At 45.1% G+C, this 240,591-nt stretch overlaps 9 protein-coding genes across 18 annotated transcripts; 7 read left to right on the forward strand and 2 right to left on the reverse strand.

Annotated features, from left to right (window-relative positions):
* Positions 1 to 23,873: 23,873 nt before the first annotated feature.
* Positions 23,874 to 73,240, forward strand: THEM4 (thioesterase superfamily member 4). 2 transcript variants are annotated; one of them, XM_019955437.2, is made up of 6 exons: positions 23,876 to 24,079; positions 37,073 to 37,259; positions 47,035 to 47,194; positions 48,173 to 48,274; positions 69,449 to 69,573; positions 72,627 to 73,240. In XM_019955437.2, the coding sequence occupies exons 1-6, from the start codon at positions 23,981 to 23,983 to the stop codon at positions 72,665 to 72,667; spliced, it is 714 nt and encodes a 237-aa protein (XP_019810996.2). In that variant the 5' UTR covers positions 23,876 to 23,980; the 3' UTR covers positions 72,668 to 73,240. The 2 variants fall into 2 exon arrangements, with proteins under 2 accessions (XP_070641764.1, XP_019810996.2); XM_070785663.1 differs by lacking the exons at positions 69,449 to 69,573; positions 72,627 to 73,240 and adding an exon at positions 55,727 to 56,096 and having other exon boundaries at positions 23,874 to 24,079.
* A 28,484-nt stretch (positions 73,241 to 101,724) lies between these two features.
* THEM5 (thioesterase superfamily member 5) lies at positions 101,725 to 111,947 on the forward strand. Its single transcript, XM_019958367.2, has 6 exons — positions 101,725 to 102,141; positions 105,007 to 105,208; positions 106,436 to 106,574; positions 110,767 to 110,877; positions 111,318 to 111,442; positions 111,761 to 111,947. Exons 1-6 carry the CDS (start codon positions 102,019 to 102,021, stop codon positions 111,805 to 111,807), a joined length of 747 nt encoding a protein of 248 aa, XP_019813926.2. The 5' UTR covers positions 101,725 to 102,018; the 3' UTR covers positions 111,808 to 111,947.
* Positions 111,948 to 123,877: 11,930 nt separating this feature from the next.
* Positions 123,878 to 126,251, forward strand: C2CD4D (C2 calcium dependent domain containing 4D). The gene is made up of 2 exons (XM_070785664.1): positions 123,878 to 123,987; positions 125,024 to 126,251. The coding sequence occupies exon 2, from the start codon at positions 125,101 to 125,103 to the stop codon at positions 126,139 to 126,141; it is 1,041 nt and encodes a 346-aa protein (XP_070641765.1). The 5' UTR covers positions 123,878 to 123,987; positions 125,024 to 125,100; the 3' UTR covers positions 126,142 to 126,251.
* Positions 126,252 to 133,134: 6,883 nt separating this feature from the next.
* RORC (RAR related orphan receptor C) lies at positions 133,135 to 158,334 on the forward strand. Of its 5 annotated transcripts, none has more exons than XM_019955459.2 (11): positions 133,135 to 133,256; positions 135,959 to 135,988; positions 147,991 to 148,076; positions 148,361 to 148,502; positions 149,777 to 150,289; positions 150,622 to 150,743; positions 151,588 to 151,720; positions 151,884 to 151,991; positions 152,174 to 152,284; positions 153,762 to 153,871; positions 156,823 to 158,334. In XM_019955459.2, exons 1-11 carry the CDS (start codon positions 133,217 to 133,219, stop codon positions 156,982 to 156,984), a joined length of 1,557 nt encoding a protein of 518 aa, XP_019811018.1. In that variant the 5' UTR covers positions 133,135 to 133,216; the 3' UTR covers positions 156,985 to 158,334. The 5 variants fall into 5 exon arrangements, with proteins under 5 accessions (XP_019811018.1, XP_019811023.1, XP_019811015.1 ...); XM_019955464.2 differs by having other exon boundaries at positions 133,146 to 133,280; positions 151,884 to 151,955; XM_019955456.2 differs by having other exon boundaries at positions 133,147 to 133,280.
* A 780-nt stretch (positions 158,335 to 159,114) lies between these two features.
* Positions 159,115 to 165,511, forward strand: LINGO4 (leucine rich repeat and Ig domain containing 4). The gene has a single exon (XM_019955446.2). The coding sequence runs from the start codon at positions 161,554 to 161,556 to the stop codon at positions 163,336 to 163,338; it is 1,785 nt and encodes a 594-aa protein (XP_019811005.2). The 5' UTR covers positions 159,115 to 161,553; the 3' UTR covers positions 163,339 to 165,511.
* A 6,669-nt stretch (positions 165,512 to 172,180) lies between these two features.
* On the forward strand, positions 172,181 to 195,813 carry TDRKH (tudor and KH domain containing). 4 transcript variants are annotated; one of them, XM_070785668.1, is made up of 15 exons: positions 172,181 to 172,260; positions 186,496 to 186,632; positions 187,266 to 187,372; positions 187,978 to 188,167; positions 189,062 to 189,201; positions 189,308 to 189,629; positions 189,803 to 189,853; positions 190,706 to 190,866; positions 191,049 to 191,221; positions 191,455 to 191,519; positions 191,801 to 191,952; positions 192,178 to 192,279; positions 192,532 to 192,625; positions 192,830 to 192,917; positions 193,095 to 195,813. In XM_070785668.1, the coding sequence occupies exons 2-14, from the start codon at positions 186,509 to 186,511 to the stop codon at positions 192,880 to 192,882; spliced, it is 1,734 nt and encodes a 577-aa protein (XP_070641769.1). In that variant the 5' UTR covers positions 172,181 to 172,260; positions 186,496 to 186,508; the 3' UTR covers positions 192,883 to 192,917; positions 193,095 to 195,813. The 4 variants fall into 4 exon arrangements, with proteins under 4 accessions (XP_070641769.1, XP_070641768.1, XP_019811032.1 ...); XM_070785667.1 differs by having other exon boundaries at positions 172,184 to 172,298; XM_070785670.1 differs by having other exon boundaries at positions 172,193 to 172,255.
* Positions 195,407 to 201,620, reverse strand: OAZ3 (ornithine decarboxylase antizyme 3). Its single transcript, XM_070781570.1, is given in 7 exon segments — positions 195,407 to 195,549; positions 196,239 to 196,324; positions 196,831 to 197,006; positions 197,744 to 197,818; positions 197,820 to 197,883; positions 198,170 to 198,336; positions 201,528 to 201,620. Coding segments are annotated over 7 exon segments (804 nt in total).
* On the forward strand, positions 201,578 to 208,643 carry MRPL9 (mitochondrial ribosomal protein L9). Of its 2 annotated transcripts, none has more exons than XM_019955483.2 (7): positions 201,578 to 201,771; positions 201,947 to 202,103; positions 202,800 to 202,924; positions 203,139 to 203,189; positions 204,895 to 204,996; positions 207,921 to 207,981; positions 208,116 to 208,643. In XM_019955483.2, exons 1-7 carry the CDS (start codon positions 201,619 to 201,621, stop codon positions 208,163 to 208,165), a joined length of 699 nt encoding a protein of 232 aa, XP_019811042.1. In that variant the 5' UTR covers positions 201,578 to 201,618; the 3' UTR covers positions 208,166 to 208,643. The 2 variants fall into 2 exon arrangements, with proteins under 2 accessions (XP_019811042.1, XP_019811039.1); XM_019955480.2 differs by having other exon boundaries at positions 201,579 to 201,771; positions 207,921 to 208,004.
* A 23,492-nt stretch (positions 208,644 to 232,135) lies between these two features.
* RIIAD1 (regulatory subunit of type II PKA R-subunit domain containing 1) lies at positions 232,136 to 239,501 on the reverse strand. Its single transcript, XM_019955489.2, has 5 exons — positions 239,375 to 239,501; positions 238,799 to 238,875; positions 234,056 to 234,102; positions 232,832 to 232,958; positions 232,136 to 232,254 (listed from the first exon to the last, which is right to left on the reverse strand). Exons 1-4 carry the CDS (start codon positions 239,456 to 239,458, stop codon positions 232,888 to 232,890), a joined length of 279 nt encoding a protein of 92 aa, XP_019811048.1. The 5' UTR covers positions 239,459 to 239,501; the 3' UTR covers positions 232,136 to 232,254; positions 232,832 to 232,887.
* Positions 239,502 to 240,591: the final 1,090 nt, after the last annotated feature.

Consider the following 240,591-nt stretch of genomic DNA (forward strand, 5'->3'; position numbering starts at 1 on the left):
CTACATCTAGTCCCCAGAACCAATGAATATGTCACCCACATGGCAAAAGAGATTTTGTCAGAAGTGATTCCATTGCTACTGCTGCTGCTGCTGCTAAGTCACTTCAGTCGTGTCCGACTCTGTGCAGTCCCATAGACAGCAGCCCACCAGGCTCCCCGTCCCTGGGATTCTCCAGGCAAGAACACTGGAGTGGGTTGCCATTTCTTTCTCCAATGCATGAAAGTGAAAAGTGAAAGTGAAGTCGCTCAGTCGTGTCCAACTCTTTGAGACCCCATGGACTGCAGCCTACCAGGCTCCTCCGTCCATGGGATTTTCCAGGCAAGAGTACTGGGGTGGGGTGCCATCGCCTTCTCCGAGTGATTGCATTAAGGATCTTGAAATAAGACCCTGGGTTGTCTGCATGGACTAAAGGTAATCACAACAGTCCTTAGGTGAGAAAGAGGCAAGCAGAACAAGTTAAAGGAGTTGTGAAGACAGACAGGTTGGAATAAGTGAGTGAATAAGTTCAGTCTCTCAGTAATGTCTGACTCTTTTCAACCCCATGGACTGCAGCACACCAGGCCTCCCTGTCCTTCACCAACTCCCAGAGCTTACTCAAACTCATGTCCCTTGAGTCGGTGATGCCATCCAGCCATCTCATCCTCTGTTGTCCCCTTCTCCTCCTGACTTCAATCTTTCCCAGCATCAGGGTCTTTTCAAATGAGTCAGCTCTTCACATCAGGTGGCCAAAGTATTGGAGTTTAAGCTTCAGCATCAGTCCTTCCAATGAATATTCAGGACTAATTTCCTTTAAGATGAACTGGTTTGATCTCCTTGCAGTCCAAGGGACTCTCAAGAGTCTTCTCTAGCACTACAGTTCAAAAGCATCAATTCTTTGGTGCTCAGCTTTCTTTATTCAACTCTCACATCCTTATATGACCACTGGAAAAACCATAGCTTTGACTAGACAGACATTTGTTGGCAAAGTAATGTCTCTGCTTTTTAATATGCTGTCTAGGTTGGTCATAGCTTTTCTTCCAAGGACTCAGCGACTTTTAATTTCATGGCGGCAGTCACCATTTGCAGTGACTTTGGACCCCCCCCAAAATTAAGTCTGTCACTGTTTCCTTTATTTACCCATCTATTTGCCATGAAGTGATGGGACCAGATGCCAAGATCTTAGTTTTCTGAATGTTGACTTTTAAGCCAACTTTTGCACTCTCCTCTTTCACTTTCATTAAGAGGCTCTTTAGTTCTTTGCTTTCTGCCATAAGGGTGGTGTCATCTGCATATCAGAGGTTATTGATATTTCTTCCAGAAATCTTGATTCCAGCTTGTGCTTCATCCAGCCCTGCATCTTGCATGATATATTCTGCATATAAGTTAAATAAGCAGGCTGACAGTATACAGCCTTGGTGTACTCCTTTCCCAATTTAGAACAAGTCTGTTGTTCCATGCCCAGTTCTAACTTTTGCTTCTTGACCTGCCTACAGATTTCTCAGGAGGTAGGTCAGGTGGTCTGGTATTCCCATCTCTTTAAGATTTTCCACAGTTTGTTGTGATCCACACAGTCAAAAGCTTTAGCATAGTCAATAAAGCAAAAGTAGATGTTTTCATGGAACTCTCTTGCTTTTTCAATGATCTAGCAGATGTTGGCAATTTGATCTCTGGTTCCTCTGCCTTCTCTAAATCCATCTTGAACATCTGGAAGTTTACACTTCATGTACTGTTGAAGCCTGGCTTGGAGAATTTTGAGTGATATACAATTGCTGGCTGGGTGCTCAAACCAAGGGATGCGGGCACCCTCTAGAGGCTGGAAAAGGCAAGGAAACAGATTCTCCCCCAAAACCTCCTGCCCTGTTTACATCTCTATTTTAGCTCCATGAGACCCATTTCAAAGTTCTGACCTCCAGAACTACAAGATGATTATCGTCATTGTAGGCCACTGTGTTTGTTCGTTTGTTACAGCACCATAGGAAAGTATTTTGGCTCTTAAAGTTAATGTGGAGTTTGGTGAGAAAATATTGATCAAGGTGAAAGTGTTAGTCTTTCAGTTGTGTCCAACTCTTTGTGATCCCATGAACTGTAGTCCTCCAGGCTCCTCTGTCCATGGAATCCTCCAGGCAAGAATACTGGATAGGGTAGCCATTCCCATCTACAGGGGATCCTTCCAACCCAGGGATTGAACCTGAGTCTCCTTCTTTGGAGGAGGATCCTTTACTGTGTGAGCCACCAGGGAAGCCCATATTGATCAAAACTGTCAGCAAATTCTGTGATGTTCTTTTTGTGTGTGCTCAGTGGTACTATAGAGGTTTCTCGGGTAGCTCAGTAGTAAAGAATCCTCCTGCCAATGCAGGAGAATCAGGAGATGCAGGTTCCGTCCCTGCATTGGGAAGATCCCCTGGAGAAGGAAATGGCAACCCATTCCAGTTTCCTTGCCTGGAAAATCCCGTGGACCCACTCCAGTTTTCTTGCATGAGAAATCCTGTAGACAGAGGAGCCTGATAGGCTACAGTCCATGAGGTTGCAAGAGTTGGACACTACTTAATGACTAAACCACCACCACCACCACCATAGAATTCCCTCCATGAGAACTTATGTACAAATCCATGTCTTAAGGTCTCAGTACCAGAAACAGGTAAGCTGTTTCTAAGCAGACGGTTATTTTTTAAAACTCTTTTAGAAATGCATAATATACATCACATTGATTCATTTGTCTAAAACCACAGAACTACAAAGAATGAACCTAAATGTAAATTATGGACTTTTGTTGATGTTAACACTACTGGTTCATCACTTGTAACAAATGTACCACTAATGCAAGATGTTAATAGTAGGAGAAACTGGAGGAGAGGGAGTGTATGGGAACTCTCCGTAGTTTTGGTTCAATTGTTCTGTGAATCTAAAACTTCTCTAAAAACTAAAGGTCTTTTTTTTTAAAGTATACATACAATAAAGTATACACATAGGAGATTCTGGGAAGATAGCTGAGCAGCATAGCTTTTCAATCTCCTTGAATCCTCACATAAAAACAGATAAGCAACTAGAAAGCAAAAGTAAACACTATGAATATTTACAATAAAACTTCAGTAATAAATTATCCCCGTGAATCCCCAGATGAAGTCAAGTGGGGACAAATCAATAATCCAGTGCTGCACAGTATCAGCATCAATATAAGAACAAGGAAGAAATGGGTCAGTGTCTGATGCACTCGAGAACAGAACTCCAAAATAGCAACAGGTACAGAAGGCACAGGTGAAATGGAGCATGTAAGGGACACCCGTAAGGACTGGGAGGGCTGGGGCAGTCTGGCTCCTATGAACTCTAGGAACTCATGTCCCAGGGCTTCCCTCCAGAACAGGACCCCCAGCTGGAGAGAAAATTCAGGGAGTGGAATCAAAATTGAGCAAGGACAAGAGAGACAGAGAGAGGCAAGGTCCTGATCAAAGTCCAGGAGAACAGATATCACAAATCTCAGAAAGCAGGCTTCATATTTTAATATTATACCAAAACACAGAGGAAGCTCTGTGACATTATAAAAGTGTCCCTGCCTTACTCTAAAGTCCAAGAAAAATACATAAAAGTCAGCAACAAAAAAGGATTTAGGTTGAATGCTCATGAAGTTAAGTTAAAAAAAATACTCAAGGAGCAAAATAACACCCCTGAAACAATAGTGTGTCCAGAAAGACATATCCACAAAACATATCAAAACTGTAACCTATTATTTCAAAATGACCTGCAAGATGTTAAGAAGTGGACCATCAGGTGGAACACTACCAGCATCTTTGTAGAGTTCCAGGTGTGCAGGGTGTGTGTTGTTAGACTGTCCTTCTTGGTGTGTAGGAACTCTTCATCCTTAAAATCCTTCATCAGATGCGTTTTCGCAAATACCTGCTTCCATTCTGAGGCTTGCCTTTTCATTATTACTACTGGGATCTTTCAGCTAATAAAAATTCTCAACTATAATGAAGTTCAACTTATCAATATATTTCCTTTATGGTTTGTGATTTTTGTATTTTGTCAAGGAATATTGCCTCTATGGTCATGAAGATCTTCTGGTTGTCTTCTCAGTGGGGAGTTGGGGTCATTCTGGGTGAGGAGATGGCAACCCATTCCAGTTTTCTTGCATGGAAAATCCCATGGACAGAGGAGCATGGCGGGCTACAGTCTATGGGGTCATAAAGAGTCGGACACAATTGAGTGAGTAAACAACAGTCATGAAGATCTTCCAGGTTGTCTTCTAGAAGTTTTACTGTTGAACCTTTCATGTTTATAACTACAATCCATCTGGAATTGATTTTTGTGCATGAGATATAATAGGGTCAAGGCTCTTTCTTTTTTTTTCCATCAGCTATCTAATGGATCTAGCACCCTTTGATAAAAAGATCATATTTTCTCTGCCAGACTTCGGGGACACCTTCATTGTAAATCAGGGGTCCACATATGTGTGGGTCTGTGTCTATGCACGCTATTCTGCTGCATGAGTCTTTTTGTCTATCTCAAACCTAATACACCCCAAACTGAATTCCTGATCTTCTTCCCTAAGCCTGTTCCTCTTACTGTCTGCCCCGTCTCAGCTGTGGGCAATTCGACACTTCCAGTTGCTCAGGCCAAATTCCTTGGTATCACCCTGACTTCTTTATTTCTCTTATACTCCACTTGTAATTCATCAGACCCTACTGCCTTTACGTGCAATTACATCTGGAATAACTACCTCTACCACTCCCACCCTGGTCCAAGCCAACATCGCCCTCATCTAGACTACTGCAATAACTTCCTAACTGGCCACCCTGATTATTGCTACCTGATTGGATGTAAGGCATGGGAGAAAAGGAGGAGTCTGCTACCATCCAGGCTTCTGGGTTTGGATGGTGAAAACTGCTTTCCAAAGTGGGAAAGGAAAGAAATTGACTTGGGGGCAGAGGGAAGAAAATCACCCTTTCAGCCTCTTCTCTATCTAACAGAAAAAGTAATACTGTTAAGCTAGCTCATGTAAGTCAGGTGATGTCCCTGCTCTACTCATAACCTTCCAATGGTGCCCCATCTCACTCAGTGTAAAGGCCAAAGTCCTTACAATGACCAACAAAGTTCTTTGTAATTTAGCTTTCTAGCCTTCACTAGCTCTTTCTATATACTTCACTAACCTTGATGTAGCCACATTAGCCTCTTAGACGCCTTGAAAAACTGAGCCTACTCCTGCCTCAGCCTTTGCATTTGTCATCTTTCCAAATACCTAAATGGTTAGCTCCTTCATTTTCATCAAGTCTTTGTTAAAATATCATCTTTTTAGGGAGGTTTTACCCTGACTAGCCTATTTAATTGTAACCCAATCCCCATTCTGGTACTCCCTATCAGCTTTTTCTGCTTTATCTTTTTCCTTAATTCTGATCACCTTCTAATTTTGAACTCAACAAAAGCAATGTTGAGAAAAACCAAGCCAGCATTTTATAATGAGAACCATACAACAGAATCTTCTGAGGAATGCATCATATTAATAACACCCATAAAAGACTTTAAAATATTTTTGTATATCTTTTTCACTGCTTTAAGCCTAGCTTTCAGAAGAGAACCTGATATATAGTAGATGTTTAATAAACACTTTAGTGAGTAGACTCAATACATGAATGAATGATTGAACCAAGCACATCTTAAATATTGCCAACATTTAAAGGTTTAATAAAAGGGGATGAACTTTCAAAGGAGACAGAAGAAACAACCAGAGATGGAAAAAGACCTAAGTGAGTCTAATACCCAGACATAAAGGGAATTTCCTGAGTGATGGAGTATCTTTTGTTATTCATAACAAGCCCTTTTCAACCATACCTGAATTTATACTAATGAGGTTAGTGAAGAGTATTACTCAGGGTAGAGACCCTAAATTATCTTTAGAATTGGGGAACCAACTATGTGATTAGAGTTTGGAACTTTCAGTCCACCCCCTGACCTCTAGGGAGGGAGAGGCATTGGAGGTTGAGTTCAATCACCAGTGACAAATGAGTTCATTGGTTGTGCCTACATGATGAAACCTCAAGTAAAAACTCTGACAAGGTTTGAGGGAGAGTTCAAGTTGGTGAACTTGATGGGCTGGGAGGGCGTGGAAGTTCTGGGCCAACGCTTCTCCACCCTCGCATCTCTACCCCAGACTTGCATTTGGTTGTCTCTGAGTTCTATCCTTTATAATAAAATTGTTATGGAAAGTATATGCTGTCCTGAGTTTTGTGAGTTACTGGATTGTGGCAGGGTGTACAGGGAGAGGGAGCATGAGACTCTCTAAATTTATAATTCAGCCAGGCAGAAGTGGTAGTAAGCTGGGCACCCCATTTGCAGCCGGTATCTGAAATGGGAGCAGTCTTGGGAGATTAAGCCCTTAATCCAAGGTGTGTGCTGACTCCAAGCAGTTGGAGTTTTAATTGAATTAAATTATTGAACACCCAGTTGGTATCAGAAAATTGGAGTATTGATCATTATTTGAAAATAAGAAACAGCCAGTAGAAGACAGAGTCTGTTTGAACCCAACCTTTGTACTACAGTGTAGTTAAAGAGTAATCAAGTTTGCCCGATCGTGCCACATGAAAAAAGTGCAAAGGACAGATGTTCAAAAATTTAGTAAGAAAGTAAATTACTCCAAGGACTTTCCTGGCAGTCCAGTGGTTAAGATACTGTGCTTCCACTATACACGATGCAGGTTTGAACTCTGGCCAGGGAATTAAGAGCTTGCATGCCACGTGGCACAGCCAAGAAGTTTTAAAAAGAAAGAAAGTAAATGATTGCACAATGAGGAAAATTTCCAGAGACATAGAAATTAAACTTGGATAAGATAATGTTGAGGAAACCAAGAGAAAAGGAAGTTTAAAGGAAAGTAATCAATATTGTTAACTGCTATGAAGAGATTAAATAAGATAAGGCTTGACAAGTATCTACTGAATTTAGTAGCTGTGAATGACAATTCAAAGAGTACCTGGGGCCTGAACTTAATGAGTTGAAAAATGTGTTTGTTTCTCCCCTTGGGAAGTTTGGCTGTGGTAGAAAGAGAAGGGGTAGCCATGGGATAGTGTTATAGGAATGAGGGTTTCTACTATCATTATTGATTGCTCAATATTGGGTGAAAGAGGCTTGAGTAGGTTTAAATAGAAATGGGCCAGAAGTCAGTTCAGTTCAGTTCAGTTCAGTCGCTCACTCGTGTCCAACTTTTTGTGACCCCGTGGACTGCGGGACACCAATCCTCCCTGTCCATCACCAACTCCCAGAGTCCACTCAGTCCACTGAGTCAGTGATGCCATCCAGCCATCTCATCCTCTGTCGTCCCCTTCTCTTCCTGACTTCAATCTTTTGCAGCATCAGGGTCTTTTCAAATGAGTCAGTTCTTCGCATCAGGTGGGCAAAATATTGGAGTTTCAGCTTCAGCATCACTCCTTCCAGTGAATATTCAGGACTGATTTCCTTTAAGATGGACTGGTTGGATTAGCCAGAAGTGGAGAGTGCTTAATGGTAGGTGCCAGGCCCACAGCTCAAGAGTCTGGTCAAAAAATAGGCAGACAAGTTTTTACTTTTATTTTTATAATTTCTGTATTGTTAAATTTTCTTAGCATGTACAGTTGATATTGTCTCTGTATCAAAAAAAAAAAAAAAAAAAAGTGCCAAAAAAAGAAAGATCCTTATTTTTAAAAACAATTCTTCACCCCCTAGCTGCTGCCCTCTCCCTTCCTCAGGGCAAGCTGTCTGAAGAACAGTTTGTTCCTGATTGTATGCATCTATTCACAGGGTTTCCCTGGTGGCTCAGTTGGTAAAGAATCCACCTCCAGTATGGGAGACCTGGGTTCGATTCCTGGGTTGGGAAGATCCCCTGGAGAAGGGAACAGCTACTCACTTGAGTATTCTGGCCTGGAGAATTCCATGGACAGAGGAGCCTGGCGGGTTACAGTCCACAAGTTGCAAAGAGTCAGACACAGCTGAGCAACTTTCATGCATATGTATATTCACTTTCTACTCATCCTCCACGCCCTCCAGTCTAGCCTCCAGCCTCACTTCATCTAAATAGCATTTGTTGAGGTCTCTAATATGTTCTGTGTAATTAAATCAATGGGCATTTTCAGGGCTCTCTCAAATTCCTGGCTTTTTTATTTGCTCACTGGACATCTCCACAGGTATGTCTAAAACAGAGCTCACCTTTCTTCTCTCTGCCCCCAAACATTTCTCCTTTCCCCACTTTGAAGAGTACCTTCCACCATCCCCCATCCAAGCTCAGAAACCAAGTGACACCCAGATTCCTCCTCTCTCACATGCCCCAGGCCTCATCCATTACCAAATCCCTTTACTCCTATCCACCCCCACAGAGTCTCAAGTGTATCTTAATTTCAGTGCAATTTTTTAAAAGATTTTTTGACCATTTTTTAAGTCTTTATTCAATTCGTTACCATATCGCTTCTGTTTTATGTTTTGTTTTTTTGGCTGTGAGGCCTCTGGGGCCCCAGATCCCCAACCAACCAAGGATCGAACCCACACCACCAACATTAGAAGGTGAAGTCTCAACCACTGGACTGCTAAGGGAAGTCCCAATTCCAATACAATTTTGATGGTCTCCATCATGATCTTTCTGAAATGTCAATTAAACAATGTCACTGCTCTGCTAGCAGTCCTCCTTGGCTCCTGCTGCCCAGAGTCCCAGAGTAACCCCCTGGCATATTATTAATAGTATGAGTGGTAATGGTCCTTCAGGATCTTGAAGGCTCTGCCTGCTTCTGCAGCCTCATCTCTCTCTACCTCCCTGTCCCAACCCCACAGAAACTGGTAGCAGTTCCTTGAGTGAGTGGCCCAGTGCTGTCCTCCGGCATGGAGGATGACACCTGGACACACTGCAGTTGCAGTGTCCTCTCCCGCCTCATTCCTGGGACAACTCCTGCCCCTCATGACTTAACTCAGACTTCACTTGCTCAGAGATTCAGTAACTCACACAGGGACAGTATGAATGTTAATCTCTTGCAGCTTTGCTTTTCAAGACTCTTAAGGCATTTGAGTTAATATCTAATCCTAAAGGGTTTTATACAACAGGAAAGAAAGTGTGGCCTATAGGAAGCTACAACTACAGAAGTGGATTTGTTTCTTTAGTAACATGTGGGTGCTTTAAAATTTGTATAGTATTTATAAATGGTACCTTTTATTACTCATGGCATACCAAGGCAAAAATAAACTTTCTTAAATCTTAATTCTGTAAAGAATGCTGTTTATCCAGTTCAACAGACCCAACTCACTACCAGAATCTTTATCTAATACTTAGATCAATCCAGGTGTCTACATAACAAATTTTACAGGAGTCTTTAATTCAATGCAAGTCATGTTGAAAAAGACTGATCCAGCACTCTGTAATGAGAGTGATATAGTAAATCCGTCTTAGGAACGCATTATAACATCCACAAAACCCTACGTTTGATGATAGTACTGGAAGATATAATTTTCTCCAGGTGTTCTAACTATAAAACAGAGATAACAATGGTTATTTCACACAATTATTCAGATGATTAAGTAAAGAGAACTCACTGGAGATAAGTTGGGAGCATCAGAATAAGGTGTTTAAATTGACAATTGATGAGAAAAGAAAGAGTGAGTTGAGAGAGAAAAATAAAAAGCCCCAGCCTACTTTCCAAATGTTTCCCATTCATTTGTTCATTCAGCAACTATTTTCTGAGTGCCCAAGATCGGTTAATTACTGAGTTAGGCACTAGGGATGCAGGGATGAGCCAAAGAGACACAGAGAAAGCTTACAGTCATTTGAAGGAGGCATAGAAATATACATTTACCTGTAAACTATAATAAGTACTTTAAAGTTCCAGCTATTATGGGAGAACTTAATGAGGACCACATTCAGATTAAGTAAGGCGTTGTATGTAAAGCATTTAGCACAGTGTCTAACACACAGTAAGCACTTTAGTCAGGGAAAGCCTCACTAAGAAAGCAACAGTTAGGGACCTCCCTGGTGCTCCAGGGGTTGAGGCTTCGGCTTCCAATGCAGGAAGTGAGGGTTCGACCCCTGGTCAGGGAGCCAAGATCCCACATGCCTTGAAGACAAAAAAACCAAAACATAAAACAGAAGCAATACTGTAACAAATTCAATAAAGACTTTAAAAATGGTCCACATCAAAAAAACCTTTAAAAGAAAGAAAGAAAGAGACAACTATTTAGCCAGCAAAGGATTAGTTGGAGTTGGCTAGGTAGTGAACGGGGTGAAAAAGCACCGTCAGCTGAGGAACACATCCAAGAAGGCCCTGAGGCAGGACAGAGCCTGGGACGTTCCCAGAAACGAAAGGAGACCTGGATATTGAGAGGGTAACAGGAAGGAAGGCTAGGAGTCTCCAAATGGAGGAAATAGGCTGCAAGTGTCAGACGATTTTTCTCTCTCTCTTAAGCGGCTGGAGGAAACAAACTACAAGTGTCAGATTTTTTTCCCTTCTCGATACAAAATTAAGAGGAGGTTTCTCTTAAAATTCTGTGTTGCCATGACAACACCTGGTTCCACCTGAACTTAACTTTTCTCAAACCTTGAGCTAACCAATGCGTTTTTCTTACGGAAATGTTTTTCATTAAGCTATGTTAATCATCTATGTATTTACCCTGGACTCTGTCTTCAAGTTGGTTCCGCCTAAGACTCAGAACCAACTTGACAAACCAGTATGTTTTACACATACAGTTGCTTTCCTATGTTAATGAAACCATATATTTGCTTGGAAACCTGCCTTTCTTCACGATTCACGTTAATCGTTTTATGGCCCAGGATGATTCACCTTGTGTCGATGTTATCTCAAAATCCATGCTGTGGGTGAAGGGACCGGTGCCACTCTGAATTTCGAGAAATTTCCTTTCTCTAATTAGCAGACTGCTAGTAGCCAAAGCCTTTGACTGTGTGGATCACAAAAAACTGTGGAAAATTCTGAAAGAGATGGGAATACCAGATCACCTGACCTACCTTCTGAGAAATCTATATGCAGGTCAAGAAGCAACAGTTAGAACTGGACATGGAACAACAGACTGGTTCCAAATAGGAAAAGGAGTACATCAAGGCTGTATATTGTCACCCTGCTTATTTAACTTATATGCAGAGTACATCATGAGAAACGCTGGGCTGGAAGAAGCACAAGCTGGAATCAAGATTGCCAGGAGAAATATCAATAACCTCAGACATGCAGATGACACCACCCTTATGAAAAAGAACTAAAGAGCCTCTTGATGAAAGTGAAAGAGGAGAGTGAAAAAGTTGGCTTACAGCTCAACATTCAGAAAACGAAGATCATGGCATCCGGTCCCATCACTTCATGGCAAATAGAAGGGAAAACAGTGGAAACAGTGGCTGACTTTATTTTGGGGGGCTCCAAAATCACTGCGGATGGTGATTGCGGCCATGAAATTAAAAGACGCTTACTCCTTGGAAGGAAAGTTATGACCAACCTAGATAGCGTATTGAAAAGCAGAGATATTACTTTGTCAACAAAGGTCCATCTAGTCAAGGCTATGTTTTTTCCAGTAGTCATGTATGGATGTGAGAGTTGGACTATAAAGAAAGCTGAGGGCCGAAGAATTGATGCTTTTGAACTGTGGTGTTGGAGAAGACTCTTGAGAGTCCCTTGGACTGCAAGGAGATCCAACCAGTCCGTTCTAAAGGAGATCAGCCCTGGGTGTTCATTGGAAGGACTGATGTTGAAGCTGAAACAGCAATACTTTGGTCACCTGATTTGAAGAGCTGACTCATTTGAAAAGACCCTGATGCTGGGAAAGATTGAGGGCAGGAGTAGAAGGGGAGGACAGAGGATGAGATGGTTGGATGGCATCACCGACTCAATGGACATGGGCTTGGGTAAGCTCCGGAAGTTGATGGACAGGGAGGCCTGGCGTGTTGCGGCTCATGGGATCACAAAGAGTCAAACACGACTGAGTAACTGAACTGAGTAGCTATATAACATCCAGCTAAAGACTAGCAGGGGGGGCACTCTTTCTGCCCCCTTCTGATGTCTACGTCAGAAGCTTTCTTTCTTTTATACCTTTAATAAAACTTTATTACACAATAGCTATGAGTGATCAAGCCTCGTCACTGGCCCCGGATTGAATTTTTCTCTTCCAGAGGCCAAGAATCCTGGTATCTTTCATGGCTCAGCAATAACCTTTCAATAGCTAGAAAACAATAGTTGGGAAATAATAACACTTTCCGGGCTTCCCAGGTGCTCAGAGGTAAAGAATTCGTGGAGACTTGGGTTCAATCCCTGGGTCAGGAAGATACCCTGGATAAGGAAATGGCAACCCACTCCAGTATTCTTGCCTGGGAAATCCCATGGACAGAGGAGCCTGATGGGCTACAGTCCATGTGGTCGAAAAAGAGTCGGACTTGATTTAGCAACTGAACAAATAATACCACCTTCTACCCAGCCACCCAAGGTAGAAATCTCCCTTTCCCCCATGTGATTAAAATCACTTTAAGAACCACACAACAGGGACTTTCCTGGTAGTTCCAGGTTAAGATTCTACACTCCAAAAGCTGGGGCCCAGGGTTCAATCCCTGGTCAGGGAACTAGATCCCACATGCTGCAACCAAGCATCTACATTGTAAAAGAGCCCTTGTGCTTCAACTAAGACCAGAAGAAACCAAAATAAATAAACAAATATTAAAACACACACACACAATTCTAGATACTGTATCAAAATAGTAACAATGCAAATGGATTGCATCTACCTGAAAATTAGCCTGCAGTCTGTCTCCAACCTCCCCTCTCACAGTCACCCTTCTCCTGCTATGCACTCTCACCCATCTAGCATCTCACTTTGGTGCACTGTCCTGGGGATAACAATTCAAGAATACATTCTTTCTGAGGAAGAGTCCTATAATAGCAAATCAGAGAGAAATTCAGCAAGAAATATTAAACAAGGCAGCATTTTTATTGTCATCAAGGATACATATGGGCTTCTCTTGTGGCTCAGTTGGTAAAGAATCCGCCTGCAATGTGGGAGACCTGGGTTCAATCCCTCAGTCGGGAAAATCCCCTGGAGAAGGGCATGGCAACCCACTCCAGTATTCTTGCCTGAATAATGCCCATGGACAGAAGGAGCCTGGAGGGCTGCAGTCCATGGGGTGGCAAAGAGTCGGACATGACTGAGTGACTAAGCACAGCACACTTAGGCTATGTATAAATGCCAGGTTCAGAATTCAGTTTAAAATTCAAACGTGAAATGGCTATCCATTAAAAGGATACATATTAACAGCATTATTTGAGTTGAAAAATTACAGACTTTTTCTAATAGAAAGATTGATTTCCCTGACTGATTTTCCAATGAGGATTGACTTTACCAATTAGTTCATATGGCAAACATTTTCCAAAACTTAAGTGAGCTTAATCTGCAGCCCTAAGATTTTGACAAAAATATAAAGTACATATTCATTATATAATACACAAAAAATTATAAACCTTACAACTATTTATGAGAAAAAAATTTAATATCACTTTTAAGATGATAATAAACAACTTTTCAAAATTATTTTAAGGTTATTCTAGCAAAAAACAAAAATGTGAAGACAACTGGCTTACAAGATTAACTGAAGAGTATCTGCTAAGTGCATGGGGTATAGTGGTATGGAATAAGAAGTCCAAGGTGATTCCTAGATTTATAACCAGGAAATATAAATTTGAGACTAACCCAAAATTCATGTATGTTCACATACAGAATGGACAACAATGCAAATAACTGCTGATGAGGGAAATTAACTTTGTCTTGTGTGTTTGCACTTGTCTTGTATATTTGTAGTAATTTGCAATTATTGCCTTGCAAATTTATATTTGTAGTAACAAATGCATTTTAGTGTATCTGATTATACATTTATATATTTTCTCTTTGAATTCTACTTTAAAATAGTTATACATCTTATTGTTTGCCTCATTATATAATAAGTATAATAATAAAAAAAATTCATGTATGTTCATGGTTCATTAAGGTACCTCTTAAATATTTTCCATTATACTTCATTAATTTTTTTTTTCTGGCCACACCATGAGGTTTGTGGGATCTTAGTTCTCCAACCAGGGATCAAACTCTAGGCCCCCAGCAGTGAGAATACTAAGTCCTAACCACTGAACCACCAGGAATTCCCTACTTTATTAAATTTTGCAGGAGATGGTATACATGGTTTAGAGGTGAAAAACTTTCCCCTTCTTCCTTTCTGGCTAACCTAGTAATTAAATTGACATAAAGCAGATTAACAGGAGAGAAACAAATTTCACGCATAAGGGAGCCCCAAAGATATGAAACACAAAAATACTCAAGCAGTTGAGGCTTATACACCACCCTCAGCTAAGGAGAAGGGGGAAGGGTCTGGGGTTTCAAAAGGGAGGAAGACAATTCACAGTAAGATGAGAAGAGCAAGTGCATGGTAAGCAACTGCTTGCCATACCATGTAGTTAAGTCTCTCTGATAAAAAGTTATCTTTGGTATTAGCTCTTTTTCTGCCATCAATCTAAATTCTTTTAGGCAGTTAAAGGGAAAGTAAACAGCTCTTTCAGAGTCTGTTGGGCCTTATCAACTCAAAATAATTCACATGTCAAAGTGGTGTATTTTGGAGTCACATATTCTGCTCCTCCTCAATGGTGATATTGGAAATTTTGGAAATCTATGAAGGTCTTAAAATTTAACTTTCAAGAATATCTAAGGTCCACTATAGCTTACACATTCACATTAATTCTGACTTCTGTTTTATAAAGAGGTCTAAGTTGCAGTTTTTATGTAATATAAAAGTTAACCAGAGAGGGAGAAAAACAGTTTACCAGGAAATAAGGCACCCAGTTTTAAGTTAAAAATTAAAGGACTGGTTTGTGGTCCAAGATGCAGTTTGTTAACTGGATTTACCCTTTTACCTTAAAGAACTCTGACCCTACCTCATTCCCTACAAAAATCACCACCAACCACCACACAAAATATATGAAACAACAATTTTGAAGATACTGGAGATCCGCCAGTGAAGAACAGTGATCCCTGAGAGACTGGAAGCAATAAAGAGAGCTGTGCAATTAACTTCAGAGGGCTCCCAGGCTCCTGCACAGGGGAGGGAACTCAGGGGAAGCTGTTGGAGTCCCTGAGTTGAGGAAGTGCAGCTGAGAGTACGGGGAACTCAAGGTGGCTAATGTCTGCGGGACAGAGTGCTAGAGAGGAGAGACCTGTACAGAGAAAGAACTCTGGAGATCTGCGGAGGGTATTCAGAGCATTGTTTGGTGCCTTTGTGTGAAGAAACTATCCCAAAAATGCTGGGAAGAGAACTATTGAGAGAATGAGAGTAAAGAGCATTCAGTCTCACTGAAAGCTGGGAAGACAGCCTGTTCCCAACAGCTGATACTGGGAAACCTCATGATTCACAGGGCATGGGGTAGAGTATTCAACAGTCTTTCTTCAGTAATGGGAAATAATTAGCCCTTGACTAATGGTTCTTAGTGAGGGGAAATTGTGCTCCACTCCCCCAGGGAACAATGTCTATAACATCTCGAGGCGTTTTTGATTTGTAAGGACTAGGGGCAAGGTGCTACTAGCATTTAGTGGAGAGCCAAGGATGCTACTAAATATCTTGCAGTGACCAGGACAGCCCCCCTGACAACAAAGTATTACTTGGTCCAAAATGTCAATAGTGCTGAGGCCGAGAAACCTTGCTGTAGACTCAGCACTGCTCTTGTCCATTCTGCTGCTGCTGCTAAAGTCACTTCAGTCGTGTCCAACTCTGTGCGACCCCATAGACAGCAGCCCACCAGGCTCCCCCGTCCCTGGGATTCTCCAGGCAAAAACACTGGAGTGGGTTGCCATTTCCCTCTCCAATGCATGAAAGTGAAAAGCGAAAGTGAAGTCGCTCAGTCGTGTCCAACTCTTAGCGACCCCATGGACTGCAGCCCACCAAGGTCCTCCGTCCATGGGATTTTCCAGGCAAGAGTACTGGAGTGGGGTGCCATTGCCTTCTCCCTTGTCCTTCCTTAACAAACCTCAAAAGCAAGACTCAAAAGGATCGTACTGTTTCCAAGTAAATTAACTGCATCCCAGAGCAAAGCTCAAGCTTTATAGGAATACAAAAATGTGGTACTTGACAGGGTAAAATTCACAATGTCTGGTATTCAATTCTTCCTCATTTAACAAAGATTACCAGGCATGCAGAGGTGCAGGAAAAAAAGAGCCAATCAAAAACCTGTCAGAACTGACACAGACATAAGAAGTGGCATAAAATGACATTAAAAGTTATTATACCTAAATTCTATAAATTCAATAGGTTAAGCAGAGATATGGCAGATATAAAAAAAAGATCCAAATCAAATGTTTAGAGATAAAAGTTACAATCTCTTAGATGAAAAATACACTGGATGGGACTTAATAGCAGATTACATATTTCAGAAGAAAAGATTCATTAACTTGAAAGTATAGCAATATAAACTATCAAAAATGAAACAAAGATAAGAGAATTTTTAATGACACTCAAAAAGAAAAATACATCAGTGAACTGTAAGACCATGTTAAATGGCCTAATATCTAAGTACTTGGAGTCCTTAAAAGAAAGAGAATAGAGGAGAGAACTGAAAATATAGCTGAAGCAATAACAGCCAAAAATTTTCCAGATTTGATGAAAACTATTAATCCACAGATCTAAGAATCCCAATGAATCCCCAAATACCAGAAATACTAAAAATACATCAAGGCACATCATAACCAATTTTTTTTTTTTAAGACAAGAAGAAAATCTTAGATGCATCCAGAGAAAAAAGACATCTCATATATAGACAAAAATAAGGATGATATCAGATCTCTCATTGGGAATAATGCAAGCAATGCTCAATATTATGTGGCCGTCTGGATGGGAGGGGAGTTTGGGAAAGAATGTATACATGTATATGTATGACTGAGTCCCTTCAATGTCCACCTGAAACTATCAAAACATTGTTAATAAGCTATGTGAGTGCTGCTTGCTCATCATGTCCAACTCTTTGTGACTCCGTGGACTGTAGCCTGCCAGGCTCCTCTGTCCATGGGATTCTCCAAACAAGAATTCTGGAGTGGGTTGCCATTTCCTTCTCCAGGGGATCTTCCCAACCCAGGGATCAAACCCACAACTCCTGAGTCTCCTGCAATGGCAGGCAGATTCTTTATCCAATACAAAATAAAAAGTTTTGTTTGCTTTTTTAAAGAAATAATGCAAGTGAGAATATAGTAGAGCAGTACCTTAAAAATACTAGGGGGAAGAAAACTGTCAGTACAGAATTGTATACTCAGCAAAAATTTTTCAAAAGTAACAGCAAAATAAAGACATATTCAAACACATGAAAGCTGAAAGAATTCATTACCAAAGAACCCACTAGAAGACCCCCACACTACACACATAGATACATAGTTCAAGAATATAAAGGAAGTACTCAAGCTGGATCTTCACAAATGAATGAAGAACCCTGGAAAGGACAACTACATGGGTAAATGAATAAGATTTTTTTCTTACTATTTAAATTCTTTGAAAGACAAATGGCTGCCTAAACAAAATAGTAGCAATGTAATGTGAGGGTTTTTAATACTTTAAAATGTAGAATGTGTGATAAAAAGAGCATAAATGTCATGAGAGAAGAAACAACACTATTGTAAGGCTCTTACAGTAGGAATGGTCCTGCATCTATCAAAGAAACTGAATGTATAGTTGAAAACCCTCCCACAAAGTAAACTCCATGCCCAGGAGGCTTCACTAGTGAATTATACCCAACATTTTTGAAAAAAAAAAGCCAATTCTACACAAGCTCTTTCAGAAAAGTGGAAAGGGTAATACTTCCCAACTCATTCTATAAAGCCAGCATCATTCTAATATCACATCTAGAAAAAGATACTACAAGAAAACAAGGTTAGTTTTACATTCAAAAATCAATCAGGGTAGACTTCCCTGGTGGTCCAGTAGCTAAGAATGCCCCTGCCAATGCAGAGACACAGGTTCCATCCCTGGATCCCTAGTCTGGGAAGATCTCACATGCCATGGGGCAACTAAGCCCCCTTGCCACAACTACTGAAGCCTGTGCACTCTAAGGCCTCCACGCTGCAACTGCTGAAGCCCAAGTGCCGAGAGCCTGTGTTCTGCAACAAGATAAGCCACTGAGATGAGAAACTCGCACATACCACAACAAAGACCCAACGCAGACAAAAATTAATTAATTCACAATAATAAACAAATTTAGAAAGAAAAAACACACGATCATCTTAATAGATGCAGAAAAAGCATTTGATTAAATCCAACATCCATTCCTAATAAAAACTCCGCACATGAGGAACTTTAGGTAGGATTTCTACAACAAACACATAGCTAACATCATCTTTAATGGTTAAAGACTGAATACTTTCCCCCTAAGATCAGCAACAAGACAAGCATATCTGCTTTCATCACTACTATTCAACATTGTAGTGGAAGTCCTAGACAGTGCAATAAAGAAAAAAAAAAAATAGAGCTGTCCAGATAGTAAAAGATGAAGTAAAACTCAGATAACATGATCATATTTGTAAAAAAATCTAAGGAATCTATTAAAAACTTACTAGAACTAGTAAATGAATTTAAAGTTTACAGATATAAGATCAATATATTAAAAAGTAAGTGTATTTCTCTATACAAGCAATGAACAATCAGGGATTGAAATTTTAAATGTTCTTAATAGCATCAATATATATAAACTTCCTAAAGATAAATATGAAAAAAGATGTATAAAACCTGCACTACAAATTGCAGCTGAGGGAAATTACAGAAGATTTAAATAAATGAAGAAAAATAACTTGTTCATAAGAAAACTTGTTTAAAGATATAATTTGTTCATAAGAAGACTCAATTTGCTAAGATATCAATTCAAAACCCCAGAGGTTTTTCGTAGATATTGACACAATGATTCTAAAATTTATATGGAAATGCAAAATATCTAGAATAGCCAAAACAACATTGATAAAGAACAAAGTTGAAAATAATTTCAAGACTAGTCACAACACTTCAGGAATCAAGACGGTATGATGCTAGTGTTAAGAAAGGTAACTAGATCAAAGGTACAGAATAGAGAATCCAGACCAATACACAAAAGTGGATAACCAAAGAATTCCCTGGCAGTCCACTGGTTAGCATTCCATGCGTTTACTGTAGAGGGCAAGGGTATAATCCCTGGTCAGGGAACTAAGATTCCATAAGTCTTCTGGTGTGGCAAAAAAAAAAAAAATCAATTTTTTGATCCAGGAGCAAGGACAACTGAATTGAGAAAAGAATGCATTTATTCATATAAAGACTTGTGCTCAGAGCAGTTTTATTTGTAATAGAGAAACACTGGAAACTACCTAAATGGTCATTGACAAGTGAATGGGAAAATTGTGGTACATCCAGACAATGAAATACTAATCAATAAAAAGGAATGAATTATTGATACAAGCAACATGGATGAATCTCAAAAAAAAGAGTATATACTATATGATTCTATTTAAAACTTGAGAAAATGCAAACTAAAGTGACAGCAGATCGGTGTTCACTTAGAGGGTAGGAGGAAGAGTTTACAAAGGACATGAGGAGGAAACTTGTGGGTGCGAGATAGGTTCATTATCTTGATTGCAGTGATGGTTCCATAGCTGTATGTGTTCATACATGTTAAGTCTCTTCAGTCATGTCAGACTCTTGTGTGACCCTATGGACCATAGCCTGCCAGGCTCCTCTGCCCATAGGATTCCCTAGGCAAAAATACTGAAGTGGGTTGCCATACTCTCCTCCAAGGGATCTTCCCAACCAGGGATTGAACCCATGTCTCTTATGTCTCCTGCATCAGCAGGTGGGTTCTTTACCACTAGGGCCACCTGGGAAGCCCTCATAGGTGTGTATGTGTATCAAAATTTACCAACTTGTATACTTTAAATACATGGGGTTTATTATATGTCCCCATTTAACCTCAATAAAGCTGTTTACAATATTAAAGGAGAATGGTGAAAATACTATTAAGTTTCATACAGTTGGCTTATTTTGTTATAGTTCTATCAAAAACAAGGAAGAAAATTTAGTCTTTATATAAGCCACACAAACACCAAAGAAAAACTTTTCCATATCCACAGGCTACCAATTCTATTGCTAGATTGTCACCTTCCCCATCTCCCTCCAAACTTGGCCAGATATTTCGTATGTGTTGTCAACATGAATACCTCGGAAAAATATCTGGTGAAGGCTCTAGGTCAGAGTGTGGGTGACTGGGCCAAATACATTGCTGCTATCTGATATATGCAGAAGTTATATTGAGTATAACTGACCTAGGAGAGCTGTTGGTACCTTTACAATCTCAGCAGAGCTGGAGTCTATTTAGGGGTTTTGATGGATTCTAACTACATGTAATATATATATATATATATATATATATATATATATATATATATATACACTTTTAAGTTATCTGTATAAACTATCTTCTTATTTATTAAGAGAAGTCATCTTGATTTATGGATTTGATTTATAATGTGCCACTATCTGCACACACGATGTGGAAAGACAACAGGATACTTTGGGCTCTTGCTGCCAAAGAAGTATCGAAGCAATTTGTGTGAGTTAGTAAAAGAAGTACTACAATTAACAGGACAATTTGGCACCATCCATGCCCTGAGGAAACTGGAGTACTCTATTGGAAAGGAGACAACTTAGGCAGTCTGCTAAAATTACAGAACATCAACAGCCACCCCTTATGCCAAATCATCTTCAGTTTGAGTCATTCTTGCATGCTTTATTTCTCAAATTCCGTCTGTCTCAGAATGGTATACCTTACCCCCAGTTAATATTGTGGATTTAAAATACTGGGCATTCTTTCCTACTGACAAACTGATGGAGAAGTTCACATAATCATGGAAAACTGTTGTTGTTGTTAAGTCACTCAGTCATGTCCAACTCTTTTGTGACCCCATGGACTGTAGCCCACCTGGCTCCTCTGACCATGGAATTTCCCAGGCAAGAATACTGGAGTGGGTTGCCATTTCCTTCAGGGGATCTTCACAACCCAGGGATTGAACCCTAGTCTCCTGCATTGGCAGGTGGATTCTTTATCACTGAGCCACCTGAGAAGCCCCAATCAAGCAAAATATCTGATTTTTATATAAAGATATTTTAAATAAAAATACTAATTGCTCACCAAAAAAATAGACTGAGGATCTCTGAACTTAGACCCAAACCCAAAGCCAAGTTTGTTTATCTCTGATAAATCTCTCTTGATGATTCCTCCGGTCCCACCTTTACTGTGTGAGTAGTTACAGAGCTGTGTTGGCAGAAAAACTTTGTGTACGGATGTTCTGGGGGTAAGCAATTCTAGTAACCCTTAAGACTTAAAACTAAGACTGTGGTATATTGGTGAATATTTAATAAAGTAAGAAAGGAAAGCCCTCAGTTGCAGTATCTGAATGAATACTCCCTGTCAGTCAGTTTTAAGCTACCACTGTGATGTGACCAAATGCAATGTTTGGAAGGGGTGCCTAGTGTTCCCACCATACAAATGTGACAGAGATAACCTCAAGAGAACATACAACAGCAAAGTGTATTAAAAATAATTAAGCAGGTTTTTTACATTCTAAAAGAACTAATAATTTATTACAGAGCTAAACGATTGTTGGTATTTCATTATATTCCTAAAGAAATATTTTTTTAAGTTTCATACACCAGAATTAGAACAGCACTTATAATTGCTTGTGGCTATGAAAAGGCAGTCAACTTCCACTTAAAACCGTAATCAGTGATGAAATATACTTCAAGAACATAAACAGTTTTTAGTATCTAATACTGTCACCAGCGAAGCCCACGGACAATTCCCAGAAAATAAAATCTGGGTAGGAAAATAAAATCTAACCTTTTTCCTTTGTGCTTAGTCTAGTTTCAGTTGCTCACAGGATGCCCATGTGCAGAGATTTTACACCAGGCCTTTCAGACCAGAGTTCCTAGTGCAAAAAGGCTGTGCCCCCACACCTCAGCTCCAGGAACCATATTCAGAAGCACTGCAAGCAATATTGCAATTCAAGATAGCTATCAGGCCCAGGGCAGGTATGCTGCCCCTCCCTACATTGCCTTCTGAAAGCTTGAGCCGCAAAAGTGGGGGCAGGTGCTTGCCAAGAACCCACCCCCTCCCTGCTGACAAGAACCCTATGAAGCAGCCAGGCCAAAGGCCTATGAGGAAGACCCAAGTACTTTAGAGCTGGAGCTCACATCTCTTCATTTTTTGATTTCCTTTGATTCTGAACCAGACTTGATCTCCTACTGGCTCCAAGATACCAGGCAGAAGAACCTTTATTGGGGACTGACTCAGGGGTGTTGTAACAATACCTTCATTTTTAAAATACAACTTATTAACTGTAAGTTTATATAACTTACATTTTAAATAATGGAAGTGTTTAAGAATTGGCTAGCCAAATTCTTACCATTTTAAAGAGTCTGTACAAGCCCCGTTTCAACACATTACTAGCCTGGGGTCATTTTCTTTGTGAGCAGGATACAAGGTAACCTCAAATAACTTCTAACTTAAGTGACTCCTACTAAAAGAGAAGGTCCTGGTGACAAGTAAAACTTGATATATTCTTTTTAATACAACAATGAAGAAATAAGAGGACAGATACAGTTTAAAAGTATATAGTGTTACAGGGCTTCCCCCTTGGCTTAGCAGGTAAAGAATCCACCTGTAATACAGGGGACACAGGAGACCCAGCAGGATTCCTTGGTCAAGAAGATCCCCTGGAGGAGGAAATGGCAACCCACTCCAGTATTCTTGCCTGGAAAATTTCATGGACAGAGGGGCCTGGCAGGCTATAGTCTTCAGGGGTCACAAAGAGTCAGAGATAAGACTGAGTCACTAAGCACAAACCCACCCACGGTGTTAGGTGGTGCACTGGACTTTGAGCTCAGTTATGTCTCCAGAGCTAAGAGATGACTGCATCCTTCAGGTGTTGCTACAATTTCTATTTTTGAAAAAGTCAGACTTAAAGACTTTTATAGTTCTACTCCCTTAAAGATGTGTGTGCAGGGGTGTGTGTGGGTGTGTGTGTGTGTGTGTTTGGGGGGGTGGTCTCCAAGAAAAATATTCTATTCCTACAATCTTCTGTGTGCGTTCCTACCCGCCTGAGGGCTTAAGTCAGCTGCCAGCAGTGCAGTGCTAAGTCTCTTCAGTCGTGTAACTCTTTTGCACCCCCATGGACTGTCGCCCACCAGGCTCCTCTGTCCATGGGATTCTTTCTCCAGGTAAGAATACTGGAGTGGGTTGCCTAGCCCTCCTTCATGGAACCTGCGTCTCTTACGTTTCCTGCATTGGCAGGCAGGTTCTTTACCACTAGCGCCACCAGCGGCGGGAAGGAGAACTATTAGGAAACAGCACAGAATTTTCCCCGGTGGCTCAGATGGTAAAGCGTCTGCCTACAATGCGGGAGAGACCTGGGTTCGATTCCTGGGTCAGGAAGATCCTCTGGAAAAGGAAATGGCACCCCACTTCAGTACTCTTGCTGGAAAATCCCATGGACGGAGGAGCATGATAAGGTACAGTCCATGGGGTGGCAAAGAGTCGGACACGACTGAAGTGACTTAGCAGCAGCCGCAGCAGCAGCAAGAGATGGGGAAAAGACCAGCGAATCCTCACCAGCTTAGGTGCCGGGGCTGGGGGGCTGAGCCATAGTCGCGGACCCGCACTTCTGGCTTCCTCGCCCTCCCCAGGCCGCGCGGCCGCTGTTGCCGCTCTCCCCTCGGTCCAGTGGCCTTCACAAGTTTTAAAAGTTTCCCCAGAAAAGGTTCAGGCGCGGGAGGACAACTAAAGGCCTTAACCGACACTGCGCTTGCCTTCACGCCCCTCCCTCCCACTGCCCCTCCGAGACACGTGACACCTCCCACCGGCGCGCCAGGCCCCGCCCTCACAGCGCCTCAGTTAAAGAGGAAGAGCAGGCGGGTGGGTAGCTGCGTGTGCGAGTCAGCTTTTACCTCAGCTGGCGCGAGCCAGCTCCCTTACTTCTGGAAGCCATGCTGAGGAGCTGCACCGCAGGACTTCGCTCGATCTGGGCTCTGCGCGGCCGGCGGGAAGGCGCCCCCCGGCTATCGATGGATCTGCAACCCGCGCGGGTGAGTCCAGGTAGCCGGGCAGCGAAAATGGGCAGAAAGGCAGGACTTTTTCGTCAGGAACTAGCCTGTGATAAAGGGGTATGCTGCTGCTACTGGTGCTAAGTCGCTTCAGTCGTGTCCGACTCTGTGTGACCCCATAGACAGCAGCCCACTAGGCTCCTCTATCCCTGGGATTCTCCAGGCAGGAACACTGGAGTGGGTTGCCATATCCTTCTCCAATGCATGAAAAGTGAAAAGTGAAAGTGAAGTCGCTCAGTCGTGCCCAACTCTTAGCGACCTCATGGACTGCAGCCTACCAGGCTCCTCCATCCATGGGATTTTCCAGGCAAGAGTACTGGAGTGGGTTGCCATTGCCTTCTCCGGATAAGGGGTAATGTTCAGCTGTTTATCCCTTTCCTCAGCCAACTGACCTCAGAATGAAAGCTAACATTAGCTCCAAAAGATATCAGTATTAACAAGGTCACCGGATCTTTCAGTCTTGAGAGTCAATCCATAAGAAACTGGACAGGAGGGTGACACGGTTTTGAGGCAGTGTGCAGGATGCTTGAATCGCATCTGCAAGTCAAAGTATACCACTACTACTAATAAAGAAGGGTTATGACTTAAGCAAGGTCACGTGCTTAAGAAAACACATGGTAGAGTTGGAATCTGAACCTAAGCAGTCTGGCAAATAACCATTACCTTATACCCTCAGGAGGATCAGTTTCCTCAAGTTTAACACTTGTTACAAGATTTACATGAGATAAGGCAAGTATGTAACAGCAGTGTCTGGCGTTAGTATTAAATATTGTTGTTGTGAAGTCGCTAAGTCCTGTCTGACTCTTGTGACCCCATGGACTGTAGCCCGCCAGGCTCCTCTGGCCATGGGGTTTCCCAGGCAAGAATACTGGAGTGAGTTGCCATTTCCTTCTCCAGATCTTCCTGATCCAGGGATGTCGCCTGCATCTCCTGCATTGGCTTCTTTACCCCTGGGCCACCAGGGATGCCCTAAATAACTCTGGCCTGTTGGAGAACTCTTTCCTCCTCTACGTACCCTTAGTACTCTCCCATTGTTTTTGTTGTTCAGTCACTGTCATATCTGACTCTTTGGGACTCCATGGACTGTAGCACAGCAGGCTTCCTTGTCCTTCACAATCTCCTTAGGTTTGCTCAGACTCATGTCCATTGAGTTGATGATGCCATCCAACCATCTTATACTCTGTTGCCCCCTCCTCCTCCTGAATCTTTCCTAGGATCAGGGTCTTTTCCAATGACTTGACTCTTGCATCAGGTGGCCAAAGTATTGGAGCTTCAGCTTCAGCATCAGTCCTTCCGATGACTATTCAGGGTTAATTTCCTTTAGTATTGACTGGTTTAATCTCCTTGCTGACCAAGAGACTCTCAATAAATAAATATTGCCTGTTCTTATATCCCTATCTTTTGATTCATTGATATATTCAATTAATATTAATCAAGCACTAACAATATGCCAGACATCAGTTTCTAATGCTGTAAAGACAAATAAGAAACAACGCTTTCAGAGAGCTCAAGTCTAATTTGGGAGAAAGGAATGAAAGTGCAAAATTTTTAAATAAATGTACTAAGGGAAGTACTAAGGGTTCATAGAGGAGGGAACAACTCTGTTTTGAGCATGAACTAAAAGCTGTTGTACCTTGTTTTTATTTTTTTTTTTCAACTTAGGCATTTAGGCATTAATATCATAAGTCATTCCCATGTTACAATTTGAAAACACCAATACTAAGAGAACAGAGCACTGGATTCAGATAAATTATCTTTTAGTTATCTTCAAGTTATCTTTAAGCACTTGAAAACTTTAAAAACAGGTGCAGGTAGGGGAGAGGAGACTCAGCAGGCTTCCTGAAAGGACAAAGACAAGAACAATATCATTTCACTTTAGTATAGCAATCCAAGATTTCTTTATCTACTAGAAAAAATAAGATTTTCTTTCTTATCATTTTCTACTCAGCAATTAATACAAATATTTGCTGCCTCTCGCCAGCTATATCTAAGGAATATGTAAAAATAATAGTTTATAAGGATACTGACTTAATTCTAGATAATTAAATTAAATTGTACTGCTTAAATTGCCCTCTCTGAAGGAGATCAGTTAGGTGAAAATAATCATTTTAGACCCTTATAGGACACGCACAAATGGATTCCATTTGTGATAGTTAAAACCATTTTAACATCTCTGAAAATGTTAAGAATTTTGAAACAGTTGCTATACAGTACTTAGTATTAAGCAGTCTACTTGAATTGAATAATGAAATAATGTTCACTTTGGAAGATTCAAGGTAACTAATAATAATTTACAATAAAATTAGCTTCCCCAATTATTTTAATATTAAAAATAATAAAGACAATTAACTTAATATTAGTTATTGCAGAGCACATGCTTCTCATTGCAGTGGCTTCTTTTGTTGTGAAGCACAGGCTCTAGTGTGTGTAGGCTTCAGTCATTGCAGCACACAGGCTCAGTAGTTGTGGCTCCCAGGCTCTAGCATGGGCTTAGTAGTTGTGATGCACTGGCTTAGTTGCGTCGCAGCATGTGGGATCTTTCTGGACCAGGGATCAAACCCATGTCCCCTGCATTGACAGGCAGATTCTTATCCACTGTACCACCAGGGAAGTCCAAGGCTGATACTTTTAATAGAAATATTAATTAGTATTGTAATGGAATTCTAATGGTATTAGCTGTAGGGAATAAGTAATAATTGATGAAATGAGGATGTTTTATTGATATTTATTTCCCCAATTACTTAATTTTTCACTAGAAGTCTAAAAATTTGGGGTTGGGTATACAGAAGAGCATTAAGTATGGGCCATTTATAAGAGCAAAGACATCAAAAGAGTATTTTGAAGTTATAGGCTCATTCCCAGGCTTGTGCAGAACATGCTTCTCTTTTCAACGTTGGGTTAAAAAATATCTACAAGACTGTGGTTGGGAGCCTCCAAATAGGGCTATTCAATAGTCATGTTTCCTTCTTCTGGGCCTTTTGCCTTCTGCCAGTTCTTCTCAATTTTCTAGAGACAGGAAATGATACTTCATTCCACTTATCACCATCTTAAGGCATTCAGGATTATCTTGAATAAGTGGTTCAGTTTGTACTGTTTTACTTAAATTCTTTGTTATAAGTGGAAACCTGCCTTTGACAAGAAAAAGTGAAAGTCACTCAGTCGTGTCCAACACTTTGCAACCCCATGGACTGTACAGTCCATGGAAATCTCCAGGCCAGAATACTGGAATGGGTAGCCTATCCCTTCTCCAGCAGATCTTCCTGACCCAGGAATCGAACTGGGGTCTCCTGCATTGCAGGCGGATCTTTACCAGCTGAGCTACCAGGGAAGCCCATAACAAGGATGTCAGCCATAAATGGCTGCCGATTAGGTTCACCATATTTTAACCACCAGACTGTGTGCTGTGTGCTTAGTCACTCAGTTGTGTCTGACTATTTGTGACCCCATGGACTGTTACCCGCCAGGCTCCTCTGTCCATGGAATTCTCCAGGCAAGAATACTGGAGTGGGTTGCCATGCCCTTCTCCAGGGGATCTTCCCAACACAGGGATCAAACCCAGGCCTCCAGCATTGCAGGTGGATTCTTTACTGTTTGAGCCACCAGGGAAGCCTGATCCTCTGCTCTCACAGTCAGAGTGTCCTGGTTGAGGAGATGTGTAACTCGCTTGGCATCAAGTTGCAGACATTCATCAGTTTTATACAGTTCAATAAAATGCTGATGAATAAAGTCATCTGCTATTTCTTTCAATTTGGGACAGTCTAGACACTCTGCTAGCACACTTAAACTGAGACAGTTTGAAGCATCAGCTTGTTCTTCCAAAAAATCAACACACAAACTTCCCTGGGGTCCAGTGGTTAAGAATCTGCCTGCTAATGCAGGGGACATGGGTTTGATCCCTGCTCAGGGATGATTCCACATGCCATGGGATAATTGAGCCCATGCTCTGGAGTCTGCAGGCTACAAGTTCTGAACCCACATGCCACAGCTATTGAAGCCCAAGCACCCTGGAGCCCATGCTGTGCAACAAGAGAAGCCATCGCAATGAGAAGCCCTGCTTACCTCAACTAAAGAGTAGCCCCCACTAGCTGCAACTAGAGAAAGCCCACATGTAGCAACAAAGACCCAGCACAGCCAAGAAAAGAAATCAAATTTTCTTCACAGGTTCAGTCTGGTACTAGTTTGCTGCATCTAACAAAGACTGAACATTGTTGCTATTCACAGAAATTCTCATGGTATAAGCAAATTCCACAAGTTATTTGATAATGTCAGATGCAGCAGCTTTGAGTTCTATTTCAAAGGTCTGTGATTCAAGCATGTGAGTTGTGAGCATAAAGTTTTAAAAAATGACTGGCTGCACCAAGGACAACATGATGAGGTACCTTTCGTTCCTGGACCATAAGAATCACATCACACAATGTTTTCTTTGTATTTATGTAGCTTGTCAACAAGGTTCTGCAGTCAGTTTCTCCCAGCATGATTGCAAGTTGACCCTGGGTATAAATCCCTGGGTAGACTGTAGATTCAACTATAGTTGGGTAGTGAATTTAAATCACTATTTCTGAATGTTATTCATGATACTGATGAAGCCAGCCAATTTGGCAAATTTCTTCTCACTGGGGCCTCTGTTTACCAAATACTGAGGCTGAGAGAATGCTGCTGCAATGCCCTGCTCCCCAACAGGCAAGCAAGCCAATGTGGTAGGACATGGCCCAACCACCCACTCAAGCTCTCCAGAGACAACAACACAGGCTTTACAGCATTTCCCTTAGAACCAGAGCCCAGCCAACTTACTTTTAAAGAATAAAGAGTACAGATCCGTTATTAATCCTGTGTCATCACTAACTCAGTGGACATGAACTTGAGCAAACTCCAGGAGATATGGAGGACAGAGGAGCCTGGCATGCTGCAGTCCATGAGGTCATACAGTCAGACGTGACTTAGGGACTGAACCATACCACCATCTTACACACTGGAAAAGAAAAATGTCCTGTGCTAATCTCCCAACAAAGATAGATTCATTTCTTTATATGTTGGTGTCTGGTAGTCTATGTTGGGAATATTTAACAATATTTATGGGCTTTGTAACAGTAGTATTTACAGGCTTTACAAATCATGCCTCTTTTGGTCCAGTAACTTAATCTTAAAAGGAGATACATTAAAAAGTTGTAACTTAAGCCCCACTTGAAACACACATAATCCAACATCTAGCAAGACCTTTCCCCTTTTCAGGGCAACAAAAAGTAGTGATTATCCCTAACATTTATCCCTCATGCACAGAGTCTGTGCTGTGAATTTATAGGTACCTTTGCTTCTAAGTATCACTTAGTTCTCATCTCCTTGAACTGAAACTTTCATTATTTTTATTTCCCACAATATCATAGTGTTCATCTGTGGTCCCAAACTCAACATTCCCCAAACTAAAATTAATGGTTCCATTCCTACTTTCCATCTCCTGACATTCACACAAACATTAACAAAAACCTCCTCTTTCTTTTCCTTCTGTCCACTCCAGTCTTCAAACCACAAGTCAGGAATTATCCAATTCTGACCAACCTAGATAGCATATTCAAAAGCAGAGACATTACTTTGCCAACAAAGGTTCGTCTAGTCAAGGCTATGGTTTTTCCTGTGGTCATGTATGGATGTGAGAGTTGGACTGTGAAGAAGGCTGAGCGCCGAAGAATTGATGCTTTTGAACTGTGGTGTTGGAGAAGACTCTTGAGAGTCCCTTGGACTGCAAGGAGATCCAACCAGTCCTTTCTAAAGGAGATCAGCCCTGGGATTTCTTTGGAAGGAATGATGCTAAAGCTGAAACTCCAGTACTTTGGCCACCTCATGCGAAGAGTTGACTCATTGGAAAAGACTCTGATGCTGGGAGGGATTGGGGGCAGGAGGTGAAGGGAAAGACAGAGGATGAGATGGCTGGATGGCATCACTGACTCGATGGACCTGAGTTTGAGTGAACTCTGGGAGTTGGTGATGGACAGGGAGGCCTGGCTTGTGCTGCGATTCATGGGGTCGCAAAGAGTCAGACACGACTGAGCGAGTGATCTGACTGATTTCTACTTTCCCTTCTCCCATGATCAGTCAGTCTCTACAACCCTTGGTCCCAATATCCTAGATATCTCTTAAATCTTTTTCATTCCTTTCTACCTAGTTCAGCTTCTGACCATATTTCTCCTGAATCTCTGCAACAGTCTTTTAACTGGTTTCCTTACCATTGCTTCTCACCTTACAATTTATCCTTTACATCAGAGGGAGCTTTCTAAAACCTCAGTTCATGCTACTGCTTTGCTTAAAACTCCCTAAGGCACTCCATAATGGAAAAAAAGTACTTTGCTACTCAATTGGCTTGTATTCTTCATGATTCTTTACAGACTTCTTTTCTTTAAATAGCTTCATCCTAGGCAATAACACTTATGAAATCAGTGTGATGCACTATTTATGTCCTTTTATAATATTAATTTTAAAATACACGCCTTATTGTTGTATTGTTGTACCTAAAATTGTCTTTCCTATTGACCTTTTGAAACATTAACCTAGAAGATGAAATCTAAGCTTTCGTTAAAGCCAAAGAGCCACTATAGTGTCACCCCTCTTCTGTTGTGCCATCCCCATCTTGCTACTGTTCTCTTTGTACCTTTCAGCCATAAAGACTGAAATCCTAGCATTTCCCCATATTTCTCTGCCTTTGCTTGGAGCAGCCTGCCTGTTGTTTCTTTAGTGAACTTTTCATCCTTTAGAAACCACCTATATCAGTTCTCATCTTTTTGAAGTTTTACCTAAAAGTCACTTCTTCTGCATCTGTATCTACTTCTGTTGTAGCATTTTTCACACTCAAGGCTACAAGCACTTGAGGAGCGGATCTAAGTCTTCTTTCTTTATGTTACCTGTACCTGGCCCAGAACCAGAGCATATAGTAGGACTCAAAAAAGTTTGTTGCAGGACTTCCCTGGCAGTCCAGTGGCTAAGATTCCACACTTCCACTGCAGGGGACGTAGGTTCCATCCCTGGTCGGGGAACTAAGATCCCACATGCCATACAGTGTGGCCCTAAAAAAGGGGGGAAAAAAGCTTGTTACGTTCATCTGAATCCCCTCAGACTTCAAAGTTAAAATCAGACAGGAGAAACTCCTAAACTCATTCTATGAGGCCACCATCACCCTGATACCAAAATCAGACAAAGATGCTACAAAAAAAGAAAATTACAGGCTAATATCACTGATGAACTTTGATACAAAAATTCTAAACAGAATTGAACAACACATTTAAAAGATCATACATCATGGTCAAGTGGGCTTTATTCCAGGGATGCAAGGATTCTTCAGTATATACAAATCAATGTGATATACCATATTAACAGATTGAAAGATAAAAACCATATGATCATCTCAACAGATGCAGAGAAAGCTTTTGATAAAATTGAACACCAATTTATCATAAAAAACTATTCTCCAGAAAGTAGGCATGGAAGGAAAATATTCAACATAATAAAAGCCATATACAACAAACCCAGAGCAAACACTATTCTCAACAGTGAAACCTGAAAACATTTCCTCTAAAATCAGAAACAAGACAAGGGTGCCCACTCTTGCCACTATTATTCAGTGTAGTTTGGGAAGTCCTGGCTGCTTCTCAATCAGAGAAGAAAAAGAGATAAAAGAAATCTAGATTAGAAAAAAAGAAGTAAAACTCTTACTGTTTGCCGATGAAATGAGACTATACATAGAAAGCCATAAGGATGCCACCAGAAAATTACTAGAGCTAATCAATGAATATAGTAATATTGCAGGATGTAAAATTAACACAGAACTCCCTTGAATTCCTATACACTAACAATGAAAAATCAGAAAGATAAATTAAGGAAACAATCCTATTCACCATTGCAACTAAAAGAATAAAATACCTAGGAAAGTCTACCTAAAGAGACAAAAGACCAGCATGCAGAAAACTATCAAACAGTGATGAAAAAAAATCAAAGGTGACACAAACAGATGGAGAGATATATCATGTTCTTGGATTGGAAGAGTCAATATTGTGAAAATGACTATGCTACCTGAAGCAATCTATAAATTCAATGCAATTCTATCAAACTACCAATGATATTTTTCACAGAACTAGAACAAATAATTTCACAATTTGTATGGAAACACAAAAGACCCTGAATAGCTAAAGTAATCCTGAGACTGAAGGATGAAACTGGAGGAGTCAACCTTCCCGACTTCAAACTATACAACAAAGCTACAGTCATCAGGACAGTATGGCATTGGAACAAAAACAAATATATGGAACAAACAAAAAACAAACAATGGAACAAGATAGAAAGCCCAGAGATGAATCCACCCACCTATAGGCACCTTATCTTTGACAAAGGAGGCAAGAATATACAATTGATATTATACATATTTCAATGCCATTCTCCCAAATCATCCCACCCTCGCCCTCTCCCACAGAGTCCAAAAGACTGTTCTATACATCAGTGTCTCTTTTGCTGTCTCGTATACAGGGTTATTGTTACCATCTTTCTAAATTCCATATATATGCATTAGTATACTATATTGGTGTTTTTCTTTCTGGCTTACTCCACTCTGTATAATAGGCTCCAGTTTCATCCACCTCATTAGAACTGATTCAAATGTATTCTTTTTAATGGCTGAGTAATGCTTCATTGTGTATATGTACCACAGCTTTCTTATCCATTCATCTGCTGATGGACATCTAGATTGCTTCCATATCCTGGCTATTATAAACAGTGCTGTGATGAACATTGGGGTACACGTGTCTCTTTCAATTCTGGTTTCCTCAGTGTGTATGCCCCAGTCCAGGTTCGATGCAGGATACTGGATGCTTGGGGCTGATGCACTGGGATGACCCAGAGGGATGGTATGGGGAGGGAGGAGGGAGGAGGGTTCAGGATGGGGAACACATACGTACCTGTGACCAATTCATTTTGATATATGGCAAAACCAATACAATATTGTAAAGTTAAATAAAATAAAATAAAATAAAAGAAGTCAGTAAACAGAATCAAGTCCAAAAAAAAAAAGAATATACAATTGAGAAAAGACAATATCTTCAATAAGTGGTGCTGGGAAAACTGGACAGGTACATGTAAAACACTGAAATTAAAATACTTCCTAACACCATACACAAAAATAAATTCAAAAGGAATTAAAGACCTATATATAAGACTAGAAACTATAAAACTCTTAGAGGAAAACATAGGCAGAACACTCTGACACAAATCACAGCAAGATCCTCTATGATCCACCTCCGAGAGTAATGGAAATAAAAACAAAAATAAATAAATAGGACCTACTTAAACTTAAAAGCTTTTGCACAGTGAAGGAAACTATTAACAAGGTGAAAAGACAGCCCTCAGAATGGAAGAAAACAATGGCAAATGAAACAACTGACAAAGGATTAATCTCTAAAATATATCAACAGCTATTGCAGCTCCATACCAGAAAAACAAACAATCCAATCAAAAAGTGGGCAGAAGACCTGAAGAGATATTTTTCCAAAGAAGACATACAGATGGCTAATAAACACATGAAAAGATGCTCAACATTGCTCATTATTAAAGAAAGGCAAATCAAAATTACAATGAGGTGTCACCTTTCACCGGTCGGAATGGCCATCAAAAAAATCTACAAACAGTGAATGCTAGAGGGGGTGTAGAGAAAAGGAACCCTCTTGCACTGTTGATGGAATGTGAATTGATACAGACACTATGGAGAACAGTATGGAGGTTCCCTAAAAAAACTAGGAATAAAACTACCGTATGACCCAGCAATCAGGCATATACCCTGAAGGAAACCATAACTGAAAAAGACACATGTACCCTAATGTTCACTGCAGCACCATTTACAATATCAGGACATGGAAGCAACCTTGGTGTCCATCAACAGATGAATGGATAAAGAAGCTGTGGTACATGTAACAATGGAATATTACTTAGCTATAAAAAGGAATGTATTTAAGTCAGTTCTAATGAGGTAGATGAACCTAGAGCCTGTTTTACAGAGTGAAGTAAGTCAGAAAGAGAAAAACAAATATGTAATAACACATATAGATGGAATCTAGAAAGATGGTACTGATGAACCTACTTGCAGGGCACCCAAGGAGACACAGACATAAAGAACAAACTTGTGAACACGGTAGAGAAAGGAGAGGATGAGACAAATTGAGAATAACATTGCAACATATACATTATCATATGTAAAATAGATGGTGAGAATTTGCTGTAAGATTCATGGAGCTCAAATCCATGCTCTGTGACAACCTAGAGGGATGGGATGGGGTGGGAGGTGGAAGGGAGGTTCAAGAGAGAGGGAACAGATGTATACCTATGGCTGATTCATGTTGATATGTGGCAGAAACCAACACAATATTATAAAGGAATTACCCTCCAATTAAAAATAAATATTTTTAAAAGTCAGGTGGGAGAGCCCAGGATCAAGGAAGTCATTCTAATTCCTAGAAGTCTTCTATTATCTCTATCGCACTGGTCCGTAAAAGGATGCTAGAACTGATCAAACCTAGAGTTTCTTATTTTGAAGGAAAACTATAGATGAGGTAAACCCAAATTCAGAACTCCAAAGCTTACACATCCTATACTATCTCTCAATTGACAAGTATTGGTCAATATACACTAATTATGACTAATTGTGTCTGTTATGTTACTTGCAGAATTTACGTACTTTAAAAACTACACAATTGGAACTAAATTCTAAGGAAATAATCCAAAGTAGAGAAAATACCATATTCATAATGTTCCAATGGTCCTTTTCATTTAAAGCAGCAAAAGATTGGAAACAATTTACATGTACAATTTAAATGGTTGAGTAAAATATAGTATATCATTTTAAAGGACTATTTTTCTGCTGTTGAAAATGGTGATAACAGATTAAGGACATGAGAAAGTCAACACTAAAGAATTTTAAGTGATGAGGTAAAAGGAAAAATTATATTTCTTACTGAGATTACAAGTATACTAAGAAAAGTTACAAAAATTTGGAGGAAATATATCAAAATTTTACCATTAGTTATATTAATATGAAGAGATAATACATGGGTTAAAGTTTTTTTGTTTTTCTTTTCTTTCCTTACCAAAATTTTTGAGCTGAAAATCTGAAGGGACAAGGCAATCTAAAACCATAGAAAAAAAAACAAAGGTACAAGTATTGGGCTAGGGAGTGGAGTAGTCTCAGTCGTACTCATATTTCCCCTCATGAAGTCAAGACTTTTTTATAGCTAGAAAGTTTTTAGTTCCATAGAGTTCTTAAGACAGGCTCCCTAAATTCTTACCATTTGATCAGGACCCAACCCTGAGGTCAGCAGAAGCCTATTTGGCTGGTTATTCCATCACAGTAAGTGTACCTCCCTGTATGCTGGGTGTAGTCCAAGTGTTGTAGGTACTTTGAATCTGAATGACTTGGTAAGGGTGACTGGAAGTAGAATATTACAGAGGTGATAGCTTCTGCAATCTTAATGTTCTAGGACTTCTGCACAAGTCACAGTAACTGATTTTCCTTTGTGGTGCCTGTGGACATTTGCTTTGTTCAGCTCCTTTGCAGGCGACACTTTGTCCCTCATCCTCCAGGGCCGCTGCACCTTTCCACCTGCTGCGTGGGCACAGGTGTGGTAGCAGTGCTAAATGCTACAGGGAAATGGCACTGGTGGAAGCTGTGGTTATTGTGACACCACAAAGGAGAACTTTTCTCCTCCAACCTCCTCCTCCTCTTTCTTTGTGTTGTCTTTCTGTTCTCTTTCTGAAAGAACATTTAGCTCTTTCACTGACTTTGTTGCATAGTTCAGAAACCTGGGATTAGCTCTGGTATTTTTCCTCTTCCCTCACTCTCCTTTATCCAAATAGTCACCAGTTCTGCTTCATGCACTCATAATTTTTCAGCTGAGTTACTCCAGTAGCTTCCGAACAAGGCCCTCTAATTCCAATTTTGAAATCACTCTCCCTATCTTTCATATTATGACCAAATCTGATCTTGTCACTCCCTCGTTTAAAATCCCACCAAGAGCACTGCAGATGCAATTCAAACCAGTTAACTTAATGTGGAAGCATCCCACAGTCAGGCCCTTGCTCCTCCCCTTGTACTGAAACAATGCCAAACTTCCTTGAGGTCTTGTTTCTTTTATTTGTTATTTACTTGTTTGTTGACTGCACTGGTCTTCAGCAGCACACAGGGCTTCTCCTAGTTCTAGCGCACTGTTGCAGGGCTTCTCATTGCAGTCCACTATCATAGTTGCCCCTCAGCCTGTGGGTTCTTAGTTCCCCAACCAGGGATCAAACCCAAGTCCCCTGCATTAGAAGGCAGACTCTTAACCACTGGACACCAGGTAAGTCCTGAGCTCCTAGTTTCATCATCTGTAAAATGGGGATATAATTAGTACATACTTCATATGGTTGTTGTAAGGCCCCTCAAAACTGTTTCATGTCTCCTTGCCTTTGCACACAATATTCCTTTGCCTACAATACTCTTTCTGTCTGGCTGATTTCTGCTTGTCTAATTGAATCTAGTGAAGATTCAAGTCAAAGGACCCCCTCCCTGATTACGCAATCTGAGATGAATACCTCTCCCCTGTGCTCTGGCTTCCTGTGTGTTTCCCACTGGTAGCACCTTTTACGTAGAGAAAAGTTGTCTGACCTTCATCTTTCTTTATTACCAGTTTCTGGCTCACTTGTGCTTCATTAAGGTTTGAGAAAAAGAACGGGCTCTGCAGACCTGGGCTTAATACCAACTCTGCAACTAGCTAGTTGGATGACTTTGAGCAAATCATTTATCCTCTCAATCTCCCATCTCTCCTAAGGAGGGAGGACCAGGTGATGCTAGAAATTTGTTTCCACTTCAAAATGACAAGCTTTAGGGAAGAGGAAAAGCAGTAAGATAGTCTTAGAAAATAGAATATGTTATGAAATAGGATGTACCTTCCTTTACTCTCCTTTTTCTCCTTTTAGAGGTTGTTTTCTACTGAGAAAGTCATTCATAAGGACTGGGCTCTCCCCAACCCCAGCTGGAGCAAGGACTTAAAACTCCTTTTTGACCAGTTTATGAAGAAATGTGAAGACGGCTCCTGGGAACGTTTGCCTTCATATAAACGTACATCTACTCAAGAGAGTGAAGACTTCAAGACCTATTTCCTTGGTAGGAACAGCTACTGTCCCATAATATCAAATATCAAATATAAAACTTAAATATCAAATATAAAATTAAGAACAGATTGAAGCACTAGTTATCACTTGAAAAAGGAAGGAGGAACGTGCAGGGGGGGTTGCTATATTCTCCAGTTTTATAGGCCAGAAATCGCAATAAATTTTGCAGATTGTAGGAGAGCATAAAGTCTATTGCCATTAATAAGACTGCCCCCACCATGGCATCATCATCAGCATTAGCAGGAAGGGGCCCCAGAAAGCCTCCACCCTCCCACATTCTCATCACCTTTCTGTCTTGAGGCTGTCATCACTAACCTTAATTTACTATTTATCCCAATATGTGGCTCTGTCCCCCTAGGAAGCTCAGAACACTCAAGTCACCCCCTCATCTCACAGACTCTAAACTCCCACGGCAGACCACCCCACGTCCAACATACACACACATGGCACTTCTTGTCCTGTGTGTGTGTGTTTTAATTAATAGATTTTTTTTTTTAGTAGTAGTTTCAGGTCTATAGTGAAAAGAATGGAAAGTGCAGAGTTCTCAAATATCCCTTACTTCCCTCTGCCAGGTTCCCATTTATTAATATCTTATGATAGTAAAGTATGTTTGTTATGATGATGAGACTGTATTGGTAACATGAACTTAAGTCCATAGTTTACATCAGGGCTCATTCTTTGTGTAATACTTTATGCAGCTGGACAAATGTATAATGACATGTATCATACTGAATAGTTCCACTGCCTTAATAATTCACTGTGTTCCTTCTGTTCATCTCTCCCTCCTCCCTCCAAACCCTTGGTGACCACTGATCTTTTCACTCTCTCCATAATTTCGCTTCTTCCAAAATACATACAGTATGTAGTCTTTTCAGATTGTTTTCTTTCACTTAATAATATGCATTTTTAAGGTATATTTATTTATTTTTTCCATAGTACTTATCTCCATAAGACAATGCTTTGTGTTTTTTTAACGGTTTATCTCTCACCACTAGAGTGTTTGCTTCATAAGGGCAGAGATTTTTATGTGTTTTATTCCCCACTATATCTCCAGTGCTTAGAATAGTACCCGGTACATAGTAAGTGCCTTATACATACTTGTAGGAAGAAGAGAAATAAGAAGGGAGGGAGGAAACACACACCAGGGAACCTGCTTAAGATGCTGTACTTGGTTTTTTGTTTCTATTTTTTACCTAAAACCTCTGCCCTTCTGGAGTAATGAGAGACAAACCACTAAGTAATGAAAACAAAGTAAGTCAGATGGTAATACACGCTGTGAAAAAAATAGATGCACTTCAATAACAACAAAAGAGAGTCCTCATATAGGAATTGGGAGGAACAATGTACAGCCACCTTTTCTACCCATTGCTTTTTTTTTTTTTTTAAAGGAAATTTATTAGCACATATACCTCATGTATACCTGGGAGATACCCAGGGGAAAGTAGTGAGTAACTCCCCTAGATGGTCTAAGCCACTGGGTTAAATACCATTTCAACTAAAGGCAAAAGAAAAGGGTTAGGGATAGGAGGCAGTATGGGGAGATTACCAGGACAAGATGTAAGTTGTTGCTTTCTCCCTTGAAAAGAGTCTCTTGTGATACAGAGTTTTCTGTCTCTTACTGATACAGAGATGGATATTTCCTTTATATGTAAATTTCTGAGGTTATTGATATTTCTCCCTTGCAAAAAGTTAACGTCAGTTGTTTTGTAATAGAGAACATGTTGGGAGCTTCCCCGGTGGCTCAGTTGGTAAAAAATCTGCCTCCAATGTGGGAGACCTGGGTTTGATCCCTGGGTTGGAAAGATCCCTTGGAGAAGGGAGCATCTACACACTCCAGTACTCTGGCCTGGAGAATATCATGGATTGTATAGTCCAGTTTAGTTCAGTTCAGTCGCTCAGTCGTGTCCAACTCTTTGTGACCTCGTGTGCTGCAGCACACCAGGCCTCCCTGTCCATCACCAACTCCCGGAGTTTACCCAAACTTATGTCCATTGAGTCGGTGATGCCATCCAGCCATCTCATCCTCTGTCATCTCCTTCTCTTCCTGCCTTCAAGGTACTGGAGTTTCAGCTTCAACATCAGTCCTTCCAATTCAGGACTGATTTCCTTTAGGATGGACTGGTTGGATCTCCTTGCAGTCCAAGGGACTCTCAAGAGTCTTCTCCAACACCACAATTCAAAAACATCAATTCTTCAGCACTCAGCTTTCTTTACAGTCCATCTCTCATATGCATACATGACCACTGGAAAACCCATAGCCTTGACTAGACAGACCTTTGTTGATTGACAAAGTAATGTCTCTGCTTTTTAATAATGCTATCTAGGTTGGTCATAACTTTTCTTCCAAGGAGTAAGCGTCTTTTAATTTCATGGCTGCAGTCACCATCTGCAGTGATTTTGGAGCCCCCAAAAATTAAGTCTACCACTGTTTCCACTGTTTCTCCATCTATTTGCTATGAAGTGATGGGACCAGATGCCATGATCTTTGTTTTCTGAATGTTGAGCTTTAAGCCAACTTGTTCACTCTTTTCTTTCACTTTCATTAAGAGACTCTTTAGTTCTTCTTCGCTTTCTGCCATAAGTGTGGTGTCATCTGCATATCTGAGGTTATTGATATTTCTCCTGGCAATCTTGATTCCAGCTTGTGCTTCATCCAGCCCAGTCTTTCTCATGATGTACTCTGCATATAAGTTAAATAACAGGGTGCCAATATACAGCCTTGATGTACTCCTTTTCCTATTTGGAACCAGTCTATTGTTCCATGTCCAGTTCTAACTGTTGCTTCTTGACCTGCATACAGATTTCTCAGGAGGCAGGTCGGGTCTGGTATTCCCATCTCTTTCAGAATTTTCCACAGTTTATTGTGATCCACACAGTCAAAGGCTTTGGCATAGTCAAGAAAGCAGAAATAGATGTTTTTCTGAAACTCTCTTCCTTTCTCAATGATCCAACAGATGTTGGCAATTTGATCTCTGGTTCCTCTGCCTTTTCTAAAACCAGCTTGAACATCTGGAAGTTCAGGGTTCACGTACTGTTGAAGCCTGGCTTGGAGACTTTTGAGCATTACTTTGCTAGCGTGTGAGATAAGTGCAATTGTGCAGTAGTCTGAGCATTCTTTGGCATTGCCTTTCTTTGGGATTGGAATGAAAACTGACCTTTTCCAGTCCTGTGGCCACTGCTGAGTTTTCCAAATTTGCTGGCATATTGAGTGCAGCACTTTCACAGCATCATCTTTTAGGATTTCAAAAAGCTCAGCTGGAATTCCATCACCTCCACTAGCTTTTTTCATAGTGATACTTCCTAAGGCCCACTTTTTTCATTCCAGGATGTCTGGCCCTAGTTCAGTGATCACACTATTGTGATTATCTGGGTCGTGAAGATCTTTTTTGTATGCTGCTGCTGCTGCTGCATCGCGTTAGTCGTGTCCGACTCTGTGCGACCCCATAGATGGCAGCCTTGCCACCTCTTCTTAATATTTCTGCTTCTGTTAGGACAATACCATTTATTTCCTTTATTGTGCTTGTTTTTGCATGAAATGTTCCCTTTGTATCTCTAATTTTCTTGAATAGATCTCTACTCTTTCCCATTCTATTGTTTTCCTCTATTTCTTTGCATTGACCACAGAGGAAGCCTTTCTTATCTCTCCTTGCTATTCTTTGGAACTCTGCATTCAAATGGGTAAACCCTTTTCAAAAGGGTATACCTTTTCTCCTTTGCCTTTTGCTTCCCTTCTTTTCATAGCTATTTGTAAGGCCTCCTCAGACAACCATTTTGGCTTTTTGCATTTCTTTTTCTTGGGGATGGTCTTGATCACTGCCTCATGTACAATGTCATGAACCTCTGTCCATAGTTCTTCAGGCACTCTGTCTATCAGATCTAATCCCTTGAATCTATTTGTCACTTCCACTGTATAATCATAAGGGATTTTATTTAGGTCATACCTGAATGATCTAGTGGTTTTCCCTACTTTCTTCAATTTAAGTCTGAATTTGGCAATGCTGCTGCTGCTGCTGCTAAGTCGCTTCAGTCGTGTCCAACTCTGTGCGACCCCATAGACGGCAGCCCACCAGGCTCCCCCATCCCTGGGATTCTCCAGGCAAGAACACTAGAGTGGGTTGCCATTTCCTTCTCCAATGCATGAAAGTGAAAAGTGAAAATGAAGTCGCTCAGTCGTGTCCAACTCCCAGCGACCCCATGGACTGCAGCCTACCAGGCTCCTCTGTCCATGGGATTTTCCAGGCAAGAGTACTGGAGTGGGGTGCCATTGCCTTCTCCAAATTTGGCAATAAGGAGCTCATAATCTGAGACACAGTCAGCTCCTGGTCTTGTTTTTGCTGACTGTATAGAGCTTCTTCATCTTTGGCTACAAAGAATATAATCAGTCTGATTTCAGTATTGACCATCTGGTGATGTCCATGTGTAGAGTCTTCTCTTGTGTTACTGGAAGAAGGTGTTTGCTATGACCAGTGTGTTCTCTTGGCAAAACTCTATTAGCCTTTGCCCTGCTTCATTCTGTACTCCAAGGCCAAATTTGCCTGTTACTCCAGGTTTTCTTTTCTTTCTACTTTTGCATTCCAGTCCCCTATAATAAAAAGGACATCTTTTTGGGGTGTTAGTTCTAGAAGGTTTTGTAGCTCTTCATAGAACTGTTCAGCTTCAGCTTCTTCAATATTACTGGTCGGGGCATAGACTTGGATTACTGTGATATCGAATGGTTTGCCTTGGAAATGAACAGAGATCATTCTGTCATTTTTGAGATTGCATCCAAGTACTGCATGTTGGACTCTTTTGTTGACCATGATGGCTACTCCATTTCTTCTAAGGGATTCTTGCCCTCAGTAGTAGATGTAATGGTCATCTGAGTTAAAGTCACCCATTCCAGTCCATTTTAGTTTGCTGATTCCTAAAATGTCGATGTTCACTCTTAGCATCTCCTGTTTTACCACTTCCAATTTGCCTTGATTCATGGACCTAACATTCCAGGTTCCTATGCAATATTGCTATTTACAGCATTGGACTCTACTTCCATCACAAGTCACATCCACGACTGGGTGTGGTTTTTGCTTTGGCTCCATCTGTTCTTTCTTTCTGGAGTTATTTCTCCACTGATCTCCAGTAGCATACTGGGTGTATGTGTGTGTGTGTGTGTGTGTGTGTGTGTGTGTGTGTGTGTGTGTGTATATAAAATGCCTAAAATGTATACATTCTTTATTTTTAGAGTCAGCCTTTTTGGTTTCCTACTTGCAACACCCTTTGTATGTTCATTCAGCAACTATCTGTTGAGGATCTGTGCTCTACAAAGCATATTCCTGAAATAAGCCTGAGTGCACAGATAGGGTTCCTGACTTCATGAAGTTTTTACAGATATTTCTCATTTTACTCATTACCTTTTAATCATGTAAACATATCTTTAGGGAGGCATTTGGGGATTGTGATGTTTTGGGGTTGTTTTCTTTTTTCTTTTGGCCATGCTGTGCAACTTCCTGTATCTTAGTTTCCCAGCCAGGATTAGAACCCATGCCATCTGCAGTGGGAACAGAGAGCCCAAACCACTGGGCCAGGAACTTCCCATGATGCTTGTTTGTCTAAGGACCCCAAGTAGGCCCTTAATGTTGCCTGGCCATCGTATTTCATTTTTTCCCTTGTCTCCTCACTCTCCTTCTCTCCTGGATGACTGTCTCCTACCTTCTTTTTCTCAAGCCTTACTCTTAGCTGCTCTTGTCTCCTGTTTCATAGAAAATCAAAGCAATCAGAAGAGAATTTCCAAACAACCCCTGCTTCCTCCCTGTATCTGTGCCTGATGTTCTGCTTTGTCCTGTGGTGAATGAAGTAACCATACGCTAATGAGAGGTCAAGCTGTCGATGTGTGCACTATACCCCTTTGGCCTACTTAAGGATATCCCTTCTCTGCTACATCTTTCTCATCAGTGTACAGACATGCCACATCTCAGTTTCTTTCTTCCTAGTCTCTCTTAAACCCTCTCCAGGCAGACTGTCACTCACACCACTCCATCAGAACTACTGTCACCGATGACCTTCATGTTGCTAACCAGTGACCTCACTTAGCTTTTGGCACAGCTGATGACTCCTTTCTCCTTGAACGTGGCTTCCAAGACACCACATTCTTCTACTTCACTGCCTCTTGACTTTTAGTTTCTTTTGCCGGTTCCTCCTTGTCCTCAAACTTGGTGTTAGGATGCCCCATGTCTCCAATCTTAGTACTCCTTGCTTCACTATACTCTGTTGGTAATCTCATTCAGTCACATGGCTTTAGAGGCCATCCGAAAGATAACTTCCTCATCTAATGGTTGAAATTTAGTGAGTGCGTTCAAATTTTGCTTCCACAATTTAAAGCTGTGTTGCTTTGGGCAAGTAATTTTACCTTTCCTTGCCTCAGTTTCCTCATGGCATTTGCTGAGTACTTCAGTATTTGCTGAAAGAATGAAACAAAAATAAAACCACCTTTACCAAAAAAAATGGTTATTTATAAGTTTCTTTATAGAACTACCAGTATAGAGAGAAATGAGAATTAACCATTTTACAAATAAGGGGGAAATTTAGCAGTTTGTAGTACTAATTCCATTCTAACTATTGAACACCTCACACAATTAATTGAATATACTTAACCAGTACAGTTTGGCTTCTATGCTAATAGCTGTACTGAAAGTTCTTCACTTAAGCCACTAGCAACCTAATTGTCAAATTTGATGGACATTTTTCAGTCCTTACTGTGCTCGATCTAGCTATTAATTTCATTCTCCTTGAAATGTTTTGTCTGTTGGCTTTCACAAACTTCTCTGAGCAATTTTCCCTTTCTCCTTCTATCCACTCTGTAAATATCAGTGGTTTCCAGGGTTCAGTTCCCACCCACATGTTTCTGCTCATCCTTTCATCCAACCTAACTACCCTCTCTTGCCTGAAACTTGACCCTCTCAGACTAGGGAGGAGTTTGAGGTCCTCTCTTCTACCCACACTTGCTTTCAAATCATTACTTCCTCTGCTTCTTAGAAAACCCCATTCCTTTTGAGGTTTATACCTTCTGACTTTATCACCCTCAACTTCCTCTGTCATCTACCAACCTCTCCCTCATATGTTGAGCATTTCAGCACCTGGTTAACTCTTCCTCTCTACCCAGTTCCATACAGTATTCTCGGCAACCCAGCATCCAGATAATGGCTACTTGGTTTATTTACCTCCTCATAAACTTTCTTTTGCACAGCCCCAGCAACATGCTCCTGTAGACATCTTGAGCCTTTTCGTCTTCAGAAAATGCACAACCTCCAAATTCACACATTTAGACATCCTTTTTTTTTTTTTTTTTTTAATAAATTTATTGCATCCATCACGGGTGTACATGTGTTCCCCATCCTGAACCCCCCTCCCGCCTTCCTCCCCATACCATCCCTCTGGACCATCCCAGTGCACCATCCCCAAGCTTCCTGTATCCTGCATCGAACCTGGACTGGCGATTCAACATTGACTAGACATCCTTTTTTTGACTACAACCTTTTTCCTACCAGCTTACTTGTGCAAAGGCCCCACAGAAAAAATTATTTGGCTTCATTAAGACTCATTGAGTCATCTCATTGAGTCCTCTACTTTCTCACTATCTCCATAGCCCTCTTTTATCTGAACTTCTTTAGCGTACTTGTGCAGGATAACCCCAGCCCTGGATGAATCCAGCCATCTGCCACCACGTATTTGCACAGGCCCTCACATAGCTGGAAAAAATCACCCCTCGACTCCGAAAAGTTTGGTGGTTGTGATTTGATAGTGTTTCAGTGATCTTCTCACTCATCTTTTTTTTTTTAATAGGCTCTCTTTTTTTTAAATTTTTATTTATTTATTCAGTTTTGGTTATGCTGGGTCTTCGTTGCTGTGTGTGCTTTTCTCTAGTTGAGGTGTGGGTTTTTCTCTAGTTGCAGCAAGCAGGGGCTACTATGTTGCAGTATGCAGGCTTCTCTTGTTGCAGAGCACGGGCTCTATGGCCCACAGGGTTCACTAGTTGCAGAGTGTGGGCTCGGTAGTTGTGGTTCCTGGGCTCTAGATCACAGGCTCAATAATTGTGGCACACGGGCTTAGTTGCTCCTTGGCATGTGGGGTCTTCCCCAGCAGGGATCAAACCTGTGTGCCCTGCATTGGCAGGTAGATTCTTTTACCAGTGAGCCACCAGGGAAGCCCCTCACTCATCTTTCTTATCGGCCTCCTTTCATCCGGCTGTCAGAGATTCTGAATGCAAATTTGATCGTGTTACTCCTCTGCTACCTTCAGTGTTATCTCATGTATTAAAAGACCAGTTCTTCTCAGATTTTAACATGAATATGAAGCAGCTGGGAATCTTGTTAAACTGTAGGTTCAGCTTCAGTAGGTCAGGAGTAGAGCCCAAGAGCCTGCATTTCTAACAGACTTTCCCACCATCTTTTTTCCCTCATTTTTATAAGGTAACCTCCATGTTTAGTAATCTAGACCAGAAGTTCTGAAATCCTAAGTAAAAAATTAGAAAGACTTGATGCTTATCTTATCCTGAAGTCCCAGAATGTCAGAGTTGGGACAAACGTTAGGGGTCATTTGGATTTATCTACTCGCTGTATGGAGAAAATATGGAGAAAGGAGCAAATTCTAGGCCAAAGCTAAGTCACAAAAAATTTTCCGACTCTCAGGACAAGACTCTTTCTACTGTGCCATGAGACTGATTCTCAATTTTAAGTTTCTTTGGCTCTTCAAATCATTCAATTTCTCAACAACTGCTAGAATGAACATAGTGTGTGCCTATGTGCCAGTTGTTGAGCACATGGAGTCCAAAAGACAGGGTGTCTGCCACCAAATGCTCAAGGCATAAATAACAGGCATCCTTTCTTGTCCTCCCCACTTCTCCCAGATCGTCTCATCTCATATCCTTTTCCAAGTTTGTAAATGTAAATCTTATAGCAATAAAGGAAACAGCATTATACATAGCAAATCATGATGAGCTGTAAAAGAAAGCTGAGAGTTTTGGGAATTAAATCTTAAAATGTATATGAAAGAAAAAATATGCCCTTCCCTCAGAGCAGTAGTTTTTAGTCTTTATTTTGAAGTTACCTACATTTTGACTCACAACTCAGAACACACAACTTGTGCACAGTTGTATAACTGAGAAAACATATCTAAATGAGTACACTAGTACTTATCCAGGATATATGTGAAGCATGAGGATTTTTTTTTTAAGTTTCTTTTTAAAGTCTTACAACCCACTAACTTGATTTCATGAACCATAATGGTTCTGACCCTGAGTTTCAGACTCAAGCATCATAATTACATTGAATATTGGGTTGAACTGGCTCAGTTTCTGATTCAGTATGATATCTATCTTCTGCTCAGGTTAAACTCATGTCTGCAAGGAAAATTCCTCTACTATTACATTCCTCACTCTCTTCAAATCCCATTTTAATTGCACTTATTTGAAGAAGGATTTCTGTCTATACTTTATTATATTATTCCATATTCCCTTCACATTTATGTACTGTATTTCCTGATTGCCATGTGTTAGTACTTTGTTTTGATTTCATTTATTTTTTACTGTGTCCCCACTTAGACCAATTCCACAGGAACAAATATCCTATATTCTCTTTCTTTGGAACTCTCCCATCCCCTTCGATTTTGCACCTGGCTGGCATTTTAATCAATCATCTATTGACCTGTGATTCTCACAGGGAACAGATATTTGTCTCTGACATGGTGTTTTTCTCATACCTGTTTCTCATGTGCGCATCCATCTGATTGCCCTGCAGACCCAAAGCTTGTGGAAGAAGAACGATTATCACAGGCCCAGCTCTTCACCAGAGGCTTTGAGGATGGCCTGGGCTTTGAATATGTGATATTCAAGAATAATGATGAGAAAAGGACAGTTTGCTTGTTTCAAGGAGGTCCTTATCTGCAAGGAGTACCTGGGTAAGAATGATAGCCTAGAAATGTGGATCTAAGAAGAGTATCGCCTTGTATCAATGGACTACAATAAAGGCATTCAAGTGGTAATATAGATATATATTTACTGACATGGATATATATATATATAGAGAGAGAGAGATGCAAATTATTGAATGACAAAAGCATAGGACGTAGTGCAAGCATATAATTTTAGAGAGTATCATTAACATGTTAATAATGGTTTGTCACTAGATGGCCTTATAGCCTTCCCTGAAGGTGGCTCAGCAGTAAAGAATCCACCTGCAATGCAGGAGATGTGGGCTTGATCCCTGGGTCAGGAAGATCCCCTGGAGGAGGGCATGACACCCCACTCTAGTATTCTTGTCTGGAGAATCCCATGGATAGAGGAGCCTGATGGGCTACAGTCCATGGAGTCACAAAGAGTCGGACACGACTGAGCGACTTAGCACACTTTCATCTAGATGTATGCCCAGAAGTGGGATTGCTGGATCATATGGTAACTCTATTTTTAGTTTTCTAAGGATCCTCCATACTGTTCTCCTTAGTGGTTGTACCAACTTGCATTCCCCCCAACAGTATAGGTGAGTTCCCTTCTCTGACCTAGCAACAGCAGCAGATGGCCTTATAATCTTTAGTTTCTTTTTCTTCTGTTTGTCTGCATTTCCTAAATTTTTAAACAATGATTTATATAGTTTGATAAAAACATAAATTTCCTAAATTGCATTTCAGCTTTTTGCTTACTTGTGACCTGATTATTATTAGGTTCTAGCTTTGTTACAAATACTACAGTATTATGCTATGAACAAAACAAAGGTGAGAAGAACATGAATATAATTTGATATTTAGTACCTTGCATGTGAACTATTAAGTAAGTGGAACTTTCAGAAATAAATTATATGGGATGCTTGGATAATTTTTGTCTCTGAAGAGGCGGTTCTCAAAACTTCTGATACCTTTCTCATTTCCTCCTGTTGTACCTAGATTGCTTCATGGAGGTGCCATGGCAACAATGATAGATATTGCTCTTGGTTCGTGTACTGGCGGAGCTGTCATGACTGCAAATCTCAACATCAATTTTAAAAGGTAAATTCATGGGTATTCTTTACTTCTTAGTTGGATTCCCCAGCAGCAGACCCTGAGAAAAGGATTTCTGTGCAAGAAAGAACGTACTCGGAGAGGAAACTAGCTAGGGCATGGGAGAAGGACAGGGAAGGAAGTCACCCAAGGTTAGGCTCTCAGTCCTGCAAAGGGTAGCTTCATCCTGAACATGCAAAGAATTCCAGAGTGAAATGTGTACCTCGGGATTGTCCCTACCTCAGGCAAGGGAGCTGGAGTCTTCATATTCTCTCACACATTCGTCATAAGAAAAGAACTACCCTGGGACCATAAATTCCCAAGTACTTCTCGCTCACAGTCTTTCAGCAGAGCAGGCTCTAAGAAAAGTATCCAAAAAGCAAAGGGAAAAAAGGATTGAAAGGAATCTGAGTGAAGCACTAAATACCTCTACATAACAAAACATAAGTTTTATATAACATTACACAAAGAAATAAAAGGGCAGCAAGAAAATTTTGGTATCCATTAAAAACAAAGCTCAGCATGATCTTATCTAATTCTTCAATTATGCAGCTATACCTCTACAGTTAATCAAATATTATGGATATTGGCATAAGCATAGAGAAGGAGACCAATAGGGCAGAACAGAGTTTAAAAACAGAGGTTAGTAGAGAAGAGCTCCAAACAAGGTTCTGAGGGTTATTATTTCACACAGTAGGAAGCATGTAGGTAACAAAACATCTCCATATTATATTCCAGAGAGTTGGATGGCTTCTGTTGGATGGCTTCTGTGGCAGTCATCAGGGAGCCATGCTTCATAGATAATGGGTTTATTCACTTTAAGTAATACTTATCTAGGTATGTCCTACTCAGGGCATCCTATAGAAAAAGACTCTTCCCCCCTATCATGTATCATCAGTTTATTTCAGGGGTCAGCATAACTTTTTCTACAAATCTTTTATGCTTTATGGGCCATACAGTCTCTGCAACTACTCAACTCTGCCAGCATAGCACAAAAGCAACCACAGACAATACATAAATAAATGGATAAAGCTGTGTTCCAATAAAATTTTATTTTTAAAACAAGTAGCTGGCCAATGAGACATACTTTGCCAACTCCTGGTCTAATTACCTGCAGGCCCAGTGAGAAAAAATTAGTCAGAGTCACTTGCCCCCTGGGAGCGTTTCTCTTTGCTCCCCACAAGACACACACACACACACACACACACACACACACACACACCAAAAAGTTGGAGGCCAGATGCTTTAACTTCATCCTCCCCAACTGCCAATAATAGTAACTTCAAAATAAAAATAACTTTAACAAGATAGAAACTTATGTGAAAGAAATCTAGTATGGCAGCTCCAGAGATGCAGGCTCTTTCCAGCTCATCTTTTCACAGTTCAGAGTGGCAATAAAACCTGTCATCACATGTCCTGCACAGCAGGATTGAGGAATAAGGATAGAGTTGTCTTCTCTCTTTCAAAAAGACTTCTTGTATGTACTGCACAACACACCCATTTAATCTCATTAGCATTAAAAGAGATTGGGAAAGTGGTTCCTTAACTGCTATTACTGTCACCCCAATTAAATTCAGTGTCATCAACTAACACAACTACAGACATTTTTTTTAATTTTATTTATTTTTTGTCTTGGTTGCTGCACGAGGGCTTTTTCTTGTTGCAGCAAGCAGGGGGCTACTCTTTAGTTGCCATATGCAGGCCTGTCATTGCAATGGCTTCTCTTGTTGCAGAGCATGGGCTCTGGGACACACAGGCTTCAGTAAATTGTGGCTTATGAGCTTAGCTGCCCTAGGGGCATGTGGAATCTCCCCAGACCAGTTATCGAACCCATGTCCTTTGCATTGGCAGGTAGATTCTTAACCACTGGACCACCTGAAAGTCTACAACTATAGACATATTAACAAATCCACACATAAATAATACAATATAAATTATTTTAAATACTAAAGCACTAATTAAAAACATAATTGGATTTAACTAAACATCAAGTTAGTTTCTTCTAATTATCAAATTATCTCAGTGATTACAAATCTTATTATTTCATCTACACTTAACCTTGTATTTCCCAGGTGGCACTAGTGGTAAAGAACCTGTCTACCAATGCAGGCGACATAAAAGACATGGGTTTGATCCCTGGATTGGGAAGAATCCCTGGAGGAGGGCATGGCAACTCACTCCAGTATTCACACCTAGAGAATCCCATGGACAGAGGAGCCTGGCAGGCTGCAGTCCATAGGCTTGCAAAGAGTTGGACACAACTGAAGTGACTTAGCACACATGCACATTCCCATTTGCACAGAATTTTTTAAGTTTGATGTATTCCCCTTTTTTTTAAATTTTGTTGTCTCTGTCTTTGGTGTCATATCCAAGAAATCATTACTGAACCAACATCATGAAGCTTTTCCCCAATGTTTTCTTCTAGGAGTTTTATAGTTTTAGGTCTTTCATATAGGTCTTCAGTCCTTTTCACATTATTTTTCTTATACGTGGTTTAAGGCAAAAGTCCAACTTCATTCTTCTACTTGTGGATATCCAGTTTTCCCAGCACCATTTTTTTAAGAGACTGTCATTTCCACATTGAGTTGTTTTGGTCACTTGTAGAAAATCATTTGACCATATATGTGAGGGTTTATTTCTAGGCTTTCTATTCTATTCCATTGATCTATATAGTCTGTCTTTAGCCAGTACCACATTATCTTTATTATTGTAGTTTTGTAATGTTTTGAAATCAAGAAGTGTGAGATTTACAACTTTTTCCTTCTTTTTCAAGATTGTTTTGGCTCTTTGGAGTCCCTTGAGATTCACGTAAACTTTAGGTGGATTTTTCTTTTTCTACAAAAAAATGTCATTGAGGAGAGAACAAGATGGCAGAGAAGCAGGTGGACATGGAGAACATCTCTCTCACGGATACATCAGGAATACACCTTCAGACACAGAAGTGCATGCAGAACACCAGCTGAGAGCAGATGGAAGTACTTGACCAGCAGAAAAGAATATATAGAACCATGCAAAACTTGGTAGGATAAAGGAACTAGGGGGAAAAACAGGAATGTTAGCGGGACTGGACCTGCCCTCGGCGGGTGGCGGAACTGAGGCAGGGGTCCGATCCCCACACTGGGGCAATTGTCTGAGTCGGAGGAGAAACATTTAAGGCTGAGAGTAAGACAGCTGCTTTGTGGCAGCCTAAATGGAATGAGAATCAGACAGTCCTTGCCACAGCTATACATGCCCCAGACAGGGATGCAGGTCCCCTGGAAGGCGCAGAGGCTGGGAGCTGGAGTTTAGGGGTTGTGGAGCAATCCCAGGGCGAGGGCTGCTGTTGACTGTGGAGAGACGGATCAAGGGGAGGTGAGGAAGGAGACTGTGGTGGGAAATACCTGTGGAGGAAAACCAGGTGGCCATGGAAGCCAGGCGATACTGCTGAGTCACACGTAGCAGGTGGAGCCTCCACCATAGCCTCTCTGTCCCCATATGCCAGTGTTGGCAGCTGAACAATAGAGAGGCTGGCCCATCAAACACCTGATGCACTGAACTACAGAGTAGGACCCCACCCAGGGTGCTCCTTTAAGTGACTGGTGTGCCAAACTACAGAGTAGGACCCCAGCCAAGGGGGCCCCTCTGTGTGCCTGACACGCGGAACAACAGAGAAGGGCCCCAGGCAAGGGAGCAAGCACTCTAAGTGCCTGAATGGGTGGAGCTACAGAGAAAGACTGGCCAAAGGGGCCTTCTGATCACCAGCTCCAAGAGACTCGAAAAAAGACTCTGAGAGTGCCATAACTCCTATGGTGGAGGCAGTTCATGTCCCTGCACACTTGGTGCTGCCAGGGTCCCCAGAAGCCAAGCAGCTGTGCCACCTTCATGCTCAACTCTCACTGGGGCAGAGCTGCCACAGACAAAAAAAAAGTCTTGCATCTATGCACACAGGGCTGCTTCGGTCCTGTCCAACTCTGCACTCCTGTGAACTATGGCCTGCCAGGCTTCTCTGTCAGGGGGATTCTCCAACCAAGAATACTGGAGTGTATTGGCCAATACTGGTTGCCATACCCTTCTAGAGCACTATATTTCCTGCTGCCCTAGCCACCAACTCCCCTGAGTACCTGGTGCTGCCAGAACCCCTGTGACCCAAGCAGCTGCACCATCTCCACACCTGGCCCTCACGTGGGCACACCCAAGTCTTCCAGGGCAGCCTCAGGAGCAAACCCCAGTGGACGACCCACATGTAGAGGTGGAAATAAAACCACAGTTGAAACCCAGAGGCAGTGTGGCTACAGAAGAAGACCCAAAACCTTCTCACCAGATGTACAAGCTGTAGATTAAATCTACAGAATCAACTAGGCAGACTCTGTGTCTATGAAATATATAAAAGGCCACTGAGAGCTCCCACAAAAGAAAACGTACTAGCTCTGATAGCTGTGGACATTGGAGGCAAGAACGCACAGGAGTGGGACCAGATTAGAATCTGAGCTGCCCCCACAGCAGATCCAGAGATCAGCACAGTGTTGGAGGGCATCCTAGGGAGGTGAGGTGCACTGTGACTCCCAGAGGGGGAAAGAACTCTGACACCAGTGACTCAAGAAAAACATTTATTATTCTTATGTTTTGACTTGTTCTGTAGATACTTTTGGATTTTTTTTTCTCCTTCTTGTAGTTGTCAATTTTATTGGCATTATGAAATCTAATTAAGCTTCTGAGCTTTTTTTTTTTCCTCAGTCACATTTTTTATTGTTGTTTTAAACCTCTGCTTCTATGTTGGGCTTTTGCAGTTCTGGGGAGTTTTCCTTTTTTTTTTTTTTCTTTTCTCTTTTTTTAATTTCAATTTTTCATTTTTTAAACCAATTACTATCTTTCTACATATATTCCTTTGTTTCCTTTTCCTACTGTTCTTTTCCCCTTGCAGTTCAGTTCAGTTCAGTCACTCAGTCTTATCCAGCTCTTTGTGACCCCATGGACTGCAGCATGCCAGGCCTCACTGTCCATCACCAACTCCCAGAGTTTACTCAAACTCATGTCCATTGAGTCGGTGATGCCATCCAACTATATCATTCTCTGTCATCCTCTTCGCCTCCTGCTTTCAATCTTTCCAGTATCAGGGTTTTTTCAAATGAGTCAGCTCTTCGCATCACATAGCCAAAGTATTGGAGTTTCAGCTTCAACATCAGTCCTTCCAATGAATATTCAGGACTGATTTCCTTTAGGATGGACTGGTTGGATCTCCTTGCAGTCCAAGGGACTCTCAGTAGTCTTTTCTAATACCACAGTTGAAAAGCATCAATTCTTCGGTGCTCAGCTTTCTTTATAGTCCAACTTTCACATCCATACATGACTACTGGAAAAACCATAGGATTGACTAGATTGACCTTTGTTGTCAAAGTAATGTCTCTGCTTTTTAATATGCTGTCTAGGTTGGTCATAACTTTTCTTCCAAGGAGTAAGCATCTTTTAATTTCATGGCTGCAATCACCATCTGCAGTGATTTTGAAACCCAAAAATTAAGTCTCACTGTTTCCATTGTTTCCCCATCTGTTTGCCATGAAGTGAATGGGCCAGATACCATGATCTTAGTTTTCTGAACATTGAGCTTTGAGCCAACTTTTTCACTCTCCTCTTTCATTTTCATCAATTAGTCTCTTTAGTTCTTCTTCACTTTATGTCATAAGGGTGATGTCATCTGCATATCTGAGGTTGTTGATATTTCTCCCAACAATCTGGATTCCAGCTTGTGCTTCATCCAGCCCAGCGTTTCTCATGATGTACTCTGCATATAAGTTAAATAAGCAGGGTGACAATATATAGCCTTGACGTACTCCTTTCCCGATTTGGAACCAGTCTGTTAGTTCCATGTCCAGTTCTAACTGTTGCTTCTTGACCTGCATACAGATTTCTCAAGAGGCAGGTAAGGTGGTCTGGTATTCCCATCTCTTTCAGAATTTTCCATAGTTTGTTGTGATCCACATAGTCAAAGGCTTTGGCATAGTCAATAAAGCACAAGTAAATGTTTTTCTGGAACTCTCTTGCTTTTTTGATAATCCAACGGATGTTGGCAATTTGATCTCTGGTTCCTCTGCCTTTTTGAAATCTAGCTTGAATATCTGGAAGTTCAGGGTCACATACTGTTGAAGCCTGGCATGGAGAGTTTTGAGCATTACTTTACTAGCATGTGAGATGAGTGCAATTGTGTGGTAGTTTGAGCATTCTTTGGCATTGCCTTTCTTTGGGATTGGAATGAAAACTGACCTTTTCCAGTCCTGTGGCCACTGCTGAGTTGTCCAAATTTGCTGACATATTGAGTGCAGCACTTTCACAGCATCATCTTTTAGGATTTCAAAAAGCTCAACTGGAATTCCATCACCTCCACTAGCTTTGTTCATAGTGATGCTTCCTAAGGCCTACTTGACATCTCATTCCAGGATGTCTGGCCCTAGTTGAGTGATCACACCATTGTGATTATCTGGGTCATAAAGATCTTTTTTGTATAATTCTTCTGTGTATTCTTACCACCTCTTCTTGATATCTTCTGCTTCTGTTAGATCCATACCATTTCTGTCCTTTATTGAGCCCATCTTTGCATGAAATGTTCCTTTGGTATCTCTAATTTTCTTGAAGAGACCTCTAGTCTTTCCCATTCCATTGTTTCCCTCTATTTCTTTGCACTGATCACTGAGGAAGACGTTCTTGTCTCTCCTTGCTATTCTTTGGAACTCTGCACTCAAATGGGTATATCTTTCCTTTTCTCCTTTCCTTTTTGCTTCTCTTCTTTTCACAGCTATTTGTAAGGCCTCCTCAGGCAGCCATTTTTCTTTTTTGCATTTATTTTTCTTGGGAATGGTCTTGATCCCTGTCTTCTGTATAATGTCACGAACCTCCATCCATAGTTCATCAGGCACTTGATCAGATCTAATCCCTTGAATCTGTCACTTCCACTGTATAATCGTTAAGGGATTTGATTTAGGTCATACCTGAATGGTCTAGTGGTCTTCCCTACTTTCTTCAGTTTAAGTCTGAATTTGGCAATAAGGAGTTCATAATCTGAGCCACAGTCAGTTCCCAGTCTTGTTTTTGCTGGCTATATAGAGCTTCTCCATCTTTGGCTGCAAATAATATAATCAATCTGATTTCAGTATTGACCATCTGGTGAAAACAAAACTAACAAATTGACCCAGTGAATAAAGGAAACCAAAAATTATATCTACCAATTAAGAACAAAACTAACTAAAACACAAACTGGAAAACAAAACTAAGGCAAGGTGCCAAATGGGAAATAAAGCAATGAAAATAAAACTAACAAATATGTTGAGAGGAAGGGAAAGAAAGGAAAGAAAGAATATATGTGTAATAGTTTTGTTCTTAACTGGTAGATATAATTTTTGGTTTTCTTTGTTCATTGGGTCAATCTACTGACTTTATTTTTGTTGGACTGTTTTTATTTTGCTTATGGGTGTATAAATGCTGGGCTGGAAGAAGCACAAGCTGGAATCAAGATTGCCAGGAAAAATATCAATAACCTCAGATATACAGATGACACCACCCTTATGGCAGAAAGTGAAGAGGAACTAAAAAGCCTCTTGATGAAAGTGAAAGAGGAGAGTGAAAAAGTTGGCTTAAAACTCAACATTCAGAAAACTAAGATCATGGCATCTGGTCCCATCACTTCATGGGAAATAGATGGGGAAACAGTGGAAAGAGTATCAGACTTTATTTTTGGGGGCTCCAAAATCAGGGCAGATGGTGATTGCAGCCATGAAATTAAAAGACGCTTACTCCTTGGAAGGAAAGTTATGACCAACCTAGATAGCATATTCAAAAGCAGAGACATTACTTTGCCAACAAAGGTCCGTCTACTCAAGGCTATGGTTTTTCCAGTGGTCGTGTATGGATGTGAGAGTTGGACTGTGAAGAAGGCTGAGCACCGAAGAATTGATGCTTCTGAACTGTGGTGTTGGAGAAGACTCTTGAGAAAGTCCCTTGGACTGCAAGGAGGTCCAACCAGTCCATCCTAAAGGAGATTGGTCCTGGATGTTCATTGGAAGGACTGATGCTGAAGCTGAAACTCCAATACTTTGGCCACCTCATGCGAAGAGTTGACTCATTGGAAAAGACCCTGATGCTGGGAGGGATTAGGGGCAGGAGGAGAAGGGGACAAAAGAGGATGAGATGGCTGGATGGCATCACCGACTCGATGGACATGAGTTTGAGTGAACTCCGGGAGTTGGTGATGGACATGGAGGCCTGGCGTGCTGTGATTCATGGGGTCGCAAAGAGTCGGACACGACTGAGTGACTGAACTGAACCGATGGGTATATATGTATATGGGTATATTACGTCACACTTTTTATTGTTGTTATAAACCTCTGTCTCTATGTTGGGTTTTTGCAGTTCTGTGGAGTTTTCCTTTTTTTTTCTCTCTCTCTTTTATAATTTTAACTTTTTTAAACCTGTTATATTTTTTCTATGTTTATTCCTTTGTTTGCCTTTCCTACTATTCTTTTCCCCTTGCAGTTAATCTTTAATGTATATAAATCTTCTTCATCTACCTCTGTTTAACTTTGCATGTCTATTCTTTCTTATTTTTTCTTTCTTTCCTTTCCTCTCAACATATTTGTTAGTTTTGTTTTCATTGCTTTATTCCCTACTTGGCACCTTGCTTTAGTTTTATTTTCCAGTTTGTGCTTTAGTTAGTTTTGTTCTTAACAGGTAAATACAATTTTTTATTTCATTTGTTCTCCGGGTCAGTCTACTGTACTGTATTTTTATGGACTATTTTGACTTTGCTTTTGGGTATATATGTATACTCCATTATTTTAATTATTATTTGCCTAATTTTGTAACTGCCATTTGTCTGGGGTTCATCTTTGCTTCGGAGAAAGCGATGGCACCCCACTCCAGTACTCTTGCCTGGAAAATCCCATGGACGGAGGAGCCTGGTAGGCTGCCGTCCATGGGGTCATGAACAGTCGGACACGACTGAGCGACTTCACTTTCACCTTTCACTTTCACCCATTGGAGAAGGAAATGACAGCCCACTCCAGTGTTGTTGCCTGGTGAATCCCAGGGACGGGGGAGCCTGGTAGGCTGCCGTCTGTGGGGTCAAACAGAGTCAGACACGACTGAAGTGACTTAGCAGCATCTTTGCTTTCTTGTTTTGGGGTATTTGTTTTAATCTTACTTAATGCCATAACAAACCACTTGTGGAATCTTCATTCCTGACCAGAGATCAAACCCTGAGCCTTTAGAATGGGAGCATTGACTCCAATACCCTAGACTCCCAGAGAACTAACCCTAGGGAGTATCAAATGGTGAGAACTCACACAAAGGAAACCACTTGAATACAAGACCCAGCATCACGCAACCACCAGTAGCACCCTGTGCAGGATGCCTCATCTAAACAACAAACAAAACAAAAATATAAGCCCAATCATCAGTAGACAGGATTACCACCTCACTCAGCCTTGGCCATCAGAGGAAAAACAAACAAAAAACTCAGCACAAATCTCACCCTGTACAAAGCTTACACAAACCACTGGGCCAACCTTAGAAAGGCAGAAACCAAAAGGAAGGAGAATTCAGCCTTGAAGCCTGGGAAAAGGAGACCTCAAACACACACACACACAAATAGTGAAAAGGCACAGAAATACTATACAAATGAAGGAAAAAGTAGAAACACAGAAGTCCAAATAAATGAAGAAGAAATAGGCAAACTACCTGAAAAAGAATTCAGAATAATGATAGTAAAGATGTTCAAAAACCTTGAAAACACAATGGAGAAAAATGCCATTGACATTTTAATGGGGATTGCCCTGAATCTGAAAATTGCTTTGGGTAGTAATGACATCTTAAAAATATTGAGTCTTCATTATCAGAGAAATGCAAATCAAAACCACAATGAGGTACCATCTCACACCAGTCAAAATGGCTGCTGTCAAAAAGTCTAGAAACAATAAATACTGGAGAGGGTGTGGGGAAAAAGGAACCCTCTTACACTGATGGTAGGAATGAAAACTAGTACAGCCACTATGGAGAACAGTGTGGAGATTCCTTAGAAAACTGGAAATAGAACTGCCATACAACCCGGCAATCCCACTGCTGGGCATACACACTGAGGAAACCAGAATTGAAAGAGACATGTGTACCCCAATGTTCATCGCAGCACTGTTTATAATAGCCAGGACATGAAAGCAACCTAGATATCCATTGGCAGACAAATAGATAAGAAAGCTGTGATACATATATATAATGGAATATTACTCAGCTGTTAAAAAGAATGCATTTGAATCAGTTCTAATGAGGTGAATGAGACTGAAGCCTATTATACAGAGCAAAGTAAGTCAGAAAGAAAAACACCAATACAGTATATTAACGCATATATATGGAATTTAGAAAGATGGTAATGATGACCCTATATGCGAGACAGCAAAAGAGACACAGATGTAAAGAACAGACTTTTGGACTCTGTGGGAGGAGGCAAGGGTGGGATGATTTGAGAGAATAGCATTGAAATATGTATATTATCATATGTGAAATAGATCGCCAGTGCAGGTTCCATGCATGAGACAGGGTGCTCAGGGCTGGTGCACTGGGTTGACCCTGAAGAATGGGATGGGGAGGGAGGTGGGAGGGAGGGTCAGGATGGGGAACACATGTACACCCATGGCTGATTCATTGAATGTATGTCAAAAACCACCACAATATTGTAAAGTAATTAGCCTCCAATTAAATAATATATATATATATATATATAGATAGAGAGAGAGAGAGAGAGAGTCTTCTAACTAATGAACACAAGATGTCTTTCCATTTATTTGTGTCTCTAATTTCTTAGTCTTTTGTCTCCTTGATTAAGGTTATTCTTAAGTATTTTATTCTTATTGATGTTTTTAATGAAAGTGTTTTCTCAGTTTCCTTTTTAGATTGTTCATGGTTCGTGTATAAAAATGCAATTGATTTTTTATGTTGATTTTATATCCTGCAACTTTGCTGAATTTGTTCATTAGTTCTAACGGTTTTTCTGTGGAATCTTTGGGAGTTTCTGTAGATAAGACCGTTTCACCTGTGAACAGAGATTATGTACTTCTTCCTTTCTGATTTGTCTGCCTTTCCTTTCTTTTTCTTGCCTAACTACTCGGGCTAGACTTCTAGTACTTTGTTGATAGGAATGGCAAAAGTAGGCATCTTTGCCTTCTTCCAAATCTTAGAGGAAAAGTATCAAGTCTTTAAACCATTGTGTATGGGATTAGCTATAGGCTTTTCATATGTGGCCTTTATGATGTTGAGATAGTTTCTTCTTATTCCTAGTTGTACCTTAGATTTTTAGCCCCTCACCCAGATTGTCACTGTACCTCATTCTCTTGTTTAACCCTGTGTCTCATCAACCAACTCTCTGTCTCACTTGAGTGAACCAAATTAAAGTTAGAATAAATTTGTCGACTTCTACGCAAAAGCAAAATGTGATTTAGATAGCAGTTATGTTGACTTTAAAGATTAATTTGGGAGAAATTGTCATCCTTACATGTAGTCAATATTTTATATAATTTATGACTAAAAATTAGATCCTAGAAATGGCTTTCCTAACATGATAAATAATATATTTTAAATTAAATTTTTAGTATTTTTCCTTGTTTCACAGTTTTTAAAATATTTTTCTCTGTTTACATAAAGGTGAAGAATACACTACAACCTCAATTGTCAAAAAAAAGTGGGGGGTTTCATCTGGAAACAAGTTCAGCAGAGTATTTATCTGGATTACAGTTTAGTGCAACAAGTGTTTGTGTGTTGAGCACACGCAACCTGCCAGGTCTTATATTTAGTCCTTGTCTCATCCAACAAACTATTCACATAAATCAGTTACTTTGTTATTTATTTGTTATCCACAATTGGAAAATGTACTGAAAATAAGTTTTACCTGAAATCACATGGATAGAGAGAATACAGCCAGGGTTAGAACTCAAGTCCTCTAGGTCTGGTACTTGACACTACAATGTACAACCTCCATTCTCTTCTGAGGATTAAAGATCAGAATAATGCATTAGATTATATAAGTAGTCTAGAAGTTAATATTTATCAGACCCTGTATTTTTGTATGAAGTTGTTAGATTCATAATAATAATAGTAACAGTAAAAAAGCATGCTTAATCAACTGATGGCACTCTGGGATGCTAGAGACAACCACCTGGGATTAAAATTTAATTGAAGATAATTTATAGTGTCAGTTTCGGGTGTCTTAACCTACCCTTCTGCTTCTAACAAGCAAAACTACTTTCTTTTTATACTGGTTCTGGTCTTCACTGATGTGTGGGCTTTTCTCTAGTTGTGGTGAGCTGGGGCTGCTCTCTAGTTGCAGTGTGCAGTGGCTTCTCCTGTTGCTGAGCACAGGTTCCAGGGCACATGGGCTCAGTAGTTGTGGTTTCCAGGCCCTAATGCACTGGCTCAATAGTTGTGGCACGCAGGCTGAGTTGCTCCATGGCATGGGGATCTTCCCGATACCCAGAATTGAACCCATGTCTCCTATGTTGGCAGGTGGATTCTTTACCACTGAGACACCAGGGAAACTTGCAAAACTGCTTCTTAATCATCCCAAATACTTTTCAGCCCCCTGATCCAAATGTCACACTTGATTTATTTCCTTGTGCTTAGTACATTAAGATAATTAGACAAAGAAGCTGAGTTGAGTTGTGGTGACTAGGCAGCCAAAAGGATTAAGATCTCAACATTTCTATAACCCATCCATGGTATATTGGTTGGGAAGTTCTAGATTAGACTTTTTCATGCAACATAGCAGACCAGAAATTCTGAAGGACATTCCTCGTTGAGAAAAACTAGATCCTGCGCCAAAATGTAAGGAAATAAACCACCGTGAGAATCAGCAGAAACAATAAGCAATGGACTTGGACCCTCAGGGGCTTAAGATAGCATGATAATTAGATATATAGTATAAAATAATTATGTATGAGATGTTTAAAGAAATAAAAGATGAAATCACAAAAAGAGAAAGCAACACAAAGCTGTAAAAATTAACAGGATTGCCACAGAACCTAAAACTTACAGAAATGAAAATATTGTATAAAAACAGAAGCATCTCAGCAGATAGATTAAGATCAGATCAGATCAGTTGCTCAGTCGTGTCCGACTCTTTGCGACCCCATGAATCGCAGCACAAGCCAGGCCTCCCTGTCCATCACCAACTCCCGGAGTTCACACAGACTCACGTCCATCGAGTAAGTTATGCCATCCAGCCATCTCATCCTCTGTCCCCTTCTCCTCTTGCCCCCAATCCCTCCCAGCATCAGAGTCTTTTCCAATGAGTCAACTCTTCGCATGAGGTGGCCAAAGTACTGGAGTTTCAGCTTTAGCATCATTCCTTCCAAAGAAATCCCAGGGCTGATCTCCTTCACAATGGACTGGTTGGATCTCCTTGCAGTCCAAGGGACTCTCAAGAGTCTTCTCCAACACCACAGTTCAAAAGCATCAATTCTTCGGCGCTCAGCCTTCTTCACAGTCCAACTCTCACATCCATACATGACCACAGGAAAAACCATAGCCTTGACTAGACGAACCTTTGTTGGCAAAGTAATGTCTCTGCTTTTGAATATGCTGTCTAGGTTGGTCATAACTTTCCTTCCAAGGAGTAAGCGTCTTTTAATTTCATGGCTGCAATCACCATCTGCAGTGATTTTGGAGCCCAGAAAAATAAAGTCTGACACTGTTTCCACTGTTTCCCCATCTATTTCCCATGAAGTGATGGGACCAGATGCCATGATCTTCGTTTTCTGAATGTTGAGCTTTAAGCCAACTTTTTCACTCTCCACTTTCACTTTCATCAAGAGGCTTTTGAGTTCCTCTTCACTTTCTGCCATAAGAGTGGTGTCATCTGCATATCTGAGGTTATTGATATTTCTCCCGGCAATCTTGATTCCAGCTTGTGTTTCTTCCAGTCCAGCGTTTCTAATGATGTACTTTGCATATACGTTAAATAAACAGGGTGACAATATACAGCCTTGACGAACTCCTTTTCCTATTTGGAACCAGTCTGTTGTTCCATGTCCAGTTCTAACTGTTGCTTCCTGACCTGCATACAGATTTCTCAAGAGGCAGGTCAGGTGGTCTGGTATTCCCATCTCTTTCAGAATTTTCCACAGTTCATTGTGATCCACACAGTCAAAGGCTTTGGCATAGTCAAGAAAGCAGAAATAGATGCTTTTCTGGAACTCTCTTGCTTTTTCGATGATCCAGCGGATGTTGGCAATTTGATCTCTGGTTCCTCTGCCTTTTCTAAAACCAGCTTGAACATCAGGAAGTTCATGGTTCACATATTGCTGAAGCCTGGCTTGGAGAATTTTGAGCATTACTTTACTAGCATGTGAGATGAGTGCAATTGTGCGGTAGTTTGAGCATTCTTTGGCATTGCGTTTCTTTGGGATTGGAATGAAAACTGACCTTTTCCAATCCTGTGGCCACTGCTGAGTTGTCCAAATTTGCTGGCATATTGAGTGTAGCACTTTCACAGCATCATCTTTCAGGATTTGGAATAGCTCAACTGGAATTCCATCACCTCTGCTAGCTTTGTTCGTAGTGATGCTTTCTAAGGCCCACTTGACTTCACATTCCAGGATGTCTGGCTCTAGGTCAGTGATCACACCATCGTGATTATCTGGGTCATGAAGATCTTTTTTGTACAGTTCTTCTGTGTATTCTTGCCATCTCTTCTTAATATCTTCTACTTCTGTTAGGTCCATACCATTTCTGTCCTTTATCGAGCCCATCTTTGCATGAAATGTTCCTTTGGTATCTCTGATTTTCTTAAAGAGATCCCTAGTCTTTCCCATTCTGTTGTTTTCCTCTATTTCTTTGCATTGATTGCTGAGGAAGGCTTTCTTATCTCTCCTTGCTATTCTTTGGAACTCTGCATTCAGATGTTTATATCTTTCCTTCTCTCCTTTGCTTTTTGCTTCTCTTCTTTTCACAGCTATTTGTAAGGCCTCCCCAGACAGCCATTTTGCTTTTTTGCATTTCTTTACCATGGGGATGGTCTTGATCCCTGTCTCCTGTACAATGTCACGAACCTCATTCCATAGTTCATCAGGCACTCTATCTATCAGATCTAGGCCCTTAAATCTATTTCTCACTTCCACTGTATAATCATAAGGGATTTGATTGAGGTCATACCTGAATGGTCTAGTGGTTTTCCCTACTTTCTTCAATTTAAGTCTGAATTTGGCAATAAGGAGTTCATGGTCTGAGCCACAGTCAGCTCCTGGTCTTGTTTTTGCTGACTGTATAGAGCTTCTCCATCTTTGGCTGCAAAGAATATAATCAATCTGATTTCGGTGTTGACCATCTGGTGATGTCCATGTGTAGAGTCTTCTCTTGTGTTGTTGGAAAAGGGTGTTTGTTATGACCAGTGCATTTTCTTGGCAAAACTCTATTAGTCTTTGCCCTGCTTCATTCCGTATTCCAAGGCCAAATTTGCCTGTTACTCCAGGTGTTTCTTGACTTCCTACTTTTGCATTCCAGTCCCCTATAATGAAAAGGACATCTTTTTGGGGTGTTAGTTCTAAAAGGTCTTGTAGGTCTTCATAGAACCGTTCAACTTCAGCTTCTTCAGCATTACTGGTTGGGGCATAGACTTGTATTACTTAAACACAGCTGAAAGTGAACAGAAATAAAGATCTGAAAAAATCAAAAAGAAAAAGCATTCAATAGAAAAAGAAGTGAAAAACAAGAGAGGTTAAGCTAAGAGGACAAGTGAAAAGTCTTAATGTGCTGTGGTTGGAGTTCCAGAAGACAGCAGAGTGAATGGAAAAGATCTAATATTTGAAGAGATAACGAGTGAGTATATTCTAGAACTAAAGAAAATCATGAGCCATAGATACAGAAAGTACAACTTGATATAAGAAATATAAATAAAAAGAAATCTGTATCTTCAGAAATTACAGAATACTAAAGGCAAAGTGATCTAAAAGCAGTCAGAGATAAAAGACAGGATTCTCATAACAGAGTAGTCTTGCCTCTTAGAAGCAGTGTATGTCTTTTCAGCAATAGTGCATGTGAGAAGATAATAAAATATCTTCAGATGCTAAAAGAAACATGTAACTTAGAATCATGCTCTTGGCAAAACTAAACTTGAAAAATGAAGTTTTTTATTTTTACTTAAACAAAAATGGGAAACATTTACAAACAGGACAGTCCTAGGGAACTTCTAAGGAATATACTTAAGAAAGAAGAAAAGTAATACCACCAGACAGGAGGATGAAAGGAAGAATAATGAGCAAATATATCAGTAAATATGTTGATAATGTACATCTCCACAAAATCTATATGTAAGTAGTAATAATGGCTATCTTCTGGGGATTTCAAAAAAGAACAGCTAAAATACTGAACAAAAATAGTATGGGGACTTCCTTGATGGTCCAGTGGTTAAGACTTTGAGCTCCCAGTGGAGGGGAACTAAGATCCCACATGCTGTGTCCAATAAATAAATAAAATTTAAAAAGCATTTTAAAAAATATGTAGTTTGGGGAGGGGGTAAACATAGGTGAACATAATTAATTTTTGTATTTTTCTGTGGCAAAGTGATTAAAATAATAATGAAAAAATGAGTATATATAGTTAAAGCCTAACCAGTAGAAGAGTCAAAACCAAATAACTATATAAATAAATAGAAATTTTTAATTTTTTGAAATGTAAGAAAGGGAGGGGAAGCATCATTAGAGTCAAATAGAATACCGAAATAAGATGGTAGTAATAGCTCTTAATGAAACACTAAGTACACTAACTATAAATGGACCAAACCATCAGTTCAGAGAATGAAATTATAAAATTGACTTTTACAATACAAAAATCTATAAACTGTTTATATGAGACATATCTAAAACATGACACAGAAAATGGAAGGGAAAATATGCTAGGCAAAAGAAAGTGGAGTAGCCACGGAAAAAAATAAATTATCAAAAATTAATACTGGGGGTAGAGGAGACTACTTCATAATAATGAGATTCAATTCAGTAGTGGATAGAAACAATTCTAATCCAGTATGTATATGATAAAATAATTTTAAAGTTAGTAGATTCTTAGGAATAAATTAATCTGTTTTCATAGTGGGAGATTCCAGCAAGCTGTTCTCAATTATTAATCAAGCAGACAAAAAAAAGAAAAAAATTTGAACACCTCAAGATAACAAGTATGATTTATTAGACATATGTTGAACCCTATATTCAGTAATTAGAGAAAAATATACTTTCTGCTTAGACATTCTTGGAAAATTTACAAAAACCAATCAGGATTAGTCCATAGATCAAACCTCAATATATTGTAAAGAATCAAGATATTATAGGCCAAGTTCTCTGTACATTAAACTAGAAGTCAAAAATACGGACTTTTTTTTTTAATGTAGTAAATTAGTTGTGATAGCACTAGGTACATTTATAACGCTTAACGTTTTACCTGATTAAATCAATAGACTTTTTGTTTGCATTGTCTTATGTGTGAAAGTTAGTAAAGGACCCACCCCTGAAATGATTCAAAGACCTGGATCCTTCCTGGGTGTGGCTGCTCTATCCTCTTAGGGCCTCAATGACTTCTTTATTCAATTATTCAGGCTTTCTAACCCTTTTTTTTGTCAACTTCAAAAACTTTTTTTTTTGCAACTTTTTCCATTTCATCTGAGTTTTTAAATTTATTAACATGAAGTTATTAATAGTGTTCTCAATTTTTCTTACCTCAGTTAAGTACTTAGTTATGTCCTTTTTGGTCCCAATTCAGTCAGTTGAGTCCAGTCACTCAGTCATGTCTGACTCTTTGCTACCCCATGTACTGCAGCACGCCAGGCCTCCCTGTCCATCACCAACTCCCGGAGCTTACTCAAACTCATATCCATCGAGTTGGTGATGCCATCCAACCATCTCATCCGCTGTCGTCCCCTTCTCCTCCTGCCTTCAATCTTTCCCAGCATCAGGATCTTTTCCCATGAATTGATTCTTCCCATCAGGTGGCCAAAGTATTGGACCTTCAGCTTCATCATCAGTCCTTCCAATGAATATTCAGGACTGATTTCTTTTAGGATGGACTGGTTGGATCTCCTTGCAGTCCAAGGGACTCTCAAGAGTCTTCTCCAACACCACAGTTCAGAAGCATCAGTTCTTCAGCACTCAGCTTTCTTTATAGTCACATCCATATATGACTCCTGGAAAAACCATAGCTTTGACTAGATGGACCTTTGTTCAAAGTAATGTCTCTGCTTTTTAATATGCTGTCTAGGTTGGTCATATCTTTTGTTCCAAGGAGCAAGCGTCTTTTAATTTCATGGCTGCTGTCACCATCTGTAGTGATTTTGGAGCCCAAAAAAATAAAGTCTGTCACTGTTTCCATTGTTTCCCCATCTATTTCCCATGAAGTGATGGGACCAGATGCCACGATCTTAGTTCTCTGAATGTTGAGCTGTAAGCCAACTTTTTCACTCTCCTCTTTCACTTTAATCAAGAGGCACTTTACTTCTTTTTTGCTTTCTGCCATAAAGGTGGTGTCATCTGCATATCTGAGGTTTTTGATATTTCTCACAGCTATCTTGATTTCAGCTTGTGCTTCATCCAGCCCAACGTTTCTGATGATGTACTCTGCATGTAAGTTAAATAAGCAGGGTGATAATATACAGCCTTGATGTACTCCTTTCCCAATTTGGAACCAGTCTGTTGTTCCATGTTCAGTTCTAACTGTTGCTTCTTGACCTGCATACAGATTTCTCAGGAGGCATCAAGTGGTCTGGCATTCCCATCTCTTTAAGAATTTTCCACAGTTTGTTGTGATCCACACAGTCAAAGGCTTTGGCTTAGTCAATAAAGCAGTAGATGTTTTTCTGCTTTATTTATTTATGCTTTCTCTGTTTTCTTGATCTGTTTGTCAGACTCACCATTTAACTTCTTAAGCCTCTTTGTTGTATATGTATTTTTTCTCTTTTATTTTTAAAATTTGCTTGTGTCTCTATTATCTTTCTTTTTGCTTCTAACACACATCTAAGTAAGTTGTCTAATAAAACTGGATAAATAAAATTATATGAAGCCTGTTTTTTATGCCAATCAAGCTTATCTGTGCCTAAATATTAGTTGCACTAAGAAAATTATATTCTATAAACAGTTATATTATTTTGTATTTCTCCTTTCTTTACTCTCTCTTATTAAACAAGGAACTTTTCATTCTAAGCGACAGACCTCTTAATTCACAATAGTGCAAGGAAAAAAGGAACGTATTGGCTTGCATGGTGGAGAAGACAGATATGTCTGGGTGCAGACATTCAGTGATGCCATTGAATCTGTGCCTGTGTCTCAACCACACTTTCCTTTACACCTTCTCCATCCTTGGGTAGCCTTTCCCAATTTAGTGCCACAGCTAACAGGCAGGCTTGTATCTTGCAAGCCTAGCAACTCAAGCAGAAAGAAAACCCAGCCCCAAGGGCTCCAGCACAAGTTCCAAGATTGAGAGTCTCAGCTCATGCTCATATGCACAACCAGTCACTGTTGGGGGGGGGGGGGAGTCAGGGGGTGTGGGGGATAAAAGTCAGCTGTCAACCCTAGTCAACATACATGGGTTAAAAATGGTGCTGATTCCCCAAAGAAAAGGGAATGTTGGTGTGTGGATGAGTGGTGAGAGGTAGAACAGATGGATAAATGAAAGGAGTGATGTTAGTAGGAAAGGAAGATGCTGAGCAGGCAAGAACACCTAATGTCCCCTAGGTCTTAGTAAATACTGGATTGGCAAAGCTCAGTTTTTTCATCAAGAAGTTCAGGAAAAGCTAATGGGAGCAAAAACTGGACAGAAGGGTAATCAGAATGTTCATTTCCTTTCCTCGTGGAGTAGTTCCTTAATCCACATGATGGTACTACAGGAACACAAAACACATCTCCCTGCTCTACTTTGTGTTTCTACCAACTAAAATTTTACCTTTAAAGGGTTAACATTTTTCACTACAGCACTTTCTCTAAGATTCCCAGAGTTGACTATAGACGCATATAGCCATATATCCAGTAGACACATATAGCTATATAAATTTAAATATAAATTAATTGAAACTAAAAGACGCTTACTCCTTGGAAGGAAAGTTATGACCAACCTAGAGAGTGTATTGAAAAGCGGAGACATTACTTTGTCAACAAAAGTCTATCTAGTCAAGGCTATGTTTTTCCAGTGGTCATGTATGGATGTGAGAGTTGGACTATAAATAAAACTGAGCACCGAAGAACTGATGCTTTTGAACTGTGGTGTTGGAGAAGACTCTTGAGAGTCCCTTGGACTGCAAGGAGATCCTACCAGTCCATCCTAAAGGAAGTCGGTCCTGAATATTCATTGGAAGGACTGATGCTGAAGCTGAAACTCCAATACTTTGGCTACCTGATGTGAAGAGTTGACTCATTTGAAAAGACCCTGATACTGGGAAAGATTGAGGGCAGGAGGAGAAGGGGATGACAGAGGATGAGATGGTTGGATGGCATCACCAACTCAATGGACGTGGGTTTGGGTGGATTCTGGGAGTTGGTGATGGACAGGGAGGCCTGGCGTGCTGCGGTTCACAGGGTCACAAAGAGTCGGACACGACTGAGTGACTGAACTGAACCAAACTGAATAGAAACTAAACTAAAGATTTAGTTTCTCATTCACAATAGCCATATTTTGAATGCTCAGTAGCCATCTCTGGCAACCATGTTGGACAGCTCAGCTGTGGCCCATCGTTTCTGTCATCACTTACAGTTCTGTTGGACAGCTCTGACTTAGCACATTAAGCTAATACCAGCAATTTGTTATTCAGTGTCTTTCTAGTGACAGTTACTCTAAAGTGGATGGGTGAGAAATTTTGATTATGACAGAGAAAACGAGAGACGCTGACTAGGATTTCAGCTCCCTTCAGATGGGACAGTCCCTGCCATCACAGAGCTGGAATCCCTGGTGATCTCTTTGCACGTACCCCACAACAGCAGGCTGGGACTGGATGCCCAGGAGCCACCTGAGCGCAGTGTGCTTGGGAGCAAGGGAGTGTGAGCGTCTGGTGATGTCAGCCCCACTTTAGGAGCAGTTTATCTAAGTCAGTCAGTACCCACTGATACCCACATGTCATAAATTTCCACCCCTGTCATGCACTTCATCATCTCTCAGTGTTACATAAATCTGATAAAAACAGATGTTTTTTCCTTTTTTGTTCTGCAGACCTGTCCCTCTTTGTTCTGTTGTTGTGATAAATAGCCAACTTGATAAACTTGAGGGGAGGAAATTGTTTCTTTCCTGTAATGTTCGAAGTGTTGATGAGAAGACACTATACTCAGAGGCAACAGGTAAGAAGCTGCCACTTGCTATTTTAGGTTTGGTTTCAGCTGTTTGGGGTTTTTTTTGTTTGGGGAGGGGTGGAATTGATTTGGTTTTTTAATCCATGCATGCCCAGAAATTCTTAATTCCCTGTCATGCAGAGAACAAGCTATTCTTATTCACTGTTTTCCAGTATCTCTCAAAATTATAGTCATGTGCCTTTTGACCCATTTTCAGGATTTTATTCCAAAGGTGTACTAACATGTGTTCAACATTACAATGTGTGTAAGGTTGCTCTGTTGTTTAGTTGCTGAGTCTCATCTGACTCAATTGGGACCCCATGGACCCCCTGCCAGGCTCCTCTGTCCATGGGATTCTCCAGGCAAGAATACTGGAAAAGGTTGCCGTTTCCTTCTCCAGGGGATCTTCCCGATCCAGGGATTGAATTCACATCTCCTGCTTGGCAGACATATCCTTTACCACTGAGCCACCTGGGAAGCCCCTAAGGTTGCTCTAGAGTTCTAGTATTGGTGCCACTCATTCAGTGTTATTTGACCTAGCCAAAGATTGGCCAAACATAGATATCTATCAATAGGAGACTAGGTAAAGAGACTGCAGCTCATCCATATACTATATTGTGTGTGCCGTAAAAATTATTGTGGAAGAAAATGGCAACCAACTCCAGCATTCTCGCCTGGGAAATCCCATGGACAGAGAAACCTGGCAGGCTACAGTCCATGGGATTACAAAGAGTCAGACACAACTGAGCAATTAAACAACAAATAAGAATAAGGGAACTCTTTGGGTATGATATGGAGCTATATGTCATTACTATACACTGAACGAAAAATACAAGATACAGGACAGTGACTGTATTTATGCTATCATTAGTGCAGAAAAAATGATAGGTTCTTCCCATTCTCTTCCCTTTTTCTTCTTCCTTCCATTTCACCCTTCCTTTCTTCTTAAATATTTCTAAAGCTATTAGGGAGAGTCGGGGTGGGGCGTGGTAGGCCCAGGGGTGAGGGCAGGGCCATGGGGAGGGATGGCTACATCAGCCCGTCGCTGTCTAGGAGCCTGAGTGGAGTAAAGGATGTCGGCACAGGGCAGTGGCCCAGCACAGGATGTCAGAGTCCAAGTAGGGAAAGGGAAGAGTTCACATGGGGAGCAGCATGGGTGGCGGAGCCCACAGGGGAAGGGTGGCATCTGCACAGGCTGGGAACCAGAGTTCCAGATATGGAAAAAGTGCAAGTGAGAATGAACCCTATGGTCCTGGATTGGAGTTGGAGATATTGGACATGGATATTTTCTGTCTTTTGCTCTTGCAAATACTGTTGTAATCAGTAACTTTGTATATTGTCAGCTCTCACAGGGCCTTTGCAAGTGATGGGTCCTGGAAGCCTCATCTTCAATAGCTTCAGATTTAGGAAAGCTAATTTAGATATCCAATACTTTTTGTTTGTTTTTTTCTTCTTATTTTAATGGAGCTCAGATTCACATGTTTGGGTTAGTCAGAATCCTTGATGTAGAATATATATACTCATTATTAGTATTTACATGAAAGGTAATCTTTTACTTACTCGTTCACTAATGTGTTTATTTTTTCTAATTTAACAAACATCTTGAAATTTTCAATCAAACAAGAACAGAATCTTAATAATATTATATCCCTACCTAATTACTTTTCTCCATCTCATCCTTCTGTTTTTCCTTCAGAAGTAACTCACTGCCTTCAGAAGTGATCTCAAATTTTGTGGTTTTCATTCCTTTATACATTATTTTTTTAAGTTTTATTAAGAATATATGTGTGCCTAAGTAATATATTGTTTAGGTGTTTGTTTTTGAACTTTGTAGAAAAGAGATTGTACTGTATGTGCTTTTCTGGGATTTGATTTTTTTTTCCCCACTTAGCTTCATATAACAAGTTCACACATGTTGTTGGTTCTGTAGCTTGTTCGTTTACTACAGTATAATATTGCATTGTGTGACTATACTGCAATGAATTTATCTCCTCTTCTAATGGTGGAAGTCTGACTATTATGAATGGGGCTACTATGAACATTCTTATTCATGTCTTCTGCTGGTATATATGGGCAAGAGCTTGGCCTATGCTTAGGAGTGAAATTTCTGGGTTGTGGGGTGTAAGAATGTTCAGCCTTACAGAGGAATGCCAGATTATTTTCTCAAGCTGTAACAAATTACATTCCCACCAGCAATAGATGAGATTCTCTTGATTCCCTATTTTTTCCAGCAATTGATAAAATCAAACTTCTTGATTTTTGCCAAATGGTTGTAAAATGATATATCAGTATGATCTTAAGTTGCATTTTCCTGATATATTTATTAATCATATTTGTCTCCCATTCTGCAAAATTCCTATTTGTTCAGCCTCTTTTATTGTTTTTTTCTTACTTTTTAAATTGGTTTATAGAAATTCTTTATATTTTTATTAAACTAATCTTTTTGTTGACTATATAAGCCGCATATATCTCCTAGAATATGTAAGTTGCCTTTTATTTGCTATGTTATCTTTTTATGAACAGAAGTTTTTGATGTAAATATATTCACATTTATTAAATTTTTTCCTTTACAGTTAATGCTTTTGTGTCTTGTTTAAGAAATTCATTTTTCCCTTAAGTGTCAGCTTTTGCAGCAATGATGGATAAAAGAAGCAGGAGGAAGATCATGAATAATTTGAATCCACAGTTAATTTAAACCCCATCCCAGGCTGTGGTTTGTGCTTCCTGTCTCATTAAATCTTTCAGTATCATAAAGGTACCAGATGGCTCAGTTGTAATTTTACTTCCTTTCACCTTCTTGACTATCTCTAATGAAAGTGGTAAAGAACCATGAAATGACCAAGAGGTAGACGACTTGGTTACCCAGGAGTTGCTAATACAGTATTGTGATAGTCAAAAATTGATTCTTAATTTAGCTGAAAAATGAGAGTATGCAGATATCCTGAGAGTACCAATATGAATCAAAGTGCTTTTCTTTGTGTGTATTTATATATTTCTACTTAGAGAAGTTTCATCAGGTCAAAGTCAGTTGACTTATAATCATCTCCTTCTATTTTGTTTAGGTTTATTTATAAAGCTGGATCCTGAAAAAAGTTCAACATAAAAGAGCTTCTGGTGAATTCCATAGCAGTCTGCATAAGGCTGCCCCTCCTCCAGAAGAAGCAGTGGTCTCCAGTCCTGCTCTTGTCATCCACTGTTAAATCCCCATCAGGCAAAACCTGCTAACACAGACCTTCCTAAATAAGTCTTTTGAATTCAATTCCAGGAGCTCCATTTCCACCTTCCAAACTTTTTTAACACAGAGACACTCTCTGTGACAGTATCAGCAATTCTTTCTGTCTCCTTAGGATGAGTGTCTGGTTCTCCTAAAATCTGAATGGGCTCCTTAAGGTTGCTCAGGAGTGATGTCTGATCCATTGCAGACTAGAGGAAAAATTCATACTGAAACTTTTACCACAAACTTGGAAATGCCAGAAAACTGAAGAAAGGAATGAATATGTGGGTACATGAGTGTGTGTGTGTGTGTGGTGTGTATGCATTATAAATTACAAAACTAGCTTTGTTGTATCTAAACAAATCTTCTAGGCTACAGTAGGAAACAACCAGTTTCTATAGAATCAGACCCTTCACCTCTGTTGTCTTGGAGTCTAGGGATTAAACTACTTTACCATTTTAACATAGACTGTTATTATCTCTTACCAGTAGCATGGTTTATCATCACTGGAAGCAGCCTGTATTCATTTCCTAAGTGTCTTAATCCATTTGGACTTCTATAACAAAATACCACAGGCCAGGTAGCTTGTAAAAAACAATAATTTATTGTTCACAGTTAAAATGAGTTAAAATGGAAAGTCCAAAGATCAGGATGCCAGTGTGTTCACCTTCTGATGTGGGCCCACTTACTAGTTCATATCTGGTACCTTCTCATTGTGTCCTTACATGGTGGAAGGAGCTAGAGATCTCTCTGGATCTTTTTATAAGGACACTATTCACATTCTTGAAGGCTTCACCTTAAGCACATCCCAAAAGCCCTGCCTACTGATACCATCATATTGGGCATTAGGACTTCAACATATGAATTGGGCCAGCCCAGGGTGGGGTGACCCAAACATTCAGACCATAACATTAAGGCTGCCATCATGAAGTACCACATACTAGGTGGCTTAGAACAACAGAAATTCATTGTCTCATGGGTCTGAAGACTTTAAATCCAAAATCAAGGTATCAGCAAGGCTGTGCTCCCTCTGAAGGTCTAGGGAAGGGACTATTCCATGCTCTCTCCTAGCTTCTGGTTGCCTAATGCGTTCTTTGGCTTGTAGATGCATCACCCCACCTTCAAATGGTATTCTCATGTGTGTCTTTGTATCATTTTCCCTCTGTCCATGTTTCCCCATTTTATAAGGATACCAGTCATATTGGTAGGGTCCACCTTAACAACCTAGTTTTAATTTGATTACCTCTATAATTGATTACCTAAGATGGGAGGGTCATGGTGGAGAGGTCTGACAGAATATGGTCCAGTGGAGAAAGGGATGGCAAACCACTTCAGTATTCTTGCCTTGAGAACCCCATGAACAGTATGAAAAGGCAAAATGATAGGATACTGAAAGAGGAACTCCCCAGGTTGGTAGGTACCCAATATGCTACTGGAGATCAGTGGAGAAATAACTCCAGAAAGAAAGAACAGATGGAGCAAAAGCAAAAACAATACCCAGCTGTGGATGTGACTGGTGATAGATGCAAGGTCCGATGCTGTAAAGAGCAATATTGCATAGGAACCTGGAATGTTAGGTCCATGAATCAAGGCAAATTGAAAGTGGTCAAACAGGAGATGGCAAGAGTGAATGTCGCACATTCTGGGAATCAGCAAACTAAAATGGACGGGAATGGGTGAATTTAACTCAGATGGCCATTATATCTACTACTGTGGGCAGGAATCCCTTAGAAGAAATGGAGTAGCCATCATGGTCAACAAAAGAGTCTGAAATGCAGTACTTGGATGCAATCTGAAAAATGACAGAATGATCTCTGTTCGTTTCCAAGGCAAATCATTCAGTGTCACAGTAATCCAAGTCTACGCCCCAACCAGTAACGCTGAAGAAGCTGAAGTTGAATGGTTCTATGAAGACCTACAAGACCTTTTAGAACTAACACCCAAAAAAGATGTCCTTTTCATTATAGGGGACTGGAATACAAAAGTAGGAAGTCAAGAAACACATGGAGTAACAGGGAAATTTGGCCTTGGAATACGGAATGAAGCAGGGCAAAGGCTAATAGAGTTTTGCCAAGAGAACGCACTGGTCATAGCAAACACCCTCTTCCAACAACACAAGAGAAGACTCTACACATGGACATCACCAGATGGTCAACACCGAAATCAGATTGATTATATTCTTTACAGCCAAAGATGGAGAAGCTCTATACAGTCAGCAAAAACAAGACTAGGAGCTGACTGTGGCTCAGATCATGAACTCCTTATTACCAAATTCAGACTTAAATTGAAGAAAGTGGGGGAAATCACTAGATCATTCAGGTATGACCTAAATCAAATCCCTTATGATTATACAGTGGAAGTGAGAAATAGATTTAAGGGACTGGATCTATAGAGTGCCTGATGAACTATGGACAGAGGTTCGTAACATTGTACAGAGGAGACAGGGATCAAGACCATCCCCATGGAAAAGAAATGTAAAAAAGCAAAATGGCTGTCTGGGGAGCCAGACAAATAGCTGTGAAAAGAAGAGAAGTGAAAAGCAAAGGAGAAAAGGAAAGATATAAGCATCTGAATGCAGAGTTCCAAAGAATAGCAAGGAGAGATAAGAAAGCCTTCCTCAGCAATCAATGCAAAGAAATAGAGGAAAACAACAGAATGGGAAAGACTAGAGATCTCTTCAAGAAAATTAGAGATACCAAGGGAACATTTTATGCAAAGATGGGCTCAAAAAGGACAGAAATGATATAGATCTAACAGAAGCAGAAAATATTAAGAAGAGGTGGCAAGAATACACAAAAGAACTGTACAAAAAAGATCTTCATGATCAAGATAATCATGATGGTGTGATCACTCACCTAGAGCCAGACATCCTGGAATGTGAAGTGAAGTTGGCCTTAGAAAACATCAATATGAACAAAGCTAGTGGAGGTGATGGAATTCCAGTTGAGCTATTTCAAATCCTGAAAGATGATACTATGAAAGTGATGCACTCAATATGCCAGCAAATTTGGAAAACTCAGCAGTGGCCACAGGACTGGAAAAGGTCAGTTTTCATTCCAATCCCAAAAAAAGGCAATGCCAAAGAATGCTCAAACTACCGCACAATTGCACTCATCTCACATGCTAGTAAAGTAATGCTCAAAATTCTCCAAGCCAGGCTTCAGCAATACGTGAACCGTGAACTTCCTGATGTTCAAGCTGGTTTTAGAAAAGGCAGAGGAACCAGAGACCAAATTGCCAATATCCGCTGGATCATCAAAAACGCAAGAGAGTTCCAGAAAAGCATCTATTTCTGCTTTATTGACTATGCCAAAGCCTTTGACTGTGTGGATCACAATAAACTGTGGACAATTCTGAAAGAGATGGGAATACCAGACCACCTGACCTGCCTCTTGAGAAACCTATATGCAGGTCAGGAAGCAACAGTTAGAACTGGACATGGAACAACAGACTGGTTCCAAATAGGAAAAGGAGTACGTCAAGGCTGTATATTGTCACCCTGCTTATTTAACTTCTATGCAGAGTACATCATGAGAAATGCTGGGCTGGATGAAGCACAAGCTGGAATCAAGATTGCTGGGGGAAATATCAATAATCTCAGATATGCAGATGACACCACTCTTATGGCAGAAAGTGAAGAGGAACTCAAAAGCCTCTTGATGAAAGTGAAAGAGGAGAGTGAGAAAGTTGGCTTAAAGCTCAACATTCAGAAAACGAAGCTCATGGCATCTGGTCCCATCACTTCATGGGAAATAGATGGGGAACAGTGGAAACAGTGTCAGACTTTATTTTTGGGGGCTCCAAAATCACTGCAGATGGTAACTGCAGCCATGAAATTAAAAGATGCTTACTCCTTGGAAGGAAAGTTACGACTAACCTAGACAGCATATTCAAAAGCAAAGACATTACTTTGTCAACAAAAGTCCATGTAGTCAAGGCTATGGTTTTTCCAGTAGTCGTGTATAGATGTGAGAGTTGGACTGTGAAGAAGGCTGAGCGCCGAAGAATTGATGCTTTTGAACTGTGGTGTTGGAGAAGACTCTTAAGAGTCCCTCAGACTGCAAGGAGATACAACCAGTCCATTCTAAAGGAGATCAGTCCTGGGTGTCCTTTGGAAGGAATGATGCTAAAGCTGAAACTCCAATACTTTGGCCACCTCATGCGGAGAGTTGACTCATTGGAAAAGACTCTGATGCTGGGAGGGATTGGGGGCAGGAGAAGGGGACCACAGAGGATAAGATGGCTGGATGGCATCACTGACTCGAAGGACATGAGTTTGAGTGAACTCCGGGAGTTGGTGATGGACAGGGAAGCCTGGTGTGCTGCAATTCATGGGGTTGCAAAGAGTCAGGCAGGACTGAGCGACTGAACTGAACTGAAAGTGAAAGTGAAGTCGTGTCCAACTCTTTGCGACCCCATGGACTGTAGCCTAGCAGGCTCCCACATCCATGGGATTCTCCAGGCAAGAGTACTGGTGTGGGTTGCCATTTCTTTCTCCTGGGGAATCTTCCCGACCCAGGGATCAAACCCGGTCTCTCTCATTCCAGGCAGACGCTTTAACCGCTGAGCCACCAGGGAAGCCCTGAACCTCTATAAAGACCATATTTCCAAATAAGGTCACATTATAAGATATTCTGAGGGTTAGGACTTTGCCATACCTTTTTAGGGGCAGGGGACACAATTCAAACCATAACAGAACTTCAGACAAGAATAAAAGTAAATTGAGAAACCAATATCGTAGAAAATATATTCTCTTCCAGTAGATTGAGTTGAATCTATTGCAGGCAATGGATTCTTTGGGCTTCAGGTTCTTGCTTGTTTTCTCCTTATTGAAAGTTTAGGCTGAACTGAGATCACCATTTCGAAGGTCAAACTGGTTTAGTATTGACAATTTCCTATGGCTCAACCTAATAAATTAGAAATATCTTTGTGGGGGCTTCCCCAGTGGCTTCCCTGGTGGCTCAGTCATGAAGAATCTGCCTGCCAATGCAGGAGATATGGGTTTGATCCCACATTCCTCAGAGTAGTTAAGGCCATGTGCCACAACCATTGAGCCTGTGCTCTAGAGCCCAGGAGCTGCAATTATTGAGTCAACGCACTGCAACTACTGAAGCCCACATAATCTAGAGCCCATGTTCCACAAGAGAAGCCAACACATTGAAATGAAAAGTGGCTCCTGCCCACCACAACTAGAGAAAGTCCTCACACCAATGAAGACCCAGCATAACCAAAAATAAATAATACAATTTTTGAAAAAAGAAATATCCTTGTGGTACCCTAGCCAGTCATCCTTCCACAGGCACAAGATCAGCTGGACTCCTCTACTTCCAGGGCCAACTGATCCTGGGATGGCCAAGTCTCCTGTCCTAGAAGCTCTGTCTGTAGGGCCCACCTGAAGTTCCCAAACTCCAAGAAAAGCCCCAGCAGATGACTCACTGCAGAGGCGAGGCTGGTAGTTTCATCTCCCTGGAAACTCAGAACTTGCGAAAGTGTCAGGGAAGTGCCTGGGCTTGCAGCTCTGCAGTTTACATGTCTGGCAACAACCACCCTTTCTTCCCAGTCTTCCTTCCATCTAATCCTAGGACTACAGAGACAGTGGGCTTTTATGACAGCTCTGTCTCACAGCTTGCTTTCAAGGACACTAGGCATGTTAAAAATGTGAAGCTGAAAGAACAAGCCAGCACTGCCATCTATTCTCTCACTTAATTAGTACAATTTAGACAGTGAAAGTACTTAATCATTTGGTCAGACTTACAAAGCTTTGGTAAAGAACCCGCCTGCCAATGCAGAAAACATAAGAAATGAGAGTTGGATCCCTGGGTCAGGAAGATCCTCTGGAGGAGGGCATGGCAATCCACTCCAGTGTTCTTGCCTGGAGAATCCCGTATACAGAGGAGCCTGGCAGGCTACAGTCCATAGGGTCGCTAGAGTCAGACACAACTGAAGTAACTTAGCACGCACACACGAAACTGCTACAACACACCAGACCTTCATCCAAGGGAAAAGAAGCTAACAGGAAGAATGCCAAATGACTGGTTTCTCTTCTTTCTGTCAAATATGCCCATACCTCCGCTTCTAGCCATTGTGCAGTTTTAGTTCCGACACTGCTTTGTCTACGTCCAAGGTACGTGGAAGCATATGGGTGAAACTACACCAAATAACTAAGGGAAAAGCTCAGTAGCTGTTAACACAGGGTTTCCCCCATAGCTAGTGAGGGCAAAATGGGTTCCCTGTTTTGCAACAGACTGTTCCTAGGCTTGAGCAAGCCCTGGCATTCTTGCCCTTATCAGATTTTTACTTTGATAAATACATAAGATTAGCAAAAGGTGGCTAAACAGGAAGGAGGTAAGAGCCCAATTGTTGCAACCTTCACTCTATTACTAGCTTGCTGTGTAATGCATGCAGTTGTTCCTCACTGCCCATTTCCCCTCTACACTGGATGGAAAATAACATTTTGAATGAAGATTAGGAATAGATGCTGGTCAGTGTTAAAATATCCTTGAACTATCAGTGCAAACATAACAATGCAGTGAGTTTTTGCTCTTAACCCCATGCTTCTAAATGTCTAAGAAGCGCAATAAGAAGATAGTCACGTACAGAAGTACGTTACTGGAGAAATAAAATATAACGGAAAATAAAGGTAACTTTTTTCCTCTAATTGGAAAGTGAATGGAAACAAAGGGAAGTCAAGAAAAACTTACTCTTTATTAAGCAACTTCCTGTCTCCTGTGTTGCCCACCCCATTACCTTCTCAGGACCCTGACATTCCCTCTACCCTAGGGAGCTGTAAAGTCATACTGGTGTTCTACTAGTAACCAGCCATCATGGAGCCCTAGCAAAACATATTTTTCAGTGCCAACTATAGTGGTAGGAACAAGATAATCTCTTTCAAATTTATATCATTGAAAATAAACCATGGACTTTTCTTCTCAGGAAGGATTCAAATGTCTTCTGATAGTATTCTTGGTCTTGCACTTCTATGGTCAACACAGAATTGCAGAATTAGCTCATTCTTCTTAAGTGAAGATTTAAAATTAAGTGGACTGCAGACAAAGGTGCCACAAGAAAAAAGAAAAACACCAAAAGATTAATGTCCTTTTTGAATATGGTTACACACATTCTCAACAAGACAGAAGTAAACTGGATTTCAACAGCACATGTAAAAGATTATATACACCACGACCACAGGGGTTATCCCAGAAACACAACAAGAGTTCAACACAAGAAAATCAGTAATAGAACAAAGGCATAAAACTACATGATCGTCTCAATAGATGCAGAAAAGTCATTTGAAAAAATTCAATATCTTTTAATGACAAATATACCAAAAAACAGAAATAGAAAATAACTTCATTAACATAGTAAAAGGCACCTATGAAAAATCCACAGCTAGTATCATACTGAATAGTGAAAGACTGAAAGCTTTCCCCTTTAACTCAGAACCAAACAAAAAAGGATTCCTACTTTTACTACTGCTGCTGCTGCTGCTGCTGCTAAGTCGCTTCAGTCGTGTCTGACTCTGTTCGACCCCATAGACGGCAGCCCACCAGGCTCCCCCGTCCCTGGGATTCTCCAGGCAAGAACACTGGAGTGGGTTGCCATTTCCTTCTCCAATGCATGAAAGTGAAAAGTGAAAGGGAAGTCACTCAGTTGTGTCCAACTCTTAGCAACCCCATGGACTGCAGCCTACCAGGCTCCTCCATCCATGGGATTTTCCAGGCAAGAGTACTGGAATGGGGTGCCATTGCCTTCTCCATTACTACTGCTATTCTACATAAAACCAAAGTCCTAGACAATAATTGAATAAGAAAAATAAAAGGCATCCAAATTGGAAAGGAAGAAGTAAAGCTATTTTTAGATGATATGGGTTTATACATAGACAATGCCAAAGAATCTACCAAAAACAAGCTATAGCTAATAAATGAATTCAGCAAAGATACAGCATACAAGACTGCATATAAATTTTAAACTTTTGTGCATCAAAGGACATTATCAAGAAAGTGGAAAGGCAACCCATAGAATGGGAGAAAATATTTACAAATTATGTATCTGATAAGGGTTTAGGGCCCAGAATATATAGAGAATTCTTAAAACTCAACTCCAAAGGCCCACAATTTAAAAATCAGCAAAGCACTTGAATTAACATTTCTCCAAAGAAGGAATACAAATTGCCAACAAACACAGAAAGATGTTCAACATAATTGGTCATGGCTGCTGCTGCTAAGTCACTTCAGTTGTGTCCGACTCTGTGCGACCCCATAGATGGCAGCCCTAGGGAGTTTCATATCAAAACCGCACTTCATACTCACTAAGATGACTATAATTTTGTAATGGGAAATGTGTCAACCAGAATGTGAAGAAATGGGAACCCTCCTACATTGTTGGTCAGAATATAAAAGGGTGCTGCTATTATGGAAGTTTGGTGGTTCCTCAAAAACTCCTAAAGGAAAACATAGGCTAAACACTCTCCAGCATAAATCACAGCAGGATCCTCTATGACTCACCTCCCAGAATATTGGAAATAAAAGCAAAAATAAACATGTGGGACCTAACTAAAATTAAAAGCTTCTGCACAACAAAGGAAACTATAAGCAAGGTGAAAAGACAGCCTTCAGGATGGGAGAAAATAATAGCAAATGAAGCAACTGACAAAGGATTAATCTCAAAAATATACAAGGAACTCCTGCAGCTCACTTCCAGAAAAATAAACAACCCAATCAAAAAAGGGCCAAAGAACTAAACAGACATGTCTCCAAAGAAGACATACAGATGGCTAACAAACACATGAAAAGATGCTCAACATCACTCATTATCAGAGAAATGCAAATCAAAACCACAATGAGTTACCATTTCACGCCAGTCAAAATGGCTGCTATCCAAAAGTCTGCAAGCAATAAATGCTGGAGAGGGTGTGGAGAAAAGGGAACCCTCTTACACTGTTGGTGGGAATGCAAACTAGTACAGCCACTATGGAGAACAATGGAGATTCCTTAAAAAACTGGAAATAGAACTGCCATACAACCCAGCAATCCCACTGCTGGGCATACACACTGAGGAAACCAGAATTGAAAGAGACATGTGTACCCCAATGTTCATCGCAGCACTGTTTATAATAGTCAGGACATGGAAGCAACCTAAATGTCCATCAGCAGACAAATGGATAAGAAAGCTGTGGTACATATACACAATGGAGTATTACTCAGCCATAAAAAAAGAATACATTTGAATCAGTTCTAACGAGGTGGATGAAAATGGAGCCTATTATACAGAGTGAAGTAAGCCAGAAAGAAGAACACCAATACTGTATACTAACGCATATATATGGAATTTAAAAAGATGGTAACAATAACCCTGTGTGCGAGACAGCAAAAGAGACACTGATGTATAGAACAGTCTTTTGGACTCTGTGGGAGAGGGCAAGGGTGGGATGATTTGGGAGAATGGCATTGAAACATGTATAATATCATATGTGAAATGAATCACCAGTCCAGGTTCAATGCATGATACAGGAAGCTTGGGGCTGGTGCACTGGGATGACCCAGAGGGATGGTATGGGGAGGGAGGTGAGAGGGGGGTTCAGGATGGGGAACACATGTACACCTGTGGTGGATTCATGTCGATGTATGGCAAAACCAATACAATATTTTAAAGTAATTAGCCTCCAATTAAAATAAATAAATTTATATTTTAAAAAATATTAAGCACAGAATGACCCAGGAATTCATTCTCAGGTGTATGTTCAAGAAAAATAGAAACATGTCCACACAAACTTATACACAAAAGTTTATAGCCACATTATTCATAATAGCCAAAAGGTGGGGGAAAAAAAAAACCCAAATGGAAAATAACAAATGTTGGCAAGCACATGGAGAAATTCTAACCCTCATATGATGCTAGTGGGAAAATAAAATAATGCAGCCACTATGGAAAACAGTTTGGCAGTTCTTCAAAAAGCTAAACATAAAAATTACCATATGACACAGCATTTCCAAAGGAATTGAAAAGACATTCTCCAGCCATCAGAGAAGAAAAAGAAATAAAAGAAATCCTGATTGGAAAAGAAGTAAAACTCTCACTTTTTGCAGAAGACATGATTCCTTACACAGAAACCTCTAAAGATGCCACCAGAAAATTATTAGTGCTAGTCAATGAATTAAAGTTGCAGGACATAAAATTAATACACAGAAATTTCTTGTATTTTTATACACTAACAATGACAATTCCTATCTCTTTCAGAATTTTTCACAGTTTATTGTTATCCACACAGTCAAAGGCTTTGGCATAGTCAAGAAAGCAGAAATAGATGTTTTTCTGGAACTCTCTTGCTTTTTCAATGATCCAGCACATGTTGGCAATTTGATCTCTGCACTTTCTAAAACCAGTTTGAACATCTGAAAGTTCACAGTTCATGTATTGCTGAAGCCTGGCTTAGAGAATTTTGAGCATTACTTTACTAGCCTGTGAGATGAGTGCAATTGTGTGGTAGTTTGAGCATTCTTTGGCATTGCCTTTCTTTGGGATTGGAATGAAAACTGACCTTTTCCAGTCCTGTGGCCACTGCTGAGTTTTCCAAATTTGCTGGCATATTGAGTGCAGCACTTTCACAGCATCATCTTTCAGGATTTGAAATAGCTCAACTGGAATTGCATCACCTCCACTAGCTTTGTTCATAGTGATGCTTCCTAAGGCCCACTTGACTTCACATTCCAGGATGTCTGGCTCTAGGTGAGTGTGATTCATGGGGTCGAAAAGAGTCAGACACGACTGAGCGACTGAACTGAACTGAACAATGAAAAATCGGAAAGAGAAATTAAGGAAACAATCTCATTCGCCATTGCAACAAAAAGAATAAAATATTTAGAATAAACTTCTGAAGAGACAAAATTTCAGTGAGAGTTGTACTGTGAAAAAAGCTGAGTGCCGAAGAATAGATGCTTTTGAACTGTGGTGTTTGAGAAGACTCTTGAGAGTCCCTTGGACTGCAAGGAGATCCAACCAGTCCATCCTAAAGGAGACCAGTCCTGGGTGTTCATTGGAAGGATGGATGCTGAGGCTGAAAGTCCAATACTTTGGCCACCTCATGAGAAGAGTTGACTCATTGGAAAAGACCCTGATTGTCAGGAGCCACGTTAGGCATTACTGACAAAAATGGAGGCACAGCCCCAACCCCCTCCTCATCCTGCAGGCACGGTCCTGGGATGAAGGAGTTAGGTCTTGTGATTCTGACTTGTTTTCTCCTTTCTTCAGTTGAGTTGGTTGGAAAGAATGTTAAGGTGCTTATTGTTCTTGAGAGGAGCATGAGAAGGCACAAAGCCTTCTGCAGTTGTGCCCAGAGAATAATCCGTAAAGTTAACCATTGACATTTGTTCAAGGATCTTTACAAAGAATGTTCCAGAATGAGCACGTAGCCCGCAGCTTGAGGCCATGGGAAGGATTGTTATCTGAAGGATTGTTTTTGAGGGAAATGTTTATGGCAAAAGAAATTTGCTGAATTTAGGGTTTAGGAATAATTAAGAATGGTTAGAAGCTAAAAATTTAAGGAATGTTGTAGTGTTAGCATATTTTACATAGCTTGTAGGGATTAGGAATTTTAGACATATTAATAGCTAGAAGCCTTTTTAGGAGATAGTGAGCTTAACATAGGGGCAAACAGGATTTAGAAAGATAAGAAATAAACTGAGAAAAAAAAAAGAAATAAACTGAGGAATGTGGCATGAGTTACAATGTAATCACAAGTTAAGTATAGGACACATAAAAGGAAGTAGATAATAGATAGTACACCCGATTCTGAGAGAATCAACGAAGCAGGAACTCTGTTTGAAGGGCAACAATGATCTCTGGAGACAATAAATCTGGGTGAGGGGGAACTGAAAATGTCAAACCTCTGACCTAATGCTTTTGTCAAAATATAAAAGAGAACCTGAAGCTTGAAATAAACATGCAGTCCTGCACTTTGAGTCAGAGGCTGCATCATTCTCCGCCGACACTGCTCATCCCTTCAGGCTGATTCCCTGGCTGCTGGAGCTGGACTCCGGGACCTGATGCTGGGAGGGATTGGGGGCAGGAGGAGAAGGGGACTGCAGAGGATGAGATGGCTGGATGGCATCACCGACTTGATGCACATGAGTTTGGGTGAAGTCCAGGAGTAGGTGATGGACAGGGAGGCCTGGCATGCTGCAATTCATGGGGTCGTAAAGAGTTGGACACGACTGAGTGACTGAACTGAACTGATATATGGAATCTAGAAAGACTGTACTGATAAATCCATCTACAGGGCAGCAGTGGAGATGCAGACATTGAGAAGAGACTTTTGGACACAGTGGGAGAAAGAGAAGGTGGGATATTTGAGAGAGTATCATTGAAACATATACATTACCATATGTAAAGTAGATAGCCAGTGGGAAAATACAGAATGACACAGGGAATCCAAAGCCTGTGACAACCTAGAGGAGTGGGATAGGGAGGGAGGTGGGATGGAGGTTCAAGAGGGAAGGGACATACATTTATCTATGGCTGATTCATGTTGATGTATGGCAGAAACCATCACAATATTGTAAAGTAATTATCTTCCAAAGAAAGAAATCCCAGGGCTGATCTCAGGAGGAGAAGGGGACGACAGAGGATGAGATGGCTGGATGGCATCACTGACTCGATGGACGTCTGAGTGAACTCTGGGAGTTGGTGATGGACAGGGAGGCCTGGCTTGTGCTGGGATTCATGGGGTCGCAAAGAGTCGGACACGACTGAGCGACTGAACTGAACTGAATTATCTTCCAATTTAAAATAAAAGACTGAAAAAAAAATAAAATTTAATTTTAAAAAAGAGAGACTCTAACAGGACTTATTGTTAATTGCAATGTTTTTTAATTTTATTAATATTATTATTATTTTCAGTCTGGAGCTGCAGTGTGCAGGCTTCTCTCCAGCTGTGGCCCGTGGGCTCACTACTTGTGGCACATGGGCTTGGTTGCCCCACAGCATGTGGGATCTTAGTTCCCTGACCAGGAATCTAACCCAAATCCCCCACACTGGAAGGCAGATTCTTAACCACTGGACCTCCAGGGAAGTCCTCCACTGCAGTATTTTTCAAACTGCCAAAAGGAAGAAAACCAAGTGCCCATCAGCAGATAAATGGGTAAACATAATCCATAAAACATAATATTATTCAGGCATAAAAAGAAGGAAATTCTGACACATGCTACAACATGAATGAATCTTGAAAATACGCCAGACACTAGAGGACAAGTATTATATGATTCCACTTGCATGAGTTATCTAGAGTAGGCAAATTCATAGAGACAGAAAACAGATTAGAGTTTAAAAGAGGGCTGGAGAGAGTGAGGAATAGGGAGTTATTGTTTAATAGGTACAGACTTTCTGTTTGAGACGATTAAAACATTTTGGAAATAGTGATAGTTACACAATATTGTGGATGTAATTAATGCCATGAGTTGTACACTTGAAAGTGATTAAAAAGGCTAGTTTATGTTATATATATATAATACATATACCACAACTTTTAAAATTTAATATAACATATAGAAAGCATTGAATTATACTTTCCTGTGTGAATTGTATGTTAAATAAATGTTATATCAATAAAGCTGTTTTAAAAAAGAGATAATATTAACAATGCAAGCACATGTCCCCCTCACTATCCCGAAGTATAGCATTCCTATGAAGCCTTTCATAAGCTGAAATAAGGTAAAGGGAAGAAACAGTTTCCTAAGGACACGTCTTGCTGGTAAGTTGAGACAAAGCACAGATGCTCACAGACACGATTCAAAGGTGTGGCAGCTTGATGCTAAGGTGCTGAAGACGCTGAAATTCCCTGGGAAGGAGTTGATGGTGCCACTCGGGGTGTCTCGGGGTACCTGCCGCCTCTAAAAGGCTCACTGCAAAACAAATGAGGAATGCTATTTTTGCTTTTTGACTTTTTTCATAGAAGCAAAAGTCCTCTTCAGATTTCTTTCAGTTAGTGAAAACAGAAACAGGTACTTTTATAAAATCAAAGTTGAGTAAAGCAAATTTTTCAAAAGCAAACAAAACAGCAGAGCCATCCCTCATTACCAGGAGTCCTTTGTCAGTCACATTACAAGACTGAAACAATGACTGATGTATTCGGTTTCGTTGATCTCATTTAAAATACTATTACATTAAGCTGTTTATAGTAAAAGCAAAAATATGATTTGTATTGACACCAAATAAATTATTTTAATTGTTTAAAAATTAAGTGGGCTGGAAAATGTATCAATTTTGTGTTTGTGCTGTGTTTATTTTGCAAATCTTCTTTAACTTATTGCTCAGAGGAAATCAAAATTGCCGAAGCAAGAGGCTAAAGTTTTTGTTTCCTTCTACTCCTTCTCAGCAGGTTCTTCCTAGGCTACAGTCATTCTCAATAGCAGAACATTTTCAAACTCATTCAACTTATCTTTGACCCTCAAAAGCCTTTCAGTACAATGATCTGAATCTTACCAAATTGCCTAATAATCAGACAAAGTGATAAGAAACCAGAAAGTTTTCCCACTCATTTCTTAATCTCAAAATCTTAATAAAACTACCTAACCTTTTTCCCTGAAGGAAAAGTATTGTGAAATAGATACAAACTGTTCTTTTTTTTTTTTTTTTCCTATAACACCTTTACGCAACACTATTTGGTCTGTTATGTAAACAGGACGGAGGTTAGCAAATTTTATCCAAAAGAACCAGAGGGTAAATATTTTAGGCTCCTTGGTCATACAATCTGTCACAGACATGGTAGTTCCAAAGCAGTTACTGATAATAAAAGTAGCCTCCCTTATCCATAGGCGATACTTTCAAAGACCCCCGATAGATTCCTGAAACCTCAGATAGTGCTGAACCCTATATATACTACATTTCCTCCTCTACATATATACTGGTGATAAAGTTGGGGCTTCCCTGGTAGATGAGCTGGTAAAGAATCCACCTGCAACACAGGAAACCCAGTTTGATTCCTGGGTCAGGAAGATTGCCTACATAGGCTATCCGTTCCAGTATTCTTGCCTGGAGAATTTCATGGACAGAGGAGCCTGGCAGGCTACAGTCCCCCAGGTCGCAGAGTTGGACATGACTGAGCAACCTTCACTCACTTCATTATGATAAAGTTTAATTTATAAATTAGGCACAGTAAGAGAACAATAATAACTAACAATAAAATAGAATAACTATAACAATATACTGCAATAGTTATGTGAATTTGATAGCCCTCTCTCACAATAGCTTATTGTACAAACTTAATGCCTTTTCCTTCTTAAAAAGCACGTCCCTTGCACTCTGGCCATAACTTTCACAGTCTGAGGTGCAACAGCAAACTAGCACAAAGTTCTTTTTCCTTTTTCACAACTTCATGACAGAAGATGAAGTTCTTCATGGATAGAAGATTCATCCTTACCATCCTTCTTAGCAACCTCAGCATAGGATTTTTTTTCTTTGCTTTTTCAGTTGAGAACTTTCACCTTTTCACTTAAAGGAGACACTGTCTCTTTGGGAATTCTCTTGGACATATTTGAATTGCCAGTATCACTACTCTTGTGCTCTGGGTGCTCAGTCATGCCCAACTATTTGCGACCACGTGGACTATATACGGCCCACCAGCCTCCTCTGTCCATGGGATTCCCTTGTGTTCAAGACTTCATGCCCCTTATCATAATCCTGCTCTATGTGGCTCTCATACTCAAAAACTTGAGGAATCAGAAAATCTCTCCTAACATTCTAAATGATTCCCTTTTAACTTCTCCCAACTCTGAGAGGGGAACCAAGCTTTCCCCACTTCTGAAAGTTCCTGTACTCCTCCAGATTCTTCTGATCAAACTAAGAACTCCAGCTCCCCAGAGGAACAATCCCTGCAGGGACAACATTTTATCAGCCAGTCTGCCCCTGTTACCGGGGTCAGTTTGAGCACTGCTGCTACTGCTGCTAAGTTGCTTCAGGGTCCAACCCTGTGCGACCCCATAGACAGCAGCCCACCAGGCTCCCCCATCCATGGGATTCTCCAGGCAAGAACACTGGAGTGGGTTGCCATTTCCCTCTCCAATGCAAGTGAAAAGCGAAAGTGAAGTCGTTCAGTCGTGTCCAACTCTTGGCCACCCCATGGACTGTAGCCCACCAGGCTCCTCCGTCCATGGGATTTGAGCACTATTTAGTCTATATTTTAGCTATGAAACTATGACTACAGAAAGGAAATATGATTTATTTTTACAGGATGACCACAATATTCTTTAGATTCCAGAGAAAACTGGTTAAAATAAAACTTTGCCTTGAAATTGCAAAACTGGTCCTCTTTGCATGTGCAATCAGAAAAAGCTACTTTTGTTACTGTTCTTGTTTTGTTCTGGCATTGGCCACACAGCGTGTGGGACCGTTGTTTCCTGACCAGGGACTGAACCTGTGCCCTCTGCACTGGAAGTGTGAAGTCTTAACCACTGGACCACCTGTGAGGTCCCAGACGAAGCTAGCTTTTGACATACTTTTTCAGAATTCTGACGCTGAAAGTACAAAAATATGCCTAGGAAAAAAGCTTGAAGTTAACTCTTACATGTCCTTGAGATACAAACATAGCCCACTTTGCCTGAGATTTCAGCCTTTGGTTGTTTGGTGAAACCTCAAGTCAAGGAGGCGGTGGGGGGTAGGGGAGAGAGGAAAAGACACATTTTAAATTTCAACTAGAAATCTATGATATCTCTCTCTGTCTGTATTTATGTGTGTCTTAGTATGTGTCTTTGCCTTTGAATAATATTGCTGAGGTTAATTTGTAAATAAGCTCTATTCAATTGGCTTCAAAGAAAAGTAAGCACTCACAAATCAAGCAATTCTAAATACAATAGAGAAACTGAAGATGCTTGGACTTGTTAGACACATGCTTTGTATTACACTGAGAAAAGAAATTGTGCCTTGGGAAAATGCATGTTTATTGAGGTTATGGAATATGAAAAATATTCTATAGTCTATAGAATATGAAAAATAGAATATCAAAAATTGCCAATATGACAAATAGTTCATAATTGCTTTTATATTGGTTTTCACTAGAAATTAAGGTTTTTTTTAAGGGTTAAAAATTATAATATGTAATCAAAGCCACTGAAGTGACAAGGGAAGCATTTCAGAGTGTAAAGCAGGTAAGATATAAGTGTAAAGCAGGTGAGAGATGATATAAAGACTGGAGATACCTTGTTGAAGGAAATGAGAATAATTTTGTTCTAGAGCCAACTGTATATGGATGGGAAAAAAATAGGACAAGTTAATATAGATCCAGAAAGTGATAAAGGGTTTGTACAAAAGGAGCATTGGGAAAAGAATTTTGTATGTGGTCAGGACTTTCTAAGATTAATCAGGACTAGATTGAATTTAATTAGGTAAATAAATTTTGTAATTAATAGTACCAGACTTAAACTTGGCTTTCTGTCTGTTAAGAGAACAAAGTGTTCTTGGGATGCTGCTTTTGATAGCAGGCTGCATGAATTTCTTTGCCTTTAAGTAATTTATGCTTGCTTTAAATTTTTTTGTTATTTTGGTTATCTGGTAAATAAAAAAAGACTGTCTCCTGATATGTACAGGAATCTTAAAATATTTTTGAAAACCTCTAAAAAAAGGTTCTCTCTAAAAGAGAGAAATCCACCTAGACAAAATCTGATGGCAGGCCTTTGACATGGCTTTATTGCCTTTAGAAATTTAGTCTGAAACTCCTTCTGAGGAATTATACCAGAATCAGCATAGAAGAGCCTATGCAGTCAATAGACCAAACTTATTTTAAAAACAAAGTAGCCTTGGCTGTGTTTGGTTAAAAAAAAAAAAAGTGGGATAATTTTAGGAAAAAAAATGTTTCACTGAATATTAAATTCTAGTTTAATATTCATATTAATTAAAGTCTGTGTTAGTAAGACTCACTTCTTGATAGTTCCTTGCTGTTATGTTATACTGTTACAAGATTTAATTAAATTATTAAAGGAACATTCCAAGTTTGTTTCTAAAGCCTAACTTTTGGGGTAAGATCAGATACTCCATGATCTACAACCAGGAGATTAACACTGGGGTGTGATCATTTAAATGGAAAGGAACATTCAAGACTATACCAAGGATAACTAATCTAGTAACACTAGAAAATTGGGACAAACGCATTATGGACAATGCCAGTGTACACAATTTCCCTTAAAGATAAGGACTAGCATGAAACAGGCTAAGCCAGACAAACGGGATATACTAGGCTGCGCCTAATGAAAGATCTTAAAGTCATACTTATGACCTCACTAATACTGCTGGCTATATTATTTCTTTTTTGGGCCTGTTTTACACAATTATTATTTCTTACATTACCAAATATGTGACTGAGCCTCTAATAAAATGATGGTCTATAGTTCCACACAAAATCAATGATTGTAATAGTATAACCATAGATACAGGAAGAAGCAACAAGAGGGAATATTTTCTTGGACCTTAAGAGACTAATAAGGTGGTCCAGAGATTTCTGGGTACTGCTAACAAGTCCTAGTCCAATAATAGCATATCGAGTGGCCCCTTGGCAAAATCTTCATCACACGTGGGAATGAGCATTCCTAGCACCATGGGGTAAAATGAACATAAAATGCATCACCCAAACCACGGTCAAATTTATGGCCATGACAGAACCCTGCTGACTGAAAACTAGCACTTGCCATCTGCTTCTGCAAAGGTTAAATCAGGAATGGCTGCAGTTGCTAACCTTCAACATCCCCCGGACGGAATTCAGAGTAGAGATCAGGAATGAGACACTCTGTACTCTGCAAAACACTGACAGAGCAAGCCTTCAGATAGATAGTTTTAGGTAAGGATTTTTATGAGCCCAAATTCTTGCATCTTCTCATACCCAGAGAAATACTAAAATTATTAACAGTGACAACTGCTTTGGTTTATGTATTAATACCACATCAAAGGTTAAAACCTACTTGGATGAAACTAAACAATTGGCTACGAGTCTCTTCAAAGTGCAGGGTCTAGATTGGGATTCAGGCTTCTGGACTATTGTTCAGATACAGCCATAGATGTCGGTTGTTTTTTGTCTGCCCATCATCCCTTCCTCCCTTGGCTTCTGGTAAAGGAACTGTGTGACTTAGCAGACAGTCCTTCTGGGTTACATGTGACTCTACGGGGGAGGGGACCAATCACACCTCTGGCACTGGGGCAGGCACTTGACCAGCCTCAGTCACCTGTATGTACACTGTATAGACATGTTTATGAGTGTGCATGCATGTGTGAGTGTGCATGTGGGGGGGGCCATGCCTAGTATGTTTGAGCGTATGCATGTTCCTCTGTGTGTATGTGTTGGCATGCCTCTGCAGGCACTAAAGAGCCAGGTAACTCTGGTATGTAGTTCCCAGAGACGGGGGTGGGGAGCAAAGCACAGGGATTCATGGTGTCTGGGAGCCAGGCCAACCTAGCCTAGCAGAGGGTGCTGTGAAGGAAGCAAGTCTTTCTCTGCACCGAAGAACTCTACACCAAAACCGTTACAACACTGTTCTTTGCTGACGGGGCCACCCAGGCACAGTGGTCATGCCGGGTGTCCACTGCCCAGTACCCACCTGTGGATAAGAGAGGAGGCCACATCTCAAGCTGCCAACGAAGGGCCAGGAACTATCGCAGCAGGAAGGAAGGGACCTCCCAATGGGCTCTTTGTCTTAATGGACAGAACCTAGGGCAGAACTGCCTAGACCACCTGACTTCAAAGATGGAATCCATGGTCAGGCCAGTTTAATATGAAACTTAATCTTTTTACAGCATTCAAAGAATGGAGTGCAAGTGTTTCCCCTCAGCCCCCCAGAAGTATGAAGATAGAACCAGATCAGCCCCCAGGAAAGGAAGAACCAGTTTTTTTAGATGCTAACAATTCTGGCAGAGAACTCCGAGAAAAGAGGGAAGAATTCAGACAAAGAAGACAAAGAATTCAGAAGACCTGCCAACTAGGTCTGAGGACTAACTAGGAATAGGGGAGGTGGAGAAGGTGGCTATGGTGGAGAGGGTGGATAAGGGATAGTGGGTGGCAGGGGAAACTGCCCAACAAACATGAGGCCTCCTTGTTTGGGAAGCACCAAGGTTGGGGGCGGAGGTGGGAGAGTCTTGGCAGAGGCTTCCCTGTGAGGGACAGTGTTCAAGACCTCCTCTGGGAGCCACTCAGGAACCAAAGCACCCCTGCCCCCAAGGCACGTCAGTAGTTCGTCCTGGGGACTGAAAAGGACTTGCCCTCATGGCGCTCACCCCACCCTCACTCCTTCATGACTGAGCAGCTGGAACAATACCCACCAGGGCCAAAGGACATGATTCCATAACCATATGATCATTCTGTGTGGACACACTCCAACCTAAGGATGCCCGTGGCCCTGAGGGCAGGAGTCCTGGGCACCTAGCAGCTGTTGGTTACGCCACCATCGCCTATATTCTGAGAGCCCATGAACTTGGCCCCTGAGTCAGTTCAACAGTTAGTGAAACCCTGTTTCAGAGTTTTCAGGGGAGAAAGGGCTCAGGTATCCCGGGAATGGGTGTTAGACATTTAACATACTCTTTAAGAGGAATGTGATCTTACTTTGTGCCCAAAGCTGGGAAAGCAGATGTGAGTGTCCATTGGTTTTGAAAGAACCACCGCTCAAGAAACTTTCTGGATTTGGGAAAGAGGGTATCCCAGGTGCTGGCCTGGCCATGCCTCTGAGCCCACCCTGAGCATGAGCACACCATGCACACACACACTTTCAGGATTTGTCACTTTCTGAGCTTAGCAGTCCTGCCTCTCTCTGCCTTTTCGCATTTCACAGTCCCAGCTGAGCAGCAAGGGGGAGCACTCACATTTCTGGGAGGACCTTAGGTTCCCCTCCACTGGCCTATATTCTTCGGGACCCCCTCCTTCAGCCCAGGGACCACACCAGGCAGCAGTGCTTGGAGCCAGGGCCTGCCGATCAGCTCACCTGGACACCAGGTCCCCTGCCACAGCCCTGCCTTACCGGTGTTATTCTTCTACCAGGAGGACATCCCACCAGCCCACCGCCCTGGTTCCCTCTGGACAGAGGACTTAGCAACCACTGCTTTTACCTCCACCCAGGGCCCCAGGCTTGGGAAAACAGGCTTTTCTCCTGTCTCGGCCAGTCTGAAGCTGACCTTCCCTGTAACACTTTGCACCCAGAGCAAAAAACAAGAACCTTAGAAACTGGATAAAGCAAAATCCTGAAGCAGCATAGAGCCAAATGACTCATCAGTTTCAACATATGACAGTTATTTTCCTCTCCAAAGGGCCCACCGTGGGCACCCAGAGTATAAAATGAATCTCAGGAAGGCCCCTCTGAGAGGAAGCCAGGTAAAGATAACTGATCTAGTAATACTCAGAGAGAAGAAAGCTGGAATAGACAAACAAGAAACTTCTGGAAGACCGAAGTAAGAAAGGCTCAGGAGTGAGCTTAGAATCAGATGGCATAATCAGCAGCCTGCAGGCCAAGTCCAATCAGAGATGTCAAGTCTGGCTCATGCAAATTTTTTTAAGATTTATTTATTTTTAATTGAAGGATAATTTGCTTTACAATATTGTGTTGGTTTCTGCTATACATCAGTATGAATCAGCCATAGGTGTACATATGTCCCCTCCCTCTTGAACCTCCCTCCGACCTCCCACCCCATCCCACCCCTATAGATTGTCACAGTGGCTCCTGAAAAATTGTTATACATTAGTTGCAATATTATAAGGTTTAATATAATAAAAGTCTGGATTTGCAGAATTCCCTGGTGGCACAGCGGGCAAGAATTCGCCTGCCAGTGCCGGGGATATGGGTTCGATCCCTGGCCTGGGAAGATTCCTCGTGCTGCAGAGCAGCTAAGCCCATGTGGCACAACTACTGAGCCCACGTTCTAGAGCCCGAGAACCACAACGACTGAATCTGTGTGCTGCGACTACTGAAGCCCACACACCTACAGCCTGTGCTCGGCAGCAAGAGAAGCCTCCGCAAGGAGAAGTCTGTGCGCCACAGCGAAGAGTAGCCCCCACTGGCTGCAAACAGAGAAAGCCTGAGCAAAGCAACGAAGACCCACGGCAGCCAAAAAATTAGTTTTCTAAAAACTACTTAACAGGTCTGGATCTGTGCTGGCTTTTTGGGAAAATGCAAAAAGCTGGCAACTGGGCCTGGGTTCTATTATGGCAACCTTTGAATGGAACATGGACAGGGCAGCCCCCTCTAGGGTTCCTTGAGTTTGCCCATCACTTTTTGCTGTGCACAATGGTTCCTGCCCAGCCTGCCCCTCTGAGGCTTAACTCATGAGAAGGTCAAGAAACCAACATCTCTGAAGGCAGGGCCAGCCTGGGAAGGAGTCTGGAAATTAACCATGAACTTGATAGGGAGAGGTGCAGCCTTCCAGGAGGTGCCCTGTGTGAGCCTACAAGGCCAAATCTTCAGGAGGGATTTGAGTTTGCACTGGACGATATAGCAGTGGCATCTAGGAAGGCTATTAGGGAAGTTCTTTCCTCATCTAGAAAGGCTAACAGGGGGTTATCTCAGACAGAACCCTTCCAAAGTGCTGGGAATCCCCCATCCTGGCAGGGAGCCGCCAGCCCTGCTGGCTATCAGGAGAGGTCCACAGCCTGTCCCGAATGATCTGAGAAGGCTTCCAGTGCCCCTCAAGATGAGGAAGACTTTGTAAGATTTCTAGAAATGTTATAATTTTCCTCTTAAATATCTTGAAACAACACAAAAATCTTTAACAAACAAACAAACAAAAAACATGTCCTGTGAACTTGCTTGCCAGGCAGCAAGGAAGGAAGGCAGGCTGGGGAAATGAAGTACTATTGCCTCTTGGTCTTTTGAGGGAAGGGAACTGGAAAAGAGGCGAGTGGTTGCAGGTTTACATTTGGGAGGACCCAGGGCCAAGAAGGGATCTGATTAACCTACCTGTGTTGCTTCACCCCAAGCCAAAGAAATTTCTGGTTCAGTGGTGTGCTGGAGCCAGTGCTTACCAGCTTCCAAGAACTGATTGAGCACACCTTTTCCCAACTTCATAGTCAGGGTCAGTGGCCTCATACTGGTAGCTTGCGATCAGCCACCATAGGAATATTTACACATGACATGGCCCCAGAAGCATAGCCTGGGCCTGACCTGACACGTGGTACACAGGAGAACCAACTGTGGTACACCAGTAAGCGGAAAGGGATCAACAACTCCTAGCAGAGAGTGTGTGAAAGTGTTAGTTGCTCAGTCATGTCTGACTCTTAGCAACCCATGGACTGTAGCCCACCAGGCTCCTCTGTCCATGGGATGCTCCAGGCAAGAACACTGGAGTAGGTAGCCATTCCCTCTCCATGGGATCTTTCCTACCCAGGGATTGAACCTGGGTCTCCTGCATTGCAGGCAGATTCTTTACCATCTGAGCCACCAGGGGAGCCCCCTAGCAGGGAGTTCAGTTCAGTCACTCAGTTGTGTCTGACTCTTTGAGACCCCAGAGACTGCAGCACACCAGGCTTCCCTATCCATCACTAACTCCCAGAGCCTGCTCAAATTCATGTCCATCGAGTCGGTGACGCCATCCAACCATCTCATCCTCTGTCGTCCCCTTCTCGTCCCACCTTCAATCTTTCCCAGCATCAGGGTCTTTTCAAATGAGTCAGCTCTTCACATCAGGTGGCCAAAGTATTGGAGCTTCAGCTTCAGCATCAGTCGTTCCAATGAATATTCAGGACTGATTTCCTTTAGGATGGACTGGTTAGATCTCCTTGCAGTCCAAGGGACTCTCAAGAGTCTTCTCCAACACCACAGTTCAAAAGCATCAATTCTTTGGCCCTCAGCTTTCTTTATGGTTCAACTCTTATATCTATACATGATTACTGGAAAAACCATAGCCTTGACTAGATGGACCTTTGCTGGCAAAGTAATGTCTCTGCTTTTTAATATGCTATCTAGGTTTGTCATAACTTTTGTTCCAAGGAGCAGGCGTCTTTTAATTTCATGCCTGCAGTCACCATCTGTAGTGATTTTGGAGCCCAAGAAAATAAAGTCTGTCATGGTTTCCATTGTTTCCCCATCTATTTTCCATGAAGTGATGGGACCGGATGCCATGATCTTAGTTTTTTGAATGTTGAGGTTTAAGCCAGCTTTTTTACTCTACTTTTTCACTTTCATCAAGATGCTCTTCAGTTCCTTTTTGCTTACTGCCATAACGGTGGTGTCATCTGCATATCTGAGGTTACTGATATTGTGAGATGAATGCAATTGTGTGGTAGTTTGAACATTTTTTGGCAATGCCTTTCTTTGGGATTGGAGTGAAAACTGACCTTTTCCAGGCCTGTAGCCACTGCTGAGTTTTCCAAATGGGAGGGGAACTCTAATTGGTAGCATTTGCTGGTTTATTTATACAACAGAAGCTGCTGCTAAGCTGCTGCTAAGTCGCTTCAGTCATGTCCGTCTCTGTGTGACATCATCGACGGCAGCCCACCAGGCTCCCCCGTCCCTGGGATTCTCCAGGCAAGAATACTGGAGTGGGTCACCATTCCCTTCTCCAATGCATGAAAGTGAAAATTGAAAGTGAAGTCGCTCAGTCGTGTCTGACTCTTAGTGACCCCACAGACTGCAGCCCACCAGGCTCCTCCGTCCGTGGGATTTTCCAGGCAAGAGTACTGGAGAGGGGTGCCATTGCCTTCTCCACAACAGAAGCTAGCAAATGCTAATTATAGTTTTCCTCCCTGCTATGCTGTTCTTAGTCACTCAGTCGTGTCCAACTCTTTGCAACCCCATTGACTGTAGCCTGCTAGGCTCCTCTGTCCATGGGATTCTCCAGGCAAGAATACTGGAGTGGGTTGCCATTCCCTTCTCCAGGGGATCTTCACAACCCAGGGATCGAACCCAGGTCTCCCACATTGCAGGCAGATTCTTTACTGGCTGAGCCACCAGGGAAGCCCAAGAATACTGGAGTGGGTAGCCATTCCTTCTCCAGAGGAACTTCGAAACCCAGGGATCAAACTGGGGTCTCCTGTATTGCAGGCAGATTCTTTATCAGCTGAGCTACCCAGCAAGCCCCTCTCCTCCCTGCTGCTGCTGCTGCTAAGTCACTTCAGTTGTGTCCGACTCTGTGCGACCCCATAGACGGAAGCCCACCAGGCCTCCCTGTCCCTGGGATTCTCCAGGCAAGAACACTGGAGTGGGTTGCCATTTCCTTCTCCAATGCATGAAAGTGAAAAGTGAAAGTGAAGACGCTCAGTCATATCCGACTTTTATCGACCCCATGGACTGCAGCCTACCAGGCTCCTCCGTCCATGGGATTTTCCAGGCAAAAGTACTGGAGTGGGGTGCCATTGCCTTCTCCGCCCCTCCCTGCTAAGAGGTGTTAATCCCTTACCACTTACTAGCACACCACAGCTGGTTCTTCTGTGCAAAGGTCAGGCCTCCTCTATGCTTCTGGGGACATGTCATATCTCACTCAGAAAAGCCTCCAAACTCAACATTCCCCTACAGGATCCCAAACAGGAAATGCAGGAGGCAGACAGCAAGCTAAATAAGAATCCAACAGGAGTTCTGAATTATGCTGAACCTTCACTGACTTCCCTCTGTTTTCTAATTGCTTATCCTGAGACTCCAGGTCTGGAGAAAAGCGTTTTCTCTGCACTGAATGTTCTTTGTTCTCTGAGCTGAGTTCACACAGAAGGAGAAGGGCTGTAGCCAGCCCCATGTTCAAGGCACTAACCAAGCACCTTTCCACCTCGCTGGATAGCTGACTACCCAGCCCACGTGTGGGAAGTGCTCTGTGTAGCAGAAAGAATCCACAAGATGTATGAAATAGTGGGAAAGGAGTTCAAAGAGAGGAGAAGAGTGCTTTCTCCACAATCTTAATTTTTCTCTTCCTAGATGGCCTTGGACAACAACATCCTCCATCCTACATGAGCCATCAGAATTCAACACCTCATGTACAATTTTGCCATCACCATAGATATTCTCCTCAGATATCTTTCTTTCTAGTTACTCTCCATCTGTCATACCCTTGATCTCATTATATCTTCTCTTAAATATCACAGCCATTGCCAGATCTTCATTTTTTAAAAAAATTTTCTCTCTCCTCCCTCTCAGCCGGGAAATGAAGGCTAAGCATCTCAACCACTGTCCTTCAAATTCCCTGTATTCCCCTGGACCACACTGTCTAGATGAACCTTGGAAATGATCAATTCACAGAAAATAAAACTTACACAAGAAAGAAAATGGAACTATAGCATATGGCAAGGCTGAGAAGAAAATTTACATAATCATAGTGATGTCAGGTTTTGAAAGTTAATTTAATCAAAAGCTGCAGAACAACTAAAGTAGGAGGGTGCTTATAGGAAGAATTTCCTGTGTTTTCCCTTTGCTCACACACACACACTCCCCTTGCTCTCACACACACACTCTAATGTCCGATGTGTGGGGTTTTCCTCCTCACCAAGCAATTCTCTATGACACCAGATGGATGCTCCATAATTTAAATCTGACACTAACCAAAGTTAGCACAGACCCCACGGGTTAAAGGCTTAGTCCCACAAGACTGTGCCCCACCTCAAATGCCGGTCACCACGTTACTCACAACTTCTGTCCGACTTGGCTACAAATCAGATCTTCCCATGACCACTCCTCTCCTTAGATTTGATCATTGGCTAGAACAGTTTATCAAATTCAGAAACAGTTTTACATTTATTGGCTTATGATTTATTAAAGGGTATTATGAAAGATATAGATGAACAGATGAAGAGATATGTAGAGCGAGATTTGGAAGGATCCTGCAAAGAGTCAGACACAGCTGAGCAACTGAACTGAACTGATCATAGAAGTTGGAGTGTGCCTACCTGCAAGCTCTCCAAACCCTACACTTCTGGGGTTTTTATGGAGGCTTCTCAACTGGTAAAGAATCCACCTGCAATGAGGGAGACCTGGGTTCGATCCCTGGGTTGGGAAGATCCCATGGAGAAGGGAATAGCTACCCACTCCAGTATTCTGGCCTGGAGAATTCCATGGGCTGTATAGTCTATGGGGCCACAAAGAGTCAGATGTGACTGAGCAACTTTCACTTTCATCACATAAGGATGATGAATCATAAACTCAGTCTCCAACCTCCTCCCCGTCCTGAAAGATGGGAGGTGAGACTGAAAATTCCAAGCTTCTAACCAAGGCTTCATCTTTCCAGTAACCAGCCCCCATCCTGAGGCTCTCTGGAGCCCACTCAGAGTCACCTCATCAAAACAAAAGATTCTCCTATCACCCAGGAAATTTCAAGGGATTTAGGAGCTCTGTGTCAGGAACCAGACAGTGAACCCAGGCAATGAAACAAGGATTTCCTTTCCTAGATTCAGCTACTGATTCTTCTTGGGACGACAGCCCCTGCCTTCTTCTCCCAGGGCAACATTCCTGGGATCAGCTCCCAGCATCCAACACTGCCCCCGCAACTCCCATGAATCCTTCTCCTCCCTGCTCCCTTTTCCTCTGCCTCCTCTTCAGTCTGTCTATGTTTTTTTTTTTTAAGTATTTATTTGGTTCCTCCAGGTCTTAGTTGCAGCATGTGGGATCTGGTTCCCTGACAAGGGATTGAACCCAGTCCCCCTGCATCGGGAGCATGGAGTCCTAGCCATGGGACACCAGGGAAGTCCCCCATCTACCCTTTCTAAGATTCTTCTTTTCTCTCCTGTCTCCTGCTCAAGTCTCATATTCCAAATCAAGTATTGCACATACTTGCAAAGCTGCTGGCAGCTTTGATGGAACTTTGTTGGCAAAGTAATGTCCCTGCTTTTCAATATGCTGTCTAGGTTGGTCGTTTTTCCAGTAGTCATGTATGGATGTGAGAGTTGGACCATAAAGAAAGCCAAGTGCTGAAGAATTGATGTTTTTGAACTGTGGTTTTGGAGAAGACTCATGAGAGTCCCTTGGACTGCAGGGAGATCAAACCAGGCAACCCTGAAGGAAATCAACGTGAATATTCATTGGAAGGACTGATGCTGAAGCTGAAATTCCAATATTTTGACCACCTGATGCAAAGAACTGACTCACTGGAAAAGACCCAGATGCGGGGAAAGATTGAAGGTGGGAGGAGAAGGGGACGACAGAGGATAAAATGGTTGGATGGAATCATTGACTCAATGAACATGAGTTTGAATAAGCTCTGGGAACTGGTGATGGACAGGGAAGCTTGGCGTGCTGCAGTCCATGGGGGTCTCAAAGAGTCAGACACGACTGAGCAACTGAACTGAACTGAACTGAACATAGAGGCTGGCAGACGGAATGAAGGAATGTTCAGGATCGCCGAGGCCTGGGGCAAGGCAAAGGGCACACAGGAATGAAGATGCCCTATTGCCAGATCTTTCCACTTATCTGGAGGTCTGAGGCCTTCTGCTCTCTATGAAACTCCTTGTTTTTAAATATTGGCAACTGGTTCAAATATTTATGATTAGACCCAGAGACTGAATCAATCAAAAAACTGAGTTCCCCCAGTCCTTGAAGAAGTTTCATTCCAAACCTTGACAAGAGTAAGGAAAATACTTATATTCTAGTCTTCTAGGGCAGCTAACTACAGAAGGTGGGATAAAATCTTTAAATTTCCATGTTTATTCTGGTGAATTAAATTCTGGGACTTTTAGTTGAAAATTGGCAGTTTTAATTCAGTAGAAAAAATACCACCACCGAAAAGAGTTCGCACCCTTGCAGACTGAGCACCTCTTCCCCACCCCACTCAAAGCTGGCTCTTTCCTAGACTTGTTTTTGACAAAACCTGTGCTGCCCTGCTCCCCATCTCACTCCCCAAACTGTCTGCTGCCAAAACTCCACCAACATACACAGATTCTCCATCAACAACCTCCAATCAAGGATCAGACCTCCCTTTCCTTTCTGGGAGTATTATTGGGTTCTTCCCAGAAAAGCTCCAGGGCAACTCTCTGAAGTTTCATATACACTACACTATTTTCATTAAGTACTCTTTTGCTCCTCAGTTCAAATATTTCTGAACTGAGGCCAGTCCTGCTCTGCATTCATGCCCAAGCAGCACCTGCCTCTCCCCAAGGGCTGGATGGGGCTCTGCACCAGCTAGAAGCCCCAAGCATCTGTGGGTGTTGCATCAAATGAGCCCAGCCTTGCCTAGTCATCTGTGGTGGAAGCTTGTTAATAAAAGCCTGAGACAGGAGAGAGGCTTGTCTGAGAGGCAGTTGCACCGACAGCACCAAGAAGCAGCTGGAGAGCATTCACTGGCCTCGCTGCTACAGCCCTGCAGCTCAGCGTTCAGTCATGCTACGGAGAGGCTTCCAGGCGGCAGTGATACTTGGTCACCATGGAACTCTTCCTGGTGCCACCCACCTCCTGCCCAGATTCAACCCTGCCTCAGCCTTCGGATCCTCCATGGAGTCCCTGGTGAGTGAGTTCTCAGTTCAACCAAATGCACAGCCCTTCTGGAGCCCAAGGATATAGCTGTTGTTCTTGTTGTTGTTGTTCTGTCACTAAGCCGTGATTCTTTGTAACCCCATGGACTGTAGTCTGCCAGACTCCTCTGTCTATGGGACTCTTCAGGCAAGAAAACTGGAGCAAGCTGCCAGGGAACTTCTCCAAGGATCCTCCCGACCCAAGAATCAAACTCAAGTCTTCTTCATTGAAGGTGGACTCTTTGCCATCTGAGCCACCATGGGGACCAACCCAAATCTCCTCTTCCTAGATCATGGCCAGGGTAGGTGAGCAGCTTTTTGGGAGCTATTTGATTTGGCAAAGGAAACCAAGTAGCCCAGCTCCCAAACTAAGACCACCAGGTCACTTTTCTCCTGATCTGAATCTTGTGTGGCCACCCATCACTTTCCTCCTCGGGGCTCAGACTGTTGGGACATCCGCATGTGACGGATGCTGTGTGTGGCCTTAGCAAACAGCTGGTCTGTTGCCCATGGCTGCAGTTGGTGCATGAGCATGTGGTGCCACAGAGGACTCCTCTTCATCCCATAGAAGGTACCGCACCACTGCAGGTGCCCAAAACATGTTTCAGAAGAGCCCCCACTCCCCACTTCGCCGTTGTTACTCACTTCAGGGTGAGGACAGCTGTGGACAGAGCTGAAGTAGCCCCTGAGGTGAGTAATGATGGTCCTCACCTGTGGTCCCTCTCCCGCCCCCCCCCCACCCACCCCCTGAGGTAGACAGTTGCTCAGAATGAGCTCTGAGCTTCCCAGGTGGCATTATTGGTAAAGAATCCACCTGCCATGCAGGAGACAAAAAAGACACAGGTTCGATCCCTGGGTTAGGAAGATCCCCTGGAGGAAGGCACAGCAACCCACCCCAGTATTCTTGCCTGGAGAATTCCATGGACAGAGGAGCCTGGCGGGCTGTGGTCCATGGTGTCGCAAAGAGTCGACACAACTGAAGCAACTTAGCACACACAGAAAGAGCTCTAGGCCAACCATCAGCTCACATGCTCATAAGTTTGGCAACCTTACCCATATTTCCTCAGTTTTCCCATCTGTACAGTGGGACTAATACTAGCCATTCTCAGCCTCAAAGAACAGCTCCAGGTGGTTTTCATTTTTGTTCTTGTTTGGCTGCATTGGGTGTTAGTTGCAGCACATGGGATCTTCTTTGCGACACACAGGATCTTTCATTCTGGCACTCCAACTCTCTAGTTGTGGCACAGGCTCAGTATTGCAGCACACAGGCTTAGTTGCTCCTCAGCATGTGGGAATTTAATTCCCTGACCAGGGATTGAACCTTCAACCCCTCCATTGCAAGGTGGATTCTTAATCACTGAACCAGCAGGGAAGTCCCTTCTCAGGTTTTAAAACAGGGCAATTATACTGCACCATCAAAGAGCTGCTGCCTCTAATTGTCAGCCCCAATGCCTTTCCTTCCCTTCCTTTGCACATTAGTGTCCCCTAGCCTGATAGCTCAGTTGGTAAAGAATCCACCTGCAATGCAGATCAGATCAGATCAGTCACTCAGTCATGTCTGACTCTTTGCGACCCCATGAATCGCAGCACGCCAGGCCTCCCTGTCCATCACCAACTCCCGGAGTTCACACAGATTCACACCCATCGAGTAAGTTATGCCATCCAGCCATCTCATCCTCTGTCGTCCCCTTCTCCTCCTGCCCCCAATCCCTCCCAGCATCAGAGTCTTTTCCAATGAGTCAACTCTTCGCATGAGGTGGCCAAAGTACTGGAGTTTCAGCTTTAGCATCATTCCTTCCAAAGAAATCCCAGGGCTGATGTCCTTCAGAATGGACTGGTTGGATCTCCTTGCAGTCCAAGGGACTCTCAAGAGTCTTCTCCAATACCACAGTTCAAAAGCATCAATTCTTCAGCACTCAGCCTTCTTCACAGTCCATCTCTCACATCCATACATGACCACAGGAAAAACCATAGCCTTGACTAGACGGACCTTTGTTGGCAAACTAATGTCTCTGCTTTTGAATATGCTATCTACGTTGGTCATAACTTTCCTTCCAAGGAGTAAGCGTCTTTTAATTTCATGGCTGCAATCACCATCTGCAGTGATTTTGGAGCCCAGAAAAATAAAGTCTGACACTGTTTCCACTGTTTCCCCATCTATTTCCCATGAAGTGATGGGACCAGATGCCATGATCTTCGTTTTCTGAATGTTGAGCTTTAAGCCAACTTTTTCACTCTCCACTTTCACTTTCATCAAGAGGCTTTTGAGTTCCTCTTCACTTTCTGCCATAAAGGTGGTGTCAGATATGCAGAGCATATCTGAGGTTATTGATATTTCTCCTGGCTATCTTGATTCCAGCTTGTGTTTCTTCCAGTCCAGCGTTTCTCACGATGTACTCTGCATATAAGTTAAATAAACAGGGTGACAATGCAGGAGACCCAGGTTCAATTCCTAGGTTGGGAAGATCCACTGGAGAAGGGATAGGCTACCCACTCCAGTATTCGTGGGCTTCCCTTGTGACTCAGCTCATAAAGAATCCGCCTACAATGTGGGAGACCTGAGTTTGATCCCTGAGTTGGGAAGATCCCCTGGAGAAGGGAAAGGTTACCCATTCTGGCTTGGAGAATTCCATGGACATGGGGTCACAAAGAGTCAGATGTGACTGAGTGGTTTTCACTTTTTCCCTTGCCTGATCACTCTCAGGAGTCCCCAGGGGTCATTTCCCTCAACACTGACAGAAGGGATTGAGAAGCCCAAGAACCCAGGAGCTGGGTTACATTACGTACAGGTACCGCAGCCCAAACCACAGCCCACCTTCCAGAAAGCCATCTAGTCTCCCCAATCTTTCCTGCCCAGGTCTCAAGATTCTGTCAGGAGATGAAAAAGAGTAAGAATTATGCCCTCCCCAATGCCAGCTGGGGTCCAGACATGCTGAGCCTGTATCATGAATTCCTGGAGAAGACCAAGACCAATGGCTGGGTCAGAGTGCCTTCCTTCAGATCCAACAGAGACCACATCCAGGGGTTCAAGCTCCCACTAGACTTATCAGCTAACTCAGGTAAGGCCTGGCCTAAGAGCAGCCCTTGGCAGGCACATGCCCCAGCCCACTGGAATCAGTTCAGCCAGCCCCTTTTCCCAAGGCCAGAGACTTTTGGGGAGGAAATTCACAAGCTCTCTGCCAGTTCTCAGCCAGAAGTTCTTTCTGACAAGTCCACCTCTCACGATGCAGCCCCAGGCACATGGATGAGGAAAGCGTCCTCTCAGCCCCTGCCCCCTCCTCCCCTCCTCCTGGGGGATGAGAGCACCCTAGTAACCACCTGTGCTCTCAGCCCAGAGTGTACCCACCGGAGAACCGCTGCCTCAGCCCTCCACCCATCTCCCTTCTCACCAGGGATGCTTGCCTTACTGTCAAGCCTTATCCCAAGTCCTCCTCCCCACCCCACAAAGGTCTGAGGATTCCCCCTTGCCCACTGCAGACCTTCCACACCGTCCCTGTTCTGCTAAGCCCAGAGACTCCTGAAACACCCACATGTCAGAGCAATAGAGCTTTCCACTTTGATCTCTCTGCATGTGCATGGACTTGGACGGGTTAACATGTCTCTCTCACTCACATAAGTGTTCTTCAAACCAAGTGCCGACTGGATGGTCCATTCAGTTTATGGAAAAAACAAAGTTGCAACAAAAATTTTTGAAGACTTTGGTTTTCATCCAAGAAGGATATGGTTCTTATAGTTGCCTTGAGGGGAAAAAAAAAGCAGTCAGAACTTTGGGGGATTCATATCCACTTATTTTTCTGTTCCGTATTTTTATTTTGGACTACATGTGAATTAAATGCCTTACATTTTAATTTTCAATGTTTCAGTTCAGCTCAGCTCAGTCGCTCAGTCGTGTCCGACTCTTTGCGACCCCATGAATCGCAGCACGCCAGGCCTCCCTGTCCATCACCATCTCAGTGTTTAAGGTCTCTTAAAGTCTGACTTGTCTCTGACCCTACATCTACTCTCAGCCAGGGAACTTCGTGAGTGTTTCTTCCTCAAGATTCAGGGCTCCCAGAGGACAGGGCTGTGTCCCCTCAGACCGAAGACCTTGAGGACAGGTCGGAGCCTCACTCTCCAGTTGAAAACTCCCCAAGAGCAGAGCCCACATGTCCTCTGGTTCTCTCCTCAATGGTGTGCCAGAGGCCAGCTCCATCTTTGCTGCTGAATGACTGACCCTGCCTCCTGACTGGCCCCTCTGCCCTCACACACTCCCTCCTTCAGCTGTGTCACTGCCCATCTCTCCCCAGACAAGAGTGACTGGCGCCTCTTCACCAGGTGTATTGAGAGGGAAGGACAAGGCTACGAGTATGTCATCTTTTTCCAACCATCCGAGAAGAAGTCCATCTGTCTTTTCCAGCCGGGCCCCTACCTGGAGGGAGTCCCAGGGTAAGATAATGGGCTAACCCAGGGGGGACATCTTTGGCTGCTTCCTGGGCTTGGCCAAGGTGGTGCATTAGGCTCGGCCAGCCTCTGGGCTCTGTACCTCTGTCTAGGGAGGTGGGTGGAGAGTGGGAGGCACTGGGCTTCAGTCTCGCAGTGTCAGATGTGGAAGGATATTCTGTCATCTGGTTCAGTCCCCATTGGGCAGATAAGAGACAGTCTCCTTATTCCAGGCCTGGGAATTTTTCAGTAAGAAGGGGCCTTAGAAGCCACTCTGAGAGGAGTGTAGTGGACTCAGAAGATGACAAGGTCTGGAGTTAAGGGCCAGGCTTCCAGTCCTGCTCTGCCACTGCTTGTATGAAGACCCCAAGCAAGCAATTTAACCTCTGTCTCCTGGCCTTCAGTCTCCCGGAAAAGACAATGGCAACCCACTCCAGTATTCTTGCCTGGAAAATCCCATGGACAGAGGAGCCTGGTGGGCTACAGTCCATGGGGCTCTACAAAGAGTTGGACACAACTGAAATGACTTAGCATGCATGCACTTCAGTCTTGTTACCTAAATCTTGGGGCAGTAATATCTACCTCCCAGAACAGCTAAGAGAAATGAAGGGCCTCGGTTTATGGACTCATATGTATGGTTTATGTACTCATAAACCATAAAGCACAATACAGCTATCAGGCTATCTCTCCAAACTTCACCTTTGCCCAGTGGGCAAACTGAGACGCACAGAGGTAAATGATCTTGCCCAAGGTAGCACAGGCAGTTAAGGTCAGATCCAGGACTCTAACCCAGGAGGCGGGACTCCAAATCCATCGCTTCTTCTGTACTCCACTGCCTCCAAACTGGGAAGAGACCCAGGAAAGAACTCACACTGGACGTAAATACATTCACGCTGGACATAAATACACATTCAGACGGGCCCTGAGCCTCTTGCTTAAGGACACTGGGTCACCAGGTCCACATTTGTCTGCCTTCTTGATCCCTGTTCCTGCTTTAGACAGTCACTGAAGGCTAACTGTGGAGTCAGAATCCTTGCAAGGGAGAGGAGAGAGGGGAGGGAAGGAGAAACGTAAGGGTCCCAAGACCTGAGACAGACTGAGTTGCAGTTAAACAGAATTCAAAGAGATTATTAGATGTCAGCACCTCTGCAGGCCACAGATTCTGACTGCATCCCTTTCGTCACCTTGGCCATCCTGAAGGTATCTTCCATGGGGACTTCCACATGAGTGCGTGCAGACACTGGGGGACTAGGTCAGAGCTCTACCCAGGCCACGGGTCCCCTCCCTTATGAAGAGGAAAACCCCCCAAAGGGGCAGGGATAGGGTGGAATGTGGCCTTTTATTTAGGGGCTCATGGAGGTGGGGCTGGAAAGGCAGAAGAGGACCCCTCGACACTGAGGCTAGAAGATTGAAGGGATCCAAGATGGGGTCAGCACTGAATTAGAAACACCCAGGTCAGTCTATCTCCCTGTGTAAGGAAAAATCTTGTACTTCCTGCTGTCTTTCTTTCCTGTGAGCCTCTTTCACTCTCACACAAAACACTTCACTTCTGACACTTCAGTCACCAAATGGCTGGAAGCTCTCCCAATACCAAGAAATTCTCTGTGACACCAACTGGGTGGGGAGCCTACGATAGAACTCCATTCTGACACTGTCTACCTGGAGATAGTGTCAGACCCCCCAGGTTAAACGCTCAGTCCCACAAGACTGCTTCCACCCTTCTTTAGATGCTGATTGCTAGTGTAGGTGCACAGGTTACCCACAATTTCTGATCTGGCAGTAACTGATGGTTCCCAGTACACTTTACTCTGGTTGGATGAATTTACTAAAACCATTCACAGAACTCAAAGAAACACTTACTTATGTTTACCAGTTTATTAAAGATATTGTAAAGGATGAACAAGCTTCCTTAGTAGCTCAGTCAGTAAAGAATCTGCCTGAAGTCCAAGAGACCCAGGTTCAATCCCTGGGTGGGGAAGATCCCCTGGAGAAGGAAATGGCAATCCACTCCAGTATACTTGCCTGGAAAATCCTGTGGACAGAGGAGCCTAGCGGGCTACAGTCCATGGGGGTCACAGTCAGACACAACTGAGCAACTAAACCACCACCAAAGGATGAACATCCAGATGGAAGAAGTCTGTAAGAGAAGGTCTGGGAACACGTCGTGAGTTCAAGAGCTTCTGTCCTTGTGGAGTTGTGGTGCATCATCTTCCTAGTGTGGATGTGTTCGCCAACCCATACTAACTGGAATTCTTATGAAGGCTTCAACACATAGGTATGATCCATCATTAACTTCACTTTCAGCCCTTCTCCCTTCTCAACAGAACTAGAGGTTGTGGCGGCAGGACTGAAAATTCCAAGCTTCTAAATGGCAACCCACTCCAGTATTCTTGCCTAGAGAATCCTGTGGACAGAGGGGCCTGGGGGCTGCTGTCCATAGGATCGCACAGAGTCGGACACAACTGAAGTGACTTAGCATGCACGCATGCATTGGAGAAGGAAATGGCAACCCACTTCAGTATTCTTTCCTGGAGAATCCCAGGGACAGAGGAGCCTCATGGGCTGCCGTCTATGGGGTCGCACAGAGTTGGACACAACTGAAGCGACTTAGCAGTAACAACAGCAATCATGGCTTGGTCTTTCTGGTAAAGAGCCCTCAACCAGGAGCTCACACAGAGTCACCTTGTTAGAACAAGAGACATTCCTATCACACAGAAAATTATGAGGGTTTCAGGAGCTCTGTGCCAGGACCCAGGGGCAGAGACCAAGATCCCCTGGAGAAGGCATAGGCTACCTACTCCAGTATTCCTGGGCTTCCCTTAAAAGAATCTGCCTGCAAAGCAGTAGACCTGGGTTCAATCCCTGGGTTGGGAAGATCCCCTGGAGGAGGGCACGGCAACTCACTCCAGTATTCTTGCCTGGAGAATCCCCATGAACAGAGGAGCCTGGTGGGCTACAGTCCATGGGGTCGCAAAGAGTCTGGCACAACTAAGCAACTAAGCACAGCATATATACATATTCTCTTATCTTACAAGTACCCGTCCAGCCCCAAGGCAATGAGGCAGGGTAGAATAACTGACCAAGAGCTACCCTGGAGCATCTTCACACTTGCCACTGGGTCCTGGGCCCTGAACAAAGAGGGAAGAGCAGGCGTACTGTTCTTTGGCTACAACTCTTCCCCTATTTCAAGCCATGTGGGAAGGGAACTGGCTAGAGGCGTATGTAAAGTTTTATAAACACTACCTCATTTGATTTGATGGGACACAAATTATTTTTATTCACAACTCACAGTGAGAAAACTAAGACTCAGAAAGGTTTAGCAACTTGCACAAGATCAAACAGGTAGTGAAGGTGGAGCAAGGAGTCAAACCAGGCGGGTGTGGTTGCATGGCCCCCAGTACTTTCCACCAAAGGGAGCAGAAGCAGGGGTGTGGGAAGCTGGCTGGTGGCAGGCACAGCAGGGTAACCCGTGATAGCACAGCAGGGAAGCTGACCTGGTCTGTGGAGAATCGGGGTCACATTGTTGAAAGTCAGAAACTGGAATCTCTTTCGAGTTATCTGCTTTCTAAAACTCGGTGCCTCGCTATTTTCCCCAACTCAACCAGCAATGGAGCTTTGGCATGAAGAAAGTCAGGTTACACAAGTGAGAACAAGAATTTGCACCCTCTAAATAAAGCAAGTGTTTGCAGCATCTGCTGAAGCTGGCTCTCAGCTTTCCACAGGCAGTGCCGCTCGGGAGTCCATCTTGTCATCACTGAATAGATCCTAGGTCAAGTTTCATGGTTACCCATCTTGAAAATGTGGGCTCAACACTGGCCAGAGTGACTGGTGAGGTGAGAGCTGCCCAAGGTCAGCTTAGAGACTAAAGCCCAAAAGTTCAGGGATTTTTCCATCCCCTGAAGGAGTGCACTTTTCCAAACTACAGTAATAGCTACCAGCAATTAGGTAATGAATCAAAAAAAGGCTTCTTCCATTCATTCTATCAGAAAAACGTTTTTTTCCTGGTGAAATACAATAATGGTATCAGTGGTTGCTAACACAGGCTGTAGTAACATGGAAGAAAAACCAGCTGATTTTGACTGGTTTGATCAGACAGGATCCAGATCCATTTCCTTTCCTTTCCTGGGGAAAGATGGAAGTGGGGGAGGCGGGGGTGGTGGTTTCTGTCTCTGGCCTTACTCCCTGCCCCTTCCCCCAGGTTTGTCCACGGAGGGTCCCTGGCAGCCTTGATAGATGAGACCTTTTCTAAAACTGCTTACCTGTCTGGAGAGGGGCTATTAACAGTAAATTTCAACATCAGGTTCAAAAAGTAAGTATGGGGTACTTCCCTGGCAGTCAAGTGGTTAATACACCTCACTTCCAATGCAGAGGGTGTGGGTTCAATCCCTGGTCAGAGAACTAAGACCCCACGTGCTACACGGTGTGGCCAAAAAATTAAACAAACAAACAAAAAATCAGATCATTTTTTTTAAAGTAAGTACAGATCTTTGGGGTGTGGGCCATTGAGGGGGCAGTTGGGGTGCAGAAGACCTGTCATGCTCCTTCCCCAGCCACACAGTCCCTTGGTCCCCTGGCCAGATCAGAACTTCTGCCATGCAACTCTGGTTGCTGGCAGATGGGCCCTGAGCCGGGAGCCATTTAAGTCCTTGAGACAAGGTAAGATGAAGAGAAGTTTGGGGGAGGACAGAGAGTTGAGGGGCAGGGCCCAGGGGCTTACATGAGCGGGGGCTAAGCCACCTCCTCTCCCAGCTTGATTCCCCTGGGCTCTCTGGCTGTGCTGAACGTCAACGTGGAAAAGATCGAGGATCAGAAGATGTACCTGTCCTGTGTCACCCAGAGCAGAGATCAGCAGACAGTTTACGCTAAAGCCTCAGGTAAAGAGGACCTCAGCCCCGGCCCCTGGCCCTGTCCTGCTGGCGCTATGCCCGGAACAAACGGAAGGGGGAATGCTAAGGATCCAATCACAAGGTGGGCTCCAACTGTTTAGAGTGGGATTGGGACCTGCTGTACACACAGGCAAAGTGAGGAAAAACCTAATTAGAACTTTTTTTTCCTGTATATGAGTGGCCCAGCGTGTCGCACAAAGACAGGACCCAGATACTGAGTAACTGGGTACCAAAGCTGTGAGCACCCCATCAGCTCCTGCCATCCGTGCCCTGGCCCCTGCCATTTGGCTCACCCTTCTCTTGCAGGCACTTTCCTCCAGATGCACCTGGAAGAGGATTCATCTCGACAATAGACACAGTGCCTTCAGGAGAGCCTAGCAACGACCACCTTGCCTACCAGGGACCCACCGCAGAGCAGGGAGGGGTGCTCAAGAAGTAATGGGTGAAGTGAAGGGGGGTGCTTTCCTTGCATAAATAAAGTCTCACAGCCCTGTTCTCAGTCCAAGACGCTCCTATAGTTGAAACTCAAGATTCTCCCGGGGCCTCCCACATACCCACTTTCCCATTCAGCACCAAGGGAAGCAGTGTACTGAGGCCTGCCAGGCGCTGGGTGAGGTGCCAGGCTCACAGTGATGAAAGACAAGGCCCTTGGTCTCAGCATGCACGGCGCAGGGCGGGGAGCAGAGCACCCCCGTCTGCTCCTCCCACCCCGAGGCCCTGGTTATGACACAAAGGAAGGAGAGATCAACTTTCCTCTAGGAAAGCAATCAGAGGTTTTCTAGAGGAAGCTGTGCTTGAACTGAGTCTCAAAAGTTAAGTGATGTCCACCAGGCAGGCAGGGAAGAGGAGGATATTCTGAACAGGGGGCTAGTCCAGGCAAAGGTACAGTGACTTTGGAGAACAGCAAGGTGCTGAGTGGGCAGGAGTTTAGGGAAAGAGAAGGGGGCAGGGCAGGTGCAGGCCATGGAAGGTGCCTTAAACCGAGCAGTGGACCTTGAACTTTGTCTTATAGGAAACAGGGATCCTTTAAAGGGTTTGGGCTGGAGCATGGCATAAAGTTTTGTTTTTTGGAAAGATGACTCTGGTGACAATAAGCGGTCAGCAAGACTGAAGGTGGGAGCACTGGTTAGGAGATCCCTGTGGGGCTCCAAACAAGAGATAGTAAGGACCTAACATGGTTCAAAGCAATGAAGATGAAATATGAAAATATTGCAAAGAGTACAGTTTCTGGCTTGATGGTTCCAGGCAGCATCACTGGGCATACAGGGGAGCAGGCATGAGGTGGAGGGAGATACTGAGGTCAACTTCTCACGAACTGAGCTTGAAGTACCCATGGAACCTCCACCATAGGGGGAGCAGCAGCAGGAGCCCTGGATATTATCATTTGGAACTCAGAATTGATTACATACTGACTCAGTCTGTAAGTCATCAATATAAAAACTGACATGGAATCCCACGGAGTAGATTATGCAGAATGAAAGTGAGGAGGAGCCAGAGAGCATGAGAGCGACAAGATGAGAGAGGAAGGAAGGACAGGGAAAAGGGTCAGTGACAGAACATGTGGCCACACTAAGGCTTAAAGCTGGGACAGAGAATCAAACACCCACTAAGGAGGCCAAGAATAGGACAGGTGGGAACGTCGTTAGATCAGCAATATCAAATGCTAAAGAGAAAGCGGATAAGAATTAAAAAGAGGCCTTTGGACTTGGCAGTAAGGAAGGTGGTGGTCTTTTTTGCCAGGAGATAGGAGCAAAATCTAGATTGTGGTAGATGAAAAATGAATGGGAATGACAAACTGAATGGAGATGAGTCTTTCTGGGAATTTTGTTGATGTTATTATGTTATTTAAAGAAAGAGATTTAAGTGTATTGAGGAGAGAGGTGTCATCTCGCAGAATAGCCATCTGGTCTTAGGGCTGGATCAAGAGCACAAATGGTGGACTTTCCTGGAGGTCCAAGGGATTCTTAACCGAGAATCCACCTGCCAATGCAGGGGACATGGATTTGATCCCTAGTCCTGGAAGATCCCACGTGCTGAGGGGCAACTAAGCCTGTGGGCCACAACTACTAAAACTCTGATGTCCACAAGTGGACACAAGTGGAGGCAGAAGAACATCAACATGACTCTGAGACCAGAAGGAAGGAGTTGGAGGGTGGTACAGAGAAGGATTAGAAGTTGACAGGAGCACCTTGACTTTCTCAGTGAGGTAGGAGGCAAGGCCACCAGTGGAGAAAGAGGTCTGGAGGAAGGGCAATGATTTGCATAAGCCACAGTGAGGATCAGGAAAACAAATTGACCAAGACATGGGGGCTAAGGCATGCTGAAGGCCCAGATACTGGTGAAAGGCAGGCCTCTGGAGTGGCACCAACCTGGAGTGAAAGAAAGGTGTGAAGCAGCCGGCAAAACCAAGGGGCCATGGCAGACACATCAGGTGAGAACAATGGTAAAGGAGGAAAAAGACTGATATGGCTGGTGCACATTTCTAGGGAGGAAAGGTTTGATGTGAGAACAGCTGCGTCATTATTCAGTCACTCATTAGTGTCCAACTCTTTGTGACCACATGGACTGTAGCACGCCAGGCTTCTCTGTCCATCACCAACTCCCAGAGTTTGCTCAAACTCATGTCCGTTGAGTCGGTGATGCCATCCAACTATCTCACTTTCTGTCATCCCCTTCTCCTCCTGCCTTCAATCTTTCCCAGCATCAGGGTCTTTTCCAATGAGTCAGCTCTTCACATCAGGTGGCTAAAATATTGGAGCTTCAGCATCAGTTCTTCCAATGAATATCAGGGTTGATTTCATTTAGGATGGACTGATTGGATCTCCTTGCAGTCCAAAGGAATCTCAAGAGTCTTCTCCAACACCACAGATCAAAAGCATCAGTTCCTTGGCACTCAACTTTCTTTACAGTCCAACTCTCACATCCATACATGACTACTGGAAAAACCATAGCTTTGACTATATGGACCTTTGTCAACAAAGTAATGTCTCTGGTTTTTAATATGCTGTCTAGTTTTGTCATTGCTTTTCTTTCAAGGAGCAAGTGTCTTTTAATTTCGTGGCTGTAGTCACTGTCCACAGTGACTTGGGGGCCCAAGAAAATAAAGTTGGTCATTATTTCCATTGTTTCCCCATCTATTTGCCATGAAGTGATGGGACTGGATGCCATGATCTTAGTTTTTTGAATGCTGAGTTTTAAGCCAGCTTTTTCACTCTCCTCTTTCACCTTCATCAAGAGGCTCTTTAAAAAAAAAAAAAAAGAGGCTCTTTAATTCCTCTTTGCTTTCTGCCATAAGAGCAGTGTCATTTGCCTATCTGAGGTTACTGACATTTCTCCGATAAGTCATGTCCAACTCTTTGCAACCCCATGGACTATAACCTACCAAGCTTCCCTGTGCATGGGATTTCCCAGGCAAGAATACTAGAGTGGGTTGCCATTTCCTTCTCCAGGGGGTCTTTCCTACCCAGGGATCAAAACCCCGTCTCCTGCATTGGCAGGCAGATCCTTACCACTGAGCCACCTGGGACACCCTTTATTAGGTATGGTGATGCCAAATGCTGAAACAGATAAAGCTTTGCATCTCCATAGTCTAACCCTTTTCATAAATAGACTGTGGTTTTCATTCATGTTAGGTCTAGTGTTTGGTTTTTAGCAGTCATTCAGTAACCTGACTGACAAAAGCTGTCATCTTCAACACGCAATTTCCAAAGTCATCCTGGGTTGACGCCTAGTTGCCAAATGAGAGAAGAGAGGATCACAGGGAGGTTTTCAGAACCAAGCCTCACTGTGTTTCCTCAGTCACAAGACTCCGCCAAACTGAAAGGAAGGTTAGCTGGAAAATATGGTCTAACTCCATGTTGTGGAAGAAAGGGGAATGGGGTTGGTAAGTAGCTAGCCACTACTGCCTCAGTTTGAAAGGAGAATCAGCAGAGGAGGGTGAGTCTGTGTCCAAACTCTCATCCTGCCAAGTAAAGAATTCAAATTCAGGGGGTTCAGAGAAAACGAGGTTTTTGTGGCATGGAACAGGGTCAGAGAGTTGGACACAAATTCAGCAGTGGTGGGTGGATCAGGCTCTCTTTCTAGTAACTAGACCACATACTTCCTAAGTCATCAGTCTTGAATGACAAGCAAAAGATCAGTTGACATGGATTTGAAGGGACTTGATCCAGTGCCTTCCAAAAACTGGAGATTTACTAGAAGCCACAGCCAGAAACCTTGTGGCAGCTATTCCCTCCCCAACATACTCACATAAAAATCCTTTCTCAAGGACTTCCCTAGTGGCCCAGTGGTTAAGACTCTGCACTTCCAATGCAGGGGGCATGGATTTGATCCCCAGTTGGGGAACTAAGATCCGACATGCTGCATGTCACAGCAATAAAACAAAACAAAAAAACACCTTTCTCTTGTGCTTTCATGGTTGCCTTTGAAAACCAATTAAACCCAGAGTCTAAATCAGTGTACACCAAAAACCTATTGTCCTTTGTTATGATCAGTTCAGTTCAGTTCAATCACTCAGTTGTGTCTGACTCTTTGCGACCCCATGGACTGCAGCATGCCAGGCCTTCCTGTCCATCACGAACTCCCAGAGTTTACCCAAACTCATGTCTATTGAGTCAGTGATGCCATCCAACCATCTAGGGCCTAATCTTCATTTATTTATTTTTTTAATATAAATTTATTTATTTTAATTAGAGGCTAATTGCTTTACAATATTGTGTTGGTTTTGCCATACATCAACATTAATCCACCACAGGTGTACACGTGTTCCCCATCCTGAACCCCTCTCCCACCTCCCTCCCCACACCATCCCTCTGGGTCATCCCAGTGCACCAGCCCCGAGCATCCTGTCTCATGCATTGAAACCTGGACTGGGGATTCGTTTCACATATGATAATATACATGTTTCAATGCCATTCTCCCAAATCATCCCACCCTCACCCTCTCCCACAGAGTCCAAAAGACTGTTCTATACATCTGTGTCTCTTGCTGTCTCGCATACAGGATTCTCATTACCATCTTTCAAAATTCCATATATATGCGTTAGTATACTGTATTGGTGTTTCTCTTTCTGGCTTACTTCACTCTGTATAATAGGCTCCAGTTTCATCCACCTCCTTGGAACTGATTCAAATGTATTCTTTTTAATGACTGAGTAATACTCCATTGTGTATATATACCACAGCTTTCTTACCCATTCGTCTGCTGATGGACCTCTAGGTTGCTTCCATGTCCTGGCGATTATAAACAGTGCTGCAATGAACATTGGGGTACACTGTCTCTTTCAATTCTGGTTTCCTTGGTGTGTATGCCCAGCAGTGGGATTGCTGGGTCATAAGGCAGTTCTATTTCCAGTTTTTCAAGGAATCTTCACACTGTTCTCCATAGTGGCTATACTAGTTTGCATTCCCACCAACAGTGTAAGAGGGTTCCCTTTTCTCCACACCCTCTCCAACATTTATTGCTTGCAGACTTTTGGATAGCAGCCATTCTGACTGGCGTGAAATGGTACTTCATTGTGGTTTTGATTTGCATTTCTCTGATAATGAGTGATGTTGAGCATCTTTTCATGTGTTTGTTAGCCATCTGTATGTCTTCTTTGGAGAAATGTCTGTTTAGTTCTTTGGCCCACTTTTTGAATGGGTCATTTATTTTTCTGGAATTGAGCTGCAGGAGTTGCTTGTATATTTTTGAGATTAACCCTTTGTCAGTTGCTTCATTTGCTATCATTTTCTCGCATTCTGAGGGCTGTCTTATCACCTTGTTTATAGTTTCCTTTGTTGCGCAGAAGCTTTCAATTTTAATTAGGTTCCATTTGTTTATTTTTGCTTTTATTTCCAATATTCTGGGAGGTGGGTCATAGAGGATCCTGCCGTGATTTATGTCGGAGAGTTTTTTGCCTATGTTCTCCTCTAGGAGCTTTATAGTTTCTGGTCTTATGTTTAGATCTTTAATCCATTTTGATTTTATTTTTGTGTATGGTGTTAGAAAGTGTTCTAGTTTCATTCTTTTACAAGTGGTTGACCAGTTTTCCCAGCACCACTTGTTAAAGAGATTGTCTTTTCTCCATTGTATATTCTTGCCTCCTTTGTCAAAAATAAGGTGTCCATAGGTGCGTGGATTTATCTCTGGGCTTTCTATTTTGTTCCATTGATCTATATTTCTGTCTTTGTGTCATTTAAACACTTCCAAGAGAAGAAATATATTCCATCTTTCCCATACAGTCAAGAAAAGGAAGAAAACCAAAACAGTTGTATTTGAAAACTCATATATAACTTGCTTCTTTCTTTTCTCAGTTGGCAACTGGATGTCAACACTCAGGATGACTTTGGAAGACAAGTGCTGAGGATGGCAGAGGTTCGATACACCCTGTCACTTCTCCACTGGGGCCAGTTTCTAGCAGAAAACAAGCATAAGCTGCAAAACATACAGAAGGAGGAGGGTCTCAGGCAAGACCCACAGACAGGCTGGGAGTGACAGCCTTGATGGGAAAAGGCCTGGGGGGCAGGCAGGGATCTCCAGAATGGAAACAAGATCGCCAGCTGCTGGAATGCTTCTCTAGCATTGAGAGCATCGACAGATGCCTCTCTTCTCACAGAGGGTGAAGTATTGCAGCTTTCTAGGCAGAAACAAGGGGAGGTGCCACCTCCACACTTTAAAAGCCAATTCCATGTGTAGTGCATTCATCTGGAATGCAACTACTACTCAGGTATATGGGGTGGAATCCAACAGGCCATCCAGGCAAATGTGGGAGCTTATTTTGCTTGAAGCAAAGGATATGTGTTCTCCAAATATCTGAATCAAGGGCCAAGAGAAACCAAAGAGTGAATAAAGCAATTATAAGACTAACCAGTTCCGAAAGCAAGGGCTATCAATAGCTCATATCAGCTCCCCCTAAGGTCTTCCTGAAACTAAGATCAGAGAGTTAGGTTATCATCAAGGGTCCTGGGTGAGGAGCCAGAGCTGCAAGACATAGTGTGTCACCAGTCCTATCACCTGCCAGTACCTGCAGTGGGTGCGGGTGGCCAAGTTATGCTGCCTGAGGCCACTGCTCAAGGACAAGGGACAATTTAACCCGAAAGCCCAGGGAGTCTTGTAGTTGTCTGCTGACCTGAAGGAAAAGTCTCTCCCCTCTGTGTCTCTTCTTCTGGCTTGAACCCAGGAAAGCACTCTGTACTGCCCAGTCCTCTAAGTGTCCTTCTACAGTGGCACTGGCAAGAAAAAGGAGGTCAAAGTCCCAGGTCACCTATAAAGTTCTTGAGTGGCAGCAATGGTGCTGGGAGGAGGGGAAGCCACCCTGTGGGTCCTCATTCAACGAAGAAGTTCTGCTTAATAATGAAGACCCCTGGAGTACAAGAAAGAACAGAGGTTCTTTAAGATAGAAGATCTGGGTTCTAGTCTCATCTCTGCTACTCTTTGGCACATCATTTCTTTTGGGGTCTGTTTCCTGCTCTATAAAAATGAAAGAGTAGATGAGGTGACCTCCAAGTTCCAGGTCTGATGTCTTATTGTTCTAATTAAGTCAGCTTTCAGCTCCCTGATGTGCCAGTAATTTGAGTGAGTGCTCTCAGATCCCCACCCTCGTCCTACTCTGCTCGGACTGCAGAGGCCCAGTGCCTGCAATCTACATTTCCCAGTCTCCTTTGTCATCGGCTTTGAAAGGCTCTGGTGGCAGACTGGAAAGCGGGAAGTCAGGAGATGTAAGGGTATTTCTCACCCTTTTCTGTTTTGAGAGGCAACTCAAGTAGTGGCGTAGATCCTACAAGTAGTTTTGTAGATCCATGATTACAGATCCTGCTAGACAGCCCTCACCTTCCTGTTTTGCCATTTTTATTTTTCCACCACCTTGGTGACAGGTTCCCTGTGATAAATGCCCTCTGTTGAACCACCTAACAGCTGCTTGCAACCCCATGGACTGTAGCCTGCCAGGCTCCTCTGACCATGGAATTCTCCAGGCAAGAATACTGGAGTGTGTAGCCATTTCCTTCTCCAGGGGATCTTCCTGACCTAGGGGTCGAACCCAGGTCTCCTGCATTGCAGGCAGATTCTTTATTGTCTGAGACACCAGAGAGAAGACTGTCTTCCTTACCAGACCCAGACTAATACAGTCAGATTGTGGATTGTCTACGGTCAGTTTACAGTCCCACTGGTGTACAGCCTAGCTAGTGTACAACCTTGCATGCCCCCTTAATTTAATATCTACCAAGAAGAGAAAACGGAAGGCAAGAGGAAGGAGGAAAATGAACAGTCAGAGATTGAGCACAATACTGGCTAAATCCAAATCTCTGCCCATTTCCCCCCTACACACAGCACAGCTGAGCACAGCTGGAGAAAACCTACACAACCTTCCTGTCCAGTCTCACTTGAAAGTCATGATCACTATCCTAAGTTACTGTTAGTTGCTCAGTCGCGTCCAGCTCTTTTCGACCCCATGAACTGTAGCCTACCAGGCTCCTCTGTCCACGGAATTCTCCAGGCAAGAATACTGGAGTGGGTTGCCATTCCCTACTTCAGGGGATCTTACTGACCCAGGGATCGAACCTGGATCTCCTGCACTGCAGGCAGATTCTTTACCATCCTCCTCCTCTCCCACTCTGCTGGGGCATCTGGGACTCAGTTGTTGGATGGCTTTTCTTTTCTACCTACAGTTTATCAAGTCTTCTGACTTTAAATTCCATTTACATTTCTCTCGGTGCCCACATTTATACTTCCAGTCTGGGCCTCTCCTTAAGCTCTGGATTCACACATCTACCTGCTTACTCAACATCTCCATTTTTTTAATTATTTATTCTTAACTGAAGGATAATTGCTTTATAATATTGTGTTGTTTTCTGCCATACATCAACATGAATCAGCCATAGCTATACATATGTCCTGGAGAAGGCAATGGCACCCCACTCCAGTACTCTTGCCTAGAAAATCCCACGGACGAAGGAGCCTGGAAGGCTACAGTCCATGGGGTCGCTGAGGGTCGGACACGACTGAGCGACTTCACTTTCACTTTTCACTTTCATGCATTGGAGAAGGAAATGGCAACCCACTCCAGTGTTCTTGCCTGGAGAATCCCAGGGACAGGGGAGCCTGGTGGGCTGCCATCTATGGGGTCACACGGAGTCGGACACGACTGAAGCAACTTAGCAGCAGCAGCAACATACATATGTCCCCTCCCTCTTGAACCTCCCTCCTACCTCCCACCCAATTCCATCCCTCTAGTCAGTATCTCCATTTAGATGTCTAACAGACAGCTCAAGTTTAACTGATCTAAAATTGTTGCTCAGTCGCTCGGTTGTGTTTGACTCTTTGCATCCCCATGGACTGCAGCACACCAGGCTCCCCTGTCCTTCACCATCTCCCAGAGCTTGCTCATGCTCATGTCCAGTGAGTCAGTAATCCCATCCAACCATCTCGTCCTCTATCATCCCTTCTCCTCCTGCCTTCAATCTTTCCCAGAACCAGGGTCTTTTCTAATGAGTCAGCCCTTCACATCAGGTGGCCACAGTATTGGAGCTTCAGCTTCAGATCTAAAATTGAGCTCCTCATATTTTCCCCCTCAGCAAATGGCAACTCCATTCTTCCAACTGTTAGAGCCAAAAACCTTGGATAATTCTCTTTAGATAAGGATGGATCCATCATGAAATCCTGTTGATTCTATCTTCAGAATGTAGCCAGAAACTGACTACTACAATGCTGATCCACGCCCCAATCATCTTGTGCAAAGATTATTTCAATATTCTTTTATCTGTTTTCCCTACTTATGCCCTTATCCCTCTCATTCTACTCTCAACACAGCTGCTAGAGCAACCTTTTTAATGCATAAGTCAAGTGGTATCACTCCTTAGCTCACCACAAGGAAAAGCTAAAACTGTTACAGTGGCTTCAAGCCCCATAAGATTCTGACCTTACTATCTCTCTAAGGTCATCTTCCCATCATTCATTCTGTTCCAGCTACACTGGACTCTGCCCCCTTAAACACTCCAGGCATGCTTCTGCTGCAGGGACTTTGCATTTCAATTCCTTCTGCTTAGAATGCTTTCCTTTCTCCTTCCTTCATATCATTACTGAAATGTTACATTCTCAAGATGGCCATCCTTGACCCCACTATTTAAAATTGTATGCTCTCCTGACACCCTCTATGATCCTCCCCTACTTTAATTTTCTCCCCGACACTGATTTTCATCTGACAAGCTGTATTTTTTACTGATTCATTTTTGTCTATGGTTTTTCTTCTCCCACAAAAGTATAAATTCCATTTGGCCAGAAGATTTCTCTGTTCTCTGCTATATCCTCAGAGTCTAGTACACAGTGCCTGGCATGTGGTAGGTAGTCAATAACTATGGATGGATGGATGAATGAAACTAAAGAATCAAACTTCCCTGAATCCTACCCTTCCTCTGAACTTATCACAGAAGACAAAAATGTCCTTATTGTCAAGTAAGATTGAATTGGGGTTTCTGTTTTCATGTGCTTGTAGCAGAAGTCAGTCTAACTGATACCCAAGTATGATCTTTTTCACTCTTTTAGTTTTAGGGTTTTTTTTGTTTGTTTGTTTTTGTTTTTTTTTTTAATTTCTGTTTAATTCCCTGGGTCTTCATTGCTATGCATGAACTTTCTCTAGTTGCAGTAAATGCGGGCTACTAGTTGCACTGCGTGGGCTTCTCATGGCAGTGGCTTCTCCTGTTGCAGAGCACAGGCTCTAAGTGCATGGGCTTCAGTAGTTACAACACAAGGGTTCAGTAATTGTGGCACATGGGCTTAGCTACCCCTCAGACTGTGGGCTCTTCCCGGACCAGGGATGGAACCCCGTGTCCCCTGAACTGGCCAGTGGATTCTTAACCACTGGACCACCAGGAAAACCTCTATGTATGATCTTAACCTTCATGCTAACTCTGAAGTTTAGATATTTTCTCTCCGTTTTTCAGATGGGAAAGAAGAACTCCTGAGAGATTAAGTTACATGCCAGAGGTCATACATTAAGTCCCAGGGCTCAAATCCCCAGCCTGACTGATGCCACAGCTGCAAGTTCTTGGCTGCAGCATTCCACACAGACCACTGTCCCCAGAAACGACACCAAGGCTGAGCTAAGTCAGAAGCCTTTGGATTGAAGGGTCTGGGTGCTGCCAGTCATCTCCATAAAGGACACTTTTGCTCCCTGAAGACTCTTAAGTATCAGATGTCAAAATAATAATCTTGTTCATTTCCCGAATTTCACAATTTGCCTTGTTGCTGTCCTTATCGTCTGTCTGCTTCCCCCTTCTATGTATCCCCAGCATTTAACACAATGAAGGGATAAATGAACTAATTCAGATACAATTCTGCTTGAAGTGAAAATGTTAGGCACTCAGTTGTGACTGACTCTTTGAGACCCCATGGACTGTAGCCCGCCAGGCTCCTCTGTCCATGGAATTCTCCAGGCAAGAATACTGGGGTGGGTAGCCTTTCCCTTCTCCAGAGAATCTTCCTGACCCAGGGATGGAACCCAGGTCTCCCGCATCGCAGGCAGATTCTTTACTGGCTGAGCCACCTGCTTAATATCATTCATTCATTCACAATTCTGACTGAGCATCTGACTTGTTCTAAGCACTGTCTTTGTGATGCTTACAGTCTACTAAGGGAAGAGGATATTAAACAGTCACAGAAATAAATCACACACACAAAAAAAGAAACTGAACAGGGCCATAAGGGAGAAGTATGGGGCACTATGAAAGCAGACAACAGAACATCCTAATTTCAATGGGAGAATGTCATTGAGGACCTCCAGATCTGAAGGGTGAAGGGGAAGTGGTCCTCGAAGATGAATGTCCTAAGGCGGGAATGAAGGATGGTGAGTGTTCCTGAAGTACAGCTGATGGTCTCATCTTGCCAGTGGTGGCCTGTGTTTCCTAGAATCTGCCTTCAAGGACAGGAAGGAAGGGGGAGACACTATGTTTACAGTTTAACACACATCTGACAAGCCTGACCTCTGCTCACTGATGGAAACAGCTCTGTCCTCAGTGTCTCTATGTCCAGATATTTCCAGCTTGGTCACTTTTCCCTGGTCCAGTGTAATTCAAAGAACCAGTCACTGCAGTCACTGTGTTTGGGAGCAACTGGGATGTTTCCAGAACTAAACAATGGGGGCCAAGACAGGATTCCAGCAGGGAGGGCTTTGCAGAAGTTACCGTTTGTGTGGTCAGGGCTGTAGGTTTCACCTAGGAGGGTTGGGTGGTGCCCGGGTAGCATTAAGGGATGGAGGCCACTGCAAACGAATGGCTGTCTCCCTTTTCACAGCAGCCCTCCCCAACTCCCAGCAGAGAAGGCCCCAGGGCACAGGGCTGGCTTGCTGCTAGAAACCTGAAGGAAAGAGTTAAGAAGGCCGGGCTGATGGACTCAAAGACAGAGCTGTGTTTATCCAGGAAAAGAGGTCGTACGTAGACAACGGAGGCCCCTGCCAGCTCCTCCCAGGACTGGGCTGGGGGAGCAAGCTGGAGAGGAAGTTGTTCCCCTCCCGGCTTCGAACGGCTCCTGGTCCGACGCCAGGACCCAGAGGCGGCCCACAGGTGAGGCCTGAACTCTGGGCGCCAGGCCGAGCCCATTGCTTTGGAGCTCAGACTCTCAGACAGAAAGTCAGAACATCGCGCTCCCTGGGAGTGCGGTGAGCCGGGCGGTAAGCGCGCTGCGGAGGGCCTCCCGGAATCAGGTCAGAAGGTGACGGAGAATCAATGCTGTCTTTGTGCTCAGCGGTTTCCTAGGGAGAAAAGGAGTGGAGAGTGGGAGGGGCAGCCCAACTACTTGGTCCGCTGCAGACTCGGGATGCGGTAGGACTGGGAGGTAGGGAGCCGGACAGCCAGGGCTTAAGTCGGGGGTGGCATCCTGTGCCCCCAAGAGGTGCTCTTCTTGAGCAGGCCGCGGGTGCTCTCGGGGCAGCAGTCAGATGTGCAGGCAGGTTGTTTCTGGCCTGGAACGACCCCGGAAGGCGAGGGAGGAGCAAGAGGATACAAGTGGGGCGAGGGACGAAGGATGGCTCAACCTGCAGAAACTTGCGCAGCCGCAAGGAACGGGAGCCAAGGGGTGGGGGTGGGGAGGGGAGTGGAGGGAGTCCCAAGCGGCGCCAGATCAGACCCTGGAGGAGAGCCCCAGTGTTCCGGAATGGGCATGGGAGAAGCGGGTAACACCCCCCCCCTCCCCTAGGGCCGCGGTGTCTCTTGAGGAGGAGAGTGAATATGAGGGAGTTTCAGCTCTGGGTCAGTGTTTGAGACTACAGACCTTTTGATAACGTGGTGTTAACTCGATTCTTCTAATAGGAGTCTAGGGTTCCAGTGGGTGCGTTAGGCCTTCTCACTCTGAAGTGGGTGTACATCTTTAGTACCAGTGAAAGCAGTGGGGGACTCTGTGTACTCGTATGTCCGAGGCCTGACTGTCTAGCCCTGGACTCCATTTCTCTCCGGACCCCCAGACTTTGTCGCCCTTTGTTTTTGCCGCTCAAAAAGGGCCTAGTGCGCCGGTTGGGCCCCCAAAGAAGGGAGCGGCAGCAGCTCACCCGGTGTACGTTTGCAGCATCATTCACCTTGGGCTCCCCTTCTTTCCTTGCCCAAGCCTCCACGCTGGACTCGGATCCTCTCGGCCTCGTGGAATTCGGACTTTCAGCACTCCACCACCACCGCCGCCGCCTCATGTGGCTCTTGGAGAAAGCTGGCTACAGGGCAGGGGCCGCGGAGCCCAGGGCCCGATGGGCGCCCTCCAGTTTGTTTCCTAAGCGCCGCACCCCGTGCCCGCTGGCTCACCCCTGCCCCAACGTCCTCACTCCGGATCGCATCCCACAGTTCTTTATCCCGCCGCGGCTCCGGGACCCAGGTGGCGCGCTGCCCCACAGCGGCGGGCGCGGCCTCCCCGCGACCTGTTCGCTGCCACACCTGGCGGGCCGCGAAGGCTGGGCTTTCCTGCCCGAGAGCCCGCACACGCGCCGGCGCGAGTCCCTGTTCCACTGGCCACCGCCCACCCCCGCCGGCGGGCTGCCCCCCGCGCCGTCCCGGCTGCACGTCTCCGCCCCGGACCTGCGCCTCTGCCAGGCCCCCGACAGCGACACGGCCTCGTCGCCGGATTCGTCGCCCTTCGGCTCGCCGCGGCCAGGCCCTGACCGGCCCCGGCCGCGCTCGCTGTCCCGGGTGCAGGCGAGCTCGGCGGGCAGTAGCCCACACGCCTCGCGCCTCGCGGGACCGCCCACGCCGCCCCTCTTCCACCTCGACTTCTTGTGCTGCCAACTGCGGCCGACCCAGGAGAGCGTGCTGCACCTCGAGCCCCGGGGAGGGCAGCTGCGGCTCTCCGCCGAGTACCCGGCCGGGCCCGGGCGGCTGCGGCTGCGCCTGGTGAGCGCTGAGGGCCTGCCGCGGTCGCGGGCCGGCCCCGGGAGCGGCGGCGGCGGCTGCTGCGTGGTGCTGAGGCTGCGGCCGCGCGCCCGGCCGCGGGGCCAGCGAAGCCGAGTGGTCAAATGCAGCACCAACCCCATCTTCAATGAGGACTTCTTCTTCGATGGGCTCGGCCCGCCGGACCTGGCCGCCCACAGTCTGAGGGCCAAGGTGCTGGACAGGGGCGCAGGATTCCGCAGGGACGTGCTGCTGGGGGAGTGTGAGACGCCCCTGATTGCCCTGCTGCCGCCCTTGGGTGCTGGGCTAGGTCCCGGGGCTTCCCTGGTGCCTGCCCATCTCAGCCTGTAGCCTGAGAGACTGTCTCTTCCTCAGGAGGGCTCCACCGGGTCTACAGTCTCCATTCTTTCCATCTGCCCAGCATGTATTTATTTTTGCAAATAAAATATCTGTCTCCCCTTGTTTGCACTTTGCGCTGTCAGATCTGCAGCCTGCCCTCCTCCCTCTGCCCTGGCCCTACAAGGGATGGAGGAAGTTCATTCAGGTTTTCTGATTTGGAGCAGACCTTAAGAAGTGGCTCTCAAACTTGAATTTGAGTATCACAATTACCAGACATCAGAAATGCTGGATGAGCTTGTTAAACACAGGGAAAGAATCCTGAGCTCTGTTCCTGACTCAGACACTAGTTCACTAGGTCTGACCTGAGTGGGTCCGAAGTCCCTGCTCAACAAGGCCCCTATCCCTTCAGGGGGCCCTCCAATCACTGAAAAGCTCTGTGACTGAAGCCCGCATAACTCTCCTTCCCCTGGGGGTTCCTGGGGGGTGCACAGGGGAAATCAACACTCCCCACCCATCTAGCACCCCACTCACACCCACATCTGATCTGAAGAGAGAGATGAAATTTCTGGGTCTTGGGAGTGAGTCAGAGGATGTCAGACTAGCAAACTATGCCTTTAGGGATCCTCTCTCCTGCCTGCTCCTGCCATACCTAGGCCTCCCTGGGGAGTAAAGCCGCACTTGAGTGCTGAAAGACCAAGATATAAGGTCACAGGGATTGAGGTCCTGGGGGCAGAGGGGGTCCCACCGGACTGTGAGAGCTATTCTCATGGATGCTCAGAAAAGGCTACCCAGGTGAGTAGGGGCAGAATGTGGAAGATGGATACGTGTAGGTCACAGTGTATTTACCTCCTACCTGAATGTCCCTGACGTCAGCAGTGACCTTCTTCTCTCTCACCCCTCCTTCTCTGAAGCTGGTTCCTCTTGGCTCGGGGCAGGCTTGGAAGAGGAAAACAGGGAGGAGGAGAGGGAGGGAGGGAGACACCGTGCCAACCCAGCTTGTTTTTCCCACCCCCTTGGGCCATTTCTCACTTTGCCAAGTGCCCATAACCAGGGCCAAGCCTTCGTTACCTATATAAACCTCAGCATATATAATGCTAGCATTACACACACACACACACACACACACAGCCCCCATGCTCCTCCATTCTTTCTCCCTCCCCTGATTAGGTCCCTCCCCAGTCCCCCAGGCCAGGGAAAATCCTGCTCCAGATGTCCACCAGGTGGTAGCATTGATCAACTAATATTAAGCACTAACAGCTACAAAAAATATGATCGCCATGAAATGGCAACCCACTCCAGTATTCTTGCCTGAAGAATCCTGTGAACAGAGGTGCCTGCTGGGCTGCTGTCTACGGGATCGCACAGAGTCGGACACGACTGAAGCAACTTAGCAGCAGCAGCAGCAGCATGCAAGGAATCTTATCCAACAACTTGTAAGCAACTCCCATGAGAGTTAAGTACTATTGTTAATATTGTTATCCAGTGTGACCTCAAGTTTTACTAATCCAGTGAGGGATAGAACTAGGATTTAAACCACAGTCTGGCCTTAGAGTCTGAGCTCTCAGTCACCTCACTATAGTGGTGCTGGAGAAGACTCTTTTGAGAGTCCCTTGGACAGCAAGATCAAACCAATCAATCCTACAGGAAATCAACCCTTAATATTCATTGCAGATGACACCATCTTATGGCAGAAAGCCATAAGAGAAAATAGCCTCTTGGTGCAAGTGAAAGAGGAGAGTGATAAAGCTGGCTTAAAACTCAACATTCAAAAAAAGAAGATCATGGCATCTGGTCCATTGAGTTCAGTCACTCAGTCGTGTCCAACTCTTTTTGACCCCAAGGACTGCAGCACGCCAGGTTTCCCTGTCCATCACCAACTCCGGAGCCTGCTCAAATTCATGTCCATCGAGCTGGTGATGCCATCTGACCATCTTATCCTCTGTTCTCCCCTTCTCCTCCTGCCTTCAATCTTTCCCAGCATCAGGGTCTTTTCCAATGAGTCATTTCTTCCCATCATGTGGCCAAAGTATTGGAACTTCAGCCTCAGCATCAATCCTTCCAATGAATATTCAGGACTATTCAGGATTTCCTTTAGGATTGACTGATTTAATCTCCTTGCAGTCCAAGGGACTCTCAAGAGTCTTCTCCAACACCACAGTTCAAAAACATCAGTTCTTCAGTGATCAGCCTTCTTTATGATCCAACTCTCACATCCAACTCTCACTACTGGAAAGTCCAGAGTTTAGTTTTGACTAGACCTTTGTTGGCAAAGTAATGTCTCTGCTTTTTAATATGCTGTCTAGGTTGGTCATAGCTTTTCTTCCAAGGAGCAAGTGTCTTTTAATTTCATGGTTGCAGTCACCATCTGCAGTGATTTTGGAGCCCAAGAAAATAAAGTCTGTCACTGTTACTATTGTTTCCCTTCTATTTGCCATGAAGTGATGGGAGGAGAAGGGGACGACAGAGGATGAGATGGTTGGATGGCATCACCGATACAATGGACATGAGTTTGAGTAGGCTCCGGGAGTTGGTGTTGGACAGGGAAGCCTGGTGTGCTGCAGTCCATGGGGTCGCACAGAGTCAGACACGACTGAGCAACTTAGCACATACACACATGGCAGGTGCTGGGCTTTGGATACAGCAGTGATCAGAACAGAAACGGGAGCTGTTACACAGAATGGAGTCAGTCCAAAACAGAAAGATAAATATTGATATCAACACATATATATGGAATCTGGAAAAATGGTAGCGATGGACTTATTTGCAGGGCAGCAATCGAGACTCAGGGCTTCGCAGGTGGAGCTAGCGGTAAAGAACCCTAGAGAATCCCTTGGACAGAGGAGCCTTGGGGGCTACAGTCCATAGCGTGACAAAGAGTCTAACGCAATTGAAGTGACTTAGCATGCAGGCACAATAGAGACACAGCATAAAGGACAAGCTTGTGGACACAGGGAAGGAAAGGAGAGGCTTGGATGAATTGAGAGGGTAGCACTGAAACATATACATTACCACATGTAAAATAGCTAGCTAATGGGTAGTTGCTATATGACACAGAGGGCTCAACCTGGAGCTCTGTGACAACCTAGAGGGGTGGGAGGGAGGTTCAAGAGAGAGGGGACATATGTATACCTATGGCTGATTCATGTTGATGTATGGCAGAAACCAACTCAATATTGAAAGCAATCATACTCCAATTAATAAATAAACACTGAAAAAAAAAACAGAAATGGGAATCAGACAAGTTACAAAATGAATAAGCAAAATGTAAAAATGTTACTTGGTAATCTGTTTTAGAGAAAATTGAAGCAGGAAAGGGGCAAAGGAAGGAAGTCAGACAGAGAGAAGAAGGGAGGAATGGAAAGAGAGAGAGAGACTGAAACATTTCTTTTTAACCACAGTACTTTGTACCCGTAGGTCCTGTATTTTACTCATTATGCCAGTTAATCATTGCAACCACTCAGAAAGGTGGGTTCTGTTCCTATTTGACCGAGCAGATAGATCGGAGAGGTTAAGTAAACCTGCCTGAGGAGCAGCCCTGGCTGCAGGGAAATTTCAGGACTGTGGCTTCCTCCTCACCTCCTACTGCTGCTCAGAGGTGGCTGAGAGGTGAGAATTCAAGTCCATTCCAGTCAGGAGCAGTTCACTCAGCGTCCACAGCGGCAACCTTCCCCTCCCCACACCCTGGGGACCACAGAGTCTCAGGAGGAACTTCCTGGCGAGCTAAAGCCACAAAAGCATGCCCTGGGGCCACTAAGATCCAAAGACTCCCTCCAGTGTGCAGACTGCTCTGGCCTCAAAGTATGTTCAGACACAAGTCTGGACTGATATTATTGTCCTCCTTTTATTTTTTTAATTAACTTATTTATTTTAATTGGAGGCTAATTACTTTATAATATTGTAGTGGTTTTGCCATACATTGACGTGAATCAGCCATGGGTGTCCCTGTGTCCCCCATCCTGAACCTATTGTCCCCCTTTTAATGATGTGGTAATTGAGGCCTGATAATAGTAGGCTGCATTCTTATCTGTCTTTTGGCTCCAAAAATCAGAGCTCCTGCTTTTCAACGCTCCTTGCTGCATCCAAGCCTAAATGACCACAAATGCTAACTGACAGGCAGGGGGACATGGAACGTTCAGGGCCAGGAACTAGGGCCACATTTCTACTGTCCCTCCACCTACAGTGGCCTTTGTGACAGGAAAGGGGAGAGCTGGTGACTGAGGTGTTTATAGAAGTGGGATGTCTTTTCTTTCATGGTTGAGGGGCCTGGGCCCCCTTCCCGAGTCACTCCAGTGCGTTGAGTTCTCCCCAGGCATGGACCTCTTAGGGAGGACCTAGAGGAAAGTGTTCCTAATCTCTGGGTCAGGCTTGCCAGAGGGGTGGGCCTCGAAGGATGGAGCTGAGGTAGTATGTGGCATGCAGGCTGCCCAGGTCCCCGTACTTTCCACCTTTCCACCCCAGGCCCCCCCAGGAGGGCAGGCCTGCCCTGAGCTTTAAGTGGTTTCTGTGGTTTAGGGGTGGGGAAGAAGGGAAAGAGAAGTTGGTGACTGTTCCCCAGTTCCAAGCCGCCACCACCACCCTCCACCCCCTCTAGGCTGCTTGCCCCTCACTTTCAGATTCCCCTGATAAGGGAACTTGGGCACGTGGCGGGTGAAATGATTCTCTGATCCCAATCAGCCTCTTCCTTGCATAAAAATGTGAGGAGGAAATAACCAATGCCCTGCTCTGAAAGAAGAGGCATTCTGGATTCCTCCAGAAAGGGGGCTGTGATTGGAGCAGAAGAGAGGAGGGGTAGGCACGAGGGGACTTCCCAAAAGGGTGAATTACCTTCTTGCCCCAGGGAGAAAGAACACCAGACATCCATGCTTAGGGCAAGGAAGGGGTAGAAATGTCCAGGAAGTGTGTAACTAGCTTAGGTCTAGGAGGACCCTGTCTTCCCAACCACCAGTCACTTCCTCCCCCACCTTACACAGTGACCCGAAGCGGCGGGGCTGAGAGAGGCAACCAGACCCGTGGTATCTGGGGCAGGCAGGGCTGCCTGGCACCATGCCAGGGCCAAGTGCCCATTGCCAGGCGCTCTGCATGGCCTCTGCTCTGTGCCCATGCTTGGGAGATCAGGAAGGATCCTGAGAGACCCAGAGTCAGAAAGGAAAGGAGGCTTAAAGAAAAGAAAAGAGAGAGATGAAGCACAGAAAACAGAAGAGCCTCAGGCATGGGGGGTTGGCAGAGGGAAACACAGAGAGAGGGTCCTGAGTGGACGCAAAGCCAACTGTGGGTGGGGAGGGGCTGGCAGAGCAGCACTCCCAGTGCCCCTGGCCCCTGCCTCTCACTGGCTCCATTGATCTGCCTGGGGGTTCTTCAGAGAGCTTTGCTTACTGAAGCCTGCCCAAGGGGCTGCACCCCAAAACAGACCAACATCCTGTTCTGTGCAGAGAAGTGTACACAGATGCGTGGGCCATGCATTTACCAAAAGGACATGAGGATAATCAGAGTCTCAGAGACACAGACACACGCCCTCAGACTCTCGGTACGAGAAGGTCCCCAAAAGTTTCCACTTCACTCTTCCTCACTCCCTACCCCCTTGTCAACCATCCTGGGAGCTGGAAAGTCCTTCTCTACTTCTAACCTCTGTCCTGTAAGCTGCAGCCCTCAGAGACTCTGGGAGCCACCTGGGAATGGGGGTGCCGCTGGGAGCCGAGCGTGAAGCTCCAGGGTGGGGCATGAGTGGAGGATGGCGAGATGGGAAGGCAGGCCCAGGAGGGGACAGCTACCCGCCTCTCCACGCCAGGTGCCACGTGCACCACGTTGGGGGGAGTGGGCTGCAGTCACGAGGCTGAGGCATGTCTGGCTCCTGCTCTGCTGTTTACCAGCTGGGAGTGAAAGCAAGAGGAGGTGCCAGGGAGCCTCCCCACTGCAGCCTGGCCCCTGGCCAGCCGGCCTGTTGGGTAACCAGGAGAGCCAGGCCCAGCTAATCAAACTCTGGGCCGAGGCTGTGCAGAGGATCAGTGGCACCCAGGACCCTCAGAAGCTGTATCCTGTGGCCTCCCCAGAGCACTTCCTCCGTGGGGGCTGCCAGACTGGGGGTGGGGGGTCTCCTTCCTGCAACTACTGCATGAAGCATGTCTCCTCTCCTCTCCTCTCCCATTGCTCCTCTGCCTCAGCACACACCTCCAGGCCTGCCCCTAGCACCCAGCAGAGCAGGAGGCTGTGAAGGCATCAAGGAGCCAGGGAGTTCTAGGGAAGGTCAGCAAAGTGCAGAGGCTAAGCAGGCAGAGGCCTCAAGGAAACCAAGAACTGCTGGGATGAACCCGACCTCACCCTGTAGAGAAGGCACCATCCCCCAAATAAGCCATCCCATCTTCATCTCTTCCCTCCCCACCTCCCCTTCACCAGTCACCTGTCTTGGTGGCTCAGTGGTAAAGAATCTGCCTGCCAATGCAGGAGACACAAGTTGGATCCCTGGGTTAGGAAGATCCCCTGGAAGAGGAAATGGCAATCCACTCCAGTATTCTTACCAAGAAAATCCCAGTGACAGCGGAGCCTGGCAGGCTGCAGTCCATGGGGTTGCAAAAAGTCAGACACGACTGAGTGAGCATGCACGTCTTGGTCAAATAGAAAGCACATGATTCTAGAGTCACAAAGACCTGGGTTCAAATCACAGCTCAACCACTTACTGTCCTTGTACAATCCTTGGGCAAGTTGTGACTATCTTCGAGCATCATCTAGCTTATGAGCATCACATAGGTATCTGAAGCAACTATGCTTGCTCCATGGTGGACACTGGGAGGACTGGAGAAAATCATGGATTTACAGAAAGTGACTGGCAAAGGGCCCAGCACACAGTAGGTGATGCAGAAAGGCCAGTGCCCTTCCTGTCACCTATTCTGTCTCTCCTCAAGGCCCCAGACTCTGTTCCTCCCATCTCTCCCTGTGTCCCCTCCTGATGTCGGGACGCTCTGCCAGCCACTCCTTTCCCCTGCCTGCTGTCGGGCCAGGTGCTCCCTCCTCCTCTCTCTTCCCTCCCCTGGGCCCTGCTCCCTGCCCTCCTGGGCAGCCAGGGCAGCAAGGACGGCACCAAGGGAGTTGCCCCATGGACAGGGCCCCACAGAGACATCACCGAGCCTCGCAGGGTAAGAGGCCCTGCAGCCTTACAGGCAGGTGGAAGGGGCTCCCAGGAGGTGCAGAGGAGAGATGGAAGGGGCTGGTCGGGACGTGAGAGGGTTGGGGCAAGAGAAGAGAGGAGAGAAAGATGGGTTGGCAGGGGAGGGTAGGCTGGTGAGGCACGGCAGGTCTTGATAGAGACTGAAGGAGACATGGGAGGAAGGGCTGGGGACTAGACAGAGGAGAGAAAGAGGAAGGAGAAGCAGGAAGCACATGGAGGGGAAAGAAAGGGAGCCGTGAAGAAGGAAGAGACAGGTGGGCTGGGGGAGGAGAGGAGAGAAGAGAGTCAGGGAAACTGGAGGGAGGAAGGGCCAGCATGTGGGCAGGGTCTGGTTTCCAGTGAGAGCGCCCCCTGGGAGGAGGGGCAGACACTGCTCATCTGGCTGGGACCCCAGGCAGCAGTACGAGGCCGACCACTCCACCTTCTGTTCATTCAGCGACGGAGGAAGCTGTCCTGCCTCTAAAGATGACAAAGGTCAGGGAAGCAAGCAATAGAACCCTGTCCGGTGCCCACGCCCACCCCCAGCACTTTGCTCCCCACTGGCTCAGGGTGTGGGGTGGAGGATGCGGTTTCATTTCTGCAGAAAATGTGGGACGCTCGGCCAGGGGTAGCAGGGGGGGACCGGGGGGTGTGGAGAGTCAGGCAGTCCTTGGCCGCACGAAGGGTCTAACTCAGAGACGGCTCAGCGGGATCCCATGGCCACATGCTAGGTCAGGTGTGAGCCCTGAGGCAAAAAGTGGTGGGGCCACCTGGTGGAGGAAGAACTCCACTGCCGGGGCAAGCAAGGGGAGCTCCCCCACCCCAGGCCTGCTATGAGGTTCAAGGCTAGTGGCTAGAGAGAGGGTGCCACGTCAGGGAGGAAGCTGGGTGGGGCCAGGCAGGATTGGCGGCAGGCGGGAGGGGCCGGATGGAGCCACTCCCTCTCTGCGCAGTCCTCCCCCAACCCTACCCCACCCCAGCTGAGCCCAGACCTTCAAGTCCATCACTCCCACCCAGTCCAGTGGAGGAACTGGCTTACGGGGGCATCTCCTGGGCACAGGGACAGTGTGTGAGCCGGGAGGGTGAGCAGAAGGGAAAGATGCTGAGCATTAGACAAGTGCTGTGCTTAGTCGCTCGGTGGTGTCCGACTCTTTGCGGCCCGATAAACTGTAGCCCACCAGGCTCCTCTTCCATGGGGATTCTCCACGCAAGAATACTAGAGGGGGTAGCTATACCCTCCTCCAGGCGATCTTCCCAACCCAGGGATCCAACCCAGGGATCCAACCCAGGTCTCCGGCATTGCAGGTCTCCCGGATTCTTTCCCATCTGAGTCACCAGGGAAGCCCACTGGGCAAGTAGAAGGAAAAAGTAACAGGAGAGCACAGTCAGAGGTCAGGGGAAATACAGGGGGCTTAAGGCAGGCCTGCAGCGTTTACTGAAATGAAAACTGGCCTTGCGCTCTGTGAGGAGCTGCTGTGTGGATGTACAAAATGCAGTAAGGTCTGGCAGGGGAAGCTTCTTCACAGGGACTCCTTCGGTAGGTGTTTAATAAAAGTTAACCATATGAATGAATGACATGCTCTTCCCTGCTCCAACCAGGCTCTAGCTGAAGGCTTCCCCCTCAGCAGCTGCTCCTCTGGAGGTCTGTGCCTCCCTGCCTCCCTCCCACATCAACCCATCTGTGCTCCCTACAGCCTTCTCTTCACCTGGACCAGCCACACACAGCAGGAGGCATTGCTTCTTCTGCAGGCTGGGGGGCCAGTGGAGCCAGAGCCTGCAGGAGGCAGTGTGTGTGCTGGGGATGTCTGTGTTTGCAGCTCTCCCTTCTTCCTTCTAAGCTCTCTCTTCTTCCTTCTAACACCCTCACTAGCCTACCCTCAACCCCTACACCTCAAAATTCCCAGGTGCTGCGGGCACAAACAAGCAACCAAGAGTTTTAACTCTGGCCGCTTGGCTCCGTGGTAAAGAATTCTCCTGACGATGCAGGAGACGCAGGTTTGATCCCTGAGTCAGGAAGATTCCCCTGGAGGAAAAAATGACAACGCACTCCAATATTCTTGCCAGCAAAGTCCCATGGACAGAGGAGCCTGGCAGGCTACAGTAGTAGGGTTGCAGAGTTGAACACGACTGAGCATGCTTGTGCAGCCAGCAGAATATTTACTGTGTATCTCTAAGGGGCAGGCACTACAAAATAACAATATGAACAAGGCAGACACAGTCCCTGCCTCCATAGGGCTTATTGTCTAGCAGGAAAGCTCCCTCTTCTTAGATCATGAACAGTTATAGCGGTGAGATGATGTGATGAGTGCCAGGAAATCAACTGCTGGAGCTGAGTGTGTCAGCACAAGGGCGGGAGGGCTTCTCTGGGGAAAAGACCTGATTGGGAACTTGGGGGATGAAAAGTTGTCTAGATTGAGGAGGGGCCAGGGAAGGGCCTTCCAGGCAGAAAGAATAATGTGGGGAAGTCCCAGAGTGGCGAGGAGCCTGGCACATTTCAGGATTTGAAGAGGCTTTGCATGACTGTAGGGCAGAATGAAGAGAGCAGTGCAGTGGAGGTGGTCCCACCTTCTCAGACGCCAGGTTCTTCCAGGAAGGACTGGGGTAGGGGTGAGGGCCTGAGCATTGGGGAGGATCTCTTGATCCTCCGTGGTCCTCAACTTTTGGCCCTGACCCCCTCTCTTCTCCTTACAGAGCTGCTGGCTGCAAAGAAGACCCACACCTGTGAGTAGAGGATTGGGGCAGGAACTGGTGCTGGGGTGTGGAGAGATGGCAAAGAATTCAGCAAGGGCGCCAGGAGGTCCATGTAAAAGCAAGGCACATGCCTTGCATGCTCGGAGCTGGAGCAACCGGGCAGAGGTGGCCAGGTCTGAAAGGAGGTGGAGCTGAAAAACCAGGGACATGGGGAGATGAGGAGGAGGAGTGATAAAACCTCAAGACTGGGGGGCAAAGGGAGGAGATAAGGGAGAAGCCTGAAAAGTGCGAGGGAATGTCGCAAAGAAGTAAGGAGAGCACAGTGAAAGGGAGCCACAGGAAGGAGAAGGAGCTGCTGGACAGAGGCACAGGAGATGCTGGGTGGGGCAGTGGGGGGTGGGCAGTGGTGGAGATCACTAGGTCAGACAGGGAGATGCTGAGGCAGGGTGGCCTCAGGGACTCAGGGTGCCTGCACCAGGCTTTGTGGCAGCAGAGTCAGGTTTGCTGTGCATCTCTGTGGTTAACACATCCCAAGGCATGAACAAGCCTGGGGCCAGCCTGTGCAGAGCAGGAGAACAGGAAAGCCTTCATCTTGGTAGGAAACACATGGAGAGAAACACTCTGGGTCCTGGGGACATTGAAAGACTGAGGCTGCAACATGTGAGGAAGGGATTAGAGCCCAGGAAGGACTTACCAATGGATACTAGCAAGGAATACCTTCTCTTGGGAACTCTCAACTCATCAGATCTGTCCTCCTACTTCATAAGAGAGGCTACACCCCCAGAAAATGCACCCATTGCACCTTGGTCTCAAAGCTCATGTCCCATCAACGTGCCCTTCCAGGCCCAGGATGCCTTCTCAGAATCCTTGAACTGAGGAGGACCACTCCAGGGCATGAGTCCCTTCTCCATGGCCCTGCCTTGGACTGCCTACCAGTTCCTCCTGAGAGCTCACTGCAGTTCTTTCTGCTGCCATCATCGCCTAGAGCTCCCTGTTCCGAGCAGAGAGATCTCAGAAGGCCCAAGCATCACCCTCCTCCCTGAGCTGGTCAGATAGGGGCTGGGAGGCCACCAGGAGGCTACATCCTTCTGAGTGGGGGGTTGCTTTGCTCAGCACAATCCTGATCAGTGCCTCGCCTGCCCCTAGCCACAGGGCCCCACGGAAATGCTGAGCAGGGCCCTGGGAGGAAAGCGGGTCAAGGAGTGACGCGGGTGAGCTGAGGGAGGTGGGGGCCAGGGACCATATGTGGGTGGGGGGGAGAAGGGGGACTTTCGGAGCATCTGGAACTGGAAGAGGCTAAACGCCATTCCTACCCTCAACCCCTTACCACAGAAACCTCGGCCAGGACCACACCCCCTCACCCCCTTCCAACCCCCTGGCCCTGTGCAACCATACCTCCACCCCACCCCCACCCGTGAGGGTCCTCAGGAGAACATGGGCTGACAGCCCCTCCCCCACCCACTGCCAGCTCCTGAGTGCCCAAGGAAGGCCAGCGGGGAAAGGCCTGTGCCAGGCGCCATTAGAGTCCCAGCAAGATCAGAGGCCTCTTAGGAGGTTTGGCCCAGATAATCCAGGAAAGATTAATGCCTCCTCCAGGCCCGGAGACTCTGAAAAGTGGGCTCTGGAAGTGGAGACAGTCATAAAAGGGGCCTCCAAGACAACCCCAGGAAGGGAGATGCCCAAGAGGGACTCCCAGACTGAGAGGGGCACCTGATTACTAAGGGGTCCTGAAGAGGGAACCCCGAGGCTGAGGTGCCCACAGAGCAGATATGAGGCTGAGAGGGCCTCTGAAGTTGATGGACCCCAGAGAAGGATTCCAAGACCAAGAAACTCTACAGAGACTCCCACAGCAGGAGACCCTCCTAAGCAGACCTGAACCAGAGAAAGCTTCCCATTTCTCAAGTGTAATCTGGGGTCAAACACCCTGATTTTGAGTCCTGACTCCACCACTTTGCTAGCTGTGTGACCTCAGACAAGTTACCTAACCTCTCTGTGTCTCACTGTCCTCATCTTTGAAGTAGGGATAATGGTACCTACAACATAAAGCTTTCTGTGAAGACTAGATCATCCACATAAAGCCTTAAGAACCATTTCTGGCACATGGTTAAGCATTATTATTAACATCATCTTCATTCCAAGTTCAGCAGTTTTGCTCCTGAGGAAATTTCTGACCGACTAACCCCTCCTACAGATAGTGGCATTTGTCTGATGGTTATTGCTGCTACTATAATCACTTATGCCCTAGCCCAGGGTATGTACCGTGTGCAGGGAGGGCATGAGCGTAGTGGGTGGTGGGCAGCCTCCCAGACTGCATCTCACTGAGCACGGCTGTTGGCAGTCCACAGGGTCGCAGGTGGCCCCAGGCAGACATTCTGTGACTTACCTCTAGAAATAGCCCCGTCCCTGGAGTCACCTGGCAAAGAGGGTCAGGCTCTCGGGGATCCTTGGGGGGAGGGGGAGTAAGGACCTGGCCCCAGGCTCATGTGAGCTCCATTCCGGCTCCCCAGCCAGAACTACCCTGGCGGGTGGAAACAGCTTTTACGCGTGTGGCTGTCGCCTGTGGTTTTGGAATTTTCCAACGCCCCCTGCGATTGGCTGCCCCGCCCCTCACACTCTGCCCCAGGCCCAGATTGGCCACATGGGGCGCCTGTCATCCTACCCGCTGCACCCCAGGGGGGGTTGGGGGGTGGAGTTGGGGGGGGTTGTCACTCGGCCACCTGTGTGGTGCAGATCTTAAACCCCCCGGCCCAGAAGCATTGGGGGAGAGCTAGGTGCAGAGCTGCGGACTGAGGCTCTGCCAAGAGGGCCTGGCCCCTACCCCTGCTGTCAGCTGCGCCCCATCCCTGGACCACCCCGGCTGAGAAGGACAGGGAGCCCAGGCGGCAAAGCCCAGGACTCAGTCATGAGAAGTAAGTGAATGGGCCTCCTGGGAGCGGGGAAGCCTGGGGCCCATCATCATTCCCGGGCCTTCTGAAAAGGAGGGAACAGTGTGGGCAAAAGCCGAGCGCTCTTCCCTGGCAGGGTGTGTCCTGGTCAGGGCTAGGATCTGTTGGATGGAGTAGTCGTGGAGTCTCATTCCTCAAACGGTTCTCTTAGAACAGTTGCAGTAAAGGGACTATTGAGGAACTCCTCTGTCATGGGCTCTGGCAAGGATCTCCCAGAGTAGGTGAGGTGCCCCGCGCCTTGTTTTACAAAAAGGGACTGAGACCCAGAGGGGCCCAGTGCTTCACCCCTAGATCACACAGCTGTAGTAGGTGGAGGCTGGTAATTAACAGGCAGCCCAAACTCGCTGTCCCGGCACCCACTGCAGTGTTTCCCTCCACGCCTCCAAACTACCTGTGGGCAGGGTGAGAAAGGAGGCCAGAGGAGCCGCTGTGCCCTGAAGCAGCGGGTTGGCGAGGGTAAAGACAGGGCAGCTGGCAGAGGGGGTCAGAACCCCAGCATCCAGGCCTCTGAGCCATCACACTCCCTGCCCACTGCAGGATCATGAGGACCAAGTGGAATCCAGCCAGGGTGGTGTGTGTGTGTGTGTGTGTATGAGAGACCCCTCATCCCAGGTTCAGACACCCATTTGATGAGTAGGATCAGGCAGTAGAGATGAGAGCAAAAAGCCTTCAACTTTACTGGCTTCCTGGCCCAAAGCCATGGGCCAACAGCTGGTGGGCAGATGTCTGGGGTCCCTGTTCCTTCCAGCAGAGCAGGGTGGGCAAATCGCCCTCATGTGGGGAGCCAGAGAACCTCCCAGAGCATAGGGTGAAGGACGAAAAGGGAAGCCCTGGACTCCTGTGGCCTGAGGCAGGAGGCACCCCCAGCCTCAACTGGGGGTCTTCCCACAACCCACAAAAGAGAGTCCATATTATACTGGAAAAACCCACGGGCTGAGTCTAAATATCAGCTTCTGAGCCACCTCTGTCCCTGACTAGCCTTGTCCTTAGGCAAGTCATTGCGCCCCCCTCTCTTATTTTAAAAAAAGCTGAATTTAAAAACAAAACTAACTTCGGAGAAGCTCCCGTTCTGACCAAGCAGAGAGCGGTGGTCTCCAAGTGAAGCATCCCCCAGAGTAGTGGAGGGAACTTAGAGGAGACACGGAGAGGTGGCCAAGGAAAGGAAAGAGCTTCACCTCCACACTTGGGGTGGAGACTCCCGTGCAGGCGTCCAAGCGGGGGCGGCCAGGAGGGGTGAAGAGACCCAAACTTCAGTTTCCCTTCTGGCTTCTTCCCAGTAGCAGCAAAGGTTAGTCTTCCCAGAAATGGTCTCAAATCAGCCAATCCACCTTGGGAAGAAGCAATGGTCGGATGTGCTTCAGAGCCTGGCAGGAGGGCAGGAGAGCCCGGGACTGAACAGGGGAGACACTGAACAGAGCAGGTCTACGTGACAAACCCACCCCCACCAAGCTGGTAGGCTGGAGAGGGTCTCCTCCTATCTGGGGTTGGTGCCGCTGATCCTTCTCACTTGGACGTCTCTGGGCACCTCATAGCCCCTCATGAGTTCCAGCTACCTCCCTGTCCTCTGACCTTCTCTGGGGCGGGCAGAGCACTAGGGGCTTGGAACTGTGACCCACACAAAGACCAAGGTCCAGACACACCAGGAGCAGAAAACGGACCAGTGGCACTCCCCTGATGGTCCAGTGGCTAGGACTCTGTGCCCCCAGTGCAGGGGGCCCAGGTTCGATCCCTGGTAAGGGAACTAGATCCCACGTGTTGAAAATAAAAGATTCTGCATGCTGCAACTAAGACCCAGTACAGCCAAGTAAATTTAAAAAAAAAAAGAAAAAGATGAAGAAGAAAGGAACCAGACCAAGAAATAAAGAGAGATGCAGAGGCCAAACTCAAATGACAGAAGATCTATGAAACACATAGGGAGAGAGTGATGTCTAGATAGAGCTACAACTGGAGAAATACCAGGAGAGCCAAAACATTACAACGTGTAGCCTGAGACAGGACTGAAGTGTAGAAGATGGAAAGGCACACAGACCCAGGGGGTGACAGAGAGAAAAGGAGGTGGGCAGGAGAGGGGAGACACTGAATATAGATCAGGTGTAGGAAGGCAGAAGTGGGAGGGATGGAATTTACAGAAGCTCCGAAAGAATGATAGGGTCTCTGCCATCATGACCTGCTGCCGAGGAGAGAGGAAACATCCATTAGCCAGAAGAGCTCCCCAGCCAGCCAGAGGGAGGGTGGCCCCGTCAGCTCACTCCGGGGCATGGCTGGAGTGGAGCCAACAGACATAAGGCCCTGGCGTTAGGCCTGGATGGGGAGGTGGGAGGGCAAGGGCTATGAGGTTGCGTTCTCGTCTTTGTTGTGCCCTGATCTTCCTCAAGTCTGGTCATGATGAGGAGGACCCGTCAACCAGAAAGAAGTCCAAGTCCCGGGGTGCCACAGACCTCACCCAGAGAGCTCAGGGCCATTCAAAGGGCCCCCTCCTTCCTCGAATCGCTGTTGTACCTTTGGCTTCTTCTCTCTGCCCATTCCTAACAGGACTCCCAAACACCTCCAGCTCAGGGCTTTAGAAGGTGGGAGCACCCCAGCCTGTCCCATCACCAAGAAACATGGGTATTGGTGTGGCTGCCCCTCCCAGGGGCTCCTTCCCGCTCCCCTGCCCCTGTCCCCTGATTCAGACGGGGAACAGGGACTTTCCCATGCTGAGAGCTCTCCTAGAGAGGCAGCCCTGGGGTCTCCTCCAATGACTAGTCCTTTCTGAGATCTCATCTCCACTCCTCCAGCTGCCCCCTCCCTGGGACTCCAGGCTCAGAAAGGATGGAGATATCCATCTAGGAGGAGGGATGGCAGCAGGGCTGGGCCACAGGGCCAGAGCCTGGGTCTTTCTGGGGGCCCTGGCCTTCCCACAGCAGCAGAGGCCCTCTGGAAAGGAGACTCGAGCCTCGGGAAGGCCGCTGGCGGTGCGTCTGGGCTCCTGCTCCTTACTGCTTCCTCCTGGTGATTCATCCCCTCCCCCCATCCCCTGGTTGTTTTCACTCAATTCTTTTGTTTCCCCTCCTTTCTCCTGTCCCAGACTGCGGGGGTGGCGGGGGCACCAGGAGGGGGTTTCAGGTGGCTGGCTGGCTTTCATAGCTTTTCAAAACCCCAGACTCTCCCTCGCCCACCTGAGTTTTAGCTTCACTACTTTCTCAGCCCTGGGACCTGGGTGTATCAGCAGAAAATTTTCACTAAGGGCAGACAGGAGCGTTCGCCAGGTACAGCGGCTTCTGTTCTGACCCCCACCCTGCCCTCCCCTTCCTGCTCTTTGTGGCGGGAGCCCACCGCCGTGGTTTCCAACTTTGCAGAAGCTGCGGGAACTGAGAGCTGAGAAAGGAGGGAGGCTGGTGACCGGCTGGGGTACACAGGGATCCCCTGGCCGGAGGTGTGGTCTCTGTGGGGAGAGGGACTGAGTTGGAGCTGGGGGGTGAGGGCCCCTGAGCTAAGAAAAGAGATACAGTCCTTTCTCACTCACTCACTCACTGGTTTCTGCAAAGAGGCCTGCCAGCATGCCTGACCTGAAAGCCAGACCACAGGCCAGAGGAGCTGTGGTCCTGCAAGGGGTCCTAAATCAGGAGCTCGGCTGGGGTGGGCGAACCATGGTTAAAGGCAGGAGGGGGCTGACACCACAGGAGAAGGTATGGGACAGAGGGAATAATGACTGGATCTTTAGACTAGACATGAGGCCCAGCTTTAGTTCCATGGGTGTCCTCCCTGAATTCTGGTCCTAGCCCACCCCCCTCACTTTGCACTTCCGCTGCAGCCGGTAAACATGCCCCCACCCACAATCTGCCTAGTGCATTTGAGTGTCTCATCCTTCTAGAGTGAAAGGCTCAATGGTTGGGGACACTGGCTTTCAGGTTACAGAGACCTGGGCTTGCATACCAGATCTCCCACTTCTGGTGAGGACCAGCAAGCTTGTGCAACCTTGGTCAAGCCACTCACTCTCCCCTGCTCGTTTTCTCGTTCTTAAAATGGGGACGATACAAAGAGTACCTACTTCACGGGATTATCGTGGTCATTAAATGAAAAATGTATGTAAAGCCTGGCACAGAGTAAGAATTCAGCCAACGCTTATGTCTATCATCCTTGTGTGTGCTCAGCTGCTCAGTCATGTCTGACTCTTTGCGACCCCATGAACTGTTGCCTGCCAGGCTCCACTGTCCATGGAATTTCCCAGGCAAGAATACTGGGGTGGGTAGCCTCCAGGCTTTTCTGTCCATGGGATCAAAAATACTGCAGTAGTTTGCCATTTCCTTCTCCAGGGGATCTTCCTGACCCAGGGATCGAGCCCATGTCTCCTGTGTCTCCTGCATTGGCAGGTGGATTCTTGACCACTCTGCCACCTGGGAAGATGCCACCTGTCATCATCATCCTTAATCAATGTCCTTTGGAGAAAAAGAGAGAGAAAGAGGCGAGAGGAAAAGCCTAGCCTTGGGCAGATAGAGCACCAGGGGAAGATGAGGACCTCAGGGTGCCTCTGTCTGCACCTTTCTCTGCCAGAGCTGGGGTGGTTCTGGGGTTTGAGGGGAAAGATCCCCCTGGGTTGCAGCCCCTCCTTTGCTCCTACCACTTCCTCTCTGTGGCATAGGGCACCTGGACAGGGCCCAGGGCTGGCTTTCTAAGGTGGCACAGGGCCAAGCTCAGGATGCATTCAAAGAGCGCTATCAATGAATCTTGCAGCTGTGAGAAGGGTGAGATTAGAGGAGGCTGGAGGGAGGGGGACAGCCTACTTTGTCTCTACCGTATTTCCCCACATAGGAGGTGCTCAGAGGAGGCTCCCTGGGGATCCTTCAATCTCCAAAGCAGTCCAGAAGAGATTCATTTTCTTTTCCTAGTACTGTGTTGGAATGAAGTTTTAGAAGTCACACCGGTTGGCAGATAAAAGAATGAGCTGGGGAGGAGACCACCAGCCCCACCCTTATGCCCCAGCAAGAGGCAGAAGCAGGAAGAGGGACTACATTCTTGCTACTCAGAAATGTAGGGTGAGGACCAGCAAGCTTGGGCACCAACCAAGAGCTTGTTCAAATGCAGAACCTGGGGCCCTCCGACTTCCTGAGTAGGGACCTGCATCTTAACTAGCTCCCTAGGGGATCTTGTTGGCGACTCAGAGGTCTAGGGTCATGCAATCACTAGGTGGTTTCAGGAGGTATCATGTGTATGTGGGCACGTCGTCTCCCTCCTTGGAACTGAGGGGCCCTGGGAGAGAACCTGGGGTCGCAAAGAGTCGGACACGACTGAGTGACTGAACTGAACTGAACTGAACTGGGAGAGAACCACAGTGAGCTACACAGATCTTCCTGAAGCAGCAGGCAAGGGCAGATAGAGTGAGGGCTGTTGTGGGAGCCATGCTGCAGGGGTTGACCTCGAGGCTCCTGACCTCTGCTTAGTTCTAGTTCCTGGCACTGTTAGGCCCTTAGGTGGTAAGTTCCTGGCAGGCCAGGCTCCTGGGAAACAGCTTGAGTAATCCTGTGATTACTCAGCTCCCCTCCCCAACCTGGGTTCCCACCAGCTACTGCTTCAGGGACAGGGCTCATGGGGGGAGGCTGCAAAGGTGAGGTATTCAAGGTGTTTTTCAGCTCCAGCTCACCCCACCGCCACCTCTGCCGGTCCTCTTCCCGTCCTCTCCCCGCCCCTCCTCCACAAGTCACACTCGTGTGCACCGGTACTTTCTCTTTGAGGTTTTGGGTAGATGGCATGGCCGGGGTACAGGTGGCAGGGCCAGGAGGGAGGAGCAGGATAAGAGGGCCTGACCGTGCTGACAGGGCCAGGCCTTGGGCATGGGGGCAGGACACGAGTGTGGGTTTTTTCTGTGTTTCCGGGGCTCTCTCTCCATCTCTGCATCTGTCTCTGTCGTCTCCTGGTCCCGAATCTCTTGGTCTCTCTAGCTGAGAGGCTGGAGGGTCCAGCTCAAAACCCCTGACCCTGTGTGCCTGTCTCACTCTGTATCTCTGTCTCGGACTGTGGCTGGGGAGTGTGGGACTATGGTTGCTGGCCCAGTGGCTGGGGTCCAAACTCTGGTCTCCCCCAAACACGGGTATTTGTGAAGGTGGTCTGTGGCTGGCCACATCGTCCTATGAAAAGGGCAAGGTCTCAGTGACACTGTTGTGAGGTTCCTGGGGCTGGGACCAGCAGTGGGTCAGGCGGTAGGGCCGAGAGACGTGTCTGGGTCAGCCGTGTGGTCAGCGCATACACGCACACGGATGTGGCTCTTGGAGAAGGGAAGAGGCAGGGAGGCCTGTGGTTGAGTGCTGGGCTGGAGCCCAAGTTCCTACTGTGGCTTGGCCTAGTCTCCCTCCCGCTTACTTTTTGGGTGACCCACGATGGTTTCTGCCCTCTCTGGGCTTAGGGCCACTGAGGAGTGAGATCCCACAATGCTGGAGGGGAACTTGTGGGGGAGAGGCAAGAGCTGACTCCACAGGAGACAAGTACTTCTCTTGGGCCTCAAACGCCTTCAGGGTTCTCTTCCCACTGCTGTGCTCGATGGCAGCCAGCACACAGTGTTTCCAGCTGCAAAGCACTTTCCTCGGGTGAGTCCGTGTACCCCCTATGCTAACACCCGTCACCCCCTGCACCGGCCACGAAGGCTGTGCTGACCCTGATTTTACTGACAAGGGCACTGAGACCTAGAGAATCCAGTGGCTAAGATGTGCAGGTGTCCCTGCATTCTCTGCCCCTTTTCTAGGTATCCAGTCCTCCCTTGTTCTCTCTTCCCTCCATTCATTCCCATCTGCTCTTAATTTACTGGAAAGAATCTGAAAGTTCTCTTGCCATCTGTCCTAGATGATCAGGACAGCCTATTGGGTGGGTGCTGGGCAGGCTAGTGGGACTGCCTGAGAACTCGAGTCAGGAGAGACTCGAGATCTAATGGACAGATTTCAGACACCCTGTCCCCCATGAGAGGCAGCTGCTTACTCTGACTCGGGTCTAGGCTAACCTGAGGGGATGATGGTTTAAGGGTAACAAAAACAATATTTGGGGGAGCAGTGGGCAAGCCATGGTCACCCTCCCCACCTCACATCAGCAGGCCCTACACCACAACCAGAGTCCAGGCCTAGGCCAGAAGAGAGTTCATAGCACTGGATTTGCCCTGCAGGCAGCGGCTGCTTCCTCTGACCCTTGGAATCAGAGATGAGGGGGAGCTGTGGTCCTAGACCACTTTTACATCCTGCTCCATCCCAGGCAGGAGAAGGCAATGGCAACCCACTCCAGTACTCTTGCCTGGACAATCCCATTGGCGGAGGAGCCTGGTGCGCTGCAGTCCATGGGGTCGCAAAGAGTCGGACACAACTGAGCAACTTCATTTTTCACTTTCATGCATTGGAGAAGGAAATGGCAACCCACTCCAGTGTTCTTGCCTGGAGAATCCCAGGGACAGGGGAGCCTGGTGGGCTGCCATCTATGGGGTCGCACAGAGTCGGACACGACTGAAGCGACTTAGCAGCAGCAGCAGCCATACCAGGCATTTTCCCTCAGAGGGGAGGCAGCAGGTCAGCAACGGCAGAGGAGAGAAGCGCATGCCCTTAGGAGTGATGAAAACACCTGAAAGGGAACCCATCCCTGCCCAGTCCCTCCAAAGATTGGCTGGTGGAGAGGCCGGCGGCTCATCCCTGAAACTTAGCAGGGAGCTGTGGGCATTGACAAGGATGGGGCAAAGTAGAAATGGACCTGGGGCCAGTAACCATCCACAGCGAAGGCACCAGGGAGGTAGATTACAATGAGCTTAGTGGGAGAGGGGGAGGGTCCTGGCAGCCAGTCAACAAACACTAACACACAAATATGCACAGTGTACACACTGGCTCAAGCAGCTATGCCTGTTGCCTCGTGAATCACATATACCTTTCGTGTACACACACACACACACACACACGCGCACACACGAGCACCCCTTCAAGCAGGCAACATGCCCACTGATGTGTGTGCCCCTGAAATCACAGACATGGATCAGCAGAATGGAAAGCTATGGGGAACTGGGAGATAGACCCAGCTCCTGAGTAAGCTAGCTTTGTGAACCTGGGCCAACCATCTGATCTAATCTGGCCTATTCCTTCCTTGGTAAAGGGGAAAAAAAGAGGTCTGAATGATCCGATGGTCTCTAGTCCCAGCCAGTGTTAACATTCATGATTTGGGCTCACACAGCTGGAGGCAGAGGCCCGCGTACACACACGTAAGCATCCATACACAGCCACCCTCTGCTCTGGGCCAGGAACCTGGGAGCTCTGTTTGATCCGCTCCCTGGCTCTCAGACATCCAGAAGAGCTGGCTTGCTGCCCCCACTTTCCTGGGCTCCATCTGGCTTCTCTCTACCCTCTCTGGGCCCCACCCTGTGACCCTGCCCTCTTGGCCCCCCAGTCTCCGCACAGCCCCTCCCTGAGCCTTCACAGCCCGGCTGAGGATGGCAGGCAGCTCTACCTGGCCCCCAGGTGCCTCCCGCCTGGTGCACCACATCTTCCCACCAGGCCCCACAGTCTGCCCTGGGGGGCCAAGCCCCAGTGTGGGGAGGGCAGCTCAGAGGAAGCCCCCTGGGCGGGAAGCAGGTGTTGTGAAGTAGTGAGGACTCCTAGGTCCCCAGGCGGGAGGGAGGCAACTAGAGCTTTTCATCTTGAAGGGCTGAGCAGGTGGCCTCTCTGCAGCTGCTTTCTCTGCCCCCATAGAACTGGTACAACCCCAGCCACTCCGCAAAACTAAAACAGCCTCCACAGATCCTTTGCTGAGTGGCATTTGGCATTCACTCCTTCGTCCATCTTATTGTTGTTGTTCAGTTGTTGTAGCCCGCCAGGCTCCTCTGTCCATGGGATTCTCCGGGTAAGAATACCGGAGTGGGTTGCCATTTTCATCTCCAGGGGATCTTCCCGACCCAGGGATTGAACCCACGTCTCCTGCTTGGCAGGTGGGTTCTTTACCACTGAGCCACCAGGGAAGCCCGGTCTCCCATCTTACAAGAGGACTGGGGTAGGGCAGCAGAGGATACACCACGTCCCTCGATCTGCCTCCCAGGTGCTGGGGTAGGCTGCACCGAAGGCTCCCGGGCTCACCTCTGCTCTTTCCTTCTTCCAGCACAAATTGAAGTGATTCCGTGTAAAATCTGTGGGGACAAGTCATCTGGGATCCACTACGGGGTTATCACCTGTGAGGGGTGCAAGGTGAGTGCTCGCTCATACACAGTCTCTTCAGAGGATAGGAGAGGGGGCTCGGCAGCCTCCGTACTGCCTGCAGGGCTGGTCTCCTGAGACGGCTAGGGAGCTGCCCGGTGGCGCCTTGCCTGGAGAGCCCTGTGCCAGAGGGCCTTGTCTTCAACTTGGGAAGCGACTGCAGGACAGATTATAATGGAGGAGAGAAAACTGAGGGGTCCTACGATCTGGAGGTCCTCAGACTGATCTCGGCCCTGCCAGGGCCAGCAGCCATGGTCTTCACCTGCCTTCCCCAGGGCTTCTTCCGCCGGAGCCAGCAGTGCAACGTGGCCTACTCCTGCACCCGCCAGCAGAACTGCCCCATCGACCGCACGAGCCGCAACCGATGCCAGCACTGCCGCCTGCAGAAGTGCCTGGCCCTGGGCATGTCCCGAGATGGTGAGGCCGAGTGGGCAGCCCCCCAGGGCTTCAGTCGCCAGAGCGGCGGCCTGACCAGACGGGTTCAGCGGCACCAGACCGGGGTTCAGCAGCCTTCCGGGTCTCCGCCCTCCAAACTTCCCTCTGGCAGGCTCTGGTCTCTTCCACTGTCCAGCGTGGCGGTGGGCAGGCTGCCCTCATCAAAGGTCTTCACAGTCCCCAGCTTCAGGCTCTGCAACAACAACCCTTGTTTCCTCAAACTCCTAGGCCCTTTTCCCCTTCCTTGGGAGGGACTCTCCTCACCCGACTCGCCTCCAGCCCAGATCCCATCCCCATCCACAGTCCACATCTTTCCCCAGCTGCCCCCTTGCTCCAACTCCACCTGGCTCCCCGTACCCCTATCTCCAGCTTGGGACAAAGGGCTGTGACTATGAATGGGACCACAATCACCCTGAGAACAGCCCGGAAGGCTGAGGTTCACAAGGGCGGCTGTTCCTGGTGCCTTTCTCCCTTTCTCAGCCACTGCCCCCTTGGCAGCCCCCAAACTGCTCCCCCCTCCAACACCACAGAAGGAGCCCAGGGTGGGGCTGGGGGAGGCATGAGGTGATGGGGAGCCAGAAGGAGCCTGTCAGCACTTTTCAGCGCCCAAAATAACAAAGTGAAAGGAAACACGCAGGGTTGCAAAGGGGCAGGCGGGGTGAGGGGCTGTGCCCCCACACCTGGGAGGGGCGGTGGGGCGAGTGAAAAGGCAGGAAAGAGAGAGCAGAAGAGGATGTTCAGAAACAAGCCGCGGAGCCTGGGTTGGGCTGTGGTGAGTATCTAGGTCACCAGGGAGCCTGTAGGCCTGACCACAGGGAGACCTGTGTTCTCGGCTCTCCTCTTCCTCCCGACCCTCCTAGATTGGGCGAGGTGACCCCGATACAGCTTGAGGCTCCCTCCCCAGCCATCCCCAGCCCCATAGCAGGAGGCCGGGCTCCTCAGCCCAGACTCATTGCTCAAATTCTGCCATTTAGTCCAAGCTGGTTTCAAGCAGGGAGAGTTTGCTCAGAAGACTGATACGTCTGCTGATACATCTGGGCTGGACAGAGCCCAGAAGCAGACAGGAGTCGGCAGGAGTGGGTCTTGAACAGAAATGCCTGGAAGGCAAGCTCCCGGGCCAGACTGGAGAAGCTCTGCTCGGAGTGAGCTCTTCAAGGAGCAGCAAGTTAATCCTGTAATGGTCACAATGCCTATTGACTCTGCCCTGTGCCATGTCCTCCCGCCTCCAAAACTCCTGATCCCCCGACCTCTTTCAGCTGTCAAGTTTGGCCGCATGTCCAAGAAGCAAAGGGACAGCCTGCATGCAGAGGTGCAGAAACAGCTGCAGCAGCGGCAACAGCAGCAACGGGAACAAGCGGCCAAGACCCCTCCCATGGGAGCCCAAGGAGCAGACACCCTCGCCTGCACCTTGGGGCTCCCGGATGGGCAGCTACCCCTGGGCTCCTCGCCTGACCTGCCAGAGGCCTCAGCCTGTCCCCCTAGTCTCCTGAGGGCTCCAGGCTGTGGGCCCTCCTACTCCAACAGCCTGGCCAAGACCGGGCTCAACGGGGCCTCGTACCACCTGGAATACAGCCCTGAGCGGGGCAAGGCTGAGGGCAGGGAGAACTTCTATGGCATAGGCAGCCAGCTGGCCCCAGACAGGGGTGGACTTCACTCTGAGGACCCCAGGCGTCCTGGGCTTGGGGAGCCAGGACGGGGCCTGGACAGCTACTTCACCCCCAGTTTCCGCAGCACCCCAGAGGTGCCTTATGCTTCCCTGACGGAGATTGGTAAGCAGCTGGGGAGGCGGAGAGTGTAGAAAGATGAGGGAGGAGCTTTCAAGAAAGGGGCCCTGTGGGACTTCCCTGGTGGTTAAAAGTCCACGTTTCCACTGCAGGGACATGGATTCTATCCCTGGTCAGGGAACTAAGATCCCACATACTGTGCAGTGTGGGAAAAAAAATGGAGTGGGGGGCCCTAGTCAGCATCACATGTAAACCAAGCATACACAAGGGTCTAGGGGGAGGCAGAGCAGGTCTAGGCCAGGCAGAGGAGCGCCCTTGGTATGCGAAAGGTAGGAGCTGGCTGAGATGGAACCTCTGCCTTCCTCCCTTGACCCCAGAGCACCTGGTGCAGAACGTTTGCAAGTCCTACCGGGACACGTGTCAGCTGCGGCTGGAGGACCTGCTCCGTCAGCGCTCCAATATCTTCTCACGAGAGGAGGTGGCTGGCTACCAGAGGAAGGTGAGGCCAGGACACCGCGCCGGGGAGGAAAGACTCCTGCCACTACCCAGGGAGTCCAGAGACAGCAACCTGCACACATGAGTGGGCTGGGCCGAGGCAGGGTATCCCAGAGAGACACAGTGTGCACCTGCTTTTAAGTACGCACCCTAGCAGATGGGTGAGAGCTTCTCCTTAGCTCCTGCCTATGGTTGTTTTACCTGGTCTTCATCGGTAAAGAATTTGCCTGCAATGGGGGAGACCTGGGTTCGATCCCTGGGTCAGAAAAATCCCCTGGAGAAGGCAATGGCAACCTACTCCAGTATTTTTGATCCCATGGACAGAAGAGGCTGGAGGGCTGTAGTCCATGGGGTCACAAAGAGTTGAACACCAATGAGTAACACACACACACATATACACACACACACCCTATGTCCTTCACCACCCAGACCTAGAAGTACAGACCTCAGCATACTCTCCTTCCTCCTCCTCTATCAACAGTAGTCAGACTTCTCATTAGCATCTGTTTCAACACTCTTTCTCTGCCAGGCACTGTGCTGAACACTTTACATAAATTACCCTTGACCCTTACAACAACCACCCTATGAGGCTGCCACTCCTGCTTTTAATGGACTGAGAAAGTGAGCACAGAGGAGTTCGTAGACGTACTCCACGCCACAAGGTAGTGGAGCCAAAGGCAAATTTAGATCCACTGGGCCCCAAAGTGCATTGTGCTAAGAACAGGCTAAAAACACAAGTGCTGAGAACGTGGGGGGTACTTGCCGTTTTGTCTGGGCTCCCAGGGCATCAGTGGGGTCCCGGGGGTCCTAAAAGACAGCTCCAGTGGGACCTCCCTCCTCCTCTGCAGTCGATGTGGGAGATGTGGGGACGCTGTGCCCACCGACTCACCGAGGCCATTCAGTATGTGGTGGAGTTCGCTAAGAGGCTCCCGGGCTTTATGGAGCTCTGCCAGAACGACCAGATCGTGCTACTCAAAGCAGGTGCCCAGGGAGAGCGGGTGGGCTGCGGGGTAGGGGGCACCAGTGTGGAATGGGCGGGGCTGTGTGGAGGGAGGTGCCTTAGGGACCCAGGACACTGAAGGGAGACAGAGACAGATTCCTGGCTCTGTGTGACAACGCGCCTGCATTTCTCCCCACTCCCCAGGAGCCATGGAAGTGGTGCTGGTCAGGATGTGCCGGGCCTACAACGCTGACAATGACACAGTCTTTTTTGAAGGCAAATACGGTGGCGTGGAGCTGTTCCGAGCCTTGGGTGAGGGGCAGGGGGAGATGAGCAAGAGGAGTCCGAGGCCAACCCCATCCGAGGCTTCCAGACCCAGGGCGTCCTCTTTTCAGGACAGATTGCCCGCTCTGCTCCAGACACCAAGGGGGTGGGTGTCCTTGGGCACCATGGCCTCAGCCGCCTTGCTCACTATTTTGTTTCCACCCTCCCAGGCTGCAGTGAACTCATCAGCTCCATCTTTGACTTCTCCCGCTCCCTGAGTGCCTTGCGCTTTTCAGAGGACGAGATCGCCCTCTACACAGCCCTCGTCCTCATCAATGCCAGTGAGTGTCACTGGGCTTGGGCAAAGGACAGTCAGGCGGTGGGGGCACAAAAGGTACTGAAGAGTCTGGACCTTGTGTGCTGTGCTCAAACGGCCTTCGCAGGTGGCACTGGTGGAAAAGAACCCGCCCACCAGTGCAGGCGACATAAGACATGTGTGTTTCCATCCCTGGGTCGGGAAGATCCCCTGGAGGAGGAAATTGCAACCCACAGGCAGGCGGTGGGGGCATGACGGATACTGAAGGGTGTGGACCTTGGCTGTGGTTAAATCTGGGAAGGTATTTATAAAGCAGAATAAGCCCACCCAATGTTGCTGTAAAATAAGATGAGTCAAAATAAAGATCCAGAGGAGCCTGAGAAAAGGAAGAGAGACGTGCAGGTGGGGCTGGAGAAGTGGGGAGACATGAGGAAGAGAGGAAGTGAGCCACTTCCCTGAGAGCAATGAGGCTGCATGTGAGTCCCTGCCAGGGATTCCACTGTGGCTCCACACTGGAATCACCTGTGGAGCTTTAAAAAATGAATGCTGTGATTCTGACGTCATGGATCTCAGGTGCAGTCGGAACACCAGAATTTTTCACAGCCTCTCGCAGGTTATTGTAACGTGCCACCAAGCTTGAGAATCGCTGCTCTGTGTGAACTCATTTTAAGGCAACAAGCCATCGGGAATTCCCTGGCGGCCCAGTGGTTAGGACTCCACGCTTTCACTGCTGAGGGTGCGGGTTCAGCCCCTGGTGGGCAAACTAAGATCCCACAAGTCCTAGGACAGAGCCAAAAATAAAAACAAAAGGCTACCTGCCATCAGGGCAGGACTCTGGATGTCCACTCCACAGAATGGAGTGGGCTGGGTGAGCCAGCTGAATGCCAAGGATTCTGAGAACCTGGGGAAGTGGGTTGTGCTACTAACCTGAGTTTGGAGACCAAGTTATCAGTCCACTGGCTCTACCAATGAGTAGAGACTGAAACATGCCCCTTGACCTGGAAATAAAGACTGAAAAGAGGACTTCTGGTTATTTTATGGAGTCAGGACAAAAGTGGTTTGTCTCTTGAAGTTAGCCACAGACTGCTGTAGAAGCCCCAGTGCTGACCTAGGTGGCTGCACAAGGCCCATCTCCTCTCTGGGACCATCTTTACCAAGTCAGGGTGAAGGGGGAGATCTTTTCTTCCACACAGCAGAGTTTTAGTGGAGAGCACTGAATTAGCTATGTGAAATATCAGGGACCAGGGAGAAGGCAGCCTGGAATGGGGAGATCAGAATGTCTCATCTCTTTCATCTCTCCCCAGTTTTCCTTATAGAGAGCTACCCGAGACCCCCACAGCTTACCAACTCCAAAACAATACACACCCACACCCCCTACACTGTCTCTCACTCAGCTAAGAAGATCTCTGTTCAGCACAGATGTCCAGAATGACACACCCTTTGGGGGAAGTTAATGTCCATGTTCTTTCTTGTTTTTGCTGTGGTCCCATCCCCTCCTTCAGACCGGCCAGGGCTCCAAGAGAAAAGAAAAGTAGAACAGCTGCAGTGCAATCTGGAGCTGGCCTTTCATCATCATCTCTGCAAGACTCATCGCCAAGGCATCCTGGCAAAGGTAGGAGCAGTCCCTGGGACAGAGGAGGTCAGGCCCGGCGCCAGATCTGTGACCTCAGGGTTTGCAAGGACCAGGGTCTGAGGGTCCAGAGGAGGAAGTGCCTGAGAGCTAAGTTGGACGAGAGAGCTTGTAACAGCACAGGACACGGGGACTGAGCAGCCACTTCTGTGTGGGTACAGATGAAAAGTTAGGGAGCCTGAAATTGGGAGGGACCTCCAGGGAACAATTCAGTTTAATAGAGCCACCGCTTACCAGCACCTGCTTGTACTGTGAGTGGAAAGATACAGAGATGCCGTCCTTACCCCCACCAAGAGTTTTTAACCTGCTGTGAAGAAGAGATTTGTATACCAATGACTAACGCTGAATAGGATGTGATACGGGATAAAATAATAATGTGATTAACAACGTGCTTTCCCAGATATACTCATCTTTGTGACAACTCAGTCAGTAAGAGAGATGTTAAAATCTCCCTGTAGTGATAACAAGACCTGAATGACTTGTTCAAGTTTACACAATCGTGGGTGATAAATGCAAGTCCCGGGGCTCTTTCTACTGCATCTCTGTGCCCCTGACATATTACTACAATAAGAAATATTGGGGAAATGTGACAGCATGGAATAGGGATTAAAAATAACTTGAGGGCAAAAGGAGAGGATCGTAAATGCTTCCTAGTGAAGGTGGCATTTAAACTAGGCCATGAAATATTTATTTTAACAGGCATTGAGGGGTGGGGTAGGCATTCCAGGCTTAGGGAACAATATGAGCAAAAATAAGGAGGCAAGACAATGCGTATATGGAGAATAGTTGGTGGAACATTTTGACTACATGCTAAGATTGGAAGCTGGGATAGATTGATGGGGGCAGGAAAGTAGCAGAAGACAACCTTAAAAATTAGGTCAGGGAGCAAATCAGAGAGGACTTTCAATGCCATATTAAAGAATTAAGACTTTATTTCCAGGCAATGGAGAGCACCAAAGGCTAGAGGAATGATATCATCAGAGCTATTTTTTAGGCAATTTAATTTGGAACCAATGTAAGGGGACCATTTATGGAATGGTTCAAGCAATGGACCCTTGCTGTGTGCCAGGCACGGTGCTGGGTGCTGAGAATACAGAAATGACTTAAATGACAGTCTCTGCCCTACATGAACCTCAAGTCTGGTAGAATAGTTCAGGAGGAGCACCAGCTGGGAGGGCAGTTGGAAAGCAAATCTGGTGGAATCCACCTTCGGAATGCATTGCCTCCCCACCGTCACCCTCTTGCTGTCAGCGCTCACTTGAACCATTAGAGAGGCCTCCAGCTGGACCCTGTCTGTCCCACTGCAGCCACACGGCACTCCTCAGTGCTCCTGTAGCTGCCACCGTGCTGATAATCAAAGCCAGAGTCTCTGTTGTGGCCAGCTGGCCTCATGGCATGACCCCCGACTTCTTTTCTTACCTCTTCTCCTTCCACTGCCCTCTCAGTCACCCATTCCAGCAGCACTGGCCTCCTTGCTATTCCTTGAACACATCAAGTTGCTTCTCAGGGCTTTTGCACCTGCTGCCCCAGGTGCCTGGATGCTTCTTCCCCTCGTTTTCCAAACAACCTGCTCCATCCCTTTATTCTGGAGAGCTTTTCCCAGACCACCCCATCCAAAAAGCTTTCTGAAGTTTTCTAATATTTATTTTCTGGCTCCCTCACTAGAATATACAGTTAATAAAGGTAGAGATTTTATTTTATTCACTGATGCATCACCACAGCCCATCATAGTGCCTAGCCAAAAGGTTCTCAACACACATAATGAGAATGAATGAAAGAATGAATGAAATGAATGAAAGAATGTTGCAATAGCCCAAACAAATGCAAGATAAAGCAGGAGGAATGAGAAGAGGATGAATTTAAGAGGTATCAAGGGATCCCATGCTGCCTGCTCTTCCCTGACTGTCCCTTTCCTAGATACCTAACCTGGGGAGAAAGGGATGGTGGCTGGTGAGAGGTGCTTTTAAGCCTCACTTGGTGATACAGGAAATTGCAGAAGAGAAATGGTTTTCTCAGTCTTTCTCCAGTGAGGTCTCTCTGCCTCTGTCTCCTCACAGGTCTCTGGGCCTTTTTCATTCCCCTCCACTGGCTGAGTGCTGGCAATGTTGATTTACTATTTGCAGTGTTGGGTATCTGTTTGGAAAATGCTTAGTCCAAAGAAACAGTTATTGAGCATTTGCCATGTGCAAGCAGTAAGATAGGTACAGAGGATACAGAGAGAGTAGGGAGGAGAGGGAGGGAGAGAGACTCGAGGAGCTTAAATCTAGGCTGGAGAGGTAGACAAATTGGATCATTTTCCTAAAATGGGATTTAAGTGCTACACAGAGGGAAGCCCAAAGGAAGGGACCCTTAATCCAGGGAAATAGTCCTAGAGGAGGTAACACTGAAGGTGCTAGAATTAGCCAAGCACAGAAGAATTGAAAAGGCATTCCAGGTAAGGGGAACAGCATCAACGAAGGCAAACAGGCGCCTAACAGTGTGTAAGAGAGTCACAGACTTTCACTATTATAAAAGCATGGGGACTTCCCTGATGGTCCAGCGATTAAGATGTCATGCTTCCAGTGCAGAGGGCATGGGTTCAATCCCTGGTCAGGGAATTAAGATCCCACATGCCACATGGCGTGGCAAAAAGATTTTTTTAAAAAGCATAAGAGAGTGAGAGAGTCCTGAACAGGGCTCATTTAAGGAGTAGCAGGAACACCATTTGGGGGTTCAGCCAGAAAACATGTTCCTGTCCCACTGCGGTTCTCGCGTGCTTCCAGTTCTTTGAATACAGACCTACCCCTACCAATGGGATCTGGCTGACCCCCAAGTGCTGAGTGTGCAGGGAGGGAGTACAGAGGGTTATCCCAGCCCAGGAAGGATGGGAGGACTTCTCTGACCTGGGGACAGAGCTGCAGTACTCACCCTTCTTCCCATGAACCCACCTCCAGCTGCCACCCAAGGGGAAGCTGCGGAGCCTGTGTAGCCAGCACGTGGAAAAGCTGCAAACCTTCCAGCATCTCCACCCTATCGTGGTCCAAGCTGCTTTCCCTCCACTCTACAAGGAACTCTTCAGCACTGAAATCGAGTCACCCGAGGGCCTGTCCAAGTGATCTGGAGGAGGGACTCCGTTCTCTTCCCTAGAGCCTGCTGGCTCACCTTTCCCTTGGTCTTTTCCTTTCCTGTGGCCCCTGGAGGGTGGTCTCTGACTGTATGGGGGGATGGGTAAACAAACGCTGAGACTGGGTTTCAGCCCACCGGTCTGCCTGGCAGCAGGCCAAGAGCCAGAGGGTCGGGATTGAAGGACTCCGTCCCCAGCCTCAGCTTTGTCCGGACTCCTTTCCCATGCCCTGTCACCCCCAGCTTCTGGGAGGCCTGGGGTGGGATACAAGGACCTCTCGAAGGACCTAGGTATCCTCAGGACAATAAGGGGTTCCAGGACACCCTGGATGAATGGAACTCAACTCTGGACTCGGAAGCTAAGAATAGGACTTTGAAATACCTCATTGCACTTCCTTGGGGGCTTTGGCTGGGGTGGTGCCACAAGCTTGGAGACTGGCGGCCGGAGCCCAGAAGGACCTGCATATAACACGAATCTGCATCACCAGGTTTTCTGCCTGACCCCTCCTCCCAGCTCAGCAAGGAAATGGTTAGGCACTCGGGGGTCTTGAAAAAAAAAAAAAACTGGATATGTGAAGGGTAAGGATCGGATGGGAGTGAGGGAGGGGCTGGGGATGATAATTTTATGGGCTTTGGATATAGGGATAGGGTATGATGAAGACCAAGAACATCACAGATAGACAGTTAGAACTCAGACTTCTTTTGTGCACTTTAAAAATAGACTTTAGGGATTACCCAAATCTGTCAGAGACACACATCCACAGACAGGTGAAACATACTCACACACTCAACCTGCAGTCATGTGGCTCTGTAGACACATTTAATCTGACACAATCTGTCTCCCTTGAGGTCACAGCTCAGAGGAGCTTAGCGGCCCCAGGGAAGAGTCCCAATCCTGAGGGACCCCAGAACATTTCACCTGGTGCTCTAGTTCCCCAGTCTTAGGCCAGGGGCGGCCCAAACTCTATGCCAGCCCCAGCTGTCTTCGGTTGCAAGAAATCCTAAAAGAAGAGGTAGCTGGACACTGATCAGTCACAGGGCCAAGAACAGACCCTTGGAGTACTAGTTGTCTGGTCCCCACCCTGCAGCCCTGCTCTTGTTATGAGAAAGGAAGCAGATGCAATTCCAGCACTCTCTCCGTGGATACCGCTGGGTCCAGCAAGGTGGAGAAGACCGTGATCTTGCCCGAGAACTTCTCTTGGTTTTATAAACAGCTGTGTTCCCTGCTTGGAGGGAAACAGCAGGTGGTCAGGGGGTTTGGTTTTTTTCTTTTTTTTCTCTCAGGGGAGTGTAAACATAAACTCCAACCTGTGCCATTCTTTATAAAATGATTTCAAAGGCAAGAGGTGTGTGTGCCAGGTGGGAGGAGCCTTAATGAAGGTTATCCTAGTGCTGCTCTGAAATCTCATTCTGCATGAGGACCCAGGTTCCTAGCCCAGGCAGCCATCAACATTGTAAGGATGCTAGCCCCCCACCCTGAGCCGTCCCCCATAGAGGTGAGGGAGCTGACTATCAGGAACGCCCCCCCTCCCCCACTGAAGCAATCTCAGACTAAGCACCACAGCAGGCATTCTGGACTGAGAACTTTCCCCACAAATGATACCCACAGGGGACATTTAGAATGAGAGGTGGCACAGAATCGCCCAGCATTTGGGAGACTGAAAGACAACCCTATGGAGAATGCCTGGCCGGCCCCAGAGCTCCTGGGGGAGTCAGGATGTCCGAGAGACTGTGGAGCTGCCAACCCTCCCACCCCTGGGGCTCCAAGCCTCCCCCTGCGCTCCCTCCCCTCCACTGCCAGCCTGTAGTGGCGACTGCTGCAGCCCTCCCTGGTTGCTTTATTTATTTATTTTGCACCAACAGGGTTGCTGCAGACTCATTCTCGCCCGGTTTAAAAGAGAGAGAGGAAAAAAAAAAAAGGAGAAATGCTTTTTGGCTCTTCTCTCTACCTCGGTCTTGGCAGCAGGCGGCCGCAGCAGCAGTAGCAGCAGTGGCCCGGCAGGCGGGCAGGCAGGGAGTGAGGCACTTAGGGAGGTGCGGGCCGAGGGGCAGCTTGAACGGGACAGGCCCCCAGCCCTGGACAGATGCGGTGCCCAACTTGATGCCACCCTCCGGCTTCTCCGGTAAGTGACCCCACCTCCTGTCCTGGAGCTGCAGCTGCCCTTCTCCATAACATGCTCAGAGACAAGGCCAGACCCACGAGGGCTAGAGGGTTTGTGCCCACTCTGCTCCCAGCCCACCATTGATCTTGGCCTCTTAGGACTTTGATGGGAAAAGTAAGATGTCCCAGGTGCCCCTGGGCAAAAGGGCTCCAAGGAGCTCTCCCTCCATTTCCCAGGTGCTCTACTTCTGGGAAGGATTATTTTGCAATCATTGTGGATATTCCAGAGACCTTTCCTCCAGGAGCACCCCCCCACCCCCCATGTAGTTCCCCATGCTTCACTCAGGTCTGCTTTAAAGAGGCTGTTCCAGTATCAAATGTGTCCCTGGACTGGCACACAGAGGCAAGAAGAAGAAAGACCCCTCCTTCTTGAGGGTGATGCCCCTGGACCCCAGCCCACATGAGGAGAGAAAGAAGGGTTCTGACACCTATCTGTTCCTGCAAAGTGGCCGGAAGCCAGTCCGATACCCATGGAGCTTAGCAAAGGAAGTTTGCGATTACATTAGCCACCTTTAAAGAGAAGGGGGCCGGACCTGCCAGCCCCTGGTCTGGCAGGCTCTGGAGACTAAGAGGATGCTCACAAGAGTGGGAAGGGGGAAAGCTGGGTTACACGCTTCACTGCACTTTTGCTGAATGCAGGAAAGAAGGAAGAGCAGGAACTGCAGCAGTAGTGATAAAGAGCTAGCTGTCAGGTGGACTTCCCAGGACAGGCACTGGGGGAGGGGGGCAGGGATGAGGAAAGCTGGGACATTGCTCCCTGGAGAATTCTTAGCATGCCATCCATACCTGTTAGTTTGGGATAGGGAACAGAGGAGCCTGCTCAGTAGCCTCAGCTGGGCCATTCTTTCTCATGCCCAAGCCTCAGAACAGTGTCCCACGTCCCGTGCTCTTTCAGCCTCTTTCTGCAGTTCCTGAATTACTATGGTCCTCTGAAATAGCTGTAGGGTAGCCACCTGAATGATCCTTGTGGGAAGGGGTATAGTGTGGGAAATAAAGGGGGAAAAAATCACACTATCTCTTAAACTGTCTTTCCTAAGTTCCACCTGGGAGAAAATGGCCCATGTGGTAGAAAGCTGACCTCATAGCGCCCAGAAAGTCAGAAGTCTGAAAGGTCAAAGGTGACTGGGATCTGCAGCTAGAAAGAAACCCAGGCATCCTGCCTCCCAGGGAGCATTAGTTTGCTCTTGTCCTATCTGTGCAGCCATCCCTTGCCAATTCCAGTACTTCCCCTCTCTTGGGGTCCCAGTGGTCTTTGAACAGGGTGGGTCCATGGCATCTTTTCTCCTCTGTCGCCTCACTCAGCCTCCAGTGGTCATCACGGTCACCATCATCCTAATTTTTCCCAGGCACCTGGCACCCAGAAACTTACTTTAAGTTGACAGACTGGGCACACAGCCTGTGCCAAGATATCCTATGCCAGCCAAGGGCCTGCTCAGTCCCACCACAGTATGTGGTCAGACACTGTCCCTCCTCACTCATCTATGCCTCCCTGGCTCCCAATGTGTCTCTTGTGCATTTCTCAGGCAGCAGAGGCCAAAGGCAACAAGAGATCTCTCTCAGACTCCCACACGGGGTTTGAATCAAAACACCATGGAGGGGCATGAGAGAAGCCTAAGTCTGAGGACCAAGCAAACAATGCTCGGCCTCTCTCGAGTCCCTTACACCCCAACATCATCTACAGAGGAGGTGGGCTGCCCTTGGGGCTCTGGTGAGGGATTCACGTGTGCCCTGTATCCTCTGCCACATTTAATGTGTAGATTGGCTGTCATCCATAAGGCGTTCTGGGGAGATTGCCTCGTGTTAGTCTGGGGCCTCGGGCCCTGGGCCAGGCTGGAGGAAGGCAGAGAGGCCGTGAGTGGAGCCTGGGGGGCCAAATTGATGCCCACATGCTTCCCAGGCTTGGATGACTTCAGTCAAGGTGAGGCCTCTCTCCGATCAGGATCCAGGGATATGACCCCCGTAAGCCTAAGACAAAGCTGTGGCAGATAAATGAGAGAAGGGTAGGCAGAGAGGGTCAGGGCAGAGACTAGGAGAGCAGCTCTCAGAAGAAGGGACCTGGTATTTCTGGATCTCTGAGATAGAGGGAAACTCAAAAGTTACTTCCCTGCTGCTTCCTGTCATGTTTCCATAAAACCTTCCCCACTGGACTAGGGTTCCATGAGTTAGTAAGCACTCAGCCTGTTACCCAGGGGTGGTGGAGGGAAGCAGAGAATCCCCAAAGAGGAGGCTCCAGGGGATATACGCCAGACTCTCTCCTGTGTCTGCACACTACCCGGCCACGCTGAGACAGGTAGCTCAATCCCTCTCCTCTACAGAGGCTCAGGGAAATTCATGGTACCCATCATCTGAGCCACTTTCCAAAAAGGGCCATGTCATCCTCTGTTCCAGGAACAAAGAGGGCATGGCTGTGGCCACAGCTCCAAAGCAAGCCTGGCCCCCATGGCCCCCCGTCTTTTTCCTGCTCCTCCTGCTGGCGTTGGGGAGCAGCGGCAACTGCCCTGCTGTGTGTGACTGCACCTCCCAACCCCAGGCAGTGCTTTGCGCCCACCGGCGACTGGAGGCTGTCCCGGGGGGACTCCCACTAGACACCGAGCTCCTGGACCTGAGTGGGAACCGCCTGTGGGGGCTTCAGCAGGGAATGCTCTCCCGCCTGGGCCAGCTCCGGGAACTGGACCTGAGCTACAACCAGCTGTCCACCCTGGAACCAGGGGCCTTCCACGGCCTGCGCAGCCTGCTCACCCTGAGGCTGCAGGGCAACCGGCTGCGAATCATGGGGCCCGGGGTCTTTGCGGGCCTGTCTGCCCTCACACTGCTGGACCTTCGCCTCAACCAGATCGTCCTCTTCCTTGACGGCGCTTTCAGGGAGTTAGGCAGCCTCCAGCAGCTGGAGGTTGGGGACAACCACCTGGTGTTTGTGGCTCCGGGAGCCTTTGCCGGGCTGGCCAAACTGAGCACCCTCACCCTGGAGCGCTGCAACCTCAGCACCGTGCCTGGCCCGGCCCTGGCCCGCCTCCCAGCACTGGGGGCCCTGAAGCTCCGAGAACTGGACATCGGGAGGCTGCCAGCGGGGGCACTACGGGGGCTGGGGCAGCTAAGGGAGCTGGAGATCCACCACTGGCCAGCTCTGGAGGCTCTGGAGCCGGGGAGCCTGGGCGGGCTCAATCTCAGCAGCCTGGCCATCACCCACTGCAACCTGAGCTCAGTGCCCTTCCAAGCACTGCACCACCTGAGCTTCCTCAGGGCCTTGGATCTTTCTCGGAACCCCATCTCGGCCATCCCAGCCCGCAGGCTCAGTTCCCTGGTACGGCTCCAGGAGCTCCGACTGTCGGGTGCCTGCCTCACCTCCATCGCGGCCCACGCCTTCCATGGCTTGACGGCCTTCCACCTCCTAGATGTGGCAGACAACGCCCTTCAGACACTGGAGGAAACAGCCTTCCCTTCTCCAGACAAACTGGTCACCCTGAGGCTGTCAGGTAACCCCCTGACCTGCGACTGCCGCCTCCTCTGGCTGCTCCGGCTCCGCCGCCGCCTGGACTTTGGCTCTACCCCACCTGCCTGTGCTGGCCCCCAGCACGTCCAGGGGAAGAGCCTGAGGGAGTTTGCAGACATCCTACCTCCAGGGCACTTCACCTGCCGACCAGCCCTGATCCGAAAATCCGGGCCGCGCTGGGTCATGGCCGAGGAAGGGGGGCACGCCGTTTTCTCCTGCTCTGGAGATGGGGACCCAGCCCCCACTGTCTCCTGGATGAGGCCTCAAGGGGTTCGGCTGGGGAGGGCTGGGAGAGTGAGGGTCCTTCAGGATGGGACGCTGGAGATCCGCTCTGTGCAACTCCGGGACAGAGGGGCCTATGTCTGTGTGGTCAGCAACGTGGCGGGGAATGACTCCCTGAGGACCTGGCTGGAAGTGATCCAAGTTGAACCACCGAATGGCACTCTCTCTGACCCCAACAGCACCTCCCCAGGGATCCCAGGGCCTTTCTTCTTGGACAGCAGAGGTATAGCTATGGTGCTGGCGGTTGGCTTCCTCCCCTTCCTCACCTCGGTGACCCTCTGTTTTGGCCTCATCGCCCTCTGGAGCAAAGGCAAAGGCCGGGTCAAACATCACGTGACCTTCGACTTTGTGGCACCTCGGACCTCTGGGGATAAGAACTCTGGGGGTAACCGGGTCACTGCCAAGCTCTTCTGACCTTTCCTTCCACAGCGGGGCCTCATCTAGGCCAGCTTCAGATACCACAGTGGGAGAGAACCAAGGCTGCTTGGACTGGACATTCATCCCAAACAGCCCAGATCTTCCCCACCTTCTGCCCACACCACGCCAGCAGCAGATGCCGCCTCCTCATAGCCTGCCTCCTCAAGTTTTTGCAGTTTAAGGATAGCATTGTCATCTCTTCCCTGAGAGTCCCAGGAAACGGAAGGTGTAGATCCGTTTCCAGCCCAGCCCTCCCTGCACACCACATACAAAGCAGGAACTATAACCCTCCAGTCTGCTAGTCTAAACTCCAGACTTCCTTCACACATACTTACACATACCCTGAATCAGATCAGTTCAGTTCAGTCGTTCAGTCATGTCCGACTCTTTGCGACCCCATGAATCGCAGCACTCCAGGCCTCCCTGTCCATCACCAACTCCCAGAGTTCACTCAAACTCACATCCATCGAGTCGGTGATACCAGCCAGCCATCTCATCCTCTGTCATCCCCTTTTCCTCCTGCCCTCAATCCCTCCCAGCATCAGAGTCTTTTCCAATGAGTCAACTCTTCTCATGAGGTGGCCAAAGTACTGGAGTTTCAGCTTTAGCATCATTCCTTCCAAAGAACACCCAGGGCCGATCTCCTTCAGAATGGACTGGTTGGATCTCCTTGCAGTCCAAGGGACTCTCAAGAGTCTTCTCCAACACCACAGTTCAAAAGCATCAATTCTTCGGCACTTAGCTTTCTTCACAGTCCAACTCTCACATCCATACATGACCACTGGAAAAACCATAGCCTTGACTAGACGGACCTTTGTTGGCAAAGTAATGTCTCTGCTTTTCAATATGCTATCTAGATTGGTCATAACTTTTCTTCCAAGGAGTAAGCATCTTTTAATTTCATGGCTGCAGTCACCAACTGCACTGATTTTGGAGTCCCAAAAAATAGTCTGCCACTGTTTCCACTGTTTCCCCATCTATTTGCCATGAAGTGATGGGACCAGACACCATGATCTTCATTTTCTGAATGTTGAGCTGTAAGCCAACTTTTTCACTCTCCTCTTTCACTTTCATCAAGTTCCTCTTCACTTTCTGCCATAAGGGTAGTGTCATCTGCATATCTGAGGTTATTGATGTTTCTCCCGGCAATCTTGATTCCAGCTTGTGCTTCTTCCAGCCCAACGTTTCTCATGAGGTACTCTGCATAGAAGTTAAATAAGCAGGGTGACAATATACAGCCTTGACATACTCCTTTTCCGATTTGGAACCAGTCTGTTGTTCCATGTCCAGTTCTAACTGTTGCTTCCTGACCTGCATATAGGTTTCTCAAGAGGCAGATCAGGTGGTCTGTTATTCCCATCTCTTTCAGAATTTTCCTTAGTTTATTGTGATCCACACAGTCAAAGGCTTTGGCATAGTCAATAAAGCAGAAATAGATGATTTCTGGAACTCTCTTGCTTTTTTGAATAACCAACACCAATTGCCAAACCGCAGTGATAAGGCTACTTCAGGGGTGGGGCTGGAAAGTGCAACTGCTTCTTGGAGTCTGCTCCTTATCCAGGTGGTGGTGTCTCTCTCTCCCTCTTGCTGCTCTATCCCCTCTCTAGGCACAAGGAACTAGGGCCAGTGACCCCAAGCTAAAGAGAAGAGGATGTGACGGGGGACTGGGGACTGGGGATGGGGACAGACTACACACTGGCACTGGGTCTGCATGAGCCCCCCACCCCTGCCATATCATTAAACCTGCTATCAAAAGGCTATGATAGTGGCAGCCACAACTAAATGTGATCGCTCGAGCTTTCTTTACTTCAGTCTGTTCCACCTCTTCTTTCTGTCAGAATCCCGCTTTCTACCCTTCTGCCTGCCTATTAAACCTGTAACAATGACCTTGCCTGAATCTAACGAGCCTGACAGCCAAAGGTTTATGCAAAAGGTTGCCCACCATGCCTGAAAAGATCAGCACCCGCAACCCATTTCCATGTCAGCCCTTTCCTCTGTGTGCTCCATCTCCAGAGTTGGAGGAGAGAGTTTCTGCCTTCCAAAGGATCCCTCTGCAGAAATTCCAACCCAGGACACCCAGCTCCTCCCCTTTCTTTCTCATTCTGGTTGGAATCTCCCAACCGTTACTGTTGTGCAGATCCCTAGTGCCCTTAGTGGAAAGCAAGAGAACCTCCACAAAATGGTAACAAAAAGAGAATCGGCAGCTGTCAAAGGAGAGAGACCCAGAACACAACAGGACTAGGTTTGGAGGAGCAAGATGGGAGGGGCACTGTGAGCTCTAGTGCAAAGTGGAGGGAAGAAGGAGCAGCAGGAACTACATGCCTTTCCGCTGTCCTCATGGAGACCCCAAATGCTGAGGTGGAGTAGGAGGAGAAGATGCTAACTGCCTCTGAGTGTGCTTCAAAGACAGGGCAAAGCAGTGCCAGAAAAAGTGGAGATGCTGAGAGCTCAAGAGAGGTAGAAGCAGTCTCAGCATCATAGGAAGGGGAGGAGTGAAAGGAGAGGAAAGGAGCTGGGAGGAGGGACCGAGAAGTGGAGAGTCACGAGGTCCCGGGAACCTCTCTTTCTCCCTCCCTCTCTCTCTCTCTGCAGCAGCATCTGCACAGCATCCTCAATTCCCCTCCATCTTCTGGGCCCCCACCCATCCCTCACCCAACAATCTGCAAGCATCATCAGCTTCTGAGCCATTCCTGCAGTCATAGTCCTTGCTCTGGGGAGACTCTACTCATTAGAAGACTCCCAGCCCAAACTATCCCTGACAGGTGAGAGAAGCTGACGCCATATGGAGGTAGCCAGACTTCACCAGTAGGCAAACTCTTCAGCTGGGCAGAGGTGGGAATGTGGGGGTGGGGTGGAGAGGACGCAGAGGTGAATGTGAAACCCAGCAGTTTGGAGGGTGAGGCTGGGGAATCAGGCAATCTTGAGTACCCTGGAGCCTCCAACCCTGCCCCCCACCATGCACAGACAGTTCTCTTAGCCTTGCAGCAACCTCTCCTCTCCAGACATCAGAAAGGTTCCCCTGGGGCACGCCCCTCTTCCACCAGCTGCTTGTTAGACTGGGACTTGGCAGACAGGTGCCAGAAGTTCTCGTTTCAACTGTGCACATTGCAATGCAGAAAAGGGCAGAAGCAGCACTGCAGTTCAGAGAAATCTCCTCTGGGAAGCACCCCCTCCCTGAGGCAGTGGGGAACAGACGACGTGTATCTAGATCAGGAGCTGCTGCTGCCTGCGCCCCACAGCCTCCAGAGCAGCCCAGGAGAGACAGGCTGCAAGTCACTTGCGGGGTTGCGGGGTGCTGCACTTAGTCACTCAGTCGTGTCCAACTCTTTTCAACCCCAGAGACTGTAGCCCCCCAGGCTGCTATGTTCATGGGGATTCTCCAGACAAGAATACTGGAGTGGGTTGCCATGCCCTCCTCCAGGGGATCTTCCCAACCCAGGGATCAAACCCATGTCTCCCACATTGCAGGTGGATTCTTTATCAGTTCAGCTACCAGGGAAATCCCACGAGTCACTTAGGTGATTTCAAATTTTCTGGTATCACATTGAAAAAAAAAAAAAGCAACAGATACAATTAATTTTAAGACTGTAGTTTATTTAACCCAGTGTACCCAAACTCTGATCATTTCAACATGTTATCAATATAAAAATGAGTGATAAAATATTTCACATTATTTTTTCATACTAGGCCTTTGAAACTTAGTATATCCTTAACACTTACAGCACATTCCAATTTAGTAACTAAATTTTCACCAGCAATATCTGATCTGTATTTAGGTTTCATAAAATTCACTGTTGAAAAAATCAACTCATACATCCAAGTTGTTCCAACTATATTAAAAGTTTTCTAGGGACTTCCCTGGTAGTCCAGTGGTTAAGACTCTGTGCATCCACTGTAGGGGTGCATGGTTCCAATCCCTGGTTAGGGAACTAAGATCCCACATGTAGCTCGCTGTAGTTTTCCATAGCTAAATATTGGTTTTAACACTTAAATCAACTGAAATGAAATCAATTTTAAATCCCACTCCTGAGTCACACCAGCTATCTTTCAAGTGTTCGATAGCTACATGTAGCCAGTGGCTACTATATTAGACAGCATAGCTCCAGATGTTATACTCTAGGTGTAGACTAGGGCCTCTCCAGCACAGGTAAGAAAAGTATCCCCCCCAAAACACATTCAACCTAGAGGAAATGCCTGTGGGGCTCTGAAATGCCTTTCCAGAACACCTTCAATGAGTGACACTAATTACTGTAACAAGGTTACTGGGATGAGCACTTGTACCACAGTTGGTACCATCATCAGTAAGCCAACTGCTTACCTCACCTGTCTGGAAAGGCTGCTTTAGCTGGAGGGGGGTGGGTGGTAGTGGTATGTGTCTGTGTGTGGCCAAGTGTGTGACGACAACCAAAGACATGGGCAGGTGGTATGTGTGTATGTGCAGAAATGTTATGGTCCACATCACAGGCAATCCAGTGCCAGCCCTCACCTGGGGCGACAGCCGTGGAGATAGAAAAGAAATAACACTTATTTTATGTTAGTGGTTATATGTAGGATTTCTAATTTAATCCTCAACCCTATAAAATAGGGAATCTTGGCTGATGGAACTAAAGGTCAGGTAGATTAAGTAACATGCTGGAGTACACAGAGCTAATTAGTAAGGGAGCTGCTTCTGAACTTAGGGCTGTCTGATTCAAAAGCCAAAGGCTTTCCATGCCATTGTCGTACAGCTCCAGTCACTGTCTGCTCTCATTACCCGCTTCCCCAGGGTCTCTCGGCTGCAGGAACTGACCTGTGAGAAAGGTAAAATCCAGGGGACATCCTCCGCCCCACCTACCCTGACCAACTCTTAAGGAAAACTGGGGTCAGTTGTTGATCCTCACCTTTCAGTAACTCTAATGCACCTGATTCAGGAAGCAGAGGATCAGTTGTTGGTTTTTAATCTTTTTTTCTCAGTCTCCTCTCCCAATGTCCTTGCCTCTGCTCCAAGGACCAGCAGAAAGCAGCAGAAATTCCAGAAATCAGATGAAATGCCTGGATGCCAGCAACACCTCTTGTGATTAAAAATGGAGGCTTCAGATTTCACAGGTGCTTTTCAGAGTTCTAACCTCAACAACCTCTTAGGTTATAGAGCACCGGCTCAGGAATTTCCAGTATGGTGGGATGATTGGTGAACTGCATTACTCTCGAGAAAAATTCAGCTCTATTCACCTGCCTACTCCTGCTTGAGAGAACCTTCCTGAGATCATCCTGCCCAATCCTCTCTCTACCCCTCCTCTCTTTCATTTCAGACATGATCTCATCTAAGCTGAGAGAAGTTTGGATCCAAAGACATTCTGGCAGCACTTCCACACTCCCTATTTTGGTTCCTGAGATACTCTAATTTCCCTATGTCCTTTGCTGGGCTGTTTCCCTGATTCAAAGGAAGAGCATGCTGCAAGACAATGATCCTTAACTTTGAGAGTTACAGACCCCTGTGAGAATACTCGGTACACACAATGGACAAAAATGCTTATAGAACCTCTGCTGGGAGAAGCCTCGGGTGGCAGGGAGAAAGGTGAAGGCTTAGGCTGCCTGCGCTCTCCAGGTCCATTAGAGGCAAAGAGAAAAGGCTAGGAAGGGCTACGGTGTGAAGTAGCTAATTGCATAAGAGCAAGTGATAGGACAGATCCTATAAGAAAACATACTGTTGCCTCCAGCTGCTCTACTCCCCTCCCTGCCACCATTCTCCCCGCAGCATCTATCTCTCAGCGAGATGCAGGAGGCTTTGGGTAGGACTTTTGCTCTAAGAAGTCAGTGTGGTGGTGATGCAGGCTGGAGGGTGTGTGAGATAAGGAACTCCTGAATCCTCTTCCCCCAAACTGCTTTGTAAAGGGGGATTAAGGAGGAAGACTTCGAGCTGGATGGCGGTGGCCAAAGAGGCTGAGGAGAGTGTCTCTCTCCTAGGACGCCTGCCACAACTCATTAATCTAACCTAAAGACAGAAGAGTAGCACCAGCATAATTTCTGATACTAAGACCCATGCTCCCAGTTGCTGGTTTCTGGTGAAGACCCTTGAGTGATGGGGCGAATCCTACAATGGGCAGAGCCACTGTGTTGTTTTCCAAAACCTCAGAGAGAGCATCATTTGAATGGTTTGCATGTTGTCCAAGAAGGGAACTCTGTAAGCAGCAGGTTCTGGAACTACTGTATAGGGAACCCCTCCCTGTCCAGCCCTCTAGCTACAGTCTACTTCCCTGCTTTGCCTTGTGGAGTAGAAACAGCTGCCCACTGAATTCTGGGCCACCCACACTTTAACTAGTTTTACCTACTGCCACCTACACCTTGTTCAGAATACTCTTCAAGGAAATAAAATGGACTCTTTAGAACTGGAGATAATAAAGAAATCACAATTCACCCAATCACAATTTGTCCTATGTCGTCTTCTTTTTATTGTGACTTTTTTTGTTATGCAAGTATTTTTTATTTTTATGGAGCTGAATTTGTCAGCATTTTCTTTGATAACTTCTAGGTTTCATATCATATTTAGAAAAGCCTCCTACTATCTAAGATAATTAAAAAGTCACCCTATGTTTTCTTTAAATACTTTTATAATGTCCTTTTTTTATATGTAAGTATTTAGTTCACCTGGAATTTATTTTGGTGTTAAGATGTGAAATAGAGATCCAATTTTGTTTTGTGTGCTACGTCACCTCAGTTGCATCCAACTCGTTATGACCCTATGGACTGTAGCCCACCCAAGCTCCTCTGTCCATGGAATTCTCCAGTCAAGAATACAGGAGTGGGTAGCCATTCTGTTCTCTGGGGGATTGGGGGATCTTCCTGAACCCAGGGATCAAACTCAGACCTCTTACTTGTCCTACACTGGCAGAGGGGTTCTTTACCACTAGCGCCACCTGGGAAGCTTTTATCCAACCCTTATCAGATATCCAAAGTATATGAACAGACAATTTACAGAAAAATATAATTGCCACTTAAACATACTAAGAGATGCTCAACCTTATAAGAGAAATGAAAATTAAAATTGCAGTAAGATGCCATTTACACTATCAGATTGTCAAAAATCCAGAAGTCTTATAATAGGCTGTATAAGCTTGCTGATGGCAGAGAAAACTGGTAAAACTTCTGTGGAAGGCAATTTGGCAATACTATACTTACCAAAATCTTTTTCAAATGTTGTTGATGGAATGCAAATGAGAAAAATCTTTGTGGAAGAAAGAGAATTTGTGAAATTGTATATAGCCAAATTAAAAAAAAAATACACACAATGGTCAGACTTAAATGTTTGCAGCCCTAAATGTTTACTGTACATATATACAAGAGACAAACAAAATATACTTGGGTGTCAATATAATGTTAAAGGACTGATTGAATAAACCTTAATACATGCCTCAAGCTTACTGTGAAACTTAACTATTAGGCAGATACATGTGTACTGCTACAGAAAGATATCTGGACCATGCAAAAAGAAATTGCAAAATAGTCATATATAACATGTTACCAACTGGATAATATATATAAATTTAATGTATGCATATTATAGAAATCTTGTGGAAAATCCACAAGAATCTGGTAAAACTGGTTGCTTCTTTAAGGATGAGAAACCTGTTCATTCCTTGATAGAATGTACATGTATTACTTATTCAAAACACATATTTTTTAAATTAATACAAAACGGAAAACTGAGGCTCAATGGCATCTCCTTAGTTGACTAAACATATAATCTTGCATTTATTTTACAAACATTTACTGCATGCTTATCATGTGCCAGGCATTGTAACAGAAGCTGGTGCGCACGATTCCCACATTACATGGAGCGCTCAACCCCTGAGCCCCTAGTGCCGGGCGGGGACTGGAGGCGGGGAAGGATCGGGGCCATCTCGCGAGGCTCTCCGCCGCTCTGAGTGGGTAGCAGGGCCCAACCGTCCATAACGGTCCAAGTACCCAGACGGCGACTGGAATACACTCTTTCAAAGCAAACTGCCGTCTGCATCCCCTTCCTCGCCCCCACAGAAACGGCCCCCCTACCCGCAGCTTGTGCCTTCGAGCCAGTAGACTTGGCTGGTATCCCTTTAATCCCCAGGGAAGGGTGGGCCCCTGATGCCCGAACTACCCACAGCTCCCTTACCACGGGTTGCTCCGAACTTGGGTACTTCATCTCTCCTGCTGTGTGGTGTCAGTCCTCCTCGTCTGTTCACTCCTCGAAAGAGAAATAGAGCTCCTCACGCTCTGCGGCGCAATTCCTTCCGCTTGGTTTTTTCTACATCTCTACAAAGCCTTTTTAATGTCTTCCCGCGGGATGAGGCGGGGGGGGGGGGGGGGGGGGGGGAGCGTTTTTAATGTCTCCTGAGTCTCTGTCATGGTATGCAGACCGATCGAGGCAAAGAATCGCCCGTCAGGAGGCGGCTTCCCCAATGGTCACTGGGTTGTAGAGTGGCACTGGCTTTCTACAAAGGCACTAATTTTGTGCGAACAGTGATGCGGTTGAGTGATTCCACCCACTTGCACCTCTGGAGCGCTGATTTACAACCCCACCCCCACCCCCACCTCAGTGGAAGCCTCCTAGGTAATTGGCCTGGAGATGGGCTGGGAGTACTCCTTGAGCCTCTAATTGGCTGTTTAATACTCAGCAGGTGCAATCTCAACGTCGTCGGCTTTCCCTGCAGTCTATTGGCTAACCTGGTGGGCCCGGCTTAGATTTCCATCCGGGTAATTGGGTACCAGCACGCAGCACAGCGCCGTCGCTCAGGGGCAGCTCCCGCGAGGATTGGTTTCGAGGAGGAGGTTGATTGGGCGGGCTTGCAAGCCGGGCACTGATTGGTGCGGGCTAGCTGAGGGGGCGGGGAAGTGGCGGCTGAAGCGAGGCTGGCGGGCCTCGGAGTGGTGCTGCTGCTGAGAGGCGGCCACGGCCCCAGGGGTGAGGTGCGAGGCAAAGCGCGCGAAGGCTAACTCCAGGAGCGGTAAAGGCGGGGACCAGGAGCGGAGGTTTGGGGAGTCGGGGAGGCGAGAGCCAGGGACACCACTAGCAACAAGAAGGCGGGGAATGTGGGGTTGAGAGAAGAAAGGCGCCCCCGGGCGAGACGAGGGTGTGGGGCCCGGGAGCTAGCTTCTGAGCCTGGGGTCGTGAGGCGCTTTTTGGGGGCGGCTTTCTCCCACCCCGGGGCTAGTAACTGTTTCCAGAGAAAGGGCGCTCGTCCCAAGGTAGTCACAGCAGACCCTTGCACCGTGCGAGAGGGTTTGCCCCAAGCCAGTGATTATCAGTTTACCTCTTATTTCCCAAAGCTTTTTCTTTAATGGTCTTCAGTATTTGTTTTTCCAGTTTTCCTCTTTAGTTTTTAACGCGCATAGAATCGTGGGTTTTGGCTCAAGACTTCTGTGTCACAGCTACTCTTTCCTCAGCTGAGAGAAATGGGTGGAGGCTTTTTTCACTCACTGGTTTAAAAATAAATGTAGCAAGAATGAGAACATTGAATGAGCTGCTTCAATTCAACAAACCGATCACCATGTTTTAGGTACCTTGTAGGTTTCTGGCTGTTAGGAGATCCTGGAGTGATATATCAGATCCTGGCTCCCATGAAGTTCACTTTGTGTTTTGAAATGCATATCAGATAGTTGTTAGCAACTGTTTTAATACAAATATCGTTAGCTTTTACTGAAAAGCGTTGCCTACCTACTTTTCTCAACCTGAGATGACCCACATGTCTTCTGTGTAGCTCAGATGGTAAAGCGTCTGCCTACGATGCCGGAGACCCGGTATTCGATCCCTGGGTCAGGAAGATCCCCTGGAGAAGGAAATGGCAACCCACTCCAGTATTCTTGCCTGGAAAATCCCATGGACTGAGGAGCCTGGTAGGCTACAGTCCATGGAGTCGCAGAGTCGGACATGACTGAGCGACTTCACTTTCTTTCACTTTCTATGATCTTAAGTTCTAGTCTCCTCTTTACATTCAACTTGAAGTAATAAAGTCAAGCACAAGTTAGCATTTAGTACTGTAGAATTGGCGCAATCCCTGGTAACTCAGATGGTAAAGCGTCTGCCTACAATGCCAGAGACCCGGTGTTTGATCCCTGGGTCAGAAAGATCCCCTAGCAAAGGAAATGGCACCCCACTGCAGTATTCTTGCCTGGAAAATCCCATGGACTGAGGAGCCTGGTAGGCTATAGCCCATGGGGTCGCAAAGAGTCAGATGCGACTTCACTTTCACTTTCTTTTTTTCACTGTAGAATTATTCTTATTTCCATCATATTTTCCACTTTTAATTTTTAAGAGAAACTTAGCAATGTGAAAGGATATGTAAATTGTAAACAACTATACTTGATTAATATTAATCAAGTAGATATTCTTTGAGATATCAGCTGATATTTTAGCACAAACCTCATTCGTAGTATTTGAAGAGATGTTCGTAAAATTTAGGTTTTGTTTCAAATGGAAGTCACCCAGTAAATTCATCCATGTCACAGACATTCATCCCCCACAACAGATCATCAATATTCTATCTCAGACACTACCATCTACCCGGTGCTCAAATGAGAAACGTGATAGCCAGCTCCTTGGCTCACCCTCTGACTTTCCCATAAATCAATTGCTGGGTCTTGTGTATTCTTCCTTTGAAAGCCCTCTGAACCGCCTGTCTGCTTCTCTCCATCTCCATCATTGACACCTGGACTAGCCTCTGAATTGGTCTCCCTACACCGCCTGTTGTTGCCTTCAATTCATTCTCACTACAGACATAGCCATTAATCAATGATTATAAGCAATGCAAATGCTATGAAGGGATGTTTGGAGTACTGTAGAAACCCATAGCAATAAAACCCAGCTTAGTACAGAGTCGTACTAGGGTCATTCTGTCTTCTCTGAGATAGAGAAAAACATTTTGAGGTGTTCTAGAGACCCTTGGAAAACCTCAAAGTTAATTAGAGGTAAGATGAACTTTATTTAGAATTTGAACTTTGGGAAGTTTGTCAAAAATACCAAAAAGTTTTGAGACTTCCCTGTCAGTGATTAAGACTCTGAGCTTCCAATGCAGGGAGTGCCAGTTCCATCCCTGGTCCAGGAAGGGATCCCACATGCTGCTCCTTGTGGCCAAAAAGTTAAAAAAAAAAAAAAAAAATTAAACATATCAAAAAGCTTTAAAACACTTGGTCAAATAGGATTATACGTGGAATGATTCTTGGTCACCGAACCAAAGTGACAATAAAAGATCTCAAAGGCAAATATAGAAATGTATTTCTGTTCCTCATACCTTCTTTTTTCTGAAAACATTTCTTTCCTCGTATACTGCAATGTTTCCCTTATTCTAGTAGCTTAAATTGCGTATATTAATTAGAATTCTCAGGTCTTAAAACTCTAATGAAAACTAACAAGTAAGCAATTATTAACTGTTTTACATTAGCATTCTGTAGATTGGCAAGCTTATATATAGTATGTAAATATATACTATTTATGCTTATAAATAGTACATAAGTACTATTTATGGTTTCTAGAAAACATGTGCTTTTTAATAGAAAATGTGTTAGCATGGCACCAAACCTATTAAATAGTTCCAAATATCTTTAGTTTCTTTGTAAAAGGAAACCTATATTCACTAGTGCTATAGTATCTCATTTTATTTGGTAATTATCTATTCATTAGATTTTCAGCATTTAACTTAATTTAGCAAAATGCTAAAATTTCAAGTTACCAAAATATGGAGAGCATTTTGGATAGACATTCCCAAAACATAATTAGTCTGAAAGAGTTTACCTAAAGGCTCTTATTTCATTTACCTCTATTTACTTAAACGTTTCATCATATCAAGTTATTTTCTTGCCGGCAAATTTTGCAACAGATTTAAGGTCTTGTTTGATTTCTAGTAAATCTAGGTACAATAAAAATATTATCCATTATGTTGATGATTCTAAAGAGATACATATTACTAATTCAGCAAACTTAAGCTAACTTTAATACCAGATATTGATTCAGTATTGAGTATTTCCCAGATGTTACCAGAAAATTGGCTTCACCTCTTGGTGGGTATCAAGCCATAAAACCAAGTCAAAGACTGGGAGAAAAAAGGATTCATTGCTTGCAGCAAGTAAAGAGAACACTGAGGATCTGTCTCCAAACATGTCTCCTCAAATAGCAAAACTGGTGGGTCTGTGTAAGGGCACATGCATATTCATGAAGGGTCTTGGGTGATTGAGAGTCCTCTCTTTAGTTGATTGAAGTCAGGAGAGTCAGGAAAAGACAGCATCATCCCTTAGGTGTCAGTTGGTCTGGTGGTTCAGTGCTTCAGGCTAATCTTTAGGACTGAAATAGAACCTGGAGTTCTGTTAACAACTAATAATACCTTTGCTGTTGTTACTTCTCTTGCCTGATAAGCCATTGTTTTCTGGATTCTTTGTTCCCTTAAAATCATTTGTTACTGTCCTGAGACCTGTTCAAGGACAAGCATTGTGGCCAGGCTTAGATTACAAAATGATTTAGGCTAAAAATGGCTTCTCTACTGTCAAGAAAACAGTGTCCAGGGATCTCTTATCCTATCTGCTAACAAGATCGTGTGAAATTTCTGAGTATTTATATAGATGTTTTATTTCCTTTAAGCCAATTACATACAGCTCTTTTACAAATTAATTTTGGCAATACAGCACATCTACTGGAGAAGGCAATGGCAACCCAGTCCAGTACTCTTGCCTGGAAAATCCCAGGGACTGGGGAGCCTGGTAGGCTGCCGTCTATGGGGTCGCACAGAGTCGGACACGACTGAAGCGACTTAGCAGCAGCAGCACAGCTACAACACAGATACATAACAGACACCCTATAGTTTTCATTCCAAAATTTCAGCCATGAATCAGGGACAGTAATATTAAACCCATCAGTTACAAGCAAATTCAAATTGGGTTTCTGGCAGATGGAACAAATCAGTCACCTTTTTAGATGGCTAAACCCTTTCTACTAATATTTAATGGAGAAGATAGTCAAGATTTTGTCATTGACAAGTTCCAAATGACCTACATGCTTCCTGAAATTTGCATTTTATTTTTTAAATTGAAGTGTAATTGATTTACAATGTTAAGTTAGTTGCTGGTGTACAGCAAAGTGATTCTGCTATGCATATATACACATATTATTTTTCATATTTTCCATTATGGTTTATTACAGGATATTGAATATGCTACACATGTGCTATACAGTAGGATGTTGTTTATCTACTTTATATACAGTAGTTCGTATCTGCTAATCCCAAACTCCTAATTTATCCCTTCTCCATTCCCTTTCCCCTTAGGTAACCATAGGTTTGTTTTCCATGTCTGTGAGTCTGTTTCTGTTTTGTAAATAAGTTCATTTGTGTCATATTTTAGATTCTACATGTAAGTGATATCATACAATATTTGTCTTTCGGACTTATTTAGTATGATGATCTCTAAATCCATACGTGTTCCTGCAAGTTACATTCTTTTTTATGGCTGAGTAATATTTGTGGTAGAGGAATACTTGTACCACATCTTCTTTCACTACTCCTCTGTCAATGGGCATGTAAGTTGGCTAATGTGAGTAGTGCTGCCATGAACATAGAGGTGCATGTATCTTTTTGAATATGGTTTTCTCAAATATATGCCCAGGAATGGGATTGCTGAATCATATGGTAGTTGTACTTTTAGTTTTTTAAGGAACCCCCATTCTGTTCTCCATAGTGCCTGTATCAGTTTACACTCCCACCAACAGTGCAGGCAGGTTCCGTTTTCTCTACACCTTGTCTAGCATTTATTGTTTGTAGACTTTTTGGTAATGGTCATTCTAACCAGTGTGAGATGATACCTCATAGTAGTTTTGATTTGCATTTCTCTAATAATTAACAGTATGATGAGCATATTTTCATGTATTTTTTGACCATCTGTCTTCTTTGGAGAAATGTCTATTTAGATCTTTTGCCCAGTTTTTGATAGGGTTGTTTTGTTTCTTTAATTGAGCTGCATGAGCTATTTGTGGTATAATCTGAAGTTAGGGAGCCTGATTCCTCCAGCTCTTTTCTTTCTTAGAATTGCTTTGCCTATTCAGGGTCTTTAGTGTTTCCATAAAAATTTAAAAAATTTTTGCTGTTAATTCTGTGAAAAATGTCGTTGGTAATTTGATAGGGATTGTATTAAATCTGTAGATTTCTTTGGGTAGCATACTCAATTTGACGATATTGATTTTTCCAATCCAAGAACACGGTATGTCTTTCCATCTGCTTGTCATCTTTGATTTCTTTCATCAGCAGTTTATAGTTTTCAGATTACAGGTCTTTTGCCTCCATGGATAGATTTATTTCTAAGTATTGATATTTTATTCTTTTTGATGATAAATGGGATTGTCTCTTTAATTTCTCTTTCTAATCTTTCATGCTTCAGTCATGTCCGACTCTTTGCGATCCCATGGACTGTAACCCACCAGTCTTCTCTGTCCATGAAATTCTCCAGGCAAGAATACTCAAGTGTGTTGCCATGCCCTCCTCCAGGGGATCTTACTGACCCAGGGAAGATCTCTTACATCTCCTGCATTGGCAGGAGGGTTCTTTACCACTAGCGCCACCTGGGAAGCCCCATAGAATTGCAAGAGTGTATGAATTTTGTATCTTGCAACTTTACCAGATTCATTGAGCTCTAGTAGTTTTCTGGTAGTATCTTTAGGATTTTCTGTGTATAATATCATGTCATCTGCAAACAGTGACAGTTCTTTTCTTTTCCAATTTGGATTCCTTTTATTTATTCTCTGATTGCCATGGCTAGGACTTCCAGAACTATGTTGAATAAAATGGCAAGAGCAGACATCCCTTGTCTTGTTCCTGATCTCAGACGAAATGCTTTCAACTTTTCACCATTGAGTATGATGTTACCTGTGAGTTTGTCATATATAGCCTTTCTTATGTTGACATAGGTTCCCTCTATGCCCCGTTTCTGGATAGTTTTTTTAAATCATAAATTGGTATTGAATTTTTATCAAAAGCTTTTTCTGCATCTATTAAGGTGATCATATGATTTTTATTCTTCTATTTGTTAATGTGGTATATCACACTGATCAATTTGCAGATATTGAAACATCGTTGCATCTCTGAAATAAATCCCACTTGATCACGGTGTATGTTTTCTTAATGTATTGTAGGATTCACATGGTTAGTATTTGAGAATTTTTGCATCTACGTTCATTAGTGATATTCACCTGTAATTTTCTTTTTTGGTGGTATCTTTGTCTGGCTTTGGCATCAGGATGATGGTGGTGTCATAGAATGAGTTTGGAGTGTTCCTTCCTCTGCAGTGTTTTGGAACAGTTTCAAAAGGATAGGTGTTTACTCTAAATGTTTGATAGAATTTACTTGTGAAGCCATCTGGTCCTGGACTTTTGTTTGTTAAAAGTTTTTAAATCACAGTTTCAATTTCAGTACTTGTGATTGGTCTGTTCATATTTTCTATTTTCTTCCTGGTTTTCTTTCTTTTCTTCCAAGAAAGGAGACTATACCTTTCTAAGAATTTTTCCATTTCTTCTAAGTTGTCCATTTTATTGGTGTATAGTTGCTTGTAGTAGTCTCTTATGATCCTTTGTATTTCTGTGGTATCAGTTTTTCATTTCTAATTTTATTGATTTGCGCCCTTTTTTCCTTGATGAGTCTGACTAAAGATTTATCAATTTTATCTTTTCAAAGAACCAGCTTTTAGTTTCATTGATCTTTTTTGTTTTCTTCATCTGTGTTTCATTTATTTCTGCTCTGACCATTATGATTTCTTCTACTAACTTTGGATTTTGTTTTTTTTCTCTAGTTGCTTTAGTTGTAAGGTTAGGTTGTTTGAGATTTTTCTTGTCTCTTGAAGTAAGATTGTATTGCTGTAAACTCTCAGAACTGCTGCTGTGTCCCATGGGTTTTGGATCACTGTTTTCATTTTCATTTGTCTCTAGGTATTTTTTTATTTCGTCTTTGATTTCTTCAGTAATCCATTGGTTTAGTAACATATTGTTTAGCTTCCATGTTGTTTGTTTCTTACCTTTTTTTTTTCTTGTAGTTGACTTCTGACCTTGTAGTTTTGGGATTGTTGTGGTTGGAAAAGATGCTTGATATAATTTGTTTACTATCATTACTCTCTTTTGTCTAACTTTTTATGTTTGTAGCCTCTGTTCCTTGGCCTGCAGGATTGTAGCTTCTTGCTTCTGTTCTCTGTCCCCTTGTAGGTGAGGTTGGTCCAGGGGCTTCTGCAGGCCTCCTGGAAGGAGAGGCTGGTGCCTGCCCACTGGTGGGTAGAGCTGGGTCTTGTCCCTCTGGTAAGCAGGAGTGTGTTTAGAGGTGGCTGTGGGGTCAGGACAGCTTTAAGCAGCCTGTCTACTGATGGGTGGGGCTCTTTCCCACCTTGTTAGTTTTGTTGTTGTTGCACTGGGTCTTCATTGCTGGGTCTTTTGTTGCTGCACACAGGCTACTCTTCATTGCAGCACATGAGCTGCTCGTTGCAGTGGCTTGTCTTGTTGCAGAGCATAGGCTTCAGTAGTTGCAGCATGTGAGCTCAATAGTTGTGGCACATGGGCTTTCGTTGCTCCACGGCATATGGCATCTTCTCGGACCAGGGATCCGTGGATCCCGGACCAAGGATCTGCCCACGTCCCCTGCATTAGCAGGTGGATTCCTATCCACTGTACCACCAGGGAGTCCCTGTGGGTTGTTTGACCTGAGGCATCTCAGCACTGGAACCTGTAAGCTTTTGAGTGGGGCCAGGTCTCAATGCCAAAATGGTGACCTCCTGGAGAGCTCACACTGAATATTCACTGGGTCCCCTGCCACCTGTCCTTGCCCTCACTGTGAGCCACAGCCAACCTCTGTCTCCCCAGGAGAACCTTCAAGACCTCCAAGTAGGTCTGGCTCAGGCTTCTATGGAGTCACTGCCCTGGGTCCCAATACATGTAAAACCTTGAATGTGCTCTCTAAGAGTAGAGTCTGTTTCCCCCAGTCCTGTGGCGCTCCTGCACTCAAGCCCCACTGGCCTCAAAGCCAAATGCTTTGGGAACTTCTGCTTCTGATGCCAGATCCCCAGGTTGAGGAGCCTGACTTGGGGCTCAGAACTCTTACTCCTGTGGGAGAACCCCTGCAATATAATTATTTTCCAGTTTGTCAGTTGCCTACCCAGTGGGTATGGGATTTGATTAAATCGTGAAAGAGCCCCTCTGTCTTGTGGTTTCTTCTTTGTCTTTGGATGTAGAATATATTTTTTTATTGGTTTAAGTCTTTTTTGTCAATGATTGTTCAGCAGTTGTGATTTTGGTGTTTTCATGAGAGGAGGTAAGCTTAGGTCTTTCTACTCCACCATCTTATCTCTTCAGTATCCAGTAGACTTTTTAATGATGGCCATTTAGCACAGTGTGAGGTAGTACATCGTTGTAGTTTTGATTTGCATGAAATTGTGTTTTAAAAAAATAGTCTGGGGAACTTCCTGGTGGTCTGCACTCCCTGTGCAGGGGGCCAAGGTTCAATCCCTGGGGACCATAGATTCCACGAGCCACACAGTGCAGCAAAAAAAAAAAAAAAAAGATGGTCCAGATAAGAGCTCCTGGAAAAGACCAAATAGAATATTTGCATCTCAAAGGCATAGGAAGAAAAACACAAGTTCCTCCTGGGATACTTTGTTCCTTAAGGGCTAGATTTTTGTTCTCCAGTACTTGCAAGCCTCTTAATAAGAAAGGTTTTGTTGTTGTTTAGTCACTAAGTCATGTCCAACTCCTTGTGAGCCTGTGGACTGTAGCCTGCCAGGCTCCTCTGTCCATGGGACTTGGATTTCCCAGGCAAGAATACTGGAGTGGTTGCCATTTCCTTCTCCAGGGGATCTTCCCAACCCCTGGAAGGGAACTCTTATCTCTGAAGTCTCTGGCATTGGCAGGCAGGTTCTTTACCACTGGCACCACCTGTGAGTTTTGTATTATTTCTGGAGGCCACACCTCTGGTCCTATAAAGACTAGATTTTTAAAACAAGTGTTAGGGGAAGCACACTGACTGAAAACCACCCACCCTGGCCAGGCACCATAGTAACTATTTGCATGAGTTATTTTATGACCGGAGGTCCTGGTAAGGAACACGGAACTCATAAGCCATCACTAACCGGAAGAGTTCGGGAAAGAACAAAAGGAGACACCATGTGTCCAGTCACCTTCCATAATCCTTCTCGTTGGCATCCATCTTGGCTGAGCAATGCATGTGCCACCAGGAAGGACTCTGAGTCAGGATGATTGGCCAAAGACAACCTGGAAACTAATCCCATTACCATAAAACCTGAGACTGCAAGCCATGTGTCAGAGCTGTTTTCCTGGGTTCCCTTACCCTACAACTCTCTGCCCAGGAGCCCTTTCCAGTAATATTTCTTGCTTGGTTAGCACATGTGTCTGCTCGGACAGTTCATTTCTGAGTGTTAGAGAGGAGCCCATTTTTGGGCCCTGGAAGGTGGTCCCCCTTCCTGCAACACAAGGACAGTGGTTTTTAATTCCTCATAAAACTGAGTAGCCACCTCAGGGCAAGGACTGACATATGCATTCACCAATGCTGGAATTTTATGTTCCCTCATTTAGCTTGGGGGACAGAGACTCCACCTCCCCCCAGTAAAATTCCTCTCAGGTTCTAAATATCAGCTGTGATCATTTTAGTCAGGCCAGTGGTCACCCATCTTGGCAATCCATTTACACACACTTTTAAGGATTCTTCCTGGGCTTAAGAAATTATTTAGCTATGGTCTACAGCCTCAGGTGTCCCATTTCTTTTTTTTTTAATTGAAGTATAGTTGATTTACAATACTGTGCCAGTCTCTGCTTTACAGCAGAGTGACTCAGTTTTACACATATATATTTCTTTTTTTTTTATATTCTTTTCCATTATGGTTTCCTGCGCTATGTATAGTAGGACCTTGTTTATCCATTCTAAATGTTTGCATCTACCAGCAAATTCCCAGCTGGCCCCTCCTCTCCCTCCCCCTTGGCAACCACAAGTCTGATCTCTGTGTCTGTGAGTCTGTTTCTGCTTGTTATTGGTTCATTTGTGCTCTGTTTTAGTTTCTACATATAAGTACGGATTTGTCTTTCTCTTTCTGACTTCACTTGGTATGATAATCTCTAGTTGCATCCATGTTGCTGTAAATGAGATTACTTTGTTGTTCTTTATGGCTAAGTAGTATTCCATTGTGTATATATATATATATATATATGTCTCATCTTCTTTGTCCATTCGTCTGTCAGTGGACGTCTAGGTTGTTTCCATGTCTTGGCTTCTGTGAATAGTGCTGCTGTGAACATAAGGGTGCGTGTATCTTTTTGATTATAGTTTTGTCTGGGTGTATGCCCAGGAGTGGGGTTGCTGGATCATATGATAACTCTGGTTTTCTGAGGAACCTCCATACTGTTTTCCATAGTGCCTGTACCAACTTGCATTCCTCAGGTGGTCCCATTTCTAAAGGTAACCATTTAATAGTGTCTCCAGAGTGGAAAGGCAAGTCAGAGACAGGATTATTAGAATGAGTATTCAAAGATAGAGGGGAGCAGTTTTTAGGTACCTATCATTAATCTTTAATTAGCCTTCTACAACAAATCTTTCACTGAGGCTGTTTTGAAATTTTGAAGTGTTTTGAGGCTTCTACATATCAGTTAAAATAGGTACAGTGGTTTAAGATGAGAGCTGTCTAAAATTTTAACTTGGAAGATTTTCAATTCAGGATCCAAAGGATTTTTAAAGAATCAGGATTTTTAAAGGATCAGGATTTTTAAAGCAGGATCCAAAGCTTTAAAAAGCTAACCCTGTACAAATATTTCTCCCTGCTAACCTAATTTTTAAAAGAGAAAAATTCTTTCCACTATTTCTAGTAGACCCTGCAGGCAGAGTTTCAGGAGACTGCCAGCTTTTAACTGCATTCAGAAAATCAGTTTTGGAATGCCAGAAAGAGAAGCCAGTCTTGGCCATTTCAGGGTAGGGTTTCCTCTAATTTTTAGTTAAGTATTTGCGAGCATACATAAACCCAGCTGGTATTCCCGTAGGTGGCTGTCTGTCTACACGAGAGTTTGGCCTTCGAGGCACAATTTCCCATTATTAACTTGGCAGCCTAATTCAGATATGAGATACAGTCTGAGCAACATTATAAGGGCAGTATAGTGGATCGAATGTGGCCGTTTCTGAGTCTAGCTCCCCAAGAGTGTTACGCTTTATGGTTCGGGCAGGCTTCTGCCAGTGGGGCGGTTTGGTCGACGCATGGTGCAGATGCACAGTGCACAGTGGAGAGGAGAGAGAAGGCCAAAGGGCAGAGGAAATTTTTTTAATGTTTAAATTATCCTTGCCTTAGAATATGAATTTTTATTTCATCACACGTAATTTGTTAAAGTAAAAAGCAGAATGGTTGTAAGTGTATTGATGGGCTAAGGAGTAAGACTGTGAAGACAGAAGTGACATGTGACAGAGCAAAGATACTTAAGAAAGCACATCCTGTTCCCCAGTAGAAGTAGTGTTAGAATATAAGGCTGTGGAAATGATGGGCAGAGATTAGGTTATAAAGAACCTTTCAAACCACTGAGCTTACATGTAGGCAAGAGAGTTGCTGAAGATTAAGAGGAAGTGTGTTCATTCAAAGATTATTATTGACCAAATACTTATTAAGTGGCTACCATGTGCTAAGTACTGAGGAACAAAAAAAAATTCCTGCCTCTGGGGAGTTAACTTTCCAATGGGGAAACAATCAAAATGAACACCTTGCAGGTCATTATAATGACTGGCTTTTAAACACAGTGAAATGGAAAACCGTGGAAGGATTTGAGCAGATGAATAACACTTTTCACTTACTCCAGCTGTTATATGGGGAATAAATTGGACGATGATAAAAAGCAGGGAGGTAATTAAGCTTTTTAATAATCTAGACGAGATAATGGTGGTTTTGAGCAGATGTTGGTCATAGCAATAAAGAGGTTAAAAAGTGGTCAGATTCTGGATAATCTGACCAGGATAGAGGTGCTGTTTGAGGGAAAGAAGAATAAGATTTTTAGCCTGAGGAACTGAAAAGAATGGAGTTGCCACTAACTGATAGGGCAAAGAAGAAAGGAGTGAGATCTGGGGTGCTTAGTGAACTTGCATTTGCTAAGTTTGAGATAGCTGTTAAACATCAAAAGGAGATATTTCATAAGCAGTTGGATGTACAAACCTGGAGTTCAGAACTGTCCTCACTAGATCTATGAATTTGGGAGTTAAACAGTCGGCAAATAGATGGGGCTTAAAGCCAAGACGGAATGATTCTTGAATAAAGAGGGCAAAGGACAGAGCCCTGGGTCACTCCAGTGTTTAGAGGTTAAAAAATGGAGCAAGAACCAACAAAGGAGACTGATGGAGCCGCCAGAAAGGGAGAAGGAAAACCAGGAAACAGTACTGTGAAGCCAAGTGAAGAAAGTGTCAGAGGAGAGGGAGTCGCCAGCTGTGCCAGACTCTGGTGGTGGGGGAGGTAAAGGGAGGACTGAGATTTGACCATTGGATTCAGGAAATCCAAGTCACTGGTGACCTTCACCAGAGCAGCAAGGGTGAATTCAAGAAGAGAAATCTAGCGCAGAAGCATTGACACTGAGTTTTCTTGCAAAAGGAAGGAAAGAAATGAGTAGTATTTGGAGGAATAAATGGAATTGAGAAAGAATTTTCTTTAAGAAAGAAATAATAGCGTGTTTGTCTGCTTGTGCAAAGATTCGGCAGAGAGGAAAACATTAATGATGCAGGATAAAGAAGGAGAGCAACACTTACATGAAAGACTCAGCGCTAGAGCCAAAATAGTTCATCCATGACCACAGGAAGGAAGATAAAATGCTAGGAGGTGGACGTGGATAGATCAGTTTGGAAGTTAGTTAATATTTTCTCCAAATGCTTTACTTTCTCAGTGAAATAGGAAGCAGACATCAGTTGAGAGGGAGAATGAAGAAGGAAGCACTAGAGGTTTGAGAAGAGATGGTATAAAATAATTGGGAGGGTGAGCAAGTACTGATACATGAAATAAAGAAATAGAGTGAGGGACATATTAAGACATGCTGGGTAAGAAAATGAAGATACAGTGTCAGAGAGAGACTAATAGCAAGACCGTTACAGTGGTCTAAATGAGATTTGATGAGCAATCAGTTCAGGTACAGTGTTGGGGTCATTAGCATATAGATAGTAGTTCAGGCTTCAAGTATGGATAAAATTGCCCAAAGAGAGCAGAGTGACAATAGCAATGGATAGAGGCCACTGGAAGACCAGCTCAAAACTCAGAAGACTCCTCCAGATAAATAGAAACCATGGGAAAGAGGGAAGAGAGGTGAGATTAGATAAGGCTTATATATGCCATCTAGGTGGCAATGGCACCCCACTCCAGTACTCTTGCCTGGAAAATCCCATGGATGGAGGAGCCTGGAAGGCTGCAGTCCATGGGGTCACTAGGAGTCGGATACGACTGAGCAACTTCACTTTATTTTTTCACTTTCATGCATTGGAGAAGGAAATGGCAACCCACTCCAGTGTTCTTGCCTGGAGAATCCCAGGGACGGTGGAGCCTGGTGGGCTGCCGTCTCTGGGGTCGCATAGAGTCAGACACGACTGAAGCGACTTAGCAGCAGCAGGTTAATTACCTGGAAAGTTTTAGTTTTGATGAAGGAGCAGGAAGAATCCCCTTTCACTGTTAGTTGAGGAGTAAGTAGAAATAAGGAGTACAGAGAATAAATAGACCACACTTCCAAGAGAGAGAAGTAGAAGTAGCAAAACCTAAACCTGGGCCTGGAGTGCCATTCCTTTCAGAGACAACAGCATCCAGAAAGGCCAGAAGGCATAGAAGTGCACACGTAAGGAATTTTAAATAGTTTGATATGAAATGTAAATTTTTTAAAATATTTGATTCAGTTAATTCCTTGTTCCTTTGTCTTTTAAAGCTGATCAATACACAGTCCTCTTTGCAGGGGTTGGGCTGGGAGTAGTACTCCTCTGTTTAATCATATGTGTGTGTGTCCCTCAGCTAACTTTCTGAAAAAAGTACCCCTTTCATGACCTTTCACATGAAGCACACCTTGAGACTGCTCCAGCTCTTGAAATGGGAAATTAGGCTGTAGTGTTCTTTGTAATATTGTAATGTGTTCCATCCTCTCTGGCGTAAAAGTTGTATGAAAGCTCCTTTCTCTTCATATGCTTATTTCAGGAGGCGGCCGAAAATGTCCACTGAACGGACTTCTTGGACAAGTTTGTCCACTATTCAAAAAATAGCACTGGGCCTTGGGATCCCTGCCAGTGCAACAGTGGCCTATATCCTATACCGCAGATACAGGGAAAGCAGAGGTACGTGAATCCATGGCTGTACATACCGAAATGGTTAGACTATGTTCTGGCATTGTTAACTTGAAACTTCTTTCAAGTTATCACTTGTTGGGATGTAATTGGCTCTCTGTGAGGGACCTTTGAAACAAAGTTTTTCTTTTCTACCTTAATGTGAAGCTAGTCTGTGAAATAAAGAGTTCATTTTATAATTCTGTTGATTTGTTCCCTTCAGCAACACCAGCACTGTAAGGGATTCTGCTAACTGTTGGGTCCAGTTTCCCCACTGCCTGGACCTAGAGAGGAGGACTTAGAAAATGATTTGTGTATAAACGAGGGAAGTTCTGAGCCTAACGGACTCCTCAGGCAACTTCTGGCCTTCATTCTTCTCCAGGAGTCATGTCTTGGGAGAAGTAGTTTGCCCAGAATCTAATGGCTTTCCCATTTTAGCATTTGAAAACGGTATCCCAGAAAGAATGCCCATCTTCTGGTCTTTCAGGACCTTTTAGTTCCCACTCAGATGCTGCTTCTCCTTCTCTTTATGATTGAAATCCTCAGTTTATCTTTTACATCAATGTCTCTTTGACAGCTTTGATTCAGGGGAGGGGAAGTAATAGCTTTGGGTACTGTCTAAGTCTGATCTGATGATCTGTGCAGAAGAACGGCTGACATTTGTTGGGGAAGATGACATCGAGATAGAGATGCGAGTCCCCCAAGAGGCTGTAAAGCTCATCATTGGTCGGCAAGGAGCCAATATTAAACAAGTAAGTGTGTGAGCAGGCAACAGCTTTCCCGGGATTGATTTCTGCTGTCCATCCTCTGCCCCCATTCTGTAAAACCCACTTACACTATGTATATTTTAAACAAAACAAAACAAAAATAGGAAGTTTCTGGCTGCTATTTTCCTTCCAGAGATGAGTACCTCTACTCCTTATAGAATGGGTGACTTAGCTTGAAATGGGGATTTTTAATTGGATGGTTCTCATCCTGGTATAGTTTGAATCATTCCTGTCTGCTATGGAATTATGAACTCTTATTAATTGGCAGTAATTAATTGCTCCCTAATTCTTTTTACCATCTTCCATTATTCATTTGGAATGTCAAGAAAACTAAATAATTGATTGTTTAATCCAAATTTGGGGAAATACCAGTCTAAACACAGAGAAACTGTTTTGGATTAACTGCTGTTCAGGGTTATCTTTGTCTCTCCTTCCGTAAGTACATGTAATTGAGGACTGCTTACAAAACCCGATTTCACTGATTACTGTGTCCGGTTCCATCCACCTCCAGGGTTAGGTTTAGAGTATCCTTAGCTGACCCAGGTGAGAGCTCTTCCAGAACATACTGCCACATATCCTTTTCTCTGCAGCTAAGAAAGAAGACAGGTGCTCGGATCGATGTGGACACGGAGGATATAGGAGATGAGCGGGTGCTGCTTATCAGTGGGTTTCCTGTTCAGGTGTGCAAGGCCAAAGCAGCGATTCATCAGATCCTGACAGAGAATACGCCAGTGTCTGAGCAGCTCTCAGTCCCCCAGAGATCCGTGGGCAGAATCATAGGTACCACTGGACAACTTTCTCTGCTGTTTCCTTTTTTGTTCCCTTTGCCTTCCTTTCTTTCACACCTTCCAGAGGGCTTTTCCTGGCCTTCTTCCCCTTCATCTTGCTGAGGGAAATTGAGAGAAGAGCTTTACTTTTTTTATAAAGCCAGTGGTAAAGCAAAACTCATTACCTCAAGAAGTTGTAAGAGAACTTCCCTGGTGGTTCAGTGGTTAAGAATTTGCCTTCCAATGCAGGGAACATGGGTTCGATCCCTAGGCGGGGAGCTAAGATCCCACAAGCCTCAGGGAAGCTAAGCCTGTGTGCCACACTGGAGAGATGCCTGCATGCTACAGCTAAGACCCAACACAGCCAAAAATAAATAATAAAAAATTTTTAAAGTATGATCTGAACCTTACAAATAGGTTCCACAAGGGTTCAGGTAAATGTATTTACCTCATATTAAGACTTTTAAAGGGAAGCTAAGGATGCTCATTTTATCCTAAATCTCTCAAGACCGTGCCATAGAAAGCACTTTTTATGCCTTCTCCTAGAGCATTCCTCATGCTGCTGTGAGAGGCAGAGAAGCGTCCTGTGCTTGGTCCAGTGGTTTCATGTGGGATGTCTGCTAATGAAGTGAGGACGTGAAGTCTGCTTAGTGGCCAGAAGATGAAAGTGACATGACCACATTAACTTAGCCAGTGTGTAGAATTTAAATAAAATGGGTAGAGCAAATAATCTAGTACCCCCCTGATTACAGTAAGGATTTCAGTAGCTCCTGTTTTCCATTCACTATCCTACATTCTGTTTAGTTTGAAAATGAGCCCTGACTCTCACCTCATAGTGTATACAAGATAGTGGCATCACTAGGAGTAGTAGAGGAAAGGACAGGGTCTTATGTATTATTCAATACAGGGAGAGGCGGCGAGACAATTCGTTCTATCTGTAAGGCCTCAGGAGCCAAAATAACCTGTGACAAAGAATCAGAAGGAACATTGCTACTATCAAGACTTATAAAAATCTCAGGAACGCAGAAGGAAGTGGCAGCAGCTAAGGCAAGTAGCTAACCTGAATTGTATCTGAGAGTGAGAAGAACCCTTTACTCCATCCTGGGTCAGTATCTGACCATGTAGATATCATCCCTTCTCTTATTTTCCACAGCATTTGATACTGGAGAAAGTTTCAGAAGATGAAGAACTTAGGAAGAGAATTGCTCATTCTGCAGAAACCAGAGTTCCACGGAAGCAGCCAATCAGCGTAAGAAGAGAGGAAGTGACAGAGCCAGGTGGAGCCAGAGAGCCAGCTTTATGGAAAAACACTGGCACTAGCTTAAAACAGGCTGCACCTCTGGCAGTTCCTCCCCACAAAGGAGATGGTGACGTGGCTGCTGTGGGACCAGAAGAGGGTTCCTGGGAGAAACCTAATGATGACAGCTTTCAGAGGTCTGCTGTCCAGACCAGTCCAGAGATGTCCATGTTTGAAAGTATGTAACAAAGGGGACCCCTTAGCCATATGGAAGATAGGCATACTGGCTATGTGTGTATGCTCAGTTGTGTCTGACTGTTTGCAACCCCATGGACCGTGGCCTGCCAGTCTCCTCTGTTCATGAGATTTCCCAGGAAGAATACTTTAGCAAGTTGCCATTTCCTTCTCCAGGGTATCTTCGCAACCGAGGGATCGAGCCCTCTGCCAATCCTGCATTGGCAGGTGGGTTCTTTACTACTGCTACCTGGAAAGCCAGAAATACTGGCTTAGATAACCCAGAATAAGGAAACAATAAAAAAATAATTTCTGTTTTCTTGACTACATTTACAGTTCTTTAATTACAGATGGGACTTTCCGGTAATATTTTCCTTGGGTTAATACTGAACACAAATTTTTTTCTAAATACAAACCAGCTAATTAGAGAACAATATAGAAATGTGCTCGTTCACAGGAAACTGGTCTGCAAGTAATACATCAAATAATTGAATTACATGGTATTCTTTCTTCAAACATATACAAATAAGTAAAATACTTTTGAGTCCAATATTTTTTCCTGTCTCATTACTGTTCTTAAAAATCTTCACCATTCAAGAAGAATGAAAAGGCTATGGGCTTTTTCTTCTATGCATAGGTACTGGGATGGGCAGGGAAGACCAGAGTCCTTAAGAGGTTCATAGACATGTCCAGGGTCTGTAATGAATCGGTGGTGGAATACAATCTGGAGCAGGCCCACATCTGTCCACATATCTTCTCCCTAGCATATGGGGATTTCCCTTCATTATAATTGGTGCTGATTTGAATACACGGCGGATGACAAAGAATGTGAAGAACTCTAATTACTCAATTACATATAAAGAACAGAACATAGCTTATAGTACCTTTCCTTCAGGATGTTTTTGTATGATTCATCCACTTGTCCCTCCAGCCATTTTTAAATGGTATTAGCCACTTGTTATTTGTACCTCTCACCCCACTGATGCAGTCTTCCCATTTCAACCAGAGATGATTCTGATAATGGTCATCATATTAGATAATAATGATTCTGTAGCTTAACTTGCTTATGCCTGTGGTTAGTTCCCAGTCCGGACTTCAGTTTCCATGCTGATGAGTTCCTAGAAGTGTATGTCTCTGCCTCTGAACATCCTAACCACTTCTGGATCCAAATCATTGGCTCCCGCAGCCTGCAGCTGGATAAGCTTGTCAGTGAGATGACCCAGCACTACGAAAATAGTCTGGTGAGTTGCTATAGGGACAGGGCTGGGGTTTGATGAAAGGGGGACATACCTTTTTCATTGTGATGTATTCTCTTCCCTTTCCTGTGGAGCAATGGCTTGTTCTTTCTTCCTTCTGGTATTCAGTTTTTTAGCCCATCCCTTCCTAACTCTGCCCTCTCCTGACTCCTCATTTCCTTGTGTAGCCTGAAGACTTGACTGTACATGTAGGAGACATTGTCGCAGCACCTTTACCTACAAACGGTTCCTGGTATCGAGCCCGGGTCCTTGGTACCTTGGAGAATGGGAACCTGGACCTTTACTTTGTTGACTTTGGAGATAATGGAGATTGCCCACTGAGGGATCTCAGGGTGCTCAGGTCAGTGTGGAATCAGGCTGGAGTCTCATCTGTTGACTCAGTCCTGGCCATAAGGTGGTGAGCTGTTGGCACTTCTCACTGGGGAGGAGGTGGGGGGGAGGGTTGGAAGAGAGCCTCTTTAGAGATCAGTTAATTATCTTCCACTGCTGGGTTAACTGGTACTATCTAGAAGGAACGAATATAAGAAGGCCCTCCTAGCACTAGGATTCTAATTTCAGTTTCTTTCACTTTAGGAGTGACTTCCTAAGCCTTCCATTTCAAGCAATAGAGTGTAGTCTGGCACGGATTGCCCCCTCAGGTAAATTGGTCCTATTACCTATTGACTGTGCGTACAAACAGAATAACTTTCACAGGGCATGTGGTGGGGATTCTCACATTCCCAGGCTTTTTGAGTTCTGGGGGCTCAGGCGCCTTTTCATCACCAGTGCCAGACAGCAACAGCCAGAAACCTGCCTGGCAGTCAGACATAGGTACCTTCTGAAGTAGACAGAGGTAGTTCCAGCTTCCCTCCAGGGCATAATCCCACCCCTGTCAGCACTGACCCCTTCTTAGGCTCTGTCTACAATTTTTTTTAACCAGGTGAACAGTGGGAAGAGGAAGCTTTGGATGAGTTTGACAGACTCACTCACTGTGCTGACTGGAAGCCCCTGGTGGCCAAGATCTCTAGCTATGTCCAGTCTGGGATCTCAACTTGGCCCAAGATCTATTTATATGATACTAGCGACGGGAAGGTAAGACTGAGGTTCACTTGTTGCTCACTGTCTCTTCAGTATATTTACAGGCTCATCTTCTTTTCCTTTCTCAGAAATCCTTATTTGATAATAGTCCTGCTTCATAAGCTCCTGCTTAACTGAACCACCAAAGGAATTTTTTAAAGTATCAATCCCAGCTCTTCTGCCCTTCCTTTGATTTGCCCTTCTTTGAACACCAAGAAGCCTTTTCATTTCTTTTCTCAGAATCTTGATATTGGGCTAGAATTAGTTCGTAAAGGATACGCAGTTGAGCTTGCAGAAGACATGGAAAAAAACAGAGCTGTCCCAGTAATGTTGGACGACCTCGTAAGTGAGCCATTATCATCATTTGGGGTGCTGCTTTGGGACAAACCTTGTGCCTCAAGACAGGAGGGCTTCTAGTCATGCATGCAATTTGTAGAACACCCTTAAGGACTCTGAGTTGCTCCACTAGTTGATCAATGGAAGCACTGTGTCCCTTAGCAGCCACACCAGACTCTGTGAGCAAAATGATGGGGTCGCTTCTCTTTTCCCACCAGCCAAACACGTTCTTCCTTTTTCTCCTGTTTATTCCCTCAGGCCACAGAAACAGATGTCTCACTGAGCATGCTCACTGAGACCAAGAAGAGCCCTGGAGAGATAGCAAACACCCTGTCCTGCCTCAGTTTATCAGGTACAAACAGCATTTGCTCCCTCGAGCATCTCTGGAAGTTACCAATTCTTAGTCAGCCTCTCCAAACTAGGGAAGTTGTGTCAAGATTTATCTCCTAACCAGAGTAGTCATTGAACACCAAAAAGCCTATTTTTTTCTCTGATCCTCAATGGCAGTGCCTGCTACAGTAGGGCAGTATCTAACTTTACCCTCATGTCTGAATAGAAGCTGCCTCTATGTCTGGTGATGATAATCTTGAAGATGACTACTTACTCTGAAGTCACCTTCAGTTGCCTCGGCCATCTGCTTTGCTGTGAGTAGAACTGTCCTCTCTCTGTAGCAACCAGAGAGTAATGAGGTGACCACAGGGCCTTGCCTCTTCCCTGCAGCCCATCTTATTACTACTATTCTGCAGCTGCCTTCCTGCAGCTTTACTTTCAGTTTGAGCCCTTTCAAGCTTTTTGTGTCTCTCTGTGTGTGTCTTTGGCAGGTTTGGCATTAGACTCGGTGCCTGGAGAGAAGAGCCTGTAATAGAGATCTATGCAGTTCTTCCTTCGTTATATACATGACCTGGCTTGCTGTGAACCAAATGCATTTTCTTCTTCCACCGGACTACCAGAGAGCATGTGGGGTGGAGGGAGACAGACACATGCCCCTAACTCCACCCCCTGTGCCCTGTGCAGTGTGAGTACTGCCACATGACTTTCAGGCTGCTTAGTATCCAGCTTGTTCCCCTCTGGCAGTCATAATGCACAGTACTGCTAGGCAGCGTCCTCTTTGAGGCTGGGAAACAGCCAGGGTTTGGTTATTGGAAGTGATAATTCTGCAGACTGACTCACCACATGAGGTGACTCTGGTTAAGGGGAAATCTTTTGAGTGGTAAACTCAAAGATTGCAGTTAAGTCAGGCAGCAAAGGCAAAAATCAGCATAATTATATTAAAAGCCTCAGAAAGTGAGAAGAGAATACTGCCTCCCAGCCTCAACTGCTAATGTGTTATTGGAGACAAGATTTTTGTAACAGTGCTCCAGCTATTTCCCTGTAAACTTTGGTTAAAATACAAGTAGACAAGGAGAAAGGTAACTCAGGAAATATTGCTATATTGCTGGTATAGTATCTATATCAATATATGTATACACACAGAGCCATAGAGAACTTGTAGAGCTGTTTAGATCATTTGGGGTGTTCTTTGCTGAATAAAGTTCTTAAGAAAGTTATCTAAAACTAAATGCTGGTTGAATCACAAGGTGGAAACAAGCCTATGGGTATCTTCTGTACTGAAATCTGGTAAGATTGCCTAACACCTCACACCACCTATGAAACAGCTGTCCCTCTCATGTGCAGATCATATTCTTTCCTTAAAGCGACTTCAGAATTAATCATTCACTAAAACCTCACCTAAAAGAGGTAGATTCGAATTACAGAAACCTGGGTTCTAGGAATAGATCTGCTGTGAACTTTGGAGCCTGTTTCCGTACGTAGCATCTCTCCATTTCTGACAGTATTGTGAGGATCCAGTGAGAACTGTGAAGGTGCTTGAAAATGGGTGGGAGAATAACGGTAAATTAACCTTTTTTTTTTTTAAACATCAGCAAGGTAAAGTAGAAGACTTAAAACTAGCACATAAGACTCTGACACGCAGGACTCTTAATCCAGGAATTGATGAAGGCTACCCATGTACTACATGGCAACTATATTTTCCCAGAAACACAATTTTCAAATTTGATTGTCTTAGAAAAACCTCGGTAGAAATTAGCAGAAAGACTTCAGTGAAGGAGCATCTCTGGGTAGCTTGGGCAGTCCCACAAGAATCAATGAAAGCATGCTGTTGATTTGATATTTCAGACCTTGGCTGCACTTGCTCACTGAAGCCAGCTTGGCCCTGGAATTGGAGCTACTCTACGACAGGATCATGGGGCCAGTTAGTCCCCAGTTTCCTCAGCCTTTACTCTCTTCTTTTAATTTTATTTAATCAAAGTACAGTTGATTTACAGTGTTGTGACAATCAACACTGCAAAGTACAGCAAAGTGACTTTATTTTTGTATTATTTTTCATTATGGTTTATCCCAGGATATTGAGTATAATTCCCTGTGCCATACAGTAGGACCTTGTTGTTTATCAGCCTTTACTCTAAAAAGAGGTCTCCTGATATAAACTGTTCACAGGACTTCTATGAAAAATGAGTGGTATCTCATTCTTAGCTACAGTTTGTTACTGTGTATGAAAGCCTTTTCCTTTAACATGGCTTTTAAGACCTTTTAACCCATTCTAATGAGTTCCCTATTCTTAACAGCACTACTTCTGCAGCCTCCTGGAATGTTCCTGCCCTTAAACTAGTGCCACAGGAACCATGTACCTTCTCTCATTTCCTTCACTGGTCTCCAGTTTGAACCGAAGTATATGGATAAAAATACCCCAGTAAAGCTTAAGTCTTTGTGAATTCCCCGGTGCTTGGTTCCTGCTCCTGGCCGGTGCTCAGATGGTTAAAATAAACAAGGGAATAGTTTTGGGATGGGGGAAGGCAAAAGCTTAAAATCCCTGGGTCCTTTCCCTGTCTTGCTCAGACCCCTTTGAGCTTTTCAGTCATCAAATGTCTGTCTGTCCCTCAGTGAATTCAGCTCTGTAAGGCTCATTTTTCACTCCAGCCAGCCCTCTCCCCCACTCCCCCTGCAAAGAAATAGTAAACACAAGAGGATTGCACTACCCTTTACTCCTAGACGGAAGGTGTTTTGTCACATCCTGGAAGCTTGGTTCTCACTTAACAAGGCTCCCAGCCCCCTCACAGAGTAGGAATAAGCATGTTCAGGGAGGTTCACTGGGCAGGTGGCCAACATCCCTTTCAAGGGGATACACCATAAAGATGACATTGTCCCAGGGAGGAAGGGCTGGGTGGTCTGGTCTGACCACCTCAAAGCCCATGTAGCTGAAGGCACGTAGCAGAGCACCTGTGAAAAGAGAACAACATTAGAATACTCTGAGGCTCCATGCAACCATTCCCCTAGATTTGGCTTCTTCCACTGGGGAATGACCGGGCAGGGAGCAGTGTGGTGCAGGCACAGGGATGATGTGCTTTGGAGTCAAACAGAGCTGGACTGTAACCTGGCTTCAGTGTTCTACATGTTTGTAAAATGAGGATCACAGAATTTAAATGAGATGTTTACAAAGTGCCTAACACAGTGATGGTATAATAAAATCTTGCTTGTCTCTCATATCCAACAGAGTATAAGCTCCCTGAGGGAGCAAGCATTTCTGTAATGTGCACCTCACATCTGGTTAAATATATTCCTGGCCTTACACCTGACCGTTTCACATTATGGGTGCTTAATACATTTGAGACTCTTTCTATCCTACCAGCCACAACCCTTGAATGGCTTCTGTGTAATTTCACCAGTGCTTCTTCAATTTAGCTTCTGAAATCTGTGTGCAGGGCCTTTCTGACAGTTCAGTTATGACTTGAATGAACAGAATACTAGGTGCCTTAATTTCCTTGGTGGGGAGAAGGGGATGGGTGTTGAATCCCTGAACTGCCTGAACATGCCCTTTAGAATGAGGGGAGGAAGGTCTCCTATAAAGGGGAAATTGCTGTCAGCTGCTTCAGCACAAAGGGCCAGGAAGGAGAGAGCAGATTCCCCACCTCTGTCATTCCGGTTGTTTTGGATGTTTACAAACACGGAATCCACATTGGTCTTCTCCTCCACATACTGCAGTGCTGCGGTCAGACTAGGGACCAGAAGGAAAATGGTTAAGGCATGTTTCACAAACTCAAAACTGAGAAAGGTGCCTATTTGCAACAGAAGGTGTTTTATTGCTCATTGTTTCCTGACCCAAGGAAGTGAAAGTTCCAAACTAGTTTTGATGGATTTTTCTCTGAAGCTAAGGGTTTATACACTGTGGCCTCATACCCCTACCGTGGAAGGGGCTTGGGGAAAGGGGGCCACTCCATAAAGACAAACAGCTGGAGATCACTTCCTTTCAACTATTTATGGATTCCACCTTGTGATTCTGAATCAGTTTAGCAACCTCCTATAGGCTGTTATCCCTTGAATCCAGATCCTGGCTCAGCTCACCAGGAGCTGGTTCAGTGATTTGGCTGGTTCAATGATTTGAATGTATCCAGCCCCTGAATAAGCCCTCACTGGCTAGCATTCCCATTACCTGATTGTGACATCAGAGTGAACCCCTACCTCTTCCCTTCACCTCCACTCCCCCCATCCAGACTCAGTTACCTTTCCCAGTTGCCTTGATCCAAGGCCCGATACGGGATGTCCAGGAAGAGCCTGTGGTCACACAGAAGGCCGTGCCAGTGGGCAGAGGTCTGGGGGGTGAGGCGGAAGTGGAAGTCTAACTGCACCGGGTCCTTGTGAAGCAGGGGGTCAGTAGACAGCACCGTCAGGTTCCCAGCCTAGAAAAGGAGTAAAACTGAGAGTCTCCTGTTTCTGTGCTCACCTAACCCTCAAATCAGATCTCAGACCTGTTTAGGTGTGTCTGTGGAAGCAAGGAGGGGGCTGATGGAGAGCCTAGGTGAAGTGGAGCCAGGCCTTACTCAATATCTCTTAGTTCTAGGACCTAACTCTGTCCCTATCATGGAGTTTTCCTTGACAAAAATTTGCTGACTCCAGTGAGGGGTGCACTAATGGTTCAGAAACTTGTATTTACATCAAACAGCTTATTCTTTAAACAAAGCTGTGTCATCTGTTTACTGTCTCACTAATATTACTCTTCTACTTTTTTCCATCATATAAGTTTTCTCTAAATTCTGGCACTTCTTATCTACAAATGGATAGCTCATACCTAGGCATGATGATACAAAGGCGAGTGCAGGAGTTCCAGATTCTGGACCCAAAACTTAGCATCTAAACAGCTTTATGTCCCAGAATACAGCTTTATGTCTTAATATAGTCTGTCTTTGTTTTCAGTTCTTCTTTTCCCATCCTGCTTTTCAACACCAGCCCTAGGACCCTGCCTTAAGTTCTCTGGACCAGAATCCTTGCCTATAAAGCAAGTCACTTTTACACAGGAGGTCACATGAGCTAGCTTTCTATGATTTATTTTCCAACTAGTTCATGTCCCTTTGCAAGATACCATATTACAGCAAGCAATGGGCTGCCATGTCCCAGCACCAGCTCCCAGTCCACTTACCGAATATAATTCTTTAAGCTGGTCTTGATCACCCTGCTCGGTGTGTCTGGCCCCCTGAAGACCTACTAGGGACTCAGGAGCACTGAAGACAGCAACGGGGCCGGAGTGTCAAGTCCTCCTCTTCCTTATAAGTGGTGATACTGATGAGGGAAAAGAGGCCCCAAATAGTTGATCTCTGAGTCTGAGATGAGGAGAGACTTACCTTCCAGGTACACGGGGCCAGGTCTGGCACTGTCTTCTGTATCTTCTGTGAACCAGCCTATCTATTTCCATTTCCCCAGGCCAGCCAGATAGAAAGGTTTACAAAGTTCCATGCCAGCCTTCCACCCTACTTTGCTATTATCTTTTGCCACTTAGGGAGTCCTTTCAAATTCTTTTATTTTTCTTTACGGTTAAACAACTACAGGTAGAGATTAAAACAAGTACCTTTTACAGCAAGGCAGCATCTTCTCCCGGAGGGTGATCCGGTACTTGTAACAGTAAAGGTAATAGGCGTATGGTGACCAGAACGGATAGAGGTAGTTCCGTGTTTTTCCCCTCTTGATATAAGAAAGGGAGTAGAAAGAGGGGCGTGACCTGTAACAAGGCAGTTTCTTAGTTCAGTGCCTCCCCGCGGCAAAGTGAGGTTCAGGGGCTGGTGGCAGGGGTTCAGGCCCCTGGTCCCATTGTGACACGGTGAGCACTGTGACATGGGCAAAGGGCCAGCCTTTCAGTCACTTCAGGGCTCCTCTCTGTGCTCCCTACCCCATCTACCCCCTTAGGTAGCCCCCAGAGCTCTTGTTCAACTAGTATGGACTTCATGGCTGACCAGAAATTAAAATACTTTTTGTTTCTGTGTGGTTGATAAACAGCCCTGGCTGACCACTTGTGCTCACGGAACATGGGCTCCCCTCTGGCGTGTGCGTGTGGCAAACCCACGCTTCAGTAACAGATTGGGGTCTGATACTGCAGGAGGCTTCTAAGGCCCTGATCCAGTATCTGACTTGATTGGTTGGTTCCCTATTCAGTTCAATATTTTTATTATCCCTACCTTTAATAACCCAGTGGTTCTACATGTTGTTGAACTTTCTCAGTGCCTTATGGGGTAGGAACTGCAAACTCAGTGTCTCCAGGAGCCTGGACAGCTAGGGGAAATTAGTGGAGCTGCTGGGTGGGACTATAGCAAAATGAAAAGCTCACACACTCTTAAAAAAAGCCGGGGGGTTAGGGTGCGGTGTGTAGGGACACAGCTCAGCTCCAAGTTTTCATGCAGGAATGCAGACCAGATCATACAATTTTCAACAGAAACTGGAAAGAGATTTTTGTGGTAAGTTTCTCAAAAAGATTTTTTTTTTAATTTGAGAAATTTTACTACTAACAAAAAATAAAAATTATTGATTAAATCAACATTGTGTGCAAAATTTGGAGCTGGCGCCACCAGTCTGAGACCTCTGCACGTTCTTCATTCATCTATTTACAAATACTTATTGGGGGCCTACTGTGAGCTTGGGATACACCAGTAAACAAACCAAATATCCCTGCCCCATGGAGCTTCGAACACTGAAAGAACAAACCTAAACACTAAACACAAGAGAACTATTTCACGTGTTAGAAGATGAAAGAAGGCTCAGAAGGGTGAAGGGGTGGGACAGTGGCAGTAATAAAAGGGTGCTCTAAGGAGCTCTCATTGAAAGGGTGACATTTAAAGACTCAAAGAGGGTGAGGGAGTTAGGCCAAGCCAACATCTGAGGATAACAAGCTTCTGTGTGAAAGCAACAGCTAGTGCAAATCCCTAAGGAGAACGGGTCAAATGTTTTCAAGTCCACTGTGGGTTACAAGCTACGTGCTAAGTTGCTTCGGTCCTGTCTGACCCTTTGCGACCCCCTGACATAGCCTGACAGCCTCCAGTCCATGGGATTGTCCAGGCAAGAATACTGGGGGTTGCCATTTCCTCTTCCAGGGGATTTTCCCAACCCAGGGATTGAACCCCCATCTCTTATATCTCCTGCACTGGCAGGCAGGTTCTTTACCACTACTGCTACCTGGTAAGCTCTGTAAGCTATAGGGGGAGTAGAAGAAGACAGCTAATGGGACCGGGTCACACAGGGCCTCGTAGACCATTGTATGGCCTTTTTCTTTGACTAAAGGGGGAAGTCTTTGCAAGTTTTGGACAGATGAGACATGATCTGACATGTTTTTCAAAAGATTCTGACTGGTGTATTGCAAATAAACTGTAGAGCTCTAAAGGATTATTTGTTAGGAGACTATTGCAGTAATCCTGGAGAAAGATAGTATCTTATACCATGGTGGAGAGCTGGAGTGATGGGATATGGTCGGATTCTGGAAATAGTATAAAGGTAGCACCCACAGGATTTCCTGAAATAGGAGAGAAGGTGAGTCCAAGAACTGAAAGAAGGGAGTTAGCATCGACAGAGAAGAAAGGCTGCCGGTGTGGCAGTATGGGGCAGAGGATAGAGATGGGTTTAGTTTGGAGCGTGTTAACTTTGCATTGTCCACAGTTGTATAAGGGGAAGATGAAGTAAGCAGCTGGATAGTCATGTGTGGAGTTTAGAAGTCTAGGGTGAAGACAGAAATTTGATGTCATTGGCATTATGAGTAAAGATTGGCATTCAGAAAAGATCCAAAGACTGAGCCCTGGGGGCACTCTAAGAGATAAAGAATAAAGGAGAAATCAGCAAAGGAGACTGAAGAAAATGAGTGAAGCTCCCCGCTTGTTTCTGGGAGCATGTTGAGACCAGAAGGAGAAAAATAAATCGGGTGTCCTGGAAGCTACCTAAAGAAAGTGTAATTACGAGGGACTGCTGGCCAAAGGCTGTTTATAGGTCGAATAACATGATGCTCGGAGAAGGCAATGGCAACCCACTCCAGTACTCTTGCCTAGAAAACGGATGGAGGAAATGAAAATGCTCCTCCTGCTATGGACGGAGGAGCCTGGTAGGCTGCAGTCCATGGGGTCGCTAAGAGTCAAACACGACTGAGCGACTTCACTTTCACTTTTCACATTCATGCATTGGAGGAGGAAATGGCAACCCACTCCAGTGTTCTTGCCTGGAGAATCCCAGGGACGGGGGAGCCTGGTGGGCTGCGGTCTATGGGGTCGCACAGAGTTGGACACGACTGAAGCGACTTAGCAGCAGCAACATGATGCTCAGAGCATCTTTCCATAAATCTCTTGCCAAACAGGCCCTATTCATTCCATTTATATGGTTTACTCCCCAGTACTGAGACCCTCCACAGAGGGAACTGTCTCCCTCGTGATTTATACTTATTTAAATATTTGTTAGGAGACTATTGCAGTAATCCTGAAGGAAGATAGTATCTTATTCCAGGATAGGAGGACTAAATAGTGTAACGATTAAGAGACGATCCTGAGGTTGGCAGTTTTCCAAAGGATTCCATCCTTCCACCACTTTTAGATAGATTTGAAGTAAGGAAAAGGGAGAGCAGTACCCTCTCCTCTCAGCATCCAGCTATCACAGAACGTCAGAACCGGAAGCGACCTCAGAGAGCGACTGGAGCTAAATAAAAAGCCCCCAGTAATAGAGACTAATAAAGACAAGTGAAGCCAAGGGAGGGAGCGGGTGTCTCCCGGTGTCAGTGCACCTAACAGTCATTCCACTATCGGTCAATGGCTATGGGTGTCCCTCCCCCGAGAAGAAACTGGGAAAAGGGAGTGGCGGAAATGCTGAATCGTGGAGCACCCATCCCAGCCAGATCTCTGGTCTCCAGACACCCAAATCGCAGCTCAATCCGTGCCAGGCTTTCCTGGAAGCTCAGCGCGCACAGAGCCGCGCCGGCTCAGGCGCGCCGCGGGCAGCCCGCGGGGGCCTTTCCTGCCGCCTGCGCCTTGCGGACGTTCCTCCGCGCCCGAGAACATGGCGGCGGCTGCTTTTGCGGTCCCGCGGGGAGTTCAGCTGCGGGTGCTCACTGAGCGGCTGCTGCGAGGAGGGGTCCGGGAGCTCCTCCGGCCGCGACTTTCAGGGAGCACCCCCGGCTCGGAGCGCGACTTCAGCCTGTCTCACAGTCGGGTGAGGGCTGGGTCTGAGTCCTGGGGCTCCTTGCCTCTGGTGGAGCTAGTTATGGCCGAGGCTTGTTTTAAGAAGCGCGCTGAGACCGGGTGGGCCCCAAATCAAGGGTGGTGGGCTCTCCTTGAGGTGCCGGCGGCCAGTGGAGGAGGCTCACCCTCGCTCCCCCGGCCTCCAGGGCACAGTCATTGTAGAGCGCTGGTGGAAGGTGCCGCTAGCGGGAGAAGGCCGGAAACCGCGCCTGCACCGGCGACACCGCGTCTACAAGCTCGTGGAAGATACGAAACACAGGCCCAAAGAAAACCTGGAGCTCATCCTCACCCAGTCGGTGGACGGTAAGGCCCGGGGAGAGGTACTTCTCTCAGGCTGGTTCTGTTCGGCATCAACTTTTTTCTGCCCTTTCACTACTGAGAAGAAGCGGGTAAAAAGTACTGTGATTGTGACATTGATTTCCTACATAGAAAATTAGAATATGAATGCAGCATCATCTAATTTTATGTTCCAGAGTCTTGGAAGGCCTCATTTTGACTGTTTCCCTATGCGTGGGCTTCCCGGGTGGCGCTAGTGGTAAGGAACCCGCTTGGCAATGCAGGAGACTTAAGAGACACTGGTTTGATCCCTGGATCAGGAAGATCGCCTGGAGAAGGACACGGCAACCCACTCCAGTATTCTCCCCATGGAGAGAGGAGCCTGGCGGGCTACAGTGCACATGGTCGCAAAGAGTTGGACAGGGCTGAAGCCACTTAGCACGGCATCTTTAACAGTGTGTGGGGAGAAAGGCCTGACAGTAGGCACCACATACTGAAATCTCTGTGATGGGACAGTGCTTCACTTTGTACATGGAATATTGAGTTTCTCAATCAGACCCTAAAGAAATGAATTCGAAATCGTGCTATTCCTAGTGAATACTAATACTTCTTCTGGGAGGAATAAGCACTGTGAGAGAATAAGAGGTCTCTTTTTCTTTGATCATCTCCTCTTTAGGGACTGCTAGATAATTCTGATCCTGTGCCTCTGTTCTCTGTTGGCAGAACTTGGAGTCCGAGGTGACCTGGTCTCAGTGAAAAAGTCTGTGGGCCGTAATCGACTACTTCCTGAAGGACTGGCTGTGTATGCATCTCCTGAAAACAAGAAGCTGTTTGAAGAGGAGAAATTGGTGAGCCCAAAAAGAAAGCAGAGGGACTCAAGAGATAGTAAAACCTGAACATTACTTCTAACAGCTTCTTTCCCTTTAATATTTAATTTGAAAATGAGGTAGGGACTAGAAGAACAGGAATTCAGAAGCCCAGACTATGCCCAGTATAGTAAGAATTTGTTGTTAGTTACTATGGACTCTTTTCTCTTTTTCAATCTGTAACTTTCTTTTCTAGCTGAGACAAGAAGGAAAACTAGACAAGATCCAGACCAAGGCAGGTGAGGCGGTGAGTAGAAACAGAAAATCTTTATTTATGGGTCACATACAGAAGTCACCAACCTCTCCCTAAAAGGCTTCTTGATTTCCTTGAAGTCTCCTAATTTCAGGCACAAGGTAGGGGCAGGGGGAAGTACTGTGGCTGCTGTAACTGATACTAATATTAAGACCTCCTAGGAGATCCTGACATGTTGGGTCAAGTGCTCTGGCTTATTGAGGGAGGCCCCAACCTGGGCGGGAACCCTTGGAAAAATGTGAGATGAGGACTCTGCCTTCAGGGGTGTTTACAGACAAGCTGGAAAGAACACAGACACAAGAGAAAGTGATACATAAACTCAAGACAATAAATCATGAGTGACATGGACTAAAATGGATTAGGGTGATTGAGGAGGGGTTTTTTTCAGATGGGATTGAATTAGGCCTTGTGGGATTAATAGGCTTTGGATAGACCAGGAAGGTAGGCAAGGTGTTAAGGGAGACAAAGTCTGAGTAGATAATTAAGGCATGTTTTAAGGTTACACTGCATTTATAGTTATTACAAAATACTGGCTATATTCCCCAGGCTGTACAGTACATCCTTGTAACCTGTCTTACACTCTATACCTGTGCATCGGTTTTTGTCTCGTTATATTCACTGATTTGTGTTTTTTAGATTCCACATATGTAAGTGATATCACAGTATTTTTCTTTCTCTGACTTATTTCACCTAGCATAATGGCCTCCAAGTCCATCCTTGTTGCCGCAAATGGCAAAATTTTGTTCTTTTAAATGGCTGCATAGTGTTCCATTGTATCTATATGTGTGTGTGTGTGTGTGTTGCGTATACCATATCTTTATCCATTCATAATAGACACTTAGGTTGTGTCCATAACATGGCTATGAACATTGGGGTGCATGTATCTTTTTGAATTAGTGTTTTGGAGGGGGTTGGATATATATACCCAGGAGTGGAATTTCTGGATAATATGGTAGTTCTAATATTTTTAGTTTTTTGAGAAACTGCTGTACTGTTTTCCACAGTGGCTGCACAAATTTAAATTCCCACCAACAGTGTACAAGGATTCCCTTTTCTCCACATCCTTGCCAGCATTTGTTACTTGTATTCTTTTGATGATCGCCATTATGTCAGGTGTGAAGTGATAGCTCAGTTAAAGCATGTTTTAAAATAGAAAGTAGACCAGCCTAGTTAAAACAGAGGACTTGAATAGTATATTAGGAAATATATGACTGAAAAGTGGGGTGGGCATGATTTATAAAACATCTTTAATCCTCAGCTGATGAATTTATACCTCATTCTTTTTTTTTTTTTTTTTTTAATATACCTCATTCTGTAAGCAAGGAGGAATCATTAATGGTGTAGTGGTAGGATTGAAGGGCCAGAATATTGGGTTAAAACAGTCTATGAAAGTCTTTCCATCCTGAGATGAACAGTCGATGAGCCTAACTTTGACATGGCCTGTGTCTCCTTGCTTAGGGAGAGCCAAGTACAGGCAGCATTCCCCTCCAGAGCATTGCTGAAACATGTTTCCATGATGTCAGTCATGAGACAATAGGAATTTTTATCTTTCCTATTCATCATCTCACCTCCCTTGGCTACGAGGCAGGAATCGTGCTTTGCCTGAACTCTCAGACTTCATGCCTCTTGGCCTCTTGCTAACATGTTTCCTCTCCTTGATTCCAACTCTAACCCACCCTCTGTTTATAATTCCTCTCAGACAGTGAAATTTCTGAGGAGTTGCCACCTGGAGGTGGGAATGAAGAACAACGTCAAATGGGAGCTAAACCCTGAAATAGTTGCCCGCCACTTTCTCAGAAATGTGAGTACTCCCAAACACCACTGTAGCCCTAAGATGGAAGCTACCCCTGGGAAGCAGCAGCTACTCTAGGATTGATCCCTCTGTTAGGAAAGGGTGTGATCATCCAGCTGAAGTTAGGGAAAGCTTTTTTTTTTTAATTGATTTAAAACATATTTCTACTGTGCAGCAAAATGATCGTTTTATATATATGTGCCCTTTTTCATATTCTATTCTGAATATACTGGATACTGAATATAGTGCCCTGTTGTGTACAGTGGGACCTTGCTGTTTATCCATCCTATATAGTTGCAATATATAGTCTGCTAATCTCAGACTCTCAATCCATCCCTCCCCAGTCTGGCAACCACAAGTCATTTCCCTCCCACAGTGCAAGCCAGCCAGGAATGCTTTCCCTTAGTTGGACAGCCATACGTAAATCGATGCGCCCTCCTCCTGGGCAGTCACAAGTCTGTTCTCTACGTTTGTGGATCTGTTTCTGTTTCATAGATCATTCGTGTCACATTTTAGATTCCACATGTAAGTGACAGCATACGGTCTTTGTCTTTCTGACTTAGTTCACTTAGTATGGTCATCTCTGGGTCCATCCCTGTTGCTGCAGATGGCACGGTTTCATTCCGTTTTGTGGGTGAGTCGTGTTCCGTTGTGTATATGGACCACAATTTCTTTACCCATTCATGTGCTGATGGACGTTTAGGCTGTTTCCGTGTCTCGACTGCGATGGGCCTTTGCTGCTTCACGCAGGCTTTCTCTGGTCGCAGCGAGCATGGGCTCTGTTGTGGTGTGCAGGCTTCTCATTGTGGTGGCTCCTCTTGTTGCAGAGCATGGGCTCTAGGTGTGGGGGCTTCAGTAGCTGTGGCACAGGGGCTTGGTTGCTCTGCAACATGTGGGATCTTCCCGGACCAGGGATCAAACCCATGCCCCCTGCATTGGCAGGTGGATTCTTAACCACTGGACCCCAAGGGAAGTCCCAAGGGAAGTCCCACATGTATCTTTTTGAATTGTAGTTTTGTCCAGATATAAACCCAGGAGTGGGCTTCCCTGGTGTCTCAGACGGTAAAGAATTCGCCTGCAATGCAGGAGGCCTGGGTTTGAACCCTGAGTTGCAAAGATCCCCTGGAGGAGGGCATGGCAACCCACTCCAGTATTCTTGCCTGGACAATCCCCATGGACAGAGGAGCCTGGTGGGCTGCAGTTCCTGGGGTCGCAGAGTCCAGCACAACTGAGCGACTAAGTGCATACCTAGGAATGGTATTGCTGGATCATATGGCGATTCTTTTTTTTTTTTGAGGAAGCTCCATATTGTTTTCCATACTGGCTGCACCAGTTTACATTCTCACCAGTAGTGTAAGAGGATTCCCTTTCCTCCACACCCTCTCCAGCATTTGTTATCTGTAGACTTCTGTTTCACTTCTGGATACACTGCCTTCATTGCTTCATGTGGGCTTTTTCTAGTTGTGAGTTGGGGCTTCTCTATACTTGAAGTACACGGGCTTCTCCTTGCAGTGACTTCTCCTATTGCAGAGCATGGGCTTCAGTGGTTGTGGTGTGTGGCCTCTGTGGTTGCAGGTTGCAAGCTCAGTTGCCCCTCGGCATGTGAGATCTTCTTGGACCAGGGCATTGAACCCACGTCCTGTGCATTGGCAGGTGAATTCTTCACCACTGGACTACTTGGGAGGTCTATTTAGACTTTTTAATGGTGTGAGATGGTACCTCATTTACTTTTGATTTGCATTTCAGTGGACAGGGAGGCCTGGCGTGCTGCGATTCATGGGGTCACAAAGAGTCGGACACGACTGAGCTGAACTGAATCATTAGCAGTGATGAGCATCTTTTCCCGTGTCTGTTGGCTGGTGTGTGTCTTCTTTGGAGAAATGTCTGTTTAGGTCATCTGCCCATTTTTTGATGGGGTTGGCTTCTTTTCTTTCAGTTTTTCTTTATTTCTAGCTGCACTTGGTCTTCATTGCTGTGCACAAGAGCTGCTCTCTAGTTGCAGCGCACAGGCTTCTCACTGTGGTGGCCTCTCTTTTCAGAGCGCGGGCCCTAGGATGCATGGGCTTAGTCGCCCCACAGCATGTGAAGTCTTCAGGGATTCAGCTCATGTCCCCTGCATTGGCAGACAAGATTCTTAACCACGGGACCACCAGGGAAGTCCAGTTGGGTTGTTTTTTTGTTGTTGAGTTGTATATGAGTTGTTAGTATATTTTGGAAATTAAGCCCTTGTCAGTGGCATCATTTGCAAATACTTTCTCCCAGTCTGCAGGCTGTCTTTTTGTTTCATGGTTTCCTTTGCTGTGCAAAAGCTTGTCAGTTTGGTTAGGTCCCATTGCTTACTTTTGCTTTTATTTCTGTTGCCTTGGAGACTAACCCAGGAAATCATTGGTACAATGTATGCCAGAATGTTTTGCTGTGTTCTCTTCTAGTTTTGTGGTGTTATGTCTTGTGTGTAAGTCTTTACACCATTTTGAGTTTAATTTTGTGTATGGTGTGAGAGTGTGTTCTAACTTCATCAATTTACACGTGGCTGTCCATCTTAGGGAAAGTGTTCTGGATTGGTTTGCAGAGGCGTGGAAGGGAAATGACTAAGGATGGTCACAAAGAAATTGAAAACTGATAGAAGATGGGAACATTTATTTTCTCTAGATAGGAAAAGCTGGGGAATTGTGACACTGGAGAATTTTTACTTATGTGGATGAAGTGATTTTGATCTCAAACCCTGTTTCTCTTTGTGAAACCACCTCCCTGAGAAATCAGGACTGAGTTTCTCTGCCACTGTTTATGGAGGTTTGTGCCTTTCCGTGGGATCAGCCAGGGTAAACTCCCCAGTTTTACTCATCCCTGTACAGGGAAGTCTCGAGTCCTCTTCAGATTGCCCAGTGTGGCAGCCATGTAAAAAGAGCTCCTTTTGGTTGTGATTTTTTTTGCAGCTTGGCGTTGTGGTTGCCCCACATGCATTAAAGTTGCCCGAAGAGCCCATCACCCAGAGGGGTGAGTACTGGTGCGAGGTGACGGTGAGTGTTTGACATACGGTCTCCTTTTTCTGACTGGGTCGAAAGCTGGGATTGGGTCGTGTTGGCCTTATTTGCCCCCTGACCTAAGCATTCCCTTTGTTCTGTGGGCAGGTAAATGGACTGGACACTGTGAGGGTACCTATGTCCGTGGTGAACTTTGAGAGGCCCAAAACCAAAAGATACAAGTACTGGTTAGCCCAGCAAGCTGCCAAGGGAATGGCCTCCACCAGCTTCCAGAAGATCTGAACCTGTTCTCCCTCGAAAGCAGCGAAGCAGAATCAGAGGAACGGTGGAGCAAAGATGGACCAGCACTGTGGTACCGCTCCTAGCTCGAACCAAACAGGGAATTTTAGAGAGCGTATGGAGGCAGCAACAGCAGACCGGACTGCATGTATGTGTTGAATCGTCCCTATTTTCTATCTTCAACAGTTACCACGTTTGGCCTTACTGGGGAGGCTGCTCCAGAAGTACAGGCTGTGGATTTGATAAGCTAGATATTAACAGACCAAAAGAGTCTAGATCCTATTTAGCCTCTTCCTTCATTGGAATTCACTGGAATAAATGGTAGAGCTAGCTAGCTTATTCTCATCATCCAAACTGAACACTGTATCTCTGAAAAAATAAAAAGGTTGTGCTCTTTTTAGGTGTTGTTTACTGACTTGAGTAGACTGGGGACAGGACTTCCAAGTGGAATGTCCTCTTGGAAAGCCCCTGGGGTTTGCTCCTAAAAGGAGAAAAAGAGAAAACATTTTTTGGGCTACAGCCCACAGTTGCTATGGACAAATTACTCAACAAGCTGATATACCTTATGGTCTTAAAACTTATTAGGTATACTAATAAAGTCCTCAATACAAATAAGCACAATGGATTCTACTTTTCTAAGGAGATCTGAATAAGGCCTAAGGACAGTTGTTGGAGAAAATAAAGCTGGGATGAAAGAAGTTTAAAAAGGGAACTCTTGAAATTTTGAAAAAGAATTTGTCTGGTTTCCAGACAAAGGTTAAGATGTGGGGCTAGTTCATAGGTAATTATGGATTGGGAGATGAGGCAAGTAGATAGTTCTGCATAAGTTCAAGGTTCTTTCCTGGAAGAAAGACCAACTCTTCTTAACAATGAATTGTGCCGGAGTCACTCAAATGTGAGATTTTTAGGAAGGATAAAGATGAGACCATTGACTCTTTGCTACCCTTATCAGAAGCTCAGAGAAATTGATTTATCCTGTTTGAGCTCACCTGCCTGGAGAAGGCGATGGCACCCCACTCCAGTACTCTTGACTAGAGAGTCCCATGGACAGAGGAGCCTGGTGGACTGCAGTCCATGAGGTCGCTAAGAGTTGGGCACGACCGAGCGACTTCACTTTCACTTTTCACTTTCGTGCATTGGAGAAGGAAATGGCAACCCACTTCAGTGTTCCTGCCTGGAGAATCCCAGGGACAGGGGAGCCTGGTGGGCTGCCGTCTGTGGGGTCACACAGAGTCGGACACGACTGAAGCGACTTAGCAACAGTGTCCTCGCCTGGAGAATCCCAGGGACGGGGAGCCTGGTGGGCTGCCGTCTGTGGGGTCGCACAGAGTTGGACACAACTGAAGCGACTTAGCAGCAGCAGCAGCTCACCTGCCTTGCCAAGCCAATTAACTACTTTCATCCACATGCAGCCATCCTTCTAGTGAGGGTTCTTTCATCAGTGGTTGCAGCACTTGTATCTGTATCCGTCACACTTTCCAGAATTCCATAACTCAGGTCGAGCACTAGTATTCTTTGAAATTTGCTGTTCAACTGTCAAATTTACCATCAATCCCTGCTATCCTTGAAATGGAAAGGTCATTTAACACCACATCGTTCCATACTACCACCATCACCAGGTTGAAGCTCTCTGAAATTGGGCAACAGACAACATTCCACACAGCTAATCTCAAAAAGTGTTTAAATACTTGTCATAAGGTGAGTTCTTGGCAAAACCGTGATGTGGGTGAGGTTTACTGGGGGGAGTCCTCTAGATTAACACCTGTTGGGGAATGAAGGAAGATTAGGTAGAGACAGAAGTTGAGCTGATGCAGTTTCAGCAAAGGCCTTAGTCCCACAGGAGGCTGAAGCTAGGAATGGCTCTACAAAGATGTGTGCCATGTTGAGGCAAGTGGCCAGACCTTTAGAACCCGACACTGACCAGGGAAGGGTCTTGGGTGTGGTGACTGATGTCAGGCACAGACAGTTCCCAGGGGGAACACAGATGAGAGCTGTACACATTCTCAGCAGCCTGGGAAATGAGTGCCTCAGTGCTGAAGGCAGGAGTCTGGGCAGCACACCAGTGTCCACTACAGTCCACTTATTGCGCTCTTCAGACCCATTTGCTTCAAGTCCCAACATGATCCTGCAGGTTCTGGGAAAACAAGAGGAAGATCTGGGACAGACTATAGCCCCTGCTGCTGTAGCTTAAGTCTACAACTGATACCTATTTCTTCTTGGACTACCCATTCTAGATTCTCCCCCACATCCCCTCAGGTTATACTTCTGTTGGCCTAAATGGGTTACTGTCTCAGGCCATGACTACACTTGTCCATTTATAATAATCAGGCAAGAGTGGATGACTTAGGTGCCAAATATACGCTCCCTTGTCCCCATTGTGTAATTGCAGCCTTACCTCCTGATGGTTAAGTCAGTTACTCCTGCCAGGTTAATGATTCCTTCCCTTAACCTCACTGTCTTTTGGTAGTGATCTGAAGTAAATCTGCTGACAGCCCTAACTTAAAATGTAATGAGATTTTTAGTGTGTCCACTAGTAAAAATATTCCCCTTCTGTGAAGCAGGACTTCTAAATATTCAGAGCCCTGAGCTGGAGGCACAACTTCCAGGTGGGTCACTGAGAGTGATGGTAAAGGGGGGCTGCTCCTACACCCAACCCCCGATTCCCAGACCTGTGTGTTTTAGTTAGGGACAGCACTCTAGGCTGATCAAGGGTATAAACCATCCCGGAGGATGGTATCTCATCATTACAGGGTGTCGTCTCCAAGCTGGTGTCTCTAAGATGCTCCATCGTTGTGTTGCTTCTAGATGGTACGGTGTGTGATCAGACCATGGATCCTGTGGGCATGTACCCAGTCCTGCACCTCCTTGCTATTAATAGGCGTCTCTTAGGGTTGATAGAAGAGAAACTGATTAGAAATTGAGAAACAGAACACTGTAGATGAGGGAGTGGCCAGAGTTTTGAGGATCTGCAGAGGGGTCCCCTCAAACCTTGGTCTGAATACTGATCTGTGGATGTGTGGGGTGAAACCGAGGCTGGGAGGTGGGGAACACCAAAAGACAGTAAGAAACAGTTCTCCGAGCTCCCCCACACAGTACTAGGAATGTTTTGTTTGTATTCCTGACAGTGTGGGTAGATCTTACAATGCATAGAGCACCGGGTGGAGTCTTCAAAAGGGCGTTAGGATAAAGGCTACTCTGGACCCACCATGCAAAACTTGAAAGCAAGCCTTGAAAGGATCAAACTGATAACCAAGCATGCCAGAACCAAGACCAACACTCATGAAAGAAATGCAGCAAACATAAAATATAACACTAAACAAAATTCCCAATGTCTGATGCCCAGTCAATACGCATGCACGCTCAGTCATATGTGACTCTGAAACTCCATGGACTGTAGCCCGCTAGGCTTCTCTTCTCTGTCCATGGAACTTTCCAGGCAAGAATACTGGGGGTATTCCCAACACGGATCAAACTCACGTCTCTTGCACCTCCTGGACTGGCAGGTGGATTCTTCACCACAGAGCCAGCAAATCAAATATTACCATAAAAAAAGACACAGAGAGAGTCAGGGAAATGTTATCCCAACCAAAAGAAATTTTCCTAAAAATGACAGTGATGGTGGAATTAACACAGCTATAAATATGCTTCAGACATTTACGGCTGTAAAGGCAAACAAAACTATAATGCGAGAGAGAATATAAGACCCAAATGGAACTTCTAAAGATGAAGAATACAATACCTGACATGAAAAATACATTGATGGAACTTCTTTCTATTGGGGCTTCCCTGATAGCTGGTAAAGAAACTGCCTGCAGTGCAGGAGACCCCAGCTCGATTCCTGGCTCAGGAAGGTCCCCTGGAGAAGGGAATGGCTACCCACTCCAGTATTCTGGCCTGGAGAATTCCATGGACTGTATAGTCCACGGGGTTGCAAAGAGTCAGACACAACTGAGCGACTTTGACTTTCAGAGATGAAGAATACAATACCTAACGTGAAAAATACACTGATGGAACTTCTACTTCTGGGGAAGGTAGAATAGCTACACTTTCACCACTCCTGGTACAACTATAAGTCCTAGAAATTATACATGAAACAAAGACGACTGAGAAGTGGAAAGAAGCAAGCATACTGCCTAGGAATGGTGGGGCCCAAGGAACAACACTGCAGTGAATCCCTTGGATTTTCTTTTTGCCTCATTTATCCCAGATTTAAAGAACCAGCAACCTGGAAAGGCCAAATTGGGGTACAAATAAAAGTACAAATAATAAGCCTCAGTAAAAGCCTGCTCCTAGTCAAAGCAAAGGAGCAGCCTTAGCAAAAAACCTTTTAGACAATTAACTGCTCTACTCTAGCCAAACACCACAGACAGCACTGTGGCCCTGCCACCACCACGCCAAGGCTGAGAGGGGAATCTAGCCTTTCATCCTCTATAAAGGTGATAACACCTGGGCCAACACACCTGCCAGGGAGGTGCCACAGAAGGCCAAATAAGAAGCTACAAGCTCCCCCTCCACCAGCCAGTAATAAGTCCTATCCCTCCCTGGTGTCATCAGGGAACCTGGATTCACTCCCACCTGGCAGAAAGGGGCATGCTTCTGCCTTCCTACAGGGTTGAGTCAGAGGAGGCCTAGTAGAGAGTTTGCACTTTTACCATTACCCAGCAGTAATGAGGCCTCATTCACCGCAGTATCAGTGGAGACCATGTAGGAAGCTGGAACTCACATCCCCACCTAATGGGAAAGAGACGCTCCACGTGCCTGGGTGTCAGTGGAGGTAAGGGGTAAAATCTGAAATTATACTTGGCAGTAATGATCTGTTTCCCCTTTCTGTGCCAAAGCAGTATAAGAGAAAGTCAGTTAAAACAGAAGTAAGTTTTAAATTAAGATTCAGAGTTTCATAATACAAAAATGTCAAGATTCCAATTTTTAAAAACCTGTCCTCATACCATGAACCAAAATGATTTCAATGAAAAAAGAAAAATTGATGCCAGTACTGAGATGACAGAGATATTAGAATTACCTGGCATATTTTAAAGCAGCCATGAGAAAAATGCTTCAACAAACAATTATGAATATGCTTTAATGGGATTAAAATAGCTTTTAGAGAAATAGATGATACAAAGAAGAATTAAGTGGAAGTATTAAAACTATAAAATGTAATACTGGAAATGAAAAGTTCAGTGGATGGACTCAGCAGCAGAACGAAGAGAACAGAGGAAAGGTTTGAAAAAGAGAACAACAGAAACTCCCCACTATGAACAACACAGAGAAAAGAGAATGGGGCGCGGGGAAGAACAGAGCCTCAGAGGCCTGTGAGACTATAACAAAATATCTAATATTTCTGTCATTGGAGTCCCAGGAGGAGAGGAGAAAGAAAGCAGGGCTAAAAATATAAATATATACAACAGAGTAATGGCTGAAAACCTCCCAAATTTGTTAAGAGACATAAACATATTGATTCAAGAAACTAAGCAAACCCCAAACAAGATAAACTCCAAGAAATTCATGCCAAGACATATCAGGACTAATCTGAAATCTAAAGACAAAAAGTCTTGAAAAAAGCTAGAGAAAAATGACACTGCTGCTAAGGGAAAAACAACCCAATTCAAATGACAGCGGACTTCTCATCAGAAACCACAGACGTGGGAAGGAGTTGATACCGTATTTTTCAAATGTTGGACTGTTGACCAGAATTCTATACCTAGAAAAAAAAAAATCCTTCAGGAATGACAGGGAAATTAAGATACTCTAAGACAAAGGAAAACTAAAAGTTTGTCACCAGTAGACTGACTAAAAGAATGGCTAACTATGGGGAACAGTGTGGAAATTCCTTAAAAAACTGGAAACAGAACTGCCTTATGACCCAGCAATCCCACTGCTGGGCATACACACCGAGGAAATCAGAAGTGAAAGAGACGTGTACCCCAATGTTCATCGCAGCACTGTTTACAATAGCCAGGACATGGAAGCAACCTAGATGTCCATCAGCAGACGAATGGATAAGAAAGCTGTGGTACTTATACACAATGGAATGTTACTCATTTATTAAAAAGAATGCATTTGAATCAGTTCTAATGAGGTGGGTGAAATTGGAGCCTATTATACAGGGTAAAGTAAATCAGAAAGAAAAACACCAATACAGACGTGAGTTTGAGTGAACTCTGGGGGTTGGTGATGGACAGGGAGGCCTGGCGTGCTGCAATTCATGGGGTTGCAAAGAGTCAGACACGACTGAGCGATTGAACTGAAACTGAACTGATGGAATTTAGAAAGATAACGATGACCCTCTATGCGAGATAGCAAAAGAGACACAGATGTAAAGAACAGACTTTAGGACTCTGTGGGAGAAGACGAGGGTGGGATGATGTGAGAGAATAGCATTGAAACATGTATATTACCATATGTGAAACAGATCGCCAGTCCAGGTTCAATGCATGAGACAGAGCCCTCAGGGCTGGTGCACTGGGATGACCCTGAGGGATGGGATGGGGAGGGAGGTGAGAGGGAGGTTCAGGATGGGGGACACATGTACACCCATGGCTGATCCATGTCAATGTATGGCAAAAACTACTACAATACTGTAAAGTAATTAGCCTCCAATTAAAATAGATAAATGAATTTTTTTTAAAAAGCATGCATGTGTGCTAAGTCACTTCAGTCATGTCCAACTCTTTGCGACGCTATGGACTGTAGCCTGCCCAGTTCCTTTGTCCATGGGGAATCAAAACAACAACAAAAAAGAATGCCTAAGGAAATTCACTAAACAGAAAGGAAACAATAAAGAATAAAACAACTTGGAATATCAGGAAGAAAGAAACAACAGGGTTAGTGAAAATATGGGTAAAGTCAATAGATCTCTTGAGTTTTATAAATTATGTCTGACAGTTGATGAAAAAACTATAACATTGTCTGATCTGCTTCTAACAATATGTGTATGTTAGTCACTCACTCATGTTTGACTCTTTGTGACCCCATGGACTGCAGCCCGCCAGGCTACTCTGTCCATGGAATTCTCCAAGAAAGAATACTGGAGTGGGTTGCCATGCCCTTCTCCAAGGAAATCTTCCTGATCCACAAATCAAACCCAGGTCTCCTGCCATTAGCAGGCAGATTCTTTGCCATCTGAGCCACCAGGGAAACTCCTAACGATACGTAGAGGAAATATTTTAAAGAATTATAAACAAGAGAGAACAGGGTATTATACAGATGTAGGGTTTCCATACTTCACTCAAACTGGTAAAGGATAACATCAGTAGGCTATGATACATTATGTATATATAATACCTGGAGCAGTCAATTTTTTAAAAAGCTATACAAAGAGATACACTCAAAAACAAAATGGAATTCTAAAAAATGTCCAAGTAATCCTCAAAAGGCAGGAAAAAGAATACAGAAACTGAATAAAAACAAAAAATGGCAGCCTTAAGCTCTAAACATACCAATAAATATATTAAATGCAACAGTCTAAATACATCAATTAAAGACAGAAATCAACAGTGTCGGTGAAAAAAAAAAATGACCTAAATAGATACTGTCTACTGAGAACTCATTGGAAATATAATGATACAATGAGCAGAAGAGGAACTGGATGAAAAGTCAAAAGGTATAAGCTTCCAGTTATAAATAAGTACTAGGGATGTAATGCACACGATAAACATAATTAACACTGCTGTATGTTATAAATAAAAGAGCAAATTCTAAGAGTTCTTATCACAAGGAAACATGTATCTATTACTTTAATTTTGTATATGAGATAATGGATTGTCACTAAATTTATTGTTATAATCATTTCGTGATGTATGTAAGTCAAATCTCTATGCTGTACACCTTACACTTACACGGTGCTGTATGTCAATTATATCTTAATAAAACCAGAAGATATATATATGTGTGTGTGTAAAAGATATATATATGTGTGTGTGAAAGTAAAAGTGTTAACTGGCTAATTTCTCAGTTGTGTCCAACTCTGTGCCCATGGACTGAAGCCTGCCAGGCTCCTCTGTCCATGGGATTCTCTAGGCAAGAATACTGAAATGGATTGCCATTCCCTTCTCCAGGGGATCTTCCCCACCCAGGGATCAAACCTGGGTTTCCTGTATTGCAGGCAGATTCTTTACTGTCTGAGCCACCAGAGAAGCCATATATATATAATATATATAAATAATGATACAGTCAAGTTAAAAGTAAAAGGATGGGAAAAGTTATACCATGCAAATATTAAACAATAGGAAGTGGGAGTGGTTGTATTAATATCAGAAAGAGTAAACTTCAGAACAAAGAATTACCAGAGTACATTATGAGAAATGCTGGACTGGAAGAAGCACAAGCTGGAATCAAGATTGCCGGGAGAAATATCAATAACCTCAGATATGCAGATGACACCACCCTTATGGCAGAAAGTGAAGAGGAACTAAAAAGCCTCTTGATGAAATTGAAAGTGGAGAATGAAAAAGTTGGCTTAAAGCTCAACATTCAGAAAACGAAGATCATGGCATCAGGTCCCATAACTTCATGGGAAATAGATGGAGAAACAGTGGAAACAGTGGCAGACTTTATTTTGGGGGCTCCAAAATCACTACAGATGGTGACTGCAGCCATGAAATTAAAAGACGCTTACTCCTTGGAAGAAAAGTTATGCCCAACCTAGACAGCATATTCAAAAGCAGAGACATTACTTTGCCAACAAAGGTCCGTCTAGTCAAGGCTATGGTTTTCCCTGTGGTCATGTATGGATGTGAGAGTTGGACTGTGAAGAAGGCTGAGCGCCGAAGAATTGATGCTTTTGAACTGTGGTGTTGGAGAAGACTCTTGAGAGTCCCTTGGACTGCGAGGAGATCCAACCAGTCCATTCTGAAGGAGATCAGCCCTGGGAGTTCTTTGGAAGGAATGATGCTAAAGCTGAAACTCCAGTACTTTGGCCACCTCATGTGAAGAGTTGACTCATTGGAAAAGACTCTGATGCTGGGAGGGATTGGGGGCAGGAGGAGAAGGGGACGACAGAGGATGAGATGGCTGGATGGCATCACTGACTCAATGGACGTGAGTCTGAGTGAACTCAGGGAGATGGTGACGGACAGGGAGGCCTGGCGTGCTGCGATTCATGGGGTCGCAAAGAGTTGGACACGACTGAGCAACTGAACTGAACTGAAGAAGATCACTATATAATAATACAAAGACCAGTCTACCAAGAAAAACATGGCAATCCTAAATGTATATGCCCCAAACAAAGAGGTGAAAAACAACTGAAGCAAAAATAAACTGAACTAAAAAGAAGACAAATCCAGAATTATATTTGGAGACTTCAGTAATTCAGTAACTGATAGAACAACCAGAAAGTCAGCAAAGATACAGAAAAATTTACCACCACCATCAACCAACAGGACTTTATCAACATTTACAGAACACTCTACCCAACAAGAGCAGAATACATATTTTTTATGTATAAAAAATAGGCCATATCCTGGACTATAAAACCAGTCTCAACCAGTTTAAAAGAACTGAAATCAAACTAGAAATCAATAACAGAAGGATAAGAGGAAAATCTCCAAATACTTGGAAACTGACTTATGGCTTAATGAAGTCTCAAAGAAAAAAAAAATTTCTAATATATCGAACTAAATAAAAATGAAAATGCAACATATTAAAATTTGTGGCACACAGCTAAAGCAGTACTGAGGGGAAATTATAGCTCTAAATGCATACATTAGAAAAGAAACATCTAAAATCAGTCATCTAAACTCTCACCACAAGAACCTAGAAAAAGATCAAACTAAACCCATAACAAGTATGAGCAAGGAAACAAAAAAAAAAAAAAATAAGGAAACAGAACAGAAATCAATGAAACTTATAAAAGAAAGACAATAGAGAATATTAATGAAACAAAGAGCTGGTTCTTTGAGAGGAAAAAAATCAATAAAATTGACAACCCCCTGGGAAGAGTGACAAGAAAAAGACAAAATTAAAACATAGGAATGAAACACGGCAGATCCCTAAAACCCCCACAAATGCTAAAGAGATAAAGGAATACTATGAACTCTATACACATAAAATTGAGAACTTGGACAAAACAGATTAAATCCTTGGGAAAAACATTACAAACAACCCAATATGAAATACATCATTTGAACAAACCTATAACAATTAAGGAGAAAAGGAAAGATATATCCATTTGAATGCAGAGTTCCAAAGAATAGCAAGGAGAGATAAGAAAGCCTTCCTCAGTGATCAGTGCAAAGAAATAGAGGAAAATAATAGAATGGAAAAGACTAGAGGTCTCTTCAAGAAAATTAGAGATACGAAGCAAACATTTCATGCAAAGATGGGCTCAATAAAGGACAGAAATGGTATGGACCTAACAGAAGCAGAAGATATTAAGAACAGGTGGCAAGAATACACAGAAAAATGCTACAAAAAAGATCTTCACGACCCAGATAATCACGATGGTGTGATCACTCATCTAGAGCCAGACATCCTGGAATGTGAAGTCAAGTGGGCCTTAGGAAGCATCACTACGAACAGAGCTAGTGGAGGTGATGGAATTCCAGTTGAGCTATTTCAAATCCTAAAAGATGATGCTGTGAAAGTGCTGCACTCAATATGCCAGCAAATTTGGACAACTCAGCAGTGGCCACAGGACTGGAAAAGGTCAGTTTTCATTCCAATCCCAAAGAAAGGCAATGCCAAAGAATGCTCAAACTACCACACAATTGCACTCATCTCACAAGCTAGTAAAGTAATGCTCAAAATTCTTCAAGCCAGGCTTCAGCAATACGTGAACCGTGAACTTCCTGATGTTCAAGCTGGTTTTAGAAAAGGCAGAGGAACCAGAGATCAAATTGCCAACATCCGTTGGATCATCAAAAAAGCAAGAGAGTTCCAGAAAAACACCTATTTCTGCTTTATTGACTATGCCAAAGCCTTTGACTGTGTGGATCACAATAAACTGTGGAAAATTCTGAAAGAGATGGGAATACCAGACCACCTGACCTGCCTCTTGAGAAATCTGTATGCAGGTCAGGAAGCAACAGTTAGAACTGGACATGGAACAACAGACTGGATCCAAATAGGAAAAGCAGTACGTCAAGGCTGTATATCGTCTCCCTGCTTATTTAACTTCTATGCAGAGTACATCATGAGAAACGCATGCCTGGAAGAAGCACAAGCTGGAATCAAAGATTGCTGGGAGAAATATCAATAACCTCAGATATGCAGATGACACCACCCTTATGGCAGAAAGCAAAGAAGAACTAAAGAGCCTCTTGATGAACGTGAAAGAGGAGAGTGAAAAAGTTGGCTTAAAGCTCAACATTCAGAAAACAAAGATCACGGCAACCAGTCCCATCACTTCATGGCAAATAGATGGAGAAACAGTGGAAACAGTGGCAGACTTTATTTTGGGGGCTCCAAAATCACTACAGATGGTGACTGCAGCCATGAAATTAAAAGACACTTACTCCTTGGAAGAAAAGTTATGCCCAACCTAGACAGCATATGCAAAAGCAGAGACATTACTTTGCCAACAAAGGTTCGTCTAGTCAAGGCTATGGTTTTTCCAGTAGTCATGTATGGATGTGAGTTGGACTATAAGGAAAGCTGAGCGCCGAAGAATTGATGCTTTTGAACTGTGGTGTTGGAGAAGACTCTCGAGATTCCCTTGGACTGCAAGGAGATCAAACCAGTCCATCCTAAAGGAAATCAGTCCTGAATGTTCATTGGAAGGACTGATGTTGAAGCTGAAACTCCAATACTTTGGCCATCTGATGCAAAGAGCTGACTCATTTGAAAAGACCCTGATGCTGGGAAAGATTGAAGGCAGGAGGAGAAGGGGACGACAGAGGATGAGATGGTTAGATGGTATCACGAACTCAATGGACATGAGTTTGAGTAAATTCCAGGAGTTGGTGATGGACAGGGAGGCCTGGCGTGTTACAGTCTATGGGGTTGCAAAGAGTCAGACATGACTGAGGGACTGAAGTGAACTGATAACAATTAAGAAAACTGAGTAATTTTAAAGTGTCCCCTTCTCCCCAACCACCAAAAAAGCATAAACCTCTTGAGGCCCATATATTTTCTCTGGAGAATTCTACAAAATGTTTAAGAATTAACACCAATTCTATATAATCATTTTCACAAAGTAGCAGAGGAGAGAATACTTCCCAATTCATTTTATGAAGCTATATTACCCAGGGATGGGGAGAGGGGACAGACTACAACCGTACAAAAAAAAAAAAAAGATAAGTACAAACAAATATCCCCCATGAATATAAATCTAAAAATCCTTAACAAAGCATCAGCAAATACAGTTTAGCAATGTATGGAAAGATTTATATACCATGCCCAAGTGGAGTTTATTCCTGGGAGGCAAGTACGGTTCAATATTCAAAAATCAACCCATGTAATCCACCATATTAAGACTCTGAAGAAGAAAATCACATGATTATATCAATTGATTCAAAGAATCATTTGACAAAATTCAACACCCACTCGTGATTTAAAAAAAAAAATAGAAGACTCTGGAAAATAGGAATTCGGAAATCTCTCAAACTTGACAAGAACATCTGCAAAGCCTGCAGCTAACACTATACTCAATGCTGAAAGTCTCAGTGAGTGCTTTTCCCCTAAAATCAGGAACAAAGCAAGTATATCTGCTCTCATCCCTCTTATTCAAAATAGTGCTAGTAGTTCTAGACAGGGCAATAAGGCAAGAAAGGGCAATTAAAAGGCAAACAGATTTGAAAAGAAAAGTAAAACTGTCCCCATTTGCGGATGTCCCCAAATTTTCTACATAGAAAATCTTAGTGAATCTACCAAAAAACTCCTAGAAGCAAATTAACACATTATTGACTGGGGGATTTCTGCAGAAACTAATGCCTGTGGCCAGGGAATTATCATGTAAGTGAATACTGAGATGTCTCCAGTCAATAACATTTGGGTAACAAAAGATGTATTAATGTCTCTGGTCAACAATGCATTAATACACACACACCCCTATGTGGACACCAAAATTAAAAATACTACTTATCATTGCTCAAAACATGCTTTTAGGTATAAATAACAAAACAAATACAAACTATACAATGTCATTGAAATAAAGATCTAAATAGAGAGAAACATTCTATGTTCATGGATCAGAAGACTCAACTTAGTAAAGGTGTCAATTCTTCCCCCAAAATTGATATGCAGGTTTAATGAAATTTACTATCAAAATCCTAACATTTTTTTGTTGACAAATATAGTATTGTTCCAAAATTTATATGGAAGGCAAAGGAACTAGAACTAAAATAATTTTAGGAAAAAAACACAATGAAGTGTAATAAATCTACCCAACTTTATTAATAATATAGCAACAATAATCAATGCTGTGTATTATAGATAGAGAGACAGACACATCAATAAGAGGAAAAATATAGAGATGTCAGAAACAGACCCACACAGATATGTTCTACTCCTTTTTTGGACAAAGATACCAAAGTGACTCAATGGAGGAAAGATAGCTTTTTCAACAAATGATGCTGGAGCAATTAGACAAGCATAGGCCAAAAACGAAATTCAACCTAAGTGTAACGCCTTATTCAAACATCAAAATGGCCACAGACTTAAGTGTAAATTGTAAAATTATAGAACTTTTTAAAGGACAAAATCTTTAAGATCTAGGATTAGACAAAGAGTTCTTAAATTTGACAACAAAAACATGCTCTACAAAAGGAAAAATCAAGAATTTGGATCTCATCAATGTTAAAAGTGTGTGCTCCTTTGAAAGCTCATGTGAAGAGAATGAGAAGACAGACAACTGGGAAACAATGTTTGCAAATCATCTATCTACATATCTAAGTAAACTAGCTCTCAGTAAAAAAAAGACACAGGCAATGCAGTCAGAAAATGGGCAAAAGGCATGAACATATACTTCACTAAAAAGGAAATAACAAGGGACAGGAAGCACATGAAAAGATGTTCAACACAATTAGCCAGAGAAGTGCAAATGAAAACCACAAGGAAATATTACTATGCACCTATCAGAATGGTTAAAGTAAAAAATTGTGACAATACCAAATGCTGGTGAGGATACAGAGAAACTGGTCATACAGTGCTGCTAAGAATGTAAAATGCTGTAAGTGAAGTCACTCAGTCGTGTCCGACTCTTTGCGACCCCATGGACTATACAGTCCATGGCATTCTCCAGGCCAGAATACTGCAGTGGGTAGCCTTTCCCTTCTCCAGGGAATCTTCCCAACCTAAGGATCAAATCCAGGTCTCCTGCATTGCAGGCAGATTCTTTACCCGCTGAGCCACAATATATATGCAGAATGGGGTAGCCACTATGAAAAAGAACTTGGCAATTCTTTACTACCTTAAATATACACTTACCATTTAACTCAGCAGTCCCATTCCTAGATAGTTACTAAGGAGAAATGAAAAGTTACTAATAATATTAATTTAATGTTCATCAAAGCTTTATTTCCCCAAATGGAAATAACCCAAACAGCCATCAACTGGTGCATAAAGAAGAGACTACTATCTAGCAGATAAAGGAACAAACTAATGAATACAGATGGATTTAAATATATGCTATGCGAAGTAAGCTGGACACAGAAGACTACATGCTGGGGTTCAGTGGTTAAGCCTCCATGCTTCTACTGCATGGGGAGCAGGTTTGATCCCTGGTAAGAGAACTAGCACGTTTCCACATACCTCAGCCAAAAAAAAAAGAATACACTGTGAATCCTGCCCTCTCTCTAAGGGGTGAGCTACCTTTCTTTACACTCGATAGGCCTTCCCATAACATCTAGTGCAAGATGATATACAGAACTGAAAAATGAAAAGCATGGAGACAGAAGTGACCTTGAATGAGAGAGAGCTGGCACACACTCAAAATGTCTGTTGATAAATGAATGGATTTTGACCTCACCTACAGTTAGAGTAAGTTAATTATCCATGGACACATAGCACGTCCTTGTTCCTGAACTGCCATCTAGTTATTGTTCTCCAAACTAAACGAGTCTAGGTAGTTTTCTCCAGTGTGAAATACTGGAATCACATTAGATTTTGAATCAGGAGAGGGCTAGCCCCCGTGCCACACTGTCATGTGTGGGTACGTTTTTCCATCTGTGACATAAGACTGGCTGATCTCCAAAGCAATTTCTGCTTGAAGAAATTCTATGATTCAGTCCTTCCCTTTAGTTTTCATTTCTCTAAAGTGTGGAAACAAAACACAGTAACCCATTTAGCCTCTTTCCATCAGATTTTGTTCTCAGGTACATCTTAACTGATGTACCCTACAGCTTAATTGATGTAAACCCTACAACTAGCTTTTCACACTGTTGAAAGGAAACATACCCATCTGAATGCAGAGTTCCAAAGAATAGCAAGGAGAGATAAGAAAGCCTTCCTCAGTGACCAACGCAAAGAAATAGAAGAAAACAATAGAATGGGAAAGACTAGAGATCTCTTCAAGAAAACTAGAGATACCAAGGGAACATTTCATGCAAAGATGGGCTTGATAAAGGATAGAAATGGTATGGACCTAACAGAAGCAGAAGATATTAAGAAGAGGTGGCAACAATACACAGAACTGTATGAAAAAGATCTTCATGACCCAGATAACCGCAAGAGTGTGATCACTCACCTAGAGACAGACATCCTGGAGTGTGAAGTCAAGTGGGCCTTAGGAAGCATCACTATGAACAAAGCTGGATGGAACAAAGATGGAATTCCAGTTGAGCTATTTCAAATCCTGAAAGATGATGCTGTGAAAGTGCTGCACTCAATATGCCAGCAAATTTGGAAAAGTCAGCAGTGGCCACAGGACTGGAAAAAGTCAGTTTTCATTCTAATCCCAAAGAAAGGCAATTCCAATCCCAATTTCATTCCAATTCCAAAGAAAGGCAATGCCACAAAATGCTCAAACTATTGCACAACTGCACTCATCTCACACACTAGCAAAGTAATGCTCAAAATTCTCCAAGCCAGGCCCCAAGAACAGTACATGAACCATGAACTTCCAGATGTCCAAGCTGGATTTAGAAAAGGCAGAGGAACCAGAGATCAAACTGCCAACATCTGCTGGATCATCAAAAAAGCAAGAGAGTTCGAGAAAAACATCTACTTCTGCTTTATTGACTATGCCAAAGCCTTTGACTGTGTGAATCACAACAAACTGTGGAAAATTATTCAAGAGATGGGAATACCAGACCACCTGACCTACTTCCTGAGAAATCTGTATGCAGGTCAAGAAGCAACAGTTAGAACTGGACTTGGAACAACAGACTGGTTCCAAATTGGGAAAAGAGTACACCAGTTCAGTTCAGTCACTCAGTCGTGTCCGATTCATTGCGACCCCATGGACTATAGCACACCAGGCCTCCCTGTCCATCACCAACTCCCGGAATTTACTCAAACTCATCTCCATTGAATCGGTGATGCCATCCAATCATCTCATCCTCTGTCGTCCCCTTCTTCTCCTGCCTTCAGTCTTTCCTAGCATCAGACTCTTTTCCAATGAGTCAGTTCTTTGCATCAGTTGGCCAAAGTATTGGAGTTTCAGCTTCAGCATCAGTCCTTCCAATGAATATTCAGAACTGATTTCCTTTAGGATGGACTGGATGGATCTCCTTGCAGTCCAAGGGACATTCAAGAGTCTTCTCCAACACCATAGTTGAAAGAATCAATTCTTTCGGCGCCCAGCTTTCTTTATAGTCCAACTCTCACATCCATACATGACTACTGGAAAAACCATAGCTTTGACTAGACAGACCTTTGTTGGCAAAGTAATGTCTCTACTTTTTAATATGCTGTCTAGGTTGGTCATAGCTTTTCTTCCAAGGAGCAAGGCTTTTAACTTCATGGCTTCAGTGATTTTGGAGCCCAACAAAATAAAGTTTGTCACTCTTTCCATTGTTTCCCCATCTACTTGTGATGGGACCAGATGCCGTGATCTTTGTTTTCTGAATGTTGAGCTTTAAGCCAACTTTTTCACTCTCCTTTCATTTTCATCAAGAGGCCCTTTAGTTCTTCTTTGTTTTCTGCCATAAGGGTAGTATCATCTGCATATCTGAGGTTATTGGTATTTCTCCCGTCAATCTTGATTCCAGCTTTTGCTTCATCCAGCCTGGCATTTCACATGATGTATTCTGCATATAAGTTGAATAAGCAGGGTGACAGTATACAGCCTTGTTGTACTCCATTCCCAATTTTGAACGAGTCCGTTGTTCCATGTCCAGTTCTAACTGTTGCTTCTTGAACTGCATACAGATTTTTCAGAAGGCAGCTTAGGTGGTCTGGTATTCCCATCTCTTGAATTTTCCACAGTTTGTTGTGATCCACACAGTCAAAGGCTTTGGGGTAGTCAATAAACCTTATTTAACTTATATGCAGAGTATATCATGTGAAATGCCAGGCTGGATGAAGCACAAGCTGAAATCAAGATTGATAGGAGAAATATCAATAATCTCAGATATGCAGATGACACCACCCTAATGGTAGAAAGTGAAGAGCAGCTGAAGAGCTTCTTGATGAAAGTGAAAGGAGAATGAAAAAGTTGGCTTAAAACTCAACATTTGGAAAACTAAGATCATGGCATCCGGTCCCATCACTTCATGGCAAATAGATGGGGAAACAATGGAAATGGTGACAGGCTTTATTTCCTTGAGCTCCCAAATCACCGCAGATGCTGACTGCAGCCATGAAATTAAAAGATGCTTGCTCCTTGGAAGAAAAGCTATGACCAACCTAGACAGCATATTAAAAAGCAGAGACATTACTTTACCAACAAAGGTTCGTCTAGTCAAAGCTATGGTTTTTCCAGTAGTCATGTAAGGATGTGAAGAGTTGAACTATAAAAGAAAGTTGAGCACTGAAGAATTGATGCTTTTGAACTGTGGCGTTGGAGAAGACTCTTTCCCTTGGACTGCAAGATCAAACCAGGCAGTCGTAAAGGAAATTAGTCCTGAATACTCTTTGGAAGGACTGATGCTGAAGCTGAAACTGCAATACTTTGGCCAACCGATGTGAAGAACTGACTCATTGGAAAAGAGCCTGATGCTGGGAAAGACTGAAGGCAGGAGAAGGGGATGACAGAGGATGAGATGGTTGCGTGGCCACCGACTGGATGGACATGAGTTTGAGCAAGCTCCAGGAGTTGGTGAGGGACAGGGAACCCTGTCATGCTGCAGATCATGGGGTCACAAAGAGTTGGATACAACTAAACAATTGAACTGAGTACAGCTACCAGACAACCATCTGGGTTTTGTTCTTCCAGTTCCCAGAGATGCACTTATCACTGTAATTCTTCGAGTGCTCTATGCTGTCACTTCTCCAGCTCAGTGACCAAAGTATAGGCCACCTTGTGAAGTCCTGCTCCTGAAGGGCCTGTCTTAGATTCCAGGCCAGCCGGGGCCTGTGTGAGATGGGTCCAAAGTATGACTACTGCTGTTGTGTGGGGCCTTGAAGAAGCTTTCTCCAGAAAGCTGTGAGTCTTCAGTCTCCCACACATAGCCCTAAACTGCAACATATCAACTTGCATTTTAGTTTACTCCCTCTTCCCCTGGAGACTCTTCTCAGTAACCATGCCCTGTCCCAGGTTAAATTTACCACCTCACTGAAACAAGCACTGCTACCTACAGAGCCCTACCATGGGCATGCTGCCCGCAAGTGTAACAGCACCCCACACAAGTCCACAAGAGACATGTTATCCCCCTTATAGATGAAGAAACTCAGCACCCAAGGGGACAACAGGAATACTTTATCAGTGCCAACAGCCTGTTTTTTGTCAACAAGCATTTAGTGAAAAGCTACTGTATGCAAAGCACATTTGGTTCTTTCTGGTAAAGCAGAAGCCTCCCATGGATGCTGAAAAATTTCTGGGTTTGTATGTCTATAATGAATGTGCTAGCATGCTCCCAAGTTGTTTCTACAAAGCAAATGTTAGCATCCATAGAACTCAGATTCATGATGACAACTGTGCTCAAAGGTCAAATCTAGTAGCACGTCCCACTTTTTACAGATATGGAAAACCGAGGGCCTACAAGACTGTTAAGCACAGAGATAAGAGTGAGGAAAGAATTCAGGAAGAAGTCTGCTTGGAAGAAACAAGACTTGCCCTTCAGGTTTAATAATGGGGAGATATGATATTGCGCAGCAACTTGGTGCCTGTCGATACCTGATCATCTGTTAGCATGTAGCTCCACATGCTGGGAAATGTTTTCTGGCCACGGTACCCCTCCTTGCCAACGGTTTGCTTGCAGCGGCTTGCCCTTTTCTCTTATCATTTCACTTTTGAAACTGATTATAATTATCCACGAATCCATGGGCACTCTCTAGACTATGGGTTCCTTGAGGAAAGAGTGTGTCTTATTTCCAAAACTTTGCATCCTGATTATATAATATGCCCTAGTATTTGTTGAACCCACTCCAGTGTTCTTGCCTGGAGAATCCCAGGAATGGGGGAGCCTGGTAGGCTGCTGTGTGTGGGGTCGCAGAGAGTCGGACACGACTGAAGCGATTTAGCAGCAGCAGCGGCAGTATTTGTTGAATAGTAAGTGAACAAATAAATGAATAAAAACCTTGCAACCTTTCATTCTGACACTTTTAAGGAGATGTCAAAGGAGCTCATGAAGCAGCTCTGCTGGAGATAAGGCCCTGGATTTCGCAACTTCTGAAAAACTTTCTATTATAGGGATCTGGGAATGTGTGAACACGGTCCCAACTCCTAGCCCAGTTCCCCTTCCTCTTGCTCACTACTTGGGCCTGGAGCGGGCATTCTCCGAGCGGCGTCTCGCCCAGGAGAGGGCAGCAGAGGCCCATCCAGTGAGATGAGAGCCCAAGCTTTCTGGCCCAGCCCTGCCTTCCCACCAGGTGAGGAGAGCAAGCCCATGAGAGCTTCTGATCCAATTATGAGGATGAGAAAACCGACACGGAGTTCGCTCTGGGTCACATGATGGCAAAGTCAGGCCTGCCCATTAGTCCCCATTACTTCTGGATGTCAGGGCCCATCTGACGTTTCCAAGATGCTCCGAACATTTTTTAGCCTAAAACAGACCTGCAGCAATGGAAGACGTCAGATCCCTGGATGCTCAGCATCTCCCGTTACAAAAGCCCATCCTTGACACTGCCTCTCCACCTACTGCGCTTCCTCCATTCTCCTCCCGGCCATGTTCCTAGGAGGTCGTGTCCATAGGGAGCATACATCCACTTCCACATCCTCAGCTCACAATCGCTACTACGTCCACGGCAGTCAAACTCCTGTCAACCCCACTGAAGCTAACCATCGGTATTACCCATGGTTATTACCCAGTTACACATCGGTGGAAACCTTTTGGTCTTAACTCCTGGGGAGTTCCCTGGTGGTCTAACAGTTAGGATTCAGTACTTTCTCTGCCATGGCCCGGGTTCAATCCCTAGCGAGGCAACTGTGATCCCACAAGCCACGCAGCACAGCCAAAAAGAAATCCATCTCGCCATTTCCTTTGCCCCTTATACAGCCCTTCTGCATAAGTAAATGATCCTCTCACCCCTCTCCTTGTCCACACAAGAAACCTGGAAGTTAGTCTAGAATCTACCACACACCCCCCCTTATAACTCCACCCCATTCAAATCACAAGCCCAGGCAATTCCTCCCGCTAAAGACAACTAGGATTCATTTCTCTTCATGCCACTGCCTCAATCAAGCCTTCATGGGACATAGTCAGGCTTCTAACCACCATCCACCCATCCAAGCAAGTGCTGCGGGTGCTGGCCCTGGAGTGACCAGCACGACAGGCAAGGCCTGCTCCCCCGGGCTCACGTTCCTGGGCCACAAACAGCAGCAAGAAAACGAGCCGAAAAGATAGTATCAGACAGTGGTAGGTCCTGAAAAGAAAACAAACAGTGATGTGATACTTTCTTAATTAAAGACTTTTAAATGTCTGGGGGAGCTACTTCAGTTGGATCCCCAGGAAAAGACTCTCTGAGGAAGTGACAAGAAGCTACTAAGGGCAGTGTTCACTAGCTAAACCCTGCTTCCCAGCCACCCTTCAAGAGGGAGCCACGTACACAGTTCTGGCCAAGATGGTAATGAAAGGTGGGGGGCGGGGGCGGTGAAGGGGGTCCTGAGGAAGCTTCTGCTTTTCTGAAAAGACAGGCAAGTACCACCAGCAAGTCCCTTTCAGGTCCTCCTGCTTTTCCTGTGACCGTGGGGGGAGCCGCAGTGGGGCGGCCCCTGGACCAGCTCTGGCAGCTGCCCTCCGTGAGCAAAGCGTGGCCTGCCTGTTCAGCAGACTCTTCCCTCCAGCACAAAGCACCCCAGCTTGCATCACTAGTTCTATGAGGTTCTGGGGAAGGGAAATCCAGGCAGAGGTCAAAGGCCTTACAGTGGGAACAACCTTGGCGTGTTCGAGGAGGAGAGGAACGACGGTGTGGCGGGAGCCCAGTGCGACGGGAGGAAGGGAGCAGAGCGGGAGACGTGTTAGAAGGTGGAGGGACTTGTGAAGCTTCGTAGCTGGGAAACGCAGCTGGATTTTAAGTGCATGGAAGACCACCAAAGGGTTTTAGGCAGGAAAGTAACACTTATTTAAGTTTCTTAAAAGATCATTCTAGCTGCGATGTGTGGAAAATGAGTCAGGGAGGAAGGGGCCAGAAGACACTGCTTGGGGACTGAGCCAAAGCTGCTCCCCTGCCCTCCTCTTTTGCCCTCTTCTGCTTTGGAAGCAAGGAAGAAAGGGGTGATGAGCATCAGCAGGCCACCAGCACCCTGCTGAGCAGAACAGAAGCACCGAGATACCCTGACTGCCCCAGGCCTCTTCCCTCACGTCTGCCTGGCAAACCCCTTCTTACCCATCACAGGCCAGCTTCCCTGAGGCTTCCCTCACTCCACAGGCAGACCGGGTGTTCTTTCTTCTGCCGCCTCGGGCATGACGCCCCTGCTACCATCATAGGTATACAACAAGATTGGTCACTCAACTATACAAGCATTCATGCTCTCCACAAACACACACTAAGCACTTGCTGTACTCAGACACAGTGATAGGAAGTCAGAAACTCGACAGTGAACAAGATCGCCTTTTAGGTGTGGTCCCTCTGCCCTGGTGGAGTTTTTGATCTAAAAGGTGAGGTAGGTAGACAGCTGAGGTTTAGGGAGTAAAGCGGCCAGTCTCCCAGACCCTGAGCTGTTTACAGGGAGGGCGATCGCCGCCTTACCCCCAGGACCTGGCACAGGTCTCACACTATGACCTGTGTTAAGTGCATTCTTCACTCTGCCTCTGCTGCTGTGTCGCTTCAGTCGTGTCCGACTCTGTGCGACCCCATAGACGGCAGCCCACCAGGCCTCCCATCCCTGGGATTCTCCAGGCAAGAACACTGGAGTGGGTTGCCATTTCCTTCTCCAATGCATGAAAGTGGAAAGTGAAAGTGAAGCCGCTCAGTCGTGTCCGACTCTAGTGACCCCATGGACTGCAGCCTACCAGGCTCCTCCGTCCATGGGATTTTCTAGCCAAAAGTACTGGAGTGGGGTGCCATTGCCTTCTCCGATTCTTCACTCAGAAAGGCTTTCAAATGTATTTTCAGTGGAACGCATTTCTTCTTACCAGGAAACTCCCCAAGCATGGGCCGTTGTACTGTCGCAGTATTAAATCATGCATCCGAGCGCCCTGAACAACACTCTGCTCTCTCTTCACATTGCTGCAGGTCTCTTCTCCCACAGAAGGCTCCAAGAATGTCTGATGTAACACTTCACATCAGGGGTCCTTCGTGGATGTGTGTTTGGCTGATGGCTTCGTTTGGATTTTCTAAACAGGGACAGCTCATTATCAGATCCGTGGCTGCTAAACTGCGATTCTGAAAGCACTTAAAATAACTCCTCAGGTTCCTATCACATAGCTTATTATCTGCAGTTTTAATAGTTCTGTGTTAGTCAGTCAGTCGTGTCCAACTCTTTGTGACCCCATGGTCTGCATGTAGCCCAGGCTCCTCCACGGAATTCTCCACACAAGAATACTGGAGTGAGAAGCCATTCCCTTCTCCAGAGGATCTTCCCAACCAGGGATCAAATCCAGGTCCGTTGTCGCCTTGCAGGCAGATTCTTTACCGTCTAAGCCACCAGGGAAGACCAACTGTTCTCTAACTGCCCCATTTGGTTGCCTTTTCCACTACTTCAGTAGCTGGGGACAAGACAGCAGAGACAAGGCAAATAAGAATACAGCCCCCTGCTTCAGTCTGTATTATTAGTATTTGGTGTTTCTGTAACCATGGTGAGGCTGACAAGTGACACCCAAGTGAGAGGTCCTTCCCACAGCGGAGCTAGTATGTTGTGGAGCCAGAGATGCAGACACATACGTGCAAAACTTTCCTGCCTCCTAGGCCTAGAAAGGACTCCATAGGGCCAGCGGGCCCACTCTTCTGCCTCTAACGCTGAAAACGAAATGGCTGGGCAGCTTGTTCCTAAAAATCCCCAAAACCAAAGTCCACCGCCTCTTGAGTCCCTCACTCTTATGCATGAGCCTGAGTGAGTTTTCGATGTCTAATCTCATTCACTCTTGCTGTTCTTCCAACCCAATTCCTCTGATTATTGCTTCTATGGAAATAAAAGTTAATCATCACCTGTACTCTCGGTACAGTAACCCCGGAGGTAAGATAAAAAACAAAAGCCACCTCGGAAGCGGGGACTCCGTTCATTTGAGTACCACCACGGCCAGCTGTGGTCCTCTCCAGATACTCGCCACTGTTCTTCTGTCTAGTCTTGGCCCTGGGAGGGAGGGTCTGGAGGGGCAGGGAGCACATGCGGGCAGCCAGCCCACTGGCTGAACTGAGAGGCCTCTGCCATGGACACAGAGACAGGCCCTGCTACCTCCCAGGTCAGAGGAGGGGTAGAGCAGCCTCCCGTGAAGGATGTCTTCCTCCTCCTGATTGAAATAAAGCAGAGAGCACAGGAAGGTCTGCTTTTAATGAGTATCTTTAAAAGCCTTTGCAACAGCAGGCGCAGCCCAGGGCAGCCTGGAAACCCACACTGAGGGCAACACAGCTCTCTGGCTTTCAGATGACCCTGCAAAAAAAAGAAATGGTGCTGCTAAATCAGGAGTGTGGCTTCTTCCCACCTCACATTTAAAACTCCCAACCTTCCACATCATTTCAGAAGCCTGCCTGGAAAATGTGTGCTGGCCCTCACAGGGTAGCCTGGTTTGACGATGGGGGTGGGGGCATGCCCAATCCAAATGCTGCGAGGGAAGCGGCCTCCACCCCTTCCAGAAGCAGCGGGGAAGCCCTTCCACTCCCACCACCAAGGACACAAGGAAAAGGCCACTACAGGAGCTCGCAGGAAGCCTGTGGCAACAGATCCCACCCCCGCTTCCCTGCCTCTCTTTCCTCCAGAACTACTCCAACTTCCACTCTCAACCACGTCACTAGATTAAGAAGACGGATGTCTCTGCCACAGATACGCCAGACAAACCCTGGGCCTCTCTTCACAGCCCCTAATTCCCCAAGGTGGTGTCAGGAAAACTCAACACTTGCAGAAACTTCTCTGCAGACTGTTTGGTTTCTTTCACACCCCAGGCCGATGAGCCAGTGCTTATTTCACAGGAGTGAAGAAGCCTCTGTCTGTAAGTGAGGTTAACACCCACCAAAGGCTGGATTCTTTCTGGTCTCTCTCAACAGCTGAGCATCGTGATTTTGCTAATTAAGCCGCTTTCTTCTCCTTAATTAGCTGCATGTGAATCTTGTTGGGAAGTCTTGGATCCGTGAAATAGTCTGGGATGAGAATCAAAAAGAAGAAATCATCTAAATCTAAGGGGAAGTAGACGAGGGGAGAGACAGCTCACTCTGCTAAAAAGTTAGGGACAGCTCTGTCTTGGCAGGACTGTTCCTGCAGACCAGTTTTACGATGTAATATGAGATGTCACAGCAAATTCCAGGGTCACCATCTGCACTGCCCCGACCCCCAGCACTTCTGAGCCTCCAGCTCCAGTGTTCCCGGGAAGGGGGACACGGGGTGGCCCCGGTCCCCACCACACCACCCTGCCACTGGCTTATCAGCTTGCTGACGCACAGGAAGCCGTCAGAGGGTTGACGAGTCTCTGGCTTTCTGCTCCAGGCCCATCTTGGGGCCCAAATAAATACCAAGTGTTATTCTTGTCTCCACTCGGCCTGCCGGCTCCTGTCTGAGACATCACGCCCTCTCTGAGAATATCCTCTCCAAGGAGGGCCAGGCTCTCGCAGGATGACGACAAAGGAGGATTTTTATACACCCGGCATAATGTGAATCAGAGGCAGCATCTGCTGTGGCAGCAAAGACGTACTTAGATTCAATCAGGAACCTTGTGAGGCTGTAACGGACTCCCAGGGCTAAAAGGACCTAAGAAATCAGTCGGCCTAGCCCCTTCCCTTTAAATACCATTGACCTCAAGCCCTCTCAGGGCAGCGGAGCCCATTAGAATCACCTGGGGAGCCTTTAAAACAGTGGATGCCAGGCCCCACCCCAGACTAATTAAATAAAACCCTGGGGTGGGCCCGGGCATCGGTATTTTTTAAAAGCTCCCCAGGTGACTTTAATGCACAGCCTGGGCTGAGAACCCTGCTTTAAGATTCCCGGGAAAAGAGCTGCCTGTCTGTCCCTTTGGGAATCTCAACATTCTTAACCATCTTTACCACGAGGAAGTTCTGCCTCATTTCTTATCTGTCCTCATTCTGAGGAAATAACATGGAGGAAAGAGCGTTTTGAAGAAAGCTCCCTTGGGAGACATCGGGTGAAGTGGTAGCCCAGGCTCTGCCTTGTCCAAGTCGCAGTTCACAGGAACACTCCTGGTGCGCGTTGATCACTCACCCCAAAGGGATGCTGCCTTACTCACCTGCGGCAAATTCTGGAATGTTGTCTGGTCTTTTCAAAAACATTTCTCTGGAAAACAACAAGGGGCACGGGGTGGAGGTAAAGCAGGTCCTGAGCTGTCTGTCGGCCGATGACCTGAGACACACCTGTCGTAGCGGGCAGAGAGCCAGAGGCCTCCTGCCAAGGACCCTTTCCGGTGTGATTCTCCTTCAAGTCAGGATCCGGGGCCAGAAGCAAGGAGCCTAGGGAATGATCAGCTCACGAGACAGCGAGTGCTGTAGCCAAGTGAAGCTTGTCATTCACTCAACAATCATTTCACAAAACCAAGGCCAGGCCAGGGTTGAAGAGCTCGCTGCCTCGTCCCTGAGGGTCTCACGTGTGGGGGACAGGTGTGGCACCCACAACCTTCTGAGGAAGAGCAACCAGAAATTGCCACGGGTGGGGCAAGAGAGCACAGGAAACAAAGCTGAGCAGACAGACGTGAGGCAGCTGTTGGCCCGGCAGGCCCGTGGACGCTGTGACGACACCCGCAGGGCCGGCCCACTGGGCAGCTGAGACTGCCTCACATCCCACGGAGTTTTATGGCTCATAAAGCAGGTCCACAGATATTACCTCACTCTCCAACCCCGTGAAACAGCAATGACTGTGCCCCGTTTTACACAGGAAGAAACCGAGCTTTCAAAAGGTTGACCATTTGCCCAAGTTCATGAAGTGAGTAAATAAAGGAGAGGAGCCCCAGGTCGTGTGGCTCCAAGGCCAGGGTTCTGCAACATAGCCTCGTGGCTACAGCTGCCCTGCCTGCCCAGGAGGCCCCTGCCTTCCAAGTTTCGACAATTTTGCTTCCCTTCTTTTCCTTCAATTCAACTTGACAACTGCTGAGCACAAATTAGGTGTAAGTCACTATATAAGATATGAGGGATTGATTTTAAAAAGATAAATACAGCCCCACCTCAAAAAAAGGACAGTCAAGCACAAGGAAACGGGTAAGTTTCCAAAATGCCAAGTAACCTCCAGGTAGTGCTACAGGAGGGTTCAGAATAGTGTGCTGAGAGATCAGAGAGAGGGCAGCCTCTTCAAACAAGACCCCCCAGGTCATCACACAGCATCTGGCATTTGAGATGTGTACCTTGAGGTACACATGGGACAAAGGCTGAGGGACAAGAGCCTTCCAGAACAAGGAAGCAGCAGGAGCAAAGGTCTGGAAAGTCAAGGGAACAGCTCACATTCTATTGAGAGTGAACTCCTCCAGGGTAGGAACCGCGTCATCTCCACTTTTGTTTCTGCACTGCCTAGAAGAGCGCTCAGTGAAACAACCAGAGGGGTCCAGTCTGGCTAGAGTGGGGGCACGTGCAGGAAATAGAGGAAAGTGAAGGAAGGCCTGATATGGAGGGCCTTAAAGGCCAGGGAGAGACATTCCTACTCAGTTCAAGAGATGATGTTGTTAGTCACTCAGTCGTGTCCAACTCTTTATGACCCCGTGGACCACAGCCTGCCAGGCTCCTCTGCCCATGAGGATTCTCCAGGCAAGAATACTGGAGTGGGTTGCCATTTCCTTCTCCAGGGGATTTTCCTGACCCAGGGATTGAACCTGGGTCTCCTATATTGCAGGCAGATTCTTTACCGTCTGAGCCACCAGGGAAGCCCAAAAGAAGTGATGGGAATGGATAAATAAAGTGTGGTAAAGTGCTACCGTGGAATACTGCACAGCAAGGAGAATGGAGGGGCTGCAAGATATTGCTGAGCAAATGAACCAGGCACAAGAGCACATACTGTGGAATTCCATTTATATAAAGGACACAGAGGACTTCCCTCATATCTCAGTTGGTAAAGAATCCGCCTGCAATGCAGGAGACCCCAGTTCAATTCCCGGGTCAGGAAGATCCCCTGGAGAAGGGACAGACTGCCCACTCAGGCACTCTTTTGCTTCCCTGGTGGCTCAGCTGGTAAGGAATCCACCTGCAACGTGGGAGACCTGGGTTCAATCCCTGGGTTGGAAAGACTCCCTGGAGAAGGGAAAGGCTACCCACTCCAGTATTCTGGCCTGGAGAATCCCTATATAGTCCATGGGGTCGAAAAGAGTCAGACACAACTGAGCGACTTTCATTTCACTTTCAAAGGACACAGAAAGGCAATATGAATCTGAGCAATTAGAAGTCAGGACACACACACACACAAAGAAGTCAGGATGCTGACTAACTTTTTGGAAGAAGTGACTGGAAGGGGCCACAAAGGGTCTGAGGTGCTGGTCAGATTCTAGTTCTTAATCTGGACACTAGCACCATGTGTATTCTCAGCTTGTGAAAGTTCATGCCACTTTTTTGGTATTTTATATTTCAATAGAATTTTTTAAGGTGATATTGTGGATCCACTGCAGATTTTTCCAGCCAAGGAATGATATGATTGGTGCTACGGTTTGGGAAGATTCATCTGCCTGGCTGTTTACAGAAACACCTAGTAAAGCCTTCCTACAATGTCACACTTTGTTCCTACCTCCAGCCTAAAACCTGAGATCTCTGGGTGCCTAAAAATAGGTTAGATCCCTACTCCTTCCATTTTTCAGCTTCCAAATTCAAGGTATGAAGAGTTCCGTACACTGTATATATAAGTACAGACCAGAAAGCTGTGGCTGGATGGCCATAAATCATCAGGATCTGAAAGAGCCAAGTGGGGAGCCAGTTTCCCAACAAAAACGCTGTGGGGCTTCTCACGGCTTGCAGTGAGTCTACAGCAGAGACCTGAGGCCAGGTGAGGACAGGCACGCCGCCTGGGACTCTGTCCCTGCTTCTCCCTTCCTCTTTTCTTATAGGAAGGACCATCAGAAGCATCCAGGGCCGATGACAGGCTGATTCTGGTTCATTCTGGTACCATCCAAAGGAAATAACAATCACACACACACACACACATACGCCCTGAAAACAAACCCTCAAACTTCAAACACTTCTGCTTTCCTCCCACCTCCATCCCAGAAAGAGAAAGGCCTAAAGGGGGCCAGGAGGATTTCATGAGAGGAGCTTGAGGGACAGCAAAAGGAGAGGCCTCGTGGCCCACCTGGCCCAAGAGGGGGATGATAAGGAAGGAGAGGGAAAATTGCCTGGGGCTGTCCTTGCAGACGCCAGGCTACTCCTGGAAACTGTTCCTGGGCAGAGAAGCAGGGCCATTCCTGCCATGTGATTAAAACAGTGCCCTCTTCATTCACTACCCCCACTGCTTTTAATCCTTTTGTCTGTGAACGTTGCAAGTGAGATATTTCAGGTTTTACCATCTATTCCCAATCTCCATGCTGGAATCATTCCTAACTTGCATTGTGAGCTCCCCAGGACAGGACAGATGTCTTCCTTTATCTCCCTTTAGAAGAAAAGGTACAGAAAGTGATGGCCCGATCCCCAGGGCTGACACTTCCAGAGGACCCCTAATCGATCTTTTGGCCAAGTCTTACCCCTAGCCCAAATAAAACCAAACTTCTCAGATAGGTTTCCATTTGCCCCTTCCCCTTCCCCTATCTGCCCCCTGAGACTCCACTGCCATTTGGAGAAATGGCTAAAATATGAAGAACAATGAAGCATGAAGAAAGACACCCCTCTAGGCCTACTTTTAAAAAGACAGGGACTTCCCTGGTGGTCCAATGGTTACCACACTTCTGCAAAAGGGGGCTCAAGTTTGAGTTCGATCCAGGGAACTTAAGATCCTGCATGCACTCCGGTACGAGCGAAAAAATAAAAATCTTTAAAAGACAAAGGAGAGCACAACTTCTGGCTCCCAGCTCCTGTGTGCTTACAGTGAAACGCGGTGGAAAAACCAGGGGTTTGGATCCTGGTTCAGCATCTGGGTAAAGTACATCATGCGTAAAATGGAACTGATAATAAACTATCTTTGTAGAGCTGCTGGGAGAATCAGCACACATGTACCAATTTGCCATACACTGTGTGGGCCCTGGGGACAAAACCATGGCTCTACTAGCTTAGAGCTTTGGTCCAGGGAGAGAGACAAAAGATGGACAATGCAATTACACTACAGTGTGATAACTGCTAATGGAGGAAACCAACGCAGTGCCTGGATATGGAAGCCATTATTATTTAAATCTTGTCTATTTGTCTGTAGCCAAACAGTATTTCTGAGATAGCTCTATTGTTTCCATCCATTGATGCGCCATGATTTTTTTCCCTCCTCAATTCCTTGCTTTTCATCCCATTAGGAAAATTTTCCATTCAAGCAAATGCCACACTGAAAAGCAGTGTGGGGGAAGGGAAAAGGTCTCCAAGATATGGTGGAAAATGGTTTTCTTTTCCCCAGGACTTATAGGGGAGTGGCTTCCAACCCTTGGAGTCTTTCTACTATGTTCTCTGGTACATCTGAAAGGCCAGACAGCTATAATTCTTTTTTTTTTTTAAGTTCTAATGATCTTGTTAAATACCACTGTGGAGAATAGTGTTCTACACCCAGTAGGTGTCTGCTGAGTTTCTCAACGCCAAATTCCTTCTTCCAAGTGTCAGAAGGTATATATTTATCTTCACAGCTAAAATGAATGCATATTAATATTTCTGAGATAACTGAAGGAAGCCTCTAGAAATAACAAGAAAATCCTGGGTGTCACAGGCCCCAGCATTAGAAAACATTCCATCTTAGGATGTTTTCTAATCTTCAGACCCTAAAGGAAGCAACAAGCTGTGTTTAAACAAAGAGGACGTGACTCACACTCATCTATCCCCAAAGAGATTCGGTAAAAATTTACACTATTTACTCAAGGCCAGTCTGGAAAACCACCTACCTGAAGAAACCACTTATGAGCAACTCCACTTCTTTGTGGGTCCTAAGGTACTTTTCATTAGTAATCCGAGTTTGAATCTGGGGGTCAAGAGCAAAAGGTCACCCTCCATGAAGAGAAAGATTTCAGGGTTCCAGGCGGAGGTGCAGAGGGCTTGGGGAAACAAGGGGCTCCCTTAACCCGGGTCTCTTCCCAGGATGTTTGAACAGTTAAGCCATCTCTCTTCTTACAGATTATTAACATCTCCAGTGCTGTCTCAGGCTCAGGCTTAGGCGCCTTAACTAAAGTCGGGTCTCTACCGTTGGGAAGTTCTTGTTTGTATCTAAGTTAAAGTATCCGGCAGTCAATTCGGTCCATTTTTCTGGTACATTCCTATTTTAGTTCTTTTTGCACTTTCAAGCGCCTGCGGGGATCTGTTCAAGGACCCAGAAGCCAGGGGTCCGCCGGAGGTGTCCCCATCCCGCAGCCTTCCGCCCCTTTATCTGGGCACAGGCTCCCGAGTCCCTTCTCTCTGGGGCCCGGCCCTCACCCGGGGAGGAGCTGCACTCCGATGGAGGCGGGAGTTGGGACCGCACCCACCTTGAAGCCGCGCAGCTTCTCCAGCTGCTCTGGGCTCAGTGTTTCGGGGTACAGCCCCTTAATCGTGCCCGTCAGGTTCGCCATCTTGTCGCGGTCGTCAAGGCGACGGGCGGCACAGCAGGTGAGGACCCGCCCCCAGCCTGGCCCCGCCCTCAAGCCCGGCCCTCTCCAGCAGGGGGCGGGGCTGAGAGAACCAATAAGGGGGCCATTCTGAAGTCAGGGAGTGAGCTCCGGAGGGATTCTAAAGGATCCCCTTCCGCAGATTTGGAGACTGGATTTCCAGCTTGACTCTGTGTAAAAATGAGTCCTTCTTCTTGACCCCACCCAACCTCAAATAGTTTTTTCTTTAACTTGAGAGCAAAACTGGAAAGACAACTGTGGAAAATTCTTAGAGATGGGAATACCAGACCACCTTACCTGCCTCTTGAGAAATCTGTATGCAGGTCAGGAAGCAACAGTTAGAACTGGACATGGAACAACGGATGGGTTCCAAACTGGGAAAGGAGTACTTCAAGGCTGTATATTGTCACCCTGCTTATATGCAGAGTACATCATGAGAAATGCTGGACTGGATGAAGCACAAGCTGGAATCAAGATATCCAGGAGAAATATCAATAACCTCAGATATGCAGATGACACCACCCTTATGGCAGAAAGCAAAAAAGAACTAAAGACTCGATGAAGGTGAAAGAGAAGAGTTAAAAAGCTGGCTTAAAACTCAACATTCAAAAAACTAAGATCATGGCATCCGGTCCCAACACTTCATGGCAAATAGATAGGGAAACAATGGAAATAGTAACAGGCTTTATTTCCTTGAGTTCCAAAATCACTGCAGATGGTGACTGCAGCCATGAAATTAAGATGCTTGCTCCTTGGAAGAAAAGCTATGACAAACCTTAAAAAGCAGAGATGTTACTTTGCTGACAAAGGTCTGTCTACTCAAAGCTATGGTTTTTCCAGTAGTCATGTATGGATGTGAGTTGGACCATAAAGAAGGCTGAGCACCAAAGAATCAATGCTTTTGAACTGTGGTGTTGGAGAAGACTCTTCAGAGTCCCTTGAACTGCAAGGAGATCAAACCAGTCAATCATAAAAGAAATTGGTCCTGAATATTCATTGGGAGGACTGAAGCTGAAGCTGAAGCTCTGATACTCTGGCCACCTAATTGGAAGAACTGACTCATTGGGAAAGACCCTAATGCTGATAAAGATTGAAGA

This window comes from Bos indicus, chromosome 3, assembly GCF_029378745.1.
Source record: "Bos indicus isolate NIAB-ARS_2022 breed Sahiwal x Tharparkar chromosome 3, NIAB-ARS_B.indTharparkar_mat_pri_1.0, whole genome shotgun sequence".
NCBI classification, from domain to species: domain Eukaryota; kingdom Metazoa; phylum Chordata; class Mammalia; order Artiodactyla; family Bovidae; genus Bos; species Bos indicus.

Excerpts from the sequence above, each read along its gene's own strand:
- THEM4 (XM_019955437.2), top strand. The coding sequence starts at position 23,981 with ATGCTGAGGAGCTGCACCGCAGGACTTCGCTCGATCTGGGCTCTGCGC. Across the intron at positions 48,275-69,448 it reads CTCAACATCAATTTTAAAAG|ACCTGTCCCTCTTTGTTCTG; the intron begins GTAAATTCATGG and ends TTTGTTCTGCAG. Across the intron at positions 69,574-72,626 it reads ACTATACTCAGAGGCAACAG|GTTTATTTATAAAGCTGGAT; the intron begins GTAAGAAGCTGC and ends TATTTTGTTTAG.
- THEM5 (XM_019958367.2), top strand. The coding sequence starts at position 102,019 with ATGCTACGGAGAGGCTTCCAGGCGGCAGTGATACTTGGTCACCATGGA. Across the intron at positions 105,209-106,435 it reads AGACTTATCAGCTAACTCAG|ACAAGAGTGACTGGCGCCTC; the intron begins GTAAGGCCTGGC and ends ATCTCTCCCCAG. Across the intron at positions 111,443-111,760 it reads AGTTTACGCTAAAGCCTCAG|GCACTTTCCTCCAGATGCAC; the intron begins GTAAAGAGGACC and ends CTTCTCTTGCAG.
- C2CD4D (XM_070785664.1), top strand. The coding sequence starts at position 125,101 with ATGTGGCTCTTGGAGAAAGCTGGCTACAGGGCAGGGGCCGCGGAGCCC.
- RORC (XM_019955456.2), top strand. The coding sequence starts at position 133,217 with ATGGACAGGGCCCCACAGAGACATCACCGAGCCTCGCAGGGTAAGAGG. Across the intron at positions 135,989-147,990 it reads TGCAAAGAAGACCCACACCT|CACAAATTGAAGTGATTCCG; the intron begins GTGAGTAGAGGA and ends TCCTTCTTCCAG. Across the intron at positions 148,503-149,776 it reads CCTGGGCATGTCCCGAGATG|CTGTCAAGTTTGGCCGCATG; the intron begins GTGAGGCCGAGT and ends GACCTCTTTCAG.
- LINGO4 (XM_019955446.2), top strand. The coding sequence starts at position 161,554 with ATGGCTGTGGCCACAGCTCCAAAGCAAGCCTGGCCCCCATGGCCCCCC.
- TDRKH (XM_070785668.1), top strand. The coding sequence starts at position 186,509 with ATGTCCACTGAACGGACTTCTTGGACAAGTTTGTCCACTATTCAAAAA. Across the intron at positions 189,202-189,307 it reads AGGAAGTGGCAGCAGCTAAG|CATTTGATACTGGAGAAAGT; the intron begins GCAAGTAGCTAA and ends TATTTTCCACAG. Across the intron at positions 192,626-192,829 it reads GTCCTGCCTCAGTTTATCAG|AAGCTGCCTCTATGTCTGGT; the intron begins GTACAAACAGCA and ends ATGTCTGAATAG.
- MRPL9 (XM_019955480.2), top strand. The coding sequence starts at position 201,619 with ATGGCGGCGGCTGCTTTTGCGGTCCCGCGGGGAGTTCAGCTGCGGGTG. Across the intron at positions 201,772-201,946 it reads TCAGCCTGTCTCACAGTCGG|GGCACAGTCATTGTAGAGCG; the intron begins GTGAGGGCTGGG and ends CCCGGCCTCCAG. Across the intron at positions 202,104-202,799 it reads CCTCACCCAGTCGGTGGACG|AACTTGGAGTCCGAGGTGAC; the intron begins GTAAGGCCCGGG and ends CTCTGTTGGCAG.
- RIIAD1 (XM_019955489.2), bottom strand. The coding sequence starts at position 239,458 with ATGGCGAACCTGACGGGCACGATTAAGGGGCTGTACCCCGAAACACTG. Across the intron at positions 238,876-239,374 it reads AGAAGCTGCGCGGCTTCAAG|ATTCAAACTCGGATTACTAA; the intron begins GTGGGTGCGGTC and ends CTTGACCCCCAG. Across the intron at positions 232,959-234,055 it reads CATTCCAGAATTTGCCGCAG|ACTATTTCACGGATCCAAGA; the intron begins GTGAGTAAGGCA and ends TTCTCATCCCAG.